This window comes from Neofelis nebulosa, chromosome 4 (assembly GCF_028018385.1).
Source record: "Neofelis nebulosa isolate mNeoNeb1 chromosome 4, mNeoNeb1.pri, whole genome shotgun sequence".
NCBI classification, from domain to species: domain Eukaryota; kingdom Metazoa; phylum Chordata; class Mammalia; order Carnivora; family Felidae; genus Neofelis; species Neofelis nebulosa.
The window spans coordinates 72736767-73021679 of record NC_080785.1 but is presented as its reverse complement, the minus strand read 5'-3'; the positions used below and the strand labels follow the sequence as shown (position 1 = coordinate 73021679).

At 37.3% G+C, this 284913-nt stretch overlaps 1 protein-coding gene across 1 annotated transcript; it reads right to left on the bottom strand.

Annotated features, from left to right (window-relative positions):
* Window positions 1-45209: 45209 nt before the first annotated feature.
* Window positions 45210-201728, bottom strand: CALCR (calcitonin receptor). The gene is made up of 13 exons (XM_058725081.1): window positions 201518-201728; window positions 106382-106462; window positions 99632-99788; window positions 97627-97737; window positions 90849-90961; window positions 87888-87979; window positions 80470-80596; window positions 63784-63937; window positions 58363-58423; window positions 58193-58259; window positions 55641-55859; window positions 54906-54947; window positions 45210-47327 (listed from the first exon to the last, which is right to left on the bottom strand). The coding sequence occupies exons 2-13, from the start codon at window positions 106430-106432 to the stop codon at window positions 47070-47072; spliced, it is 1452 nt and encodes a 483-aa protein (XP_058581064.1). The 5' UTR covers window positions 106433-106462; window positions 201518-201728; the 3' UTR covers window positions 45210-47069.
* Window positions 201729-284913: the final 83185 nt, after the last annotated feature.

The following is a 284913-nucleotide window of genomic DNA, read 5'->3' as shown; positions in this document are numbered from 1 at the left end:
TAAATGTGGGAGTCATCAGCATATAGAATAAACCCAAAGCTTTCTTTAGGAGGCGGAAAAATCTTACTTGGTCCATGAATATTAATAAGCATTGGTCATAGAAATTTTATCCCTTTAGGATTGCTATCTTCCTTGAAATTGAGCTCAGGACAGTTTCCATATCACACAGGATAGATTAAGGCTTTCTTGGGGAAACTGACAAGCCTGGGACAGCAAAAAGTAAAAAAAAGAGAAAGAGCGAAAGAAAAGGCGTTGTTTCCCCTTCCCCCCCCCCCCCACACCCCCTTCACCCATTCCCAACATTATCACTATGAGAGGTGAGAGAGGGCTGGGAGAATGCAGAGACTCTGTGTGTGTGTGTGTGTGTATTTGGGGGGGGGGGGGTTGTTAGCAACAAATGTGAGAACAACTGACCACCTAGTGACCTGCGGCCTGTGAGCAGTGTAGTTCCTCTGGCTGGGAAGCAGAAGCCTTCTCCTTTGGGAAGATGAGTTCTGGGGCAGCCCTTTCCCTAGCTGGCTCATCGTTCAGGCAACTGGAGCTAGCTCCAGGGTACTGTCTTGTGTCAGGAGCTGGCTGGTCTCTAGTGGATTGGACAAATAGTTCCTGTCCTCAGGAGTTTAAATCTAGTAGGATAAACAGATGTAAGACAAACACATTTCATTCTGGGGGGTACTCTAAAGGAGAGTTCAGAAGTGGGAAAAACTACACTGAGGAAGACATGTTCAAGTGAAGAAGGACTGGCATGAGGTGAGGAGGCTGAGGGAAGAGTGTGCTTGAGCATCAGAAAAGGCAGTGTGGTTGGCACACACAAGGGGCAGGGAGAGGGGCACAGAAAAGACTGAGAAGACGTGGCAGATATCCTGTGCAGCCAAGCAGGAGACACAAATGAATTAAGCAGCAGATCTTATTCAATAATGAATGACAGGCAGTTTGAGATGTGGACATCTCAACAGGCCCGGCTGTACCTACAGGCACTTGAATTTGAATTTTAATCTCTGCATCCAAGGGAATGAATGACCTCCATCCATCAGCTTGGGGGAGAAGGGAGTCTGTATAGATGAGGGAATTTCCCAGAACTTCTATCTGTGTGTTCCGCTATATCCATCTTGATAGCACTTAGCACAGAATATTACTTAGCTCAAAACTATATGATGGATGGAGTGGTCGAGTGGAATGCAAATAAATACTTTTTAGGGCCTAGTATTATCTAGGCCCTTTGAGCTAGAATTCCTCCCTAAACTGTCCTCAAGTGCTGCTTGGTTCTTTGGGCCTGGATTGTCGCAAGTATATTTCTTTACACCCCAGAGCTCCTTGTACTGGATCAGACGTGTAATGGCTATTTATTTATTGACTTCTCAGTGTTGTGGGAAAGCATTAATTAGTAATTGTTGAAGAGAGGTGCACACTGGCATTGGAAGCCAAAAGGTTAGCAGTTTAAAAAAGAAGCAATAACTTACTTCACTTTCTTAAGTTTTTAATGCCTACAGACTGAGATAAAACTTGACATGTTTTAATAGACTGCCCTAGACCAGTGGTTATCAAAGTATGGCCCCAGATCATCAGCCTCAGCATCACCTGAGAACTCATTAAACAAGCAAATTCTCAGGCCCCACTAGAGACCTATAGAATCAGAAACTCTGCAGGTAGGACTGTACAATTGGCGTTTTAATAACTCCGCCGCATACTGAACTTTGAGAACCACTGACTTCAAAGACACCCTGAGACATGGGGCGCCTGGGTGGTGCAGTCGGTTAAGCGTCCGACTTCAGCCAGGTCACGATCTCGCGGTCCGTGAGTTCGAGCCCCACGTCAGGCTCTGGGCTGATGTCTCGGAGCCTGGAGCCTGTTTCCGATTCTGTGTCTCCCTCTCTCTCTGCCCCTCCCCCGTTCATGCTCTGTCTCTCTCTGTCCCAAAAATAAATAAAAAACGTTGGAAAAAAAAAATTTTTTAAAAAAGACACCCTGAGACAAAGTGATCCAGAAAAGCTGTTCACCTGGAACTTTCTTTCCCTTCACAGGGCTGTAGGATAGCTATTCCAGACTGACTGCTGACAAGGCCTTTTTTTTGTTTGTTTTTTGTTTTTAGACACTATTTTTTGTCCACTTTAGCATAACAATTGCTACTTTTCCATAAAATAAATCTTATAGTGCTGCCTTCCCCATTAGAACCTGTATGAGTGACTACTGTTGGAACAGGCCAACAAACATGTGTATGTCCTTCACATTGACTTGAGTGGAAAGAGATTTCCCAGGAGATTTTTTTTTTTTTCAACGTTTTTTAATTTATTTTTGGGACAGAGAGAGACAGAGCATGAACGGGGGAGGGGCAGAGAGAGAGGGAGACACAGAATCGGAAACAGGCTCCAGGCTCCGAGCCATCAGCCCAGAGCCCGACGCGGGGCTCGAACTCACGGACCGCGAGATCGTGACCTGGCTGAAGTTGGACGCTTAACCGACTGCGCCACCCAGGCGCCCCTCCCAGGAGATTTTTAATTGGTGCAAGAGTCATGTGCAGTGAGACCATGGAACTGGAGGAATAATGTATCATTTTACAGAGATTTGGTCATTGATTCTTTCAGCCACTAATTGAATCAGATGGAGAGAGAAGCCAGTTGACTATTTGGTAAGGGAAGCTTAGCGTGAGCTGGAGTGTTGGTGGCTGGAGTTCTGTTGAGTTCATATTCTTGCACTTTCACTAGTCTCCAGTTACCCTTCTGTGCCATAATTTTAAAGAGTATTTCTGTATGTCTAAGATGGGAACAATAACAGTACCAACTTAATAGGGCTATTGTTTTGTGCAGATGGTGACTAGGGGCCAGGAGGCTGAGGCAGTTTTCCCAAAGTCACACTGCAAGGGATGGAACCAGAACTTGAGTCCATTGTTCTTACTGTGTGATCCACATACTGGCCACTGACGGACCTCATCACATTTCTTCAGAATGCTAGGCTGCCTGAATTGCATCCTACTATCAATTCCTTGGCTGTACATCCGCCTCCTTCGTGAGGAGTTAATTGGCATGCTGTAGAAAGTGTGCTTGTTCTCCGTGGGATTCCTTACGGTTTTAGTGATTCCAGATTTAATAGCAGAGCCTCTTGTGGGTGAGTGATGTGTCTCAATTTGGGGAAGTGAGAATCATTGTTTATGCCATTATGACAGGCAAATGCTGAGGTGTCATTTCCTTCATGCATTCTCTTGGTAAACCACCCAAGAGACCCTCTTCTGACTTAAGAAATTCAGGTGTGATTCATGTGACAGTGGTGGTGTTTCTGCTGCTATATCAGCTTCTAAGGTAATTCCAGGTGTTCTGTTCAGGTTCCATCTCGGGTGTGGAAAAGGTTTTCTCCATTTGGGGGGCTTACGTCTGGGGTTGTCTAGTAGTAGGTGGCCCACAGAATAGAAATGTCCATACTTGGGCAGCTCAGCACTGAGTCCCTTTTCTGCTCTCTTGCCCATGTGCCCTCCCCCCTTTTCTGCTTAGCTCTCCATACCTTTGTTCCCCAACCTCTTTCTCTAGCTCCAATCTTACAATGTTTTGGGGAAAGAAGAAGTAGTTCTGTAAGTGGGCACATTTTCATTCACACTTAAATTAGGAGTTTCTTAGACTCACTAGTTAGCTTCTTTGAGGGTTGAAAGAAGAAAAGTGGTACTTAGATGTTTAGTGAGAAGCAAAGAAAAGCAGCAGACCAACAGAGGCATTAATGGAGGTAGAACCCTGCCATTTATCAGTATTTTGTCAGGAGAGTACTCTCAATTCTCTTAGTAAATTTCTTTGTAGTTTGTAAATTTATAATGCAAGAACCTGATATTTTCCTCTCCAGGCTCCTATGTTCACACCCATCTCCCTGCGCCCCAACTTCATTGACTAAACAAACAAATGTACTACCTGGTATCTGTTTCTTCAGATAATGGGATGGTTATTTTAAAATTTATTAGGGCTGAGGTCCATCAGCTACCTCTTCAGAGTCCTTAATTTTGGAGACAAGGCTTGTTCCAAGCAAACTACCTGCAGTTTAGTCCCTGAGACTTAAGCATGTGTCAGTAATAAAATTGTAAATGAGATTATAATTAGCACACACCAGAGACTGAGATTTGGCATTACCTGATATACTTTATTTCTCAGTAAGTACTTGTCTTTCTGTTTAAAAGCTCACTTGTTGGACGCTGGTTTAAATGATTTTCGAAGCATCTTGTAGAGACAAGCCAAGGTGATCTTTGTAAGTGAAGTACCATTGCTCACCATGAGCACGTACATTACAGCAGTTTTCAACATATTGGTGATGTGAAGTGTTGTTTGGCTGGTATTTAACAATAATAATAGGAACTTGGCTCTCGTGGTTTAAGGCATTTTGATAGCTGCTTTTTTCATTTTAAGCCAAAATAGAGTTTTGGTTTTTTTGTTAAAGGTCAAGTATTCCTCTTTTTCCTTTGACTCTTCTTTTGCCTTTTTAGCTCTTAGATTTCATCTTCAGGAGAGTGTGACGAGGAACTTTGGGAAGAGATTGTGATATAATCAAAATGATGGTGGCATAGAAGTGCGGGGGTTGGGGTGGGCAGGCACAGACCAGTTGGTGGGATGAGCTGCTGTACCCTAAGCTTCAGGGACAATGCATAAATGATAGAACTGTAGTATTTGAAATAGGAAGACTTAGCAGTAACAGCATGACACTAGAATTCTCCATCTGGCAAGGTAGAGTTGGAGAGTCAAAAATACTTTAGTAAATATTGGTAACAGTTGAGCATGCAGAAAAAAGACAAAGCAGTGATCTCTTCACCATGATTTGGGGAGTCCACAGTAGATCTGTATAGAGTTGGGAGAGTGACGAGTAGGCAGGAAGTGTCCAGGAGTCTTTTGTAAACCCAAGTCCAGTAACATCCTATTTCCCCAGGATCCAGTGAATCTGTGTGGAAAGCAGCATACGGGCCTCGCAGCAGGGAGCTCAGTATGCAGCCCCAGGGAATAAGAAGACAAAGTACTGAGAAGCTTCCAGAGTAAAATCTAACAGTTTTGAAGCTGGTAGGGAGCTTAAGAGGCCACCTAGTACAACCTTCCACTAGGAAAGTTATGGATGTCCATAACTTGAGGGTATTCACAAGGGATGATATCCTTTACAACATTCCTACCCAGTCAGTCCTAGCTACTTCCTGAGAATGTCCAGCAACAGGTAACTTGCTTTCTCACAAGTTCTGAACGTCAGAGATCTTCCTGGGTCTGAAACTACACTCCATGGGGCCTACTCTCATTGTCCTCTGTTGTGCCCTGTGATCAGGAAGAATATAGAAACCTGTCTGTTTCCTTTCCATTAACACCTATGAGTAGCTGTGTTGACTAATGATAACCAGATCACATGTAGAATGTCAACTCATTTTGAGCGTATATTCACCTAAAGATCTTGAGTTTATTCAGTGCTATTAAAATCCTGCCATCTTTAGAAATGCCTGGTTGGCTCAGTTGGTTGGGAGTCCAAATGGATTTCAGCTCAGGTCATGATCCCAGGGTTGTAGGATCAAGCCCTGAATTGGGCTCTGTGCTGAACATAGAATCTGCTTAAGATTCTCTCCCTCTGCGCCTCTCCCTCACTAGTGCTCTCTTTCTCTCTCTAAAATAGAAAAGAATCTTTTTTTAATTAAAAAAAAAATGCTGCCCTCTTCAGCATTTGTACAGTAGATTGTTTTAAATGTTAATTCAACATCTTATGTAATTTTTATCTTAAAAAAATACTATTTTGTTACTTTGGACCTTGTTACAGCTATTTGGAATTTTTTGGTTCCGGATTCTGTCATTTAGAACGTGAAGCATGTCTTTGCTGCTCAAGTGATAAGGAAGTATTTCTTGTAGGTCCTTAGTCAAGTAGACAAGAATGTGAGTGGGATAGAACCAAGGACAGAGGTCTTAGCCCTGTAACAAGGCAGCTCCAGTAATCAGAACTCTTTGAACAAGTATATTAGAGCCATGAATGCACTACCTTTTTTCACTTTCCCCTTGTTTTTCCAGTTTGGCCACAAGGTAATATGAAATTTTGTGATATTCTTTTCTAGGAATACAATACTAGCAATGCCCTCAAAATGGAAAGTGAAAATATTTTGGTATTTTTGTCCTCTCTTGAATCCATGCTGGCTTTTGATGAAGACCTTTAAATTTTATAAGTGCTCACAAACTATTTTTAAATATTTTATTCTTGAATTCTGCCAAGTATTCAATGGTAAGCTCACCAGATGATTGTGTGGGAAGCTTAATTCTTTCAATATATTAGAATATTATTCACCTAATTCCACACTTCAGACATCTCTTCTCCACTCAGTATAATTGTGCATAAATTTCTAATTCTTACTTCTAGTTCCTTTATGACCACAGGAGGGAAACTTGAACTACTGTAAATTTCTAGGTGTTTGTGTGCTTTGGTATATTATCTGTCTTTGAGTTCCACTTAATCATGTTTTTTTCCCTTTCTTACTGTAATGGATGGATTGTTTTTTTTTTTTAAAGTCTAATTAATATTACTCCATATGCTTCAAGCAGAGATGTGTTTTCCTGTTCTTTCTGCTTAGAGCACATATGTAAAAACCCTTAGAGTTGTGGTGAAGTTGCTTTTATCTCAAGCCATACTATGCTTTAACCTCCTAACAGGTCCCTTGTCATTCTTGTATTTGACCCTGATTATATACCTACCTTTATTTTCATTGTTATTTTTGGCAGTGAGATGAGCAGAATATACCTTTGGAAGACACCCTATCATCTTCAGACAACGCTGTCTCCTTCTTCAGAATGATGGCTGGGAATTCCATAAGACTTTCTTTCCTTTTTTTTTTCTTTTTCTTTCTTTCTTCAAATGTTCTCCTAGAGATGAATTCCCTTTCAGTCTCTGGACACAGGACTGTGATATCTTTTCCTGACCATTTTCTGAAACCTGATCTCTTTTGGAGGACACCATATATAGCATAGTGGTTAAGCAACTCAACTTCAGAGTCTAATATGCTAGGGAAACTTGGGCAAGTTATATAACCTCCTTGTGCCTCAGTTTCCTCATCTGTAAAATTGGAACGATGGAATCATTTGTCATATTTTGTGGAGGATTAAGTGAGGTAAAATCTGTAAAATTCTTAGTAACATTATTATTATTTTCTAGGGGCCATTTATGGCCATACTGCCATGGATCCTAGGAATTTGGTTCTGTTCTTCCAATATTCTCATCATCTCCACTTTATTAATCAGTATTCCCCTATTTGAAGTTTTAAAAAACTGCCTCCAGGGCTGTAGGTTGTGTCCCACTCAGCTGCAGGGGGCAACACTCACATGAACTTCGCAGGGAATAGTGCCTTCTACTGTGTGCAGTGCGCCCACACCGGTCCTTATTCCTTCCTGAATGACGAAACCATCAGCAAGGCAAAGCAAGAATTCCTCAGGTGCCTCTGCCTTCCTCAGAATAAGCTTTATAGAGTATGTCTTCAGATTTGAGATCTACTTCTATAGTATAGTTTTATTGGAGCAAGTGGGAGCTGAACTGGAAAGAGTCCCTGAGGGAAGGTTGGAGTTGATGAGCGTGAACTGGAATATGGGATATATGGACAGATAGCACCAGCAGTTGGAATTAGATATTTCACCTCCCTTGGGCAAGTTGTCTTCTTCCCAAGTGTGCTTTGATTACCACTTGGTCCCCTCAGCTTTTCACAGTCAGGCTGTGCAGTTGAAGACTTAGGGGATGCTCTATGTTCCACAGTCCTGTTTAGCTGGCTTTGTGTCAATTTCTTAGAATTCTCTAAAAACAATGTGTCTTTATAGGAAATGAGTAAGCCATTATGGTGTTTCTAAGATGTGTTATATTTTTCTGAATCATGTTATAAACACTTTTAACATTAAGCCTGGGTAGGCCTTCTGTTTGTTTTAGGCAGTCTCCATATTTTCCGTTGGAAGCCTCCACCTAGAGCAAGGTGTTCTTCATACTCCACAGTGCACCAGTTCAAAGAGATGACAGGTTAGGACTCATCATATTTGCTCTACAACAGTCATTATGCAATTGGATAAAAAATGATGCTTTAGGATTTGTTCTGAAAGCAAGCCTTATCAGCTAATAAGTTGCTATTATTATTATTAACTCTTAAATGAGTGATGATTTTCCTGTTTTCCCTTTGTTCTGCTTTCTATGTCATTAAACTGGAAAATCGACTTAGTCACTGTATAAGTTGGTAATTTTAACCTTCAATAGAGCTAATAGGTAGCACAAGCCTCTATACCTTGACCACTTATGGTGTCTTAGGAATTTTACAAAGCATACCAAAACCCAGCTCTGAAGTGCCTCTGAAATGCCATTGTTTTGACATGTTCCTAGGGCCTATCAGACAGACTGAATTCTTTCTCCCTAAGATTGGGAACAAAGCCAGGATGTCTGCTGTCAATAGTCTTATTCACTTTGAATTCAAGACTTATTATAAACCTACAGTAATCAAGATGGTTTAGTAGTTCTGTCAAGATAAACATATAGACCAATGGAACAGATTGGAAGTTCCAGAAATAGATGCACACATATGTGGTTCTATATTGATTTTTAACAAAGTACAAAGGCCATTTATTGGAGAAAGATAGTCTTTTCCACAAATGTTGCTAGAACCATTGTATACCTATATGCAAAAGAAAACAACAATAACAACAAAGAATTGATCCATAGATTGCATCATATATAAAAATTAGCTCAAAGTGGATCCTAGATCTAAATATAAAATCTAAAAATTTTAAAGTTCTAGAAAGAAACACAGGAAAAATTCTTAGTAACTTTGGATCAGGCAAAGATTTCTTAAACTCAATACCAAAAGCATGATCCATAAGAGAAATTTATAAATTGGACTGCACAAAAATTAAGATCTTTGAAAGACATTAAGAGAAAAAAACGACAGGTCACAAGCTGAGAGAACATATTTCCAAATCACATATTTGATTAAGGAATTGTATCTAGAGTATATAAAGAACTCTCAAAACTCAATAATTAGGAAACAGAATTACAGTTAAAAAGTGAACAAAATATATGAATGTATACTTCACCAAAAAAAGATCTGTTGTTTGCCAATAAACACACGGAAAGATGCTCTAACTCATTAGCTATCAAGGAACTGCAAATGCAATTTATTGTGTCAATTTTGCCTCAATAAAGCTGTTTAAAAACTTAAATATGTTAATGTTCCCACTTGCCAAGATATTAAGTTTGATTTCAGTTATGTTTTCTGGGGCCCTTATGTCTACTAAGACCATGGAGGAATTATAGGGACTTACATAGCTTTTGGAAAATAGGTTAAGGTCAGTTGGCCTTGACCACGGCAGATGCTGCTGCACAGTTTGGTTCTTGGGTCTGTGTTCTTGGGCCTCATACTCACATGTGGTGACAACCTACTCACTATTCTTTTATACAAATCAAAGCTCAGAACCAGAGGTCTCCACAGCACCTTAGGGCTGGGTAGCCACCCTCCACAAACTCCTTGCCTTTATATCCCCATCTGGAGTCTTGTACAAAATTGGAGATATAGGGATTGTCTACTCTTTCCCAGGTGAGGACATTTCTTCTTCATCTGCCCAGGGAGTCCTTTCTTTTCTTGGAAAGTCAGCTTTATTCCCCTGCATGAGCCTGACACCAAGCAAAAGTCCCATGAACGTTTGCCTTCTCAGAACCAGCTAAACATGAAGACCCTTTAAAATTTTTTTTTTAACGTTTATTTATTTTTGAGACAGAGAGACAGAGCACGAACAGGGGAGGGGCAGAGAGAGAGGGAGACACAGAATCTGAAACAGGCTCCAGGCTCTGAGCTGTCAGCACAGAGCCCGACGCAGGGCTCGAACTCAGGGACCGTGAGATCATGACCTGAGCCGAAGTCGGCAGCTTAACCGACTGAGCCACCCAGGCGCCCCTATGAAGACCCTTTTAAATAGCTTGCTCAGGTCCCGTATGCCATCATGTTTGATATCACTGAAGCCTGTCTCACTCTAGAACTCAAACTGCATCTCCACACCCTTTGGGATTCGGTATTTATTGACAAACTATTTCTTTTTTTTTTTTTTTTTTTTTTTATTTATTTTTGGGACAGAGAGAGACAGAGCATGAACGGGGGAGGGGCAGAGAGAGAGGGAGACACAGAATCGGAAACAGGCTCCAGGCTCCGAGCCATCAGCCCAGAGCCTGACGCGGGGCTCCAACTCACGGACCGCGAGATCGTGACCTGGCTGAAGTCGGACGCTTAACCGACTGCGCCACCCAGGCGCCCCGACAAACTATTTCTAAGTATCTCAGTCTAGTAAATGCACACTCATTGGTAGATAATTGAGAGGTTTTTGTTATTATTTGTTTGACAGTGATCGAATACGTTGTAGTGTCTCAGAATCCTCACTCAGATTTCTCATTATTCAAACACGTCAATATAGGTGGAAGAGATCAACTGTATCTGTCCTCTCTTGTGGGTTGGCATTTTGATTAAATCTCGTGATTTGTGCTGTGTTACCTGTGTTTTGTTTCTTCTAAAAGAAATGTTGGAAAATACTACTTACTCAAAGCTTCTGGTTATTTGAGATTTTATCTTTATTCTGAAGCTGGTCATGGGACACCTAGGCTGTTTGGTTCTTCATAAAGGAAGTTTAACAAGTTTCTTAATATCAAGGACAGTATAAAGAGAATCCCCAGCTTCTAATAGTAAGTCTCAATTGCACAAAATTACATGAGGCATAATCTACACTGTACAAAAAAAACTCATAGCATAGAACTTCCAGTATTTCTGATGACCACACTTAACCCTTTGAAAATGCCCCAAGTAAAGCTGTTACTGAACTGAAACTTGCCCATGCACATGATACACAGTAAGCCAATGTGTGAGACAATGGTTTTGAAGCAAAGAAAGCTTTGTTATCAGAAGGGCAGGGGGATCATTCCCAAAGCTGCCTTGCCCTGTTGAGCCTAGGGACAGGAGAGAAGGGTAAAGGGTTTCTTGAAACCTTGGGGGGAGGGGCCTTGAAACAGGAGGTATGCATTCTTCTAGATGATGAAAGCTATCCAGGACCTGGTAAGATCAGATAAGTCAGTTTCAAGACAAATGTTACCATCTATCACCAATAGGTCTCTACAAACAGTAGGCAAACAGAGAGTAGGGATAAAAGGCAAAGTTAATGATTAATTGTGCATGAGATTAAGAGACATAAAACAAGTAGGGAACAAAACAAAATGTGGAGCTAAGTTAATAATGTGACTAATACAACTATAGTTCTGTTTATGCTTTCAAAACAGGTCCAGGAACCCAGTGTCTGGCCTCAAAGTAGGATTATTTTTTGGATGAAAAAGCCAAGCCTCTGGCTTCATAGCCTCCATCAAACAATTATAGTTTTGAGGTATGGCTTAAGATATAATGATATTGGTAAAGATGGTTAATTTATGTGTGAACTTGACTGGGCCATGGGGGTACCCAGATATTTGGTCAAACATTATTTTGGGTGTTTTGGTGAGGTTTTGAGATTAGATTAACATTTGAATCAGTAGATGGGGTGATGCAGATTGGTCTTTCTAATGGAAGCAGATCTCATGGAATCATTTGAAGGTCTGAATAGAACAAAAAGGCTGACCTGCCCTCAAGTAGGAGAGAATTTCTTTCTACCTGACTGCTTTTGAACTGGGACAGTGGCTTTTTCCTGTCTTTGGACTCAAACTGAAATATCTGCTCTCCCTGGGTCTTGAGCCAGCAGTCCTCTGACCAGAACTGTACCATCACTCTCCAGGGTCTCCAGCTTGCTGACTCACCTTGCAGATCTTGGGACTAGTTAGCTTCCACAAGCCAATTCCATATAATAAATCTTTTATACATGTATAGAGATCTCAGCTGCTTCTCTGGAGAACCATCACGAATGTAGTAAGTTTTCCTTATTTTTAGTATGTCCTCTTGGAGCCTACAGAAATATGAATGAATATTGGCTAGTTTCTTTGGTCTCATGTCTCCTACTAAGTGCAACAACTTTAGCATATAAAATTAACAGTTTTAAGAAGAGACTGGTGATTTCAGAAAATCCTTGCTTTGGCTAGAGCCTCACCTCCTATATTAGCTGCAGAACGGGGTTCCTGTTCAGAGTATAAACCAAAAACCTTTTGATTGTCCCCAGGAGATAACACATTTTTCCAGTGCCAGAGAGGATAATATGTGTATGTGTCTGTTTAGACGGCTAACACCATTTGTTTCTATTTGGGGTAGATCTGTGTAATAATTGGTTTATAAAGTGAAAAAATATGAACATAAGCTTTATTGGAAGTTCCTGGATTGACAAATAAATCAGATCCAATTGGGCCACACCCAACATAGGACATGTTCTAAAACAGGTTTGCAAGTTTGGGAAGAAAAATGCTCTGTTCTGCTTTGTTAAACATCCTAAGAGGGCCCCTTGAAGATTCATAGGTGGGGGGAGAAGGGGCTAAAGAAGGAAATTGGAAGGAAAAAGGGAAGCCACAGCAGTTACTGTGGAGTTCATTCAAAGCTTAATGTTAGGGTATCATGTCCTTTTCCAGAGGGATATTCTTTGGGATTTCCTTGGTGTCTCTCAGATTGTGAAGTGAAGTACCTCTCTTTTCATGAAAAGCAAGATGTTCAGAAAAGCGCCTACAAAGAAGTGCCATGATGCTAAATCTCCGGGCAGGCCTGTGGTGAGACTTTCTTCCCCCAGCCTTGGTGTTCAGTTTACCCCCATTATGTGAAGCATCCATTGGAGTTAAAAGATCATTCACTGCTAAGTGGGGCATACCTATTTCCCCTGCATGATTTGACCATTTTTTCACACAGCAGCATTGTTCAAGACAATTATGTACAAATGTAAAGAGTTCCAAAAAGCCACAAAATGTTTAGCAAAAAATAATATCTTCAACAAGAGATTGGTTATGTTCCAGTCTTCCAGGTAAACTACCCCTATTATGATAAACGAAGGGAAGAAAACCTTACAGTCAATGTTTAGGGGTTTACACTTGCTTCTTCATTGCCTTCCAGGCAGATCTGTGCCAAGACTACCAAGGCTATTATTACACTAGCTTCACTTGTTGAATTCTTGGGCTTTGTACTCAAGTTCATGATGTCTCATTATTAAAAAAATTGTTGGGGTGCCTGGGTGGCTCAGTCGGTTAAGCGGCCGACTTCGGCTCAGGTCTTGATCTCGCGGTCTGTGAGTTCGAGCCCCGCGTCGGGCTCTGTGCTGACAGCTCAGAGCCTGGAGCCTGTTTCAATTCTGTGTCTCCCTCTCTCTGACCCTCCCCTGTTCATGCTCTGTCTTTCTCTGTGTCAAAAATAAATAAACGTTAAAAAAAAAATTTTTTTTTAAATTGTTTACATGGTGCCTGGGTGGCTCAGTCAGTTAAGCGTCTGACTTCAGCTCAGGTCATGATCTCTCAGTTCGTGGGTTCGAGCCGCACGTCGGGCTCTGTGCTGACAGCTCAGAGCCTGGACCTGTTTCGGATTCTCTGTCTCCCTCTCTCTTTGCCCACTCCTCCTTGTGCTCTGTCTCTCTCTCTCAAAAATAAACACAATTTTTTTTTTTTTAATTGTGTAAGGAGGTGCCTGGGTGGCTGGCACAGTTGGTTAAGCATCTGATTTTGGGTCAGGTCATGATCTGGTGGTTCACGACTGCAAGCCCCACGTTGATTGCTGTGCTGACAGCTCAGAGCCTGGAGCCTGCTTCAGATTCAGTGTCTCCCTCTCTCTCTTTGCCTATCCCCCGCTCACACTCTGTGTCTCTCTCTCAGAAATGAACATTTGAAATAATATATATTTATTTTTTAAAAAGGTAAGAAAAAATTGTTTAAAATGTACAGCAACATGGGATTTGAGTTTAATATAATTAACGAGGTTTTTTAAATGACAATAAATACAAACATCTGAAAAAATATCCCTAGTAGACCACTGTTCTGATACTGTTTTCAAAATGCACAGTCCAACTTGGTTCTCTAATACCATCTATTGAGCATGTCCCGTGCACCTCTCTGATGATGCTCTGATTATTCTCAGTCTGATCCAGCCACACTGCTGTCTCTGATACCCAAACATATCAACATGTCACCCCTTGAGGGCCTCTGCATTTGCTATTCTCCCAGATCTTCCCATGGCTAGCTCTTTCCTATTAGTCAGGGCTCAGTGCAAACGTCAGTTCCTTAGAGGTGCTTTCCTGGTAACCCTACCTCAAGTATCAAAGCTCCTATAGCCACCTAGTTTTTCCCTATTATATCCCCTTTTTTTGTATTCTTTTTCAATGTTTATTTGTTTTTGGGTGGGGGGTATAGAGACAGACAGACAGACAGTGAGCATGGCAGGGGCAGAGAGAGAGGGGGAGACACAGAATCTGAAGCAGGCTCTAGGCTCTGAGCTGTCAGCACAGAGCTGGACACAGGGCTTGAACTCACCAACCGCGAGATCATGACCTGAGTCAAAGTCGGACGCTTAACCGACTGAGCAACCCAGGCGCCCCATGTATTCTTTTTCATAGCATTATTACTATTGGGAAAATTTTACTTATTGTTTTTCTTGCCTATTGTTTATTTTATTCCACTTGAATATAAGGTTCTTAAGAGCAGGGACTCTGTCATTCTTATCCATTGCTGAACTCCTAGACCTTAGTATCCAATAAATAAATTTTGAATGAATTAGAGTGGCCACTCAAAAATAAATAATGAGTTAATGAATTCCAGGCACTATGTTTACTTGGCAGAGGATTTTTAGCCTTGGAAAGTCATGATTTACCAGAATTTCCTCGTTAAGATGATGACAAATCTGAGACAAATCACAGTCTCCCAAGAGAGCAGCAGGACCTGGATGCTTGTTTAGGGAAGCCCAAGTCTTGTAGTCGAAGGATCTCTGGAGTTGGACAGGCCATGGGTTCAAAGGTTTGTGGCCTTGGGTGAATCACTGGGCCTCTCTACACTTTGGTGTTCATAAAACCGGGAATGCTAATGACAGTGGCTCTGACACTGACCATCTCAACAGATTACTTTGCATACTGTGGAAAGCAGTGTAAATTTTAGGTTCTCACTGAGGTTCTCAATGGCTCTTCAGGTCTTTTATGTAACAGGGAGTTTGGTTATAGAGGGTTTTTTTTTTGTATCAAAATTAGACATATGCGTATTCTTGAGATAAAATAGCTTCTACTGAGGGCATGGATTTGTTTCTCAACCTTCCAAGATATAGAGAAACTCCTGGAAGGTCTTATAACTTGTGCAGTAACAGGAATGACTGGGCCTATAAGGAATGAGACATAGGGTCTAGACAAACATTTTCTGGTTTGATATTTATAAATATCTAAAGTATTTTAATATTGTATTTTGTTGTAAAATATGCCCCATTGTACTCCCAAAAGTAATTTGAAGCAGTCTATTAAAAAAATGTACATACAAAAATAAATCTGATATATGAGGAGGGATAAGAGATGTAGTTTCACTTACCAGAGAATTACTGAAATGATACAGAAGAATTTGTATCATCTTTTGGCAGCGAAAGAAAAAGGGAAAATAGGTTATGTCATATAGATACCAACTCTACTTTCAGGCTAGTCCAAGTGCATTTATACGTACCAGAATAAAAATGATACTTGTCCCCTCTTAAGAAACTTTTTTTTTTTTACAAGACAGTTTTGTATTGGAACATAACACTCCTTGCCAGCAGGACACATAGAAGAGGCCCTGGAGAACCTGTTCATTAGCATACAGTCACTGCAGTGACATTTGTCTATTAATTTCCTATATCTGCTTTCAGAGATATAGAAGGTATAGAGACCACAATAGAATAGAACTTTGTGATGTGCCAGGATACAAATTGGGAGATCTGCTGTTCAGTTTGCCCTGCCTTCTTTCTCTCTTCTTTGGGGAATTCTATCTCTTACCTTCTGGGAACCATTCTTTCCATTTCCATAATGAGGGAGCTTTCATGGTTCCATCCAAGTTGTTGCCTCCCTGACCCAGTAATTGGACTAAGTATGGTAACTAATCCAGCCTGAACCAATCAGAGATCTTTCCTAGGATTTTTAAGCCTGCGTTTAGAGGGTGCCAGCCAAGTACGCTTTCTTGGGTGAGGCTGGGAGAAGTGATACTAGGATCTATAGGTCACCATGTCTCCAGCGTGGAGTCCAGTCTGAGAAAATGAGACTGGTACTCAAAAAGAAGCATGGAGATGGAGAGACAGTCCTGGCAGTGCCTGAGTCCTTGAAGCCCAGCTATTCTGCTCTGCCACTGGTTTGATTTTCTGACCCAAACGTCTCCATTATCTAAGTTAGAGTTGAGGTTGTTACATGTAGCCAGAGGGTCCTGACTACTTTTGATAGAGATATGTAGGTTTTGCTTGCCCAGCATCCTTCTTCCCTTTTCCAGTAACAGCACTTTTGATTTTCCTTTGAGGAACCATGCCTCCTTAGTTTTAGTCCTTGTAGATGGGGTCACACAGACTCTTGCACCCCCTTCTGGTTACAAGCTTGGAAACATGATCCAGGCATGACAAGTGAAACTTATTTTCTGGGTTTTAATTGGAACTAGGGGGAAAGAGAAGCTGGAAATGCTAGGGATTATTAAATGAAGAGGGCCTGCCAGTGGACAAAGCTAACACAGAGTAAAATGAAGCTCAGAGGAGAAAGGGAGATTAAGTCCAGATGATACCTTGAACTTTTGGACCTTTCGATGCCGAAATGTGATTCAACCTTGGCTTTTTCAGCTATATGAGCCAATCCTTCGTTTTCTCCCCCTCATACTGGTTTGCATTGGCTTTCTATCACTTGCAACTAAAATCCCTGGGTAATAACAATATCACACTATTGAGTATTAAGTTACTGGGGAGGGAAGCCCCAAAGCATGTTTATTCCATACACAAATTTAGGAATTTTCTTATGCTGGTTAGTCATCAATTCAAGGTGAGTCACTAACAGGTAGAAAAACCAGATGTAAATAAATTGTAGTCTAGCAACATGGAAGGTTATTGATTGATGTCTTCCCAGAAATGCTTCCCTAGTGAGAATGCCAGTAAGAGATTAAAATCAGATTGTGCTATTTACACCATCCATGGGAAGAATAAATTAATTGCAGCATGTCTTTTTTTGTCAAAGGCGCAAGAATTACTTTATTTTTTAAGTTCATTTATCTTGAGAGTGGGAGAGCAAGCTGGGGAGAGGCAGAGAGGGAAGGGGAGAGAGAATCCCAGGCAGGCTCCCCACTGTCAGTGCAGAGCCTGACGTAGGGCTCGAACTCACAAACTGTGAGATCATGACTGGAGCCAAAACCAAGAGTCCAACACTTAACCATCTGAGCCAACCAGGTGCCCCCAGGAATGACTTTTTACTCAAGTCTTGCCTAGGAGGGTAGTTGGTGATAATCCATTTTTATTATACTTGATCCACCATTTGGTAATGAACATAGAATATTCTGAAATCTTTTGGGTGAAAAATGAGTCAATGCTTCCATTAAATGAAATGAATCAATATTGCTCTTTGGCAAGGACTCACCTGTGATTTATTTTTTTAAAAAAGAGGAAAAACATTCCCCGGCAGATATATTTAGATAAACATTTTTCCGATATAATCTCTCCTTTGTGAATAATTTCTTTGTCCCCATTCACTATTGATAAATATCATGTTCATTATCCAAAGGTACAATTTACAAATGTGTTAAGTCTCAGCAATTACAATTTTTCCTTGTCACAACATTGCTGCTTATTTTTAATAGTTCTTTTTGTGGTTACAAGACCTTTCTTATGGACTATGTGTTTTCTTACTTTTGGTAAAACAGTTGGTCTCTGGTGGACTACTGTTACTCTGTCTCTGCTGCCTGGATGGATAAGAAGGTGTTTATTTGTTTGCTTGTTTTTTGTTTGTTTTAATGGAACTAGTGGGGTTTTTCCCCCCATATTTATGTCACAAAGAGTACTTTCTTATTCTTAAAAAAAAATCACTAAGAACATATCCCTTTTTAATTCGTAATACTCTTTATCAAATTATTTTTATTATTTCACATTGCCTAAAGATTCTAAAATTACATGAACTTCTGTAATTGAAATGGTCAGAAATAGACTAATCACTCTTAAATATGATACACTTGAGAGCTTCTTTCCCCAATAAAACCATTGAAGACTATGTAAATTTCAAAACGCTTTGTTATTTTGATGATATGTCAAAGCAAAAGGTTAATTATAATGCCTTTTAGTCCTGTTTTTAAAAAGTAATCTGTAGGAATTTGTTATGTAAATAAATTTAGTTTGATACAGTCTAAACAAGATGTCTAATAGGGTATTCCTAAAAGAGTTTATTTTTTGGAAAGTACTTTTTAATTTTCACTTATACAAAACTTTAGTCATGTTCAGATTGAAAAATACTTTTTGAGGGGCACCTGTGTGGCTCAGTCGGTTAAGCCTCCGACTTTGGCTCAGGTCATGATCTTGCGGGTTTGTGAGTTCCAGCCCCAGCATTGAGCTCTGTGCTGACAGCTCAGAGCCTGGAGCTTGTTTTAGATTCTGTGTCTCCCTCTCTCTCTGCTCCTTCCCCACTCACACTCTTTCAACCATGCTACCTGTCACATCAGGTTTACTTGGCATTGTTTTTTGCTGGAAGAAATCTTACTTTCCAAGAAAATGAAAATGTAATTTGTGAATTGTATTTTTAAAAAATAATAGATACTAAATTTCACTTTTCATGTCTGCTTCCTCCGAGTGATTCGGCTTTTTGAAGAGAGCAGGAGAGTTGGTTGAATATTTGCAGGCTCTGAATCAAGCTTGTAGGGCCCTCAGTTTCTTCAAGAGATGAGGTCAACTGTTGTGCAGAACTGTTTTTAACCACTAGTGGGCACTCAAATAGTTGTCAAGCTGAATAAGTCTTTACATAAATAGCAGGCTGAAATTACCATCTGCAAAATGCTTTTTTAAAAAAAGTTTTTATTTTCTTTTTACTTACTTAATTTATATTTATTTTATTTTAATCTCTAACCAAATGTGAGGCTTGAACTTAGAACCCCCAAGATCAAGAGTCGCATACTCCACCAACTGAGCTAGCCAGGTGCCCCCTCCAAAATGCTTTTTTGATAGAGTGCATTATGAAGCTAAATTTATTCTTTAAAGTTCTGTCAACTAATAATTAATATAACTAGAGAATTTTTGTGGAATCGACAATATCTTTTAGTTGTACTATTGTTCAGGAAGAAAAACTTAAAAACATCTGGATTCTGCTTTCTTGGCTTATGGTATTAGTTCATTGTGTTGCTTTATTTTCTTGTAGGTGTTAAAAGAGTGATTCAAAGAATAGGATAAAATATAAATTTGACTCTTCTTTTTAAGTCCTTACTAATAGAGAAGGGGATCACTTACACACTTTTTTTAAAGTTTTATTTATTTGGGTGCCTGGGTGGCTCAGTCAGTTAAACATCTGACTGCAGCTTGGGTCATGATCTTGCAGTTTGTGAGTTCGATATCCACATTGGGCTCTGTGTTGACAGCTAGGAGCCTGGAGCCCTCTTGGGATTCCATGTCTCCCTCTCTCTCTGCCCCTCCCCTGCTCACACTCTGTCTCTCTCTCCCTCAAAATAAATACACATTTAAAAAATTTTTTTAAAAAATAAAGTTTTATTTATTTAAGTAATCTCTACACCCAACATAGGGCTGAACCCATGACCCTAAGATCAAGAGTCGCATGTTCTTCCAACTGAGCCAGCCAGGTGTCCCTCCAGATCTGTAAAGGGCTGGATTATTCAGCAACTTTGTAAATATTTAGGATTCAGTGAAACTCCATTTGGGTTTGGTTGCATACTTATATTTGTAATTTTTGACATTGCATCCCTTTTGGGCTAATGTGAGGTGTATGTTTGATTCATGAGCACTCAAAAATCCACAAACATAAATTAATAAATACGACAGAATTTCAAGCATGAAAGTGTTTCTATTAATAAAGATAAGGATTTTGCCTTCAATAAATAAAGTATGGCATGGGCTTACCTTCCCCAGAATTTGTTCAGAAATCTCAGAATTTGAACACTACTCATTCTCTCTTTTGCTTCACATTCCTTTTGGGAAAATTCCTAGAACTATAAAGAAAGTGAGAAGTGGGCTAGTCTTCTCTTCAGACTGGTTATATTTTCTTTCATTTAGTTGATATTCAAAATCTTAATTGGAAATAAGAATACCTGTTCTTTCCTAGTCAGAATGTCTCTCGCCACCTACTGATCATGTGTCATTGGGCAAGTTAGCTGGCTGAATCTTACTTTGTGATCCATAAGATGGGAATAATATCTTCCCTGATATGGTATTTCAGGGGATAAAACGAAATTATGTATAGCACTTATCATAGCATGTGATCAAAGTAAAACCTCATTTGTCATTATCGAAGAAACTCTTCTGGTTTTCCAGATGAAACCATGTTCTTACCTTTCCTCTGTAAAATACACTAGCAAATGTGGCATGCTGAATGCTCCTGGCTAGAAGATACTCAGGAAGGTGTGGTCAAGGACCAACAGCATTGGGATCACTTGGGGAATCACCTGGCATCAGCTTGTTAAAAATGCAGATTTTTAGGGGCGCCTGGGTGACTCAGTCAGTTAAGCCTCTGATTCTTAATCTCAGCTTAGGTCTGATCTCATGGTCCTGAGTTCAAGCCCCATGTTGGGCTCTGCACTGAGTGGGAAGCCTACTTTAAAAAAAAAAAAAATTAGTCACTTAGTCATTGGTTGGGGCCACTGTGAGAAGAGTGTGTGCTCAGCTCAGAATATAGGGGGGGACCTGGAATTAGCAGCTGGTGGCTGCCAGCTAATCACACATCTGGGCGGCCAGTGCTTTCCTAAGGGAAAAACCAAACAACGCTTGCATTGTCTGCCACAAGCCCAATCTGTTTTTGTTTTTGTTTTTAAATCTGCAAAATGATGGATACATGCCTAGTATAAATTATATGCCTATGATAGCAGTGTCTTATATACTTTGTTGGGCACAGACTCCTTAGGACAAATGTGAAGGCTTTGAACATCCTGAGTGCAAAAATAATTATGCATTTTAATGACGGTGTTTGAAACTTGACAAATCCTCAATCATGCTCTCTGCACACCGGTCTCTATAAATATAGTCCTCAACAGCCATCCCCAGGGCTATGAATTAAATCTTAACTGATTTTCAAAGTATTGTGAATTTACTAATGAAAATTCTGAATACAAATGGACTCACTTAGGATGCATGATACATATTTAAACCACCAAGGAAATAATCTGAGCAGCATCCACAATTTGTCTTCCACCATCTCTACTAAGTTTTACAGACCAGGAATAGCCAGTGGAGATGGATGTTATGTGAAACATCTATTACCATCTCAAGCTTTCTCACATACAGGTAAGCTGATGTGGTGAAAATGGTGACACTTGAAGTATGAAGACCTGTGTTTGAGAATGGCCACTGTCATTTAGCTCCCGACTTAGTGTCCTTAGGAAATGATTGATCAGTCTTTACAAACTGGCTTTGCACAAGGAAAGGCCTCTACCAAATCAGTCTGGTTAGGGACTCTGGTGGTCTCTCAACACTTTGCTTTTGATGTGTCTTTCTTGGATTTGTGTGCATGATTTCTCAATTAGAGGGATTTGCCATTATTCCCCCCCAGGAGTTTGTAAGCTCTTCCTCCCTCTGGTGTCTGTCTGCAGTACTGCAGGCTCTCTGGAGCTGCTGCAAACCTCCCAGCTTTCTTTTGTCCTCAGCAGCCCCCAGGCTCCTAGAGTATTCTGGTTCCTAGTGCGTGAGACAGGAATAAGTCTCTGGGGTATTCCCTGGCCCCAAAAGCTGGAACATTAGAGGTATGCTCCAACTTTTTCCTTTCCCAGGGAGAAGCCTCTAGCTGAGGCTTAATGACTTTCCCAGAATAATTCAGCCTTTGGTTAATTTTCAGAGTTCTGAGAATATTGATTTTGACAGCTTTTGCCAGTGTTCCCATTGCTATCATGGAGGAGCAGATTTTTGGAAGTCCTTACTCTGCCATTCTGAATGTGCCTCTTCTCTATTTTGCCTTTATTCTTAAAAGATCCTTTGAATTAGTGCATAATCTAGATTAATACTAATTTTATTTTATCTTATTGATTCTCACATTCTACTGTCTTTCATTATTAATGTTGAGAACTAACTCATTCACCCATGAGGAGTTAGTCTGTTTTTTGTCATTGATTGCTCTTTAAGAGTTGCTATTTTGGGAGTACCTGGGTGGCTCAGTTGGTTCAGCGTTAGACTCTTGATTTTGGCTCAGGTCATCATCTCATGATCTCATTTCGGAAGTTCAGGCCCCTCGTTGGGCTCTGCACTGGCAGTCCGGAGCTTGCTTGGGATTCTCTCTCTCTTTCTCTCTCTCTCTCTCGCACTCTCACTGTCACTCTCTTTCTCTCTGTGCCTACCCCCTCCTCTCTCAAAATAAATAAACTTTGAAGGAAAAAAAAAGAGTTGCTATTTTTGGATTTCTGTGAATTTAGTCTGTATGACTGAATTTCTTTTTATTTACTCTTCTTGGCTTTATTGGGTTCCTTATGTCTGTGGATTGATGTGTTTCAAGTTTATGGAAAATTCTAAGCCCTTATCTCTTTGAATATTACTTGCAATTCATTCTCTTCATTCTGTTTGGAGTTCTGATTAAATAGATGTTAGACCTCACATTTCTTAGTCTCTTACCTGTTTCTTCTATCAGTCTGTGTGAACTCCAGATATTATATTCTCACTTTTCTTTTTTCCTCTTCCTTATTACTTTCTTTTTTTTTCTTCTTTTTTTATAATTTAACTTTATTTTTTATTTTTTAAAATTTATATCCAAATTAGTATATAGTGAAGCAATGATTTCAGGAGTAGATTCCTTAATGCCCCTTACCCATTTAGCCCATCCCCCCTCCCACAACCCCTCCAGCAACCCTCAGTTTGTTATCCATATTTATGAGTCTGTTTTGTTTTGTCCCCCTCCCTGTTTTTTTTTAAATTTTTTTTTCAACGTTTTTTATTTATTTTTGGGACAGAGAGAGACAGAGCATGAACGGGGGAGGTGCAGAGAGAGGGAGACACAGAATCGGAAACAGGCTCCAGGCTCCGAGCCATCAGCCCAGAGCCTGACGCGGGGCTCAAACTCACAGACCGCGAGATCGTGACCTGGCTGAAGTCGGACGCTTAACCGACTGCGCCACCCAGGCGCCCCCCCTCCCTGTTTTTATATTATTTTTGTTTCCCTTCCCTTATGTTCATCTGTTTTGTCTCTTAAAGTCCTCATATGAGTGAAGTCATATGATTTTTGTCTTTCTCTGACTGACTAATTTCACTTAGCATAATACCCTCCGGTTCCATCCAGGTAGTTGCAAATGGCAAGATTTCATCCTTTTTGATTGCTGATAATACTTCATTGTATATATATACCACATCTTCTTTATCCGTTCATCCATCAATGGACATTTGGGCTCTTTCCACACTTTGGCTGTTGTTGATAGTGCTGCTATAAACATGGGGGTGCATGTGTCCCTTCGAAACAGCACACCTGTATCCTATGGATAAATGCCTAGTAGTGCAATTGCTGGGTCATAGGGTAGTTCTATTTTTAGTTTTTTGAGAAACCTCCATACTGTGTTCCAGAGTGGCTGCACTAGCTTGCATTCCCACCAACAATGCAAAAGAGATCCCTTTTCTCCGCATCCTCGCCAACATCTGTTTTTGCCCGAGTTGTTAATGTTAGCCATTCTGACAGGTGTCAAGTGGTATCTCATTGTGGTTTTGATTTGTATTTCCCTGATGATGAGTGATGTGGAGCATTTTCTCATGTATAGTTGGCCATCTGGATGTCTTGTTTGGAGGAGTGTCTATTCATGTCTTTTGCCCATTTCTTCACTGGATTATTTGTTTTTTGGGTGTTGAGTTTGATAAGTTCTTTATAGATTTTGGATACTAACCCTTTATCTGATATGTCATTTGCAAATATCTTCTCCCATTCTGTCAGTTGCCTTTTAGTTTTGCTGATTGTTTCCTTCACTCTGCAGAAGCTTTTTATGTTGATGAGGTCCCAGCAGTTCATTTTTGCTTTTGTTTCCCTTGCCTCCGGAGATGTGTTGAGTAAGAAATTGCTGCGGGCAAGATCAAAGAGGTTTTTGCCTGATTTCTTCTCGAGGATTTTGATGGCTTCCTGTCTTACATTGAGGTCTTTCATCCATTTGGGTTTATTTTTGTGTATGGTGTAAGAAAGTGGTCCAAGTTCATTCTTCTGCATGTTGCTGTCCAGTTTTCCCAGCACCACTTGCTGAAGAGACTGTCTTTATTCCATTGGATATTCTTTGCTGCTTTGTCAAAGATTAGTTGGCCGTACGTATGTGGGTTCATTTCTGGGTTCTCTGTTCTATTCCATTGATTTGAGTGTCTGTTCTTGTGCCCGTACCATACTGTCTTGATGATTACAGCTTTGTAGTATAGCTTGAAGTCTGGGATTGTGATGCCTCCTGCTTTGGTTTTCTTTTTCAAGATTGCTTTGGCTATTTGGGGTCTTTTCTGGTTCCATACAAATTTGAAGATTCTTTGTTCTAGCCCTGTGAAGAATGCTGGTGTTTCTTTGATAGGGATTGCGTTGAATATGTAGATTGCTTTGGGTAGTATCGGCATTTTAACAATATTTGTTCTTTCTCTCCAGGACCGTGGAATCTTTTTCCGTTTCTTTGTGTCTTCTTCAGTTTCTTTCATAAGATTTCTATAGTTTTCAGCGTATAGATTTTTTTACCTCTTTGGTTAGATTTATTCCTAGGTATTTTATGGTTTTTGGTGCAACTGTAAATGGGATTGATTCCTTGATTTCTCTTTCTGTTGCTTCATTGTTGGTGTATAGGAATGCAACCGATTTCTGTGCATTGATTTTATATCCTGCAACTTTGCTAAATTCATGAATCAGTTCTAGCAGTTTTTTGGTGGAATCTTTTGGGTTTTCCATATAGAGTATCATGTCATCTGTGAAGAGGGAAAGTTTGACTTCCTCCTGGCCAATTTGGATGCCTTTATTGCTTTGTGTTATGTGATTGCAGAGGCTAAGACTTCCAATACTACGTTGAATAACAGTGGCGAGAGTGGACATCCCTGTCTTGTTCCTGACCTTAGGGGGAAAGCTCTCAGTTTTTCCCCATTGAAGATGATATTAGCGTTGGGTCACTTGTATATGGCTTTTATCATCTCAAGGTATGATCCTTCTATACCTACTTTCTGGAGAGTTTTTATCAAGAAAGGATGCTGTATTTTGTCAAATGCTTTCTCTGCATCTACTGAGAGGAGCATATGGTTCTTGTCCTTTCTTTTATTGATGTGATGAATCACGTTAATTGTTTTGCGGATATTGGACCAGCCCTGCATCCCTGGTGTAAATCCCACTTGGTCGTGGTGAATAATTTTTTTAATGTATTGTTGGATCTAGTTGGCTAATGTCTTGTTGAGGATTTTTGCATCCACATTCTTCAGGGAAATTGGTCTATAGTTCTTTTTAGTGGGGTCTCTGTCTGGTTTCGAAATCAGGGTAATGCTGGCTTCATAGAAAGAGTTTGGAAGTTTTCCTTCCGTTCTATTTTTTGGAACAGTTTCAAGAGAATAGGTGTTAACTCTGCCTTAAATGTTTGGTAGAATTCCCCTGGAAAGCTATCTGGCCCTGGACTCTTGTTTTTTGGCAGATTTTTGCTTACTAATTCGATTTCCTTACTGGTTATGGGTCTGTTCAAATTTTCTATTTCTTCCTGTTTCAGTTTTGGTAGTGTAGGAATTTGTCCATTTCTTCCAGATTCTAGGAATTTGTCCATTTCTTCCAGATTCCGCATTTTATTGGCATAGAATTGTTCATAATATTCTTTTATTATTGTTTTTATTTCTGTTGTGTTGGTTGTGACTTCTCCTCTTTCATTCTTGATTGTACTTATTTGGGTCCTTTCCTTTTTCTTCTTGATCAAACTGGCTAGTGGTTTATCAATTTTGTTAATTCTTTCAAAGAACCAGCTTCTGGTTTCATTGATCTATTCTACTGTGTTTTTTTTTGTTTGTTTGTTTGTTTTATTTATTTATTTATTTATTTATTTTGGTTTCAATAGCATTAATTTCTGCTCTAATCTTTATTATTTCCTGTCTTCTGCTGGTTTTGGTTTTATTTGCTGTTCTTCTTCCAGCTCCTTAAGGCGTAAGGTTAGGTTGTGTATCTGAGATCTTTCTTCCTTCTTTAGGAAGGCCTGGATTGCTATATACTTTCCTCTTATGATCGCCTTTGCTGTGTCCCAGAGGTTTTGGGTTGTGGTGCTATCATTTTCATTGACTTCCGTATACTTTTTAATTTCCTCTTTAACTGCTTGGTTAGCCCACTCATTCTTTAGTAGGATTTTCTTCAGTCTCCAAGTATTTGTTACCTTTCCAAATTTTTTCTTGTGGTCTGATAATATGCACGGTATGGTCTCAATCTTTCTGTACTTACTTAGGGCTGATTTGTGTCCCAGTATATGGTCTATTCTAGAGAATGTTCCATGTGCACTGGAGAAGAATGTATATTCTGCTGCTTTAGGATGAAATGTTCTGAATATATCTGTTAAGTCCATTTGGTCCAGTGCGTCATTCAAAACCATTGTTTCCTTGTTGATTTTTGGATTAGATGATCTGTCCATTGCTGTGAGTGGGGTGTTGAAGTCTCCTACTATTATGGTATTACTATCGATGAGTTTCTTTATGTTTGTGATTAATTGATTTATATATTTGGGTGCTTTCACGTTTGGCACATAAATGTTTACAATTGTTAGAGGTCTTTTTGGTGCATAGACCCCTTGATTATGATATAATGCCCTTCTGCATCTCTTGATACAGTCTTTATTTTAAAGTCTAGATGTCTGATATAAGTATGGCTACTCTGGCTCTCTTTTGTTGACCATTAGAATGATAGATGGTTCTCCATCCCCTTATTTTCAATCTGAAGGTGTCTTTAGGTCTAATGTGGGTCTCTTGTAAACAGCATATAGATGGGTCTTGTTTTCTTATCCATTCTGTTACCCTTTGTCTTTTGATTGGAGCATTGAGTCTATTGATGTTTAGAGTGAGTACTGAAAGATATGAATTTATTACCATTATGATGCTTGTAGAGTTGGAGTTTCTGGTGGTGTTCTCTGGTCCTTTCTAATCTTTGCTTCTTTTGACATTTATTTATATATATCTTGATACTTTGATAAATATTTTGATATATATATATATATATATTTTTTTCCATCTTTTCTCCCCTCAGAGAGTCCCCCTTAAAATTTCTTGCAGGGCTGATTTAGTCGTCACAAACTCCTTTAATTTTTGTTTATCTGGGAAACTTTTTATCTCTCCTTCTATTTTGAATGACAGCCTTGCTGGATAAAGAATTCTTGGCTGCATATTTTTCTGATTCACACATTGAATATATCCTGCCACTCTTTTCTGGCCTGCCAAGTTTCTGTGGATAGGTCTGCTGCAAACCTGATCTGTTTTCCCTTGTAGGTTAGGGACTTTTTTTTCCCTTGCTACTTTCATGATTCTCTCCTTGCCTGAGTGTTTTGTGAATTTGACTATGATATGCCTTGTTGATGGTTGGTTTTTGTGGAATCTAATGGGGGTCCTCTGTTCTTCCTGGATTTTGATGTCTGTGTCTTTCCCCAGGTTAGGAAAGTTTTCCGCTATGACTTGCTCACATAACCCTTCTACCCATAAATCTCTCTTCCTCTTCTGGGACCCCTATGATTCTGATGTTGTTTCTTTTTAATGAGTCACTGATTTCTCTATTTCTTAAATCATGCTCTTTTGCCTTAATCTCTCTCTTGTTTTCTGTTTCGTTATTCTCTATAAGTTTGTCCTCTATATCGCTGATTCTCTGTTCTGCCTCGTCCATCCTTGCTGCTGCTGCATCCATCCGTAATTGCAGCTCAGATATAGCATTTTTAATTTCATTCTGGCTATTTTTTGCTTCTTTTATCTCTGCAGAAAGGGATTCTAATCTATTTTCGACTTCAGCTAGTATTCTTATTATTGTGATTCTAAATTCTGGTTCAGACATCTTGCTTGTGTCTGTGTTGGTTAAATCCCTGGCTGTTGTTTCTTTGTGCTCTTTCTTTTGGGGTGAATTCCTTCATTTTGTTATTTTGAAGGGAGAAAAGGAATTAATGAGGTAGAAAAATTGAAATTAAAAAAATTAAAATTAACAAAATATTAAAATTAAAAATTAAAAACACACACACAGACACACAAATCAAATAGATGATCTAGATCCTAGGTATGTTTTGGTCTGGGTGTAGAAAGTGGTTTGACAGATTAGAGAAACAAACAAAAACAAACAAAAAAACAAAACAACAAGAAAAGGGGGGGGAGAGACAGAGAAAAAAAGGAAATAGTTTGAGAATTTGAAAAAATGAATACACTAAAGTAGACCAAAATACACAAAAGTAGAGAATATAGTAGAAAAATTTATAGAAAGATATTTTTAATAAAAATTAAAAAGAAATAGGAATTTTTTCGTTTTCTGTATTTAAGAAAAAAGAAAAACAAAAAAGAGAAAAAAGATAAAAGAAAAGAAAAGACAAAAAGAAATCGTTTGAAATTTGAAAAAGTGAATACACTGTAGTAGACTGAAATAAAATGATGGGACTAAGAAATTGAAAAAATTTACATAAAAGCAAAAAATATAGTAATAAAAATTAAATAAAAATATTGTTAAAAGAAATTGAAAGTAAAAATGAAGTTTTTCTCTTTCTGCATTCAAGAAAAAGAAAAGAAATGAAAAAGAAAAAAAGAAAAAGAAATAAAAAAAGGAAATTGAAAATTTGAAAAGGTGAGTACACAGAAGTAGACTAAAATAAAGTGGTGGAAGTAGGATTTGAAAAAAATTTACACACTCAAAAAATATAGTAATAAAAATCAAAGACATATTTTTAATAAAAATTGAAAATAAAAATGAGTTTTTTCTCTTTCTGTATTCAAGAAAAAGAAAAAAGTGTAAAAGAGAAAAGGAAAAAGAGAGAGAGAAAAAAATTGCATAGACAAACCTGGTAACAGATTGAAGTAGGACTGAAATTGCTTCGTTTTCCCCTAGAGGTCAGTCCACGTAGCTCTTTACAGTCCATAAATTAAGCCGGTGGTGAGGTTTGTGTTCTTGAAGTGTGAAGTTGGCCCAGTTGGGCAGGGCTCGGTGTTACAGCTCTGCTCTCCACTAGATGGCGCTGCTAGCCTACTGGGGTGGATTGTTGTAGTGCTGGTCGGTGCGCATGCGCATGCGTGGGAGCGGTAAAAAATGGCGTCACCCAGCCACCCAGTCTGTTCTCCTGATCAGCAGTCACGCACCGGTCCTCCGTCTTCAGCTCTCGACCACTCCTCGCTTTTCCACTCTCCGTGACCAGGCCCCAGGCAATACCTCTCTCCCAAGTTTTGTCTCAGATGCAGCTGTTTTCCCTGGCCCCTTACTTCCGAAGGACTGCGGCTTTGACCCGTTCTGCCCCTCTGCAGGAGGCTCTCACCGAGAAATGGCCAAATGAGCAATGGCCGAATGTCGCCTGCACCCAGGAACGCCCACTGGACCCTGCTGTTGCCAGCGCCTCGGGACTGCAGCCAGGTGCCAGCCCGCCTCAAAAAAAGATTGAGAGCCAGTGTAGCCTCAGTGTTTCAGGGACCATGGAAAATCACAACACACATCTGGCACCAGGCTTCACCCTCAACAACCTTGCCCCAGCACCAACGAATGTGGCTGCCTTCCGGGGTCTGCTGGGGCCAGGTGTCTTCAACAGTCTCTACCAAATGTCTTTCCAGCAGTGAAACCGCTTTTCCCCATGTGGCCTGAGAACCTCCCGGACCCCACTCTGTTCCTGGGGATTCACCTTTCCCACCAGAGCTCTGCCAGGTATCGAGCTGCAGAGTTGCAGCCTTTGCATTCCTCTTGTTTACAGTCTTAATGGAATTTAAACCCTCTCCTTTCTCCTTTCTCCCTTTTTAGTTTAGTCCTTGTGGGTATTTCCAATTTTCCACTTTCTCTCCAGCTGCTTTTGGGGAGGGGTGCTTTTCCCGTATGCTCCCCCCGTCCCTAGTCTCCGTCCTCTCTCTGCCCGCAAAAGTGTTTCCCTACCTTCCGGGGCTTCTTGCTCCCCAAGTTCAGCTCTTTGTGTCGCATACCTGCTGAATTCTGTGGTTCAGGTTGTGCAGATTGTTGTGTTAATCTTTCAATCGGTTTTCTAGGTGTGTCGGATGGTTTAGCGTTGGTCTGGCTGTATTTCATGGATGCGAGACACACATAAAGCTACTATGCTGTTCTGCCATCTTGGCTCCTTGTATTCTCACTTTTCTTTTAGTCCATGAATCCTCTATACTTCTGTCTTATTATTGTCCATTAAACTCATATACTGTCTCCCAAATATTATTATATTTTTCATTGCAGAAATTGTATTTGATTCTTTTAGCATACTACTTAAACTTTTTTTTATCGTTTGCAGGTATCTTGTCTTTTTTGTATGTTTAACATAGCAGAATTATTTCATAGCCCACACACACAACAATTTAAATATCTAATGTGTTTGCAAGTCTATTTTTTTTCCTGCTCTTTTCATGTAGCCTTGTTCCTACGTGCCTAGTCATTTTTGACTGTGTGCTGCACAGGATATATATATATATATATATATATATATATATATATATATATATACACACACACACATATATATCTATATACACTTTTTTTTTTACACTTTACATACACTTTTTTTACTATTGGCAAAGCTTACACTTACATTTTTTAAAAATAGAACACTTGAGTTTGCCAGGACATTTAGGTTTTCTTTTGCTAAAGCACCAGTGGACAGCACAAGTATTTCTGAAGAACTTAAACTAAGTTCAAGAGTTGAAATTCCCTAGTTTATCTTGAAGAGTGGGATGGAATGTAATTCCATAAATTATTTCACTTTAATTTACCCTCTTTCTGAATCCTGACAGGATTTTGGGGATGATAGCTTATTGGGGATTTCTGTTTTAAGTTGTCTGTCTTCCTTATCTGTCAAAATTAAGGTTCACATCAACAAATGCCCTCAATATGTGAGTGACTTCTGGGAGCACTCATGATTCTGGATTATTATTTTCCATCCACTTTTGATTTTGTGCCTTGGTTTTTTTCTTGTTTTCATTTTTTGTTTTTAATAAGATGATTTTAATATTTTATCGAAGTTCTTGGTTGGTTTCTGAAAGAATCTGAACTACCTAACGAACCACTAATAGAACTAGGAATTCCAGCTGTGCACATTTCACGAGATACATAATGTTCTGTATCTTACTTAGAGAGCTTCATGAATACCATGCTGATTTCTTTTGATGCTCTTTTCCCCTTCCTCATTAGGTCCACTGTTGGTTTTATAGGCATATCAATGATTTTTCCATATATTCTCAATATAGTATTCTGGTCTTTCACTTGTTTGATAGTTGAGTTAAAAAATATATGTATATAATAAAACTTATGTGTTTGACATCATTATACACATTATACACATACATGCAGACATACACACATGACATCACATCTTTCTATTGCTGTTGACTCTCCAACTTTCTGTAACATTCATGTGACAGTACTCATCTATTTGTGTTAATGTTTCTGATTCACTTTGTTACTACCACACTTCACATTGTCACATAGATTTGTAGGATAGAAGAATTATTTCTGACTTTCTTCCCAGATACTTTTCCATGAAACATACCCTATTCTTCTTCGGTTTGCTTTATCTGGCATGCTGGGGCCCTCCAGAGAAAGTTGTGGAGCAGTATCTGGGCACTATTACTCCTTTCGTCCTCATTTTTTAGTTCCAAAAACATTTTTTTTTTGAATTTTACCAGTAAGTTTTCTGCCCAGTAGAATCCTCTTAGCCTTTAGGTAGAGCTGGCAGCTCCTCAGCAGAGACTCAATGTACTATTGTAATAAAATTCAGAAAACCAAATTCTATTTTTCACTCATATCCTCAGCTTGGACTCCTTTCATTTTATCTTCTTTCCCTGACAAAGCTACTACCATCATTTGGAAGAAGAGATGAAACCATCTGTGCTTCCATGACCCTCCACTTCTTACCTAAAACCCTCTGACAGGGAACATTTTTTTTATGACATTACTATTCATTCCTATAGGAGTAAGAAGAGTATGTCTGGTGCATTTAATTAGCCTTGGCAAGTTTTTGTTCAGGGCTTAGACATATGTTCTAAGAAGCCAATTATCTTAGTCAGGGCACATTGTGATATTTGGACAGGAATCCACTGAAACTATTTCAAGAAAAGAGCGATTAATTGTAAGAATACATGGCAATATTATAGAATCCAATTGTTGGAAATACAGCCAGGTCTCTTCAGAGATAGAAAGCAATCAGGCAGCTATTTTTTCCATTTCTCTCACTCTCCCTCTCTCTCCCCTCATCTCCTCTCTCTCTCTCTCTCTCTCTCTTTCTCTTTCTCTGTTACTCTCTCACTCTCATCATAGCTCTTTGTCTCTATTCCCTCAGTCTGTCTATTTTGTTCTCCAGATTCTCATTATTTATCATTGTATTTATGGCTAAAAATGTCTACCAAATCAGGATTTTGTGGACTTTTATCTCCAAAGTCCATCACCATGTAATTAATAGTGTTTATGTCTCTTAGTTAGGATTCCTGAGACAGAGAGAATTTTACTAGTTCAGCTTAGGTTAGGTGTCTGCTTATAGTCCAATGTGCTGTGGCAGACAGTGAGATCATCTGGCCTAAACATAGCTGCCAAAGCATGGGTGGAAAACAGATTCTCTTAGATGGTGGTGTGAATGGAGAGGTGATGATTGACTTATCAGTACATCAACATACTCACTGTTCTAGAATGGAGATTTATTCACTTTTTAAACGCACAACGTATTTTCTCTGATTCAACTATTTTAGCATATACTAAGTCCAGGGGTTATTTCTTGTTATTAATTGAGTTTTTTATTGGTAGGGTTTTTGGTTGTCATTGCTGACTAAGTGCTTTAGTTTCACCCTCCTTGACCACATAGTTGTCATATAAATCAGGTCGAGAGTTACCGCTTCTTTATGTATTTTTCTAGTCACTAAGTTCCAAACATTGGTTTGCTTTTTTTCTAGTCTTTCAGAATTTTTTTTCTCTATTCTTTCTAGTCTCCCAATGAACTGGAGGGGGATTGCTTTCCCCTGAATATGGATACCTGTACAGTCATAAAATATATATCATCTGTGAAACTTGTTTTTAAAAATTTTTTTTCATAATTTTTTTTAACGTTTATTTATTTTTGAGACAGAGAGAGACAGAGCATGAATGGGGGAAGGTCAGAGAGAGGGAGACACACAATCTGAAACAGGCTTCAGGCTCCGAGCTGTCAGCACAGAGCCTGACGTGGGGCTCAAGCTCACGGACCGCGAGATCATGACCTGAGCCAAAGGTGGACATTTAACTGACTGAGCCACCCAGGTGCCCCTAAAAAAATTTTTCTTTACTTGTTTTATTTTTATTTTTTTTAATTTACATCCAAATTAGTTAGCATATAGTGCAACAATGATTTCAGAAGAAGATTCCTTAGTGTCCCTTATCCAATTAGGCCATCCCGCCTCCCACAACCCCTCCAGTAACCCTCAGTTTGCTCTCCATATTCATGAGTCTCTTCTGTTTTGTCCCCCTCCCTGTTTTTATATTATTTTTGTTTCCCTTCCCTTATGTTCACCTGTTTTGTCTCTTAAAGTCCTCATATGAGTGAAGTCATATGATTTTTGTCTTTCTCTGACTGACTAATTTCACTTAGCATAATACCCTCCGGTTCCATCCATGTAGTTGCAAATGGCAAGATTTCATCCTTTTTGATTATATACACCACATCTTCTTTATCCATTCATCCATCGATGGACATTTGGGCTCTTTCCATACTTTGGCTATTGTTGATAGTGCTGCTATAAACATGGGGGTGCATGTGTCCCTTTGAAACAGCACACCTGTATCCCTTGGATAAATGCCAAGTAGTGAAATTGCTGGGTTGTAGGGTAGTTCAATTTTTAGTTTTTTGAGAAACCTCCATACTGTGTTCCAGAGTGGCTAGATCCTAGGTGTGTTTTGGTCTGGGTGTTGAAAGTGGTTTGACAGATTAGAGAAAAAAAGGCGGGGTGGGGGGGGGGGAAGGAAATTGAGAATTTGAAAAATGAATACTGAAGTAGACTAAAATGAGATGATGGGAATGAAACAGAATTTGAAAAAATTTACACAAAAGTAAAGAATATAGTATAAAAATATTAAAGAAAAATATTTTTAATAAAAATTAAAAAGGAAAATGAATTTTTTTCTTTCTGTATTCAAGAAAAGAAATGAAAAAAAGAAAAAAGAAATCGTTTGAAAAATTGAAAAAGTGAATACACTGTAGTAGACTAAAATACAATGATGGGAGTAAAATAGAATTTAAAAAATTTACATAAAAGCAACAAATATAGTAAAACAAATTAAGAAAAATATTTTTAATAGAAATTGAAAGTAAAAATGAAGTTTTCCTCTCTCTGCATGAATTCAAGAAAAAGAGAAGAAATGAAAAAGAGAAGAAGAAAAAGAAAAAAAAAAGGAAGTCGTTTGAAAATTTGAAAAGGTGAATACACCGAAGTAGACTAAAATAAAATGATGGAAGTAAGATAGAATTTGAAAAAAATTTACACAAAAGTAAAAAATATAGTAAAAAAATTAAAAATATTTTTAATAAAAATTGAAAATAAAAATGAATTTTTTCTCTTTCTGTATTCAAGAAAAAGAAAAGTAGTGTAAAAAAAACAAAAATAGAAAATTGAATAGATGGATCTGCTAACAGATTGAAATAGGACTGAAATTACTTCGTTTTTCCCTAGAAGTCAGATTATGTAGCGCTTTATAGTCCATAAACTAAGTAGGTGGTGAGACTTGTGTTCTTGAAGAGAGAGGTTGGCCTATTTGGGCGGGGCTCAGTATAATGGCTCCATTCTCCACCAGATGGCGCTGCTAGTCTACTGTGGTGGATTGTTGCAGGTGCTCGTAGTACCTATGAGCATGTGCAGGAGTGGTAAAAAAAAATGGCGTCACCCAGCTACCCAGGCTCCAGTATCTGAATTCTGTTCTCCCAGATCAGCAATCGCACACCCATCCTCTGTCTTCAGCTTTTGTCCACTCCCCATTTCTTCACTGTTCGTGACCAAGCCCCAGGCAGTACCTCTCTCCCGAGTTTTGTCTCCGATGTGGCTGTTTTCCCCAGCCCCTTACTTCTGAAGGACTGCAGCTTTGACCCATTCAGCCCCTCTGTGGGAGGGTCTCTCCAAGCAATGGCCGAATGTCGGCTGCACCCAGGAATGTTTGCGGGACCCTGCTGCTGCTGGTGCCTAAAGACTGCCGCCAGGTGCCAGCCCACCACAGAAAAAGTTCGCGAGATAGTGTAGCAGCAGCTTTTCAGGGATTATGGAAAATCACAACACACATCTGGCACCAGGCTTCACCCTTAATGACCTTGTTCCAGCACCAGCGAATGTGGCCATTTTCTGGGGTCTGCTGGGACAGTCTCCACCAAATGTCCTTCCATCAGTGGAACCGCTTTTCCCCGTGTGGACTGAGAACCTCTCGGATCCCACTCTGTTCCTGGGGATTCGCCCTTCCCACCAGAGCACTGCCAGGTATGGAGCTGCGGAGTTGCAGACTTTAAGCTCCCCTTGTTTACAGTCTTAATGGAATTTAAACCCTCTCCTTTCTCCTTTCTCCCTTTTTAGTTTAGTCCCTGCGGCTGTTTCCAATTTTCTACTTTCTCTCCAGCTGCTATTGGGGAGGGGTGCTTTTCCTGTATTCTTCCCCATCACCCCCAGTCTCTGTCCTCTCTCCACCTGCAAAAGTGGCTCCCTGCCTGCCACCGGCTTCTCTCTCCCCAAGTTCACCTCTCCGTGCCACGTACCTGCTGAATTCTGTGGTTCAGGTTGTGCTGATTGTTGTGTTAATCCTCAGATCAGTTTTCTAGGTGTGTAAGATGGTTTAGTGTTGGTCTGGCTGTATTTCATGGACACGAGACACACAAAAAAACTTCTATGCTGTTCTGCCATCTTGGCTCTGCCTCTAAAATTTTATTTATTTATTTACTTATTATTATTCTATCATCCTATCCTATCCTATCCTATCCTATTCTTATTTTAGAGACAGAGAGTGGAAGCAGGGGAGAGAGGCAGCGGGAGAAAGAGAGAGAATTTTAAGCAGGCTCCATGCTCAGTACAGAGCCTGATGCAGGGCTGGATCCCACAACCCAGGAATCATGACTTAAGCCAAAATCAAGAGTTGGACGCTCAACTGACTGATCCATCCAGGCACCCCTCATCTGTGAAACTTTTGAATCAGTAAAAAATAATGCCCACTTTGTTTCCCTTCTCTCACAAGATGAGGTACAGACCTTGGTGGTTCCCCCTGGAAATAGTCATGTTCCCATATCTAATAGTGGCATTATTGTTTTAGTGAGCACTTTTCTGCTAACTAAGGATTTTGTGCATATCTGCATATACTTTTTAACTTTTTGGATGACCTCTTCTGTAACCTGCTTGTGCTTATCCCATGCCAATATTTTTCTTGTTGATTTGTGAAAGTTCTTTTTATGGTCTAGTTATTGTTATTAAATCAATGTTATCTTGCTTCCTATCATTTGCCAATTAAAGATATCTATTTAATAAGGAACACTGTTTCTTGTTGATTAGGTATCTTTACTTTAAAGTAAACAAATTCTTTTTTTTTTTTTTTGCCTTTTGGTTTATGCTATTTGTTTAAGAAATATTTCCCTGCCATCAAGCTATTTGTTTACATATTCTTTTTGCATACATATATATGCATACGTATATATGCATATGTATTTTTAAGTTTATTTATTTTGAGAGAGAGAGTATGGGAGCACATGTGTGCCTGCAAGGGTGGGAGAGGGGCAGAGAGTGAGGGACAGCGAGAGTTCCAAGCAGGCTCCATCTTGTTAGCACAGAGCCTAACACAGGGCTCAATCCTATGAACCGTGAGATCATAACCTGAGCCAAAATTAAGAGTCAGATGCTTAACTGACTGAGCCACCCAGGTGCCTTATAAATGCATATATTTACCTTATATCGTTAGAAATTTAATATCCCTGGACTCTTAAGAAGTGATCCAATTTTATTTTTCTCTATGTTGTGATCCAGTTTTTCCAATACCATCTATTAAACAAATCATTATTTTCCCCTGATTTGTGGTATCACCTTTGTTATATATTCTGGAAAATCTTGTATATCTGGAAAATATTTTGTGGCAGAAATTAACAATTCCTCAACAAATTTGATGGGACTTATCCATAAAACCATCTAAGACTGGTGTTTGACTAGTTTATTGAAGTTTTCTGTTTTTTGTGTCCAATTTCTCCCATTTATATATATATATTTTCTAGATATTTAGTTTCATCTAAGTTTTCAAATGTATTAGCATATGGTTGTATAGCATACAGAAATTTTAATGCTCTTACTGCTTTTATAATCTCTGTGGTGTCCTAATTATTCATCATTTTATTATGTATTTAAATTTTTTTTTAAATATTTATATTTGAGAGAGAGAAAGAGAGACAGAGTATAAGGAGGGGAGGGGCAGAGAGAGAGGGAGACACAGAATCTGAAGCAGGCTCCAGGCTCTGAGCTGTTAGTGCAGAGCCTGATTTAGGGCTCAAACTCATGAACCCTGAGATCATGACCTGAGCCAAAGTTGGACAGTTAATCAACCGAGCCACCCAGGCAACCCTATTATGTATTTTTACAGTAAAAGCATCCTATCCTCTTTTTTTCTTGATCAGTCTCATTAGAGGCCTTTTTCCTTAATAATTTTTTTGAAGAACTAAATATTTGGGTTTGTTGTCCTTCTCTTTTTTGTTCTTTTTTTTTTTATTGACTTCTGCTCTGAAACCTATATCCCTTGAAGTACATGTGTGATGAGTTATTTAGAACATTTAATTCTGCTATAGAAGACAAAGAAAGTAAATGAGAAGTATGAATAATAAGTAGATTAGTAACCTGTGAGCTATATTAGATGTAGAATAATTTGAATGGAGAATATGTGTGTTTAACATAGACTATAAGATATGGAGGGACGACAAGGCACCAAGTATTTAAGATCACTAAAGATACCAAGGCATACAAACCTCAGTATTAGTGATACTGTACATATACATTAGGCTTCTAAGACATTCAGTGGTCATGAGATTAAATATGCCATCAATGGTGACATCTATTGTAGTTCCTGTTGTCCTCTGCCCAAGAAATGAAGATAAAACCCATAGCTGTTAATTATGGTAATTGGCAAGCTACAATTGTAGCCATGAGTACTTAGTCTTGCATCTGTCTGGTAGATCAAGTACCATATGTTGGCTCTAGGCATCTTTCCTCTTCTGTGCCTCACTGCTCAAACCTCAACTCTGGTCTTCATATCTATGGGAATATATGGCCCAGAGAAGAAATGCAAACACTAAGGATTCAGGTAGTATGGTTAGTCTATTTTGCTGTACTCTATTCTAAGATCTTCTTCTCTAAATTTTTCATTGAGTGTTTTCAGTTGATTAAAAAAAACTGCATGATTTGAGCAATCTTAATTTGGTCTATAAACCTTTGTGGGGCATGAATTCTGAGATATCTTGCCTGATAGAGTACATGGAAAAATACCATTGCCTCAAGGGACTTTCTCACATAACATTTTCCTTCTTATGTTGTTTTGCTTTCATTCTGTAGCTCACCCTCTTATTTCTTCTTGGATAAATGTGTCTAAAGTTTAAGTGTCCTTCCCATTACCCAGTGGGGACCACAGCACTGGTTTGGACCATGACTCTGCACACGGGCTAGAAAAGTATATGGGACCTTATGCTCACCTTCCTTACTTGTATCAAATGATGACCAATGTACTGATCTTCCATCCCTTTGCTCAAGGAAGGAGGTGGCTTAAATAACTAATTTAGGTTGGAAAAAAAAAAAAAGTCTAAGTGTCCTTCAAAGAACTGCTTTAGGTATGTCTCATAAATTTAAAAGTAATATGATACTAATATAAGTCAGTCACCATTCTATAATTTTTAAGACGTTATAGTAAAATATTTATTATTTCCAACATCAGACTGCTCAACCTATAACTTTGTTATTAATTTCTAATTATATTGCTTTATGGTCTGAGATCTTCTGAATGGTATTAATCATTTGGAATGAATACAGATTTTCTTTATGATCTTAAAGATGGCTATTTTTGTAAACATTCTGTCTATACTCAAAAAGAATGCAGGTTTCCTGTTTTTTGAGCATAGCTAATATGTTTTCAATAGGTTGAGTTTGGGTAGTTATATTTTCCAGATATTTTTGTAACACTTGTAATATTTGCTTCACCTATCAGATTCTGAAGCAGGTGTGTTAAAATCATCAACTACAACTGGTAAATTGCCTATTTCTTCCTGAAGTCCTTTCAGTATTGATGTATTTTGAAGCTGTATTTTAGGGTACATATGAGTTTATGATGGTTATAATCTTCTTGTGCAATTATTTCTTTTATTAGTACATAACTTTCTTTCTGTTCTTTATGATTTTTTTCTTTTGAATTCTATTTAGTCCGATATTAAGAGATGACCCCACATTTCTCTGGGTTTATATTTCCCTAGCATAACTTTTCCCACCCATTTCCAAACTTTTGTTTTCTTTTTGTCTTGTGTGTGTCACATTGTGGGGCTTTATTTTTTTAAATCTAATATGAGATTCTCTGTTATTAATTGGTGACCACAACCACTTTATTATAATGTTATATTATGACTATTTCATACATTTAGAGACCCATACTCATGTTTATTTACCCATATTGTGTTCTTAATTATCCCAATCTTTATCCTCCCTGCCCCTTCACAGAGCACCAATAAAAGAAAAAATCTTTAGCTTGTTTGATTATCATGTTGATCTTGTCCCAATCTTGTCAACATCAATACGGATTTTAGTGTGGGGTATTTATTTGTTAATATTTAACTTTTCTTATCTGAGGTCTCTTATCTTTCTTTAATTCTGGAGAATTAAAAAAATATATTTCTTCAAGTATTTCCTCGTCCCCATTATACGTTTTTGGTCTCCTTCTGGGATTCCTGTTGTCTAACATTGGCACTTCTACCTCTGTATCTCAGTTTTTCTTTTCTATTTTCTATCTCTTTATTCTTTACTGCATCCTTTGGGGGAGATTCCTAGTCAGATCCTCTTACTTACTAATGTCCATCTTACTAATTAACTGTTATTCATTTCAATTATTGCACATAGAGTTATTTATTTCAGCTATTGCATTTTTCATAAATAGTATTCCCCTGGGTTCTTTTATATTATTTCTTGTTTCTTTCTGTATTGCTAATAATTTTTATTTATGCCCATCAATATATGTTTTCAAGCTTATTTGGAATTTTTCATCAGCATTTCCTAATCACTCTGGTTTATTGTATACTTTGTTCAGTTTGTTGACCTTCCTTTGGAATGGTTGTATTCCTGAGATGTCTAATTGTCTTGGCCGAGGAGTTCCTGTTTTTGGAGTAAATAGTCTCTAATGTCTTTTGGGGAGTAGCCAAAGACCAAGTCATGGCTTTGTGGATCCTGGTGAATTTAAGGAGAATGGAGGGAGTGAGCCCCAGGGTAAAGATCTAGTCACCTTGGAGTATCCTAGATACTTTCTTGTGCTGCTACTCTACCCGGACAACTTATACCTGGTCACTGCCCCTCATCCCACCCCACCCCCGTGTTATAACCTGCCAGTCTTGTGGTGTTGGAGAAGAAGGAAGGGCAGGAGTGAATGCCCAGTTTGGCTGCTTAGTGCATACTTATTTGTTTTCATGAACTCCTTACTCCTTTAGGGCTTTTGTGCTGCCCTGAGAGTGTTCTGTGGACACTGGTACCAGCAGGGGGCCTATTGCTGCAGGTGATGTCCCAGAGTGATGAGAAGTTGAAGACCAGAACATAATAAAACTCTTTCCTCTATCCTATTCTTTTTTTTTTTTAATTTTTTTTTTTAATGTTTTTTATTTATTTTTGGGACAGAGAGAGACAGAGCATGAACGGGGGAGGGGCAGAGAGAGAGGGAGACACAGAATCGGAAACAGGCTCCAGGCTCCGAGCCATCAGCCCAGAGCCTGACGCGGGGCTCGAACTCACGGACCGCGAGATCGTGACCTGGCTGAAGTCGGACGCTTAACCGACTGCGCCACCCAGGCGCCCCCCTCTATCCTATTCTTTATTGCAGTGGCCTCCAGCTGTTCTCTAGACTGCTCTCCCCCGCCTTCCTCAAAATATACACTCATTTGAGAAGCCTAGAGTTTCATTTTTTTTTTTTCCTTTTCCTTTTTCTCCCCCCATCATTAAATACTAATTCCTGAAATGCATGTGTCCCCTCTGTTTCTGTAGCTTCTCCAGGGTTGATGTCTGGAGTTGGAGCCAGCAGCCCCCCTAACTAGTTTGCCCTCTTGGCTGACCCTATAGTTCCCCATGCCTCTATCTTCCCCACTCTTTGCCTCCCTTCATCACCTAGCACTGAGTTCTATGGGTGAATGTATGTTCATGGTCTTTACTGTCCTGTCAGTTCAGGCCTCCATTCTTGAAAATCAGTACATGGAAGTCTGCCTACAAACAGTCTGCAGACCTCAAGTTAGGCCTGGTGTGTCACTGAGAGTTTCCCAAAGCATGTTTTGTCTCCCAAATATCTGAAATGGAAAAGCACCAAACCAGCACTGTATGTGAAAAAATCTCTGGATAGAAAAAGAAGTCATCACTATAGAAAGAAACCCTTTAAACTATAGAAATATGCACTTCATCTAAAATCCACTCATATTTGAAGGAATCTGTGGACCATGAATTAATTTTGGACCAAAGAAGATACATATTGTGAACTGTTTCCATCCTTTCAATCAACAGGAGACAACAATCTGGTAGAGTTAAGAGGGAAAGAGTCTTACTTTGGTAAGTGTAGGATGGTGCAGTAGGGCCAACCAAGACGAGCATTTAAAAAGCAAAGGCACTGGGCACTCTGGATTCAGATCCTAGCCTGGCCACTTACTAATCGGGTGACTGTGGTGGATGCATGATTTAACTTCTTTTTCACTTAGCTTTCTCATCACTAAAATGGGGTTAAAAACAGGTTCAGTTGTTACAAAGAGTAGGTAAGCTAATGTCTGTAAGTCTATTCTTTTTTTTTTTTTTTTTTTTTTTTTTTTGAGAGAGAGAGAGAGAGTGTGTGTGTGTGTGCATGAGCAGGGGTGGGGAAGAGAGAGGGAGAGAGTGAGAATCCCAAGCAAGCCCCATGCTGTCAGCACAGAGCCTATCACAGGGCTTTGATCCCACGAACTGTGAGGTCATGACCTGAGTTGAAATCAAGAGTTGGACACTCAACCTCCTGAGCCACTCAGGCACCCCATAAATCTATTCATATTGACTATAGTTTTTCAGTGATTGGTGTTCCTTTCTTTTCTTCTTGTTCTTGTCTTTCTTCTTCTTTTTTTTTTTTTCATTTTATTTATTTGAGAGGGAGAGAGACCGTGTGAGCAGAGAGAGGCAGAGGGAGACAGAGAGAGAATCTCAAGCAGGCTCCATGCTCAGTGTGGAGCCCAACATGGGGCTCAGTCCCACAACCCTGGGATCATGACCTGAGCCAAAATCAAAAGGTGGATGCTCAACTGAATGAGCTCAACTGACCAAGCCACCCAGCCTCCGCTCTTTATTCTTTTCTTCTTAAATCATCTCTATGCAAGGAATGTTCTCTATAACATTAAGCCCCCATGACAATAACCCTCTTGTGATGACAGCATGCAGAAGCTGTAATACATGGGCACAGCAGGGAAATGCTTGCAGCCCTGGGAGTAACCACCCACCCTGCTGTGCACACATTTCAAGAGTTTGCAGCTGGGTGTATGTTTAGGTGCAGGGTCTCTGTGTGAGACTGGTGCACTAGCTTTGATTAGCCAGTCTGGCAGGAGTGGATGGAGACAGATTTCCTGACATTATATTTTGAACATATTTTTCCCCTCCCCTCATTAAAAACATCTCAACTGGTTTTACTGAATTTCTATTCAGCGCTTCACTTGTAATACTCTGAGATTTTATTTGGCAGCAATTTCTCCAAATAAAATAGGAAGTCTCTTCAGTAAAGGAGATTACAGGGACATGCAGTGGCATTGCTGCCAGTCAGCCAAGAGCTGGGGCACAGTTTGAGTCTCAGTGAAAGCATTTCTGGAAAGTTAGAGAGAAGGCATTGAATTTCTGTGAGGGGAGGAAATGGACACTGATCAGTGACCTAAGAGACTGGCCAATTGAGACTGGTCAATGCTTAAGATAATAAAAAATCTCTGAAATCTTTCAGAGATGCTCACTAATCTCAATGGGGCAATAATATATGATGTTAGAAAATCTTCCCAAGTTGAACTGTGTTTTCTCTCCTTTGAGGCTTCATATTATTCATAGGTATTAAACACATGTAAATTCTATATCCAGAAGAACAGAAATAATCAGAAAGATAGTTCTTCATTTTCAAATGTCGGTTTTCTACCTTGCTTGACTCTCACAAGCACACATTATCATTCTTTCTTTTATGCTTCTAGTTATTGTTACCCCATGTTTGCCCCACTGCTGCACATACACACAAGGTATCTATGGATTAGTTCAGTAAAATCAATTTTATGTAAACTTAAACTAGGAGGGAGGCATCTTGTCTACTCTTTCAAAATAACAAATGGACCTTCCTTCTGAGTTTATCTGCTTGCTTTTCTAAATATGGCTTCTGATTTTCTCTCTTCATGAATATGCTTATTTGAAAGTCTGAAGTGTTAACTCCCCGATAAGAAGTCTAGCCAATGGAAGAATCAATGTTTTAGACCTGGTTCTTGAGAAAATGAGTCCTTGCTAGGTATTTATGCAGAGATCTTGTTCTGAGAATGTTTCTTGTAACTTGAGCTGTCCTTCCCAGTACTAATAAGGAGGAAAGGTCACATTCAGCTACCAGTTCCAACCACATTTGTCCCGTTGTTCTCCCACCCCAAAGATATCCATGGTTATGGTTTTAGGGTCATGGTTGACTTGGCAGGTTTTGATACATACCGTTGACCCAGGAAAGAAGCAGTCACCACTGCAAAGAAACTTTGCCATGATAACTATGATAAATAAATATTTGTCATAGAGTTAAATGGAAGGTGTGTGAAATGCCTGTTGAATCAATGATAATGAATGAAGGAATGAATGAGAAAGGCTGGAGCCTCATGACAATAGCATTTCTGTTATTTCTTTCTCAACATCTTTCCTCTTTTAAGAACCATGATATCTATGTGTACCCAAAGGCCTATTTGGGATCTTTTTGTAGTAGGGATCAAAGCAGGTGGGCAGCTGACCACCTGAGTTCAGGTTGCCTGCTGAAGAATCAGGTTTTATGGTATGATGGAAAATTCCTTTTGTTTTTCAAGATCTCAAGGGTAATAATATTCATCTGTATTGCCTATTGGGACACAAAGAGTAAGATATAGCCCTTATGTATCTTTTCTGAAAAAGTTCTCCAGCTCTTATGAGGACAATAGTTGAACTGCACAGAACCTACAGATGGCTCCTGTCCCCCATTATTATTCTGTCACAGTTCTAATTTCATCCTCATCTTTCCATTTCATGCTTTCCAGATATGAAAACCTTTCCAGTGGTGGCCTTTATGCATTCTAATGACATGTAGTTAGTTGCCTTTTATCCTGCCTTAGTCTCTCTCCAAAACTATATTAAAAATCAATGATCGTAACAATTCTAATGATCTGATGTGATATTGGACAGTTTCAAGTCTCGTCCCAGAATAATGAAAAAAAAAAAAAAGTCAAGAACAATGAAAGGATTTGATACTTTTTGCCCTAGATTTCTTTGCTGTGCTTCCCAAACTTATGCAATATAGATCAAAGGTTGTGTGTGGTTTTTGTATTATCAAGGGAATGAGAGCTGTACTTTGGAGTTTATAGTCAAATTGAAGATGTTAGATGATCACACTGACAAAGGCAATAATCTCGATGTTTTTGCACATAAGTTTTCTAACCTATGCTTTTGGATTATCTTTCCCCCTCTTGTAACACAAACTAAATGGGATGTTAGCAGCCCATGGCTGAAATGAAAAACAAACAAACAAAAAAACAAAAAAACTCACAAAACTGAACATGGAATGAGCAGGAGACAAGATGAATGTAATGAAAGATGAAGAATATATTTCTTTAGAAAAATAGGCACATATACATCTTTTTGCTTTTAACATACTCTGTATTAATTTATAGATATACATAGCGTAAGCATTTCACATCATTTTGGCACTGTGTACAATTCTACGGAAAGCTGTGTTGTTTTTCAGCCCGTACTATAATAGCACAATAATGTCTAGAATATTTAGCAATATATTATCACATTTGTACTAGAGCTGCCTCAAATACTCTGTTTTCCATGTTTGTAAACGAAAATAGGAACACCACTACATAAACACTGTGATTGAAAAAATACCTTCTTTTCAGTTCCTCCTTTACATTCAGTAAAGGAGGCTTAAGCCACTTTAGTATCCAAAATACATTTTCACTGAAGGAATATAATTTTTCTTCGGGTGCACTAAATATGTAACCAGAACAAATCAACTTTTTGTTTTCCCACAACTAGATCACCTCTGAAAGGCAGTGGCATCAAGGACATAGATGAGACTTGAGATTTGGAGGGTTTTGGTGGATCTCTTCATTTAGCACAAAACTAAACGATGGTGACTCGGATTACTGTTGCAAATTCACAAATGAATTTCAGGTGCCAGCAATGATAACTGGTTTATTCAGGGATTTTTAAGGATTTTATACTGAGGAAGTGAAGAGAGACGTGGGAATATAATATTGGGTTTTCAGAAGAACCTCTACTTTCATTTTAAATGAACTGGTAGATGGTCAGACTTGTAGCAGTTACTTTTCCTCCTCCTGTCTTGCTAATAGCAGCAAACAAGAGGTCAACTACAAACTGATTTCTAATTAGCCCTACTGAATCTTCCCGGAAAAGTCGGAGATCTTGTTAAGCTTTGAAGCTGGGTGGAAGGCAGTTAATGGATTTATATGGAGTCTTTTAATTACCAGTCTTAAACAAATTTATCTTTTACTGCTAGATAGCACCCAAGGGCAAGAGGTAATCTGCTTTATAAACCTTAGAGTGATTTGCTTTATAAATCCTGGAGCTTAGGAAAGTGGAAAACTCTCTTTAAAGAGAATATTCTCTTCCACTAGAAATTATATTTTTGGCAGTTTTGTGAAAAATTTAGTGATGGATTCTTTGTGACCTCCCAGTGTATAAATGTCAAGGACCAAAGCATATTCAACATGAAGGCCAGCTCCTTCAGCAGTTAGACCTGTTCGGTGGACAAGATTATCCAAAACCAAACTGAGTGTATGATATTAATAAACCAATTAACAAGGTGGCCCATCTAATGTTTTGAGCAAATTGACTCTAAACTTCTTTTTCATTCAGAGCATTACACCTTCCTGCCAAATGCAAGTCTGTCCCCCGACATTCTTAGTCATCTCTGTATTAGAAAGCCACTCGGTCTTGCAGAGGTCATGTAATTTGTGCGGTTTACATTGTGTGGATGGTAAAACATCTGAGTAATATTGGAATTGGTTGAAATAAAAAAATTAAAAATCAGATCCATAGCCAAATACGGAAATATTCTAATTCAAAGTCTAGAGTTAAAAAGAAAAGTAGTGACCGTGATTTTGATTTTTCAAAGTTATAAATGGCTCAAGATTAACAAGGAGCACCCTGTTTCTGAACTAGGTCAATTTAGTTGTGTTTCTCTTGGATACTTTGCTTGCATTACTATGACATCTGCATCTCGGTCCTAGATGAAAGATGGAGATCACAAGTGATGCAGTGGGAGACCCCATTCCTAGACTGTCTCCCACAGCAATAGTACCAAGGATAACTTTCTCCAGATTTACTATGGACAAATTCACTTAATAATTCTTCACGAATGATATGCTCAGCTCCTGGGAGGATGGGGATCACTTTAAACACATGGTCTGTCTGTCTCCCAGGAAATGAAGGCTCAGTGATCACGATGTAAGCTTCACATTCAAGCGGATGACTCTTGCTCAATGATCTCCAAAGCGATGACCTCTGCACCCTCCTCGCCCAGGTTGTTGGCGGCTTCGTTCCTGGGCTCCTGATGGCAGATGTAAACCGGGATGTCGCCGGCTTCAGCTGCGGCTGCGGCAGCGGCTGCAGCAGCGGCTGCAGCGTTGGCAGCAGAGCGGCGGGGGTTCCTGCTCCCCCAGCGCTGATCCCACTGGGTTTTGAATTGGGCCCAGTGGCGCTTCACGGTGGTTTGGACCTGGAACAGAAGAGGTGACCTTGTTTTCGTATAATTGTCAGAAAGGACCTGAGCTGTTTATGAGTGAGCACAATTCTAGGAGCTCATCAGAGGTTAAAGGAGATCGAATCGTAATTCTGATCCAAAGGACTGTGCAGGATATGCTCTGGTTGGGGAACATACCATCTTGGCAGAAGACTTTACAAACTGGAGAAGTGAGTTGCTTGCCTAAGCTACCACTGGCAAGGTCATTTGCTCTTTTGAGTAAAAGTCTGTTCTTTAGCTCTTCTACCCAATCAATGAAATTTGACTTGGTTTCATACCCAATATGGTATACATGTCATATCAGAGGAAAAGATTTTGAGAAGTTTTTATCTGCTACCACCTCTGGTAAGGCAGAAACTTTCATCTAAACCTACACATTATTGGTCATGATGGAAACCATTGCACAGTTCTGGGTTTTATGATAATGACTTCATACTGTTGATTTTCCTTTCTCCAACATGGCTTGAGAGCGGATGTGCGAGGTAAAACTCTGGTTAATGGAGTGACAAGCTTTTAAGAATAAAATTTCAATCTCTTTCTATTGAGAAACTTCTAGTACGTAAATAAACTCATCAAACATACTTTATAAATATGATAAACTCTATCTTGAGCACAAGGGAGAAGATGCTAAAGTCAGAAAGTTCTAAATTTGAAAATTACAGTAAGCATAGCTGAAAACAACACAGACGATAATGTTGCTTCCCTAGCTCTGCATTCTACAGAACTGAATTCAATTTAGTAGTTAAGTTAATCTTTTCTGTTGTCTTCTAGCATACAGTGTTTACACATATGCTCCAAAGACTGTGCTCTTTGGGTTTGAGTTCCAGTTTGTTGACTCCATGGTTGTTGTTGTTGTTTTTTTCTTTCTTAGGCTTTTCTCCTTTTTAAAAAGGAGATCATGACACTAATTCAGAGTTATGAGTAAGATTTATTGGGGTTATTTAAATCACCTAGTATGGTGCTGGTGCATAGCAGCAGTAATTCCCTACTTTTTCTCCTGTTCTGTCCCCACGTTGACTCCTCTCCTATACCCACCATCTCCAAGGATTTCCCAGTCAATGTGGCTGGATTTGAGAGAGTCAAGTGTCTCTCTTAATATTATCTAGCACTTAATAAAGACCTAGCTCTTTATTAAGGCTATTTGCTGGTTGAAAACTGATTCATGTAAGTGTTTTGCCTCCTATGGTTGTAAGCAAATCAGTAGAAGAGGTACAAATGTCAGCTGTAATATATATATATAGAGAAAAGGATGGATTGGAGCCATGGAAGAGGTACAGGTGAGGAAGAACAGAACAGTAAAGAAGAAAAGCAGTTAGGACAGTGCTGAATAACTGAGTATTGACTAGTTTGTTAACCCTCTGAGACATTTCTGTCTAGAGGTCAAGACACAAAGAGAAGACGAAGCCTGAAAGATTAGGTCCGTTTATTTCTAATTGAAACCATATACTCCTTCACACACTATGGTTTCCTGCACTCAGCTAGTGCCATTCAAAATAGCAGTAGGGAGACATGTTCCAGATAGGCTGAACTTGATCACGGTTATTCTTTTCAGAAGGAATTCAGTCCACACCCTAGGTGACCTGAAATCTTGGCCTCATGGGTTTGTCTTTTAGCTATTTACCAAAAATGCTTCCATTTCAGTCACTCGGCCAGGCACAGATAGAAGGGATTCGGGTCCCGTAAGAGCACTCAGACGCCAGGAACAGAGCTGCCATCAGGCAGAAGTGGAAGATTCCCATCCATCATTCTACTGCGTTTGCCTGAGTTGGCTCATCTCTCTGCCAAAGTGGTTTTAAGCCACTTATTGCTTTGACCCTGATTCTCCAATATTAACAAACTGCTGGTCTCTCTCCACCAGCTATATGGTTTCTTCCCATCAGGCCTCTATTCACTGTGTTCCCTCTGACTGGAATGCCCCTCCCCCGACCCTTCACTAACACCAAAACTTGTGTTTTCAGGGCTCAATTCTGTTTCCCTGGAAACTTTTCTTAACCCCCTAATACAGAGTTAGGAGTCTCTTCTGTGCTCTTGTTGCACTCATTCTCCATTCATTATTGCTCCTGCTACATTATATTATAATGCTTGGTATGTCTCCCTCTCCTCCTGTGTGTGTGTGTGTGCGTGTGTGTGTGTGTAGTGTCTATTAAGTCTAGGTCCTTAAATGTTTTAAATGCCAGGTTCATAATCTAGGAACCATCAAATGCCCTGTTGAGGAAATAGGAAATACATTGTTTCAGCATATTTTTGGAGAAGCGATGTCCCCAGACAAAGGGAACTGATAGTTTCTGTGGATTCAGCATCTCTCAAATACCAACATTGTCTTTATAGCTAAAACTTACACCAATATTTAGAAGTATCCAAGGCAGACAGTGTAAGTTTAGAGTGAGTTTGTAAAAGTGCCAGCAGACAAAAAAAAAAAAAAAAAAAGTCTTTGTTTTTTCTCACCTGTTCTTTTAAAATAATCCCCTTTGGAGTGCCCATGCATTTTAATGAAGTACCCTGCGTAAATGAGGCCAAAGGGTTTGAGACCTATTTCATGTTTTTAATATTATTATTACAGAAATGTTCATAGCCTTCTATAATTGCATTCCTGAATTATAAACCTGTTCTTTTGTGTGAAGATGACAATCTGCTTCAATTTGTAAACCACACATATAAGAATAGGCCCTTAACAGGATGTAAAAGACACTTGAATAATTATAGTTTAATAGGGCAATTATCTCCTACAATACCACAGGTTAGGCTTGATGCTGCTTTGATCACATGAATAAGGGCATTGAATCTGATTGAAAAAAACAGGGAGACTTTTCATTGCTCCTGAAAAGCATCAGAAATGTTAGAAGAGGCCAATGGGATAAATATACAAAGTTTGAATTGTATAAATTCATCACTCATTCTAAAAGCAATTAACACAGATCACTTTACATTTTCCCTAATTATATCAATTTATTTATTGCCACCTTTAAAAATAGAGCCCTGGACTGAGGGTTTGAAGACATAATTATTGCACCTGGCTCTACTATTAACCGTCTGTATAAGGCTGGTACATTTGGGCCTCAGTTTCTACATTTGTGAAAAAGAAAATCAGGTTGCAATCTTCATGGTTGGACTTAAATGCTTTTATCCTTGGCCTTGGTTTTGCTTAAATTCAGTATAAGCACCAGCAGTTATATACTGTTGAATGGAAGGTGGGATTTCTCCCAGGGAGTTTTGATTCAATGGATGAAAAGATTTTCAAAATTCCTCCCTCATGCCTTCCCTTGTTGATGCCACAACTGAATAGACCTGCTGCCATCTAAATTTAAGATTAAAAATCATGAGTTTTAAAAACACTTTAAATCCACTGGGAAGTTAAAAAGTAACTATATGCTTTAAATGCTTTTATATGACTTTTTGAAGCTGGATCTCTATTAAATCCTGTTAATTAGATGCTGAGGGGGACTTCTGAATATTATTCATAAAGTTGCCACTGATATTTTTTTCATCCTTTGGGAGCATTGTCTTTACTAGTCTTTATCTTACAGAATTTACATGTTTTACAGTTTGAGGTAATTGGGTACTGCAAGATTATAAGATCAAGGTTTTCTAATTCCCTTTCACTACCTACTTTCCTATGTTTGGGGAAGCTTTCCTGTTCTAGAAGGCAAAAATAAATAAATATCATCTATAATAAGGTTAATATTTTTGAAAATATTTATTGTGTTTCTTAAATAACATTACCCTACAACCCTCTCATTCATTAAGTGAAGGTCATTCATTGCTTGAAGAACAAATTAGATTTTGTTTAGAGTAGGTTCACCAAGTGTATTCTCTGATCAGCAGCATCAGCATCACCTGGAAAATGGTTATAAATGCAAATTCTCAGGCCCCATTCTTGTCCTACTAAATAGGAAACTCTTCTGGTTGGGGCCAACCACTCTGTGTTTTAACAAATTTTCCAGGTGATTCTGATGCACACTTAAGTTTGAGAACACTGGTCTGGAACAACAACAAGAAAAATCATTGCTTAGCTTTGAGTCTCCAAGCTGACTTTCTTGAGTCTCTAGAAGGACAAGCTTTGAAAACCAGGTTTTATGGAGTGAGAATTTCTAAATAGAAAAGCTTACCTTTGCATTGAAGTGAAAGCCTTACTGCTCTGAAAACAGAATTTTACTAAAAGCCATAGTACAGAGAACACACAGGATGTGACATAGGGAGAGTTCCTTGCAAACAGGAAGGGGAGTGGGGAGCCCAAAACCCTTCTAAGCCCCAGAGGAAGAGAAGAGAGAGATACAGAGACACAAAGGACCTTGCATTTCCCCTTCATGGGGGAAATACCTGGGGACATGGGGAGAAGAAAGAAAGCAGGAATAACAGAAACACCCCAATATAATAAATCTTGCTCTTATGATTTTGAGAGCACAGTTCTAGAAATTGATAGCCCCATAAAGAAGTCCCACATTTGGCTTGGTACCATGTCCAACTTGGTGCCTGAGCAGTGGCTATGACATTAGCCGAAGACAGATTCACAGGCCCTTCTCAGTGTGAAGAAGGGAGGCTGACTTCCCAGGCTCCTCAGGTGGCTCCTCAGAAAACTGGTGTAATCAGAACAGGGGCAGGGCCTGGTCAAGGAGACTACAGAGTAAAATGATCTCTAGGGTCCTCAGTAGTGAGGGGAGCCACCATGAGTTTCAACAGGGGGTGCTAGCATAATGTCAGTTTTCGCACACTCCAATCTTAAACCGAAATCTTCCTCATCATGCTAGTTTGATCTACAAACTATTTTAGCCATAATGCATGGACAATAGCAAGAAACATGAAAAAGGGAGAACATTCACTGTGTTGTTAGTGCTCTCTCAATTTTTAAGCTGTGGCTTGGAAACATTTGAGTATCTTTATAGCTGTGATCATCTTTTTGAGGTCCCTTAGATAGTTAATAATTTATTGAAATTGGATGGTCAATGTCCACACTCTTGGAAGACTTGTAGGAACTATTTGATCCATAAGCACGCTCTCATGGTTACCTCCTGATTCCTACTACTGTAATTCTCCAAATTCCTTTCCTGCTTCTAGTCTTTTCATCCTATCTGATCCATTTGCATAACAGGAATCGCTGATAACATACAGATAAAAAATAAAAACGAAAACCTCAATCTTCACAATCTAACTGACATATTAACCCCGGAAATCTCTTAACATTCTGGTAGGCAAAGCCCAATCCCAACTCTGTCTCAGATGCAGCTGCAAGAATTTCCTGCAGGTTCAAGTGCCCTTCCTGTGTTTCAGGTTGTTCACAGAGGGCCTTGCTGAGATCCACAGGCCTAAAATTCATGGGGCTGTGACATTACATTTGACACAGTAAACAATTTCTATCTTATTAGAAATGTCACACTTGTAGCTTCTCCTGGTAAGAGAATCTTAATTAAAATGGAGACAGTTTCTTTACTTCAAAAAGCAGAGATAACATACTCAAATGAACTAGAAACATTCAATTGTTCAGGAGCACTCCTCAGCTTGCTTTCTATGCCTGACACTCCCAAGACAGCATCATGGTTAAAACATAGTAAGTACTGAGGTATTTTTACAAACTCATGCAATCCTCTAATGTTTTCAAGGCATGCCCCTTCTGAATATGGTTTTTATATTAGCCCTATTTGGGTATTGCTTTAGATGGGAAAATTTATTTTGTATGGCACCTGTAACAACTCAGAAGACAGAGACATACATTCACAGAAACTGATTAAAGATAAGGTGACATACATTCACAGAAACTGATTAAAGATAAGGTGACCTAAGCCCTATTTATTTTTTTATTAGTTTTTGCTATTCTTCAAACAAATGAACAACAAAACAAAACAAAACAAAAAACAAAGGAAGAGAGACACTTTAACAGCTGGCAGCAGAAAGATGTCTTTTCATTTCTATCCCAGGCCTTCAGTCTAGCCCACAGCAATAGTGAATACATAATATATTTTTGTTGAATGAAGGAATGAGTTTATGGATGAATGGACGAAGGGAGGAATAAAATGTACCAATTAAAAAGGAGAATGAGAATGACAAAAATCCCACAATGCAATGTCGAGGTTGGAGATAAATAATAGGTCACAAAACAGCAAAATATTATAGGTGCTCACTATTTAACTGAAGAAATAAAGAATGGAGAATCAATTAAATGTTAATTGATTATGGTTAGAAAACCATTCTCGTTTGTAATAGAAAAATAATATTTTTGTTTATCTCTTAACAAAATCTGATTTGCCTTGGTATAGAATTATTCTTAATAGGAATTAATGTAAAATTATAAAAAATAATTGTGCATTAAAATTCATGTGGTATATAACTAGAGAACATACGCCAACAAATCTCCAGGGAGGAATCATAGACATATTATAGAGCAGTGGAAGATGCAGTTCATTTAATTAAGAATCAGGAAATTTGGGTTCTAGTCACCGTTATACAATATACAACTATGACTGTGACATTGTGCGAGTCACATGTTCTTCCTGGAGTGTAGACTTCTCACCTAAAAAATGAGGGAGCTTACAAACCATGTTTCTTGAAGCCCTGGATATTCTGTGGTACAAGTTTAAGCAGCTCCACTTTTTTTTAAATTCAAGTATAATTAACATATGTGTTGGCAGGATTTCATTCTTTTTTATGGCTGAGTAATATTCCATTGTATGTATATGCCAGATCTTCTTTATCCATTCATCCATCAATGGATACTCAGGCTGCTTCCATATCTTGGCTATTGTAAATAATGCTGCTATAAACTTAAGGTTGCACTTATCTCTTTGAATTAGTGTTTTCATTTTCTTTGGGTAAATAGCCAGTAGTAGAATTACTGGATTATATGATATTTATATTTTTAATTTTCCAAGGAGCCACCATACTGTTTTTCCACAGTGGTTCCACCAGTTTGCTTTCCCAGGGACAGTAAGCAGGGGCATTTTTATGCTTTACAGTTGGGGTCCCAGGAGAGATTTCATTGGAAGAAAGGGAACTCTGACTAACTCCCCCCACCCCTGAAAACACTGGCCATATGGATCTCTAGATTTTACTGATCTAAATATTCAGATAATAAATTGCTTATTTGAGAATGCTTTTTGAGTCTTAACTTCAGGGTTGTTTTCAAAATGTTGAATAAGTGATATTACACCGGCACCAAACAATGGGAAAAAAAAAAAGTGATGAAGCAGGACAAATTGGCTGGATATTGGTTTTGCTCTAGTGAGCAGTTGGGTTTTCCAAAGGAATGGGAGCATGACTTCTCCTACTATGGGAATCCAGAATAGCTTTCACGATTCCTGCTCAAGGAACTGACTAACTTAAGGTGCCATCCAAGGAAATCAGAACTTAGCTGCCTATCTGGATAGTATCTGCATTTGTACCATAGAAACACAGATAAGATGCAGCTTCAAGTAATGGAAAAAACATGATCCCTCAAGTCATGAAACCCTGCGAGGTCAACTGTAGAAGTGAGAGCAAATGAAATGTGTACAGAAATCCTCTGGGAACTGTAAAGTGCTGGCTTTATATAAATGAGTGATGGTATTATGTGAAATGCATGCTTACCTCGTTGTTGCAGAAGCAGTAAATCACGGCAACGAAGAATCCCTTAAAAAAGGAGGAAAAATAGAATTGAAGTTATTTTTGTGTGCATTATGTTATTTAGGAATCAATATAAATAGCCTGGAGAGGAACATTTCACTGTTGCAACAGCAAGTGAAGGCTCAAGAAAAGACAATTACAGCACTCATATTCAGTGTTTTATTACAAGAATATTCCATTTTAAAGGGATATAGCTTCCAGCTTGGGGTCCAGTGGAGGCATTTCATACTGATATAAACATGTGCTTCTCTACCCTGTGTTTTCTTGGCATTGGGGACTATGATGATAGAAATCCAGGTTGGGAAACTGACTGACATTGGTGATGTTGATCTTCAAAACTCCCCTTCATGAAGGAAAAACAATTGTGGCCCTCAAAATACTGGAGAGGGGAAGGAAAGGTTGAAAGGATGGTGGGAATAGAAGTTCTGTCCTCAGTACTGTGCAGTGGGCCCATCCCTGGACAAATATTTGTCCTTAGGAAGATTTGTTCTCAAAGCTCATACTCCCCCTATTTCCTTCTTCAGTTTTGGGATTCAAAAAAAGGGGAAACAGGCAGTGAGAAAGATAGAAGCTGTATCCCTTCCAGGTTGCATATATTTGAAAAGGTCCTTCTAATCATATATGAGGCCTAGAAAATGGTTCACCTTATGTCAACTAGCTGAGCAAGTAGTTGAATAAATACACTATTGGCTTCTTTACCTGGAAATGGATCAGAGAGTGCATCAGGTAATCATAGATCTTCCCAAGCATCTTGTTGGATGGCCTCCAGGGAAAGACGACAAACTGGATTCCCAGCAGGGGCACCAGGATCAGGGTGGCCCTCACAGCCTTCAGGTACATATGCGATTCTGCCTCTTGGGTTTCCCTTAGTTTGCTCACAAGCACGCGGACGATGTTGAGCAGGAAGAAGAAATTGACCTGCAAAGATATGATGTTTTGAGGAAATCATCTATGTCAGTACTACTGAAGGGTGCCCACTTTCCTCAGTTCTTGTTTATTCCTGGGAGCAGATGTGACCTCTGCAACATGAGGGATGGCCTGTGACATGGTGTAATTTGCTAAGCATTGCTGGGAACATCAGTATGACCAGACCCTTTCAGACCTGAATTAACATTTCTTTTTTTTTTCCAAATGAGAAAATATTATTCCTGCATATGTAAATATATTAGGTTCAATTCTAAGGAGGGTGGTTTATTCTTTACTTTGATTTTTACGTTTTTGCAAAGGAGCATCATAGATGACACTTTTCGATCTTCCTTTTTGGTCATTGCATTATGAAGATTTTCCCTGTAGGCAAGACTACTTAACCAAGGCTGAAATGAGGACTGAGACATTTATTTGTAAAGTATTTGTAGTGGAGACAGCGAACCCAGCCTTCTTTTCTCTTTCATAACATCTTTTTAAAGACAATCACTTCATTGAGGTATAATGCACATTCAGTAAAATGGAGATTTTAAGTTTACATTCCAGAAGTTTAGAGAAAGGTATGCACCTGTGTAACAACCACTCCAAACAAGAAAAGAGCATTTTCATCACTCCAGAAAGTTCTCTCCTGCTCCTTTGTGGTCAACAACCCCCTCCCCTCCACCTCAAGCAACCACTAATTTCTATTACCATAGAAGTGGAGTATTATATAGTATGTACTTTTTTTGTGTCTGGCTTCTTTGCTTTGACATATTATCTGTGAGATTCATGCATGTTGGATATATTAACATTTCATTCATTTTTATTGCTGAGTAGTACTCTATTATGGGTAATACAGATAATTTGTTTATTAATTCTACTGTTGATGGAAATTGGCATGGTTTCCACAATTTGACTATTATGAATAAGCATGCAATGAATATTTTCATACAAGTCTTTGTGTGGACATATGTTTTCGGTTCTCTTGAACAAGTACCCAGGAGGAGAACTGCCTGTTGACATGGTAAGCATGTATTTAACTTTATAAGAAACTGCCAAACTATTTTTCAAAGAGGTGGCTTCATTATATGTTCCCTCCAGCACTAGATGAGAATTCCAGTTGTTCTCCACCCTTGCCAACACTTGGTATGGTCACTCTTTTTAATATTAGCCATTCTAGTGGGTGCCAAACTACTTTTGGCTATGATGATTAGTTTTGAAACCAAAGTTGTTTTTAAAATTTAATTGATGATTTATTTTTAAATGATTAGAATGATTCTTCAACCTGGAAGAGAAGTAACATGATTACCCCCAAAAAATTCAGTAAAGGAGAGAGACCTTTATTAACAAATAAACTCTTACGAGGTGTTGGAAATATTCAAGACCTACATCGGTGGGTCTTTGTGAGGACTGTCAGGCTGATAAGTACATCACTGCTCTGGAGGAGGGCAGAAGAAATTGGCTTTGGACTAGAGACACTGGTTACTAATGAATACTTCTTCAGTATGGGAGCAGAACATGGTGTATGACTCAGACTGTTTTTATTTTTCTCATTCGTACCCCAGGAAAACACTGTCTTTGAGGTTGGTGGGAAAACTAATGTCTAAATATTAAATTTGGTGGTTCTGACACTGGTCACCATATAGTAAACGTTGGGTAGAAACAAAGAGCTTGGAAATAGATGCGGATGGTCATATTCTCCACTACCCCAACTTCTTACTAGCCTATGTGATTTGGGGTGAGTTTACTTGAATCTTTGGGTCTAGTTTTCCTACTGATTAAGGGTTGCTTTTTGACGGGTGCTGTTAGAAACAGCATGGCAGCGTATGAGAAGTGCCTGAAATACGTTAAGTGTCTGCTGAGAGGGAGTTCCAACGATGGCTCATGTACCAAAGATGAAATGAAAGATGGTTTTGTTTGGCAGAGACCAGGGGAAAAGGTGCAGATGGACTCTGCGGTTTTTCACTTTCTTTATCAGAAACATTTTTTATCATTCCTCAGCCCCTTGATCTTTACTTTTAACTAGAAGCATTTAGTTATAGAATTGTTTAAAGCAAAGTTGTAGCATTAAAAACTATATTTTTGTTATTGTGGGTGTAAAAATGAACTTATGCCCTTTCCCCAGTTGTGTTAAATGTTATTTTTTTCATTTGAAGACCCTCAAATAAAGTTGTTACAGATTATCTCACTATAGATTATCATTAAATTAGCCTAAATTTGAAGTTCGAATACACATGCTACATAGATCCGTCTTTACAGAAATCCTCTCAAAGAGGTAACACTTAATAATGGATTTAAAAAGCAATTCTCAACAACAATAACAAAATAAATAAAAAAGCAATTCTCACCACCAGTGCTGCCATGACGGGGCCGTGGATGATGTAAAGCAAATGGGTTTCCACACTCAGCCAGCAGCTAAAAAAAATAAAAAATAAAAAAATAAGGAGGGAGGGAATACATGAATATAAATGCATTTTATTTACAAATATGTTCACTTAAAAACCATCAAAATACTTACTTGTCATTGAAGTACAGCGCCCGAGTAATAGCATGGATAGTGGTCGGCACCAGTGGGAACCCTAAAAATGTGAGAAAGCAGAAATCACACCTGGTGTCTTGTCATAAGCTACAAGTAGGGTTGCATGGAAAATGGTAGTTTATCTTCAAAAACAGTGGCAAATTTTAATGTCTCTGTCAAAATATTTCCCTGATGTTTTTGCACAAAGTATTGTTGGTCAAACCAGATAAAAATGCTCTTGGTTAGAACATCATGTGTTTTCAGAATTTGGTTAAGAGCATTTCTAGGTAATTAAAAACCTTGTATGAATTATCCAAGATGGTAGGTACATTATTACTCTCACTATGACTATTGTATCATTGTTGTCTGTGGTGGTGATGATGATGATGATGACAACTATTAGCTGAGACCAGAAAGCTCTTCGCTGAGTGTGAACTGGATTCTGCTACAGAGAGGAGTTGGGTCACCATGGAGGGAAGTGACCTGGGACAGCTTATGGAGGCAATCACCTGAGTGCTCTGAATGCCTCGATGATGTTCATAGTGTTTTTTGTAGGTTTCTTGTGTTTTTGTCTGTTTATATCACATGCATTGATCATGTTTTCTTTCTGTAAGAATACTTCAGAGCAGTACTGCATTCCCTACCCTCTGTAAGTTCTAGCTGCAGAACCCTTATTAAGGCAGCTTACCATCCACTTCCCTGAATAAACTTGAAGGGCTAATAAAAAACAACTTTGAATTTATAAATGGAACAATGGAGGTCGTGACTGGCAATGCATTCTGTCAGGGTACATGTTTTCAAAATCATTTTTCATTCTATCAGTGTAATCTAGAATAAAGTTGTGATTCTTGTAAAACAAAATTTTTTTTTCCTCAGAGGTACCCCTGCCCAACAGAATATTGTTTGATTTGGTTGAGACATTTGTGGGAAGACTTTTTAAAATTATCATCAGATTAAGAAATGTATCTGAGAAGTGGGTTAGACCTCCACACTTTTTTTAATTTTTAAAGAATGCTTGTTTTTGAGGGAGAGAGACAAGAGTGTGGCCAGGGGAGAGGCAGAGAGAGAGAGAGAGACAGACAGACAGACAGACAGACAGACAGACAGAATCCAAAGCAGGCTCCAGGCTCTGAGCTGTCAGCACAGAGCCCAATATGGGTCTCAAACTCAGGAACTGCGAGATCATGACCTGAACTGAAGTCGGATGCTCAACCGACCAAGCCACCCAGGTGCCCCTAGACCTCCACACTTTTATTTTCTGTGAGTTATATGCAAAAACAGCCTCAGCTTCTTAACCCATGAAGCATATAATTCAATAGGGCTACTGATTAAATGCTTGGCCTGGGAGAACTTTGAGTTAGACTATTTGCACAAAATATAGTTGTATTTTATTCACAGCAGTTCTAACATAGCATTTCCCCACTTGGGTTTTAAAAACAGAAATTCATTCTCTGGATTTATTCTGAAACTTACGTTTTAGAATTAAACAGCAGAAGAAGCATATGGAGATCTCACTCTCACCACATCATTTTGGAGAGAGGAAAATGTGTTCCTTAGTGTACAGAGGAGCATAGACCCCATATCTGCTGATTCCTGGTGCTCTTTGCCTTGCTCTAGCCACTGATGTCTCTTTTATGCAGTTTGTTTCCTCCTTCCTCTTTCTCTCATCCCCCCGGGCCCCAAGAGCTGTAACAACCCTTCCTTCCACTGAAGTTGGTGAGAGTAAAAATAATCCTTTCTCCCTAGGATTCTTTTTCTAGGGAACTAGATAAATTCTGTGTGTTCATTGTAAAAGTCCATGGGGGGAATTCCTTCTTTGATTTATAACAAGAGGAGAACCAGCAAGGCGAAGAATCAATTTGAAGAGGGTTGTAAAATAAGTGACTTTTCTGAGAGCTAAACTTCACTATTTGAAACTGCTTCAATTTGAGAGAAGTCAACTAGTAAGTGGTCCTGTGCAGATTTGTAAGGGAGTAACCACCAAAAGAAGCATTCTTTCACTTTCTCTTGTAGAGAACTGAACGACCAGGTACTTTTGTCCCAGAGGGTGATGTTCATTATGTCTCTTATGATTTTTAGGATCTGTTCCAGAACCTGGAGTGGTAATATTATTCACAGCTGAAATGAATGGATGGGGTGTGCGTCACCTGGAAACAAAGTTAGGTCTGAGGACATAGCTTTCTTGGGCTAAATCTTCGCTGTTCCACTTTCATACTCTTTTCAAAGCACAGGTTATGCCTTATTTCATGGCATTGTAAAATTTGGGATCTATCATACTGTTTAGGTGTGAAATAATTTCAAAAGGACAATGAAAGTAATATCCAGTGGAAATGCCTTCTCTGCTCCATTAAATTCTTTAAAGATTCTGTGACACTATTTTTCTTGAGAAGTCATTTCAGTTGCACTTTTACTTGTTTTACCCCGACCAAAGATAATACTTGCCTAAAGTTCTAAGACAGAACTATTGCTTTAAAATGCATCATCATGGTTGTCTCTCAGTTTTGTTCTTAGAGATGGTGAAGAGAATGGAGTGTGTGTGTGTGTGTGTGTGTGTGTGTGTGTGTGTGTGTGTAGGGGGAGAGAAAGATAGATTTATGTCTGGCATGCTAAAAAATAATTACATTTTAGAACTTTATTGGTTGACTATCTGTCTTTCCAAACATCTATCTATGGGGAAGTGCAAATCCTCATGCTTTTAAATTGATGATTCTATGCTTACCTTACTGAGTGCAATGTTCCTTAGGATTCCACTTCAATCATTCTGATAAAGTTTTAAGTATTTTCTGATTAAGAAAGGTTAAGTTATTCCATAAACATTTTACTTATATTTATTCCTTTCTTTTTGATACAGCTGAACAGCTTGTTCCTTTTTCCCCTTGAATTGTTTATGCGTGTTAAGCAGATGTCTTCATCAAGCTGTCTCTGATGATGTCAAAAGTTTTATAACTAATTCACAATGCATCAGTATGGAAAGAGTAGTTATAAATTGTTCCTTCCAGGGTGCCCTCATCTCTGCTGAATGTCATGGGCAAGAATAAATTTATAGCCTTTTGCTTCCATGGAAAATTTTCTGAGTATGGCAGATAGATGTTTTTGAATAGTCAAAACCAGTACAAGAAATATGCCATAAATTTTATTTCATTGGAAATAAGTAAAATACATCAGACAGAAATGGTCTGCGTGCGTGCGTGTGTGTGTGTGTGTGTGTGTGTGTGTGGCAGGCTGGGAGTGTAATGTTATTTTCAGGTCTTCAGTTGGAAGGCATCTATCTGACCAGCACCAATCATTACTATTGTGATGATCAGAATTACTATTGGGGGCATTAAACTGTATCCAGTTGATTCCTGGTATGATCATCTTTGGAGGACTAGAAATCTCTGACAAGGTATGTGTGAGGCTGAGAAGGTCAGGGAAAGGTAAGGTCAGCCTTCTGTGGAAGGACACAGCTAAAAGAAAAACACAATAAAAGGCTATTTTGACCTTTGTATTCTGACCTGTTTTGAGGACAAGGAAGAGTAAGAGAACCTAGCACTTGATGTGGGACTGGCAGGATAGTCACAAACTTTCTTTCTAATCTTTCTGGATTTTGTAAGTCACAGAATGAGGGGAGCATGAAGGAGTAGCCCACAAGATGAGGTGGTTTGGGGTGTATTCTATATGGGCTTTCTAGTGCAAAAAAACCCCTCTCCCATTTTTTCTGGATGGGTCACCATCCCCAGACATGTCTGCACTATGTGATTAATATCCCTTTCAAAGTCTTTGACCATGGTTTATTGAACCATGGCTGGCCCCCTAACTTCAGCTGAACCAATCAGATTTTCTTGTCCTGCTATTCACAACTGGGACTTAGAGACGAACATCTATCTAGTATTTCTGTGTACCTGGAACAGAAAAATGCGAGCTCGGGAAAATTTGGGGTGGCTTGTGTTTACCATGAGGACTGGGGGAGCAGAGACCCTGTGATCTATGTTCTGTAGACAAAGAGAAGTGTTAAAACATATACTTAGAAAAAAAGAGACAAAAGATAGAGGGAGAGTGTTCCCGGTCTTCTGGTCTTAGTGTATAGTTCGTTGAGTAGCTGAGCTGTGTTTCAGATCTTGACTTCCATGAGGTACTCTAGATTCTGATAATTTTTCTCTTTTTGTTTAAATTAGAAAATTGTATTCTCTGTTACTTGCAACCAAAGTGTCATAGCATTATTAGCTCAACAATGAGACTGCCCAAATATCTGCCCTACTAATTCACCATTATAGACTTATTCCATTGGTTTTGGGTCATGTGTTTTGTTAAAGTCCATATACTCCTATTGGGGAGGGTGTTATAGAAACAAATATTGCATAGGGCCAGTCCTGGTGTAGATTATAGAAGATTTTAGGTCACTTATATGACTTCCCAGACACATTTCCATACATTGGTGACAATGCCTGTTGAGTAGGGGTTTAAATACAAAGGGTCATGTTTTTAGAAAGCCTTTGGATTATCTTCTCTCCTCATTAAATTTTTCCTCTCTTATCAATATTTTTAGGGGTCCCCCAAAATGCTGCATTAAAGGGCAGGTTTAATTGAGGACAATCCACAGCCCCTGCTCCAAGAGCCATCGTCACCCTATTAGTGGAGAATAAGAGTAAGCCTTTAGCTCTACAGTCAGGATCCTCCTCTGGTCTGGGAGGTTCACAGAATGTGTCTTTTTTTGATAGCACTGCATGAGTTTTTGTCCCAAAGCTTTTTCCCTCTTCCTGCCTCACTACCTACCCAGTTTCCTTCCACCAGAGTGAGCCATACCTTAGCATACTTGGTGAAGGGGAGAAATTTTAGAGTAGCCTCATGGACCTCAGCACCCTTAGTCAATATGTACAGAAGTGACCATGGTTTAAGCAATCAACCAGAGGCTTTTCAAAGTCATTGCCATGCACTGTGGTGTCAGGTGGCTCCCCTTGGAGTCCCATGAAATTATTTGTGTCTATTGTTCAGTGGGGCTCTTCTACCTGACTTTTCACTGGAGGAGTTGTTGATGGATTGCTAAGAAGGAATGTTTTTGAGGAAGGGGAGTGGTGCCTGGATGGAGGAGATACAGAATTCAAAATGTGAGACTCTCTACAAACAGGTGATAAATAAAACTGAAGGGAGGATCTAATCATATCTCTCAATCAGAGCATGTTTGTCTGTCTGTTAGCTGGTCTGTTCCCACAGAAACACATACTCATACTCTTCCTTCTCTGCACTGACCCCTGTGCTGGCCACAGTCCATATGAACTTGTTGATGGGCTTCTACCGAGCTCTCTTGGAGACTGAACTCCTGCCCCCACCCGTGTCCCACCATTCCTCACAAGACCTAGGCCCCTGACTCTTCTCTGAGACCAAGAGTAGAAGAAGATTTTAAATATGCAGACAGAAGGGAAGGTGGCTGGAAAAAATACATACCCCAGCCCAAGAGATAATACCAACGCAGGTGTTGCTCCTCAGTGAACACAGCCACCACGATGAGTGTGTGCAGGTAGATTCCCTCACAGAGCATCCAGAAGTAGTTGCATGCCATCATGTACTGGTGAAAAAAGTGCAAAATCTTGCAGCTCAGCTGTCAGAAAGAAATGGAGAAAGTCAGTGGAAGACACTGGCAACGGTCTGACAGTGAACAGAGGGTAAATGCGAAAATGAGCCAAAGTATTAACATTCAGTCTGCAGGGCATCTCCCCAAGGATCTGTGGACACGCGCCACCTCTATATCCACAAGTCAGAATGATAGTGTGCAGAGCAGTAGTATTACAGGTAAACAGCCATCCAGGGCGATGGAAGCCTACTCCTCAAAATGCTCTTTTCCTATTACATTCTGGTGACTTATATAGACTAGAGAGGTTGATTTCCCTGCAATGTTTCTGAGGCCTATAATTTTTGAGAGCATCCAAGGATTTTTCACGTGGCATTTATGGCCCTTTTTCTGTGGCCAGTGAGGCAAATAACCCAGAACTTGTTAGTGATGTTCCTAAAGTTCACTGATCTGTTGGTGAGGTCTCGTTAGCAATACAGAGGAGAGAACCAAGTGATACATTTCTCAAAAATGAGCCAGGAGCTATGCTGAACCCAACTGATGTGAGTGATTTTGTTTTCATATGGGAGGCTTAGCTTCTATATTGAGATCCAAATGTTTGGTGCACAGAGATTAGGATAGCAATCTTATTTAGTACTCAGTGCAGATGTAGGAGCCATACCTCTGGGGGAATCAGAGCAGCTACATAGTGTTGTCTGTAGAGAAATAATCATTGCTTCAACTGAATAACAGAATACCCTAAATTATTTCATAGTCACCTTTAGAATAGGGCTTTTCATCTTGGCACCACAGATATTCTGGACTGGATGATTTTTGGTTGTGCTGGCGCTGTCCTATGCGTTATTTGGGTATTTAGCAGTATTCCTGACCTCTGTCCGCTAGATGCCAGTAGCATCCTCCACCCATTCATGAAATCAAAAATGTCTCCAGACATTACCAAATAGAGGAAAATGCCCCTGGTTGAGGAACTCTACCCTAGATACCTAAATACCTAGAGTATTTAGTGGTGTTTAACTCTCTCTAACAACAATGGCAACAACAACATTTAGCATTTAAGACTTGGGGCATTAGAGATGATTATCTGCATTATTATCTTACCAAATGCCCTGCTTTACATATCGCATTTTGAATCTGACCAATTTTGGGCCTTTTTTCACTAAGGAAGGTAGTCATAGCATGACTGTCAGTACTATAGTAACCTTCTTAGGACTACACGTTTCTATTTAATGCATAGCAGTAATAATTTATTTACTGACAATCCAATGTGCTCAGTCCTTTTGGGACTCATAGAACATAGGGAAAAGCCAGCTGGGTCCACAAAAAGGCAGATATTGCATTTTCAGAGATAGAAGCAACTTCTGATTCTGTCCAAAGTGGAACAGTAATGCAGAGAATTCAAAACATCAGGTAACCCAAAAGTAATTAATATTTGGCTTAGGAAGGCACTGACTTTTTTTTTTTCCATCTGAATGGCCTCCTGATTGGAATTATTTGATTTAATTTTATATCAGTTTGTATTTGCTATGCAAATACTTGCTATATGCACACGAGACTCAAACATATATTTGAAATAAGAAATTCAGTTGACTCTCACTACTCTTATTTAAAAGCCCTATACCTTCTGGGTCAAGAATTCCAGTGGAGATGTTTTGCCAGCCACCACTTGTGGAGGAAGGGAGAGGAAGAGAATGAATATGACAGCCCTGTGCAAAGATGTGGTTCTGTGTCATCCACAGCAGCTTTGGCTTCAGGTTTTACATACAGTCAATTCTCATTACTCACAGTTAGTTATGTTCTATAAAATTGCTGCAAAAACTGATTTAGCAAATGCTGAGCCATTGCTCCTAGGGGAAACACAGGGTTAGGTTCCTATAAGCCTCTGGTCAAAATATTTTAATCAGCCAATCAATATCTAACTTCGTTTTATATGTTTCTGTTTAATTTTTTTTTTTCAACGTTTTTTTTTTATTTATTTTTGGGACAGAGAGAGACAGGGCATGAACGGGGGAGGGGCAGAGAGAGAGGGAGACACAGAATCGGAAACAGGCTCCAGGCTCCGAGCCATCAGCCCAAAGCCTGACACGGGGCTCGAACTCACAGACCGCGAGATCGTGACCTGGCTGAAGTCGGACGCTTAACCGACTGCGCCACCCAGGCGCCCCTATATGTTTCTGTTTAAAGACACCTTATTTAATATATATTCTTGATTTGTTAACATTGAACTTATGACCAACAGCACTATAACTTCTGCCTGAGGGAAACTCATCTAGCATACCTATTTTTTCTGTAAGGTGTATCACAGCCAACTTGTACTTAGGAACATGACAACACTTTGGCACTATGCTTGGGGGCTATTTTAAGCAGTGATATCACCCAACAAAAGCAACAAAGTGTGAAAAACATGGCATTTAAATAGACCATGAAAAGGACATTTATGCTATGAGAGATGAAATAAGAAGACAGAGTGTTGCCTTGTTCAACCTCAGCTGGGAATGTGTACGTCAAGTGACTCAGTGTTTTTTTGCTACTTCGTGCATATCTGTAAATGGCCATGGAAGCACTGAGAATATGGATTTTGGACTTATAAATAAATTTTAGCAAGTAGACAAATTTGCAAATATGGATCTGTCAATAATGAGGATCAATTATATTTGGGTTCAGGGTAAGATACTCTTTGGAGGGCAAATGGCTCAAAAGTTCACAAAAATTCTGAAAATGACCAGTCTATTATTTCCCCCCCCCCCCCAATTTATCATGGACATGATTGGATATATCTAGATGATGAAGTTGATTATTAAAATTTTATAAAATTGGTTACCACTTAGGTCAGTGGTTCATAACTAGGGTTGTTTATCTGTATCACCTGGGGGACACTTACAAAATATGCATAACCAGACCTCATCTCCCTTCTGTATTTTCAAAATATTTTAGGAGTTTCTAATGTAAGTTCCTACTGAAGAATCATGTGCCTGAGATATTCAAGGTCATTCTGTTGCATTCCACAAACATTTACAGAGCACCTAATATGAGCCAGGAACTATACTAACTCTGTGAATATCAAGATGAATAAGGTGTAGTCATATTATCTCTGGCTTGATCATAACCTTTCCCTCAAGGATGGGGTGAACCAGGTATTCAACAGACAGACAGGGCTTCTGCTGAGGGTTAGTGCTTCACATCATTCTGGGATAGTTTTCTGCTTAGCAGAATGAGGTATTAAAAGATTCACTCTGAGCTCAAATAAGCTAAATAGCTTTTTGGCTATTTTTCCAGGCTGTGGTCACAATACTATAATTTTGGTTAGAGTAATGATTTCCAAAACTGCAAGACATAATCTATATTCAAATATAACTAGATCACTCCCAAGTAATACAACAAATGTTCCAAGCCAGAAATGTGTGGAATTTGTGAATTATTTTCTATTTTATTTTCTTCATTAATATGGACTACAAAGAGATAATTCTACTGTGAATGATATGCATTCTAAGAAATAAAAGCAATAGTATCTGCTTTGGCTTCAGATAAACCGTTATCACCATTTAGTGTCATTATCTGCTCATAATTCAATAGAACATAAAATTTGTTGAGCAATAATGTCACTATCAAGGGAACAGATCCTACAGTTTTCTTAATTGGGTATACTCATCAGACAAATCTATGTTTCCCATCAAATAAGCATGAAGATATTTTATAGTACTGCGATTAAAAATGGAATTGGAATTGCAGAGCAGAAATTTTCTTTAGTCTAATAAATTAAGTCAGCCTCAAAATCCTATAGAAGATACTCAATTGTGGATTTTATTCCAATTGTATCTTTCTTTTTTTATGTTTATTTATTTATTCTGAGAGAGAGAGAGAGAGAGAGAGAGAGAAAGAAAGAGAATCCCAAGTAGGCTCCATGCTGTCAGTGCAGAGCCTGACCACAGGACTCTGTCCCATGAACAGAGAGATCATGACCTGAGCCGAAACCAAGAATCAGAGGCTTAACCCACTGAGCCACTCACACGCCCCTCCAATTTTATCTTTCAACACACTTAAGAAAATTCTTCCCATATGTATAGCATGGGAAATATTGTGTGTCAGTGTGTTTAAGAACCATTCAACGGGGGAAAGAATGCCTCCATATGAAAACTGCTTTGGAATTTTTTGTTGTTGTTTAAGAAAAGACCAACCTTACAACAGGTAGTCAGTGTTTTTGAGATGTTCTATTGTGCTGGGACAGGGGAAGGGCTTTGGGTTGAGAAGTAGAAAGGAAATCAGCTATTGCTCCATGGAAGCAATGTAAGCAACAGTGGGTCACAACCTATATCCTACCTTTAAGCCATTGAAAAATCTACCACGAACCATTCCTGATACCATTTGCCCTATGGGTATGTTACCAGGTCTAAAAGGGAGCTAGGGAATATCATCTTGCCTCTGAGAACTTATTCCACCATCTTCATGATGTCTGAAATGCCACATAATTTCATTTCTTTAGCTTACGATTGTTTTCCTTATTAAAATGTCACACCTCTGGAAAGGATTGCACATTTTAATCCTATCATTCGTAGAAAATTTAGAGTAGAAGAATTGAAGAAATGAAAGGGAAGGAGGGTGGAGGATACTAGGAGGTGCAGATTTGGAATGTGGTATAACCAATGCTTATTACTCTTGTGCTGGAGGAAGGCATTAGGCTGGAAGATTACAGCTGTCAAACATAGATCCTACTTCCAAGAAACTTAGTGTCTTGAAGGGCCAGGGAAGGGCTACCAAAGGTAAGCTTTGTCCACTGGAAACCTTTGGCAAGGGCCAAGCCAACGCATACTTCATTCTCATAATACATTTTATATGTGACCAAAAACTCTCCTCTTTTACAAAAAAAAAATACTTGCAATTTCTCTCTTTCATTGATAAAATGGAATATCAGGTGAATAGGTTCAGCTTCTATATTAACTCTATCAAGTCGAAGTTGGCAAGTTTATTCCTAAGTCGTGTTTTAAAGTAGAAATAAAGTTTGCAGTAGGTTCAGAGTGATTTTGAGTGATTAAGCATGATTATTTATATTTCCCTGAAGCTTCTAAAAATGTTTTCTCATCAGTTCATTTTAGCACAGAAGGAAGGGTGCAAAGTTATATTTACTTGAGCCAGGGAAGAGGAATCGATAAGCAATCTCTAGATAATTTGCTTGAAGGAAAAGACAAAAAAAAACAAACCCTGAATAAGAAGGATTTGTGGCCTATATTGGTTAAATTTACCAGGTTAATCTTTTATTAAATTTTACTCAGTGGTCATTTAGATTACATATTGAGTAAACATGTAATTACTGTTAAATATGTGTCTGCCTGATCATCTTTTTGTCTCTGCTGTTTTTTTCTATCTCTACCCACAGGATTTAAACCCAGTGATACTTATACAGTAGGTGAGCAGTAGGTGCTAATTAAATCTAGATGAATATGGCTTTGGATAGTGTTTATAATGTTGTTCATCTGAAAGTATTTCAATTCCTAATTTATTTCTCAAGTGCCCAAACAAGAGCTGCTTAATCAAGATTTAACAAATAAATTCCAGGGTCCTTTTTTCCTAACAGACCTATGGTTCTTGCAAATGTCTGCAGGGGTCAGGCTATTGATACCAATAGAAAACTTACAATGCTGGGTGGGATCCCTGGCGGGGTGTGGGGTGCCCTCCTGAACCTGTGATGTTCTTCAAAGTTTTGGGATTTTTAGAAGGTAGCATCCCCAAGGTCAACTATTCCCTGTCATTTATACCCATTAGCCCTGGTACAACAGAGATCTTCAAACTGGGCACACAAATTCTTTCTGAAAACGCTACCTTTCATCACGATTTGCAGTTTATCTTAATATGTTCCCAGTCTTGAGATAATGTTTCAATAATGTATTTAAAAATACAGTCACCTATAAACGCGGTAGTTTAGTTTTGGTAATATACCTGCTTGTTACTCTTTAACAATGGTTCACAATTTTCAATTATCTACACTACATGTAAATCATCCAGAACTTTTCAAGGCCTTTGAGCTTATTAAAATCCATAGTCACTTGTTTTTCTCATAAGGGAGAAATGCAAGACTTATTTGTCAGCTAAATTGAGTTGCATGTGACATTAAGAGGGATGCTCTCCATTGAAGTACTATTTATGGATGCAATTGAAACATTTTTCTACAATGGCCATCTTTCTATGAGACCTATTTAAAAGTATGTCTTTTGCTGCTTCCCTTATCATTTCAATTAAAAGAAAACAGGCTTTTGTCTGAGTCAAATATACTCAGTCTTTTCTCCCCACCCCACCATTCCAAACAGCATTTCTTTAGAAAACACAAAATCAAGAGAAAACATGCTCTCAAATGATTGAAAAGGTCCTACTTTATGGGCACTTCATCAGTCTACCCCCAACTTTGAGAAAGAATTTTGATTTCAGGATAGTTTTATTATTTTTATTTTTTTATTATTAAAAAAAATTTGGGAGGGCGCCTGGGTGGCTCAGTCTGTTAAGCGTCCGACTTCAGCTCAGGTCATGATCTAATGGTTCGTGGGTTTGAGCCCCGCATCGGGCTCTGTGCTGATGGCTCAGAGCCTGGAGCCTGCTTTGGATTCTGTGTCTCCCTCTCTCTGGCCCTCCCCCACTCACACTCTGTCTCACTCTCTCTCTCAAAAAATAAAGCATTACAAAATTTAAAAAAAAATTTTTTTAACGTTTATTTATGTTTTGAGAGACAGAGAGCAAGTAGGGGAGGAGCAGAGAGAGAGAGGGAGACACAGCATCTGAAGCAGACTCCAGGCTCTGAGCCATCAGCACAGAGCCCGATGCGGGGCTCAAACTCACCAACAGTGAGATCATGACCTGAGCCAAAGTTGGATGCTCAACCAACTGAACCACCCAGGGACCCCTGATTTCAGGATAGTTTTAAAGTATTATTATTGAAGAAGGGTTTTCATAATTAGCTTATAGTTTTATGTGAAAAAATTTACAAATGTTCCCAATCTCTGTGATATGATTGGAGGTATGTGTTTATTTCTCATTCATTGTAAACATTATTTTACCCAGTTATAGGACCAAAACAAAATGGGAGATATTGGATCTGATGAGATGAGGGATGTCGAGAAGCATTTTATTTCCCTTACTTAATCATTTGAAGTTGTGGATTGTATGTTGAGACATATTATGGGAGAATGAGATATGTGAATGTTTTGGTATATAATCAAAGAAAGGTAAATTATTTTACATTTTTAGAGTCAAGGACTTACTTTTTCATCTTTCCTATTGCTCTTCTTTCCTTCTAAAGCAATATCAGTGCTATAAAGTTTCCAAAAAGGCTTAGCGGAAAATTAGTGATGTTATTTATCACTGCCATTGTCTCCCTTTTGTAAGTGGTCCCTTATCATTCTGGAAGCTATTTTTAAGCAAGGAATGAGTTCCCAGCAGAGAAAGACGACCAGAAAAACAACCCAAAGTGTCCTCAAACTTTCATGTGCATAAGCATTTCTGTACAGGAACGTATGTTGTACTTGACAGATGAATTAAGGGATTTTGGAGCATAATTTGATGATTTGCGAATTTTATTTTAATAGGCTAATGTTAATACCCAACACCCCTACTATGATACAACTCCACTATACTGCTTCTCTCTTTAGGCTTTCATTTTAAGGAGAATAATTTGTAAATCTCTAAGTAAAACTTCGTATTCTTTAAATCAATTTCTTTATTAGGTGACTGATTATTTTGTGCTATTAGACATGTCTTCTGTTTCCCCAACCTATCAACCATGGAATTGCATTCCAAATGTGCAAAATTTAGAGGGAGAAATGAGAATGTGTCTCTAGAATGTGATATAAATTATTTATTTTAAGGGTACCTTACATCTGGCCTGACCCCTCATGTCTTCAAATTTCAGGTTTCAGTGAAGATTTTCACCTTCTTGTTTTTACCTGAGGTTTTTCCTGCCTATAATATGTCTGCTTTTCAAACTAGCATTTACTTTGCTCTATCACAGGAGTGCAAATTTTCTTTTCTGAGGTGTTTTCATTTCTTTTTTTTTTTTAAATGTTTATTTATTTTTATTTTTGAGAGAGAGAGAGAAAGAGAGAGAAAGAGAGAGAGAGAGAGGGAGGGAGGGAGAGAGGGAAGGAGAGAATGAGAGTAGGGGAAGGGCAGAGAGAGAAGGACAGAGGATCCAAAGCAGGCTCCATGCTAACAGCACAGAGCCCAATGTGGGACTCGAACTCACATATTGCGACATCAGGACCTGAGCTGAAGTTGGACGCTTAACCGACTGAGTCACTCAGGAGACCCAGGTATTTTTATTTCTAAATGATATTTCTAAATAGTCAAGGTCTCAGTATCTTCCCATGAGGGTGATTTTTGATTACTTTTTTCAGGGCAACTTCTCTGTAGAACTTTTTGTGTAGCTGCAATAGAGCTACTCCAAAGAAATGTTTTGTGTCATTTGAGGGTGTGTTTGGATGTGTGGATCAGGAAATACTGGAAAGGTCTGCTTCTGGTTTCTCCAGGGAAACATGTCATATTGGGCCCAGGGCCATTGAAAGAGGGATTTTATACTTTCAGAGTCAATGTGGGGCTTCCTTGGGAGACAGGAGTCAGACCTGTAGGGGCAATGCAGTCTCCTGTGAATGGCTCCCTGGATTAGAACTTTGTCTGTGTTCTAGCCACTTCCACACAGACAACCAGAACTGTTCACAGATGAAAACTGGGGTGAAACCATCCAGAAGAAGTAGGAGATGGGAAGGAGTGATGAGTAAAAATGCAGAGAAGAAAATCTTTGTAGGAGAGAAATAGGCTAGCCACATCTAAAAGCCAAAACAAAAAGGACTCTGATCTTCTAGTTAATTTTGTTGGAGTCTGATAGGTTTCTAGAAATCACATTTCTGTTCTTCTCTGAATGTTCCAGGAAGAGCTGGCCAACATATATATGTACGTCAACAGGGCACCAGCCGGCACTGCATCTCTGGCTTGTTCTGCCTCTTGTAGATCATTCTGTCTTGTGTGGGCACAAACTTTTGGGAAATGGAGGCTCATCTCCCTGATCTTCCCTGAATTATTTGGAACTGGAGTGAACAGTGCTGTGAATTTGTGGGCAAAGTTTTGTTTGTCTACCAGGGAGGATGGATCAAATAAGACTGACATTCGTTTAAGCTGGTAATTTTCCCAGCTCTCTTCTCTTGAAGTGAGAGGGTGATTTTGATACATGGAGAACTAGAAAAGGAATATTGCTTAATTTTTCCTCTTTATCCCTTCATATATCTTACAAGCTTGAAAATTCCCTCTAATCTACTCCTTGATATTGAAGTCGAAAAGGTATGGGTATGAGTTCCTGAAAGCCTCTTATAGCGTACCCCTCCAAAATAGGTTCAGTTCAAATGTAATAACAAAAGAGTATACAGTGGTGATCTTCCTATGGGGGTGATTTTCTCAAATTTTAGCATGCATCAAAAAGCACTGGGAGGGGTTGTTAAAACGCATGTTGTTGGGCCCTACTAATAGAGATTATGATTCCGAGGGTCTAACATAGGACCTGAGATTCTGCATTTCTATCAAGTATCTGGGGATCCTGATGCTGTTTTTCCATGGGCCCCTCTTTGAGTGGATTTAGGGTATAGATGTAATTTCCTCAGTATCTGACTCCTGTTTTAGTTACTTGCTGGCCTTCCAGTGCCGATAATCCTAATTATCTATATTCCAGGAGACTCACAATGCGGTGGGAGAAGTCCCGACTTTGAGTCACATGTATACTAAAACCTCATGAGGAGAAATTACAGTACTTTTTGTCAAGATGCCAGTGCAGTTGATAAATGGAGGAGCAAAAAGGCACTCATATCAACTTGAAAACTGTCAACTTGTACAGTCTTTAAAGCTAGCTGAATGAAGGAGAAGAATCCCCCAGTCAGAAAGTCAGCATTAAATAACTTTGTAAGGAAGTACCACAATCTTTCTGCAGAGGAATTTCAGGATGTAACATTTTCAATTAAATGTGAGTCTGTCATGCAATTCTGAGCTGATTTCTGATAAAGCTTCAGAGAAAATGAGCTTGAATCTGTGGAACTATAGTCATGATTCAGTGTGTTTAGGGGGGGAAAAGCACTGGAGATAAAAGTCCCATCTAAGATAAGTACATTGGAAGATGACCCACACATTGGCAAAGGAAGTGTTCTGGAAGTATTCAGAAAACAAAGCCATAGTAAACAGAAAAGCAGGATACACACATGATGGAAAAAAAAAAAGCCTGTTAGGAATGTGACGAAGGAAAACAAATTAACAGCTTGCTACGCTCAAGGGTCTTTCTCTATATGATATAATGAGGATATTATGTCACTCTTCACTAGAAGTTCTCAAGCCATGACTGAGTTAGTTTTATTTTCTCAGACCACCGCTCTTTTGGTTATTTCTGACTTACTAACCTCTAAGTATTTTTTGCATTTGGCTTTTACACTTAGTCCTTTTGGATTTAAGCAAAATTTACAAATGCTCTGTGTTTCCAATCTCCTATGCTATATAACACAGAAATGAAACTAGGTGCACAGTTAGAAAATGACAAGTACTTAAGGCCTCATGGCTGTGGTAACAACTATAATATAAGTAATAATAGATAACATTTGACAGTTGTTATGTGCCAGCCTGGTTTTGAGCATTTTAAGTGTATCAGTTCATTTAACCCTCACACACAACTCTATGAGGAAGGTGCTATCATTATCTCCACTTTACACATTAGGAAAGTGGGTTTCAGTAAATTGCTCAACATTACAGAATAATCTCTAAGTAAGTAGAAGAACTACAGGATTTGAGATCCTCTAAGATCAGCAAGACCAATTTGGAGCAATCCAGCTAAGCACAGCGATTCTAGCGATGAACGAACAGGGTTGGTTCAATGTACAAACTCCTTCATACAACCAACAGAGTGGTTCTGTCTCAGCTAAAAGCTTTTGAGAATAAAATCTATAAGCAGTTCTGCATAAAATGCATGATAACCTTCTCAAAGCAGGGGAAACTAGCTGTAAATGTTGACATGAAGCCTTGCTACACAAACCACATCACAAGGTACCATTTGTAAGTCACTGATTTCCTGTGCAGAGGAACCACCCAGATTGGCCAGATGAGAGGAACTGGAGGTTGGGTTGATGTTTATAGCCATTTTAGCAGTAAATGCTTCAAACCCATATGGGAAACCATATAATCTTGGTTAAAATATCATTTATTGGTTTGATGTGTAAGTAAAACAAAATGGCATAAATGACCAGAGTAGGATATTTCATTTCATTACCACCTCTTGGCAACATGCTCTCTGCATCATCCCTCAAATCCATCATACTTTTTCATTCCCAATCTAATTTCTGCCACAGGCTACTAAGCTGGATAATTCCAATCTAGTTTTACCTGCATTGACCTCTCATGTCAAAAACTCTGCTGTCCCTGTCACCTCTCTCACATGGAGATGCCCTCCCTTGCACCAGTCTCCTCTGGGCTGGGTAGGAGGGTTCTAGTTTCCACCCTGGCTTTCAGCTGTCTCTGGTGCCTTAGATCTCGGCAATCATTCCAAACCTATCTTTCTGTGACTATGATGAAGTTCTGACATAGTCTGGTGGCTCAACTGTCCTGAACAAATTAGAATTAGAAGAAATCCACTTTGTTTTTCAGACTTTGCTTATATAAGAGGCTATAGAAAATGTGTCTCGATTATTTTGGCTTTTGAAGTGCAAAATGCCCAGATTCCCAGTAAAAACTAATCTCCCTGTATTGTCCCTTTCAGACCCAGATAAAAAGTTCAGAGAGACATTTCTTCCTAGAAAATGACAAGTATGCTGCCAGCTTCCTTTAGATGCAGTAAGAACAATGCTTTTAATTCTGCCTCCTGACTCTACATGAAGATCATCAAATAAGCAGATGGAACAAGAAAATGAAATTTTAGGTATTATGGAAATGAAATACTCAAATGACACAAATGACAATGGGCAATTTTCACATCACTCAATAAACTGAGGCTCTATTCAGCCCTTATTTGTGCCATGAGTTATTTTGAGTTTAACTTTTAAAAAAAGAATGTCAAGGAATGAAATTCTCACCCTTGGTTTTACAGGAGAGAATCTGCCTAACCAAAAAAATTCCAAGGAAAGAAACTAGCTACTTTGATGGGAAAGGGGCTGCAAGTCCGTAGGGATTCCCTACTGAGGAGTGAGAACATTGTTTGCTTTTGCCCCCCAACGAAATAAACTCTTCTAGAAGTAGTGCAACAGCATTTGGGATGATGCAGCCTCCTTTTACAAGAAATAACTTTCTTTTTAATATATTCCCTTGGGCACTGGGAAGGAAAATCTTTTTGCCTCTTAACTGCTGATTCGGTGACCTGAGAATTGGGTCAGAATGAAAAAATAATCTACAACTCTGCTTTTAGTTTGCTTAAGAGAAAAAGTGGGTTTAAAAATTACATATTTTGTTGTTGTTGTTGTTGTTTTTTTAAAGGAGACATACACCTGAATCACAGATAAATGGAATGCTGGCAAATATACTTTAATTTATGACTGTGGTTATTTTTTATGTTAGTTGTAATTTCAATAGATATATGTAATTGACAATGTCCAATAACTTCTTTTTTTCAAAAATTTCTTGTGCTTTTAAAAATTCTTTTTGGGGGGTCTATTCTTGGGCTTTTATTATCTCCAGTCTTCTTGGCTATGGAGAACCATAATCTAGTGTTTTCTGGAATGTCACTCTTTCAAGAAAAATGCAATATTTCAAATGATTCATTTAAAGTAACATTTAAATATACAATTTTGCATGTGACTTACTAATATATTGATGACCTGATTCTCGGTGTTTGGATGCTATTTTTTCTGCCTTTTTAAGCAGTGAAGAACTTTACTCTTAGGAAAGATGGGACTTTCCTAGTCAAACTTCTCCTAGTTCTTGTTTATCCCCTGTAAATGTAAATATATCACAATAGGGAAAATTTCTCCCTTCTCAATTCCAGAATTTATAGCTCCAACTGCAATTCAATTTCATTGTCTTTGGATGGGAAACGATACTTAAGAAATTGGGCTTCTCTGAGTGCATTAATGACGGAATATGTATTTTCAAGGTGAGCTACAGCACAGATTTCAAGACTGTTGTCTCTCTTGGAAATACTAAATAAGCAGTTTCAAGGATGAATAAATAACATAGAAGACATGTCTACTTGAAGGTTGTTTCTTGCCCTTTCTTGAACTTTGCTTAGACAGAGCAGCCCCAAGTTTTGCATACAGAGAGTTGGAGAAAAGATTTAACAAGATCTCACTGAAAAACAATGACTATTTTCAAACAGAAAACGTACTAAAACCAAATGACCTAGTTTTTGGTGGGGGGGGCAAGTGTATGCTTCACAATTTACAAACATGAATTAATTTTTGTTGTTGTAGTCATTTGTGTTTAGTCTACACTATTTATATATATTTGGTAAAAGGCATGAATTTCCAAATTTTGTTTTATGGAAGAAACAGACTTTTGGAAATGTGAAAGAGGGCACATTGTGTTCACACATTATGATGTTCCCTGTTTCCCACTGTCAGTGGCTTGTTATTGGTGGCTTATTCTCATTTTGTCTAACCTCAGAGGAGAGGAGGCTTCTTTTTCACCCAGACTTTTTGCTCCTGTGTTCTCCATTAAGAAACCCCACAAACACTTGGAAATAGGTAAACAAAGGACTGAACCCCACATGTTTGGTTGCAATACAACAGCAATGGCTGTTTCCATATGAGGCTTAGTCTATTCGTAGGCATTATGAAGAAGACGTCATAAATAGCCATCTTCCCCCAATTCTATGAATGTAGTTCAGCTTGAAGACTAAAATTCGAGTTTTGGGTGATCGACAACACTTGATTGATTGGATTAAATTCTGCCTTTCAAGATTTTACAATTTTTCCCTAGGAAGTTTATTCTTGCATAGCTAAAAATAACAAGTGTTAGGTTAACAATATATTGATTGGCAGAACCAGGTGTTAGTCATGTCATAAAGATAAACTTCTTTCCATTTTTCAAACTTATGTCATTTTGAGATTGCCTAATGTGTGCAACAGAGCCACCCTCACTCCTCCATACCAGAAGAAAGCTTCCTGTTAATTTCTCTGGCTCTCCTATGCTCACACATTCTCCCAGGAGATGAGCTGTTGAACTGGGTCCCTAAACATCTGCTTATAGGCTTTATTATAGGTTTCTAGGCAAGAGAGAAGCTGCAAGGCAGAGCTGGGCTGACTTGTTGGCTAGGAGGCAGCCTATGCATGGTAACTGGCAGAGCAGATAGACATGTGTGCCCCTAAAGTAGCCTATGAAAGTGAAAACATCCACTGTTAAGAGCCATGAATAGACTAATAAATGGACCAGGGAAGCCAAGTGCAGAGACCTAGGAAGTCAGTTATAGGGCAAGAGTTAGCAGCAACTGTGTGAGCGATCATTTGCAATACTGTGCCTTTGGGAATTTTTTAAAGTTTTCTGCTTCGGGGCATCTTGGTGGATCAGTCAATTGAGCATCTGACTCTTGATTTAGGTTCAGGTCATCATCTCACAGTTCATGGGATCAAGCCCTGTGTTTGGCTCTGTGCTGACAGCATGGAGCCTGCTTGGGATTCTCTCCCTCTCTTTCTGTCCCTTCCATGCTCATGTGCGCATGTGTGCTCTCTCTCCACCCCCCACCCCCCACTCTTGAAATGAAGAAAATAAAGCTTAAAAAATTAAAGCTTTGTGCTACTTTTGGGACTCCAGGACAAGTTCTTGGAAGTAAGCAGGGCAGTTTTTATTTTTCTCGTTGATGGATAAGGTTAAATGGCTTCTGTAATTCAATAGTGAATTCAGAAAAATCCTGAATTTAGACTATTTCAGGAAGATAATAGGTTTAGTATGATTTCACAATGGATGAGAAGCCCCCTACACCCTAGGAGCCAGAGAGAGGGATGGTGGAATGATACAGGGGTATGAAACCCTCACAAGAGAGATGGGACAGAGGTTACTCAAGAATTTACAATACTTCATAACGTGACTGAGTGTTGCTCCCATGATTATTTAGTGACTAAAGTGCCATTTCCAGGCCTACTCCATACAGACTGTAATTTGTCAGGATTTGCACACTTAATGTTGTATGGGAAACCAAAAATTTGAGCCTTTTCTGATGAGAGATGCTTAGTTAATTGCTTTTACATTTTAGTAGGTGTCAGCTTCCCTAATGAAACATAGTATACATGCCCAATTATGGGCAATTACCACTTGGGAATGGCTGAGACTATTTCTTTAAGAACACATCTTCTTAAGGAAATTAATCAAGAGCTCCATGTGGTATATAGGAGAGAGGATGGGATTTGTGTGAGACAGGTCTGGGTTTGAATCCCATCTCTAACTAACCACAGTACAGAGGACACGTCCCTTCACTGAGCCTCAATTTATTCAGCTAATAATGAGAATAATATCCACCCTTTCCTGGGGTCTTGGGAAGACTAAAGGAAATGAAATTATGTTTATTAAAATCAGTTGACATTCAAAAAGTAAACTCATCAAGATGAACCCATTGGGTCACATTCTGTAGGTAAGATAAGACTCTCAGATAGCAGATGCCATGATCTTAAGAGATGGACCATCATACCTTTCTGGATATATTCGCACTGCAAAAATTATTAACACTGTGGATTCATTAGAAGCCAAATTAAGCTGCTTTCCCATGCCATGCCACTGTCACACAGGATGCATGCTCTGGGCAGATTTCACGCATTTTTGTCTTTGGGTTGGCAGAACTGTCAAATGCCAGTTTTGAAAGATGAGGCTATCTACAGATGCTTGCATAACACAGTTAAGCAGAGAAACAAAAATAAAAATATCCCTTGGTCATTTACTGTGGGCTGAATAGCTTCTGTTCATGCTCTCAAATGCACTCTCCACCCTGCTCCCACTGCCCTGGGCCCAGAGAAACACATCTGTACAACTCCATCCTGGCCTCCTTGCCTTCTGGTTTACGGCTGAGCTCTGTTAATAGGGATCGGCGGCAGAGATTGGGAGCTGAGAGTGAGTGAGTTAGGGGTATTTAAACCCTTTTCACGTTATGCAGACATAGAATATGACAGTATTTATGTGGGTTACTAGAGTAAATGCATAGCAACCCATAGCTAAATTGACTGGCGCAAGCCCAGCCTGGTGTCAGGATGCTGAGGGGAATTACTTTTAAGGACACCTGTAACCCATTCGTGACACACTGGGGCATTGCCTTAGTACACCTCAAATTGCCCATGTTCACAAGATGTGCTCAGTAAACTTCCCATAGATGTGAATGAATTTTTAATTCATAGTAAAAACTCAAGATTTGTTGTATAATTCTTGTTTGGTTATGACTGAATTATTCCCAGCCCTTTACTACTGCATATAGCAATTACTTCCAATAACTATATAGAAGTGATATGTCACGGTTGATGCGAAACTCAACTGTAAAAGTAAATATGATCACACATGTAAACAGTTGCTTCAGTTAAACACAATAGCACCATGTTCACTCTTCATGTGTACTGCATCCTTAAGAACAAATCAAAAGCAAATCATGCAGTGTTTACCGGGTCCCTTCTCACAAGCTCTCCGTTGGGTACTACTTCAACCAGGTGGATGATGATAATCATAGAATTCAGAATATAAGTCAGAAACATGTTCTTGTGCAGAGTTACCCTTTGGCAGCCAAGGTTCCTGGAGGAAAAAGTAACAGAAAGCATTAACCAGTGCCAAAAATATTGACATACCTGGAAAAAAATTTTTTTGGTAATATTTGCCTTATTTCCTTTAGCAATAGATGAGAGACATATAGAAATAAGTGAGGCTGGTCCCATCTTTAAGACTCATTACTACTTTTCTGCCTGATTTTTAAGAACAGTTTTCTAGTCACGGTAGCTCATAGTTTTCAGTCCTCAGGGTGACTTCATACAATAACTGAAAGAGTGAGTGATAAAATCACTTTTAATTATACCAAATGTCGTGAAATTAATTAAGAGAAGGACTCTTACAAGAGAAACCATTAGGGTTTGGAGTGTGCTTCAGATGAAAAGTCGAATATTCATTGATGTAACCAGGCAGAAATTGTGTGGCAAATGGGATAACAGAGCATGAAGTCAGAACCAAGGCTGCCCTTGACAAAGTACTGAATCTGTGTCCTTGACCCATCACAGACACAGACTTTATTAAGTCTCCGTCATTCTTCTCTTTTGCTATTTTTTCCAACGTCTTCGTATTTCTCATATTCCAACTGGAATCAACTCTGTGGTTCTCCCTTTCCACATCCCCCTGATGGTGGAGCTCAGACACAGGCACAGAATTCTACATAGGCTCAAATTTGATCTCATTATAAGGCATATTGTGGTTTGGATCTGATGAAACCCATCCACGTACCACTGCTTGTTGGCATAGCCATTTCCCACCTTTTGGACACTAAACAATTTGTTGGAATTTTCATTCCTTTCTCCTCCATTTCATAAGCTTGTACATACGTATTTGTGTGAAGATCACATAAATAAACATTAGTTTGGATATCCTATTCCGCTTTTTGATGCAAATGGAGAGAGTCCTGCAGGATGGCTATAACAAAATTGGAATGATTATCCAAGAGGAATAAAAATCTTGCATTTACCATAACTGATCCAGTCAAAAAACATTTAGCATAATGTGAAAATCTAAAACATTCAATTAATGATGCCAATGACTGATCATAGTAATTATTCCTAATTCATGGAATAAAGTTAGGATTCCAGGAATTTTGAAAAGGAAATTCTGGGGAAAGATGGAATATGAGAATGGTCTGGCTTTACTTTAACAATGCTTTCCTAAATTTCGAATCAAAAGAAAATGCAATTATCTGTTGTAAAAAGTCGATTTAAGTAATAAGGGCATCTGTTAAAACATATTTTGATTATTGTAACTACATCTTTCAACATTCAGGAAGCACAACCATTAGTAAGTAGTTAACACAGGATATCTTAAATTTTTCAACTTGCTGAGCAGGGATAGAATGCAGAACTTTATATCCAGGAAGGGTTTAGAGAAGAACTTAAACACACGCATGTGCGCACACACACACACACACACACACACACACACACACACAAACACACCCCTGTACTACTTTATTTGACAGCAGAAAACTCTGTTAAATAAACCAAACATAATTGGTTCTATAATAGTACTATAAAAGTAGGTTGCAAATTTAAGGCTTTAAAAAGAAAAAATTACTTATGGGAAACATCATACCCATTTATACTGCATAAACTCTTCAATATTGCAACTGGTACATTAAACCTGTGACCTACCATTTTCCATATAGTCATAATAGCATTTCATAATTCTTCTCACTGGGGGGCAAATATCTGTGGCCTCATTACTGGATTCTGCCTGCCTTAAACCAACGACACTTGGCATTATCCAGAACTAAAGAGTATGGATAAATGCATCACACGGTGCCGCTGTTCTCATGCCTGGTTTTCTTCTGATCAGGTAGAGTTCAATAATCTGCTGATATACAACATTAGTTTAAAGGACTGGTTAATGCTCAATCTTCTGTGTAAACCAAAAATCGACTTCTTCTACTTCTAGCTTATTACTCCCTGGTCCTTTTATCCTTACTTTATTATTTTTTTCTCTTAAGACCACCTTCTGACATATCATATATTTGTTGATTGCCTGTTATTTTCTCCGTTTCTTTCACTAGAGTGAGGGTGCTAAAGGATTTGTTTTGTGCACCTAGAACAGTGTTTGACACCTTGTAGGATTGATACTCATGTTTTTTAATTAAAAATCTTTACATAAGAGCAATTTCCTTCTTCAAGCAGTGGCCAGTAAATAGTTTTCCAGTATATCAGAGAATTACATTAAGTGCTAGATTGTGTAATATCTTATACTTTGAATCATACTGAACATTTGCCAAGTTCTTACTATAGGTATTAACTACCTAATATTGGACAATATGCTGTTGTTCAACAGTAGCTAAAACCTGTATGTGGTACGGTGTTAATTATATAATGAGAAAATGAAGGTTTAAAGCTGGATAAACTATTAGACTCCAAAGGAAGAATATGACTACTATATAATAAGAGTTTGTGTCTTAAAGTTTCAATATAATTTCTGCTTATTGAGTTAAAAAAATTTTATTACACTTACTTGACAACATTTAAACTCAGCTTTTTGAAGCAAGTTAAAGTTACTTTAAATTTATTAAAATTCCTTCAGTAATCTAACACATATCACTGTGTACCCATTTAAAAATCCAACACACATTACCATATGGTTCAGACCTTTGGTAGATACTAGGGATATATGGATGAACAAAACAGCCTCTGCCTTCAGAGACCTTATATGCTAAATAACTGTTTATTTACTCTTATTATGATTACTGCTCTGAAGGAGAGGTATAGGATGCTAAAGAGGGTAACTGAACTTAACATGAGTAATTATGCGCTCAATTGTTCTCAATGCAAATATCTTGTTGCTTGAATGAACATGATCTGTCAGATCTGAAAGGTCTTAAGTAGAAAATAGCACAAACCTGATGTTAGCTATACTTCATTCCTCTTGATTAAAAGAAACAGTTATTTAGATAGACAGAACATTGCTTACTCTTTGCAAGACAAGGAACCCTAAGTACTATAGATTCTCTAATAGCAGGAGGATAAGAGAACATAATTGACATCTGTCTTGGCCCAAAGTGTCACTCAAATGTGAGGAAGAGATAATGATTTACCTAGGTATGAATCTCAAGATGTCATACTTTAAGACTAAAGCTAGATGTTATTTTCATGGTTTTAGCTTACTTGGGGTAAATCTGCCACACTATTTGTTTCAAATAATTGGGACCCTATGTAGGTATGTGTGTGCTCTTGGGGAGCTTGTAGTCATATGAGAAAGCATTTATATTTGCCTTGAGTTTTGCATATTGCATAAAACAGTCTGATATCAGAGGATAAGGAAGAGCAGTGTTCAGTCCTTTATAAGACAGTGTAATTATAGTCACATTCAAAGTAAATGAGGAAAGACGCAAGCAATAAAAAAAGTAAAAGTTGTTTTGAATTTACTGATGCATGAGAAAATGTGCATTGGAATAACTGTTGTGATTAGTACAAGGAGTCATATCTTTCAGTGTAATGCTAAATTTTTCTTTACCTGGCTATCATATTTTGTTCACAATAGACCAGACAAGTGAGGAGAAGGGGAGGGAATCATGGAATGGACTGCATTAAAACTCCTAGAAGAATCTGAAACCCAATACTCTTTATATCTTTCCCCTCTGACAAGAGACTTTATACCTTTGGATTTAGCACAAAATCTTTATCCTTAAGGAACTCCCTTTTGATCATAATTCTTGCTTCTTTTCCTACTACCACTATTCTATGAGTGAACAGTTTACCAAGATATGACTGGCAGTTATCTTTTGTGTCCTGTTGTGTCAAGGGTGGGTTGGGAGAAAGGAGGTTATCTTTGGTGCCATTGATTTAGTGGTTTCTTTGGAGCAATAGGAAGGCAGCTGGAGATGTATCATAGTGGATGCTATAGAAGATAAAGTGTTATCTATCCATCCACTATGTAGATGTGACAGAATAATAGTGAATGCTGATGAGTAGAGAGGAATCAGTATTGCTTCTGGAAGGTCCCAGTGGAAAACCTCCTTTTGTGCTGATATGGCCAATGTAATGTAATGTAGACAATGTAATGCAATAAAGACCCCCCCCCCCATCTTCCAACATATATCTCTATTAACTTTCAGGCAAGAGTAATTAATATTCAAAATTTAACAGTAAGTAAGGCATGAGTATCAGGCAGTTAAAATGGATGACAATGAATGTTCTATTACTGTGCTTTCCTGAGAAAAAAGAGTTAGATATTTAGTAATTTAGGATTCTTCCACAGACATGTCAATTGATAATTCTAACTGGAACTGATGGGATAAGTGAATTTTATTGCAAACTTGCTTAAAATGGTCAGGAAATGCACACAAATAAATGTCCACTTATGTGGCTTTCTCAAGCCTGTCTCCCCTCAGGGTATCTTCATCTTAACTCTCTTGTTGACATTTACTATTGGCATGTAGTAGTGAGGAGTCTTGCTGAATAAATTTGATGTTTCTATTTAATCCCTCTCCATACTGTTGCTCCTAACTATTTTTCCTGCAAAGAAAATGAGTATATATGAGTAATTTCCCAGATTTTTAACAGCTACGTATTGGCAGTTTCACAGCCTCCCGTGTATTTAGTGACTTTAAATTCCTCTGCAGGCTTTCTTAGCCTGCTGGTTTGAGGAGGACACCTGCAGGGTTATTCCTTTTTATAGATCCTATAAGGCACATTTGATGAGTTGAGAGTGAGTTTCAATGGGATGATTATGAATGGGGCATTAGGTCTGAAAAGTGGGGCTGGGTGTAACTTCTCATTTTGGTTTCATGAAATTTTTATGAAATTGATTGTTTGGATTTTGCAAAATAACTCAACCCTGGGAATGTGGAATTAAGCAAGGGAATTATGATTTTTTTTTTTTGCTCAGGTTTACACAGATGATGCATCTTAAACTCATAAATCATAGAAGCTTCCACTGTAATATGAAGTAGAGACCTTAAGGGTGATGTTGAACATTGAGAACAATTTGGGGAAAATGTTGCTAATTAAAAGATAAAATCCAATGATAGATCAGAACTACCTTCTTTTAATATTTATGAAATGCAAATGTAAAGAAAAAAATCTGAAGATTCAGAAACATACTTTAATTTTAAGAAAAAACACAAATGCCCTGGATATTTTTAGTTTGAGCAGGTTTAAGATAAAATTAAGAACAAGTATAAAAATCATGTGTGACTGCTTTTAGATCTGAATATTTGATATCTCAGCATGTGTGTTTTTCATATCCTATTTGTCTCTTGTTGTATGTGCTTTGGAGAACAAGCTATTTCGGTTTATGTCTTCCCATTATCACACTCAGATTATAAATCCATAAGAGCTGGTTTTCCTCCCAAGATTAAAGTTGCTGTTTGGTAGGCTTTTGGAACTGAGAGATAGTAGGACAATATTAGGTGCTTTCTAATCAATCTGCCCCCAAATTCTCTCATGGGTTCAGCCAGATTAATTGTGTTCTGGGTCTAACTGGAGCTGAGAAATATTTTACTTTACTTATGTGCTGTACTTTTAAACACCCATCTTCAGTGGCTTAATACAGCAATGAGTGTTGAAAGAATACTGCTATTTTCTTTGCTGATTTGGCTCTCACATCCTATCACTTATTTAAGTGACTGGAGAAATAAAGAAGAAATGTTCCCTGGACATTTTTTATCTTTAAACTCCTGAATACACTTATTAGTTTCACCATTACAAACTTGGGGGCTTTTTCTTTCAATTTTTTATGGTTACATTAAAAATTTTAAAGGTGAGACTTTTAGTTACAGACTTTTTAATCAAAGTTGTATGGGAGCTATGATGATGTATTTATTCACCGTGGTCAAGTGCAGTTGAAAAATGAATAGACATTCCAAGATTAATCATGCTGTGTGTTTACTCTGTTGTATTCTGATCATTATAATTGAAAATACTCTTCTATTCTAATTCTAGTAATTGATCCCTTATGTCTTATTGCTTTGTTTATATCTTTCTCCTGTTAGACCATATATGGAAAGAGCTCATTCTGTTTATTTAATTTATTATTTATTTATTGTTATTTAATTATTATTATGCAGTTAACAAAAAATTGCTATTCAATTACGTTCCTTTGTCAGAATAAGAATCTTGACTATATAAGATATAGACATAATATGATAATGGTATAAGATAAAGGCAAAGATTAAAAAGGATCAAGGAAAAAAATAATAGTAGTTGTGTTAAGGGTGTGTTTACAGGTGATTCCCCCCCTTGGGTTAGGCTTCTTTAGTATTATCATGATAATATTTTAACAAAAATCAAATTAAGATTCTGTTATACTATATATGAATCACTGTATATTTAGTTACATAATCACATCTGTAAAGTGTGGGGGATTATTTGTAGTCTGAGCCTATGAAGGAGCTTTTCTTTACCATTTATATAATACCACTGCAACTAAAAAAAGTATTAGTTGAAGGAGACAGCCCTGTAATGTAGAAATTAGAATTCTCATGAAAGGGTAATGTAGCGCCTCCTGCCTTTGATTTAAAGGAACTACACTAAATTTAGGATGTTTCTAGAACTGACTTTAACTTACGTTACTATCTCACGTGCATTATGAAGTCATTCCTGAAAAAAACAGATTTAAAGTTTCAAATTCTCCATTAATACAAAATCAGTAGTTATACCAATGTTTTGTCATATATAATGCAATCAAGTACATAGACACAGCCTTGGAATAGAAACCTCATTGGGATTTTACTCCTCACAGTGTCTTAGGAGATAACTGTGGTGGATGATGCCAGGTTTGCAAGGGCAAAATACTGACACTTGACTCTTCTTCCAGAGATTCTCCTTGGTCTTGGATGAGTGAGTCAAGGCCAGAAGGGAGCCTTATCTTCCTTCTCTGACTAAACACTATCATGGCCTCAGTAGACACTTCTCCACCGGCCAAATCCACCTGTGATACAGCTCATAATTAGGCAAGGTGCATTTGAACTTCTGGCCATGACCTCCATATTTTAGGATGGGGGTAAAAGAAGGAAGAAGAGCCTCTCCTCAATACTTCCTGCAACCTTAGCGATGGTAAGTGGAGCCTTTAACATGTTAACAGGATACCTATGGGCTCACAGGACTGTTTCATTTTGGGAAAGGCATATTGCCTTTGAGAATTATACGATTCCACCTTATTTTTCTCAGAGATAGGATTAAAAATGGTTTTAATTAATTTTATTTTCCTTGCTACTTCATGACTCTTGGTGGTGCATTTCTCTTGTGATTTGCAGAAGATCACCCTTCCCCCAACTCTTGCAGAGTTAACCATTTATTTCAGTACCTTAAATAAGAAAATAAAAAGCAGATGCTATGAGGGTACTTACTTGAAAAACACGAAAATCCCCAGCGAAATCACCAAGGTGAAAATCGACAAAGAATGACCCACAATAGCCAAGTAGTACAGGACATATGCGTTCTGCAACAACAGCAACAACAATGAAACAGTTATAAAAATAAACAGGCAAATAAGTGATAATAGAGGAGGGAAAATAGTTTCTATTTTTAATATAAGTGTAATTCAACAATTGTTCTCCTTTAAAAATATCTAAAATTATAACATATTTCAGAGAAATTATATTGAATTATAATATTTGGGGTTAACAGGTTAAATAATATAAGATTATCAGTTATACTAGAATTTGCATGATGTGGTGGGAAGAATGTAAGACTGGATTCATCAGAGCTGTTCTTTACTCAGAGTATTAGTGATTAAGTCTTTGTGTGACTCTCATAAGTCAGCCACTTCACCCCTCTAGATCTCAGTAGTTTTTATCTGTAAAATAATTTGGTCAAACTAAATGATTTTTAAAATAATTACATACTACTTATAAGAAACATAATTAAATATTGGGATACAGAAATACTGGACATAAAAGGATGGGGAGATGATGATCTAGGTAAACACTAACCACAAGAAAATGGGTGTAATATCATATAGGTCCAGAGCTCAAGTCAGAGAGATAAAACAATTTGTAATTTCTATTCACCTAATAATATCAGTTCAAACCACATAAACATAAAGCAAACGCTGACACCACTTAGTAATCAATAGAACACACAATACAAATGCAGTATAAATAAGTTGGATAACTTCTGTGAAGTTTTTTAATTCCTGGTAGAATGTGGCATTTATGTACAAATCATGACCCTTCTGCATTTGATTCTTGTCACTTTACTCGTGAAGAGCCTGATATTGAAGTACTGATTCCACTAACAGGCTCTCAAAGCATGCAGAGTCCTTTGTTTGGTTAAATGCATTATTGCTGGACAGAAACAAATATTGCTTTTCTAGGAGTTTGAATTTCAAAATGAACTAATCAACATCTCCTGAATTGTGGCTGTTCACCACTTGACTGGGTATTTGCATATTATTTGCCATTTTCATTGATACTACTCTCCTAACAGAATGCTTTTTATCTTTGCAGAAATGATAATTAAGGTTGGAGTCATTGGTTTATATCTAGAACTTATGATAAAGACTTCAAAATAGCCTATAAGCCCCTTCTTAGGAAGTATTTAGGAATCTTTGCAAAAAAACAGATACTCAGCTGCTGTCTTTTCTCCCACCAATTCATTTTCTGGCTATTTTGTTCACTTTACCACTAGACAAAACCAGGAGTGGCATTTTCTAAGAGTTCTTCCTTTTAAATAGTTCACCATGTAGAATCCCCTTGTCATTGAAAGTACTGTTTTTAATTTAGATATATGCTCATGCCCCATCCTCTGTCACTATTTTATTTTTATCTCTGTATATTTTTATTTCTAAGAAAATTTTATATAATTGATTTTCTTTCAGTTGCCTCCAGACTACTTTAAAAAATATTTATTCTTTTGAAATAAAGTTGTCTAAATGTGTAAGATTAAACCAACAGCTCATAATTTAGTTGCCATTCTTGGTGTCCTTCTTAAGACTGAGAAGTGCTTTTTTTTTTTGTTTAATAAATTCTAAGATTCTTTCTTCAAAACAAAAAAAAAATTTTTTTGCCTGTATATAGATGGAAGATTTGTTCAAAGAATTTCAATCATTATGTTAGGTGCCCAGAGGGGAACATTTACTCTTAAAATCCTTTCTTTCTATCTCAGATGTGGTTAGAATGAGAAGGTCAAATATGGCAGCCTGAAGAACTACTTACTTGGATATGTACTCCTTATAACAATTGAGTTAACAGGATTACAGTTTTTTCATGTAAAATCATAATTAACACTCATTCAGGTATTCCTTACTTGGTGACATGTCATCTCAGTCAGACCTTATTACGTAAATAGCTCTCCATTAGGATGTAGACATGCATCTAATTCTCAGAGGTGACTGTGCAATTTGTAAAGCGGTAACCAGCATTGGTGCCCCCAGCCTACGCCTGTGACAAGATGTCCTTCTGGTCTCTAGTCAACTGGTCTCAAGGCTACCTGTTCATCTTGCTTGTTTTTTGCTGTTGTTTTGTTTTTAATAAAAGGAAAATTTTCTATACTCCTAAATCTTCACTGTAGCAAACAGAAGCACTGATGAGCTTTTAGCTTCCAACTCAGTAATTATTTAGCATGCAGGCCTATCTTTGAAGGAAACAAAAGGTTTCTACTGCTGTGTGGTTAAACACTGACTGTTTCTCCCAGCTCAGTGGGAAAGAGGAGGCTGATTGTGGGTTTAGTGATTTTTTTTTTCAGATTTCTCATGCATTTGGAGAGTAAGTATCTGGGTTTTTCCCATTGGCTTAAATGTATCCAAGCAGAGATGATACTAAAAATATTTAACAGGCAGTAAGACAAAAGTACTTCCACTGAAAATAATCTAAACTGCCACACCTGTATCTATAGGCTGATGGGCAGCCCCATTCTAAGGGTTCCTTCAAGCCCTGATAGTAAAACTCTAACTGGCATCTTGGGGGCAGGGAAGAGGGGAAACTGTCACTTTGTGGCTTGAGGAAAAACCTCTAATTTTGGAATTTTTCTCACAGAAGAGACATCTTAGAGAGTCCCTGGAAATGCTGCCTAATGTCTGAATGGGGGATCCCATCATCTTTCCCATGGACACTATTTGCCTCATTATAAATGGCCTGATTCTATATGCTCATGGAACTCTTTGACACCACGTGCCAAAACAAGAAGTAGAATGTCATTTTTTTCTAATACTACTTCATAGAGTCCCTAGAAACTTACAGGCCATTATCTGATTTCCTTCTATAAAATAGGTTGGCTTCTTGGTAGCAGGTGTTTCATAGTGATGCATATATTTCTATGTAAAAATAATGGCATTCTCACCCAATACAGAAATTTGAAATAGAACCTACCTTCAGTTTCTCAGGAGTGAAAGCATTACACATAGTATAGTTGGACCAGGTTCGATTGTTCTCAGGATGTTTATACCAAACCCCTTTCTCATCACAGTATTTTGTAACCTTTTCTGTTAAGGAAACACAATTATTACATTATTATCTCAAACTACCAAGAAGGAAAAATAAAGCTTAAAAGCCATGCCACAGTGTTAATCACTTTATATAACTTGAATGTGAATATAGGTCAATGGAGACCATCATGAAGATGTATTATGCACAATGTTTTAGCATGCGTTGTCTCATTTTATCATCAGCGAAGCCATGTGAAACGGATGTTGCTATATCTCCATTTTGTAAACAGGAAGCAGAGAGTGAGAGAGGTTATAGAGTTTGAAAAGTCACTGGATAGTGGGTCAGCTAGGATTTAATGTCAGGTCGGTTGCACTAAAAAGTGCTACCTATACTGTACCTCATATTTTTTTAAAACCACATTACATTTCTGATTTTAGATAGAAACTATATGAGAAGAGCAAGACCACATCTTCATTTATATGCAATATTTATTTATTAGGTTGACTGTATGAAACCACAGTTTTTGTGAGTCAGATGGTCAAATATTGGCAATTTCATACAGTTAAATCCAAGAGAACAAAGAAGTCCAAAACTAAGAGGTGTATCAAGAAATAATTTTTGTGCTTCTCAAAAATATTTCATTTAAATCATCTCTTTATCCCACAGAGGGCATACTAGGGATGTGTAGATTTAGCCTTCGCTATTTATTTCTTTAACCATCTCTCAGGTGATAGTGAAATTTGCTGATTTGGCTGGATTGGCATTTTAAAGATCTCCACCTTGCTATGGGCCAGGCACTGTGCTAAGCACTTTGCAGAATTATTTTCTTAAATGTTAATAATGACCCTTTAAGATGGGTATTGGTCTTCCCATTGTACACATGAGGAAACTGAGGCTCAGATAGATTGAGTAAATTCCCCATCTATGGCTAGCAAGTAGGAAGGCCAGGGATCAAATCCAGGTCTGGTCTGCTTGATTCCAAAGCTATTGTGCAGCTAGTTAACTCTGTATTAAGGCTCATAGTTCTGTGGGCAAGTTATCTACACTCCATTCAGTGACCCAAAGAATCATAAATAATTTGTTGACTGTAAAATAGTATTTAAAATCTAATCTGATTGGCTATACAAATGGAAGAAAAAATTATATTGAGTTAAATAAAATAGAAAATAATGAACAAATGCACATTGAAATGAATGCACTTGCCAAATTTAATCTGAGTTATTCTGACTTCCTCGAGTTCTCCAGAGTACCTCTACAATGCACTTATTGCCTTAGATATCATAAAGCAACCTCAAATTGGTATAATATGCAAATAGGTTTTACCAGTGTATTTAGAACCCTTACAAAATTTTGATTTTTGATAATTTCCTGGGAAAAATATTTTTGAAGCATTTTTCTTCATTGGCAAAGGCAAAGAGCTGTCCCACCTGTGGATAGACCTTTTATTGTATCACTTTTGGGGTTTTTTTTTTTTTAGCTCAGGATGTGGGAGTCTGAATCACATACTAATATTTGGAGGAAACTGTTATTGTTTTAAATACTAAGAAAACAATTCATGTAAAAAAAACCCTTATTTGTCTAAAACATCACTGAGATCTCATAATATTTAAAATAATTTTCTATCAGTAGTTATGGTTAGTCAATCAATATGCTAAGAGCTAGTATGAGAATTCTTTTATCTTTGGCAGATTTTAAGGGAAATTAAAAATTTTTAATTATAGAACTGAAACAGGTGCTATCAAATTAAACACAAGATTCAAGCTTAAAACTGTAGATTTGTTTGTATGTCTACTCTAACAATTATTTCAAGTGGATGAAAAAACACATTCTGCAAGCAAAAGATGTTTTCAAGCAACCTATGAGACTCATCATTGCTTAATGTAAATTTGTTAGAAAGTTAAATGGAAAAATTTTTAATTGTAAATTTGCTGAGATAGCCATTGGACAAAAACTATATAAAGAATCACCACTGAGGGGTGCCTGGGTGGCTCAGTTGGTTAAGTGTCCAAGTTCTGCTCAGGTCATGATCTCATGGTTTGTGAGTTTGAGCCCCGTGTTGGGCTCTGTGCTGACAGCTCAGAGTTGGCTTTGGATTCTGTGTCTACCTCTCTCTCTGCCCCTGCCCTCCTCATTTTCTCTCTATCTCTCTAAAAAATAAATAAGCATTCAAAAAAAAAAAAAAGAATCACCACTGGACACAAACAATATTTCAAAAAAGGGTTAGCACTAATCAGCATAGAAAAATTGATATTGACAATTGGTCAATGATTTTGCTAATGTTATTTGTTGAAGCTTCTTGCAATTTTTAGAAAAGTGGCTTGCAGTGCAGCATCTTATCTTTATTATATTGTCAGAAACTAGCTTACTACTTTATCAAAATGAATACAATCTGTTTTAACAACATTATTTAGCTATGTAAGGCAAAATATATTCTATGGAGGAGGGAGGGGTGTTCCTCCTCAAGAAGTCCATTCCAATCATGGACAAGACTGTAGGAAATATTATTTTGTTTTGATGTCACTAAAGTCTGGATCTAAGCATTTCTTGCTTCTACCTGTTACAGCTATAAGAACTTGTCCTCCCCACCTGGCAAGTCTTTCAATATTCAAAGAAAGGATATGTCTACTCTAACTTCCCTTTCCAAACCAATCATCCCTATTTACTCACACTACACAGTTTGCTGTCCCTTCATAGTCTGGAGCCACTCTGCATGTGCTCTGATACTGGTATTTCCCTAAAATATTTTAAGTTTGGACTGCCCCATGAAGAGGGCAGCATGCTTATTTCACTTTAGATTCATATGGAGGTTTTACAGATGCTCAGCTCCAATCTCCAGAGATTCAAATTTGATTAACTGGAGAGGTAACCAGGCATTAGCATTTTTTAAAAAGCTCAGCAATTCCAAAGGGTATCAGGGTTGAGAATCATTGTCCTAAACCATGTTGACCATCTTGGCGCTGTGCCATTAATGTTGACTGAGTGACATTAAGATCAGGGCCTTAAGCACCTCCTTGTAAATCTGCTTTTTACATTCTAGCATATTCCTTCAGGCCACCAGCCTCTTTTGAATTTCAGTGCTGTTATTCACTCTCTCATGACCTGTCTTTTACCAAGCACTTTGTCTAAAATGAAATCTCTGTCATTTCATGAAACTGTTTTGTTTATCATTAAGGTGTAGCTTTGGGTCAATGGTAAAATCCTAAAGAATTTACGTTTGGTGAAATAGGTATTTTTAACATGTGTTTTTCTTTTGAAGTGGATTTGTCCCCCCATTGAGAAGGTTCTTTCTACAAACCAGGCTGATAAGATGGATCTATGCCTGGAAATCCCTGTTTTGCTGACCAAAAACTTGCCTTTTAGTCAGTAAGTATAGCCATTTTGGCAAGAGCCCATTGCTGCTTTGGAACTGGCCTTGTAGTCTCAGTTGCAGAAAAGCTCTTTGTGCCAATCAAGTTACTTCTAATGTAGTTGTCAAGTCAAGATTAATGAAGCATCATTTACTGGGAAGAGTCAATAAAAGATGGAAAGATTATCATCAAATAGCATTTAGTTAGAGTTTACAGGAATGTAGTGCTGAGCAGGGGCAGAGCACTAAGCCCTTCCTCTTTTCACAATGAGAATTTTCAGCAGTGGCTGGCCTGAACTGGTTTTTAAAGTAGTCCCCTGTAATCTCATTTTCACTATCTCTGTCTTACTGGGGTGGAACTTTGGATCTCATCCTTGCTAGATGCACGAAAAGCATCTCTCAAACATTGATACAGGGACAGACTAATTTCTCTGCTCTAATCTGGATTCCAGAGACTTTCTTGACTAGATTTTACCATTTGACTACTGTTTCTATCTTAACTGATGATCTCACTTTCGGTTTGTGCAGCAGTAAACTCTTGCCATTCATTATCAGTGAGTAAAGGGAAACAGATGGGCTGGTTGATCCCAAAAGATGGTAGAAACTCTGACCAAACAACTCTTGGAAAAATTTGAAAGTTAAGGTTGGTTTTTTCATACATAATCTCTTAAGCATGAAACAAACACTGATTCCTCTTCAAAATGCTAGTTCAATGAAGATCCTTCCTGTCAGGACCTTGGCATTCCCTTCCACTCACTGAATATTCCAACTCTCTTCCACTGAAACACTCCCAAAAGGACACTGAGGAAAATCGGCACTGTGAGGTGCGGAGGGATTACTGTGTTCTGTTATATCACATCTTGTTAAAAGGGATCAGGAGCTTGAGATGGAATGAACTGACTACCTGGGGCCCTGACTCCCAGCCAGCCAGTTCAACACCTAGAGCCACTTAAACACAGTCAGCAGACTGGGACTCAGGCACACCCAGGCACACTCTGCTCTCAGGCACAAACCTCACCTGTTAACTGGGATTTAAATCGTGTGTCTGTAGCTTAGTTTCAGCATATGGGTCTCTTTTATAACTAAGATTTATACTCCCTTTTCAGTATGTTAATCCCATATAGTATTTCATTAGGGCAGATTTTCTATCTAGTGTTTTGGAACAGAATTTTTCTGGCCCCAACACCTGCAGTCCCTGAAGCTAGGTGGCTACTGCTTTTTACTCCTCTGGTACAGTCTCGTCGGATACTAGGCTCTCCCTCCCATGGGCACAGCTACTTAGTGTATTGGTTGAGCTTTCCTGGTACCAGCTACTTTCTTAACTGGACTCTCTTTATTATTTAACACATTTTCATCTTGGCTATACATTTAATCACAAGCAGAACTTCAAAAGATCATGCCCAGGTTATGCTCCAAACTAATTATTTAAGAATATCTGGGGTGGTACCAGGCATCAGGATTTTTTTAAGTTTCCTAGGTTCTTAGCTAAGTTGAGAATCACTCATTGCTAACACCTACCCAAATCCATTCCCCTGATCCCCACGTAGCTAGTCTCTGGATTGAGGCTGTTATACAAACTCAAACATCTCTTTACACATTCCTTGCACTGCTCCTGACCACTAACTACCAGAGCATCTTGGATTCCAGATCTCCAATTTATTTGGATAGCTGACAGTTCAGAGATACATCTTGTCAGCCCTCTGGCTTCTCACTCCACTTGGTAGCTGGTACTCCTCGACCTTTATCCTGCCTAAGCATCCTGACCCAACTTCCAGTTACACCAGTGTGGCTAGATTAAGGCCTGAAGGAAAAACATGTCTTCCTTAGAAGGTTCTAAAGGTACTTCAATCTGCACAAGTTTGTATGGAGACTTAGAAATATTGCTTCCCAAATGCTTTTCCAAGACTGTTGCACTTACTTATATGTATTATATATATATAAGAGAGAGGGAGACACAGAATCTGAAGCAGACTCCAGGCTCAGAGGTTTTAGTACAGAGCCTGACATGGGGCTCAAACCCACAAACTGTGAGATCATCACCTGAGCTGAAGTCAGATGCTTAACCTACTGAGCCACCCAGGTGCCCCTGCATTTACTTACAAAGAGAGGGTTAGGTAAGAGCTCTAGGGACTTGGTACACTTGCAATTTTGTGTCAAATATTGTGTGAGTATAAAATGAGATAATATATATGAAAATGTTTTGAAAAGTTAAAAATGACACTCAATGAAAAGTATTCCTGTGTTACTTTTATAACTAAAATGAATTTGGTGTCACTCATTTACTTAATACACATTTATTGACTGTTTATGTTATGCAGGGCATGGAGCTGGGTATTAGTATGATCCATTATAACAGCATTAGTCTTATTTACTGAACATACTTTAATAATCTACTGTTGGAACAGAAATCTAGTAGATGTCTAGGTTACCACCTTCTGGTTTATTTTCCTTTAGACATGACAGTTTTATATAACTCTCTTTTTTTTAATTTTTTTAATGTTTATTTATTTTTGAGACAGAGAGAGAGAGAGCAGGGGAGGGGCAAAGAGAGAAGGAGACACAGAATCTGAAGCAGGCTCCAGGCTCTGAGCTGTCAGCACAGAGCCTGACATGGGGCTTGAACTCACGAACCGTGAGATCATGACCTGAGCAGAACTCGGACACTTAACCGACTGAGCCATCAGATGCCCCTATATAACTTTCAGTGTTATATAAAATTTCCATTGTGCATGCTATATCAGCCCAGTAGACCCGAACTCTAGACCAAGTATTTGCATAAGTTGCTAAATGTGACACAATTGAAAACTTAAGAACAACCGCATTTAAGTAAAACTTCACAGTTAAAAAAAATTAATTTAGGGGCGCCTGGGTGGCTTGGTCAGTTAAGCATCTGACTTCGGCTCAGGTCATGATCTCACGGTCTGTGAGTTCGAGCCCCGCGTTGGGCTCTGTGCTGACAGCTCAGAGCCTGGAGCCTGTTTCAGATTCTGTGTCTCCCTCTCTCTCTGCTCCTCCCCTGTTCATGCTCTGTCTCTCTCTGTCTCAAAAATGAATAAACGTTAAAAAAAATTTTTTTTTAATTAATTTAAAATTTTACTAAAATTTAATAACAAATATTTAAAATATATAAAAATTTAACTTTTATTTAGAATTTAAGACCTAATGTACACAACTGACCAGTAATGCCACTTAAAAAATAAGGAGAGCTTGTAATATTTGTGCAACTGGGTAATATTTCAAGTAAGAAAATTCTTCAGAAAATGCTGAAACACACAGAGTATGATTAGATAGATATCTTTTATATCTTATTTTCTTTTCAGAACCATGAAAATTCTAAAAGCAAAGCAAAATGTGAAATAAAAAGAAATATTTTACCTGATGGATCAAAGTCTGGAAAATAATCTGGGCAGTATTGATGGGACAGTACTCCAGCCGGTGTATCATCCCAGCACAGCCATCCATCCCAGGTACGGTTGCAATACGGACCTGATTATTCAGAAAGAAATTAACACTGTATTTGGAAAAAGTTGCAGAATCATCAGCAGGGATTTGACAGTGTTAAACAGGATCTATCTATTTAATAGATGGTTATTTTGGAGCTCTGGACATGCATATGGAAATATTAAAAAGAACAGCAACAACAACAAAATAAAGATATTCACTTTACCAACTCTTAATAGAGTTTACATTTTTAGAGGGTTTTCTCCATTTGTTCCTCAAAAGACATACATGTCATCTGTATGGAATCTTTCCTCTAAAATCTTTCCTTGAAAATGTCTCCAGAAATGCTGCAAAGAAATCTTGTGAAAGGTATATGCAGTATCACCCCTGGATCAGAGGCTTACCTTGAAAAAACTATATGTTTTTGTAACATATGGATCCTACTAGCCATTAACCTTCAAAGGGGTTGCCTTGAATAGTTCTATTCTTAATCCAAGGGTTTAAAATTCAATTGTTCAAAATTCCTGTGGGAGATGCATTTGTCCACAGTTAACAGGTCACACAGAAATCTAGTCTTATTATTTTAGAATCACACTTTGTTAGTAGCTAAAATAATGCTCAGTTTGAGTAATTTATGTATTTATCAGCATTGGGTCTTAGTGGTGTCTCACTGCTTTCAAAATTTAATCTACCCTAAAATGTGAAGATTGACCTCTATAAAGCTATTCAAAAGAATAAGCCTCAGGCTTTGAAGGCAGTCCAAGAGCAAAAAAAAAGGAAAGAAGGAGGAAAAAAGGAACGAAGGAAAGAAAGAAAAGAAGGAAGGAAAAGAAAAAAGAAAAAGAAAAAAAACAGAAAAAAAGAAAAGAAATCTTAAAAGAATGATCATAGCACAAAAGTTCAGCCTCCCAAAATGATTAAGACTGAAGTGAATGAAGGAGTCTGCTCTCGCTTGGTCTCTGAAAATAAATGTTGTGTTTCTATTGTTTCACTTGCTTCAGAAGAAATGATTTCTTTGGGCAGAGTTGCATCTAATGACTTTTCAGTTTCTTAAAAAACACTGAGACTACTGGAGACCGAAGAATAACATGTATCTATCTTTCTACTGTCTTGAGTTCTGTTTAAAAGAAATATTCTAAAAATAGGAAGTAGAAATTAAGTAGAAATTTAACTATTTAAAGGCAAACCATGTGTAGTAATAGAATATAGTTAACTGATATTCCCCCTCACCCCCAACACACACACCAAGCAGTGTTATCTTAGAATATACAAGGGTGTACAAGATCTTGTTGGGTCTTTTTAAATGTTTTAGGGGACAGGGAAGAGAACTGAAATGGATGTAGTAATGCTTGGCCATCACATAGCCCTCTATGGCTAAAAGAATAGGCTTGGCCCTGAAAATATTTGAACAGTCACATAGAGCATTCTAGAGAAGGTGACAGATAAACAATGCCTGCCTAGGAGATAGCTTTTTTCTAATTTCTCTGGGAACTGGGGCTAGAAAAGGAGAAGGAATAGCAATAGTTGCCAACGAATTGACAGTTAAGGGAAGATACTGCCTAATTAACCCAAAACAAGACAGGATTTTGACAGGATTCACCTGAGGCAAATTCTCTGCCCACCATTTTCCCATTCCCTTCCTATCATTTTCCAGTTCTTCTCCCTCACTTCGTCCTGCATTGTCCCTCCTTGCCAGGTGTGAATACTGAGTTATTGTAGTAATTTTGTCATAAGTGTAGATGTTAGCCCAAAACCAGTTGGGTGGACTTGAGCAAAGAAAGTAGGCATGTGTCCAGCATGAAATATACAAGCATACCATAGTTTGAAAACCACCGTTAAAACTGCTGGCATATTAAAACTAGTCAACACATATTTACCCACTGAAGCAAAAAACCTTTAATGTTGTTTGAAACATATTTGCATACATCTTTCTTCTTACCTTCTCCTTGGTATGGGGGTAACTGCTGCATGCGGTCATAGCATTTGTACTGCGCATCCGTCATTTTCTTACGTCCTAGGACGTAGAGAAATGGCTCGGACTTCATATTTGGAGGATAGGTGTCATTTGAAGTGGCAGGAAGAATTGGGGTTGGGTGCTGTATTAAAAAGAAAAATCAGTCACTTATAGAGAGCAGGAGCCGGTGTATACAGAAATAAATGAGACAGTCAAAAAGTTTGAAAACATTTTCCTTCCATGAGCAACAATTATATATGGTCTCCAAGTGGAATATTTTTCTTCATAACTGAAAAGTGTGTTTATATTTCATCTACAAATTCTACCTACAGATTTCATATATGCATTCTTTCCATTCACTACTGAAAATGTATAGCCCCCACTCAAACTCATGCACCTCTTTATCATATAAGATTGTTTTAATTTTGTTATCACTGTTAAGTTTAGAGGTAAACAAAACAAATAACCTGATTTCCAAAAAATACCAATATTAAATCAACTTTGCCTTCTTTGGAACTTCTAATAATCATGAATCATGTTATTAAAAATAGATATATTAGTGCAATAAGTAAACTTTTATATTAGATTCTTTCAGCTGATTTTTATTTCTGCTTAGATTACGTGCACTGCCAAAAATTCACTCCAGGTAGTCACAGAACAAACAAAATCTGTTCCTCTGAGATACTCTGCATTGGATAATTGGCTTTAATATCTTTAAATAGGCTTATTCAGCAGGTGACCTACACAGGATAATTTATTTTCACTGCTGGAAATCAGTGCAAATCTTAAATATTTCTCTTAGTGCTTCTGCACTTTTGGTACAGGCTGTCACTGGTCATGATCACAGACTGACAAATTATCCTAAGTCATGTTTATATACATTTCAATTTCTTTTGTGGCCATGATGTTTTTGGTAGTGCTTGAATCTGTGATTCTATACCCATGTTCTGCATAGAGACTTGTTCAGAGAAGACTGTAAGCTTCAGCTTGCACTGGCTTTTTCTTCTTCTGAAGTTAGAAAGTTACTCTCTTTCTATCACACCTGTTAAACACATTTTTTTATTTGGCCTTATTCTGTCTAAATTATTCTAAGATTGAAGTTTCCCCAGCTGTATTCATGCCAGAAACAGTGTTGCATACTTTTCTCTATTCCTCACAGTCTCTAAGGCAAACTCATTTTTATTAAGTTGACCTGTATACCTCAGGCTACTCGGAGTGTAACCACACTGTTTTCCAGTGTATGTCATTGTGTGGATGCGGCATGCTTTCCTATCAGATAGCATATCACTAGATGCTAAATTGTACAATGCATAATACAATAAAAATTCAGAGTGTACAGAGGGCATGGTGCAAGAATAGTCAGTTACCATTACAGATACAAGGTAGAATTTCAACTGGACTTTGAGTATATGCAGTGTCTACATAGGCAGAGAGGAGAGGGAAGGCTTTCTGAATGAAGGGAAAGGAATGCGTATAGGTCCCAAAGGTAGGAAATGGCACGTATGAGACACAGTAAGGAAACCATTGTTCCTGGAGAGAAGCATATTTGGGGGTTAGTAAGAAATGGAGTCAAGGAAAATAAGATAATATAGAGCCCTGAGAAAACAAATACAAAGTGCCTGGTGCAATGAAAGGCTCAATACATTTTAGCTAATATCATTAAAACATGACAATAAATTAAAGATGTACTGTAGGCTTTTGACCAGTGAAGTTTGTGAAAGGAAAATGTTAGTAAAATTCATGTGGTGGGCATCAGATGTTCACAGATCAGAGCTGGGGAGGGAGCCAGGAAGCTGAAGGCATGGACTAGAGCACTGCGTGAAGGAACAGGGAAGCACAACCCTCAGCACTTTCTCAGATAATAAAAACATATATTTGAATATAAGGACCGGAGAACAGTAATAGTCAAATAGCTCAGGTATTTTAACCTACATAATGGACAAGAATGGGAATACCTGAGAAGGGAGAAGTTACTAGGGGGAAGAACGTAAGTTCTCTTTTGTTCTTGTTTTGAAGGTGCCAGCAAGGCATCTGAGTAGAAATTGCTTGCAAACAGAAGAGGGTGAATACTTATTACATACTGTGATAACTCCAGATGGACACTTACTGTGGGTATAGTTGATACTACTCTTTAAATATTAGGATTGTTTCTAATTTTAATGCTTCTTGAATGTATGACAGAAAAAAAAGAGACATTAATGAACTCACAGAAATTATTTCAAATGTACAAATCCTTTACCAACATAGTTGAACACCATTCTGTTGTCATATGATCCTTCCCTACTGGTTTTAAGATCAACCAATCAGCAAATACTCATTGAACTTTATCAGCCAAGCATTATGCTAGTGCTGAGTAAAATAAACATAGATCCTGCCCTCATGGAGCTTACAGTCTAGCAAGAAAGATCAACATAAAATATTTCCTGACACCAGGAACTGTGAAATGTAAAGAATCATTAATAATTGAATGCTCAGTATTCCTTCAGGAATTGGAATGTGGTTTGGGAGTAAAAAATACATATTTTTAATAGATTTCATGTTAAAGGCTTCGTTGTGGATTATACTAGCCTACATTTGTATGAATGCATGTGGCTGTGTGTGTTTTAACAATCTGACTAAAGATCACATAACCATGGTCTTTAATAGATCATTGTATCTCCACAATAAGAGATATCAATTATAGGTTAACCTTATGCATCTATTTTAGATTCTTTGTAGCTCTATTCTTAGAATCTTTAATTGATGTGAGAATTATCATTTGATATATTATTTATTTATGGGTAATTTTCTCACCATATTCAAATGAAATTAGAAGCTGGAATGTGATGTCCGATATAAATATTTTCTGTCATTTATACTAGATGTTTTAGATGTTAGGGAGCATCCTGTTTAAGTTTGGCATTCTTTCCAAAAGTAACATTCTGAATTCTATCTTTAATGGACTGGGCAACCAATTAATAAATGTTCCTGCACTAGTTGGAAATTCTTGTAAGCCATGGGGAGTCATTATGTGCAAGGATACCAAGAGGAAAGCCTGGTACTTGTGTTTTCAATTACAGCATGATTTGTTTTAATGAAGTTTTAACATCAATAACAGTGTAGATATGACCATCTGAAAGAGTATGTGTATTTCATGTAGATGACAGGAGCATCAATCTTACCATTCTTGCAATATTGAAACAAACTCCAGTGAACTTGGTTTGGAGCTTGGTTCCATAGAGATTGTTTCAACACTGAAGGAATGAGAAATTAGAACTTCTGTCATAGATGAGACATAGTAATCTGAGTCCACTCCTTGTCTGGTTGGTGTGTGAGCAATGACTAGAATGTTTGCAGTGGTAACTGAATGCTTCAGTGACTTTCTTCTGAAAATAACATATATTTGAGGCATTCTGTCAAATATGTATATATAACAGATATGAAGATATAGACAGATAACGATTATATATATAATTCTAATAATGAAATTACTACTGCTTAAAAATAATACATATACAACTTTCATAAAGCTCATGAACATAGAAAGGTTTTGCTGGTGATTTTGTACCAATAAAAATGGCTAGTGAGGTGGCATAATTTTCAGCAATATAGAGACAAAAAAGAAGCAGTAGTGATTAGATAAGACTACCAAGCAATGTGAAACACTTAAAAATATTTTAGTTATCATAAGTATTATGTTTATATTATACATTTTGGCACATAAATATATTATGCTCAAATGAAGATAGAGATGAGATATTAAGGGCACATTGATGTTCTGGATAAGGATTCGTGTTCAAAGTTTTTCATACAAGCCATCTTATATGATTCTCCCAAAGCAAAACAAAAAACAACCTCTTAATTGTTGTCCTATGCAGCAGTTTAGCCGCCGTATATGTGATGTCACTCCTAAAGGTTCAAGTAAATGGCGCCACACATACGACCACCAAGCTGCCACCAATACCTGCAGTCCGTAGCTGAGACACCGTTGTTCTTTCAGTTAATAAATACTTTGCTTCCCCCACGCCAGTTACTGTTCTAGGTACTGGAGATTCAGCAGTGAACAAGACTGTCAAGGTCCCTGCCCCCATGGGGCTCACATTCTAGGAGGTTTTGTGCACACTAATCATGGAGTCCGGTGGAAAGCAATCTGGTTTGAGTGGACATGTACTCAAGCAATTCCTACTTTGATGTAAGACAATCTTCCTACTTCTTGGTTTCTAGAAGCACAGAGACAAAACAATTACAGGACCATTCTGTGTAGAGCTTTAAGAAATGGTGCATCACTGCAGTGGTTCAAACATAACGAATATGGGAACTCATGCTACAGTGCTGAAGGGAGAGATTCCTATTGATTGCCACAGACAGAATTTGTCTAAAAGGAACATGATTCCAGAATCCACAACTTGATATAACCAGCAGGATTTTGACGTCACCATCCTTAATACTGACAATGTACATGTTGGAATTGTTTGTAGTTTTCAGTTACTTATACTTTTCAAAATAATAAAGGATAAAACAGAGCTTTGTAAAGTGTTAACCTGGTTCTTCCAGGTAGGATCAGATGGTTGGTATCCTATGTTTTTTCTACTTAAGCATTATTTAAACAACAAAACTGCTCCATAATGATAAATTCCAAGCAAATAGGGGAATACAGATAAGTTACCAACAACGAATGCTTCTCAGAAGAATCTAGTTTTTCTATGTCTTCATCACTGTTGCTATAATTATCATCATCACTACCTTTTTTTTTTAGAACTCACTATGTGCCAAGCACTGTTCTAAGCCAATTGTACTATTATAGATAAGGGAGAGGAAGTGAGTAGGTGGTTTTGATTGATGTAAATTGAGGCTCATGGAATGTGGTGACCCAAACTGATACTTTAAAGACCGTTTGGAAATCAGGTTGGTAGAACTCAACAAATATACTGACAGTGATTTTTCACAATAATGTATAAAAAAGTAATATTTTATAGTAATTAAAATCAGTACCACTTTTTAAAATAATTTACTTTTCTTGAAGGAGTATCAGTGTGGAACACAATGTGTGTTTTAGAAGGAAACTCACATATCAAAACTTTTTTTATGGAAGAATCCTCCAAATCAAATATATGATCCAAATACAAGACAGAGAAGCAAATTTCTGTTTATCACAGGAAAGAGAGCACAAAGCCATTTAAGTGCCCTGTACAGTATGTTTACTAGTAAAGAGATGCCCACAAACCATAAAATATTTCTGCCCATGGCTCAAATATATGAAATTATTTTAATCTTTGAATTTTGTAAAAGTTTTGAATAGAATTGATCTACTTTAGTTTTTTAGCACACCACAAATTATCTGTAGTCTTTATAATAAAAAAGGTGGAAACACTCAAACTGTCTTATATCTAGTTAAAGTTACTTTAGTTTTTCTTCTGTCAATGTTTAATATAATTATATGCTTTATAAAATAAAATTATTTAGAGATATTTACATACAACTGATCACATAGGACTTAATTTAAGCTATAAAAATAACAATATCAATCATGAATAGAATATACCAATATTTCTGTAGCTATAGAATCTCATATAAAGCTTGAGCATTTACAGACAAAATAAAATGTGCTAATAATTTCTACAATATTCTTGTTCCAGTGTTTTTATTATATTTACAATGGCATGAAGTTACCTGCATTTCCAAATACCAGATTATTTTTAGCAAATTATGTTGTATTTTATCTAAAGATTATAACATGATACTTTTACATAATAAAATAGACTATACTTAATATCCAAGTAGATGCAAAAGGACTACATTGACAATCATACCCATAAACCACTTATTTGATGTATAACATTACAAAATAAAAATTTCCTTAAAAATAAGATTTATGTTTATGGAATATTAGTGATATTTTTCCCTGAATAATGTTAAAAGAAACAGTTTATACAAACTTGTAAGCCCATGACTACACATTAATTAACAGTGTAAATCCTGGAACCCTGGACTAGTTTTGTTTGCCTGAGTATAATAGGATCAGTTATTGACTGAATTTTATTGCCAGGTATAATTCATTGGCCAGGATAAGGATCAATACAACTCCCAATTTGTTTATGTAAAATTTACTCATCTCTCTTTCATGTGCTATGGAAGTTGATGTGATGGGGAGTTAACAAAGTTAACACAAATAAATAGGCAGGCACTGGTAGTATTTTCTAAGATAATTGCAGTTCTGACTACTTGCTAACCATTTAGGAAAAAACAATATAAAATTACAGAAATTGGGCATGATTTACAAGGCTAGAGAAAGAGTTATGGAATGACATTGGTATGTTAAGACCTAAGATTCTTAGTTTTTTAAAAAAAATTTTTTTATGAGAAATGCATTTAAAATCAATAGCCAGACTGAAAGAGTTCAGATGTTTGAAAAAGACAGAAGCCTAGAAACTGGTTCAGATCCACATGTCTAAGATGAAAAACATTTTATCGAAGGACATTATTAGCCTTTGATGTTAATTTCCAAGATAATGTGGAGATGTCTCAAGTTAACGCTAAATTTTTATAAATAAAGCTCACATTTTTCAGTGAACTCTAACACAAATCTAAATTGTGAAAGTTGGGGGGGGGGATCTGTTAACAAAGTATCAAGGAAATGATAGTTTTGGCTTGTGGAATGTAGTTTTGGCAAGACCTCTCCCTGTGTGAGTGTCTACTCAATCACATGCTCTGTGTCAGCATTCTTGATTAACGTGGCTTAAATAATGTTTTACTTACATTTAGGAAGATGAAGAGTACCAAGCACCGGCGGGTCAGTGTGAACTTCATTTTTGGTTTTTGAAGATGATCTTCTAAGTCCTAGAAAAATATAAAAGTAACAAAGACATTTACATTAATATAGGTTTAATACTGACTACAGTCAATTTCCTTTTCTTGTCTTTCAGTTAGACTTGGAGAGGATCATGTCCCAAGACATTCTAAATAAATTCATGTAAGTAAACAATATGCTTGTGATGCAAATGCAGTTGCATGTTCCATTGCCCTTCCTTTCAGCCAGGAAGGACTGGTGTCTGGTTGTTGTCTAAAGTCCTCCTATTAAGAAATTCCAGAGCCACCTTTACATATCAGGATCAAAATAAAGGATTCAGAGAAATCAAGAGCAATCAATGTGGGCTTCAGTTAACATGTGGTGTCAGTAGAACTGTTGAAAATTTCAATGGAAACGTCCAGAAAGAAATCACTTCATTAGACATGAACAAATACAATCAATGATTTGTAAAGGATCACCTAGGTAATTTAAGGCAACTTTTATTTAAGCAGTCTTATTTAGAGCCTTGAGTATTTTCCTTTCCTACAGAATTTTCTACAAGCTTCACGTTGCTATTAAGAATAAATTTCTTCAATAGCAAGGATAGAATATGTCAAAATATTTTTCTTTCCTACAAAATTTTCTACAAGCTTCAAGCTGCTATTAAAAATAAATTTCTTCCACAGCAAGGATTGAGTATGTCACCTAACAGCTCACCATTCCTACCCAAAAGCATGTAATCGTCAGAAACATGCTGCTGTCACAAATATCAGTTTTTCATGACTGCAGATAATTTTACACAAGGAAAGATAATAAAAGAGCAAAAAAGTATATATGTATATTTTTCATCAGTGGGATTTGCGTGAAAACTGTATTTCACCTAGGGGTGAGTGGCTATGATCACATCATATATCTTACACTTACATATTCTGCTAGGTATGTTAGTATCTGCACTGTCTACCTAATACACTTGCTCCCCAAAGAGCAAAAGTTGTATTCCATTTACATATCAGTACTACAGGAAACTGAGAATGTAAAGTATAATTTTCAAGTGTCATCCTATATGCGGATTATTATTTATGGCTTGTGATTTACCTCAAGTCCACTAGTAAATTAAAAACACACGTGGGTGAGCTGGATTAGACATGGTCCCATTACAAGAAACTGAGCATTGGGGTGTCTGTGCAATACACTAGGTATGAATGATACAAGACATGTGCTAACACAACTATAACATAAAATGGGTAAAATGATTTAAAAAAATGGTACAAATACAGACCTTCATAAAAGGGAGAGCTTCTGAATAGGGGAACCAGGGCAGGATTTGTATTTTGACTGAATAGGATTTTGAAAAGCAAGACCTATAGGCAGTGAAAGCAGATGAAAACAAGATATGAAGATAGGCAAATTTAGGGGTAGCTGAAGAATAAGGAATACAATAGTTTAATTTAGCTGGAGCTTAGAGCTCCTCAGGAAGTGAAAATACAGCTAGAAAATTAGGGTCTGAGTACCTAGGAAATTTATTACCCAAACCATCCTTTCAGCACTTTATATGTCAGCTATACGTTTTCATCTAGGTACATACATAACCTGACAACCTTGCCTGATGCTAAACCCCTTTCAGATAAGAATTACGTTTTAGCTATCTTTATCTCTCACACTTCACATAATCACTTACACATGATTATTATTATTATTGATAATGATGGGGGTTAGTGGTCCAATGAATCAAAGGAAGCATAGAACTCTGTGATTTTTAAAAACTGCATCTTCTCTACATGACCACATTAACAAATCTGAATACTGTATATCTTTTTCCCTCTCCAATTCCTTGCCTTCCCGTGTCAGTGACTTGCATAATTATCCATGAATTGTCCAAAGGAAAAACCCAAATCATTCTTGATTCTGCGCACTTCCTTGTACCCAACATCTAGTCTCCAGGACTCCAATTCTGTCTGTGTTGGGTATCTTTTCAGACATGTCCACCCTTCTCCACTGCCTTAGTACAGGACTCTCTTTCTCATCAGGACCCCAAAACAGCCTCAGGATGTTTCCCTACTTTAAGTCTTGATCTCTCCAACCCATTGTCTATATTAAAATGAGTGTAATTGTATCTTCTTTCAGTGATTCCCTACAAACTTTAAGTAAATGAATAAAACCCTCAACTAGGACTAAAATATAGGGCCCTATTATAGCAAGAAGCACCAATATGATTGTGCTGAGAAATAAAGAAGAAGAAACTAAAGTTGTCTCTCAGATTGCTAGCTTGGATACAGAGTTAGATAATGAAGAAATTCAGGAAGGGGAAGTAGGTGAAAGAAAAAGAACTTTTGATTTGTATTCTCCTTTAATTAAAAATATTACTACCAGAATCTTGGATGAGTCTTATTTCCTGGGCTGAAAGGTAGGACTTTTGAAATGTACTGTGTGTACTCATGAAATTAACGCAGCTTTGCTTAACTAGATCCTGCTTTTTTTTTTTTAAGAAGGAAATCATAGACATACATTGATTTTTTAAAGTCTGCTATTAATGGTAGCCCTATGATTTGGCCTCTGAGAGAAAAGATGTGTGAGTGCCAGAATTAAAAGTCAGATCTCTTCTTCAGATGAAAGTCCTACTCATTAATTCTAAATGTGAGAGCTACGCACAGTGAGAAGCCAGCTTCTCTATGAAGGTGAATATGGGGTGATTAGGCAGTTAATTGGCTTGTTCTATCCATGTCATATATTTGATGTCATTTGATATGTTATAAAGTGTAAGTTGCTAGGTTTTCGCTCAACAGTATCATTACCATGAGGAGCATTAGAGGCTGTGGGAGAACTGTCCCCCAGAAGGTGAATGAGGCTGCACATTTTGCTGTAGGAAAGGGGAGCCCCATGGTTTCAAAGCCCCACACACTGCTTTTACGATTGTCCCACGACCAACTAAAGCGAACGAAAATAGTAAGGACATGGATCTGAGAGTGAATGTTCGGAAATGACAGAAGGGTTTAACCAAGAAACAAAGTCCTTTCCTTTCTCCTATTAATTGGACATGTCTATAATTTTAAATACATGTCTATAATTTTAAATACTCTTGCATTATTGTGGACTATAACAAATTTCTCATGTGCAACTTTATAGCAGATCTGGACTGTACCGAATCTGCCTCTAGTCAGGAAAGATCACTTGTAATTGTTCAAGGTTAAACAGTACTTTGCAGATATGCCTCTCTTTGAGAGAAGTATTTCATGATGATGTGTGAAGAGGAGAGAAATAACATATAAGTAGAGTTGTGAAGAAAGACAGGGATTTATGAATTTAAGGGAGAAAAACATGGCAAAGAAGAGCAGAATCAGAATAAAAAATGAAGTAATTCAGCTTTGCTGAGATTCTTCCAAGGGAAGAGAGAGAGAGAGAGAGACAGAGAGAGAGAGAGAGACAGAATGAAGAGGAGTTAAAAAGAATGATGGACGTGGAAAACCTAAGTCTATAGCTTAGTTGAATAGATGATTAAAGGATGGATAGATTGCAGGGTGGAATCTAGGGAAAGACTAATGTGGAATTTCCAAAAGGCAGGATTCAGAATTCAGTGACCGTGAGGAAAACAGTTTTGACCTAAGGCTTAGAGAGTTAAACCTGCACCCAAACAGGAAAGGACAAAATCAGGCAAACAGCAGCTAATGGAGATAAAAATGCAACTTGGAAACGTTTAATTTGGAATGGGTACAGATGAGACAGGTAACCTGTGATCAGACAGGTAACCTGTGATCTGGTATACCTGGAAGATGACTCAGAGAAAACCAGAACAAAGCTTAACTTTGACATTAGATTATTGATTTGTTTACTTCTTAATGTTTTCCCTATTCCTTCTGTACAGCAAGGACTTTACTCATTTTTGTAACCCAAGAACCTAGAAAGGAATCAGGAACATTGTAAGTGCTCAGTAAATGTTGGTTGCTTAGTTTAAGGGATGAAATTTTACCAGATTTTGGTAAGGTAGGAAGCATTATTATCTCCCCAAAGAGCCCTAGTTGGAGAACCAAGAGATTCTAATTTCTGCTTTTAATTTTTTTTATGTTTCTTTTTAAAATTTTTTTAAAATGTTTTATTTATTTTTCAGAGACAGAGAGACAGAGTGTGAGTGGGGGAGGGGCAGAGAGAGAGGGAGACACAGAATCTGAAGCAGGCTCCAGGCGCTGAGCTATCAGCACAGAGCCTGACACAGGGCTCGAACTCACGAACCGTGAGATCATGACCTGAGCTGAAATAGGAAGCTTAACTGACTGAGTCACCCAGGCGCCCCTAATATTTCTTTAGTGATTTAGAGAGAGAGGGAGAATGCAGGGTAGAGGCAGAGAGAGAGGGAGAGACAGAATCCCAAGCAGGGCTTGATCTCACAAACTGTGAGATCATGATCTGAGCCGAAACTAAGAGATGTTTAACCAACTGAGCCACCCAGGGGCCCTAATTTTACTTTTATTATTTCTTTTGTTTTGGGCAAGGAGCTTCATCTCTATGTCAGTTTCCTGTCTATAGAAAGACTCCTTAGCCAATCCTCCTTGACTAGGAGAAGAACACACTCTCATATGTGAAGCTTATGGATTCCACTGGATCTGTCCAGCAGTCTTCTTAGGATAATGGTTTCCAACATGTCTTTTAACCACTTTTTTTTTTTTAACAAAAGCTCGCTTGTGGGAGCCCCATATATAAACCAGATGAATGTGGAGTCTAAAAGCTTGATTGTGGAGCTGGACTTAGAACATGTAAATGAAATAACCCTGGACACTGGTTCAATTAATGTTCATTACAATCTGCACTACTTTGAATCCACAAATGAACACTCAACACTAATCTCTTCTCTAGAAGACTGTATTCCTTTGTTGCAGGGATGAGTTGGTCAGTGGAAACCACTTCTATTAATACACAGAGTCTAAATCACTCATTCAATGATGGTGATTGAATAGAGTAATCTTCATTTAAGGAGAACAAATTTCCTTGACATGTAAAGTTTTTAAATTTTTATTTATTTTTTATATTTTTATTTATTTTTATTTATTTATTTTTTTGTGGAAAGAATATGAAATGTCACTGTCTGAAAATAATGTGTCTATTCTCATAGATCAGCATTTCCAAAAGTGTATTCCATAGAATAGCAGTAATCCCATGAGAAGCAGCATAAAATAAAGTTTCCATGGCCAAAAATGTTTAGGGAAATTAAGCATTTCCTATATTATTCTTAGAGATCTACCATAGACATTAGCACTTTAAAGTACCTAATTTTCTTGTACCAAAAACACTAGTCTGACTTTCCGTCTTCATTCTCCAAACTCATTTGACTATGAAAAAAATGTTTTTGGCAATAACAATTATTAACCCATCTACGGCATATACTTTGGAAAATGCTCTTTTGGCTCAATGGCAATTTCTAACCCACCATAGTCTATTAAGTTTGCAAGTCATGAGAAAGAGCTGCCCTTTTACTTAAAATTTTCTTTTTTTCTTCTCCATGGAGCAAAAGTGGAATTTCTGAGGTCTTAAATATTCCCCAGCCTTGGTACAAAGCCCAAAGCTATAAAAGGCATCTCAGAGGCAATTGCTCCTTTGGAGCATTATTTGTTAAGAACCTCTCCTCTAATACCCTGGCTATGAGAACAAGTAGTATGAGGGTATGGGCATACAGCAGGAAAGAGAAGAGACAGGCACTGCTTATCTCAAAATAGCTGTAGCCTTTTGTCACCCAAGGCCTAGAATCTGTTTCAAATTTGAAATTTGACATTTCTTTTGAAAAAAGATCTATCTAATATGTTTATGTAGATATAGTCCAAGTGAACAGGTGAATAAGTTTTGTGAAACCACAGGGTATATTGGTTTGTTGCCTCAGCAATGCCTTCTGTTTGGATAACTCCTTTATTATGTGATCTACTAGAAAATCATTCTTCATTACTCTAGGCAGCTTGCCAAGACATAGTGTTGTCATTATGTCATTCCTTCATGTCATTATTTATGTTGACATATTCAGCAAAACAGACTGACTTCTTGCTCTTCATCATGAGTTTAAAGTGCTCATCTAACTCTAAGCTCCAAGTTTAAGTAGTAAAAACTGGCACTCTCTGCAGTGGAGCTGTTTTTGGTAAACTGGTTGGCACATCATGCAAAAGCATCTAGATGAGAAGGGAAGCAGAATAAAAATTATGTCACATTGAAAAAAAATGGCTTTATCTTTCACTCTTGTCAATGATCTGACATAATAAGTGTTCAATAAGCATATATTGAATGAAAAAGATAGATTGCCTCTAAGCAGTTGGCTAGGCAACACTAATCAGTGGGAAATCTTGGAGAAATGGTTCAAAATCACGTGCAGTTCAAAAGTGTGCCATTACTCAAATGGATGTTATTAATGAATAATCAGGCAGGATTTGGTTAATTAAGACTAATTTGAGGAAATGGCATTGTGACCTCATGGTACTGGATCTCCAATGGCAGTCATGATAGAGAGAGGAGAGATAAGAACTGACTGGTTCAAATCAACTTAGTTAAAAACACATCATGCACTTATTATGTGTGTCTTAATACCATCTCAAGATAAAGTTTAACTTCAATATGTGAGAGGTTGGAAGAAAAACAGTCCAGTCTAAAGCGTCAGCATGAGCAAAGACAAGGATGTGGGAATCATTGAATGTATTGAGGAAACTCTAATTGGGCTGATTGTGAAGTTCATGTTCTTGGTTGTTACTTATGTACTGCCATCTGAGATGAAAGGAATAAACTCAGCTTTGGACAAATGAAATTGGAGTTGTCAGCAGGGTCTTCTATATGGAGAACCTAAAATGCACCTGGTTGTAATTAATATATTCACTGCTTCTGTATAAGCTCATAACTTTATAGTCTTATGGGTTCTGTGAGATCGCCTATGGTGAATATGGGAAGAGGAGTCAGTACAGTGTAATGGAAAAAAGATCTTGGGCTAAGGATTAAGAATCCATAGTCTAATCCTAGAATAAACTCAAACTCATCATGTGACTCTTAAGCATGTTACTGCACCTGTCTGGACATAAATTTCATTATCTATAAATTAGACAATAGAACTATAATTAAGGGTTCTTCTCACTCCAACAGTGGCTCTAAGTTGAGCTACAACAAAATATAAAAAATATATTTTGAAGAAAGAGAAAGCGTAGTAATTAGATACATATTGGGTCTATTTGACCGTCCAATAGAAAATAAACAAAAACAGCATTTTCCACTTTGTGTTCTCCAAAATATGATACCTATGACCACTCATTTAATAATGAAAAAGGGAAAGAGTAATTCACTAGGACAAAGTTGGAGAAATGTGGAATATTATGTGCTCTTTTCTGGAAAAAGCATTATGTTGATGTTAGGATACTAAAGGTTCTGAGAAGTCCTGCATCATTTAACTAAATTCATTTAAGTTAGCTCTTGTTACTAATTACATTTACCAATAATAATGTGCAATTAACACTCTAGGACTGAACAGGCAAGCTTAGCTATTAGTTGACTTCCACTAATTTCAGTGAATGAAAGGTGTGTTGCTCTTTTTTATTACCAGAAGACTTATTAGCATTTCTTTATTATATTGGAATAGAAATGACAGGACTTTGCCACAACTTGTCTGGATTACTGCAACTCACCTGAATAGATGACTGAGTTAAGTATATTGGTGCTATTACAGCATGGGGAATATAGTCAACTAAAAAAATATGTTGGTGCTTTGTTTTGAAAGTGCATTTTCACAACTACTGATATATGAAAAGTATCCTCTCTTATCCAGGAGACATCCTGAGAGGCACTGCACTGGTTGATTCAAATTACAAACTCTTTTAAGTCAAACTTTAAAATATTTATATAGAATCTGGGGCGCCTGGGTGGCTCAGCTGGTTAAGCGTCCGACTTTGGCTCAGGCCATGATCTCACAGTTTGTGAGTTCAAGCCCCGCGTTGGGCTCTGTGCTCACAGCTCAGAGCCTGGAGCCTGCTTCAGATTCTGTGTCTCCCTCTCTCTCTGCCCCTGCCCTGCTCATGCTCTCTCTGTCTTAAAAATAAATAAAACATTAAAAAATATTTATGTAGAATTCAATGTCATACACACATCAAACTATTCTATAAATACCAGTAGGAATTTGAACTTGTGGGTTTATGATTTAGTCCTTACATATACATTATTGGGCCCTTATACACACACTTTTGACCAAATCTTCTTTCAGAAAAAGATAAACCTGATTTCATTGGATGCTAGAACTGAAAGAGATTCTGGAATTTAAATTTTCCAAACCTCTCATTGTACAGGTGAGCTCATGAAAACCTACTGAAAGAAGGTTAGTGGAAAAGGTCTAGTTAAACCCTTATCATATTCCCAGACTAGTGTGTGCTCGAAACTACTACCTTGCCTCACACCAAAGGTTTTCCCTTGTTGGTTTCAACCTTCTGCCCATGAAGCCTGTAAGACCTAGTCTCGCTGGGATAGAAGTAAACAACAACCACAATCATCCTCTTGATCAGTTTGGTTTCTCTTAATCACCTTCAGGAATTCTGTTTGGTTCTGATTTCAAGGATATCTTAGGGTAGAAGATGTTTAGGCCAGAATAAAGTGGGTTATATAAAGGAATATCTATCCTGTGGTGTTATTCAAAATGCGTAACAATGGCTGCCACTTAAACATCCACTGATCAGAACATTTGCTCACTGTTAACCGCAGACTCTGTTGTGCCAGTGCTCACCGGCCCTGGAGTTGTCCACTTTCTTCCCCTCTGCATAACCTTGGTGTTCATTATACATGTGTCTCTGTATGTTTGTGTTTACAGAAATGGAGGTGAAGTGGAATGAGGCAGAGAGCACTTAGTTATAAATTCACTCATTAAATATATGAGTCAGATGCACTTTTTGCTCTTATGAGCCATTATGTACTACAGAGAATGCCTGAGTGGAAGCTACTCTTATGTATCCCTTTTATTTATACATGTTTCCCAATCCTCTCACCATTTCTGAGACTCCACACAAAGATATTTCACTGAGAATCTTACAAGGGGCAAGCCTGCTCCTGCTTTTCCAATTCCAGTAGCATATATTTACTAACAGAGAAAAGTACTATCAAGTATAATTTAATCATTACAAAGCTTTCTTTTTCTTCCTATTAAATTATTTAAGGGTCCATTTCCCTGAAATTTGAGTGCCTAGGAAATTATCTTTTTTGCATTGCATGGCTGTGTAAGCAGTTCAAAAGTTTCTGTAAAATTAGCTGGATTCCCTTGAAAAACAGAGATTAAGTGGGATTAATGACATCAGGGATGGTCAGCCAAGCTGGAACCCTCAATGTCAGCCATGATGATGCAGATAGTCTTCATTATAGCAGTTGTTTCCCACCATGACCCTAACAGCTAACATTCAAGGCCCTGATCTAAGGGATTTTTGTCTAAAATTATGGTGTCAAAGTCAATTTCAATGTGGCAATTTAATATTTCAGAAGAAGCCAACATTTTGCAACCTGCTTTATTGAAGAAAGAATGGTCCTTTCTTTATTAAAGAAACTTGCATACGATTCACTTTGCCAATTCATTTTTTAAAAATTATACATGTAAAGAAATTATGGTCCATGAAATAAGACTTAGCCGATCATACATTTAATTAGGAACGCCAAAGAAGTGTCTTAATGCATGTGATTTGATTTGGGGATATAGATGGGATGATAACTGAGAATCATGGAGACAAGTTCAGTGAATTCAGAATGTGTCCGGGAGATACCTAGATAATCTCTATCCATAAGTAATCCCTATTTGTATTTTCCCAATCTCTGACTGAATTTCTATGACAGCTCATTGTACTTCCTGCTGCCCTTTGGTGGTTTGCATTCAGTGAGAGTAGCTAAAGGAAGCACTGCAAAGATATAGAGGGAACCTAAAGTTTATCAAGAAAAAGTTTTTAAAATTTTTTTAAAGTTTATTTATTTTGAGTAAGATAGAGACAGCATGAGTAGGGGAGGGGCAGAGAGAGAGGGAGAGAGAGAGAGAATCCCAAGCCGGCTCCGCATTGCCAGCGCAGAGCCCGATGTGGGGACCTAACTCATGAAACTGTGAGATCATGACCTAAGCCGAAACTGAGAGTCGGACACTTACTTAACCGACCGAGTCACCCAGGCGCCCCAGTCAAGAAAAACTTATCCTCAGGGGCTTGTTGATACATATATAGTAGTCTTTAGCTAAATTAAAACATGTCTTAAAATGGACTTTTTTTTTTTTTTTTTTAAAGAAAGAACTGGTGGTTGGGAAAGGAAGGAAGGAAACTAAAATGAATTGAGTGCATACGAAGAGCCAGGTAATTCTATTTATTACATTATCCTCACATTAAATGCAAATAAGCGTTATCTCCGCTTTATGCATAAAGAAACAAAGGTTTGCAGGTGTTAGGTGACTATATTATGATCTCATAGTCAATGAGGGGCAGAGACAAAAATTTGAAAACGCTTCTTCGAACTATGTTCTTTCCATATTTCACACTGATTCTAGAAATACGTACATTTAAAATCAATATTAGGCAATGGCACTTTGAAAATAAGTTGTCAGTAATTTTTCTTTTTATATTTTTAAATGTGTATTCTGATTTTTATAATGGCTAATATTTATTGAAAAAAATTTTTTTTTTAATTTACATCCAAATTAGTTAGCATACAGTGCAACAATTTCAGAGTAGATTCCTTAGTGCCCCTTACCCATTTAGCCCATCCCCCCTCCCACAAACCCTCCAGTAACCCTCAGAATGTGTATTTATTTTTGAGACAGAGAGAGAGAGCATGAGCAGGGGAGGGGCAGAGAGAGAGGGGGACAGAAGATTCTAAGAGGGCCCTGTGCTGACAGCAGATAGCCTGATGCAGGGCTCAGCCTCATGAACCACGAGATCATGACCTGAGCCGAAGTTGGGATGCTTAACCGACTGAGCCACTCGGGCGCCCCTCAACAATTTTTCTTTTTAAAGGAGAATTCTCTGTGCTTTAAAAAGTATGTAAAGTTTTACTTTGGAAAAAAATACAGAAGTTTGGTAAAGATTTATTGTCTCTTAAATTAACAATTTGAAGAGTGTTAAACATGTTAAATATATTTCATTCTTTCTCTTGGTTAATACATATTTTACTTTGTATTTTTATAGAATTCTAATTTATCATACATTTTTTTATAATTAATTCCAAATAATGACAATACATTTCCATGTAGGGTCTCTTCATGAACGTTCCTTGTTGAAGGGTTATGGGCCAACGAGGATTCTGAGCTTTCGTTAGCAATCCATTATAACCACCAAAAGCTTCCAACAAGGACCAAATCTAAAAGGCATTAAGAGATTTATGACTATTCATTTTAAAAACATTAGACAAATGTTATTTTCTTAGGTCGACTGTATTGACTATATTGAATTTTATCTAAATCATGCATGTAAAATAATAATCATACTTTGAAATGATTGTTGCTTAAAGACAGATGTAAATTATTTATATTCTTTTTTCTAACTTAACTGTATTGAAGCAATTATTCACAAGTGCTTCAATGTCAGTTTCAAAGTTGCTCTCTGTGGAATTGTGCTAATTCTGGAGTTGGCCACCAAGGTGAATACTGGGCTAGATTACAACTAATACTCCTTGATTAACTGCTTCAATATGCCTACAATAGGTAATTTAAAAATGCAGTGCTATATTTTTCTCCTTCTGTTAGAATTAAATGCAGAGTCTATACAACCAAAGATAATTAAGATCAAAACCAAAATACTCAATTCATCAAAGATCTTCTTAACCCAGTATCAGTGGTGAGGCTAATGTTGATCCCTGGGCTCTCCTAAACCAAAGAACTGTGGGAAATAGAGCCAGCCAAATGTTTCCATCTGGTCCATATCAACTGCTGTTTTAGAGTCAGCTTAATTAAGCATTGGCAAGTAAAATCCTGAAATAATTTAGAAAGGTGTAAACAGAAGCCCATTAAAACAAACACATAACAAAGGAATTTTCAAACATAAAAAGTAATAATTTTATGAGTAGTTTGCTTATATTGTCATCAGTTAATACTTTGTTAAATGCCATGGATGTTCATAGTTCATGGCGCTGGTTTAACTGCAGTTCAATTCTAATTTGTCTCCCTAGAACAGAGATGCTTCTCATGGAGTTTTGTGTATATAACAAATTCACCACTTGAAATGGGTAGCAAACATCACTTTAAAGTACATAAGCCCACCCACCACACTCATCAATACATACATATACCTAGTTGACACAAAGGTAAACCACATGAGCCCATGGGCTGACAATATTTACCAGAACAGGAAACAAAATCAATAGCACAAATGGAAACATAGCCTAGGAATTGTTTGCTTGATTTATACTTAAGACCAGGATATTTATCACAGTCATTCAGAAATGTCTTTAAAGTTATTTTTTAACTAAAACTCAGGGTTTCTTGGGGCTTCTGGGTGGCTCAGTCGGTTAAGCATCTGACTCTTGGTTTCAGGTCAGGTCAGGGTCTCACAGTTGGTGGGATCAGGCCCCACGTTGGGTTCAGCACTGACAGCACGGAACCTGCTTGGAATCCTCTCTTTCTTTTTCTGACTCTCCCCATCTTGTGCTCTCTCTCTCTCAAAATAAATAAATAAACTAAAAAAAATCAGTATTTCTTGAAAAATAAAATAACAAAAGTCCTATTTTATTAAAAGAAAACAGTATAGAAGAATTTGATTGTCATATATATGAGTCCTATGGCAAAATGTGCCTTGCTATTTTTATATAATACTATCAAAGACATAAAATTCAACAGCACCTGGTTTAAGAGCAATGATAATATCATGCTCAGACAGCACATTTTTTCCTTGTATCAACATAAATATTAGATACTTAGAGAACAAGTCAGAATATGTATTTTTTTGGCTAAAATAATTCAGTAGAAGTAGGAAAAAATACTGCAACATAAGGGTTCATGCATTTTAACATAATTTCTTGATGGGATTTTACCACAGTAAATCTTAAATACTATAAGCATTATAGTAATAGGGAAATATAACTATCTTCCAGCAAAATTCTGCTTTATTAACTGCATAAGTTTGTAAACTTAAACAGTTTTGTAGTATGTGTCAAAATCCTTAAAACATATACACCCTTTGACAGGGTTTTTTTTTTTCTTCTCAAGATATAATCATAAATTGGCTCAAATTTGAGCCCCTAGGTGGTTCAGTAGGTTAAGCATCAAACTTCAGTTCAGGTAATGATCTCATAGTATGTGGGTTCAATCCCTGTGTCAGGCTCTGTGCTGACAGCTCAGAGCCTGGAGCCTACTTCAGATTCTGTGCCTCCCTCTCTTTCTGCCCCTCCCCCGCTTGTGTGTGCTCTCTCTCTCTCAAAAATAAGCATTAAAAGAAAATTGAAAAATAAATTGACTCAAATTTAATTATAGAAATATTCATTATAATATTGTCTACTGTAGTGGAATTTGGAAGTAATCTAAATGCTCGAAATAATGGATTTGTGAAATAAACTTTGGTCCATCTACCCTATGGAACACCACACAGACATGAAAAATTGTGTATTAGAATATTTAATTATCTTATTAGAATATTTAATTATCTTATTACACAGATAGGTATTTATTACATTAACACTTTAAGAAAGGACTACAGATTAAATGCCCAGTATCATCTTATTTTTGTAAATATATATATGTGCACAGAAAAAAAGTCTTGAAGAATTGAAGAATACAATAAAATTAATTTTCTGAATTCCTTTATGCAGAAAGCACTATCAATGTATTATCTTCCTTAGTCCTTTCAGTTGCCTTAGATATTATCATTGTTATTGTAATCCTGTAGCTATGGAAACTGAGTCTTAGGGGGCTTGGTAAAATATTAGTCAGATTTGCTGTGTAACAACCAACCCTCAAATCTTAGTGGCTGGAGAGGTCAGATCTTTATTTTTTGCTCAAGTGACATGGAGCTACTGGGCAGCTGAACCTCCCTCTGTGGATCTGTGTCACATGACTTGTTTTCCTGTGACCAAGACTGAAGGAGCAGCACTAATCTGGAGCATGCTGTTCTCCTGGCAGGGGGTTGTCTTGCCAGAGGAGCCAAACTACAAAATGGCATTTCAAGCTTTGCTTAGGTGGGGGAAGACACAGCACTCACTCACATCCCATTGACCTAAGCAAGTCACAACATGAAGCCTGAATTCAATGTATCAGGAACAAACAATTCTTTCCTGAGTAAAGAGAAAGTGAATAGTTAGAAACATACATACACACACGTACCCATGAAAACTGCACAAATTTCCACAGCTGAGTAAGTGGCAAAGATGATACTAAAACCTCTCCAGGAGGTGGGATTGCAGGTGATTTTCTTTTGCTTATATGCATCTTCTAATGTTTACAATATATAGGAATTGTTTTTGAAATATAGAAAAGGGAAAAAAAGAAGAGACAGAATAAACCAACTTGCCTTTGTTCCGGGTTTTATTTGGTATTGCTAATAGGAATGTTCCCTGTGGTGTAGCTTTGGAGCATAGAATAAGAAAGCCTTACAGAAGGGGAGGGAAAGTTATATTCCTCTCACCTTAATTGTGTGGCCCTGCTTTTAATCTGTCTTCCGGTAACTGGAAGAATACTTAAAAAAATGTTTGACAATAATCCCCAATAAGGAATACCCCACAGATTAAAAGAGGGCACTTAAAACAAGAGAGTGCCATTTCAGAGAGGTCCATTTTCTATAATTAAAGCTTCATTCATGATATCAACAGCAAGTTGCAATAAAAAAAATGAGTTAGTACTAAATTAGCAATACGTTTAAGACAGAATGTCTGATGGTCTTTCTAATTACATCTCTTAAGAGTACCCTGGTGGTGATTAGCTGTTAAAAATATATTTCACAAATGTAATTACTAAACTATAAAGGGAAATGAATCTCAGTGGCCAATGAAGAACAGTCATAATATACCCATAAAAACAACTCCCAACAAAATACACACAAAGATGGAACATGTTCAGTGATATTATAGAAAACTGTCCAAGTTTTCCATTTTACTTCTTATTGCTGTTTTGCTTCTTTGGAATTCCCACCAGCAGGGGAAAAAAACAACATATCCTATCTCACATTTCGTAATTGCCTTTCCTAATAAACACTATGATAACATTACTTAAATGTAGCTAAAAATAGTTAAAATTTGCAACATCTGTGCTTGAAATAAAGGTACCACCCAGCTGTAGAGTAATAGACCATAAGATAGTTACAATATCTAACCTCAGCAATATCTGGTACTCAAAGAATGCCAGCAGGAATTCTTTAACCAAATATTATTTTCTCTGTTCAGCAATATCTTTTCCTTTCTCCCACTGTGTGTGAAATCTGTGATCTGCCATTTTGGGCAGACACTCAAATAATACTTGCAAATAAGATAGGCCTCTATATCTACCACAATCTTTATGGTTTTAAGACCAAAGAAGAGATAAAAATGTTCAATGACTAGGCTTGTGATATATATTTGACCAAAAAAATATGCCCCCTCGGCAACTCTGTGTAAATTCCACCCCTGCTATATCTTCAAATGGCATTTTTTTAGTGTGACATTTCTCAGGAAGAGAGAGGTGTTGTATAATTTATCAAAAAAACTACCCCCCCCATCAAAAAACCTCAAGGACACCACAAAAAAAAAAAAAAAAACTACATTAAAAAAATAAGCACAAGACCTGAATACAAATGTCTCCAAAGAAAAAATGCAAATGGCCACTAAGCATATGAAAAGATGCTCAACATCATTAATCAAGAGGGAAATGCAAATCAAAACCATCTCAGTGGGAATGGGGGCAGGTGGGGAGGTTACTGTTCAATGGGCACACAGCTTCAGTTGTGCAGGATAATAAAACTTCTGGGGATGGATAGTGGTGATGGTTATACAAGATGAAAGTACTAATTGCCACTGAACTGTGTACTTAAAAATGGTCAAGATGGTGAATTTTATGTTTTGTGTATTTTACCACAATGAAAAATAAAAAATAGTAAAAAGACACCAGAAAGAGAAAAAAAAGAAGCTCTGAATGACTGGTATCATTTAGAGTTCATCACTGACATGGTGGAGAAGGATAAAGTAACTGGCTGGGGTGGGGCTGCCGGGAAATAACAAGTGCCAGTTTGGAGATATGGATTCAAGTCCCAGCCCTGCTGTTGGCTACTTATGGGAATATGGTGAGATAAGGACCAGGGCTGTGTAAAATGAGAAAGTGCACTATAAGCTCTCTAAGTCCAATAACCCTACAACTCTATGAAGGAGGAGAATGATGAATAGAGAAACGAGTATTAAGCATGGCAGTACTCAGCAATCAGAGATGAAAGAAGGAGGAAACAGATTGCTTATGCTTAAACAGAGATTTTTTTCAAATGTTTTCTTTTCTTTTTTATATGTTTACTTCTGCTTGAATTTTTTTTTTTCAACGTTTTTTTTTTTTTTTTTTTTTTTTTATTTATTTTTGGGACAGAGAGAGACAGAGCATGAACGGGGGAGGGGCAGAGAGGGAGACACAGAATCGGAAACAGGCTCCAGGCTCCGAGCCATCAGCCCAGAGCCTGACGCGGGGCTCGAACTCACGGACTGCGAGATCGTGACCTGGCTGAAGTCGGACGCTTAACCGACTGCGCCACCCAGGCGCCCCTTGAATTTTTTTAAATATGAAATTTATTGTCAAATTGGTTTCCATACAATACCCAGTGTTCATCCCAACAAGTGCCCTCCTCAATGCCCATCACCTCCCCTCCCCTCCCTCCCACCCCCATCAACCCTCAATTTATTCTCAGTTTTTAAGAGTCTCTTATGGTTTGGCTCCCTCCCTGTCTAACTTTCTTTCTTTTTTTTTTTCCTTGCCCTTCCCCATGGTCTTCTGTTAAGTTTCTCAGGATCCACATAAGGGTGAAAACATACGGTATCTGTCTTTCTCTGTATGACTTACTTCACTTAGCATAACACTCTCCAGTTCCATCCATGTTGCTACAAAAGGCCATATTTCATTTTTTCTCATTGCCAAGTAGTATTCCATTGTGTATATAAACCACAATTTCTTTAGAAAACTCCTGTGGTCCAAACAGTGGTCAGGATCATAGGGCCTAGAGGATACACATTTCGTCCTTGTCTCTCTCCCTTTGGGGCAAGATTACTTCTTCCCTCTGGAGGGCAGCAAGCCAAACAATGAAAACTCAGTCTAATGACACTGCTTAGAGAGAAGCAGATGCCCTTATTTCATTACAGAGTTGTTTGGAATGAATCATGAGGACATCCATTCCTGGATAGCTCCAGAATGTGGCCAAGAAATAGAGGATGTTGAATCAGGGCTATTCGCTATTTTAATAGCTCTTCTCTTTTCCTTGTCTACGTTGTGAGGTTCCTCATGAAAGTGCAGTGACAGCTGCCTTGAACTACCATCACAAACAGTGCTGCGCCATTGAAATGCTTCACTGGGGTGCTTTTGCCCACTTAATAAGCATATCACTGGTGAGTGCTGAAATTATCATAAAAAGGCAAAAAGAAAAAGCATAAAACAAAACTGAATCATAAGCTAAGACAAACAGATAATAAGATTTTCGGGGCGCCTGGGTGGCGCAGTCGGTTAAGCGTCCGACTTCAGCCAGGTCACGATCTCGCGGTCCGTGAGTTCGAGCCCCGCGTCAGGCTCTGGGCCGATGGCTCGGAGCCTGGAGCCTGTTTCCGATTCTGTGTCTCCCTCTCTCTCTCTGCCCCTCCCCCGTTCATGCTCTGTCTCTCTCTGTCCCAAAAATAAATAAAAAACGTTGAAAAAAAAAATTAAAAAAAAAGATTTTCAACAGAAACAAGTCAAATGGCCAGAGGTCACAAATAACCTTACCAACAACTATTACAGATGTATTGCCAGTGTGGGAACTAAATAAAGTATATCATTATGGGGCAGATACCAGATTTTGGTCACAACTAGAGATTTCTTTGTTAAGTCTTTGATTTCTTAGGATTTTAGAAAGTCTGAAAGGTACATCATTTCCTTATGCTGATTTTGTTTGCTTGGTCATTTGTGTTTGTGAACACAGTAAATTCTGGGAGTCCTTTCAACCAAACAAAAAATTGTATTTGTTGAGCTTTTATATTTTGTGCCAAATCATGTGCTAGACCTTGGAAATACAGTAAACAAAAATATATGAGATCCTTACCAACATGAAACTTGAAGTGAAGTTGAGGTAACAGACAATAAGAGGATTGGGAGAATAAATGCACCTAGCATGGGTAACAGAGAAGATTCCTGAAATAATGTAGGTTGAATTAGTTGTGACAGAAGAGTGGGAGTTTACCAAGCAGAGGAAGGAAGAGCTCTCAGACTAAAGCAATATGTGGAGTCCTATCATGTGGGGGAATGTGATGAATTTGACTCCTGTGAGCTACAGGGAGACATGGGGCTGGAAAAGGGAGTTGGGATTAGATTACACAAAACACACACATCATGGGGCCAAACTGTTTCCCCCTAAGATGCTTATGTTGAAGTTCTAACCCCTAGTGTTCCAGAATGTGACTATATTTGGAGCTAGGCCTTTTAAGAAGGTAATTAAAATTTCATGAGGCCATTAGGCTCCTTGCTGTCAGCACAGAGCCCAACATGGGGCTCGAACTCACAAACCGCGAGATCATGACCTGAGCCGAAACTGGACGCTCAACCGACTGAGCCACCCAGTCGCCCCCAATTTCACAGTTTCTTATCCATATTCTCCTAAAGACGTGTTTATTGGGGGCACACTTAGGGCTATATACCAACTCGTAGTGGCTTTAAGAGCAGTCACAGAGGGGGGCACCTGGGTGGCTCAGTCGGTTGAGCATCTGACTTTGGCTCAGGTGATGATCTTGCAGTTTGTGAGTTCGAGCCCCGCATCGGGCTCTGTGCTGGAAGCTCAGAGCCTGGAGCCTGCTTCGGATTCTGTGTCTCCCTCTTTCTCTGCCCCTCCCGCACTCATGCTCTGTCCCTCTCTCTCAATAATATAACAAACAAATGTTAAAAAAAAATTGAATAAATCTCTGCACTACAGAAGAAAATTGCTAAATAGCCCGGTAGAAAAGAAACAGGACTCTGTTGTTATGACTACATGCTACCAAATATCCAGCGAGCTCAGCTGTTTGTTAAATCACTTGGCCAAAGAGTTGTTTATGGTGATTGGTTTTTCCCACTTTAGTTCGAGTTTGAGGCATAAGGTCTGGAGAGTCTCAGCATCCTAGCTTAATCTCCTAGGCAAGAACTTCTCCTCCAGGATGTGGCTAATAATTAGAAAAGTATAAAGTCCCAATGAGCCAAATTAGGGTTAATTTAGTGAGAATGAAGAGTAAGCAGCCTTAGTGTAATTAGAGGGAAAGCAGAACACTTCTTTGTCGAACACACATAGTGAATGTACTAATGGTGTGAGGAAGTGGTAGAAAGGGGGCACATTAAGCTGTTATAAGCTGATTGAGAAATTAGTAATGTAACAGCAGCATTCCAAAAGGACAACCAGCTGGCAGGGCAGTGGGTGGGAGGTAGTAAGCCAGGATTAAAAGGGTCAGGGGACACAGTCAGGTAAGGTGGCCTCTTTTGGGGCCTTAATATTGGGGTTTTTTAGACAGCCTGAAAGTTGGGAATCAGGTCACAAGAAAAGGAACAACTACTGAGAAACAAAAGTGGAAGAAACCAAAGAAACCATCCCCTACACCATTGTACAGGACTGGAATCAGGTTGATAGAGTCTGCATTCCCTTGTGCAATTGTTCACATAGACAAGATGAGGCTGACTACCTCTTCTCACTTTTCATGTACAAAAATTGATGTTCCCAAGCTACCAAATCTTGAATTTCTGGTTAACTTGTGCTTGCCAGGAGCCAGTCTACAATATGTCATAAGATACCCTCATAGAATCTTATGGAAGCATTGATACTACATATAGTTAAAACCTGGATTGTCATGTGGTATATACACAAAGATAGGTGTACATGTACTGCACAAATATAGACATAAGAGAATTATGACATATATATTGGGTATTTTACCAAGAGCAAATCTCCAATGTAATTAGTTAATAAAAGAGAGGAAAAAAATCAAAGCAAAATGTAATATACTTTCTTGTTGGATATACTGGAAGTGTGACTGTTAGAAGGTAGGTGGATGGACAAAGGAGGGTGGCCTTTTTAACTCCAATTAAAATGGACAAAATTAAAGCATTAAGTGCAAGTGTTTTTGACACAATTTAACTGAATTTAAATCTTAATTCTGATTCTATGGACAGTGAGTTTTCATGTAGCAATAAAACAAAATAAAAGTCATGACTATAAATAGTAGTTGAATGGTCTAGTGGGTAGGGTCATTGAAATATTTTTAATTAACCCAATATGAAATGAAAAGTCCATCCAGTGCATTACAGGTAGAGTGCTGCCCTTGTGATGAGCTATTTGTAAGATAATAACTGTGTGCCTAGAGCAGTGCTCAAAGTAGTTATTCTCATCACCTAAATTAATCCACTCAACAACCCTAAAAGGGGAGGTTTGCAGGTGAGGAAGTGGCAGATCTGGGATTCAATATCAGATCTTTCAGATCTTACAGTCCCTGTACCCAGTGACTATGTCTCCCTGATTTTAATTTCCACAGAGCTGGGTTAAAGGTTGAGAATTTGGGTTCCTCTTTCCTGCTCCCTTGCTCAAAATTAAACAAACTAGGTACTCAATACAGAAAAAAACTGGCTATGGCTTTTCTACTTTCATTACCCACAAAATGACTGACATAACCTGTGCACTCAGCAGTTAGGCATATTTGGAGAATTAATTTCAAATAGACTGCAACTATATTACGCCAAAATAGGTGCCAGGAGAGATTAAATCAATTAGTGAAGGGAAAATTTCAGACAAACTAGGAATTAGATATTACATGGATAGGTGGTTCTCACATTTTCAGTTTATGGATAACTTGAGTGGTGAACAAGTTTAAGAATAATGTCCCACCATTTATGCCTTGCACTGCATGTATGTGTATGTGTACTCATTATATACTGACAGGAAAAGTATGTCATTAGTTCATGCTAAGAATGAAAGTGCAGGCGGTGATTATAGACCAAAAGTTCATAAGCATCAATGCTACAAGAAAGAAGTTCATGAACCATCTAAAAAGCCTTGTGATCATTTATAGACGAACAACACTAGATATTTTCCCAAACAGGCCACTAAAATTTAAATACACCATAATTATAGGGAACTCTGATAAATAGGTGAGAAGAAACATTTGATATGATCCAAGATTTTCATTTTTATAGGATATAATATTTAAGTTATCATGATTGAGTAACATATAAATCTTTCAACATTGTCTTTATAATATTATAACATCAAGAAAAACTTATACATGTACTTCTTTGGGGATGTATTTCAGAATTAAGTTAGTTTTAAAGGGCTCTTCAGTTGGGGTTTGACTTAAGGGTTATTCAGTTAATTATACTTGAATCAAGGACTCTGTCCCAGCTTCATTTTTAATTCAAGGACTATGTTTTAAATTCTAAAAATACTAGAAAATGATTTCCAAAGTAAATTAATAGAACTTTCAAAAAGGACTTAGACCACCTACTTGTTTAGTGGTTAGAAAGGATGAATTAATAAGGATGTTCTTCCTTTGAGACCTATACAACAAAATAACTTTGACATTAAATTGAAAGGATTAGAGAGGTTTTTCATCTTATTTTTTAATACTGTCTTTATGCATGTATTTAAGTTATTATATGTAGTATGAGAGACAGTTAGCAGTGGCTCCCTGAGTCAGTAACTAAGATTGGTAATAGCATGTAAAAAGTATTTGAATCTACTAAATTATGTTGATATTTGCCCAACTATATCAGCAACAGTCAGGCTGAAAAAAACAGACTATTTTCAAAAACAAGGTGTCATTGTGGTAAGTTTAAAAAATAAAAAGTAAGACTAAGGTTTTCTATCATGAAATCAAATTTTAGATGATTTAAAATGTTTTAACTTTTCCGGTTATTTTGCATTAATCACAGTGGAAAATAATATCCTATTGGGTTTCGAGTTTGTCAATGATTCTTATCTTTCAACATTCAGATATATATTTTTAATATTCTAAAGTAATGAGAGATTTTTCTAATATACCTTTATATAATAAGTTTCTTGTGGGTTTGGACTATGAACTTACTTATTCATATTGGAAATAAACCCAGTAAAATTCTACTTCTCTCCCATGAATAAACAGTTGGAAAAATTACAATGATAATAAAAAGAAGTCTTGATATTTTTCAGCATGTACACACTAATGTTTCTGATGAAACATTAAATGATTCAATATATCTATTGACATATATATGTTGACATATATCAACATACATACATATTGTGCTAAGGGCTATGCTGGCACTAGAAACGCAACTGTGAGTGAGAAAGGCACAAGCAATTCCCTCTCAGAGCTACATTCTATATAAAGATACAGAGAAGGAAAGAGGAAGTTGTAAAATATATGCTCGGGAGGGGAAAGTTCTAGGCTCCAGGAGACATTTAGTTGCCTTACTCCACTCAATTGCCCAGATATATTGTAATTTTTTCCTGACTTCTTGAGAGTCCATATATGGGACTGAAGTCCCTCTAATTTTCCAAGTGCTGTGGAAAATAATAAAGAGAAAATTTGTTCATTGTCTTACTACCATCACGTACACAGCATTAATAAGCCAGAGCATGAAGCTAGAGCATAAAATCAGAACACTAATTGTAGGAGGTATATATAGTGTGTATGTGGGTGTTTTAAGGGGATATATTGTTTAAGCATGATTTACTTTAGGCTTTTCAGAGATACATTCTTGATGGAGTTGTGTTCTCTTGCTTTATTTATATAAAAAGTGATAGCCATGGTTTTCAACTTGTACTAGGCTCCCATAAATAATCTCTGACTTGAGGCAGATTGTTTTCTCCCAAAGATGGTGGCTTTGATAGGTATATAATCCCACATTATCTTCTTACAATGTGATGTGGACACTCTTCCAAGAGGTGGGGGGGCTATAGTCCCTCCTCTTGAATCTGGGTACCACAGTAACTGACCTGACCTTCAGAGTGTGGCAGAATAACTCTTTATGACTATCCAACTCAGCTATTTTCCCTTGGCTTTCTCTTTTTATTGAGCCACTTTCTCTTGGACCCAGACACCATGTTGTAAGGAACCCAGGCCATAACACATAGAAGGGCCAAGTATGGGTGTTCTGATCAACAGTATGAGCATCAGCTGCCATACATGTAAGGAAATAACCTTCAGATGAGTCTAGCCCCCTACCTATAAGCCCCAAACATCAAGGAGCAAAGTCAAGTTGTTCCCTCTATGCCTGGTCTAAATTACTAGCCCAGAGAAATGGTGAGATAAAACAAATTACTTTTATTGTTTTAAGCTACTAAATGTTAGAGTAATTTTTTGTGCAACAGTAGATAGCCATATTAAAATATGGCTCAAGGACTTCAGGTATAAGATTAAGTAAGAGTATTTGTGTTTATTTTTAGCTCTGCCACTAACTAAATGTTTTAGTCTAGTGTAACTAGTCTTGAATAAGTTATAGTACCCTCTGGGTCTCAGTTTTTCCATATTCTAGTTGGGAAAATCAGAATAGATCCCTTTTAGCCTTAGCATCCAAGATTCTGTGATGGAGGCATTCTAAATAAGGGAGTATCAAGAGATATATACCCAATGGATATTTGTTGAATGAATGAATTTTATTTTAAAAATAAAATTATATAATAGCCATTATCTAAATACTTTAGTACTTAGTAACTGTGACAGAGTGAGTGGACGGGAATCAATATATTGATCACCCTAAACACAATGGTGCACATTTACAACATCCTCAAACAGAACAAAATGCTATATGGAAGGTAAATGTTTTTGCTTGTGGTATTCATTGTGAAAAACAAAAAATAGACCAGTCATCATTACTCACCACCTTCAGATAAAAAAAGAACAGTATAGACAATATTAAAAGTCACACAAGTAATATGTAGTAGCAAATGCAAGGTGTGGGGGACAAAAGAAGTATTCAATATTGTTTTGTGATCAGAAACTCCAGGGCTTCTCAAACCTGGATACAGATTGGAATCACACGGGGGAACTTTAAAAGCACACTAGTTTCCTGGCCTCTCCTTTAAGGCTCTGATTCACTGGGGGGTGGCCCAGGTGTGGCAAGGAAACATACCCTTAAGTTCCTGGGGAGAAGTCTGGCTAGATCTAAATTTAACTTGTAGCTCCTTATTCTACTCTTCTCTTTTCACTCTTCCTGAGATCTCTACCTGACGAGAAACAGAAGAAGGAAAAGGGAACTTCTCTGTCAGGAGGCATTTGGTATCTTTTTTATTTTTAGAAACAAAATGATCCTTAAATGAAGGAACTAGTTAATTTAAGGGAAGAAAATTATGTGAAAATCATATGATTCCTCTTTCTTGATCACAGAAAACCCAACTTCTATGTTAAAAATCCTGTGTGGCAGAAATGAACTATGACACTAAAGAAAATACCACGCTGTGAGGCTGTGACTCAGCTAAACCATAATGAAGATCTATGCCAGGTAAGTGGGCATCAATTTGTCATTCTCAGAACCACCAGCCCAGGAAATATGACCTTCATCAAATTAGACTGAATGTTTTTGCTTAAAAGAAAACCTGGTTTTAGTGAGAGAGAATAAAGTTTTGGTTCTAGGAGTTGGAGCGGCCCTTGGGAGATGTGAGACTGAGGTCAGGGCAGAGCAAGGCACAATGGTACCCTGTTGGTTCAGATTAAAGCATGGCAGAGAGGAATCCTATAAGATGCCTAGGCAAAATTCTTTTCCCCAAATCTCTTAAATGGTCCCAATAATATTCATTTTCAGGTAGGAAATCATGAAGTCTTATCTTGCACATTTCTGAAGATCTAATATGGGGAGCCATTCTCTCAAGAGTTGCTGGCAACTCTGAGACTCAAGTTATTAGAAATATGATAATGTTATCAGGGTAAGAGAAGATCCTAATAGTGTATTTAAGAGCTAACAGGATTCCTAACCTCATCATATAAATAAACTAACGCCCTAGGTCCTTTTGGACCTTTCTATACATATGACAAAAACAAAACAAAATGAAAAAACTTTCAAGACAACTCAGCAAAAAATTCCAATTTAGAATCAATCTAAAACTTTGGAGGTCAACTGCTTTCAAAGCAGAAACTGGCTTTTCTAAAGACTTTGGTCAAAGCAACATTTGGAATACTCACATTTGGAGATTAACTTTCTGCCAAATACAGAAGTTCCCAGTCTATTTCCTCAATGGAAATCATCCCATCAAGTGAATCTTATTTAGTCTAGGAATAGTGTTACATTTGTAGACTATGTTCCTAAGGACTCAGCATCAAGTAAATTATGTATATGACATCAGTATATAATGAAAGTTTAAATACAAAACTAAAAAATCTCTAAGATAAAAGTAGTAATATTAAATTCTAATTAGAAAATGTGAATACATATAGGCTGAATACATAAAAATATAGTTTCCCTACATCACTTGTTTGACTTAAAGCTTCCCTATAATCATATTAATGCGGCATTGTATTTATAATACTTTTACTAATTTTTTAATATAGAAGGGGTTTTCAGAGATGCATTAGAATGATCTAGATCTTAAAACAAACAAAACCAAATCAAAAATCTTTTCTAAAGTCTTTTGAGTTGTTTTTTTCTCCCTATAAATTTCCCTGTCTGTAAGCAAGGGCATTTTCTAAATATTACTTCAGTCATCATAGTGGAACTCAAAGTAGAGTCATGAGTATTCATAGTTATTTACATGGATGATATAAAAATGTGTCTTCCCCTGAAAATATATTTTGACTTCAGAGTAGGTCTGCATTTCTCTGCTCCACATTTTCCATGAGTTAAGACCTTCCAATAGGAGGCATCCATCAAGAGTAGCAGGGCTTTCCCAAGGGAGCTGTGATCAGTCTTTTCAGAAAAGTTAGGAATCACACTGCAGGTTGCTTATGTTGCATGAACCCTTCATCTCTAAGCCTGGACCAAGAGAACTGGGGAGCCACTAGAGTGTCAACTGGGAAAGTGACAGGGTTCTATTTTCAGACAATGAGTTGGGGAAAGGCAATTTTTGCGGCAGGGACAGTCAGGGTGGAGCCTGGGGGGTTGGGGGAAACTTCATGGAGGAGGTGACCTTAAGCTGAGAAGAGTAAGTGTAAAAATATGTGAGGCAAAAGAAAATTTTTATTGCTTAAGGACACAAACACATGTGATTAAGAAAATCATGGAAATAATAAGTAGACATTTTAGAAAAAAAATAATAGTTGCTTCTGAGTGGGAAGGGAATGGAGTGAGATTGGGGAGGAGTTATAGGGTACTGCAAATGATCACCTTAAACTCAAAATCGCTTGAGACCTAATATGGACAGGCATTATGCTAATTACCTCCCCAACAACCCTGTTTGGCCATGGCATCTTCATTTTATTGAGGAAGAAACTGCATCCCAGAGAGATTAAGAGGTTTGTTCAAAGTCTTCCATTTAGTAAGAGGCAGAGTCTAAGTTCAAACTTAAGTTTTTCTGACTCTACAGGCCCATGTTTTCATTTTTACCATACCTCACAATGGTTTCATTTTAAAAAAGCATTTCTTTTGTTTTATGACACCACAATTTGTAATAAAAGTAATCCAGAGCCTTAAAAGTATACATGACATGAGACTTTTTGTGAAATTTACATGGGATTGACAACCATTTGGTAGTATAAACATGGAGGTACCCTCTTGCTTAATTAAATCCAGCTGGAGATCCAGAAATATTTAAGATAATTATATTTTTGATGGTATGAATTACTATGACTTATACAGACAACATGAAAAGTCTAATTAAAAAGCAGCTCTCAGAGTGGAAAAGGCTCTTCAGCAATTCTTAAAGGGCTCCATGCAGTTTGGCAGCACCTGCCCCTTACATACACAAGAGTATCATAGGATTCCAGAGAATCACAGGATTCCAGAGAATCATAGGATTCCAGAGAATCATAGGAGTATCATAGGATTCCAGAGAAAATTATCCGGTTCTAAATAGCGCTCATAAAAATTTTTTTCCTTGATAAATGATAACACTGACATAATTTATGATAACTGCTTTCATTCCAACATATGATTGCTGCACTTAGGAACTGGCATCTAACTGTAATCAGGCAGTAAAAACTGCCATGTAACAAACAAAATATTTAAGGCAAATCAGAGGATCCATGGAGGCCAGGAGTGACCATTACTGCTCTCCAAATACATGTCCATTCCCAAATCCAGACACAGAAGCTGCTCCCCCACAATGCTCTGTGCTCCAGAAAACCCCAAGACTTTCCTTCACGTGCATATGTATCCTGACTCCCCACCTTCTGAGTGGTGCTTCTGAGATGGTGTTAAAGTAGTACTGCTTTCAGGGAAATTGGGGTATGAGTAATCCCAAAAGACCATTAGAAGTCTCAGATATTCCACAGAAGATGTGAAAAAATTATTTACTTTCAAGAAAGAACAAACTGATCATTCATGTTAATACATGTTAAATGGAAAAAAAAATCTTTGTAACCACATCTGCTCAGTGTAAAAGTATATATGTATTTATTTGCTGGGATACTCTGTTGAATACTGCAATATAGAATCACAGGTTTCTTACAGAACAGCTGGTTTAAAAGCTATTTCTTTTTATATTTCTATTCATTTGAATTGCTCACTTACATTTTATTCTTAATATTTCTATATATGTAGAAGGTAGTATTAAAAGGTAGTATTTTCTGGAATGTTGTTTTTTCAATAAAACTTTTCAAAATTTCTGCATGGCATCATGAAATGATCAAGCTAGGGTTGAATCTTTGCTATGGCATTTATGAGCTGTGTGACCTTGGGAAAGTCAGTCAATCTCTCTGAGGCTCCATTTTCTTATTTGAAAAATGGGGCTCATAATGCCTGTCTTGCAGTGTTAATGTGAACTTCAAGGAGGTTGGGTCCATAAAACATTTGACATGCAATAAGCATTCAGTATATAGACACATTTTTATTGTGACCTGAGCCTGTTTCATTTCTCTTTGAGAATAAACTATAATTTAAGAATGTAGCCTCTAGAAAGCCTAATAAGTCAGGGAGAAAAGGCCCAGATACAGTCAGAGAAGTAGAAAGTCCTTAGAAAGCATATAAAATTGAGATAATAATCTTTATCTCTTTGTGCAGTAAGATTATTTTTTTTAAATGTTTATTTATTTTTGAGACAGAGAGAGACAGAGCATGAATGGGGGAGGGTCAGAGAGAGAGGGAGACACAGAATCTGAAACAGGCTCCAGGCTCTGAGCCGTCAGCACAGAGCCTGACGCGGGGCTCGAACTCACAAACCGCGAGATCATGACCTGAGCCGAAGTCGGCCGCTTAACCGACTGAGCCACCCAGGCGCCCCTGTGCAGTAAGATTATTAGGAGAGATTAACACATTTACAGAATTGTTTTTACATATTCCTAGTAAATTTTTTCCTTTCATAGCTGAATGTAAAACTTTACACATTAAAAAGAGAAGTTCTGTTCATAAACATACTATCCTTTATACCATCTTATGTCATTGTAATGATAAGGAGCAAATTTCAATGGGATCTTAAAATTATTCTACAGTTAGATCAGCCTTTTAAACTAATCTCAGATCTTCTATTGAGGCTATATAGCCAGATTTTTCCATGTGCCTTATGAATCGCTCTCCTACCTTAAAAAGTGGGTTGAGTCTCTGACTCTTGATTTCAGCTCAGGTCATAATCTCTAAGTTCATGAGATCAAGCCCTGCATTGGGCTCTGTGCTAACAGTGTGGAGCTTGCTTGGGATTCTCTCTCCCTCTATCTCTGCCCCTAGCCCCCCTCAAAATAAATAAACAAGATTTTTAAAAAAGTGGTATCTTACACTGAAGAAAGGATTTAGCAAATAACAATAACAATGGTGAAAATAATAGCTAATGTTACTAGCATTTGCTATGTGTTAACAATGTTCAAAATTTGCATATGTTGTCTCATTTACTTCTCACAGTAATCGATGGGGTAGGTACTACCGCACTCCTATTTTGCAGATTTTTAAAAAATGAGGCACAGAGAGATTAAGAAGAGAAGAAGGAGTAATTGACATGGTATGTCCTGAGAACATCAATATTAAGGCATGTTGCTCTAGACATCCTCAAAGCAAATGAGCAAAGACCTTTCAAGTTAAAGATAAGGAGAAATAAAGAATTAATGAAAACCATGGAATCACAGCATTCCTATCCCTCTTCTTCCTCTCTATGGAAAGCTTCCTTTGAGTGTATAATCCATGTGTGGAACCAGTTCTATATCCTGGGCAGATGGAGAAAGCATTTTAGGGAGGGCCCTAAGTACTCATGAAGTAGTATTTATAAGTAAAATTAGAAGGCACCTTAAAAAGTATAAATAATTACTGGAATTACAAATATTGATATGCAAGTGATATTACTGATCCATACTCTTGTCCTGGTTTTACCACTTACTCTACCTATACCATCTCAGGCCAATAAATACACAGTTCTTGTTTCTCATCTATAAAATGAAAGGGCTTGATTAGCTGATATCTAAGGTTCCTTGAAATTTGACATTCTCTAGTTCTTATAACAGCTTAGGAAACTTCATCCTAGTCGTTTATATGATGTTCTGATCTTTAATATATTTTGAGACCAAGGTCCTTATCAAATTGCACTTGACCTCTACCCACAAGGTCAGCTTCTTCTCTTAGTCGTTGAAACTAAGGCATGAGAGATTTCATTTGCCTTGAAAACAGAGAAAATGATACTGACATCTTATAGATCTAATCTGTTCCACTCTGTTTGCTGACTGCATTGTTTCTGCTGTGATACTGGCCTAATAAAAAAATTAGTAAGTTCCAGTTGTGGCCAAGACAAAAAGGACCTATCTTAGGGGAGTTATGCCTACCTTTGACATGATGAGAATAAACTATTGGTTAACTTATAGTGCAAGGGAAGGGATGGAAAACTTCTTTGTTATTATATGTTATGATGGAATTTTTATTTTAAAGGCCCAATGTTTCTGTGGAATAATTAACACATTTGCTTGTGCCAATCTCAATAATTTTATGTACCAAGAGTAAATTCTTCACATCAACAGAGACCAGAAAGGTACAAACAGGATTCATATGAAGATTAGCATCCCTAAGAATGCATTGCTCTGAATCTTTGAATCTTACACATTTTATTTTGCAACTGATTTCTACATACATGATCTTAATTGTACTTCACAACAACACTTAATGGGGACAGCAAATGGAAATATAATTATTGTATAGATAAGAAAATGAGGCTTAGATAAATGGAAATTGCTCCTGTTTTACCATATATATAAAGGCTAAATATAGCCATTATTGCCCAACTTATAAATGCCAAAGACAGTACTAAAACCTAGATCTTTCTACTCGAAGGCCTATTTTCTTTTTGTTCTTCATACACATATATATGTGTGTGGATACACAAAGATTAAGATTGTTTATCTCTTATTAAAGAAGGATGGGTGAAATTTCCCATAATGTACCTATTTTCCAAAAGGAACTATATATTTATTTTATAGCAAAAAAGTAATAATCAATTACTAGAAGTCTTTCATAAAGTATAAATGGCCCCAAATGTTGCATCACTCTTAAATTATCGTGGGTTTCTGGAGACCACTTTAACATGCAGAGCTGTAAAATGATAGCATTGATAATAAAAAGGAATTTGGAATCAGAGCAGGTGAGTAAGTCCAAGGAGGACAGGCTTGGGCAGGACATGGGGATGTCTTCTGCCCATTAGAATCAGGAGAACATTAAATGGCTGGTGTTTGAGAAGAGGATACTAAAAACTTGCCAAGAGGGTATCAAGATAAGCCATTATTCACAGCTTTGCCTCTGCCTAGCTTATAAGGGGCTGCACACGTCATTCTACCTTCACACGGGAAGACAGAACTGAAGGTTTTTCTCTACCACCCAATGCCTTATCATAGTGCCAGGCACAAAGGTCAAACTCTGAAAATGCTTCTAACCTTGGAAAATTTGAAGTACTGGAAAGAGCTTTGTATTATTACTCTGAAAAGATCTGGGTTTGATTTGAGATCTCTTTTTGTTATTTGCTAGCCACATATAGTTAATGGGTTAATGACTTGTATCTCTAAGACAGGTCTCAATCCTATAAAATTCAGATGATATTAATAATTATCATGCCTCTTCACATAACTGGGGAGATTAAATAATGATATATTATAAACTATGAATGATTACTGTACATACATTATTACTATTTCTATTTTTCAAAAAGACTTTTTAAATATAGTCTAATAATTCATAACAATGCTGCCATCTTTTTAGAATTCTGAAAGATTACATGATGAAGAACTAAGAACAGATGAAACTATATGGCAAAAAGCCAACTTTAAATTATTCTTCTATTCAAGCTACTAACACTTTAAGGATTTGAGATATAAAACACACACACACCATACTTCTCTGTACATAGTTATTGTGAAGGCAGCCTGACTCATCGACCTCTTAGGATTACCTTCTATCTTATAGCTATAATGAGGATATATTTTCTATCCAAGATAAGGAAACCTTGTTGAGTAAAATACTGACCCAAGGAGAACTTTAAAAGGGATTTGTTCAGTCTAACTATATAGGATACCCAGAAATAAGCCCAGCTCCTCATGGGAATTTATTATAGGGTAAAGGTGGCATGTTATTTGGTAGGGAAAAGATGGATTACTTCATAAATGGCGCTGGAACCACTGCAAAGCCATTGGGAGGGAAAAACACTGGGTTTCTTCTTTATTCCCTATATCTAAATAAATTTTAGATAAATAAAACAAGTAAAGCTAAAAACATGAAACATTGAAAATAGTAGTTAAAAATACAAATATTTTTATAATCATGGAATAGGAAAAACCCTCCAAACATATCAAACTCAGGAGGCATAAAAAATAAGACTGGTAATTCGGACAAGATAGAAATTTAAAATTTCTTTATAACACCACATATACACAGCAAAGCATAAATAAGCAACTCATAAATCAGGAACTGGGGAAAATATTCACAACATATGTGATAGAAAATAATCTAAACCTTTAACAAAAACAAAGAACAAAATGAATAAGACGAAAAACTCAATAAAAATGGACAAAATAGAATACAAATGACCAACTCAAATATGGTAAAACTCCACTCATAATTAAAGAAACACTTAACTCATTAGTAATTCATTAACTTCATTCATAATTAAATAAGTGCAAATGAATGTGAAGAATTTTCTCACCTTTAGTTCAGCAAAGACTAAAATGCCTTATTATCCAGCATTGGTATTATCCGGCACTTTTCTTAGTTGGTGGGAGTGTAGGGGTGCAATATTTTTGAAGGGCAATAACTATAAAAATTCAACCCATCTAGTTTCAGGAATTCTTCTGTAGGGTTAACCACTTCAAGAAATACACTAGCATGTGTAGAGCATACAAGGATGTTTGGTTACAGCAGTTTTTGAAACAGATGAGTTTGGAAACAGTCTAGAATAGTTGTTTTTCATCCATGAAATGGAGCATTAACTATCAAAAAGAAGGAGATCACTCTCTATGGGATAATATGGAAAGATCCTCAAGATGCACTAAACTAAAAAAAAAATCTATATAACAGTGTTTTTATTTGATCTCATTTAGCATAAACATATATTTGCATTTACCAAAAAAAGGTATCCGGAAGGATACAAGGCAGGAATCGCTTGCAGTGGATTGTTCTGGGGAGCTGAGTTATAGAATTGAGAGAAATAATACTTTTCTTTTTATGTAAATCCTTAGTATTATTTAACTTTTATATTTTAATTTTTAATTAATTAATTAATTTTTAAATGTTTATTTTTGAAAGAGAGAGAGAGAGAGGCAGAGCGCAAGTAGGGGCAGAGCAATGAGAAAGGGAGACACAGAATCTGAAACAGTCTTCAGGCTTAAGCTGTTAGCACAGAGCCAGACACAGGGCTCAAACCCATGAACCGTGAGACCATGACCTGAGTTGAAGTTGGCCGGTTAGATGACTGAGCCACCCAGGTGCCCCTTATTTTTTTATTTTTAATGTTTGTTTATTTTTGAGAGAGTGCAAGTGGGGAGAGGCAGAGAAAGGAGAACAGAGGATCTGATGTGGGCTCTGTGCTGACAGGCTGACAGCAGAAAGCCCAATGTGGGGCTCAAACTCACTAACTGCGAGATCATGACATGAACCAAAGTCAGATGCTCAACTGACTGAGCCACCCAGGTGCCCTTGTATTATTTAACTTTTAGATAATTATCATGCTGATTTTATAATAAAAAGCTTAAATCATGCTAAATAAATAGTGATTTATGCTCATTAACTGCTACTCATAATCTTGTAGGTGTTTTAGAGTCTTACATGAAGACCTTTTCTATAGACTTTAAAGACTTTCAGTCTTCACTCATACATACCAATCTTTTCCTCTGTTCTATGAATTTAAGCTCTATAAATGTGGTTGTCATATTATCTAGAATTCTTTATATTGTCATAATCATCTGATTGCTTTAATATAAATTAGCTTAATTTAAAAAATTGGTATCTATCACCAATATAATTTTATTGTTTTTATTTTTTATAGTTTTATTATTTTTAAGCTTATTGTTTTTTAATTTATTTTATGAGAGAGATACAGAACAAGTTGGGGAGGGGCAGAGAGAGAGGGAGACAGAATCCCAAGCAGGCTCCAGGCTGTCAGTGCAAAGCCCAATGCTGGACTTGAACTCATGAACCATGAGATCATGACTTGAGCTGAAACCAAGAGTCTAATGCTTAACTGACTGAGCCACCCAGATGCCCCATAAAATGACCGTCTAGGGCAATGATTCTAGAATTAGACTTTCTGGATTAGTCTATCCAGCTACCCAGCCTCCATACAACACAGAGTACTTAGTGAGAAGATTTATGTCTGGTAGAGTAACAATCAACCACCATATCCTCTGGACATGAGCAAAGAGTAGACTGTTCAGATCCTACTGGTAAGTAGGAGAAATGTCAATTTCATATGTAAAAAGCAATAGGCCATGTATCAACATATGTGTATCTGCATTTCTCAATTTTTAAAAACATAACCACAAAAAGCTAAGGCACCAAAAAAGTAAATCCCCTAATCAGAAAGTGAGGAAGAGAATCTGTTGCTGACAAGTCAAAATTAGGGGACTGCATATTTCTTTTCACCCTAGATTCTAGATTGTTTTCCAGCCTATTCTTTTTGTATCCACATAAATTCATTGTTGGGAACTCTTTCCCACCTAGAACTGTGCAGAACCACAGATATTAAGATGTATAGATATCTCCAAACCTATTACATACATATCTATTATATGCTCTATTATACAGTCACCTCAAATCTGCATTATCACAACTCTATCAAACTTCTGAAGGGTGCAATAGTCTGATTGCTAAATTTGTGTCATGTGACTAGGCTCTGACCTTATAGTACCAACTTGGAGAAATCAGAAAGCCGTAAGTACATTCCTGGAGTTTATAAATTTCAGCGAATTCTGCCTCTCTTACCTCAATAGTTTTTTTTTTTTTTAATTTTTAAATAATAGTTCCAAGATAATGTCCCAAGTATATTAATGGGACATCGTATGTTTGTAGTGCATATCTGAGCAGGGATTTTTTTTAAGTGGCACAAAGCATAACACTCATATTATGGAGGAAGCCAGATACCTCATCAACCTAAAAACTGAAGTATATAATTCTCTAGGTGGTAGATCTAGCAAATAAAAAGAAAATAACTTTAAACCTCTTGATGCTGCTATTCATTTATTGATTTGTAAAGCATTTAAAACTACACAAGATTTATTGTCTTTCACTGAACTGGATAAAACATGACTGTTTACTTTAGATAATGTGTGAATATGAAGTATTTATCTCCTTCAGTTTTTTTTTTTCCCCCACCCTCTGGGTCCTTCAAGGACTCTCACAACTGGAGATTGGGAGTGTTCGTGTGAGTACACACACACACACACACACACACACACACACAGTATTCCCCGAGTTAGTGAAGATATCTGTAAATACCTGCTCTTCTTTTCATTTCAGAACCTACAGTATTGATAAAATATTAATGATTTTTCAAACAGAAAATCTTGCAGTCTGTCCATGCGAACAAAAGTGCAGTTTTCTGGAATGACATACTAAGTCATTTTCAAAATTCATCAGAAACTTTTCAAACTCTGCTTTGAACAATACAAAAACAGATCTCATCGGGGCACCTGGGTGGCTCAATAGGTTAAGCATCCAACTTCAGCTCAGGTCATAATCTCACAGTTCTGTGTTCAAGTCCCACGTCAGGCTCTGTGCTGACAGCTCAGAGCCTGAAGCCTGCTTCGGATTCTGTGTCTCCCTCTCTCTGTACTCCTCCCCAACTCATGATCTGTCTCTCTCTGTCTCTCAAAAATGAATAAACATTAAAAAAATTTTTTAAGTGTTAAAAAAACAGATCTCAAGTCCAAGTCGTTAAAAAGAGTCAAGACAGATTATTGATCATTAAGTTGACATGTATATACCAAGGGACCTTGAGGAAATAGTACAACTAGGTATTTGCACTTTGATGAATTATCAAAACTTTGGAGATTTGGGGCGCCTGGGTGGCGCAGTCGGTTAAGCGTCCGACTTCAGCCAGGTCACGATCTCGCGGTCTGTGAGTTCGAGCCCCGCGTCAGGCTCTGGGCTGATGGCTCGGAGCCTGGAGCCTGTTTCCAATTCTGTGTGTCTCCCTCTCTCTCTGCCCCTTCCCCGTTCATGCTCTGTCTCTCTCTGTCCCAAAAATAAATTTAAAAAAACGTTGAAAAAAAAAATTAAAAAAAAAAACAAAAAAAAAACTTTGGAGATTTAACTAAACACGGTGGCATTCACTGAAAGCATTTAAAAACTGACATCAGAAGGCTTAAATTTTCTTTGAGGAGATATTCCAAGCATTACAAGAAATGAGAAAATAGAACATGCATCAGAAATAAGCCTCAAATATGTTTATGGCTTTGTTTTTACTGATATATATGCATGTGTGTATGTATTTATATGTGAAAGATGTGTGTGTACATGTAGAGACTGAAAGGCAGAAAGAGAAAGAGCAACAGAGATAGAAAGATAAAGAGGGAAGGAGAGAGTTAAGGAGGGAAAGACTGTTGCCCTTTTCAAGTAAATTTTTAGTAGTCGAAGATACACCTTATGAAACTGAAGTATTATAAAGCAGAAGGGCAATTCTTTTTACAATTTCCTTCAGATTTTCCCATTTTGAAGCTGAGTGAACTGAGTCACAAGGAGATTGAGAGGTCTGAGCAAGATCACACGTTGACCTAAGGCCTAGCCAGAAAGAGCCCTGAAGCTGCCTGAGGCCCATGCTTCTTTTAACTCCAACATCTTACCTTGTTTTGTGCTCTCCTGTGGTTGTGAAGATGCGAGTGATTAAGAAAAGGGACCAGTATTTAAGTAAATATCAGCAAACTTTTTAAAAAGTGTGCTTTCTTATGCTACTTGCAAAACTTTTGGAGGCAAAAAACAAAGGATAGAGCATCATCAACTTATTTTTAATTAGCTTATTCTTGTTTTGTTTGCGTAAAATAGGTTAAGAAAATGGAGATGACTCAGTCATTACATTATTAATGTTAATGTTTTAAATTAGCATTACTAAAAATGTTGCTTCCCAGTAGTGATCTCTTTGAAATGTAATAGAACATGGCAATTTAAAAGTTATTTGTTAAAATGAATGCTAGAGAATACTTCATCCATGAATGTGCCCCCGGCTTAATCAGGTTCTTAATCTATATCCTTTTTTATCACTTAAAATCTAGAAAAACTGCTTTGAATTTTCTCTCCAATAGTTTCAAATACAAACAGTTGCCTACTTCATTCTACACAGTAAATTTCCCTCCATATGGACTTAATTTTGACATGGTTCTATAGCCCTCACTTCTGTTTTTGTTGTTGTTTTGGTGCTGCACGAAGAGTGCTTAGTGAAAGCTTTAAAAATGAACTAGAAATAAAAGGATGGATAAATGAGTATATTTGTCTCATAATCACTGGATTTCTCATCTAGCTCCTGTAAGTGACTATGATGTTATTTACGGCAGAGACTGCATCCTGTTGACCACTGTATCCCATTACCTCCTAGGTACTCAATATTGTTTGCTGAATGAACCAATGAATCCAAGTCTATCACTCTATATCTTCAATTTTTTTTTCAACTTTTATGTGGGTATATGTCTCATGACTTCAACTATACCGGGAGCTCTTTGAATGTAGGACGCATATTTTACTGGTTGTGGCAAGCCCCAATTAGGGATTAGCAGAGTGCCTTGCATGAAGCAACACTTCAAAAATCAATGGGCGAAACATTCCCTTTGATTGCTTTTTTAAACCTAGAGATTGTGCCTGTATTTTTAAGCCTAAACCACAACAGTGAAATAAAATTTAGATCAATATGAAGAAGTTTTCAATAAGTAGGTATTAAAAATCCAATATCTAGCTCCAGTAACTAATATTTTGATAATGAGGTAGGTTTCCTTTTGAAGTAGTTTGTTTCTAAGATCTCAAATCTAACAAATATGCATATTAATACCTAGAAATTTCTGTAATGGATGCCCTTATTTTATAGAAATTTATTTTAGATAATATATTTATACCTCTAAGACTGTCTGATTATAGCAACCTGTAATTACATTTCATATTTTCATACTTGAATGTCTTTCATCGTAGAGGAAACAATCATCCATTAAACAAAATGGAAAATATATGTAGAATGAAGAAAATTGGCTAGAGTCCCACCACCCCAATACAACCACCTACCATATTTTGGTCTATTTTTTCTAATTTAGTTTTTGAACACATATTTATAATTTCCTCTTCCAAGTTATCAAATTACATCTTATATATTTTATTTATTAAGTTTATTTCTGCTTAAGGAAAAAAATGCTTTCTAGTACTACGTAAGCAAATTTACTTCCAAGTCATTCCCCAAACTTACTGATTGTGTTCTCCTCTCCCAAGGAGCTCATATATGCAATTGGTCTCACAGAATTATCAAACTATTAGACAAACAAAATTTAAATAAATGAAAATAAGGTATGTGTGTGAGAGCATGTATAATTTTTATAGATAGCTGTATCTTTAACACACTATCCCTAAGTAGATAATGAGACTACGTGCTTTTTTTTAGAAAATTAATTCCAAAGGCACTCACAGTAAAGTATATTTTAAATAAAGTGAATTTTGTGTCCCTATTGGTTTCCACTATAAAACTGAAATTTTTAGGGCAAGTCATATTAACCTCTGCATCAGTCTCGTCATCTTTAAAAATAAAAGTCTAATATAAACATTCACCGTATAGGGTTGTTTGGAAAATTAAAAGAATTAATGCTTGTAGAGAAGTGTCCAAACACATAGAAAGTGCTTCGTGTATGTTAATTATAATTATCATTACTGGGAAAATTTTGTGGCCAAATAGTAATCTCAGATTTTGAGGCTGAAGTTTTTTCTTTTCTTGGCTTCAATTAAGTAGAAAATTCTAATTTTTTTGTCATAATAATCTTTTAGAAATCACTTAAATATTTCTATCTTTTTCATTCTATACATTCCTATCTTCTAAATTTGACCAATTGAAAAAATATTGAAAAACATGACCTTTTAACACTGACTCTCTGCTCTACTTTTCTCCAGTTATTTGACTTTCTGTTTTAATTTTTTTAAATAAAAAAATGTTTGTAACATTTATTCAATTTTGAGGGACAGAGCTTGAGCGGGGAAGGGTCACAGAGAGAGGGAGACACAGAATCTGAAGCAGACTCCAGGCTCTGAGCTGTCAGCACAGAGCCCAATGTGGGCCCGAATCCACAAACCATGAGATCACAACCTGAGCTGAAGTCAGATGCTTAACCAACTAAGCCACCCAGTGCCCCTCTGGTTATTTGACTTTCTTACAGAATCTGGATTTAGTATAATAGAAATTGCTAGGCTACTAGGGATTTGTAAGCTATCTCAGAAGCTACCTGGTTGGATTTCTCAGAATTATATTCAAACTAATAACATGAAATTAGTATCCTATCAAAGGTAGAGAGCTTTTCAAATTAAGGTTCAGACCAAAAGATGATGTAGAAACAGATCATAGTGTGTTTGCCAGACACGAAGCAAGAGGAACCAGGAACCAGGAACCAGGAACTCAAGTTTTGGGTCTGCTTTGCCAGATGGCAAGTTATCTCTACTGTTATGAGTACCACATTATACTCATTGATACCAAGGCTTTGATTTAAGTCAACAAGCTTGTTAATTTGAAAGTTTAGGAATTTAGGCCAGTAAGGAATTAGACTGACAATAGTCAATCAGTGTTAATCCTTAGGTTGTTTTCCTTCCTTCCTTTGTCCTTTCCTGCCTTCCTTCTTTCCACTCTCCCTTCCTTCCTTCCTTCCTTCCTTCCTTCCTTCCTTCCTTCCTTCCTTCCTTCCTCAGAAACATCTTTATTACAAGTGTTTTTAAACACTTCTTTACATGCACTGCAGAATGAGTATCAACTTCCTTTCAGATTATTTCTTTGACTATAGAATATTTCCTTAGTGGTTTCAATATTTCTTTTGGATAATTTTTTTTTATGTTTTAGAGACTTGTTTCATATTAAGTTAATTTAAAAGTGAATGAGTGCTGGGGTGCCTGGGTGGCTCAGTTGGTTAAGAGTCCAACTTCAGCTCAGGTCATGATCTGAGCCCGTGTTGGGCTCTGTGCTGACAACTCAGAGCCTGGAGCCTACTTCGAATTCTGTCTCCCTCTTTCTCTGCCCCTCTCCCACTCACATTCTGTCTCTCTCTCTCTTTCAAAAATAAATAAACATTTAAAAAATTAAAATAAAATAAAAGTGACTGAATGCTCTTTGGAAGAGAATTATTGTGTATACAAAAAAAATCAGTGCTTAATCTTAGTGGAACATGTAAGCAAACTTGGAATTCACTTTTTTGCTTTCATTGTCAATTCTAGACATAGGAAATAAACTAGGGCAGATGAAATGTGATTAGAATCAATGTATATTTCTCAATGAACTATTTTGATGAGGAGTCAATATAAAGATTAGAAACCACCATTCCAAAAAGATTCACTGGCAGTAAAACACAGAAAGAGCCTTTAGCATATGTCTATGTGAATTGGATTGTTTTTTGTTTGGTTAGATGAGAAAACATGGACCCTGAGTGATGAAGCAATTTTCTCCAAGATGACACTGGTAAACAATAGCAGAGCATGGTAGAGACACCACCTCCTATAGCATTTATTCTTTTGTTTGTATCAATTCATCACACTATTATTGTCCTTTAGAAATAAATGATCAGTACTTTACAGAACAGTGTAAAGAAGGGGAAAAAATAAAGTGTTACTGATATTGACTCAAAGACAAGATAAAGAAAAATTAGGTTGTGATTTATAATGAATATTTTGAATCAGTTAGATTTGTGTATGGGTTATTTAAGAATGGTCATAAAGAATGTTAATAAGACTTTCAGGATATCTAGAGGATACAAAATAATGTAAGATGATAACTTATTAAAATCTATTTCAATTAGGCAGATCATATAGTTTAAACAGCAAATTATTCCAAAAAGAAATAAAATTATTCCATGTATTTGTTAATAGAGAGATAATATAAGATGTTAGTTCTTATAACTATGTGAGTTTTAGAAGTTTATTCAACAACATAGTTCCTTATGACTTAAACAAAACTTTTTCTAAAGAGTAGACAGAGAGTCTCTGTTTGACAGTATAAATTTATGAACAAGCATAAGACACCAAAATTCTAGCTTGGGTCATTCATTCCCAGAATACATCTTTTGTATTTGTTAGATATCTTTTGATACAAGATGAACTAAATTGCTACAAAATCATAAAACTATGAATCAGAATAAAAGAGTTTTGAGAAAAATATCTATTATTCATGACTGCTCTCTTTTTCCCAAATTTGGGTTTGTATTATGAAATATATTTTTATTATAAGGAGTGGCCATATACAAAAGTAGCTCTAAAGCTGTTAGCAGAACTTCACATTCACACAATAACATATCTTCCTTATTCTGTCAAATAGCTGGCTTGGCAAATTTTAAAATTTATGATGTAATAGAAATACGTTCTAAAATAGTATTCTCAGTATAAATATATCAAAACTGATTGTTTTCTTTGAAAAGATCTAATGGGAAAAGAATTAGAAATGTATTTTACTCATATTTAGCCCTTAACAAATTAAACCCTAAGGAAAAGCTACACTGAAACGTTCTATCCAGAGTTCTATAATACTAATGTTTTATTTTACCCTAAAATACTTGCCCTGAATAAGTCTTCCGATTTTACCCTCACTTAAGTCGCTAACTTAGCCTGAAACTGATATGTGGTATTTAACCAACTTTACTGAAGATTTTGTGAAATAGGAATGTTTGACTTTATTTCTGTAGAAAACCACGATCTTCAATTCCTCGTGGAGTAATGTTGTGTTTCATAGTTGTAGGCACTGGACTGGAATATGATTATAGGAAAATTAGTTTATTTTAATGCCTATTGCATGCATGGATGACTCTATTAAGTGAATAAAATTTGATAAGTAGATATATGATAAAGATATGAGTATGATTTCACAGAGTTTCAAAGTAAAGCAACAATTTGAAGAACAACAAAACTTCACATTTGATCTGATTTTTCATGTATTTTTAAATCACTTATCCCATAAATGCCAGGTATCTTCATGTGTCTTCTTTAATTTCTTTTAACTTCATGTTTGAATATTTTGTATATGGGACATATATAACTTTGATTAAAACATAGGGTCAAGGCACAGATCCAACCACAGTTCAGATAGAACGCTAGGTATTTGTTTAATGAATGAATGAATCTGCAGAAAAAAGATGAAGGTGTGGGCAAAGTCAGTGATTACCACACTAAAATACTTAGTCATTGTAAAGACAGTACAATAAAATTAACATTAATATATATGAAGACAAAATTTTCCTCTAAGTTTAGATCAACAGTTCAATATATACTTCCATTATAATAGCAAAACCCTGTACATGTAAAACATAGTTCTTTTTTTTTCTTTCACTACTCTCTATCAGTACTCTTGTTTTACAGCATGAACTTTCACGTAAATTGGTTAATCAAATTGAACAAAGATACAGTAATAAGTACTTTGACCATGATTTATATTCTAGAAAGTTCTAGAAAGGAGCTTTTTTCTATTAAAAGTGTTCTCACAAAACTATGGAGCAGGTCAACATAATTTTCCCTCATTATGTAACTGGGGAAATACAGTGATCCTCAGTGGCAGTCAGTGGCAGACAGAAGTTGTAAATTTATAAATCAAAATATTCAGATTTTTGCTTAGTTTAAGCTATGACCAATTCCATTTTCATAGAAACATTAGATATGTGCTTTCCTGCCAGCGGGGAATACTCCCCAGTCCCTAACTGCTATACCATATGGGGGACTCAGCAGGTGGACCAGGTTTTTCATTCTAGAAACTTGTGTAGATTATGTAACTATAGACTTTATTCCCACCTTTTAATTAACTTTAATGTCACATCACATAAAAGAGTTGGCTCAGTTTCATTTCTTTGGATTCATATAATACATTAGACAGGAGGTCCATAATTTCCTTGACATAAAAAGTGCTTAAGATCATCCACAAGCAGTGCATTTTGAAATTCATTAAAGATCTCTGACATGTTCTTCTATTAGCAAGGTTCCAGAGAGCACAGATGGCAATTAGTCACACAGGTGTTTGGTGGTTAACTTCTTTGATTGAGGAGAGCAGCACCATCTATGAAAAGAACCTCCGAATCTCCAGAAACATAGTATTAGATGCTATTCAGAGCATCTCCTATCAGTACTCTAACTTTACTCGATTCTTATATAAATTCTTTGCTCGTTAATTAACATATTATCCATGTTAAACTTATACGATGTTATATGTCAATTATATCTCAATAAAGCTGGGAAAAAATAAAGTCTTTACTCATATGAGAGCTTTCAAAATGGCTGATTGATGGAAAATCCAATCCTGGCAGGATGGATGGTTCTTTTAGCCAGTGGTTCTTCAAGTGTAGTCCCTGGACCAGCATTATCTGCATCACTTGGGAGCTTGTTAGAAATGCAAATTCTTTGGCCCCACCCCAGACCTACTGAGCCAGAAACTGGTGATGAGGCCTAGCAATTAGTGCTTTTATAAACCCTCCAGATGATTCCCATACAAGTGAAAATTTGAGAACCCCTGCTGTAAGCTCATTGGAGGTGCTTGGATAAAGGGCTCTCCAGAGAGAACACAGTGGAATGTAAAAATTAAAGTATTATTACAATTTGTATTATATTTAAATTATAAAACACTATTTGGTCATGGACAGGATGTTTAATTCTTATTTTTAATTTCTTCATTTTGAATTCATTAGAATTAATGTATTTGAATTAATAATTTATAGACGTAGCACTATATGGATGGTAATATGACTTTACTGTATGAGGAATTTGCTGTAGGCAATGGTGGGATGGAAGTTAGTCTGGGAACCTAGATGGAGTTGCTTTTGCAATGTGCTTTGCAAATTGGAAGGGATCTGAGATGCCAAATTATCACCTTTGGTGTTCCATGTGTCCTTCTCGCATGCCCTATGACTTCAGGGCATTTCCTCCAATCACACATTACCTTTACACATCACAAAATAGAAGTGAAGAAAAAAACCCAACATCTTGAAAGATGGAGACATTAGCAAATTACCAATCTAGGGAGGCAATGTGGAAAATATTTCTTTTCCTTGAGTTTATTTTCATATACTCTTCAAAGCAATTCCAGAACTGGCAGTATGAAATATGTGTGTCCGTACAATTATATTTATATTCTCTTAATCCTTATTTCTTTCATTCTGTTCATTCTTTATACTGGTTTCCAGGTCAACAGTGCCAACTGTGAAAGCCACTGCTATTGGAAGCTTAAAAACAAACAGAAAAAAGGACTCCTCTAGTTTTAGGATAATTGAAACAACTCCAAAATATGGTGGCCAAAGTGTTAATCAAAATTCAATGTGTAGCTAAAATTTTAATCTGATGAAATCATCATCAACAAATTACCACAGAAGTTTTTAAATTATAGCTGAGGGCTATTTAATACACTGAATAAATAAATCAACAAAATTCATAATGCTGTTAAGACTCACACCAAATTAAAAATATCATTATTTCTGAGATGTTAAAAAATAACTTATATGAACTATAAGAAGAATATGAGTTTTGTTGGTATGGTCACTATTAAATATTCTCAATATCATCTCTGTAGATAGCCATGTAGAAATAATTATCACAACTGTGTGATATGAATAAAATAAAGTAGCGGTAAAATAACCAATGTTCTCATTACTTCGAAACGTCCCTCCTCAATTTCAGGAAAGATACCGCATGATTAAGTCTATCTAAAGGCACGTGCAGTTTCTGTAATAAATAGCCTTCCCTACAAGCCCTGAAGAGATTATGTGTGTGTTGGATGGGTTTAGCTCCAAGGTTGGGTTGTTGCTGAAGACAGGAAGGGAACTCTTGTTAGTTTTTCACAGACGCTTCCATTATCCACTGGTCACTAATCTATCTTTATAAGTCCTTCTGTTGCATATGTTGCTATTTGCTGCGTCTCCTTTTACTTTAGGCAGAATAGAATAATATTCAGGAGGCTAGGTTAAAAAAGACCCCAAGCGGCAGAGAATGTAGTTTATTGACAGGACGCTTTACAGATGGATAATGATAGTAATGAAAAAGCTGTGTAATTGCTCTTTGTGGTGGGCCAAAACCTCAGTCAATGGCTGATACACATGGAACAAAATTATTAAGGCACTTTATTTGAGAGCTGGAATGGTTCCCAAATTAGAACAGACCCGCTAACAGTCCATCTGGCTACGTTTTGGAATGGTAGACAGATTGTGGCCTATGGACGCAATTCTTTAGAATAAAATCAAACGGCAGAGGTGCTTCTTTGCCAAAAGACCCAAAGGATTTCGCAGGAATTTTATCCATATCACAGGATATGGATTGCTTGATTGCTCATCTCCAAAGCAGAAAAATCTCAGGAAAGATAGGAGTATTCAATGTCATTGGTGTGAAAGATAATTTCCCATTTCCTGGTAAATGCAGAAATACTTGGCAAACTAGATGTGAGATCAATTTATTTGGCTGGTATGCTTTACAAAAGATCAACATACTGCCAAACCAGTGGGAAAAATGGCACTCTGGCTTTCCTTCATATGACTCTGGTATATACAAGAGCCACAGAGAACCAAGACTTGTTTGGATCATGGTTAAAATTAGGACTGGCCTTAAATTTAGGAAGAACATGATCATACGTTCCAGTTGGATAACTATCAACTCCTTTAGTTAGTTTTGCCAATTTCAAATGGTACCTTTCTGCTCAAAGAAAGATTACAGAATAAAAGCCTCCAAAGGGAGAAGAACTTTGGTGTTTTTGTTGTTGTTGCTGTTGTTTCTCTTTCTTAGGGACATGCAATCTAACCCACAGGGGGATCACCCAGTATAGACTAGGGCTCCTGAGCTTTGTGGGTACAATGCAAATTGGAGAAACCAAAGCCCATTCCCTCTTTGGTCAACTCATGGCATTAGTGTAATGAAGGCTGTATAATCCCTTTTGCTCTGTCATACCAAGGCCAGACAGAGATGAAAGCCTGCAATAACAATGAGGGAGGCCAAGCAGCACTGAATGGTAGGTGACCTGGCTCACAATAGGCATTCAGTAAACAGTCCACTGAATAAGATAAATTAATTCTAGCCTCAGTTCTGCTGATAACTACCTATTCAACCTTAACTACTTTTCTTTTCTGAGGTTTCACAAAACAAGGATGATAATGGTGCTCCCAGGACAAGTATGAAGTGGGATAATACCCGGAAACACGTCTTAAGAAATCTGAGGGATTATAGATGATACTTCTCTAAATGTCGCCCAGGAACTAACATTTTAGAGGATAAAAGTAGTGCTGATTTTCTCATTTTTATTCTTATTTTATTAAGATAGGTAATCTAAATTGAAGAATTCTTTTTTCCCATGGGACTCAGTTATGTGATGTTCATTTTGAATAAGCCAAAAGTATGTCTGACAGACATTTTCATTTTTCCCAAATTAACCAAAATGCCCAAGAGATCGCTTGGCACCAATTATCCAATATGACTTCATTTTTGCAGGAAGTTCTAATCATCTTCCTAATCTGCCACCCTTTCCTCCAAAAGCCTGACATTTTTTTTAAACAAATTATGCTTCATGTTTTCAATTGAAATATTGGCCTTTGACTTCTCTTGAAATGCAAAGCCCAGCGTGCTAAAAAGCATTAAGCTGCTCTTGGTTTTTAGGTTTTTTGTGTTAATGAAACATCAGAGGTAAGGTTTCAATGGGGGAGGATACTGAAAAAAAAGATCAAAAAGACTTGGCATTGTTGGATGCTTAAACATGGATTGGGAAGTCAGAGTGGGTAGACACACTGAAATGAAGAACTGTTCATTTCATCCTTTCACTGTGGGTTTACTCTGATTGAAGGAGAGTGGAAAGATAGAGTCCTTTGCTCACAGGTTTAGTGGCCAAGTACATCTGGAATTGTGTACAAAGATAAGCTATTAGCATTTTAGAGTCTTTTTCCTCCTTGCCCAGTAAAGTCAGAAAATTCTTTCTCTTTTGTTTTGCTATGTTATTTCTTTGAGAAATAAATCTGGAGGTCATGGCTCACGAGTTCAGGAGCAGTCTGCTTTGACCTACCTGATGTTTATTTAACTGCTGGTATACTCTTATCTTCCTAGAGACCTGCTTTCAAGTAGAAAACAAATCAAGTACCACGGGTGAACAAAAGATCCCTTTATCTAACAGAGGGATGACTTTGAAGATGCTACTTTTAAAAGAATGATATAAAAGAAAAAGCTAACTATGAACATTTTGTCAAGGTCATAAAATTATGTATCAAAATAGCTAAAAATAAAACCAAGAAACATGATTTACTAGACACCTATCAAATGTTTGGCACACGTTGCAAAATACCTCTAATATTTTCCACAGCCCTAAAAGGTATGAATTAGTAGTTTCTGTTGAAAGAGTAGAAAGCAAAGCTAAGCATAGTTAAAAAGCATGCTCCAAGCTGCATAGGGAGTAAATGGATGAACTGGGATTTGTAAACTAGGGGAATCTACCTCCAAAGCCCATTTGCTTCCCACTAACCCATGCTGCCTCATATGATATGATCTGTTTGGTCCCAAGTGCACAGATTTGCTCAGAGATTGCAAACCTAACTCATTCAAAAATAACTATCATTCTTTAGGAGCACCTGGGTGGCTCAGTGGATTAAGCATCTGACTCTTGGTTTTGGCTCAGGTCATGGTCTCACAGTTCATGACGTTGAGCCCAGCATTGGGCTCTGCACTGACTGTGTGGATCCTGCTTGAGATTTTCTCTCCCTTTCTCTCTGCCCCTCCCCTGCTTGTTGCCAGCACACTCACGCATGTGCTCTCTCTCTCTCAAAAAAAAATAAACATTAAAAAATAACTATCATTCTTTTGAATAAAGATGCAAATGTAGGTAGACATTATTTCTGTTTCCATCCATGTTAGCATCCCTCCCAACAAAACTCCAAAGTTTTACAAATTATGGTATAAAAAAACATTTCTTATGAAAAGTTTGAATTTCTTAGAGTGATAATGAGGAAGTATTAAACTCAAATGTAACAGTGGCTGCAGAACGGAGGATAATATTTTTGTGAAACAAGTTTCATTATATTGTCTCTTCCTCCCTCATTTTTCAGTAAAATTATATCAGAAGGCTTTACTGAAGACAGATACAGACATTACAAGAAATATTTACCTTTATCCAAGTCCAGAGAGAATACAGTGTTTAGAAATATATAAATAACCCCATATAGAACTGTTTGGATACTCATACAAAAGAGATAACATTTACAAAAGAGTATAACATTAGTTATACTAGGTATTTTATACATAGTGTCTCAATCTATATAAAAACCAAGGGAGAGACTGTTTACTACCCCTATCTTACAGATGAGAAGACAGAATCAGAGAATTCAAAACTTGCCCAATATTACTAACTCAGTCAATGATAGAGCTGTTACGCTAATCCTAACTCAGTAAACTATATTGCTGCTCAACATTACTTACAGATTATTTTATGGCTATTCACAATAATTATCCCATAATTATTCATGTGAATATTCAGGAAAATGAGTGTAAACTTCACTATCATTGAATCTTTCTGACCTATAATTTTTAACTCTGTACTTAGGCTCTATTTTTCTAAGTATGATCAGCATTTCTTCTAATCATAATATATGACTTATATGAGACCCTGGTAACAGTTGTATAACTGAAATCTACTAGATAATTCATACCAAACAACTTTGAAGTGCAAATTTTATTCTTTATATTTAATGAAAATTCCATCTAGCTGAGTATTTTACCTGTAACCTTGAATTCCTTAAGTGCACAGGGCTGTCTTGTTTAACATTTTATTTTGTAAGCATTTAAGCAGTTTCTTGTGAAATGGAGACATTGAGAACCTTTGTCTTATAGCAGTAAGTATGAGGATCATTTGACATTATGTATGCTAAAAGTCTTATAAACTGAAAACTAATATACAGATAACTATTATCTTGCTGCTGCTTCCATCAGTAAGCTAAAGTCTACAGCTTTTGAATGAGTGAATGACTGAATTAATGTTCTCACAAAGACCAAAAAGTATCCCTCTTTGGCTCAGTAGTTTTCACTTGAGATATACAGAAAATTGCCAAAGAATTTCAAAATGGAAAGAATTTCATATTGAAAACCAGAGGTAAATAAACTTGGCTTATCTACTCAGGGCTGTAAATACTATTTAAGCACTTGCTCTTGGCCTAAGAGGCAGTGTGATCATTTCTCCGACCTAATTATGAAGTTCAGTGCAGACTGAGCTACAGTATGGGACTTTTGGAACTACCAAAACAGCCTGAACTCTGTTCAGCTAGCACTCATGTTAGCATTTTTCTATTCTATCTAAGAAGGAATGAGTTAATTGGTGAGGCTATCCAGAAGTTTTTTCTCACTTCTAGTCATCGATTTTAAGCTGTGAGTGCATGGAAGAAGTATAAGAGCATTTTTAAAGTGCAAAATAAATCCTGATAGCTGTTTTCTGCACTAAATGCTTTCTGCCCCCAGACAGACACATGCTATTTCATGGAAGTGAGTGGCATACTTTGTCACCAGTCCTGGGCATTAATTTTGTTCCTGCTCTATTGATCAGCTTAAAGAGATCTATCTTATTATGCCATGCATTTCTATTTAAAAAAGGTTAATGTTTGCTGGTTAACTGGTTTTGGAAAGAAAAACCAGAGACCTTATAGAAAAGTTTGAGCTCTTATTCCATTATGGAAAAAGTGACATCTCTAAAAATTTTAGAGAATGGAAAAGAGCATCATATTTTCTCTCTTTTTTTTTTTTCCTAAGAGGAAAGCCTTAAAAAATAAGTTTATTGACTTCTTTATGTTTTAGTATATTTTCATAAAGTTTCTTTTGGATCATTCTTGATATTAAAAATTAGTAATGGAATTTAAATATGGACTGTGGATTAAACAATAGTATTGTTAAATAAATGCCATTTTTTAAAGTTTTAAAATTTATTTTGAGAGAGACAGAGACAGTGCAAGTGGAGAAGGGGCAGAGAGAGAGAGAGAGAGAGAGAGAGAGAGAGAGAGAGAGAGAATCCCAAGCAGGCTCTGCACTGTCAGCACAGACCCTCATGTGGGGCTCGAACCCACAAAGCCGTGAGATCATGATCTGAGCTGAAACCAAGAATCGGATGCTTAACCGAATGAGCCACCCAAGGTGCCTTTGTGACTTTTTTGTAAGTTTGAAGGTCTATTGAAATAAGTGAGAGAAATACACTGATATTAAGAAAATGCTGTGAAATAATTTTCTTCATTTCAAATGAACATTTATAAAACATTTTTTAAGCCGTAAGTAATGCAAAGCTCAGTGAGGTAAAAAAAGATCTTTCCTCTTAAGTTCTGTTCCAGGTTTCAGGCTAAAATGAATTTCCCTCATTGACAACACCTTCTAATATGTTTAGTGCTTTGGAGAAGAAAACTGTAACTGGGCACTTTGAAGGGGAAAGTGCTCATTGGGTTACTCAATAGAACCACAGTGTATCAGAACAGATGAAGACAAACAGGTGAAGACTTCTACTGGTGGTGGAAGTCAGAGTAGAACTCAAGTTGCACCATGAGTTATTATTGCCCCTTTGCTATGCTGCAGTGGATAGGGTCCTGGGTGTTTGTGTATCATCGAGTATAGGGTTTTATTAGTCTAGTTCTATATCAGACATTTCCCACTTTTCATTCCAGTTTTCAACTTCTCTCTTTGATATTAATACAGTTAAATGAAATTACATTTCAAACATTCTAAAGCATAAATGAAAACTTATAGATATAACTATACATCCCTTATCCTTTTCTTAAACTCTGTAGAATTCCATAGCTTTTCATTTTAACAGTGACAATATCTTCTCCATTTTTTTTCCTACTACGAGCTTAAGGTTAGTCTACTAAGAAGGTAATTAGCTTATTATTTGATCATTGTTTTAGTAATTTTATTTTAAAAATTAACAAAAATAATTCTAATATCAATCATGAAACTTTATCATTCTATGAATCACTTTTTAAAATATGTGTATTTAAATTATCTGAATGAAAAATCAATATTTTTATTCTCTTGCATAAGGGCAAACAACATGTTTGATAAATTTTATTCTTACCAAATTAATGGAGTTGACTAGTTATTATGGGACTGTTTTAGCCAAAGCCCAAGACACTTTATAGTATGCCACTGATAAATGTACACTTACTTTATTTAGAATGGGTGCTATTGAATATAAAACTTTTCCCATCTTTTTCTAGTAGAAAATTAGCCAGGCGATATATGCCCAACACATGCCTTTTAAAATATCACTAACTGATCCACTAAATTGTAGCAGTGATCATTTTGCTATGATAATGGATAATTAATGAAGGACACAGAAAATATAATAAGAGACTGACTTAAAATTTAATTTTTAATAAACCTAAACATTCAAAATACCTTAAAAGTCATAAAGTCTCTCCCTTTATTAGGACCATTGTGGTTACTGTCATAACAAAAGGAGCCAAAAATGCATAATTCTATTTTCGGTTGAAAAAGCAGACAGACCCAAATCATCAATCTTTTAGTGTGTCTGACTTTCTGGATGGGCGACTATCTAGTTTATACCCCTACCCTCTGGGGTATTCCCAGCATTTTAAGCATGAAAAGTGTTTATTTCCTGTCTCAATTCCTCTTGTATTATGATACTTATTCTTCTTCAGTAGAGGTGGTGAGCATGTGGTCAGCATTATCATCCATTTAAGATCGTTGCATGCTAAGATCCACCCTGAGGTTAGTGTTCTATCCTGGGCTAGACAGTTCTGATCCCCTTCACATGGAAAACATCCTGTTTCTCTTTCTTTAAAATGACTTATCCCTCTTTCCTGTATTCTAGTGATTCTTAATATTTTTTTTGATCAGAGACCCTTTTGAGAATCTGAAGGCAGCCAAGGAGCTTCACGCCAGGCAGATAGGCACAAGTGTTCACGACTTTGTGTGCTGTTTCAGGATATGCTCTGCCTCATAGCCTGTATGCACACCCTTCAGGAGAGCAGTTATTGAGTTAAGAATGTACTCAGGTTGTTCAAATAGTGGGTTCTTCGGACCAACTCTCTAAGATATTCTTTTTTTTTTAAAGTAGGCTTCATGCTCAGTGTGGAGTCCAATATGGAGCTTGAACTCATGACCCTGAGATCAAGCCCTGAGGTACAATCAAGAGTTGGACACATAACCAACTGAGCATCCAAGTGCCACCCAACTCTCTCCGATATTAACTGAGTACAACTGAGAAGAGATTTAGTATTTGCATTTTAACAAACTCTAAGTGACACAGATGTATGAAGAGTGTACCACACTCTGAAAAAGACTCCTTGAGAGTCTGGGATCCTCAGATGAAGACTCTCCACTCTGTGCCTTCTCCAGGTTTTATGTTTCTTAGTTCCTAGAAGAATTTGAACTTAGAGACCTTACATAATTTATTTAGTTTACAAGTTACAACATGTTGTTGTGTTATAAAGACTCCCTAGATAATTATCTTTTATATATAAAACGTTCATTTAAATCCCCAGCATAAGGATTTATGAAAACCCAATCACTTGCATCAAAGTCCCATTGTTTTTCTAAAGTGTTCTGTGAAATTTTTACTTCATAATGATCTACATTTATTGATTGTACCACCTGTTTGGCAAGTGTATTATGTTTTAGTTATTCAAGATCTTAATTGCTATTTAGGGGAGGCATATGGTTATCTTATTTCTCCCATTTTTAACTGAGATATAATTGATATATAACATTATATTAACTTCAACAGCATAGTGATTTAATATTTGTATACATTGTGAAATAATCACCACAATGTCTAGTTAACATGTATAGCCATTCATAGTTACCATTTCTTTTTCTTCTGAAAAAAACTCTTCTGTTTTTTCTGAACTTTTAAGTTCAGAACGTAAAGGGAACTTTTAAGATTTACCCTCAGCAATATGGTAAACATAGTTAATAATATTGTTGTATATTATATTTCATATTTTGATCATGAGCTTTTGAGGACAAGGAGCTAGTACAGATCTATATAACTACTGATTGCTCAGCCCAGTGTCCCAGGAAGTAAGGAACTTAATAAATCTTTACTGGTTGATAATTTCATGATTAAAGAAAGAAATGTTCCTCTGAAATCAGTAATTCTCCTTAAAAGTCTATGACAATGTACTCTTTCACTCTCTCACATCCAGTGAGTCATTTCTTCATGGCACAGGTCTCTGGGATCAAACACATCTTACGTAGGATTACATCTCAACTCTGATACTCGCTTGTTGTGTGTTCTTGGGCAAGTTAGTGAATACCTCTAAAAGGCTCAGCTTTCTTATATGTAAAACAAGAATAATAAGAGAATTTCCTCCATAGAATTGTTGCTTCAAAATGAATTAACAGAAAAAAATGTATAGAATAATGCTGGAATATAGCAAGTACTCAGAGTTAATTATTTGATTTCTTGGTAGTGTTGGCCCCTTGTGGCATGTTGTAGGCAAAACTCTAAGATGACCCCCAAGAATCTTGCCCCCCTGGTGTACTGTCCTACTGTCTCACTAGAATACATGCCCTTTAAGTGTGAGCGGGACTGTGAATATATTCTAATCCACTCCCATGATCAGACTGTGTTATATGACAGGAGTGAAGAGTTTTTGCAAATATAAGGAAGGTTTCAAATCTGCTGACTTTGATTTAATCAAATGGAAGATTTCCTGGGTGGGCCTGAGTTATTCAGAAGAGTCTTTAAAGGAACTGGGCCCTTCCTGAAATCAGAAAGTGTAAGAGTACAAGGGCTGAAGACAGGGGCCACATGGCAGGGAACTTCTGGCAGCCTCTAGGAGTAAAGAGTCCCTGGCCTATAACTAGCAAGAAAGTCAGGAATTCAATCCTATAACCACTGAGAAAACAGGAATCCTTATCCTACAATACCAGGAAATTAAATTCTTCCAACAACCTTGAAACAACCTTGGGAGAGGACCCCCCAACTCCAATGAGATCAGAGTGGGACGGATACCATGATTTCAACCTTGGAGGACCATGAGCAGAGTAGAAAGCTAGCAGTAGAAAGGTGGTAACATTGCATAACAAACTTATGAATGCTGATTAAAGTTGGATAAACCACAAATTATGCCTGGAAGTTTTCAAATCTGAAAAAAAACTTACATATAATAGAAAGAAATAGGTAAATGGGCCACTTTCTGTTTTTGTATGCCACTTTAAGATTTCTATTATGATTTGGCATTATAAGCTGGTCTTCCTATTGCCACAACTGAGTACATGTTACTCATTTATTGTATACAACAATATCATAGTGTTCCATTAGGAAACAATTTATGGTCACCTTTTTCTGTGGCACATAAATAAATTTTGAAACATTTTTGTATGTTTAATATGTTTTCATGACTTTCAGAATCAAACATATTTCTGAAAACACTTCTATAATGGAATCATGACATTTCTTAGCCGTGTGGACACAGTCTGTACTTAAAAGGTTCCATTCTTTTTCAATGTATTACAGTTAATAAATTTTCTAAGTATACGTCATTACATATTATTAACCATGAAAACCAAACTCAGGGTTAAATTCTTGCTTTGCCATCTCAGTGATTTGCATTTAAAGGGAGAAAAATAATCAGCCAAACAGGACAGCCAAGAGTTTGTCTTCCACATTAAACTGAAATAAATTAAGGTTGGGAAGTGTTGATTAAGCTTGCACCGACCTTTATGAAGCTTTCTGAGAAGCCATCATCTTTTAGAAGGGAGACAAGAAGCAAGGAAATGTTAGAATGTATAGCAGAATGCCTGATGTTTAGTGAAATGTCTCTGGGTTCTTTGCCCATGTAAATTAAGGTGTCACCCCCAAAGTAGAATAGCTGCAATTTTAACTGAGTCTTTTGAAAAGATAGAGTATATAGGTGTAATTTAGAGCTCTGGCTAAATATTTTGGCCATTACTAACTTAAAAATCCCTTTCAGTGCAGCAGAGGAAAGCATTTACTATGTTTGACTTTACTGAAGTGCAACATCACAGTGCACTGACAAGTATCTCCCCAGGGAGCTTACTGTATAGTTAGGCTACAACTGAGGTATAGAGTTACACCTTCATTCTATTTGCTCCTGCCTTATCAGATATCGCAAGCACACCAAAAGAATGCAAAGAATGTCATCAAAGAAAGACCACAGAATGGGGCACCCAGCTGCATCAGTCAGTGGAGCATGCGACTCTTGGTCCCAAGGTAGTGAGTTCAAGCCCCATGCTGGGTACAGAGATTACTTAAAAATAAAATCTTAAATAAAAAAAGAAAGAAAGACCACAGAACCCCTAAGAATTTCACTATGTCTTTTAATTCTAATTATGAAGAAAAACAAAAAACAGGGTATCTATGTCCTTTATATAATTAAGCTAGAATAGTTTTGTATGACTCAATTTGAGCCTCCAATTCGGCTCAGTTTTAATTCTGACCATTCTAAGTGTCTGAATTGGTATCATTTTCTTTGTTTTCACTTGTAACTGACAACCGTCATTTTAGGGTATTTCTCAAATATTTTTGCCAAGATTTAATTATTAGATATAACAAAACATTGTGGTCTTTTATTTTTTTATCATCGGGCAATATTTTTTTCCAAAAAATGCAACTGATCATTGATAGTGAATGGTCACAAACAATCCCAGATGTCACTAAAATCTCATGGAGGAACAATAAGGGGAAATGATAGGAATTTCATTGATAAAAATATTACACAGGATACACATAGAGCTATGAATAATATCTATGTTTTTAAAAAGTATAATTAGCTATAATCCTGAAAGTAATATTATTATTTGTATTCAAGTGTTTTATAGGAAAAGTTATCACTTAGCTGAGGTATGTTAGATTTAGCTTTAAAAATTTGACAGACATTGGCTCAGGTATTATTAAAAATATATTATTTGTCCAGATTAGATGCAGAGACTACATCCTGAATTAGAATTTCACTAAAACAAGTAAAGGCAGCAGATGTGGCTAATCATAATGATATGGAAACCTTGTATGAAAAGAAGGAAAAAAATCAGTAATCAATCTCAAGAACATATGTATGAGATTGAAAGAAAAATTTAAGAGCATTTCCTTTAAGTTATCTCTTTATAATTTTTTTAATGTTTATTTATTTTTGAGACAAGAGACAGCGCACGAGTGGGGGGAGGGGCAGAGAAAGAGGGAGACACAGAATCTGAAGCAGGCTCTGAGCTGTCAGCACAGAACCCCATGCAGGGCTCGAACCCACAAACTATGAGATCATGACCTGAGCCGAAGTCGGACACTTAACCGCCTGAGCCACCCAGACGCCCCGTTATCTCCTTATATAAATAATTTGAGAGCATTTACTATCCAGAGAAATAAAACGGCCAGCCTTCAATAAGGCCACTGCAGTTCTCATTACCATCTTGAGCTGAATTCTATAGCTCTAGGATTCCATTCAGCTCATTCCACTCTATTAGAACCTCAAAGATTTTAAACATTTCACTAGGTGTTTCTGCATATCCACAGAAACAGAATGTGCAACAGCCAATTCAATTGTTTCCAGCACCTTCCAAATTGAATCCTGGGGACTGGCAAAGTAGCATAAATGTCTGAATCTGGCCTGATGTAAGTGTGGAGTGTGGAGTGCTGCCCTGCCTAATATATTACCTTTTACAAAAAGATAATCAAAACCTCTACCAAACAAAATGTGCCTGCAGCCAAATCTAGTGTGCAGATTACTAATTGTTCCCTTCTGTTCTACCACCTTTTGAATGGGGGGGGGGGGGCGTGTTGATCTCATTTTCTATCATGGCCACTCTTCTAGTTCACGTTCTCAGTGTTTTCAGGGACACTGGCCTTCTTTCAATTCTTTAAATGTACTATAGAGCTGGTACGTATTCTAAGTCCTTTGGATCAGAACCCTGACTTCTTGTTCTTCTGAGAACTCAGTTGAAATAACACTTCCTCAGGTAGACGTTCTTTGACCACCTGAGCTCCTCCTATTATTCTTATCTTATTGCTTTCCTCTATTGTATTTATCATAAGGCATACTTATATATTCCTCATAGACTATAAGCTCCATGAAGGAAGAGACCAGGGTTTATCCAGTACCCAGTGCTGTGTGACACATAGTAGGTACTCAGTAAATATTTGTTGAATAAATGAATGAATGAATGAATGGTCTAAGAAGTAAGGGAGGAGGTAGAGGAAATGATTTTTAAGTTGAAAACCCAAGGATACCTGAGAGTTAGCAAGGCAAAGGATCCTGAGTGAGGAAAAGGGGGAGCAGTTCCATGGCAAAGACTATAATAGGGAGAGAGCATGGTGTGCTCTGGGAACTGAAAGCTGCCTTCCTATGACAAGATTCTAGAGAGTAAGAAGAAAGAGGCAGTCTATATCTTTTCATGGCCTGAAATGGAAGCCCCATGTCAAAGAAGGATCTGTGGAAGCACTACTAGGCATTTATCCACAGGATACAGATGTGCTGTTTTGAAGGGACACATGCACCCCCATGTTTATAGCAGCACTATCAACAATAGCCAAAGTTTGGAAGAAGCCCACACGTCCATTGATGGATGAAATGGATAAAGAAAATGTATGTATGTATATATATATATATATATATATATATATATATATATATATACATACATACACACACACACACACACACACACACACACACACACACCATGGAGTATTACTCGGCAATCAAAAAGAATGAAATCTTGCCATTTGCAACTACGTGGATGGAACTAGAGGGTATTATGCTAAGTGAAATTAGTCAGAGAAAGATAAACATCATATAACTTCACTCATACGAGGACCTTAAGACACAGAACAGATGAACACAAGGAAAGGGAAGCAAAAATCATAAAAAACAGGAAGGGGACAAAACATAAGAGACTCTTAAATATGGAGAACAAACTGAGGGTTACAGGAGGGGTTGTGGGAGGGGGGACGGGCTAAATGGGTAAGGGGCACTAAGGAATCTACTCCTGAAATTATTGTTGCACTACATGCTAATTTGGATGTAAATTTAAAAAAAAAGGGATCTGTGGGACAACTGTCTTCTGCCATGGACATCACAGATTTACAGTGAAATGAAGCAGATGAGCAGAGAGCAGCAGAGATGAGAGCTAGATAGAAAGTACTGCCAGGCTTCTTCAAAGCTTACAATGCCTACTTTCATCCCTAGAGTGAGGGGGAAAGGCGGGATTATTCTCTAGTAGCTGCTTTCAGTTTCTCTAAGCTGCCCTATGATCCTTCCAACAAAATACTCCTTGTTAAGGTGACTGCAAATGAGTCTGTTGTGTGAAATAAAAACACTGATTAATTCAACAGGATTTGAGGGGCAGGTAGCTCAATTTTGGACTTGGTGAGTCTTCAGTACCTGTGAAAAAGCTACATGAGTACATTAAGTAGGAACACAGGAGTCAACTGTTAGGATATGGTTATGGTTCTCTTGTACGAAGGTTCTACTTAAATACAGTCACTCTATCTTTGATAAAGTCGGTTGAAAGTATTTTGTGCTGATGCCTAACATTTTTCATACATGGGTAACATGATCAAATTTTGTTTGAATTGAGATCCAGTTAATAGTTTATCTTTGTCAATGTATTTCCTAAGTATTTTAGTCTTTATGTAACTCAGTGTGTTTCTTTATTTGTATTTACTTACAGGAAAATTGGATGCAAATTTAGTACCCAATGGTAATCAATTTATTTTAAATGCCCAGTAAACTCTACTTTTTCTTGTTCCTTTTAAACAATTTGTATTGTTTTATCCCCAACTGTCCTGTTTTCAAACTATGCTCAAACTTTAAGACAACTCTAAAGATGTATGTGTTCATTATATTTAAGTGGTATAACAGAGAATAGGAATATATAAATATTAGCATTTCTCTATAAATCAATTTAGTTCAACTTCTCTTTCTCCATTTATAATCAATCAGGAAGGATTCAATAAAAAATAGTTCAATACTGGTAGCAAAAAATTCTATTTCATTAAGAAAAATGACAAGTGATTTGGCATTAAAACTCACTGTAGCCTTATAAAGACTGTAAAATTTCAGATGTGTTTTGAGTTTATAATTTGTACCTATGATTGCCATGCAAATTCACTCCAATGGGCTGAACAATAGATACAAATTGGATTATAAACTCCAAAGTAAGAAAATCAAATTATGGCTTTGTAAATGATACACGAAACTGAGCACTGAATTCTTTTCAAGATAAAAGAGCAATAGAATTGAAATTAAGTGATAGAAACTGGGGAAGATACATTCACTGCTTAATTTGCATTAAATATTGACTTCAGAACAATATATCACATAGTTTTGTAATTAAAAAATCAGCTGCTGGAGTGTTTTGTTTTATGTTCTTTTGGTATATGTTAGATAATCTACGAGCTACAGGACATCTCAAGGTTGTGCTTTGTATGCTAACATACGAGAACAGCTTGGCAGATTGCAGGACAAGTTCCATTCCATCCATTTGTCCATCCACAAATATCAAGCTTAATGTGTGGCTGGAACTAGCCATCCTTCTTAAAGGGCTTGGCTTAGGGGCACCTGAGTGGCTCAGTTGGTTAAGCATCCAACTTTGGCTCAGGTCATGATCTCAAGGATCCTGGGTTCAAGCCCAGTGTCGGGCTCTGTGCTGACAGTTCAGAGCCTGGAGCCTGTTTCAGATTCTGTCTCTGTCTCTCTCTGCCCCTCCTCTGCTTGTGCCCCTGTCTCTCTCTCTCAAATAAAAATTTTAAAAAATATATTTTAAAAAATAATTAAAAAATAATTTTAAAAAATAAAGGGCTTGGCTTGTACCATGCATTGTAAACTGGGTCTCTGGACTTCTAATTAATCCTGATAATCTGTATTAGAAGAGTTTCTGTTGTTTTAACTTTATAAGAAGTTCAGTGATAAGCAATTTAAAATTCACTTTAGTGGTTATTTTGGGATTATAAATATAGTATGAACTCATTACATGTATTTGGAAAAGTTTTCTAAATGTAGTAGAGAAAAAATATCCATAACTGATAAATAGGTGACAATCATTGTTACCATTTTGATGTATTCATCTCTCACTCTCTTTTATATAAACAGTATAATATCTATACACACATATAAATTTGGGATCATACTCTATTAGTTTTTTTGTCAAGTTTTGATTATATTGTGAGATTTTTTTATGCCAAAATTTAAAAAAATGTTAATAATTACAAAATATTCTATCAAATTGTTAAACCTACTATATTTAGTATTTTTTATTATTAGTTATTTTTTTCTGTTAGTGGTTTATCATTATCACAATTAGCAATTCGTAATATTTACATGTGATAATAATTGCTATATGACTTCCAAATTTTAAATTTTGATAGGAATTAAAACTAAACAAAACATAGGCTGCATAACAACAACAACAAAAAGAAACAGCAGAGTAGAGGGAAACTGGAAAATTTATAGCAAAATTTATGATCAATCATGCCAATTATGACAATAAAACATAGTTATATTTCTCCATTAAAAAAGACTAACTTTTAATTTGGTTATCAAATCCAATTATATCCTGCTTACATTGATAATAAACTAAATAAAACGATGCAGAAATGAGTAAGTAAAGTAGATCAATAAAGTATGGTCTGATACCACATAAAATGCAAGAAGGGTTGAAAACTGAAATTTGATGGTATAGAATCTCCCCTGTTCACATCCCAGTTAAGGCTGGATGTTATAATTTTTAAAAAACTGTTCCAGTTTTATGGGCAAGTATGGCACATATATTTCTTATATTAATTTACATACCTCTCATTAGTGAATTTCACATACTTTAAGACATTTCCCCCCGTTTGATGATTTGCTTTCCCTTGTTTTGCATATTTTCATCAGTTTAACTCCTTTTTGAAAGAATTTTGAAACACTTTATATAGTTATATTGCTAATAATTTGTCATACAGATTACAATTTTGCCTTTATTTTTCTATATAAATTTTTGTTTATGGAGTTTTTTTTTTTAACACATAGAAGTTCTCAAGACTTTGTTGTCCAACATACCTATCAGTTTTATAGTTTGTGATTATTTTTCTTGTGTTCTTTTCCTTAGGATGGCTTGAGATAAGTGTTCACCTTTCTCTAATTCTTTTTCACGAGTCTTTTAGCTGGAAGTTGGGATGACTCCTCAAGCTCCCTGGTAACAGTGTGCCCCGAATGACCATTTCTTCATAAAGGCAGGCTTGGCCAGGAGGAGCTTGTGGTAAATCTTCCCACAGCCTTCCTCCAACTGCGAAACAGCAAAGATATTTATGTCACTGTGAATCTCTACACCTGTGGTCAGTGATTTCATGCCGCTCATGGCTCATTTCATGCGGAGCAGCAGGAAAGGCTGCTGTGCAGCTTTCCCAGGGCTGAACATGAACTCATCTTCTCGCGAGCTGTCCCACACTGTCCCTGGGCTGCCAGAGAAGGGCTGAAAACATGCTGTGTGATACTGCTGTCTGTGCTTTCTCTTTAGGCTGGTCCGTGCACGAGGCTGGACCTGCTGCGTGTTAAATTGGTGGAACTGAAAGAATAAAATGCCCATGAGATAATGTATTTTGGCTTACTTTGTAAACTGGGAGGCCCTGATATTATTACCAAGAAGAAAGGAACCTATTAGGCGCCTCAGTAAAATGTGACTTTCATGTATGCTGTTGCTTTTTATGTCACATAACTAGATATCCTGTCCTCTTGCCAAGTGGAGAGTGCCAGCTTGTTAAATTTAGAGTTAGAAGGGTGAGGTAATTTTGATGGTTAGTATTAAAAGAATTTGAACTATGAAATGTAAAGTCTGCTTCTAGATGTGCAAGCTCAAACGAGGCAATGTTTGGTTAAGAAATTGCATTTGACAGACACTTAATGTGGTATCTCCTAGTATGGGGATTATACTGAACTGAGAAATCCAGGTCTGAAGACCTTGCCTGCTCAATTTTGATGATGTTTTGCCAAAGAAATGATGGAAGCCCCATCTTTGAGGCAGCTGATGCTAGGCTGGCCAGGACCTTGAGAACATGTTTTTAAAAGACCCTATGCTGGCAAGAGGTATAGAGATGACTTCATGGGACTTCTGAGTCTGGAATTTTTTTGCCTCTATTACCAATTATTTTTGCTAGATTTTTGACACAGTGTTTTTAATTTTTAAAATCTAAATAAAAATAACTGTCAACTTCCTGAAACTAAGCCTTAGTCCTGCTGCTGGTGTGGGACCGACCTCGTATCACCCCTCTTTCATCATCAGACAAGGGTGTGGATTGGAACAAACACAAGGAGCCTCCTTGCTACACTCTATGCTTGTATTTCTCTTGCAAAAAGTGAGAGTAGGGGCTAAATAAGTGAAACAATGGTAAGGAACCCTCCTAAACATATACATTTGAGCACACTTTCTTTCCCTTTGTTGAAACAAAACAAAACAAAACAAACAAAACACTGCTGCAAAAGAACAAACTCTGAAAATACTAATATGGAAGAAAATGCCATATTCTCAGATATTTTTTGACCATAATCCCTCAGGCAATTTAGTAGTACATATTAATAGTGTATTCTAAGAAGACGTCAGGCATCATGCTAGGGGTTTTATGATAGAGCAACCCCCTACATTCTGGATTTCCCAGCAAAGTCCTGGTTTATTCCTGTTGTCCTGATGTAATTATTAATAACATCCCTGTTCACTCACAAAAGTGTACCAGTTTGAGTGATAGTTTATATAGTCATATTATTTATGTGACTTATTATCTTTTCTCTTGTAAGAACCATGAGGCAGATGCTATTATTATGATCTCCATTTTGCAGATGAGTTACTGATTTATAGAAAAGCTAAGTAATTTATCTGAAGCCACACACTTTTTAAATGGCAGAGGCTGGAAATCAAACCCAGGCAGTCTGGCCGCAGATCTTGTCAGGGTGGGTCCCCAGAATTTGTCCTGAAGCTGAGTGACTTCTAATGTACAGTATGCTCCTAGAGTGGAGCAGAATTGGATTCAGATTTGGGTTCTCTCCATCAGGATAAGCTTGTATGCATGCTTTCATGCTCTTGGCTCACAGAGCGGTAAAATGAGCTCTTGGAAGCACAAGTCTGCTAGCCCCCAGAGAAGAAAGTGCTGAACGGGGATGGAAATTCTCCCATTTGACTTTAGCAACTTCCAGGATGCAAGGAAAAAGGCCCCAATCTCATGGTACAGACCCCTCAGGAATGGTTATGTGGCTTAGGGGAACTCTACTCTTGAGGCATTAGCGGGCCAAAGTGGCTTAAAAGGATGAGTTTGCATACTCTGGCTGGCAGGTATGGCACACAGCTAGTGCAACATGAGGACAGTGTGTGTTAACTTATGGAACATACTTCCTTTTGAAGTTCCTGTTTTATCCAGTAGGATAGATAGCACTACTTCTTTGTTGATCTCTAACCCCTGAATGCAGAAAACTCTTTGGGTATAGAAAGAAATAGATGGAGTGTACTAAGTAAATTGCATTTTTAAAATGTCAGCTCTGGGGTGCCTGGGTGGCTCCGTGGGTTAAGTGACTTCGGCTCAGGTCATGATCTTGCAGTTCGTGGGTTTGGGCCCCAGGTTGGGCTCTGTGCTGACAGCTCAGAGCCTGGAGCCTGCTTCAGATTCTGTGTCTCCCTCTCTCTGTGCCCGTCTCCTGCTCGCACTTTGTCTCTCTACCTCTGTGTCTCCCTCTCTCTCTCTCTGTCAAAAATAAATAAACATTAAAACATTTTTTAAAATGTCAGTTATTACCATGTTAACTAGCTTACTTTTTTCATCCTTAAAACTACCAGTGCCTTAAATCATGTTTCATTATATTTGAAAAGTCACCCCTTAGTATTCAAAGCAAGTAACTGGTCCCAATAACTTAATGAGTTGGAATCAGCCATTTCTGGATCCATTTGACCTCTGTCCTGTGGGTTCTCAGGTGTACCGTCTTATCAAGGCCTTACAACACTATGTGAGGGAAAATTTGCTTCTACAAAAGGAGTTTGCGGAATTGCCCTGATGGCTAAGTTTGAGAACAAATGGCTATTTCATGGGCATATTCCTCTGGCTCCAGAACATTGCTCATCCTGAGGCTTCTCTAAGTGGTCTTCAAATGACTACACACATAACTTGGTGATGGGAACACTTCCCAAGGTAGAGCGCCTACAAGCGACTGAGTGCAAATTTCTACATTCTCAATCTCTACATGAACTCTTTCCTAAGACCAGTAGGCCTTCGAATTTGTCTTATGTGTGCCAAGTTTTTTCTCTAACCTCTTTTCATAAACAGCCTTCTCCCACTTTACAAAAGAATAAAAGAACAAACAAAACACAAAGGCCACCTGACACCCATCTCTTGTGCATCTTTTGGGATATAAAGAACCTTCCTGGCTCCAAATATTGGTGTGGTGTTGGTAGAGCGAATGGCTATAACTAACCATTAGGTACAGTGATTGACTAACAAATCTTTTTGCAAGTCAGGTGGAATCCTTAGCTTTCCACAAAGTTGTAAGAGGATCTAAATAAGTAAAGCTGAAAAATGATTAGACATAATTCTTAATTTAACGATCAATTATCATGTGATTTTTGACTTATAACTGGGAAGAATTCAAAGAAATAAGGGACCTAACTATAGTAAAACTCCTGTAGCCCATCTGCTTTCTAATGTAAATAAATTTTCTCAGCACTTCAGTTAGAAAAACCAAAAATACAAATAGAACTGATGCTGAAATCTGTATACTTCTATCAATATATAATCTTTACCCATGGATATATGAAATAATTAGTAAAACAAAAAAACAGAAAAATGAAATCCCACAAAGTACTTCATCCATCTCATAAAGAGAGGCATTTTCAATACTTTACTTTAGATATTTAGTAATTATTAAAATTCATGATATATTCATGTTGTACAACTGTAAACTGATAATAATTATAATGATAATTCAATCCAGAAGAAATTATTTTCATGCGTGTATATTACATTTTTATTCCCCAGGACTCTTATTAAGATTTAAATTTGGGGGCGCCTGGGTGGCGCAGTCGGTTGGGCGTCCGACTTCGGCCAGGTCACGATCTCACGGTCCGTGAGTTCGAGCCCCGCGTCAGGCTCTGGGCTGATGGCTCGGAGCCTGGAGCCTGTTTCCGATTCTGTGTCTCCCTCTCTCTCTGCCCCTCCCCCATTCATGCTCTGTCTCTCTCTGTCCCAAAAATAAATAAAAAACGTTGAAAAAAAAATTAAAAAAAAAAAAAAAAAAGATTTAAATTTGTACATGTTTTTTTTTTCCTTCTTCAGAGAATCATAATGATGTGATTATCAAAATTTTCAAGTAAAAATTATTTTCAAGTAAAAAAAAGTGTTACTTTTTTTGGGTTTGAATTATTTCCTTAATTTTAGAAAGTGAAATGGAAATATGAGTTAAAGCATATGACAAACATAAATGATGCAGAAGTTCCACTTGTTAAATTTCTACCTATATACAAGGAAGAATGACAGGCTGATCACTTGGTCTTTTTGTGCCTTCATTTTTTCATGTTCACAATGAAGGGGTTAGATGAAATTCATTTATTATTTTAGCTGTTTAGCTCTTTATTCAGATGGAATTTCATGTGGAGGATAAAAGGCTGAGTTGCTTTGGTAGAAGTTGGCTGCAGCTAAGGCCTGGGCCATTCCCTCGCTGCCATAGTAAACTTTGAAGAGCACTTGAAGAATTCATATGGTAAAGGACTCCACTTGGGAGACCAGGATTTCAAAGAGGTGCTTCCTGACTCAAAACCTGTAACTAAAAAGAAACAAATAATCTAGCCTTCAACCTCATGTGGTGGTACAGTCTTAGAACTTGTTTATGTAATAATTGGTGGTATGATCAGCCCTTTTATTTGATATGCAAGAACAAGAAGGATTTAGTAGACTCTGGGGTGGGAAGTTTGCTCCAGGGTGCAGCAGATATTCTAAATGTTTAGACCACTTTGGGAGTCTTCTTCTACCTAGGGAACACAAGGCTTGCTTTTGGTAAACCTTACCACATTTGCCAATGATTCATTATAAGAAATGTGCAGTTTGATGTAACCAATTTAATGTCTAAAACATTTACAATAATATCATCCAGCCAAAAAGTTACTTTTAATATTCTAACTTTAATTAAACTACCTGCTGCTCTGTCTCCAGTGTACAATGAGGAAAGACATGAGCACTATGATTCACCTGGAGATTTACATCAGTGTTAGAGACTGAATGATGATAAAATACTCTCAGACCTCCTGTTCTTTAGTTTAAGGGCAATAACTTTTTTTAGGTAATTCTCATAACTCTCTTGTTCTATGCCCCTTTCAACTAGGAAAGGTGGAGAGAGAAAAGGGGAAATCTGGTAGAAAAGAATGATATCTTCTCAATGACTGAATTTTTCAGTTTGTTTCTTAAGCGTTCTCAGCTTGTGGACCATTTAAAATAACCAGCTCAGGAAACTGACATTAGATAATATGAAGATAATTACTCTGAAGGCTGAAGGTATCCACTATTTGTCATAGAAAGTTTCCCAGGAGAATAATTTTAGGTCAAGATTTGTGGTCAGGGTATTAAGATGAAAAGATCAAAGTAAAAAAATTAAGAGGTTGATCTTAGAATTCATTCAGACCATCTGACTAGATAAACCCTCTGCAGATTGAAGGCTTGCTGAAGACCTTATTAAGTCAAGTTAATGGGAAATGCAAAGCTAATGCAGTTATATTTGTAACTCAATTGAGATGTAAAGACCATGAGCAGTGTTTAAATATTATTACAATGACAAGTACATTCAAGAGGGTCTATCTGGGAACTAATCTGTCCCAAACTTCCACATGCTGCTGATGGAACAGTGCTTTAAATAGGGCAAATAGGCAATTCAGTTTTAATCACTAAAAATCTTATCTACTGGAAAGATCGGACTGGCAACATAATTAAATTCAATGATTTGCTTCAGAACACAATTATAGAGTTCATCATTTGTTGCACTTTAGCTAAATACAGCAATATGCCAAAATGTGTGGTGAAAACTTTTTTATTTTTCCCAGTACAGAACATTTAATCAGCTTTGTTCCTCAAAATAATGACTTGGTTAGACAGGGTTTCCTAAATAGTGTACCATGTGGTTTTATTTTCTCTTTAAAGACAAATTAGTGTAGAAATTTGTCAATTTGATCAGGGTTGGTGGATTTTCGTATCTTTAGAATTTATATTTATTGTAATCAAGAATTTCCATTTGGGTTAAATACACATGAGAAAATGAGATATGGGACCTGGGACAACTGGGAAAGGGTATTTAAGTAAGTATAATATCTGGATGAATTAAAGATGGAAAAAAACCTACTTGAAATATTTACAAAATCCATTTTCAACCTGTATCTTATTCTAATTATTTCTAATGAAAAATAATTAGAAGTGTATATTATAAATATTTGGAGGAGGAAGGTATAATGAATGAGTATAAAGTTAACAAACACACCCCAAACATGATACATAAGCTCAAAAATTATTTTAATCTTGAAATGTGTCCCAAAAATGAAATAAATATTGTGCATGTATGTTTTAACATCATAAATATAAAGCAAGTCCTCTCTGAGATTGTTTCTCAACCAAATTTAAGATAATTTCTTTCAACACGAAATGCCATTAACAGAGTGTTAACACTCTGCCACCTACTGGACAACTTGTTGACTCCCAAGAAATGTGCTCACGAGCTTGAAATGTGTATTTCAGCAGTAACGCTTCTGAAATTCTTTGGCAGGAATAAAGCTCTGGGATATATGCAGGCAAACTTTTCCAACTCGTTTGACAACAAGATACCTTCCCATTTGTTGCTGAAGGCTGTTTTGCTAATGTGATTCCTACACTCAGAATCAGTCCTTTAATGTTCAAACAACAACAACAACAACAACAACAACAACAACAACACAGTAACTTCTGCAGTGACTTTTTGGTGCCAGCTAGTTTAGGATCCATTCCCACATAAACAATAACAACTTTATTTTTAGGCATCAGGCCAAAAGTGACAGTGAAAGTGGAGCTTGGCAAAAGGTTGTAGGCACTTCTATCCGCGCCCCCGCCCCCCACCCTAACTCCCCTTTGGGAAAACAAATACTGGACCATCCTTGTGGAATGGCATCTCCTGGATGGAGGGCACAGAAGGTGCCAGCACCTCTGCTTTCAGCAAAGTGTACCGGTAGCTTGAAGCTGCAGGTGTCAAATTCTACAATATTTAACTTTATTTTACAGATATAACAAAGGTAAAATTAAATCATGATGATATGGTATATTTAGCCAACTCAAATAGAAATTACATAAAATTACATAATATGCTTGAAATAAATGTTTAATACAGATAATACAAATTAAGAAAAAGGCCAGCTAGCAGTGAAGTGGATAAAAATAACAACAGAATAGGACATCATATTTAAATATTTATACTAAAATCAAAGAATGTCAAAGTTACAAAGGATATAGAGAGCACACAGACCTCACGTCTTTAAAGAAGTAAACTAAGACGCAGGAGGTTAAGTGATGGAAACAGTTCAATGTAGAAAATGGCTGTGTCAAACCCTAGCTTTGTCATTTTTCCAGCTGGATGATCTTGGCCATTGTTAATTAGCCTCTTGGGGTTTTAATTCCCTCATTTGTACAGAGTAAATGTATTACCTAACTTACAAAATGGCTATGAAGATTACCTGGGATAAAATACCCAGCTCAATTTCTCAAAGCCAAACAGGTGCTCAATAAGCATGTTACCCAAAGTCACAAAACCTATTGGCAGAACGAACTAGAACCCAGGTGTCCTGATTGTTGATTTGATTCCCTGTGCAACACTGCACTGTTTCAGGGCTTACATATAAGTAATTTTAAAACTAAGATTCAGCTCCATTGGTATGTATGTGAACAGGCATGTGAGTATGACTTCAACAAAACCAACGTCAAGGTTTGACCTTTGTGAATCAATTGATTAGCTATATTTCATTCAGCCCTATCTTTAGAAAGTCACTTTCATGGCCTGAAGTATGGGTTGATCAGATTTGATATTAATTCTTTATACTAAGCCACATCTTTGTAATTATCTCTGTTTCCATCCTCTTAGAAGGACATAACTACATTAATTTCAAAGTTAATCTTTGATAATTAGCATTATTTTCATACATGTAGTAAAGCACATGAATAGTTTTTTATATCAAAAAGAATCTACGACTCTCAAACAACAAGCAATTGAGGGACATCATAAGAAGGAATGCTTGAGTAGAGCTCCCCTCCCTAGATAGCACCCCACCCCCAATAAAAAAGGGATTACTTTTGTCCAGTTGGACATGGTGGATCATATTCAGTGGAGTATCACAACTTTGGGAAAAACCAAAAAAGTTCCATTTCTCTGGTAATAGCAAAAAGTGTCCACCATTTTTAGCTACTGAGTAGAACTATAAACTTTAACCACCTTCTTCTTGTTTTGAAATGTACAGTATTGGTTTAGAGGGAGAAAGCTTTTAAATAAAATGGCCTTTCACTAAATTATGGGTTGTTTTTAAAGTTTGCCTCTTTGCTTATCAAATTGCACTCACTCATGGCGGAGAGACTTCACTGACAAGATGTTGACTGCCATTCTGTGGAAGAGTGTGTAGATTGGTTTGTTTGCTCCATAGAGAACACAAGTAGGGTCAAAGGTGTGACTCCCAGGGAAGGTTTTGGCTCAATATATCAAAGAGTTTGGGGAACTGTTCAGTAAGGGAAGAACATGGAGATACTGAGAGAGGACTGGGTCCTAGGGACTGGATCTTTTAACAGGTGGGAGTTAGTCCAGATAACCAGTAAGATCTCTTCCCACACTGAGATTCTATGATGCTAAGGTTACAAAATTCATGATGTAGAAAGATGTTTATGAAAATTTACTAGTATTTTTTGCACAAAAAAGCTTTGGAGGCATATTAATATAGTAATAAGGACAGAGTGTGGAAGCAGACTTCCTGACAGCGTTGCCAATGAGTTTTGCTCATTATTAGCTGCATTGCCTTGGGCAAATTACTGATGTTTTTCTGTGCCTCAGTGTCCCCGTTTGTAAAATGGAGTTAATAGCAGAATGTACTTTTTGGGCTATTGTATTAGGTCAATGAGTGAATACAATGTGAAGTGTTTTGAATATTGCCTGGTCCAGAATCATTGTTGCCCCGCCCCCCCCCCCCAATGTCAGTGCAGCCTCCCTTTCTAGAAAATGACACCATACCTTGACTACACAAAGGAAATATATGTATGATCCAAAATCAAGCAGGTAACTAGGAGATACAAATGTGGTAACTATGTGGTACAAATCCTATCACTTTCCACTCCTACAGCCATGACAGACATTAATCTTCTAGCATGACACTCAGTGCCACTGTGCCTAGATGGTACCTCAGCATCCTTTTCAACACAGAGCTCTAGAGCAGACAAGTGAGAATAAACCTATTTTGTTCATGTTTTCATGATGTTTGAATCTAAACTTTACCTGTAAAACTTGTCAGGATCCAAAGACAAACCAGTTTGACACATCCACTCCACTTGCTGCTTTAGTGTGATATTTTTCATGGTGGCTTTGGCAAATTGCCACAAGATTTTGGTTTCATTTCTTTATTTTTCATATGCAAAGATGTGCATTTTTAATAAACCATTATTAATATTGGTATATAAAATGTGTTTTTGTGCTTTGTGAGAGGCATCAATTCTACTACAGTTTGGCAGTATATTTATTTCTCATGATATTCTATTTTTTAGGGTTTGGAAAGAAAGGTTTTCAACACTTGCTAGAAGAGACCTGTTCCTATTCTTTAGAAATGAAAAAACCATCTTACGGAGGCAAACTTTCCTCAAGCAAACAAAATCAAAATACAAAGAGATCAAAAGAGATCCAAGTTAGATGCCTTGAGTGGTCTAAATTATTAAAGATGACCCTGTCATGATTTGTTTCCAAAAGGAGATTGAGCTTTATCATTGACCTGTTCTAAGAACAAGATAGCCAAACCTAGGGGAGTGAGGGTTGTGAGAGAACGATAGTCTGTTGGGAAGAGCAGAAAGTTTAGCCATTCTGTCCTCTCTGCCCCGAGAGGAATAATCCCATATAGGTCCCAGTCCCTGCCAGTTATTGCAGCTAAGAAACACTTTATGGAAGAGCAGAAAGTTTAAGACCAAGTAGCAGCAGGCTATTTCTAGCATGGCTAAGCAGTCTGTTCCAAAGGGAAGTCTCAGCTGCAGGGATAGGACAAGTGGCAGAATTCTGAAGGCAGAGCTAGTGAATAGTCCAATTGCCGGGCCAAATATATTAGAGGTACATGTCATTTTATAAAATACATGATATCATTAATATTTGAGCATTTGTTCTGTACCAGGCACTGTGCTAAGAGCCTTGCTCACTCAGTCTTTATTGACACAATAACTCTGAGAGGTAGGAATTAATGTCCCTATTAAATGAATGAAAAAAAACGAGGTATAGGAAGGTTAAATTGTCTGCCTCAGGCCATGTTGCCAGGAACAGGCAAAGCTAGGACTTGATCTTAGAATCATTGACTCCAGAGTCTCTGTACTTAACTGTGCTGTGGGGCCTTGTGGTTATGGATAACTTCCAGGTCCCGCCTTGTTAGGTCTCAAGGGCTAGTGGGAACTTCTGTGCAGGCAGGTCCTAGCCAGATGGGCAGAGAATGCCAAATAGAACTGTTACCCAGGTGTCAATACTCTGCATGGGGCTAGAGAAACTTCCGAATGAATAGAAGGTCAGGAACTTGACAGAGAGGATTTTGATTTGATTAGGCTCCAGCAATGCCCCATACCCTCCGTGCTCCAAAGCAAAGCAGACATCGTTAACTCAGGGCCCTTGGGGACTGTGGGTGGGCTACGGAAAGACCGATTTATTATCCTCAAACTGGTTGTGAAGAAGAAATGACAGGCCTGCATACTCCTGGGGTCATTTGGAATAGCCAAGATGGGACTAGGGCTGTAGCCCCAAATAAATTTGATAGTGGTTTAAACAGAAAAAATCACTTATGGAGCACATGAAACGCAAGTGTTTAAAATAGTGTCTCCCTTCGGGGGGTTTTGAAGGGATAGACATTTATCAAATGGGAAATACTGTATTCCAAACTTGTTAAATAGTTTGATACAGGTCAATGATTATACCAAAGTGGCACAGATTAAGCATAGCATTGAGCTTATCATAGGTTTATTAAAATAGGTAGAAACTCAAGCTAACTCAAGCTAACAACAAATCTGAAATCTTAGCTTTAAAAATGGGCCTTAATAAATACGAACTGGACAGCAAAGAGACAAACTGAAGGCCTACTGGTAGACAGAGGAGTTTTATCTCATTTATGAGTGAACAAATATTTCTGCTCAATTTTAATCTAATTAAAACATCCTGTACTCACTGAGGTCCTTTTCACCAATCGTGAGAAGAACAACATTGATCTGTGAAACAGAAGTGACCAAATACTAGGAGCCTATATTTCATACTGCATAGCTTACCTTAAGCAAATACTACATCCTGCAAACAATTAAAAAATGAACATGGGCACATAATTCTTTCTGAATCCATTAAGACTATCCTTAAGTCACCAAGATATTTGGGGGTACTTAAATTAGTTGTTGTTTTTTCTTTCACGGTAAGTTTTTGCTTTAAAACGGCAGAGTAGGGATGAAGGATGCACATGCAAATGGAATTTGGATGGCTTTTATTATCAGTGGCTTGAAAAAGTATGAAAGTAAAGCGTGGCACTCAAGGGTATTGAAATCCTTGAGTCAGATACAAATGGGAAATATTTTCTTTGCATTCAGACATCCTGTACAAGAAGAAATGGTCTATGTTGTTTTACTTGGAATGTCTTTGATATGTTCTTTACTTACAAAAATTATTTTAGAGAGCATGAGAGAAGGAGAGAGGCAGAGGGAGAGAGACAATCCTAAGCAGTCTCCATGCTTAACACAAAGCCTGACATGGGACTTGACCCCACAACCCTGGGATCACGACCTGAGCAGAAATCAAGAGATGGACGCTCAGTTGACTGGGCCACCCAGATAACCCTGTTCTTCACTTTTTAATTAAAATTTGTTTTTAAAATATGTAAGTTAAAGTTCTCCCTCATAACCATCCTAATTTTCCAACATGCTGGCTCAGATGTAGAAACCATTAACAATTTGAAGTTTATAATTCTGGATACTTCTCTGTGCACAAAGATGTGAGTAAAATGTATAATCTTACAAAACAGGATCTATTTATGTATCTAGATATATTCTCTTGAAACTTCTTCTTTTTTTTTTTTTTTAGTATATGATGAACACTTTCCATGTCAGTGCATATAAATCTACTTCATTATTTTTTAACGGCTATATATTATAGCACTGCATAATGTAGGTATGCCATAATACATTTAATTATTCCCTATGGATTGGTATTTAGGGAGTACCAACCTTTGAAGTATTACAAATACTGCAAAGAACATTGCAGAAATACTGAAGGAAATGTTCAGAAAGATCCTCATTTCTCTATGGTAGATAATAAATAGAAATGCTGGGCCAAAGCATATGAGCATTTGTAATTTTGACAAGTAATACTAAATTGCCTGCTTTTCCTTGAATGCCTTATTATAATGACTTCCATTGGTTCATCTTCCATGGATTTATAACCTATTGTCATTAAAAAAAATTGAGTTATCTTTTTTTTTTTCTTTTAGGTTTATAGGAGCTCTTTGTATCTCAATGTTTAGTAACAAACTCTGGAGTAAAGGAGATATGAATTTAAGTTTCAGTTTTGTTTCCTTCTTACTAGATGATGTTGATGTTTTGTCTAAAGTCTTCAATTTTCAGTCTGTTTATATGTAAAATGAGGGTAATAAGACTACATACATAAGTCTTTCTTGAGTCTTAAAAATAATACAATGTTCATTAACTTTTAAGATGGTGCTTGGTACAGTGTGCATACAATAAATATCATTTGTTTCCTATGTTGCAAATACTTTTTCCATGTTATTAGCTGACTTATAATTTTATTCTCAGAAATTACCACTTTATGGAAATTTTGTATTTAGATATAGTAAAATCTTCCACCCTCTCCTGTTTTGGGGCTTTTGGGTTTTGTATAATGATTAGCAATACCTAGATTATGAGCAAATATATCCTCTTTAATTCCTCTAAGTACATTTACAGTTTTAATGTTTACACTTAGACCTGAAATACATCAGTATTTGCTTCAGAGCATGGTGCAAAGTGTTATGTATTTTGAATTCTCAACATTTCACCACTGAATTGAAATGCAGATGTCATCATCCACCAAATTCCAGGGTATTTCTGCACTCTTTATTCTATTCCATTTACCTATCTATCCTTTTCCATATCAACACCATCATATTTTAGCTGCTTGTTTCATGGTACGCTTTGACCCTTGGTAAGGCCAAGACCCTAACTCTTTTTAATCTTTTGGTTATATTTATTTATCATCTATCTTCTGCATTAGAATACTTTCAGAGAGGCATGGCCTTGTTTTTCACTTCTGTATCTTCTTTGACTGAAACAACACCTAGCCCAGGGTAGGCACTCAATATGTGTGATTTGAATAAACAAACTTAAATCTAGTAGTCTTTTTTTACACCTATTCATTTTTTATGCCTTTTTAAAAAACTTTTGTATTGTTAAATACAAAAAACATAAAACAAAAATATAAACACCTTTGTAACTACTGTCCTATATCTAATTTTTAGAAATAAATAAAGCAATTCTGACTTTCCATGTAATTATTGTACCAGCTATAGTAGTTTTAAAAGCAGTTATATTGGTAGGATCTTTTTTCTTTGTATACCAAGGTTTGGCAATTGTTTATTTATTTGTACTAGTTAAAAGGACATGATTTACTCTGTTTTAGGAAAAACAAACAGCTACTTCCTGGAACTTTCACCTTTAGTGAGCTAGAAGACTGCCATTTGAAATAAATAGAGCTTCAGGTTCTTTCTGTATCTCTCAAAGACTCTGGAGAGATGTTCAGAGGGGAGGGCAGATTTCATATGTCCTTCTGTTCTTGATAATCTTTTAAAAAAAGATGGTTATCTTTATTACATTAATCAACATTTAGCTGGAATAAAGAAAAATAAGTGAGAAAACAACTCATTTTTCCTATTCACCCAGGTGTTTCTGATATGAATTTGGAAATACTGGACAGAAAGTACTGGAAATATTAGAAGGAAAGAAAATATTAAAAACATGGGCAGCAAAGAGGCAAAGCATCTGAAATGCTTCCCTCAAAATACAACTGCATATTGTTGGTGCTTTGCTGACAGTGAGTGGCCAGGGAAATGCTCAGGCTGATGTAGGGCCAGATAGACACGGGCATGAAGTACTCAAACTGAAAACTCTAGAACTGTACAAGGGATGGGGAGGAGAGTCTATTGCAATGGATACCTGAGAGGTGTTTGTGAGCTTGATAGCTAGACCAATAGTATCAGTATCATCTGGCAACTTTCTAGAAATGCAAATTTGGGGGCCCCATCGTAGACTGAATCAGAAACTCTGGGGTGGGGCCAGCAATCTGTGTTTTTTCAACGTTTTTTGTTTTAATTTATTTTTGGGACAGAGAGAGACAGAGCATGAACGGGGGAGGGGCAGAGAGAGAGGGAGACACAGAATCGGAAACAGGCTCCAGGCTCTGAGCCATCAGCCCAGAGCCTGACGTGGGGCTCGAACTCACGGACCGCGAGATCGTGACCTGGCTGAAGTCGGACGCTTAACCGACTGCGCCACCCAGGCGCCCCAGCAATCTGTGTTTTAGCAAGCCCTCCCAAGTGATTCTGTTGCTGGTTGAAGTTTGAGAACTACTGTTTCAGTGCAATTAAGAAGGGAATATGGAGGGTTAAAAAATCTGGCAACGAATAAAATCCTTGTTCCTGTCAACACCTTCCATGTCATGAGGATACATGAGAAGTTGAGACAAATTATTTGAGAAAATATGGTAAGACTGGCAGTAAACTGTAATTTTATTTTATTTTATTTTATTTATTTATTTTTTCAACGTTTTTTATTTATTTTTGGGACAGAGAGAGACAGAGCATGAACGGGGGGGGGGGGGGGGCAGAGAGAGAGGGAGACACAGAATCGGAAACAGGCTCCAGGCTCCGAGCCGTCAGCCCAGAGCCTGACGCGGGGCTCGAACTCACGGACCGCGAGATCGTGACCTGGCTGAAGTCGGACGCTTAACCGACTGCGCCACCCAGGCGCCCCAATAAACTGTAATTTTAAAAATTGGTAGGCGGGGCGCGTGGGTGGCTCAGTCAGTTAAGTGTCCAACTTCAGCTCAGGTCATGATCTTGTGGTCTGTGAGTTCGAGCCCCATGTCAGGCTCTGTGCTAACAGCTCAGAGCCTGGATCCTGCTTTGGATTCTGTGTCTCTCCCTCTCTCTGCCCCTCCCCTGCTCGTGCTCTCTCTCTCTTTCTCTCTCTCTCTCAAAAATAAATAAACTTTAAAAAAATTTTTTAAAAATTGGTAGGCAAGTTAGGCACTTTGTACAGTGCCTCCTTCTTAGCAAGATTCATGCACACAGTTCATAGGGCAGAACTGTTTAACTGGATACTAATAAGTCAAAACTTTTCTGCTCCCCACCCCCAGCCCCTGAGACAACAAATCAGTTCCCATGATTGCTGTTCAGTAAAACTAGGCTGAAGTGGTTTTCCATAGCTTGCCTACTGAGAAGTGTCTTCTAACATAAAGTATGATGACTATGGTTAATAATACTGTATTGTATAGTAAAGAAATTTGAAAAGAAATTTACAAAGAAAGTGGATCTTCAGCATTCTCACTGAAAAAAAGAAGGCAAAGAAAAGGTGATCGAGAGTAGAAACAAACAAAAAAAGAAGTGCCTTTCACATCCATGTGGGTTATGTACAAAGTGGGGCCTTTGCCCTTTCGTGGCTTAGCAAAATGATTTACTGGCATTATAAGTCAAGTTGATTATTTCATCTAAAATATTTCCATTACCTGAAATAAACTGAAAGACCCAAACTAGACGTTCTCTCTCCCTTTTTCACTTTGGGAGTGGTGGTGAGTTGCTGGCAAGATACTCAGGTAGTTAAAAAAAAGATTTTGAATATTTCTAGTCATTCCTTTCAATGGAACAAAGTTAAATTTTTTTAACGTTTATTTATTTTTGAGACAGAGAGAGACAGAGCATGAACAGGGGAGGGGCAGAGAGAGAGGGAGACACAGAATCTGAAGCAGGCTCCAGGCTCTGAGCCATCAGCCCAGAGCCCGATGCGGGGCTCGAACTCACGGACCGTGAGATCATGACCTGAGCAGAAGTCAGACGCTCAACCGATTGAGCCACCCAGGTGCTCCACAAGTTAATTTTTAAGAGAAATATGTTGGCCTTTGAATATAAATATTTTCAAGCCATTTTCATAAATTGCTGCAGCAAGATTCTCAAACATTAACTCCTGCAGTCAGGTACTCTCGCTGGTGTCCCTGTCTCTTGTATAGCTCTAAACTTCCCCTTTGGAGATTCAGCCTTGTCATTGTCCCTCCCTGTCTGGTGGCTGACACACCACATGACAAGCTCTCTGCTGCAAATTTGCACCCTAAATCCCAGAAAGACATGAAACTTAATAACTGTCACATTCTTTAAGCTCAAGGTATGCCTTCTCACAACACAGTGTATAGGCAGTCTACACTTGTCTCGGAATATATTAGAAGCAGCCATTTAAGATCCAGATTTCTGATGAACTCAAAACAAGAGATGGAACTCCAGAGTGTGCTATATTAAGAGAAAATCCGTCTGAAAGAAAAGAAAAGGAATTGGCTTTCCTTCCTCATTTGCTGGCCTCTGAGGACAAAAATATATCATACTTCTCCTTTCTCTTTAAAAAGACAGAAACTTCTTATTCTTTAGGATTATAATGAAAACAATGCTTTTTCGACTAAGGAATCAGTGAGATGCCCACTTCTTTTAATCTTCCAGTGACCATACTGTATCCTAGGGAGATGAAGTCACTCTTCAGGTAATTTAAATAAAAAACAAACAAACAACACACTGACTACTAGTGTCTTGTAATCTAGGAAAATATATCTGCTGGTGAGCTCTAGTCACACAATGAGCCCTTTTTTATAGATATAAAAATTATGGGTCCACTTTCAAATTTTATCTTCCCATTAAACTGACGACCTTTAGCTACTGCCTCCTTTATGCGCTCCAGGATCTTACTTTTCATAGCATCTGGTGATCTTTACAATTTCCATTCTGACTTGTATTTGTTTTAATATTAGTTTTATTGGACTGATATAGACAACAAATCATTTTTTTTTAATGTTTATTTTTATTTTGGAGAGAGGGAGAGACAGAGCACGAGCAGGGGAGGGGCAGAGACCGAGGGAGACACAGAACCCAAAGCAGGCTCCAGGCTCTGGGCTGTCAGCACAAAGCCTGACATGGGGCTCAAACCCACAAATCGCGAGATCATGACCCGAGTGGAAGTCGGATGCTTAACCAACTGAGCCACCCAGGCACCCCTACAATTAATCACTTTAAATTTCATCTGAATCTCTTTCTGAGAAGTTTATGTGCTGTGTCCATATGGACAGCATCATCTACAGAATGATGGAGGCGCATTCAAATCAAAGGGATTTCTCAGGTTTTTACCATTACTGGAGTTGTGGTGTGAGATAGTGAATAGAAGGTTTGAGATTCACACAGAATTGTAGGTGGGAAGTAACCAAAAGAAGCTTTGGGATATGGATAGAAGTGGGTGCAAGCCCAAATCCATCACTTAACTACTTAACTAGATGAGCTACTTTGGCTCATTTTAATCTGATTATAGTTTTCTCATCTATAAAATTAATATCATAATAATTATAAGAATAGATAGCAGTTATGAACTGCTATATGCTTTATACCCTGTGTGGCACTTTTCCTACTTTATCTAAAATCCACGAGATAGTCCTTTGGGATTGAAATAATTCCTTTCTTAAAGGAACTTGAGGCTAAGAGAGGCCAAGCAATACTAGTAAGTAGTATATCCTATTGTGTACTCTAAGGACAACAGCCTTCCTGTTACAGTAATACTGGTTTCTGGAAGTTTGAGTACAGATCACATGAGATGCTGAATATGAAAGCATTTCTTAGACGGTGTACACACTAGTCCACCAAAGCTCAGGTGTTTTCTCTATGGAACGTGCTATTCTATAAAAATATATTTATACACTGGCAATTTTTAAAAATATTTTTTAAAGTTTCTTTATTTTTGAGAGACAGAGGGAGACAGTGCTAGTGGGGGAGGGGCAGAGACAGAGGGAGACACAGAATCCAAAGCAGGCTCCAGGCTCTGAGCTGTCAGTACAGAGCCTGATGTGGGCCTTGAACTCACAAACTGCGAAATCATGATCTGGTCCGAAGTCAGATGCTTAATTGAGACGCCCCGATATACACTGGCAATTTTAAGTGTGACATGCTTCCTTGTAAATTCCTAAACAACTATAAAGTGATACTCACCAGCATAAGGGTTAGTCTTGGGCTAATTTGTAGTTTGCTTTGTGTACCATCCTCCATTCCCTAGCAGCATGCTTTTTTAAAAGACCCCCAAATTTAAAATTTTATGAATACATACAATTCCTTGCCCATTGTCCCTGATGTGAGGTTGGCGACTTAGGGTCGACAAATGTATAATTTTAAAATAAAGTATGTTTTAAAAAAAATCTATCATCAATTACCGTCATCATTAGATAAAAAGAAGGGATATTTTTGCTCCAGTAAAGGAAGAATGTAATCTCAGAACAAAGTGCAGTCCTTTAAATCAAACACACATCGTGTCGGGAGAAACTCTTGACATTGTCTTTGATCTTTTTATTTTGCTGCCAGACAGTGAAACTCCACCATGGATCAGCATGGGCCATCAGGCCGTATTTGAAGACCATCATTTTAAAGGCTACTTAGGACATGGAAAAATTATGGACGGGTAGCAAACAAACCTGGGTGAGAATGCATGCTCTGTTTTTAGTAGTTGCGAATGGCAATCCAAACCACGTGCTCCAAAGTTAGGCGGTTTAGGCCTAAATCCTGCCTCTGCTTTGAGATATATCACCTTTAAGTCCCTAAGCCTCACCGGTCTCCGTAGGTAAAATGGGTATAATAAGAATGCCTGTGATTATTATGAAAAATAAATGGGATTATTTGTCCATGACTCAACCTAATTAGCCCTCAAAAATGTAAGTTTTAAAAGTAACTTACTGTTCACATATTATTAACTATTATAATTATTTTATTCTTATTTCTTATTATTAATTTATTTGGCTTCTTTGATTTTCAGTTTTCCCATCTGCAAAATGGAGATAAAAATAACTAGCTTGCAGGGTGATTGTGGAGCCTAAATGAGATGATGCATGTTTGTGCACAGATTGGCATATACCAGAAGCCCAATAAGTGGTGGTCCCTGCTATTTCTTGTAACATTTCCCCTCTTTGCTCTCTTAGTGCATTCACAGTTGTCAAACTGCCTTTGGCTCCTCCCAGCCCCTCTTTGGTGCCCTATTTGGAACTCTGTCCCAGGCTCCACCCAATCCCTCTCTCATGCTACCTGTCCCATTCATTTGTCCCTCAAAGTCCTGAGTGCATCTGAAGGTAATTTCAGCAACATATCACCTTGGGAAAGTTTTTAAACAAATACATTGAGAAATCCTAAAAGCAAATCACATGCATGATTATCACTTAAAAATTCAGTGATGTCTATTTTGGAGCTCTGCGTAAAGTATTATGAAGAGTAGGGGCTCCGGGGTGGTTCAGTCGCTCAGTTGGTTAAGCGTCTGATTCTTGATTTTGGTTCAGGTCATGATCTAAACGGTTCGTGAGTTCGAGCTCCGCATCGGGCTCTCTGCTGTCATTACAGAGCCTGTTTCAGACCCCCCTCTCCCTGCCATACCTCCCCACTGCTCGTGCTTTCTCTCTCTCTCACTCTCTCAAAATAAATAAACATAAAAAATATTTTTAAGTAACTATTATGAAGAGGAAAGAAAACAAAATGAAGGTTTTACAACAAAAATCTCTAGTTTGGATACAATGAGTAATGGTAAGACCAGAGAAGCTTTCTTTCTTTCTTACCTAAGTCTTTTTTTAGGTGTCCATCAGCCTGGACAACTCAGGGAGTCACCCAAGGTGCTGTATATCTCTCATACATTGCCCTATTGCCTACATCTCCCTACCTAATGCCCACTAGTCACCCTGGTGGTTATGTCTGTATCCTGACCTTTCTTTTTTAAATACAGGGTCTGAGATTCTGGACAGTGACAGATTCAAAAGGAGAAATTAACTCAACCTATATTGCTATAATCTTGGTTCCTCAATGAAGAGTATCTTATTTCCTAGCACATATCTCTCTATTCAATAGAGGTATATATTCAATATAAAATTGTTTAATGCAGCATGGGATGGAACCGATATACCTGTGTGACACTGGAGAAGTTTTGTCTCCTTTATTTCTTCATTTATATGATGCAGGAGTTGTATTATAACCTCTAAGATCTGCTCTAATCATCTATAAAAACGTGTGTACTAAAGGAGTAGCGAATGGTACAAGGTTGTTTGAGAAGATTACATACAAGTGACTGAGAAGAGGAAACGTGACAGGGAGGTGCTATATTCTTTTGAAACTTCCTCAAATGCACAAGTAAATTATGGATTAACATAAATTAACATGAGTAGAACTTAAATATCCGAATGAAGGCTAGGAATGTAAAGCTGATGGTGAGAGAGAACTTTTATTGCAAACCTTGGTGTATTAAAACTAGATGTTTTCTCCTGAATCTTTCAGGTGGGACCTTTTAACAAATACGAAGAAAAGCTCAGGTGTATTATTCTCATTATGCTAAGAGATAGCGTGGGGCTGGGGGTTAGGGGGTAGGAGCTTAGAAAAATTCATGCCTTAAATCAAGAGAGAAGTAGCAAAGAAAGTAGGCTCTGTTTCATCTTTCGAGGTTCAACAGGTTATCATCAGTCAGTCTGCTCTGAATCATAACCTTTCTCAGTGTGTCAACTTTGGCTTTCTGGAAGGGAAAATTTTAGGCAGGGTCTAAATGAATTCTATAATGCAATGTTTATGAACCTTTGGGCTTCTGCTAAATTGATTTTACTAATTTACTTGTTTGAAGGTTACCTAAACTGAACAGAATGGTGGCCTGTCCTTTTCTGTTAGAGAAACTGATCAATTTTCAAAAGCATTCAAGATGTGTTTCTGTGTTAAAGTCCAAGGGCTTCCCCCCCCCCACCCCGCCCCATCCTAAGAGGGTATTTTGCATTACTGAGGACAATATAAATATTATTCTGTAATATTTTGAGATTATAGAGGGCAAAGAAGATCCTGAAGTGTTTTTTTTTTTTTTTTCTTGAGTGCTTAGAATATAGAGTCACAGGGGTGCCTGGCTGGCTCAGTCAGTAGAGCATGCAACTCTTGATCTCGGGGTCATGAATTTTAAGCCCCATGTTGGGCGTAGAGCTTTCTTTAAAGGAAATGCATAAATAAAAATTTTTAAAAAAGAATATAGCATCACATCAAATTGACACAAGAAATGCTAAGAGATTTTCTTTTCCCATTAGATTGAAGTAAAACGAATAAAAGTATCTCCTTGTGCTATATACACATTTTTTTCTTTTATTCTTTTTCTCCATGAATTTGATTACACTTTTCTACAACTTTGGAGGATAAAAGCTTCTCACTTTGTGATGCATTCATTTCCTGGCCTCTGAAATGATAACTTACTGCTGGAAAAACGACTTGATTCACAGGGAAATTGGATAATCTAATGCAAAGCAGTTAGGTTCTAGATCAATATTCTGTGAAATATCCCTGACACACATGTTTTCCAATGCTTTCTTTCATTATTCTTAAAATGAGCTGTAACAGTAGAGGGGGGGAAGCTTTAGAGTAAAACGCATTACACAATACACTGCATGAAAAATTTCACAGCAGTAAATAAGAGAACTATAATTTAGAAAATAAAATAACCCCAGATATGGTAAATAAATTAAAAGGGATCAGAGATGGTAAATAGAAATCCCTTGTGAGCAGCTGAGCATCCTGAACACGGAAGCGCACACAGATTTTCCCTCGGGTATCTGATCAGATCTCCCCCGCTGCACAAGTACTCAGAGTGCTGACATAGTCACCGCGTAGGGAAATGAGACCGCTTAGAGCACATGGAAAAGACTTGGCATGCTCCAAAATAGATCTTGGAAAGTTTATCATCTCCAAGTGAGTGAATAGGAAACTTGACCATTTTTAGACTAATTAAAATTCAATGTATTTGTACTTGCCATTTTTAGACCACTTTTTCCCCCCACATCATTAAGACCATATATATCATGGGTTTCTGACTAATTTCCATGGAAGTAATCAAAATATAGTTTTGAAATTCTACTTAAAACCATGTTTTGTTAAGAGTTGTGTTTTGCATTTTTGCAGCAGAAATTGCACCTTTAAAAGAATAAAAACAGATTAACTTTTTGAATTTGACTCTGCTTTTCATGAATGAGGTGTCAACTTGGCAAAGTACAATTTCCTCTTCTTGTAAACCACAGGGCAGAGTGGAATACTATTAGCATGGGTACATCTCATGACAGCTATAGAGATTAATATTTAGAACAAATTAGGAAAACCACTATTTAATTCTTTTAATTTTCCAAGAAAAAGAAATCTGTGGATCTGCTGCTGAAAGACATGCAAAAATGCAAAATTTAAAGACATTTTACGTCATAATAACAAATTTTGGCTGTGAAGCTTTTAACGTAAATTTACAACAAATACATTTCCCTTTTAGCATTTACTTACTCTCAGGAGCCAGACCTCCTTGGTTTCCTTTCCAAATCTGTCGTGGATTAAGCTGCGTCTTCTCCCATAGGTTACTTACCTCTCTGTGCTTTAGTTTCTTCATTGTGTAAAGAGAATAATTATAGTACCTACCTGAGAGGGTTGCTGTGAAGATTAAATATATTAATATCTATTATTATCACTGGCTCAAAGTAAGTTCTATGTAAGTGTTACTATTATTATTACTACCATTATCACCATTATTAAAATATTTCAATAAATCTATTTTTTATCTAAGTATCCTTGAAAGTTGTTAAAACATACTTTTCTTAAAAACAGGAAATTACACTGCTGGGATTCTGAGACTGATCAAAATTTCACATTGGGCTCTGTTTAGAGTATGGTCTGGTCAATTCCAACACCAAAACTTAATTTCTAAGAGTTTCCCATGTACAAGTTGTTTATATTGATGGAGTGTTCTTACTCTAGCTAGTTTTGCATACTGTAACTTGAAATACTTATTTAAAAAAACCTCATTTGAGCCACATAATTTGTGAAAAGTTCTTACTTAGAAATACTTATTTTGATATACGGGCAATAAGGCAGACAGGTGAAAAATGTAGTTGGTTCAAACTGCAGATTCAAAAGAGGCTAAGAACTATAGATATAGTTATGATAACTTATAAAAGTGATTCGATTCTTAAAAGCCCTGTATCCTCCAAGGGTGATATAGATTAAAATTAGCTTTTACAAGAGTGGGTATGGTTTTACCTTAGCAGGTGTTAGCCCCCTTTAAACTCATGAATATGACACCAGGTGGTCAATCCTACTATGAAAAGTTACATCTAAGGGGAGATTTGAATCTTATCAAAAAGGCACACCTGCCCCCAAGTCACACTTGTGTTAGTACTTAAAATTCCTGCCATTATCTCCACTTTCTTTCAAAAAGGCAGATTTTCCAAAGATTTTCAGCCAGATATCAAGAGGCGGTGTACCATAAAAGGGCCTTATAGTCACATAAATTGAGAAATGCTGTGGATGGGACAAGATTAAGCGGATGTATTCCTTCAATTTGTTACATAGATATTTATTTAGCGCGCTGGGAATTAAAAGTGTCAACAAGACAGACCTTGTGGAATTTATATTCTAATGCAGGTGATAGAAAACTAAAAGAAACAGACACAAAAATAAAATGCTTACAAACTGTATTGACTATTATGAAGGAAATAAGCAAAGAGCTGAGATAAGAGATTAGTAGGACAACACATACTTTAGAAAGTGCAGGGACTATGGCGGGACTCTTCAGGGAGTGAGCGTTGTTATGCTAAGGCCTGAAGTAAGAGAAGCAGCCAGCCATGTGCCAATGGGTGAAAAGAACATCCCGGACAGAGGGAAGGGCGCGTGCGAGGGCATGAGGGGGAAAGGGTGTAGTGCCTTCCAGTGAATGGATCAAGATCAGCGTGGTGGAGTGAGTGGTCCCAGTAGATGAGGCTGGGCTCATAGGCTGTGGCTGCCAAGTCACACACAGGAACTGGAGGCCAAGGTGATGAGTGTGAGCATGGGTTCAGGTGTCCCCGGAAGCTGTTACGGACAGAGGAGAAACGGAATCTGGGTTACATTTGAGGAGCTCATTTTGGGTGCTGAGCAGAGAATGTGTCAGGAGAGGCCCGAGGGCTAGTGAGCAGGCCACATAGGAGGCTGTTGGGGTGGCCCCGACAAGAGCTGACGGTGTGGGGGCTACCTTACAGGCAGTGGATATGCAACGAAGCCCACTTCTCACAGTTTTCAACAAGCTGATGTGTGGCGTAAAGTTTCAAGTTTGGGAATAAAGATCCAAACTGATCTGATTGGAGAACACACAACAGGAAATGCCAGGTTTAAGAATTAGCTCCTAAATCGTTGATAATAGACTTTTTTTTTTTTTTTCCTGAAGGGAATAAAGGTTTATTCCACTACAATATTACCTGCAGGGAGCAGTGTTTATAGGAAGAGGGTAAGAGGAAAGCAATCTATTTTGGCAAGCAAAAAAGGAGCTGAGAGGGAGATTGTGGAAAGATTTAAGCAATGGGGATTTTTGTTAGGAAAGCGGGCTTCTGCAATAAATGGGAATACTATGAGTGGAGGTGCTTGGGGAGCTAAGAGAAGAAAAGGGACATGAGAGACAGCATCTTATGCAGTGTAGTTCAGGGCCACTGTTACTTATGTGTTCAACTGGCCTCGTGGTTATCTAATATAAGGACATTCATGCAATTTTTTTTTTTTTTTTTTTTTTTTGCAAATGTTCACAACTCCCTGCAATTCTGCAGACTCTTCAAAAAGAGCACTGGACTTAGAGTCTGAAGACTGGAGTTCTCAAGGCAGCACTGTCACCTACTGATGGGGAAATATGCCATTGCATATTCCTCTTTAATGAAAGCATTGGACCTCTTATTAATAATAAGGATACAATATTAGTTACCAAGAAAATGTATGACATTACCTCAAATACTAGGAATGCCTCTTTAACAAATTAAAATGCAGTTCGATGAGGCTCTAACTTGCAGTTTTGATATTTGCTGATTCCAAGTTGCTACTCCTCAAATTTGCCCAGAGTCTTAATATTTTAGTAGCTAAGAAATGCCAAGTTTCTCACTGAACTTCTATTTCTAAAATAACGTATCTAATTTGCAAGAATATACGTTTTCCTCACTGGATGCAATAAAATTATTTTCATTCTGAATGGGAAGAAAAGCACCCCAGTAAATTCTTGCTTTTCCTTGAATTGGCCCTCGAGCAACAATGATCGCTCACCACTTTGCTGGGATTTTTTGCCTTAATGCCATCTTTGCAGTCTATATGACGTTAGGAATGAAAAAGTGTTCTAATATTGTCCTGACCTTTTAGCCCTGTAGTAGGCCCAGGGAAGGAGGTGCTAAAGCAATTTGCATTATTGTGTTCTTTGTGTCATGAATTTCTTTGAATCTTGGGCTAAAGAGATCCCATCTCAATGTCTGTAAACATGGACGTTTTCCACAATACCCCCTTCATGCCTGCAAGAATTCTGTCGGACTTAAGGTTGGAAACAAATAATTATGCTGAAGTTTGGGTTAATTCATGTATGAGTCATGTCCATCTGAAATTCAAACTTGGCAATGGTGCCATTTGCCTTTCCCTTTGCCCTTATTGTCCTGGTTGACTTTGTGAGCCCCCCGCTCGAGAGGCAACTTCCTCAAACAGCAGAACTTTCCTTTAAAAATTTTTATTATCAAGGAGATTTTTTTTTTCCTTAGGATAGTTCTGGGATAAGTGCCATTCCTTTTGGGCTCCAGAAGAGGATAAATATAGCTATCATATTTGGCTGACACCAAATTCATCTATGTTTGTAATAAATTAACAGCTACTTCATAGAAATAGGTTTGGGTCAGACAAGAAAGCCTAAAATCCTAGAACTATATCACATTTCACATTTTCATCGCAGTGCAGGGGGTTCCTGCTTATGTGTGTAGCTATCTAGAATGTTTCCTTTTTCACAGAGCACGAGCCTGGACTATTGCGGGGTATTCCAAAAGGCTGGGTCTTGGTTGTCAGGATGATAGCCACAGACCCGGCAGCCCCACTGGGCTGGAAAGCTGAGCATAAAGCCTCCAGAGATACTGACTTAAAAGTCCATGTTGACAAGGGCTCCTATTTCTGTTATTGAAGGTTCTGATCATTCAAGACAATTAATATAGACAAATTATAATTAAAAAAAAAAAGATGTCCAAATCACCATCAAAATGTCATTTGACTGCAGTAGGGCAGCATAATTTTTTGGCATTAGGTGATCTTAGGTTTGAGTTCTAGCCCTGATGCTTTGGAGATGCATGAACCTTGGTGAGTCACGTAAGCTTTCTGAGTCTGTCTTCGTGAAATGGGCTTAATAATATCCCATATGATTGTCATGATAATGACTGAGCATTGCTGTATGCAGCACACAGTCAGGGTTCAACGAGTTGTAGTAGGCTGTTTTTGTTTTTTTTTTTTTAATTTTTTCAACGTTTTTTATTTATTTTTGGGACAGAGAGAGACAGAGCATGAACGGGGGAGGGGCAGAGAGAGAGGGAGACACAGAATCGGAAACAGGCTCCAGGCTCCGAGCCATCAGCCCAGAGCCTGACGCGGGGCTCGAACTCACGGACCGCGAGATCGTGACCTGGCTGAAGTCGGACGCTTAACCGACTGCGCCACCCAGGCGCCCCTAGTAGGCTGTTTTTGATGTTACTTTAGTTATATTCCTAAATTCCTAGAGATACTAACTTGGGGACAATCAGTTATTCAAATAATTTAAGATTAATTGTTTCCAGGGCTTTGATCCACACTGGGAATATGAGAAGGGAAGTCCCATTTTTCGCCCCTGCCTACAGAGGTATAAATATCACCTAAGTAGCTTCAGCCTGGTGCAAGAGGCACGGGAGATGTAGAGGTATATGCTTTGTGATTAAGAAAGTGTAAGGGGGCCAGTGGAAAACAATTCTGCATGCTTAGAATGAATGCTATGTTCTGAATAAGTAAGCTATTTTTTTAAAAATGTTTTTTATTTATTTCTGAGAGAGAGAGAGAGCAGGGAAGGGGCAGAGAGAGAGGGAGATGGAGGATCTGAAGCAGGTTCTGCACTGACAGTAGACAGCATGATGCAGGGCATGAGATCATGCCTGAACCAAAACCGAGAGTCGGGCCCTTAACCAACTGAGCCATCCAGGCCCCCCTGAATATGTAAGCTATGTATTAAATGCTCACTAAAGAAAATAGAGTTGGCTCTTCAAGTCAACACCGATTCAAGCTGGAAATAACAGTACCGGTGTAAGAAATGTGGGATGGATTACTGATTTGCAGCATACCAGAGAGAAGGGACTGAAATCTCTGGGGTATCAGCTAGTTGATACCTTAAAAGAGGAAAAATTTAAGGCTTAATGTGACAAAAATAATTTCAGGGAAAAAAAGCACCATATCTATGGCAACATTTAGGTTAGTTTAACTCATTTCACTAAGAGAAGAGAAAGTCTCCTCTGTGTGCTGTGGAATACAGGATAAACGGATGACTCTGTCCTTCTTAATCGAGTAAGAAAATAAGAAAAATTAACAGATCTCTACAACAGAAAAGGGAGATAAAGTGCGAGAAGACAAGTATAAAGTGGTATAACCTGTGCCTCAAAAGTGGTATTTTTCCCTGAAAGATTCACCCATGAAACTTCTGAGTCTCCATTCTGAGAAATATTGGATACCGAAATAATTGGGTTTTCTAGATTGTAGTCCCAGAGGGTAGGGGTTAATGAAACCCATCTTTACCCCCACCCAATACACTGTTATAATAAAGAGTTTATTTCAATGAATGAGAGACAAAAGGGAAGAATACTTTATACACACACACATACATAGGGGCATGCATGGTACTTCCTAGAAGCTCTAAGGAAAGAGATATCAAGGTGTAATATTACATCTTGCCTTGGTGGTGGGGGGTGGGGGGAGAGGGTTGGCCATCCAGGTAAGGCTAAAAGAAGGAAGCAGCATTTAAGTTAAACTCTAGGGGACGGTAAAATTTCAAAGAAGGGAAATAAAGCAAGGAGTTCACGTCAAACTAATTGAAATTATTGTGGACCCTCAGTGTCTCAATTTCCTTGCTTCTCCTTTATTCCTCAACCCACTATTGAAATTGCTCTTAATTAAATCCAACTGTGATCTCTCACTTCTTACCCACTTGATTTACTTGTGGTGTCCCCTTTTTTTCTCCCCAGCTTCCACAAAATCACTTTCTCTTGTGTTTCTTCCTTTCATCTAGCCTTTTATCTCTATCTTTTTTTTGCAAACTCTTGTCCCCTAAAACAAACAAACAAACAAACAAAAAAACCAAAACCTGGTTCTCAGGATTCTGTCTTAGATGTTTTTCTTTTCTTCAAAATTTTCTGTCTTTTTTTTCCTTCTTCTCTCTTTTCAGTTTTTACTTCTCCAAAGGAGAAATCGTCCCTTCTTATACTATCAGCTGAAATAGATACACTTACATCTTCCTAATCCATATCTCTAATACAGAAGTCTTTCTCAAGTCACAAATTTCTGTATCTACTTCTACTGGACATCATCACATGGGTAAGTCAAATGCATCACGTTCCAAATTAAATTCTTTATCTTCTGTCCCTAAAATATTCCTTGTCCAGACCACATGAAAGACATCCATCTCTCCTATTATCTGTGAAAGACACCTAGAATTGATCATACTATCAGCTCTCTCCCTCATTCATCTCACTTCCAATTTCTACCATTTGCCCATTTCCACCAAAGCTATCCCTACAATAATCTCCTGACTGTTTTCTCTTCTTTTCTATCTCCCACAAGGTGACCCTAACTATTTCTCCCCTCTGTTACTGCAATAAGCCTCCAGGTTTCCAGTTAATTTATATCCATTGCTCCTTCGACCTAATATCTCTCCTATCTTCTGGCTGCTGTGATCTACCAGAACCACAGATCTGATTATTTCAGTCCCCTACTTTAACTCCTTCGAGAAACCCCATTGTCTTCATGATAAAATGCAAATCCTTTAATGAGACAGGCACACAAGCCACTTGATGATCCCTGCTCTGCTGACCTCCCCAGCACCAACCCAAATACCCATGGCTTCCTGAAATCACCATGTTGTTGTAAACCTCCAGGGCTTTTTAGAGTCTTGTGTCCTGCCTGTAGCACACTCGGTCTCTTCCCCTCCTTATTCGGCTTCTTCTGTCTTGTCATATCAATGCCGGATGATGTCCCCTTTAGGGTCACCTCCCTCAGAAAGCTTTTCTGATGCTCCGCTCGGTTCTGTTCCTGCTTCCACAACATTCATAGCATTTCTTTATTGGAGTACTTACCACACGATAGTGTAACTATCTGTTGATCTATCTGTGTCCTGCAGTTCCCAGGAAGCCCGGAGCTGTAACCTGTCACAAAATCCCCCAACTAGGACATAATAGGCATTTAGTAAATATGTACTGAGTTTAAAAATATGAGCAAAGCTTTAAGGATGGAAATTTGTTGAATGCGTTACAGGAGAATGACTAAGACATTTTGCAGGATGGAGGAAGGTAAGATTTGAAATGCCGGATTCTGAACTATGTAAGACAAGTAAAAGGCAGGGATGAAGACCAGGGCTATGGAAAGAAACAAAATGCAAAGCAATGCAGCTTCACCACTGAACCACTGATGTAAAGCCCCCCCCCCGCCCCCACTACAAACCTCGATTTTGAGGCAACAGAATATACACTGAGATTGAGAGGCGAGGGCACAAGGGTTGAAAGTGAAGGATGGACTCCAAACCTGGAGTCAATTTTTGCAGCGTCATTATGGCTTCAGAACTGGAATTAGGGAATTGTTGTGGTTTCCAACTTGACTTGAATAGGAAAGATAAAATGGGATTATATCATGAAACATCTTAAATGCCTGGCTGAAGAGAGGGTTCTAAGTCTTATGGTCCCTCAGCAATTGCCGAATAATTCTGAACAGAAGGTGACAAAATGGGAGCTTAGAAAATAAGTCTGACCCTATTATATAACACTGAATGCATCAAGGAGGCTGAATGTAACTGAATATTAGGAGAATATTTAATTATTTTGTTAAAAATAATAAATGCTCAAAATAAAGGGGCGGCAGTGAAAGTAGAAGGAAGAAAAATGCAACATCCATAGGAAAAACTGGGGGTAGCCTTGAGACTTGACAGGAGAGAAGAAGACATACATTTGCAACAGACATTTCAATGAGATAGAATGGTTAAATATTGATTACAGAAACAGAAAATATTTCACCGAGCTAGGTACTTTATTTCTTTGAGAAATATCTCCTTAGGTTTAGAGTGCTGTGTTCTTCTTTTACAAAGAATACCAATTTATATACTATTTTTAATAAAGGGGGACTTTTCATTTGAATGAGGGCAGAATCTTAGACCCGTGAGGTATTCACAGGTACCCTGGAGGTATCGTGTAAAGTGACACAGGGCAGTGGCATAGAGCCACAGGCATAGTGGAAGAAGCATAGCCAGTTCTGATGACATATACATATTCTTGCCAAGCCAGCCTGGTGTTAGAGACCTTTAACTCTACTCTTTGATCAACTCTTCCTCCCCTAAAATTATTATTCTTAAAACAAAACAAACTACATTCCAATCAGATAACACTCTTTTCAGAATACCAATCCAAAAAAATAGCATTTAGAAGTATTGAGGAATATATTCTGATGACATTTTCTACCAATTCTTTGTCTCTAACTTATTCACGTCTAACATAAAATTCTAGAGACCCCAAACATTTCCATATGACCAGTTTTCTAAACTCATAAAGTAAAGAACATACGTTAATACTGGCTCCTGTGTTTTGATAGAATTGAAAACAATTGTGACAACATAACCTATTATCAATTGATTTTAACCTTATTATATGGAGCTCTGGAAGATCATATTAACATTGAAAAGCACAAAGTTGTCACATAAAATAATGCTTTTGATTATAATTAAACGGGAAGAAACTCTCATACCAGAATGAAATGATTACTTATGTATTGGTCATTCTTTATTGGACACAAAATCCTTGAGGATAGGGATATGACGTATTTGTTTATGTATCTTCAGGTTTAATGCAATGCTTGGCATATAACAAACAATCAAAAATATTTTTTAATGAATGACATTTAAAAAAGTATAACACTTACATAGAACCTACTGTGCACCAGGCACCTACCCACCGTGACTTACAAATATTAATTTGTTTAATTGTCATTAGAGAAATCTTTTACAAAGGAAATTAAGGCATGGGGAGGTTAGATTACTTGCCTGGAATCCTACAGCTTCTTAGAAAATGATGGAGCCAGGCATAAAACACAAGCATAGCCATTCTAGAATCTGTGCTCTTAACCAATATTGCTTTTTAAAAAAACTGCTGCCTTTAATTTTTAAGAAATGTTTGTAAATATATCTTTTATTACATTTTGAACTGAGAATAAGAAGACCTTGGTTTGTGTTAAATTTACATGGTTTGTGGCTTTGAGCAAGTTCATTAACCTAATGGGTCCTTAATTTCCTCATATGCAAAATCCAAATAATAGCTGGTACCTCACAAAGCTCTTGTGAGCCTTAAATAAAGTAATTTATGTGAAAATGCTAGAACATAGTTGGCACCTGGGATATGTTAGTTGGTGTGCCAAAGACAATGGTACTATTTTCCTCCTTCTCTCCTTTCAAAGGGTACATATTTGCACATGACACATCATTCAGGTCTTTAAAAAAATGAAAACAAATTCTATGTTTCTTAAAGCATTATTTCCAATATCTTTCCAAGCTAGAGCTAATTTACGAAAGCATTTTCTGGATGGTCAGGTAAGCTTCAAACTCAATAGCTTGTTTTCTGGAGAAAAAAACATGTTTTTCCCGGAAGCTATTATGGTTTAAACATCTACCATCAGGGAAAACAACCTCTTTTTCTTCTAATTGGGAAATCAAATTAGATATAGTTTTTAAAGAAAAAAAGATTCAACCGACAGTAGAACATACGGCATTTATTTTCACCAAGAACCTCCAAAATTAACGGGCTCTACCAAATTTGACAGGAACCATCTCAAACAGTGGTTCCCAGTCAGGGCTTCACATTAAATCACATAAAAAAAAAGTGGACCCTTCCTCAGATATTCTGATTTAATTGGTTTGGGGAAGGGTCTAGATAACCTTATTTTTTTGAAAGCTCTCCCATTGATTCTAATTTGCAGCCTGAGTTGAGAACACTGGTTTAGGTTATCATTGAAAATATCACGTCTCCTATTTCCATTTCATTTTTACTGCAGTAAAACACAACAGTAGATAATATCTTCATTCACGTCAACATTTAAAGAGTCTGAGAAGTTCACCAAGAACACAGTTGCCACAATACCACTATACTAAGATTTAGCTCCATTTTTTTAACTGATTGAAACAAATGTTACCTTTATACATCCATCATCATTCATTATCTGGAATTCAAATACATAACAAAATGGGAAACCAAAGCCGTATTTATATCAGGTAATTTTCTTCAACTCCAAGCATCATGAAACAATACAACTCTAAGATTATTTATGTGTTCTTGTGAATAAGTTATAATAAGGATTTCATGTTTACTCAGTGTATTGGTGTGGTCAATAAATAATCTTAGAGCATTTTACAATATGACTGAATATTATTCTTATGGCTATAGTTCCCAAAATTAACTGTAGATTAGAGGCATTGAACCAAAACAAATCCTGGCTGATGGATGTTTTCAGCTATGTTAAAATATTGAGTAGAAATGAGTGCCCACTGAGAATACTGACTTAAACTAAAGATGTTTGCAAATCTAATCACCTTAGTTCCTTTCATAATGTCAGTGTAGAGAACCAGCACTTTCTACTTTTATAAGCTGAGTTCGTTAACTGAACACATAGTAGGCTAGCAACATGCTATTACAAATTATGCTTTACAAATCCCACAACACTAAAAGCATTCCAACTCTATCTTTACTGGTAAGCCAAAGTGGCCCAAATGTATAAAATATTTGCTTTCTCTTACCATTTAAAACACAAACTTAGACACTCTGCTACTTAAAGATTATTTTCAGTAACTACATGGTCACACTTTGATTTCTTTTGAGCATTTCACTTTCCATCACCCAATAATTTCAACAAATAGCCTTGAACAGATGTCTTGGTTTAGGCTAACTAGAGCCACGAAATTGTCGGGGTCTCCCGAAGATCGGCAAATGGAACCCTGCCTCCTGGTCTCGCATACACCATATAATATTAGGTAAAGCTTTCAGGTAGAACTTTTCTTAGGCATATTTGCAAGGTAAAGCCTGAATAATGGGTTAAAAATCGAACTGGATTGTTGGAGTTTGACTTTGATTGGATTTCCTTGTACCTCAAGGAAAATGACTGCTTGGGGAAGAAGAATTCATCTGTTAGAGTTTTTCTTGATGTCTTTCACCCAGGCTTGGAAAGAGCATCATGAAAAAAGAGTACCCTTTTGGAAACTACGCACACAACATATTTTTCCTAATAGGTGTGAAGAATGGCTGCTATGCATAAATGATTGTTGGAAAATAATTCTCTGTAAAACATGACTTAACAAGCAACGCCATTCACCACTGTGCTCATTTCCAATATCCAGAACGATGACACATCACATAGATGCCGATATTATCTGTTTGTTAGTTAATAAACACCTTTTGGAAAAAATCCACAACTCTCAGCCCCGTAATTTTCATACCCAGTAAGTTGGAAAATAAAACTTTTGAGAGAAAATTGATACTAGTAACATAGTGAAAGTCACAAAAAATTCAGAGGAGCCTGCAATATGAAATCCTAAGTTGTAGCACCTTCCCAGGACAACCCTCTTTTCTCTAATCAAGGGTAAAGTGAGACGACCGAGACTAAAGCTGACCCTACATTTGAACCTCAAAGCACCACAATCAAACTGCAGTTTTGCAATCAAAAAACAAGGTACCTTGTGCCCTTCCACTGCTAACCATCCCCGGGAACATCCCAAAGCTTTAAGTCCCATTCATTCCCAGACCCTCCTTACCTGGAATAGTCTCACAGGGCTGCTGGGCACAGCTCAGTAGAAGCGAAGGGCATTCGCAGGTGGTGGCTCCAGAGACTCAGGAACTCAAGCTACAGCGCCCATCTCCTGAGCAGGAGATGTCAGCCTCAGGGTGAGGTGCACGGGGTGCGCACCTCTCCAACCCCGGAAGGTCCGCGAGCCGCGCGGCGCAGCCCACCCAGTTGTCTGGGGGGCTGGCTTTCCTAGTTTGACGAGAGAGCAAACTGCGTTAGTCCTCAGCCCTCCTCCTGCCCTCCCTCCCGATTCCCTGACACTTTACTTCTGCCTTAACTGATGGTTTAAACCTAGACCCAGCTTGTATTATGGGCTAAAAGGTAACTGCTTTTTCCCCATGCGTTGTTTCCATCTCCCCAAAGTCCAGGAGGCTCACCTTCCGGGCGCCTTCCTTCCCTCGCCCAGCTGTGAGCTGTGCGCAAACTTCTCCCGACTTAAGAGTCTTATCCTCGCCCGCGCTCCCGCCCCACCCCCGCCCGCCTCCCCCCAGGCTGCAAAGGAGGTGGCAGCGGAATTGATGAGCGCCAGCCCCCCCCCCAACCCCGCCCGCAAGCCCTCCCGCCCCCGCCAGCCCCCTCCAGTCCCTGGAGAGGGAGGGGCGAGCAGGAGAGCTCCGAGCGCCTCGGTGCCAGCCCCTCTCGCCCCGGCCCGCAAGTGGGGCTACGCCCGCGGCAGCTGCCTTGCTCCAGTCCGGGCTGGGGCTCACCCCACGAGTCCCGGAGACTAAAACGCGGCGTGAACACGGGGAGCAGGAGGGGAACTCGAGTTAGACCTTGGGTAGGGAGGAATGGGGAGGGGGGCGACAGTCTGGGTGGGAGATTCGTAGCTTGTCCCCGGAGGCAGCTTTCTGGGAGCCCTGTCCCTTCCCCGGAGATGCAAATTCCGGAGGGAGGTGAGTTTCTAAAAGGACCTACACCTAGAGACCATGCCGCCCTGGCTCCTTAAAGCAGTACTCGGGGGACAGCACCACCTGGGAGCCCGTGGAGAGAGGGTCGGTAGTGGGCGAGGTAGTGAAAGTGGGATGAGGATCGGTGGGAAAACGGTTGGCGAGGAGCTGGGGTGCTGAGAGGAGGCAAGAAAAGGAGCCGGGAGACAGGACGTGACAAGAGGAGCCACCGGGGTCCGGCAAACCCTGGGAGAGCGTTCGGAGTTGGGTAGCTGTCCGGAGCTGGGGGCGCAGGCTGGATTTGGGGGAACAGCGCCCTCCTCGTAGGGGACTGATGGTGGGCACAGTAACCTAGGGTGAGTGAACGCAGTGAGGACGGCGTTGGAAGACGGGGTTCGGAGTGCCAGACTTGGTGTTGGGGACTGCGACTCCTCTCTCTTCCCTCCTAAAGCCCTGGATGCGAGGAGGAGCCCGGGACAATCCGATTCCAGGCACAGCGCAAACCTGGCTGGCTGGTGCGCCCTGGGAGGCGGGCAAGTTGGTTCCAAGGACACACAGCCCTTAACATCCTTTAGCCCACCTCTGGGTAGAGCAAGGCAGCAGCGGACACTTTTTTCCTAACTCTGTTGAAGGGGTGTTGGGCTAAGAAAGCGGCATCTCGCGAGTCCCGGGACTGCAAGGTGGCAGTACACCGTCCAGGTTACCAGGTGCTCGGCAAAGAAATGATGGTAACACCAACATAAGAGGACGGGAAGAAAGCCAGACGGCAATACAGCACACTTTCCCGGGTAGTTCGAGTTTCTCCTAAACACTCAGGAGGCAGAGGTGCTCTGTGAATGGGACTGCAACCTACACCCATCCGTTCTCCGATCCCTATGCTGGAGAGGTTAGTCACTATAGGCAAAAGATGTGTGTGTCTCTATCCTATTTTGAGCTTGCACTTTCCATCTCAGGGAGACTTCAGGGACCCCTATATCTTGGGTTTGGGGGCTCTCAGGGGACCCAATAGAAGACGGAGTCCGGGGCAGATCAGCTATCCCACTAAACTTTCCAGGGGTTTTGTTTTTCCGGGCTCTCTTTTCCCTTCATAGCCGCCCCCCCCCCCCACTTCTTCCTTGCCACCTCCAGTCTGGTGACCCAGAGGGCTGTGTGACTCACCATGTATTCAAACCCTACAGCACAGCCCCACTGCAGGGGAATATTCTACAATCCCTTCATTCCAGTTATCTAAGCGGGAATGATGTTAGCAGTAAAAAATGTGACTAGGAAAGGAACCCAGGCAATGGGAGAAGTATCTTGCAGAGAAATGCACACACACACACACACACACACACACACACACACACATGCAATGACAAAAATTAAAACCTATACAAGAAACCCTATGAATTCAGGATTTAGATAAGAATATTCATTCTGTGCTTTGACATCTGTCCTGGGTTCAATAATAGATTTCTGTATCCCAGCTGCTACTAACCAGCCGACACCTGACCATGTCCTCCCTTAAGAATTCTCTTTCAGAACATTAATTACCTTTTTTTTAGTGCAAACAAGCAGAAAATTATTAAAGTTGTTTGTGTATCTCCTATCGTCAATTGGTGGGGACCAACCACCGAGAATTTCCTCATTGTACCCAAACCATGGAAATAACATTAAATCAGGGAGATTTTTCTGGAGTGGAGGGTGTTGCTGTCCTCTGCATTGTGTGACAAAGCAAGCACAGAGACTTTTCTGTTGGAGGCTAGTCCTAGGGCATCCTACATCACTGATTGACAACCAGTATTCTGAGAATAAGTCTGGCTTGGTTTGGTAAAGCTACTGAAGATGTGTGGGACACAGCCCTCAACCATAACTTAGCGATGGAAGTCTGAAAATCAGTGAGAAAAATGGCATACATATGTTATAAAACCTTAAGCTGAGTGTTGGATAAGCATCCAAGACCTAGAATGAGCAAAATACTAATTTTATGAGAGATAATATTAGATAGAGAAAAAGGAGTTTTCTGTGGGCAGAGGATTTCAGGGAAGGTGAATGGTAGAAGTGGGATCAAAGATGTGACCCTCTGGTCTTCCAAGAAGATGAAATTAACTTTGTCAGCAACAGACGTTTATTGAACACCAAAGGGGTTTGCACCTGTTAGAAGCACTGGTGATTTACAGAAATTTAACTCTGCTGCTGTCTGACCACTATCAAAATATTTCCTATGTAGAAACACTGTAGAAACCCTCGGAGGGTTAAGTATTAACCCGGGGATAGTCTAATAAGAGTAATTGGCAGCATTTTTGGAAATGCTATGAGAACTATTAGTTCTGAAATCAGTGTAGTTGGCACAGGCTATATTTTAAAAATGAAGTGGAAAAGAATAGAAAATTATATTTATCTCCTGTGACAAGTGTGAGCACAGTTTCTTGAAACTCAGTTTTCTACTAAGTACGTGTATGTGTACAGATATGCAAAGTAGAGTATATTTCTGTGACTCACAATCAAAAGTATCTTAAGGTACTTGATTATAATAAGCCACTCTTCCACTAGAATACCTTATATTTGCAAATAAGTCTTTAAATGAAATTAGTTCATCAAAGGGACATTCAGGGAATAAGCATCTTAAAATGCGGTAACACACTTCAGGTATTTTCACTGGTCACTTATGACTTTAAAATTCTGTCTTAATGAGACTTTGCCCCTTCTGCTCCTTTTTTAAAAAATCCCCCCAACCCCGCTTTAGGCAGATATTAATTTATGGAGGATCCTGTTGTAGATATTATATTCCATGTTTGGATACTAAAGAACAGCCTTTAGATGCAAACTGCACTTCAGTCCTCAAACCCTCCATTCTCGTTGCTGAGGAAGTGAAGTCCTCCACTAACTGTAGAAAGGTTGCATGACCTCTCTCAATTCTGACTTTCCAAAACAAGATTTACTCATCTGCAAAACCAGGGTTCAGACCGTATCACTTTCATACCACTTATGGTTCTCGAATGGTGTAACTTTTCTATAAAATCATGAAACTTTTTAATTGCAGTGAGTAGAAGGAAGATTAAAAGCTAACTCAACTACAGCCTGTTCTTGTTAAATATGGTAATGTACGGGAAGGTCACATTTTGGAGGGACTGAGAAAAGTCATGCATAGAAAAAATGCATGTGATTTGTTATATTTGGGGGAAAAGATCATTTGTCAGGATAACTGAATTCGGGTTTCTCCTCTTTTAAAAATAAATTTAGAGAAAAATTTCTGGCCTCTCTCAGGAACCCAATTTCTAGCTTTGGGTAACTCCCTACTCAGGAATTTTTCCTTGCATTGAAATACAGCCCAATCCTTCATACATATGTGGAGGGAATTTAGTGCATGTTTAATATTATCATATGTCACAACACCTTGGGGTAGTCATTCATGGCGGACCCAAAAATATAAATTGCAGCCTGTATTCTCAAGGAGCCCATAATCTATTTGAGGACATTTGTCTTTTCCTCTTGTAGCTTCTTTCCAAATAGGCAACAGTTGGTGATTATCTTTTATATATTACCCTTCACAGATTTACAGATTTCATCCTGACAGAGAGAATAATAATTTACCTTGGTGAAAAACAAATATTTTTCTTTTGAAACCATATGAACTCCACTGGATGATCAAGCTCTCTTGAGGGTAGTCTCCTGCTTCAATCTTCCACCTCTTTTCCAGAAAGAGAAGATGATGCACTTGCATGTCTCTCTTCCCTTTTCATCTTTCAAAGGGCGTAACAGTTTTGTTTCCCTGCAGGATATGTCTCCTGGCAAGAAAAAAACCCCAAAACTCTGCTTAAACTAGGAAATGTCTTTCTAGATTGTGTACTTACATAAATTTCACCTGGGTTAACTGTTAACTTTATTAATAAATAACTCGGAATAGGAGGGGATGGCAGGGGCATACACCATTCAGTAGTAGCAGTGGAAATGAACTTCCATCTTTGATGAAGTTAGGAAATATCCAGATATTTTCTAGCTTCTAAAGAGAGTTCTAGAGGGAAACTCAGGAACGGGAGAAAAACTGCAGAAGCATATCAATGCATGTATCCATTCATTAAATCACTTAATAAAATAAAATATGAATAATTAAAAAGTTCACATTCTAGTGGAAGGATGGGAATAGATAATATACAAAATAAGAAATAAGTTGTTGATTTCAGATACTGACAATGCTATAAAGATTATGGACAGGGGACTGAAAGACAGGCATGGGTTAGTGATGCCCTAGGAAGCTGAGGGAAGGCCTTCCTTGAGCTGTGATGTGAATGAGAAGGAGCCAGTCATTCTGAGTTCCCTTGTAAAATTCTCACACAGTGCTGTTTTGCCCCCCCCCCTTAATGAAAGTAAACACCCCTAGGATCTGGAATCTACTCATTTTGTGATTGTGTGTGTGTGTGTGTGTGTGTGTGTGTGTGTGTGTGTCTTTATCAAGCGTGCTCTGTAATTTAGTCATATTTAGCCTGTCATCAGGAATCTGGGAGATAGGAGGCATTTTTCTTGTACTAAGTGGAACAGGTAGTGGTAATTTTCAGTACTTTTGGGGCTGGTCCATACGAAGTTAAATTAGGAGAGGACCCTCAGATGGCAGTAGCCTTTTGGCTTGCGTTGTCTCAGGATATGTTGGCAGAGTGCTAAAATACAAGAAAATATACAACTTGCCTCAGAACTAAAGAAAAACTTGTCTTTAATATCTACTATTTTTAGATTTCCATTTTCTGATTAAAAATCAATAGCTTTATTGATTTTGCTTTATTGAACACCTACCACTTATTATATGGCAGGCATTGTATTAAGCATTTTAATGCATTATCTCTTTGTAATTCTGTGAGGTAGGTACAGTTATGATCCCTATTGTACAGACACAGAGACTGATGCTTAATGGGTTAAATGATTTGATGCTACAAAATGATTCTAATATAGGCAGTATATATATACTCATTATATAAATACTAATATTATATTTGACTGGCCTTGATTCTGTACTCAGGACAGATATATGTATTTATTGATTAAAAACAGTGAGGCATAAGATTGTTTTAATAGGTGATTCTATACAGATTCACATATTTTTAAATGACAGCCAAAAAATCTTTCAACAAATAATTCCTGTTTCGGCCAACCACAAACTGAACACTTAGCCATCTGAATTGCAGTGGATTTTTGCCTTCCAGGCACAGTATAGTCTAAAAGGGGAGTCAAACCATTTAAACAATTAATAATAATTCAAAGATCTACAGCAGAAGTATGTTCCAGTGCCCTGGGAGCTCAGAAGAGAGGGGATTAATTCTGCCTGGGAAGAGATTTGTTTTTACTAGTTATCGTCTCTCTGAAATCTAATACTCTGGCACTAACAGACTAAGTGTTAGACACACAGAGCTTTACGTGCCCCAGAAATAGAATTTTCCTTTTTTAGTATAAAATAAGAGGTGATATTTTCAAATTACATGGTAAATATATATGAATGAAATCATGTAACGTGGACTATATTGTCCACACAACTTTTCTTTGGATATGGTGTTTAACCATTTATAACAAATTCTTTCCAGTTCATAGTTTAAGCAAAAATGTTATTGTGATGATAATTTGGTTGGCCATGGCATTTGAAAGGTAGAAAATCAAATGGAATCGGTATAAAAAAGTGAGAAAAGACATTTTAAAGGCAAAATAAAAACAGGGAAAGAAACAATTGACCCAGTTGCTAAAGTTGAGGCCTTAAACATATGACAATGTTTTTATAGAATTTGGAATCTGCTGCCACACCAGCACCCATCCTGGGTAGTGAGAAAAGACAGAGGTAGACAACAGAGACACCGGTTTCTAAAGGATGAAGAATTCGGTGGACCACTTTACATTAGGTAGGTCTCTCTAATTTCCTAAAATCCTGATTCTAAAGGATAGACCTATGGCAGGAATCTATACATACTTCAAAAACTGATTTTAATTACATATGTTATTCACAGAAGAAGATGATAACTAGGGTGCACGCAAGTTTCGAAGGTGGAAACTAAGAAGTTAAAGATGTGTTTCAGCATAAAGAGAAAGAGCGTAACTAGGAACAAGGGTTAACAGAGATGAAGGAGCAGCGAGATCAGGTATTTCATCCCTGGGGTGATTCTTAAACTACCCTAGTCACTGAGGTTGTTGTTCTTAAAAATTGACTACAGAGTACTAATTTGATTGCAGATTATTATATACAGAGGGGGAGGGAGTGAAAAACTCGTCTTTATAACCTCATTAACAGCCTCTGCCACTTTAGCGTCAGTTTTACCAGCTTTCCCTTTTTTACTTCAAAGGGGGGCAGCATTTTCCCATGTCCTCTTTATTTCTGTTCTATTTAAAGAATGTTTTCTCTATGTTATTATTTCTTTCAAATAACTGTTCATATTTTACTTTTTTAACCCTTTTCTGATACTGCTTTCGCATATACTCAAAATTTCTCCTTATTGCAGCCTGCCCTCCCCTTTCTAAGAAGAATATTTGTTTTCATTTCCATCACTCAGTGATCAGCCAGCTAGAGTCTTAGCTTTTTAAAAAGCTGTATACTATTATTTAAAAAAAAAAATGCTTCTGTGTTTCTTAGACTCCGAGTGAGCTCTTCAAAAAATGGACAAAAATCACCCACTCTTATGACAGATTTGATTAAGGGATTTAAGGCAGGGCTTCTCAAATTTTAATGTGTTATAGATCACCTGCGGCTCCTGTTAAAATGCAGATTCTGATTTATCAGATCAAGAACCTGAGACTCTGCATTTCTAACAGGCTCTCATGCCCATGATGCTGGTTTACAGATCCTTCTTTAAGTAGTATGGCTTTAGAATCATCTCCCTTAAATATGCCCTTCATCTTATAAACTTTATTCTTTTAAAATTTAGAAATATTTTTACCTATAATAAATACATTACTGTATGGCCTTGTCTTCTTGATATCAAAATATCGTAACAACTATTTATAGTAAAAATACTAAGGACAGTTGTCCTGGGAAGCGAGTGTTGTTGATGAGGACATGCTCCTCATGTAGGAGAAATCTGGGAAAGAAACTTATTCTTGGGAGATTTTATGAATACGACTTTTATGAATATAAATGATTTCTTCTGGAGGGATACTTGGTCTAAAGAAACTACCCTTCCTTAGAGAAGAAGAGAGTATTGCTGGTGAAGGTGCTTAGTATCAGTGGTGGTATTGGTGGTGAGGGTGGTTGCGGGCATACTGTTTGTAGTCATTACAGTAGCAGTAATGTTGAATGAAATGGAAGTAAGTAATGGTTGTAGTCACGATGGTGATGGCAGTGTTGCTAGGGGTTATGATGGTGATGGTGGTGGTGGTGAAGATGTACACAGAAGTGGTCCTGAGAGTGGTGTTAACAGTTTGCACTAAATAATAGAACAGCAAAGATTGGTTTTCAGTCCTGGTTGAAACTCTTTAACACCTCTGTATACTTGACAAATTACTGTTTCTGAGCCTCAGTTTTCTCAATTGAAAAATGGTGATAAATAAAACACTTAGCTATGAGTATGCTGTAGGGATTAATCAAAACAAAGCATGTGAAGCCTTTAGCAAAATGTAAGGCGTACAGCCCATATTCAACAAACATGTTGATTCTTCATTGGTGGAATTGCCTGACTCCACATTCATTCTCAGCTTCTGATTGTCCAACCAGGTTGAATTCAGACTTTTTTTCTTTTTATTTAGTTCATGTTTTATTTTCTGTCCTTTTTCCCCTCTGGACACATCTTTATTTGCTCAAAATGAGAAGTTGTAGATTTGACATTGACCTTTAGATGATAAATGAATAAAGGCAGTTCAATCATTTCCTATTTAAAAATTCCTTTCTATAATTTCAGGCTTTTAGAAATTGACACTTTCAGAACATAATAATGTATCTTTCTATCCAGAAAATTCAACAATCCTGTAAACAGGGAGGTCCGAGCCAGTGTCCTTGTAAATGGATTTGGATTCTTTTCCATACATTTTTACTATTTAGCCTGGGATCCTCTCTCAATACCATCTTCCTCCTGCCCACCAAGTGAGTGCTCATGAAACTCAAACAAGTTTACTATTGACTGTAGACATACAAAATTCGCTCCTTAAAAACTTTAAATGACTCCGTAAAAAATCCAAACTTCCTGGTCAGATATTGAAGATCTTCCCAAGTTGTATCTTAACTACCTTTGTTGCCAATCATTATCCAGTTCTCACTTTATCCCAATATGTTTTGGCCAAAGTAGGCTATCCACCCATTAGTAGCAATAGTTTCAGTTTATTAGGTACTTGCTATGTGCCAGGTACTGTGTGTTTAGCATTTTACATGCATTATCTTATTTGATCTTCATTTTAACCCTCCAAGATACGTGCTGTTATCCTTAAGTTACAGATAATTAAAGCTTAAAGTACTGAAGTAAATTTATTACCGTCACAAAATGAAGAAATATTCTAACTCTTGTATTTAGATTCAAGGGTATACTCTTCCTGGAATCACATGCTGCCTCCCTAAAGCTCTCTTGCTCATCAACTTCTCTGCTTTTGCAACATGGTGAATTTCCATTCTGAATAGTACTCCTGTTTTCATTACTTCTTATAGAAGCCTGAAAATCTTTCAAGGCTTCCCTCAGATGGTATTGACTGGGGAGTGCCTGGTTTTGATTCTTAGTCATGTGACTTTAGGCAGTTTATCTTTCTGTGCTTCAGTTCCTCAGCAGAAAAAAAGAAACTGATAATAATTGCATTCATATTTTAAGGTTTATATGAGAATTATATATATACACCCTTTCACTATATATCACACACGCACTATCTGTAGCCATGAAGAAATTAGATCAGTTCTTGCATGAAATACTATATCAGTGTTTGTTATAAAAGCAGAAGTTACTTTAAAGATCTTCTGGGAAAATCCTCCTAATAGGAAAAATGATGAATCTGAAACTAAGAAAGGGTTTGTAACCCTGTCCTGGGTCACACAGTTTCTGGGACAGCCAACTCTAGAATTCATAATTTTCATTTCCGTTATCAGAATGTTTCTTTGTATCTTTACACTGGAATACTCTTACCCTGTAAAACTTTTAATTTGCCCCTCAGCTTCATTGTGCTTTGTTTCTCTCTTATGAGGAACACTGCATTGTAACTATTTGTGTATATGTCTTATCCCTCTCATTCAATTGTGAAGTTCTTGGGTGCAGGGAGACTTCCCCATTTATCTTTCTTTCCCACACAGCACTGATGCTCAGTGTGCACTCACATAGCATTTCATGAATTGATTGAACATCTGCTATTACAATGATAGGAATTGATTATTCATCTGCTAGAAATTGAAATCCAGGTGCTTTCACAATTCTCAGTCCTCTCTGCAGCTCTGAGGGATGTATACAATTTTACAGAGGAGGAAACTGAGGTTCAAAGGCTGAGAGAAGAGACTATATGGAAGGCAAATTGCCCAGGTGTTCCAAAACCAACCAAAGGGATATTGGACATTGGGCCATTTTCTCTTTAGGGGAGCTGTATCTTTGTTGTCTTCTTTTAATGCAAATAAATGAGAACTGTTGATCTATTATTTGCTCTTAATTGCTGTGCCATGTTGATTTTTCTCATATTTTTCATTCTACGTGTTTTCTTTATTTAATCGAGTTTTTCAGGAACTTGAGTCATACATTTTTTTTTCTGTTTTCAAAAGTAGTAAATGTTTTTTGTAGAATATTTAGAAAATAAAAAGGAAGAAATAAATCACCTATAACTTCACCAGTCAGAGATAAGCAACATTAACATTCTGGTTCTTTTCTCCCTAGTAGTTTTTCCATGTTAGAAATATTAATTGTATCTGCTTATCTTTCTCCTATTTTAAATTACATTTAAATTGGGATTGTAATTCTCTTTGCAACTTACCTCCTCCAGTCATCATCTAGGATCTGACGAATAAAAGTGTTTTACATAAAAACAGATATGAAGTGAATTACTCTAAACTTAGGATGCTCTATCTAGGGTGGCATACGATAGGAAGTTCAAAGTATAGATTACATGGTTTTTATACATTGGGGTAACTCCTTTCAGGTTTTTCCCAGTCTGGAATCTCGTTTTTTTTTTTCTCCCCAGTCACAACCACGGCAGCCTAAGTAACAACATCAACTGCCATTATGTCAGGGTATGTGTAGAAACAACACTTGACATTACAGCTGAAGGAAGTTTGTTATTCAGAGTAACAGGCTCAAGCATTTAGAACAAACCACACTGAAATTTTTACCTTTTGAGTCTGCTATAGATATTGTTATCAATCAGAATTAGCGAAATAGGGGCGCCTGGGTGGCGCAGTCGGTTAAGCGTCCGACTTCAGCCAGGTCACGATCTCGCGGTCCGTGAGTTCGAGCCCCGCGTCAGGCTCTGGGCTGATGGCTCGGAGCCTGGAGCCTGTTTCCGATTCTGTGTCTCCCTCTCTCTCTCTGCCCCTCCCCTGTTCATGCTCTGTCTCTCTCAATCCCAAAAATAAATAAAAAACGTTGAAAAAAAAATTAAAAAAAAAAGAATTAGCGAAATAAAAAGGCTAAAGTCTCTGTATTAGTATTTTAGGTCTATGGTTTGAACAGCTATTGAGAGGCGATTGATACTTCTTTTTGTATTTTGTATAACTTCCTAAAGTAGTTAAATATGATCAATCCCTAGGCTGGTTCCATGGTGAAGAGAAGCGAGCAATGCAGAATCTAGATGTGTAGGGAGGAGACTCTATTAGACAAGGATATTGATGTTGGGTAGACCTGAGGATGCCTACTGCCTACTAAATAGGCCTGAAAGTTAGATCAGTAGGAAGTAGGTATGGCTGCACAAACCCCAAATAACTATGATTAATTATATTAAAATTTATTTCTCTCATCAAAAAGTATATTGAGATGGGCATTTGAGGGATAATATGGCTAATAGGACCTGTCCTTACCAAGTTCCCAAGGATCTGGGTTTCTTCCAGTTTGTTGCTCTCTCATTCCTACAGTGAGGCTCATATCCTCATGACCTAAGACAGAGTTCCAGTGGTTGCAACCACATTTCAAATAGCAGGATGCAGAAGCATAGGAAAATGTATCAAAGGGTGTGTGCCAGCTCTCTTTTAAGGAAAGTTCACAGATGCTGCCATGTGACTCCTGTATTGATAGTTCATTGGGTTCAACTTGGTCATATGGCCACAAACGACAAAGAAGCATGGGAAAATCTTATGGGGAAATCAATCTTTATTCCAGACCACCATATACTAAAAATTATGTCACCACAAAAGAAGGGGAGAATGGATATTGGAAATAATTTTTCTCTCTTCTGGAGTAGTTATTATAAGAACCACAGTGAATATTATTTACAGCTTATTCTAAATATAATTGTGTTTTAGGTAACTTTAATAAAATTAAATAGTTCAATCTAGGCTGTCTAGTACAGGGGTCTGTGTATTAGTCTCCGTATTAGTATTTTAGGTCTATGGTTGGAACTAAACTATGGTTTAGCCTATGATTCAAATCTGGCCTGCCACTTATTTTTGTAAATAAATTTATATGGGAACACAGCCATGCTCACTCATTTGTATGTTGTCCATGGCTGCTTTTGCACTACAAAAGCAGAGTTGAGCAGTTGCAACAGAGACCTGAAATATTTACTATCTTGCCTGTTTACCTAAAAAGTTTGCCAACTCCTGCTCTAGACTCTAGAATATGGTTTCACAAATTTAAATGAATCCATTTTTGTGTGTGTGTGTTGTCAAGTCCTTAGTTAAAAAAAGTCCTTTGTATTTGTATTACACTAAGGTACATCGATAAATTAGATATACCACTATTTTGTGTATTATCACTTAGATGAGGGAGAGAGAGAAAGGATGGGGAGTGGGAGTTAGGATATCAGACAGTTTGATTTCCTTAAAAAATCTGAAGTAGATTGTGACAAAATATTAACACCTGTCAAATGTAGATGATGGTTATCAGAAAGGCCAAGGTATTTTCTGTATTTCCTCGGTATGTTTACAATATTCTATAAGTGTATAATAAAAAATGTTTAAAAAACAAAAAAAAATATAGCCCTCTTTAAAAAAAAAGAATTTTTAATCGACTTTCAACACCATTCCAATTTGGATGTCCAGAGGAAGCCACTTACAGAATGGTGCACAAGGAGATTGACTCCTACTGGAGTGTGATATTTTTGTGATTGAAGCTCCAGAATCATGTCAGCAGTTCCAGAGACTCTGCACATCTGTAAAATGTGTCTGCCTCTGCTTGTGTACTCCAAAAATAGCACCTGCATCCAAAAACAGAGAGGAAGGCAAATTTCTCCTAGAAAAGGACCACACTGTGTTGGAATTAGTATATTTCTGAGATAGGAATGTCTGAAGTAATAAGGGCTCTGAGTTTTGTTGTTGTTAGGATAAAATCCAGATCATTTACTCATAGTAGGGTAAATTATTTAGGAGGACCAAAACCCATTGTATCGACTTTTGATATTTATGTGTTTGTTTTTGTTTTTAAAGGGTTTTTAGTCTATAAGCGTGGGATATACAAAGGAAAAAAATAACAACTCTCTAAATTATTTAAGATTTACCCCTTTAGAGGTAATAGATCTCATTGTTTCCTTGGGAGAGCCTTCCTATATTAAAGAAGTGATGTTGCCATGTATTTAAGTAGGAAGAGAAATTTGAAGACTTCTACTGCTATAAAAATTGTATCCAGTCAGCCTTTAACACATATACATATGCACAGAAAAGCTGCTTATCTGCCAAAATTGGATAGCTTTACCAAATGCAAGTTTAATTAACTGGAAAAGAGAGTTAAATTTTAATAAATAATCAGGGTGATTATTAAGCACTATGGTGAACTTAAAATGTGCTGTGTAAATGCAATAGTAGTATGAGTATCTCCCAGGTTTGATTACCTGCTCATTTCAAGTCATTACCTTTTGAGAATAAAACTAAAGTAATGGATAATTGTTTTTTTCAGGGAGGGAGGAAAACATATAAAATAAAAACCAACTTTTATTTGGGTAGCATGACAGTATATTTTACATCAACTTGGAAAAATCAAACACCTACTATGTACAAGATAGGGTGCTATCTAGTAAGGATATAAAAATGGATAAAATAAGATCTCTGCTCTCACAGAACTCACAGTCTAGTGGTGGAAAAGGAAGTAAAAAATTAAGTACCATACAAACTATAAACGTGTTAATAGAGGTGTGTATGAAATGCTTTAAGAGCACAAAGGAGAAAACAATTCATTCTGACAAGGAAGCACAAAGGAGGTGCCACAGATGTAATATGAACAGCAGAGAAGTAAAGGTATATCATGCAGTGGAAAGAGCACCAGGCAAGTCATAAAGGCCCCGAGTGCATATCTTATTTGAGGAAATGTAAATTGCTTCATGTCATTGGAGCATAAGATCATGGTAAATAAATGACAGAAGGTAAAAATATAAAGGCGGTAAGGGATGGATTGTCATTGAAGGCTTTTAAGGAGGTTATGTATGATCAGATCTGGGTCTTAGAAAATAAATTGTCTTCACTTGATGGAAAAGGGCCAGGAAAGATGGAGTCCGATTATAAGGATGTCCAGTGGTCTGAGAGATTGGGGTGATGGTGGCCAATTCAGATCATTAGCAAAGACAATGAAATGGAGGAAATAAATAAAAAGAACCTTGCTAGAATAAGTCTATTTGGGGATGAGGGAGATAGTAGGTAAAAAGGGGTAGTGGAGGTGATGACATCAATGAAGGTAAAGGGCATGTAGTTGGGAATAGGGCAGGGGAAATAGTTACTTTCCATTTTTAATGTCTTTGGGTTATTGATGCCTATCTGACATTCATTTGAGAAAAACAGTATTCAGATCTAGAATTTAGGGCAGGAGTGATGCCTGGAGATGGACATTTGAGACTCATCTGTAAGCAAGTGATGATTGAGGTTGTGGGGTTAGATAAATTAGTCTGCAATAAAGTATAAAACAAGATAAAATGAGTATACAAGTGATACTTTCAGATTATTGTGACACTTTAAATGGATCTTTTCCTTTTTTTGCCAAGAAACTTGCCATTTTGAATTCCCTTCCCCATTCCCTGACAAAAGTGGAGCCTGATTATCTACATTCTATCTCTCATTATTTTTTCATTCTCTCAATTAACAAGATTTTAAAACTATGCCTGCTGTCCCACTTAGTAATGTTCCATGGCCTTCCTTTCCTTCTCTCCTTTCTTCTGGAAGTACCCTATCCTGTGATCAACACCTCTTGATACATTTTTTCAGTCTGGAATTATGCAGTCAGGTGAGGAACACCACATAGGTGATAAAACAGAAAAATTACAGCCAAATTATAGCAAAATTTTGAGAAGAGATTTTAGTGAGCATATTCATAACTTTTCCACAATCAACTTCTTTTATTATTAATTGCATGTATAGTGGAATATTCTGAGATTTATATTTAAGAAATCATATTACCTTTAGAAATGGCACATTTTCTTCAACAAAATAATTTAATACAAAAGTATAGATACTTCAGTGCAAATTGGAGATGAAAATGAATCCCTGCATTCAAATGCACATATTGCATTTGAATATTCTCCTTTCATCATAAGAACAGTAATTATGTATGGAAATAGTCCAAACCCTTTGTTGTCTTTGTTCCTTATGCTCCATGTGTGTAATACTAGAAATGTGGAAGAAATTCAAGACAATTTTTATCTATTATCACCTAACTTTGACTCATTCCTCCTAGATCAGCTTTCAAATAATTATTATATTGATACTCATGGACCAAACTCAGCTATAAACTCCATTTATGAATTTTAATTGCTTGACTCATCTACTTTTCATTATTTACCTCAGTTTTAACTTAAAATTACCTAACATTTAATGACAACTTAAGTTGATGATGGTTCGATTTAATTAGTCCTATATTGATTAGAATCAGATTTGGTCATATAAAATGGGAAAACCCAAAATAATAGGAGCTTGACACACAAGGAAAGTCCTACGTCACTTCTAGAGGTGTCTAGAGGTAGGAGCCCCTGGCATGTGGTGACTCCAGGATTATCAACGATCTAAATCTCCCTTTGTCTTGCCACTCTGTCATCCTTAGAGTCTTCAGAGGCAACCTATAGTTTCTCAGAAGTCTGACACAAGTCTTCTGCTCACATCTCATTGACTTGAGTGATACTTTTTCACAAGAAAATGTGCAACATGTCATCTTTTAGCTAGTAATGCTGTAACCCAAAAAGAATTGGGTTCTGTTACTAAGGGTGAATGGAAAGAATAGATTTGGAGGAAGACAATTAGCAATGCTGTCACAGTCAATGTACCAGCACACTGTTATTTTAATATAAAATATAAGAAAATTACTAATTTTCAAGCCAATTATAGGAATTTGTAGTATATGGTTCTCCAAATTAGTGCTTTCAGAAAATAATTCATTTTACAAAACAATATAGGTTCTTGTTTCCCAATGGCAGAAATTCAGTACAGTATAATCTGTAAGATTACTTACTTCAGAAAAAAGGATTGGTTACAAGTATCATGGCAAGAAATCCTTAACTTTTTAGGAAGTTATTACCCTGTTGTCAAGAAAAATAATTCCTCTTTCAAATCACAATATCCACTTATAAAACTCTTTGCCAAACCTGTCAACCTTCTAATTGAATACCCTACCCTATGTCACACAGACCCTGTCCCTATGTTTTCAATAACCAGTGCTTGATCCAGGTCAGTTGACTTCCATGACAACTTCTGCCTTTATCCTCTGGACTTTCATCATCTACTTTCTGATCTACTTTCATCAATTTTTGGTATCTTCAATTCCAAGGTCCTCAGTCTCTACTCTGCTTTGGTCTGTATTCATCTAAATGCATCTTTAGAATTTGCATTTTCCTGGAAACACTACATCTCTGAGACCTCAAACTCTGAAAAAGTATGAGATTTAGAATCATGCAACTCAAGGTCCACATCTCAGCTTTATCATTTGCTCTTGTGATTATAGGTAAGTAGATCAATTTCTCTCAGCCTAGATTTCCTCATCTGGAAAATAATGATGAACATCTTTACCTCACTGAATTACTGAGAAAATTAACCAAGATACCACAAGAAACTGTAGCTGTTCAATATCTTTCCCATCCAAATGATCCCTGTGGTGGTCTTCAGAACAAGTACAATATCTTATCTAATGATCCTCTAGGAGACTTTCTGGTAACAGAATAGGCTCTTCATAAATGACTGCTATAGAAAGGGAAACCCTTATCTTCACATATCCTATAGAACATGTACATGCTAGTACCCAGAGGCATATCTGGGTTAGTTGATCAAGACATGACAATAGGGGCATCAGTTGGTTGAGCATCTGACTCTTGACTTCAGCTCAGGTCATGATCTTAGGGTTGTGAGATCGAGTCCTGCATTGAGCTCTGCACTGAGCATGGAGCCTGCTTGGGATTCTCTCTCAAACTCTCTCTCTCTCTCTCTCTCCCTCCCTCCCTCCCCCTGCCCCTCTCCCTGCTCACATGCATGCGGTCTCTCTGTCTCTCTCTCTAAAAAAAAAAGACATGCCACTGGCATTAAGAGATCATGGTTCAAATCTTGGTCCTGCAACTTGTAGCCTGTGTAACCTTAGGCAAGTCATTACTTTTACATGAATCTCAGCTGGAATAATAACACTTGACTTCAAGGTTTTCTGGTAGGAGATATAGACAGAAATCATTTTATATTTTACTACGCTGATGTAGTGCTCCAAAAACGCATTCTGAAAAAAAAATTAGTCCTTTTGACCAAAGAGAAATATTAACTTTTTGAGTGTTTTTTAAGCTTTCTATGGTCAGTCAGTGGTGATGATAATGATAATGATGGTGTTGATGTTGATGATGGTGGTCTGCCAGACACTGTGCCAAGAACTCAACATTATTTCAATTAATACTCAATACCTGTATTAGGTATTTACTATTAATATCCCTATACTACATATGAAGAAACCAGGGCTTAGAAAGTTTGAGATCCTGCCCCAAGCAACACCTGGGCAGTGATGGAGACAGGATTGAACTTTGGGCCCTGGGACTCAAGGGTTTTCACCATTAGCCATCACATTATACCACCTTCCAGCTGATTCTATCTCTTAAATATCTCTCAAATATTTACCCTCCTTTTCCCTTCTATCACCACAACTTAGTTAAATGCCTCATTTTTTTTTCCTCACCTGGGACACTGAGGTAGTCTCTTAACTTGTCTTTCTATTTCTCCAGTTTTCTCTGTCCTCCATACTTCCGTTGTAACTGTCTTCCTGAAATAGATAATCTGAACATGCCATTTCACTACTCAAAAACCTGCTATGAATAATTATGGTTTTTAAAAAAAATTTTTTTTCCAACTTTTTTAAATTTATTTTTGGGACAGAGAGAGACAGAGCATGAACGGGGGAGGGGCAGAGAGAGAGGGAGACACAGAATCGGAAACAGGCTCCAGGCTCCGAGCCATCAGCCCCAGAGCCTGACGCGGGGCTCGAACTCACGGACCGCGAGATCGTGACCTGGCTGAAGTCGGACGCTTAACCGACTGCGCCACCCAGGCGCCCCTATGAATAATTATGTTTAAAAAATCATGTCCAAACTCTTCAGCTTGACATGGAAATCACTCTACAGTTTGGAATTTTCTAGCCTGAGTTCTCACAAAATTTTTCTATCTAGTGGACTCTTCACCATTGCATCACTCCAAAGCCTGTGTTAGAGCCATGCCAGTCTACTTAGATGCTTTTAATAGCATCCTCTATTCCACTATTTTGCTCCTGCTCAAGTTTTTGTCCCTCTTCGGAATTTGTTTATTTCACTGACGCTTCTCAAAGTCCTTGTCTTAGTTTATATTCTCTCCAAAGCAGAACTTGAGGCAAACACTTGGGTATAGGTAGTTCATTTGGGAGATGATTCTGAGGAACAAGAGTGAGGCAGCTGGGACAGGAAGACAGCTAAGCAGAAAAGCCAATATAAGTATTTTTCATCAACTGGGGGATATATGTATAAATAATTCTATTATAAATTAAATTAATAGCTAATGTTTCCAAAGTTCTTAATTGCTGGAAGAACATTAGGTGTTTTTGCATTGTTTTACATTAAATTTGCCCGAAAACCTTAGGATTTACTCAGTTCTAATAGAGTGAAATTTCAATCCTATTTTCAAATGCCAGACTGAGAGACAACTGGAAGTTCATGAGTCTACTCTTGTTATTGCTTCTTGTTGCACCTCGTGACACTGTTCATGATAGGTCACACGCAAGACTGAGAATGTTAGTTCCACTCTGTAGAGATGCCCTTGCCAGCCCTGTGGTGACCACAGTACTGAGAGGTCTTGAGTTAGAATAACTGACACGCTCAACCATTTTTTCCTAAAGCAAGCTAGTTGGATCCCAAAGGGCTTCCTGCTGCAGACTCACTGTGCTATAACCAGCCCTGGCCTATTTCCTGGGAACCCCAAGGTTCCACGTCAACAGTCCAAACTGCCCTTTCCCACTGGGTTAACTCCTTTTGGGGACCTTTAGAATCCATATCTGCCAGTGGACCTCAGAGAGGGCAATTCAGTCTGTTCTGCTAATTTCCTTAATTTGAGTCTTGGAGAGCAGAGGTTAGGTTCTCAAATTCTTCTTTCCCAAAGGCTGTTATATTTCTTATGCTTGTTGTCCATTCTTCTCATTGGTGAGCTGTGCATACTGGGGATGTCAGAAAAGACAGCCAGAATTAATTTAAAAAAGGTTATTTTACAGTCTTCCCACACAAACTTGCCTTGCAATATGCTTAGTTATTACCTCTTATTTGCGTAACAAAGAAGGCTTATTCTAGTGGCTTCTTTCTGAACCAAGATCTTATCAAGGCTGCTTCTGTGACTAGACATGTCCTCTACTGGCATGATATTTACACTTTAATTGACACACAAATACATTGACAATATTATAATTTCCTAAAATATTTTAGTAGTGAAATGAAATTGGAAGATTTCCTAAATATAAATATTGTAATTTATATAGAATTATTGAGCTTTTGGTTTAATCATAAAAAAAACTTAATATTATCGTAAACTATTTGATACCTAGGTAAAGCAGGCATTTTAAAAGTAGACACTTGAATAGGTTATATAATAAACTGGCCATCCCATGACTGAGTATGATGAGTCTCTCACAGCATATCCAGAATGCTAGAATAACACCCTAACTCTGTTTCTTGCAGATTCAGTTTTACCTGGGCATGTTCTGAGGGTTGGTTAGTGGACTTGCCAGGGGCCATCTTCATGAGGTACCAAGCAGCCTGGTTCCTGAGAAAACCAGTACCAATTCTGGAGGCTGACAGTCAGCCCTGCTCAACTTTCCCTTGATTATCATAAGGCTTAGGGAAGAAATATCTTCATGACATGAAGAAAGTACACTTTCATTTTGTCACGGTGAGGTGATACTCAAGATTGTCTAGCTAGCTCCCTCAGGCTCAATATCAGAGTTCTAAAGTAAGGAGGAAATAATACTGAGTCAAACAGCAGATGTCACTGATATTCCTGCTCAAATCTGAGGTCTCAGAGCAATGTTATCTTGTGGATTCAATACCAGAACAGTTGACCTGGATAGGAAAACCATCTGTTCAGTGATGCAGGTAAGAGAAGAGCATTTTACAACGGCTTCCCTGGACAACAACGATGGGTGCAGTGTATAGATTTTTTCTTGGATGCTGGGAAATGTTAGTTAGGACAATGACCACAGTGACCTGAGACCTTTTTGAATGTGGAAGAAGGTAGCAATTTTGAGCTACACAAAGAATGTCTCCTGGATGCCCAGCTTTGAGTCAGAGAGGTGGAAATTCCTATAATCCATGATGTTAGCAATAAGAGAAATCGAGAGAGAGAGACAGACAGACTCTCTTAATATTACCAGGCTGGTAGCCAGGAAAAGACTTAGTAAATAAGTATTCTTCATTTTTCTCCTTTGAAATCATTAGGTCTTAAGTATTCCCATGAGTGAAATCTGGCAGTATTTAATAGTACTTCAGTATTTTCAGGGTTCTTTCCTATTCGAGTGAGGTGGTTAGGAATGGACATTCTGGGGTCACTGTACATAGATATGCCTCCTGACTCTTCATGTGATCATCACCAACACATTTAAATTCTTTAAGCCTTGGTTTCCTTATCTGTAAAATAGGAACGATAATAGCGCTACCCTCACAAACATTTTTAATGAAAATTAAATGAGATAATCATATAATGAATTTAGCATATACCAGACATGCAAAGAATACTTTTAATATATAATATTCACTTTAGACTGACTAGAGTTTTGCTTTTTCAAGTTCTTTTCACACCAAACAGAAGATTTTGTTAAGCTGTCATGACAGTGATAACTCTAGGTCTTTTTTATTCTTCTTTCTCCAAGTGGTTAAATTATTTCACAGCTTATCAGTTGTGATCCAATTCCACAGTTCATACTCAGGCAAAACAGCCTCCTCAAAAAATGGGAGTTGGGTATGGAAACTACAAAATCGGGATAAAGGTTGTTAAATTGCTATTTCCAATGTGCCTTACTTTGAACTTGACACTGCCTGGTCTCACAGTGCCCAATTCCTGCTTGAATAATTCTGTATTTCCTCACATTTTACAGAGCATTATTAGCCTATTTGACAACCACATTGTCTAGGCTGATGACACTGTTTCTGTTTCTTAACTTGATCCCCCAGTTAATGCAAACAAACAGTTCCCACACTTCACTTAGTTGTATGTGAATTTTAAAGGCCTGGTCACTTAGAACCAGCAAACATCTAACCCCTGCTTCTGCCTCTTTCCTTGAAAGCTCCCCTCCCCCTGCATAAAATACACACACACACACACACACACACACGCAGAAAGAAGGCAAAGTGATGCTTCATTCTTGGTTGGGGTTTTTGCTTTAGAACCAAATGTAAAGCTATAATAGGTAGATTGGGTTTCACAGAAAAGCTCTTTTTCCTCATGCATGGTAGGCTACTTCCCCTTAAGATAGACCCCTGTTGGAATCTAGGATCTTCCCACTGATGGCAGCATCTGTGCTTGTGTTTGAGAAAAAAGCAGTTAAAGAGAGCAAGAAAGAGAGTGAGAGAACGAGAGATTAGAGATTGATATTTTCTCTGTTGCCTAGAATGGAGTCCAAGGAGTCCATTCTAGGTGTTCTCCTGGTGGAACAAGAGCCCAAGTCTAGTTTGCAGGAAGAACAGAGGGAGGAGAGAGAAAGAGATAGTTAGAGTTTGTTTGTTTGTATTTTGAAGGAAAACAAGTTCTGGACTTCTCTCAGACTTATGGATACAAGAGAAAAAGAGTAGGAAGAAAAAGATTGTGTGGCCCTATTCTGTGGCAGTGGCCCCAGGCTTGTCACCGCCTAGGCCTCATGGGAATTATCTAAATGGGGCCACCCCTCTCTGTGCGAGATTTATTAACCAATGTTCCCTCCCCCAGAAATTCAGTGTAGTACATGTACTTTCCTGATGGTACAGTACTTTTCATCAAAGTTTGATCCATCATTGAAGCACAGTAAGGAGGAGAGGGGTTGAGGAGGAGTTTCTCTATAAGCCAAAAATGCTGCCAGTATGTTCATTCTTCTGTTCATATCTGGAGTTAAAGATCAAGTCTATAATTAGCTAAGGTCTCTCCTAGGGGAAGATGTCAACAAACATCAGTGAGTCCTACCTACATCATGTGGTTATTTTCTTGAGCACTTTCACTAATTTTTGTGCATCTGGGATTATTGACAGAAGCAGTTCAGCTCCTCTGTACTCTATTGTTGTATAACAAATTACCCCCAAATTTACCAGTTTTAAAACAACAAATATTTATTATCTCCCACAGTTTCTGGGAGATAGGAATCTGGGAAAGTCTAAGCTAGGCAGTTCTGGTTCAGAGTTTCTTAGAAGGTTGCACTCAACCTTATCAGGCAGCGTGACAGTCATTTGAAGGCTCTGGCTGGAGTTGGGATATCCATTTCCATGATGGCCTCCTCACATAGCTATTGGCTGTAGGCCCAGTCCCTCACCACATAGACCTTTCTATAGAACTCTTTGAGAGTTCTTATGACATGGCAGCTGCTTCCTTCAGAGTGTGTGATCCAAGAGGAGAAAGCCAAAATGTCTTTTATGTCCTAATCTTGCACATCGCAAAACGTCACTTCTGCCATTCATCAGTAGTGAGTCACTAAATCCAGCCCAGACTAAGGAGGAGGGAAATAAAACTCTGTCACTTGAAGGAAAGGCTATCAAAGAATATGTGTACGTATTTTAAACCACCACACCTTCAAATCTTTTACAATTCGAGAAGTTTCTGCAATCAGTCAAGATAAAACATTAGGTTAACTCTAAGGTGACATCAAATCAAGAATTGGCCATCTCTTCTCTTTCCTATTTTGAATAATTCTTCTTGCCATCCAGTCACACTCACCAGACAGTGGTATACATTGTGATACAGATACTATAGGCCAAATAATGCAATCAAACTCCTTTAGTTATTAAGAAAATGCCTACTTCCACAAGTAAGGACAAATTAACTTTCCTACATTTGTCTGCTAAGGAGAAATTTGCTCACAAATGGATCACTCTTTTTCTCACAATGGAATGATAACTCAAAGTTTTATTCTTCAACATTTCTTCTTATTCTATTCAGCCCTACCTAGAAGATTCTTGCTTACGTGAATGTGTGAATGTGTGTGTGTGTGCGTGTGTGTGTGTTTAGCCCATGTCATTTTGCACAGAATGAATAAGGGTTCTTTGCCATCACTGAAGAGGGATTATTCCCACCACAACTGTGATAATTATATTGTTATTTTAACGGCCCCCAATAAGTCATGCCTCTAACCACCATGCCCATGTGTGTTCCTTTCCATATTATTCTGGAGTTGTCCTCATGACTTACTTTCTTCCATTAAACATCAGCATGTGTGGGGCGCCTGGGTGGCGCAGTCGGTTAAGCGTCCGACTTCAGCCAGGTCACGATCTCGCGGTCCGTGAGTTTGAGCCCCGCGTCAGGCTCTGGGCTGATGGCTCGGAGCCTGTTTCCGATTCTGTGTCTCCCTCTCTCTCTGCCCCTCCCCCGTTCATGCTCTGTCTCTGTCCCAAAAATAAATTAAAAATGTTGAAAAAAAAAAAAAAAAAAAACATCAGCATGTGTGGTACAAGCTGAGGCTTGATGAGCATTTATGCATTGGGCCGTCACACCTTGAAATTCAGCCACTGAGTGAGGAAGTCTGAATTAGCCATATGAGGAGGTCATGCAGGAAAGAACTGAAGCGCCTCTGCTGAGAGTCCAAGCCAACTGCTTTCTATACGTGTGAGTGAGGCCATCCAGGACCAGCCAGAGTCTGGCCCAGCTGCCAACTGACCACAGGCACATGAATGAGCCCAGCTGCTACTACATGGAATAGAAACAAGCTATCCCAGATAGCTCTGCCTAAATTCCCAAACCAGAGTCACGATCAAATAAAAGTTGTTTGGGGGTTGTTTGTTGTGTAGGGATAGTTAACTAACATGACCAGTTTCTCATACAGTCTAACTTTTTTTTAGGTGCCAGAATGTCAATACAACACAAGACTATAGCACTGATTTAACTGTAAATATCCCCAGAAGCCAATGAGACCCCAAAATCTAAGAGTAGCAACTTATACTTTAAATGCACAGTATAATCTCCTTTATTACACAGTAATAATCTCCAAGCAAAGGAATCTCCCCACACCAGTGCATATTAAAATCTAGGTCCTGACTGAAGTTGATAGGTCAAAGAGCATTAACATTATTTTAAGAAATAAAGTAGACTGCAGAAACATAGAAAATATATAGATAGTCCCTTAGTTACAGCTTTTCCAGGCTATCGATCTTCCAGATGTTGAGAGATATTTGAGAGAAATCTCACAATAAGAGATTAAAGTGTACTATTGTCTGCCCTTCCCTACAATCTTTTGGAAGCCTGAAGAAGCCTCAAGTCTCTGCGGTCAAAATCGGTGCTCCTAGATACTTCCCCCAGGAGACTGGCTCCTCAGGGCCAAATCAGAAGCACTATATCCTCTGCCTCACGCTGTAACACTACTCCTTCACATCTCCCAAACTCCTGTCTTCTCATTTCCTGAAGTCATCTCAACTCTCTTGGACTGAGAATGGATTTTCTACTTTAACACATACTAGGTGCTCAATTAATGTTTGTTGGATGAATGAAAAAAACATTTTTATTTTACCACAATATTTTTCCCTACTATATCTTCTTTTCTAATTGGAACACAACCTGACTTCCCATATGGAAATATGAAAGTTCACAGGACTATTTTTTTTTAATCAACAAATAGGGGAAACCAAAACAAAATAAGTCAGGTTAACAAAATCCTCCACACTAACCAATGTCCTTTGTCTGGACTGAAGCCGCCTTGACCTTAGAAACAAATTCCAGCCTTCAATACCCATTGAGAATTTAGCAAGAGTTTGGCTGACTCCTTGTGGGATTTGGATCACAAGAACAACAGCTTCCCCTTTGGTGTGAGGCTTAAAAGTAAGTCCCCTGTATTCCCCATAAGCAAATCTTAGTTCTGGCCCTGGCCACATGCCTACTCCCTCCAAGTGACTTTCAAACAGAAAGTTATTAAATGGTTTAACACTTAAAATCCAAGAATTTTCTGGATCCCCAAGGCTATTAATATTAGAAAAGTATACTTTCATTTTGAGGTCTAAAAACAAGCCACTTCTGGTACAGGAATCTGTCTACATTGTAACTTGTTCTCCAATGTCTCTTCCTAGGCATGCTCTTGCTGTTTTACTGGAATAATGTATAGTGTTTGGGCTCAGCGCTAAACATTGTATTTAGTCCAACACCCCTAGTCCCCATTCAGCTCCCAAAAGGAATCCAAACACAAAGGATACAAAGTAGGCAATGTGTTATTTTATAGTAACTAGAGTTTTGTCTCAAAAATCTAAGAATTCTAGCCTGGGCTGTGTGAAGGAGTCCTTTTTCCTAACTCCACGGACCCAAACAGCTTCAAGCCAAAGCAGGCTATGAGTGCTGATTTGGTCAATGCCTCCATCTTCCCAGAATCTGCCACTCCAGTGCACTGAAATTCCATTCTCAGTCCCAAAGAAAAGACAAACCAGGAAAGACAGAATTTTAGAAAGCAGGCCTTCTTAGAGGCCACATGGAAATGTCTGAACAGAGCTCCTTGAAGATGGATCATTTATAACAAATGGCACATGTATATTAATGTTTCTTATACAATGGATGCCCTATGATACTAATAAAGAGTATACTTTATATAGTCTAAGGAAATGAGCAAAACTTCTATAATTTAAGCAAACTATTTTAACAGGTAGCAAACTTAGATATTCTACCAAGCTTATATCATAAATATTTGCTAATGATGAAAGATAAAGGTTTGCTGTTGGGAGATTTTTAATTCTAATTTTTGGTCTGGCATTCAAAGATTAATAATATAGACCTATAGTATTTGGAACTAAGTCACACATGACTTGCAATGTCTTTGTGAGAAATGATGTAGGGACTCTTTTAAGACTAAAGTAATTAAGTTTGTTTTCAATATCCAGTTAACTCTAAGACTCTCAATATTACTATTGAGGAGATTTAACTTCAGCAATATTAGAATTGCTAATGATATCTTTAAAGATTGCTCATTTTTAAAAAAAATTTTTTTTTTTAACGTTTATTTATTTTTGAGACAGAGAGAGACAGAGCATGAACAGGGGAGGGGCAGAGAGAGAGGGAGACACAGAATCGGAAGCAGGCTCCAGGCTCTGAGCCATCAGCCCAGAGCCCGACGCGGGGCTCGAACTCATGGACTCACAGACCGTGAGATCGTGACCTGAGCTGAAGTCGGCCGCTTAACTGACTGAGCCACCCAGGCGCCCCAGAGATTGCTCATTTTACACTAAAAAAGTGAAAGTCACACACACATACACCATAGAATACATATATTTAAGGTATAAATTCACATCTAAATACATATTTTTATCCAGATTAATTCCAATATTATTACAATAAATAAGTAGCTTTCATTCAAATGTCTAATAAAAATTTAGATAAGAGAGGGTATAAGATAAATATCAAGTTACTTGTTGAATAAGTAATTATTTAAAATGTGCTTTGGGTTGATTTGACCAAATTACACCCTATTAGATATAAAAATTTTAATTGCAAGTAAATCATATTTCTAACAGAGACAGTGTACTAAAAGACTTAAAAAAACAGCAAAATGATCTGGTTTCTGTATCTTACTGAGAGATGAGGGTACATTCATATCCTATTCATCTATGTGTATGTGCCTTCTTTTTTATACTTTCCTAGTTTATGCCAAAGAGAGCATAAGACTTTGTGCAACAAGATGATCCTGGTATTCGCATAACTGTATTCAGTTGATTAGAATTTGAATGTGTATCAAATGTATTTGTTTAGAATGACTGGACACATTGTATTCAGAATGGCTTATGTTATTGAATTTTCTTGTCTCTTGGTCTTTCCTCTCTCTACATTAAGCCTACCAGAAAGAAGAGACTCTCTTTATTTAATATGGGTGCATTAAATCTTTGGGGATCTAAAGCTCTCTCCTTAATATGCATGAAAACTTAAAAAGCTTGAATAGGATAATGTAGTTCTAAAAAGTTGATCTCTCTACTCCCTTTTTACTAGAATGTAATCCATAGTCAGGTAATGCATAATGCCAGACAGTGGACAATATCAAATAAACAATGTCACCAAATCCTTACACTGACCCTACAAATCATATTTTTCCCAGAAAAAAAAATTTTCAAATGAGGGGAAAATCTAATCATGCTGTTTTGTTGCCTTTTCTTTATGAAGAGAAGAAAAATACTGTCTTCTGTGCATGTTTTTTTCTTTTGAAGGGCATCAGGGGCCATAAAATTTGTAATTAAGAAGAATATATGTGTGTGTGTGTATATATAACATACACACACACACATACACACACACACACATACACACACACACACACATAACAGAAGCAGCAGCATGCCTAGGAACTTGTGGTATTGGAATAGAGTAGAACATTAGAAAAAAGCAAAGGCAAATTCAAATTAAATAAATACTAACCAATTTTAGGCACTACAAAGATGCTCCAAATACTTTTTTGTCATAAAGATAGTACTAAGTATGTCCTGGTAGGCTTATAGAACTATGAGATTCATCTTGCCTTCATCAACCATCTATAATAACACTCATCCTATTTGACACTGACATTAATATCACAATGTTGATAATAATGTCACAATATCAGGTTCACACTGGCATTTCACAGACCTTAAGATTCCCCTTATTCTTCCTCATGGCCTTTTTCCAGGCAAAGAGTCAATTGCTTCTTTTGGCCCTTCTGTATTTAATGCATAACTTCATCTGTGGAAGCAATAAAGAGGAATCGCATGGTGAATTCAAGTGTAGTACTGTAGAGTTCTCACAACATTGTGGTGTTCTGGACTTTTGCCATCAAGCTTTAGAGTTTGTCAAATGGCACGGAGTTAGACATGTCCTTGTGCCTGAAACACACCTAGCTCACTTGGCCTCGTAAATTATCTTAGAGGAAAGAGTGTTTTGTTTTTGATTTTCTTTAAAGAGAATTCATCATCTCTATGAGAGAGCTCCTTTTCTTGATTTCTTCCCATTTAGAACAAATTTCTAGCTAATATTTTGAAATCTTCAGAGCAGTGTTTCCCCAATTGAAGAACACAAGCCATAGATGGGTTTCAATATCAATTTAGTAAGGTCTAGACAAGAAATTATTGTTTTTTTAAATTTAGAGTTGGGGGGGGAGAGGGGCAGAGGGAGAGAGAGGGAATCCCGAGCAGGCCCCAAGCTCAGCACAGAACCTGATCAGGGGGCCCAATCTCCCGACCCTGAGATCACAACCTGAGCCAAAATCAAGAGTCAGACGCTTAACTGACAACAAGCAATTAAAATTGAAATATAAAATATAGCAGCTTAAGAGTGACCCAACTACAACAGAATAGACAATATTAGCTTTCACTGTGTATGTTTACTGGGCCATGGAGAAAAATGTATTTTTTACCGAGTTGTGGTAAAAAAAAAAATCTTGAAAAATAGCATTTTATAGCAATATGATTCCATAAATGTTATGCCTTATGAAGGTTCAGTGATTCAAAACAATTGTCTACTTAACCGGATAGACACATACGTAAGTGGCAAGAGTGTTGTAAGTATTAGTTTCCTGTTTGTAAAGAGTTTGATACACCAGAGTTCTATCAAAGTTACCAAGGAAGAAAGAAAATGAAATATTCCATTATCTCAGAATATACACATTCTGTCTTCTACATGCCTATCGAATATAGCATAAGTTGTTCAGGATCTCACAAAGTGAAATTCCCTTTTAGACAAAGCATATTCTCTTCTTGTATATGTCTGGAGAATGACTGAAAGTGATGGAAGGTCAAATGAGAAATTGTGGTTACTTTCTCAAACAAGAATTTAAACTGCCTAGAGTTTACTAAGCGACCATTTTTATTTCTTGTTCATTTTTTATTTGCAATCTTATGACCTGTTTTATCCAATGTAAAGGTTTAAAAATTCTATGTATTCTTTTTATTTTGAGTACACAAAAGAAAGCTTAGGGCATTTATTCTTTTGAAATAACTTGAAAATATATCTTATTCCTCCAGGGTCACCTTATTTTTTCTATTTTGAAATTTGGATAGTTTTTTAGAAGTACTAAGCTTCTCATGCACCATTCAGGAGGCATTAATGAGTCCTTTTCATCATGGGTGGCCCTTTTGCATAGTTGGAGACTTCACCAAATTATCTATTGCTAGCAATAAACCAAAATCAGTTTTCACCTGAAACTCATCTCTATGTAAATCCAGTTATCTGATAGAGAAATGATTACTGATATGGGACATTAATTCACTGGTATATGTATTGCATACAAAATAAAGTCTTTTAACATAAATTTTAAGAGAACTAGAAATGATGACCATGTTATTTCCATGTTAATAATTATAAAACATTTTTTCTTTCGCTGTTTCTTTTTGGCAAGAGAATGTGAATTTTAATATGTTACTATACTTTAAAAAATATTTTTTCTTAATGTTTATTTTTGAGAGAGAGAGCGAGTGGGGGAGAGGCAGAGAGAGAGAGAGGGAGGTTCTGTACTGACATCAGAGAGCCCGATGTGGGGCTCAAACTCACAAACCGTGCAATCATGACCTAAGCTGAAATTGGATGCTGAACCGACTGAGCTACTCAGGTGCCCCTGTTACTATTCTTTTTAATTCTACATTTATATGAACTTTGCTGAGATATTAAAATCTTATCTATCTATAGCTATATCTATATATCTATCTATATTTATCTGTATCTATAGATCTATCTTTATCTATTTACATATGCCTTCTTTATTATTCCTACATCCTAACAATTTGTACTGGTGAACCCTCTCTTCAGACTGCATGATCATGAAGATGGTACAGATATAGGTGCACTGACTGTGACCAGTGTAACATTGGTCATAACAACCATTCTGATTGGTCAGAGCCCAGATTGTGATGCTTATATATTTCCAACATCTCCCCTTTCTATGTACTCACTACAGACTTAAAAAAAAAAAAGTTGATCCATGCAAGGGATATTTACAATATTTTCAACAAGGGCTCTAGAGCCAATTTTAGAAACACATCACCAAATTATACTTCTAAGCAGTTCTGGTCTTGAGAGGGTTTTCAGGAAGCAGACAAAAGAATACCTATCAATATAATGTAAACAAAAGATGAATTTAATGACATATGAAAGCAAAATTTCTGTGGTTAATCTAATCTTCAAATTCCTTATCTCCTTATCTTCCTTATCTCCCCTTTCTATGCCATATGTCATAAACTAGGACACAGAATTATCATCCCTAACTGTGATGAACAATATTTAAAATGAAATAATGGGGGGCGCCTGGGTGGCGCAGTCGGTTAAGCATCCGACTTCAGCCAGGTCACGATCTCGTGGTCCGTGAGTTCGAGCCCCGCGTCAGGCTCTGGGCTGATGGCTCAGAGCCTGGAGCCTGTTTCGGATTCTGTGTCTCCCTCTCTCTCTGCCCCTCCCCTGTTCATGCTATGTCTCTCTCTGTCCCAAAAAAAATAAATAAAAAACGTTGAAAAAAAAAATTAAAAAAAATAAAATAAAATAAAAAAAAATAAAATGAAATAATGGTGTGAGGAATAAATGAGGGAGAGTATGGACTAATATGAATTCTGTTTTCTCAGAAGTCTCTAGGAAACTTCTAGTTGGACAAAACCTAAAAACTCTGAGGTTAAGTCATGAAGTAGTTAAAAATAATCTGTTCTCAGGGCACCTGCGTGGCTCAGTTGGTTAAGCATCTGACTCTTGGTTTTGGCTCAGGTCATGATCTCACAGTCCGAGCCCCACTTCAGCCCCATATCGGGGTCTGCACTCACAGCATGGAGCCTATTTGGGGTTCTCTCTCTTGCCCCTTCCCCCCAACTTGTGTTGTCTCTGTCTCTCTCAAAATAAATACATTTAAAAAAAATAGTAATCGGGGCGCCTGGGTGGCGCAGTCGGTTAAGCGTCCGACTTCAGCCAGGTCACGATCTCGCGGTCCGTGAGTTCGAGCCCCGCGTCAGGCTCTGGGCTGATGGCTCGGAGCCTGGAGCCTGTTTCGGATTCTGTGTCTCCCTCTCTCTCTGCCCCTCCCCTGTTCATGCTCTGTCTCTCTCTGTCCCAAAAATAAATAAAAAACGTTGAAAAAAAAATTTAAAAAAAAATAGTAATCTGTTTTCTGTCTAGTCCCATTACTCTGTTCCAAACATTTAATTCTGTTTTGATTAGAGGAATATATGCCCTGGACCTGCTAGATCTTTGGTTAATATTCCCAGTTTCCCATATTAGAGAAATGTGCTATCTTTGACTGTATTTTGATGAGTATTTCTATGGTAATGGAGGCTAGTAATATATGTCTATTCATACAAAAACCCAATGCTGAATACGTTGATGCAATTTGGCAACACTGCTAAATTATGGCTTCTTTAAAGAAATGCTCTACATATTTTCTTTTTCTCTTGGTTACAAGTCAAGACTTCTATGTGAAATTTGAAGTGACTGACAAACATAGGAACTCTCTAAAAATGCACAAAATCATTGCCCAGTGTGTGGAAAAGAAGAAACAATTTTCCCTCTGAGATTACAAATTCAAAAAAAGTGAACTGAAACAAAATATAATTACATTCATTTGAATTGAGCAAGGCACTGGGGTTAGCAATGTCAACCTCATGGAAAGTGTAATGAAATCTCTAATGATCACAGAAGGCCTGTATCTTCACATTTCATTTGAAAGATACTCTACCAGTAGTAGTGGAAATGAATGAAATTATTAGAAGCTTAACACACGTACTTCCTCCATATGCTACATTTTTAGATATCTAGTGTGGTGTGGGAAATGGGGAATCACATTAACCAGATACACTGATTAGCAGAAAGGCGGCAAAAAATGGAGATAGTTTTCTTCACTTTCTGGTTCTTTCCAAGTGCAATGGCTGAGGACTCTTCCATTCCTTAATATCATTTCCTCTATAATTATCAAGGATGTACATTTGGTTATAGAAAATAGGTATTATATTCCTGGGGAGTTCAGTAGAGGCTCAGTACAGTTGCAGGCATTGCTTCTTCTGTTGGCAATGAAGGCAGCTGTGGGTTAAGGGCCCTATAACTTAAAGGTATGAATAGATAGTATGGTTAATTATATGGGGAACATGTAGTGAGTGCTAGGATGATAATAATCAATCTGTAGGTGTTGGATCAGGCTTTCTCTGATTCACTGATAAAGGTGACAGAGGGATAGGGAAACACCCAGATCTGATGTTTTTCCCTCAGGTCCTGTGAACTCCACGTTTAAACTTTATTATCCGCTTCCCTCAGGATCAACCCTACAATGCCATTATCTCTCTAGTCTTTCAGTGTGGCAAAAACTCTGGGCCCTGCTTTCTTTAGGATTAGGCTTTGATCTTTAATAGCTGTGGTCATCACCAGTTAGGTTCACCGATATTCAGTTAGCCTCTGTTTCAGGCAGATGCTTCTCTTCTTGGAAGATGGCAGAAATGCATGCACTTTGTGGCAACCTTGTTCCCTTAAAGTTGATTGGGGTCAGTAACTAGTTCTGGATGTGAATTGTGAACGTACATGATGTATGTCAACCAATGATTGGTGAGAGTTGTTGTATAAATACTCTGTTCTCTCACACCTTGGGGAAGAAAACTCTAAGATATGTTTCTCAGTGCTGTTACACTTCAGTTGCCTACAATGGTAACTTACTTGATAATATACCCTTTATTGGATCTTTTCCTTCTCTATTTCTGTCTCACTTTCTTATCTTCTTTTGGCATTTCCTAGGACTGTCTTCCAATTAAACTATTTCCGCTAAAATCCTTTTGTAGCAGTTTTAAAATATTTCCATAACTCTTAAACACCCTTTCTAAGAGGTGGAACCAAATTCCCTCCCTTAATTCACCTAGACTTAGTAACTTGTTTCTAACTAATAAGATATAGTTAAAATGCTGTGTTGTATGTAGGGGTAAAAGTACTCCTTACTGTTTCCTTTTAATCACTTGTTCTGGAGGCAGCTAGCTGCCATGTTATGTGAATGCTCAAATAGCTCTATAGAGAGGTCCATATGACAAGAAGCTGAGGTCTCCTACAAACAGCCATGTGAATCAGTCATCACAGAAGCAGATCCTCTGGCCCAATCATGCTTTTAGATGACTTCAGTCCCAGCAAACATATTGATTGCAACCTTTTGAGAGGTCCTAACCTAGAATCACACAGCTAAGCCACTTTGGCATTCCTGACTCTCAGAAATTATGTAAGATAATAAATGCTTATTGTTTTAAACTGCTAATATTTTATTGCACAGCAATATATAATCAATTCACCTTGTCTCAGAGATTGCATCTGGAGCACATCAAAGCTATGACAACTCTCTTGTTTGAGTAAAGTGTACTAAGACCATGTGCAAAATAGAGTCATGGCCTAAGTCCATTTGACATTGGATTCATTGGGTCCACTGAACTACCTGTGGTTATTTATCTAATATTTATGTGCTTAAAAGGATGGATATATTTAGCAGTTGATAGAACTTCCCTACTGAATCCTTGACCTTTGGAATCATATCCATTAGAGTAGGAAAGGCCATGTGAAAGCCCCTGAAATCTCATCCCCTCATGCAAGATAGTAAATCAGAAGCATCCTAGGTAGAATGGCAGAGATTAGTGCTCCTTGCAAAAACTAAAGAATGTAGATATTGCCTCTGCAGAAACCAAAATGGACCATGGTGAATAATGGTACACTTCTGAAAACTTAACAAAGTGGTAGCCCCCATTATTGTTGCTATGCAAGATATGATATATTTATTAAACTAGATCAGTACAGTTTCTGGCACATTGTATGAGACTGCTGATCTGATAGGAGTGTTTCTTACAATCACAATCAAAAAAGTGGATTGGAAGCATTCACATTCACTTGAGATGAACAAGAATTTATAGCCTTGCACCAGGGATATACTGTCAAACTATGTAATGAGTGGAGTCTCTAGTGAGCCTCAATAGAAGAATTGCATCCCAGCACTGTGGAGTAAGGTCATGCTATATATAGCAGGGAAAATTTTCCTATCCAAAATCAGTTCCTGATGTAGACCATTGATAGAGACCATCATTACTATCCTTAATATCAAAAACATGCCATGTAAGCTACTATAAAATTATAGTCTTTCAGAAACTCTTCAGAGAGCTGAAAATGTAAAGAAATACAAATGAGCTAAATTCCAGAAAGTAATTTATCACTTTTAAGGGGAGAAAATGTCTATGCCTGCTCCTCCCTAGGGTCCTCCTAGGGTCCTCCCTAGGGTCATGGTGGGAGCAGCTTCATATAGAATGTCCTCCCTAGGGTCATGGTGGGAGCAGCTTCATATAGATGAAAATAAGGAGAAACAGTCAAAATTTTAAATGTACTTTAATGGCTATATGTAGATGGCAATGAGCAATTAGATTTTTGAGAATCTCAGTCACAAAACAAGTCCACACATAGCCACAAATTCTTTCCCATGGAACCTTCAGAGAAACACAGCAATAGTGTGTGAATGCTGGGTACCAGGAAAGAAGGCTAAGAGATAAGCCTCAAGGCGCATGCAGCCCTCATCAAGTGCAAGGAAGCACAAGGAAGTAGGCTGCTGGTGGCTGGGGGCACAGCAGGAGAACTCAGAGACATGACCCTGAGGTGGATATAACCTTCACCAAGCATAAGACCATGGAAAATTGGGGCCAGGGAAGAAGGGCAGGAAGTTAGAAGGCAAAGAAAACTCTCCAGTACTACACAATGCTGGCAGTTGGCCTGTAAAGAGAGATGTCAGCATCTTATTGTGCTTGGGAAAGACCTGTGTTCATCATCAAAATATTTGAATCCAGTGGTAAACTGGATCCAGCTAAAGCTGCAAAACATATATTTTTGTTCAGAAATTTTTTTTTATCAGATTAAAAAACTAATTTAAAAAGAAAATGACTTATCTCAACTAACACAGATATCCAGGGGCAGCGCCAAAGCTAGGGCTGGATCTTCTCACTTCTAGTTTAATTCCTTGTCTGTTGAACCATGTATAGGACTATAATTAAATGAAAAACACTATGCTATACATCATCAATCTCCTTGATCTTGTCTCAAAAACTTGGAAGTTGACTCACATTTGCCTGAAATTCTTTTTAAAGTCTAGAATACTGAAAATGATCTTTGATTTTTTTTAGCTCAAGATTTTTAGAAAATTCTAAAATAAGTCCTGTGGATGTATAAGTGAGATGTGAGGATAAGGTGGACAATGTTAATCATATAAAGAGAAAATATGTGCAATGATTAAATCCATAGACTGTGGAGCCAGATTGCTTGCATTGGGAAAATTGTCTAACCTTCTCTGCCTCAGCCTCCTTATCTGCAAAATGGGATTAATAATAGTATCTACCTCATTAGATTGTTGTGAATATTAGAATATTTACTTCTGCTGTGTAATTTTTTAAGGATGGCATAAAGAGTTATTGTTGAACTTGTTTAAAATCTAAATAGATTTTCAACTTAGAAAGGATTAGCAGATATCGCGGTAACTCTAATAAATATAACAATAATTGTCTTCCTTCATAACTCTCCCTTCCCTTCCAATATAGTCTAGATCAGGAAAGATGAAATTAACTTCCTTTAAACAAAGAACTTTTCTTCACAATATAAGGGGGAAAATGACAATCACTGAAAAGGCATTGGTCCTGTTTGTCCCTGCACTCTGTCCCCAAACCATCTTATTAAAAAAAAAAAAAATCTAAATAGGATGTTAAATGCGGGACCAGGAAAAATGAGACACACTGGATGAGGGCATGTATATTAACCAATGGTGACGACCTGTCCTAAGGAAGCTTCATTAATGGCAACAGATTTCTTTAAATAAAAACAATAAGATAAAAACAAAGAGGGAGGTAAATCATAAGAGACTCTTAAATGTAGAGAACAAGCTGAGGGTTGATAAGGGGGCGGTTAAGTAGGTGAAAAGCATTAAGGAGGGCACTTTTCAGGAAGAACAATGGGTGTCATATGTAGGAGATGAATCACTGACCGGGTTCTACTTCTAAAGCCAAAACTACACTGCATGGTAACCAACTTGAGAATAAAAATAAATAAATAAGCAAACAAATAAATAAATAAATAAAAACAGCTTCAGAAAAAAAATTAAAAGATGTGTTCATAAAGTTTGGGCAGAATAATGCAAAGAGGTATGATGAAAAATAACTTCTTTATATTCCTGCCATAGAGCCTGCATGGTTCACCATTCTGTGACTTCCTAAAATGATGTGGAGAATGGTGCAAATGAAAAAGTCAAGGGTTGCTGGCGTGAGTGTGGAAGATTATTTTTCTTATTTAGAGTTTTCTAAGGTGCTATAATGTGGTATGTGTAATTTACACAGTCAAGACCACAAAGTGCATTTAAAAAAATTTTTAATGATAAGGTTAATTCATTTACTTGAAGAATTAATCTGATGCAAATGATCACAGAAGTCACCAATCCCTTACCATGCCTCCAAGTTAAAAAAAAAAAAAAATTAAACGTTCACAAAGATATCAGGTATCGCTTACTAAAAGAAATTTTTAATGTTACCTTAAGTTACCTTAAGACTACAATCATTAAGCCTACAGTAATGGAAGAGCTAGTGGTATGTTTTAAAAAGCAAAGTTACTTTAGATTTAATTATTGTGGAGAGGTATTAATACTATACTCGGCAAAGTTTTAATCACAGGATTAAAAATAGATTTTATTTATTTTTTTAATGTTTATTTTTGAGAGAGAGAGAGAGAGAGAGAGAGAGAGAGAGAGAGAGAGAGAGTATGAGCACGGGAGGGGTAGAGAGAGAGGGAGATACAGAATCCCAAGCAGGCTCCAGGCTCTGAGCTGTCAGCACAGAGCCCCATGTGGGTCTCAAACCCACAAATGGGGAGATAATGACCTGAGCTGAAGTCTGACGCTTAACCGAAGTCGGATGCTTAACCGACTGAGCCACCCAGGCACCCCTTAAAAGATTTTAAAAGATCCTCAAATGTTTTGGGAAATACATGCAGAGGTTCTGAAGTTAGAAATTTGTTTGTTTTCACATAAAAAGACAATTGTTCTTAATATATCACAGGAAACCGCTGACTGTATCTGTGAAGTTTGATAAGCAGAATTCAAGAAATAAATATAAAATATTTATTTTGATGGGCACTGATTAGCAAAGTCAGTCCACTTAATATTGCAGGAGAGTACCAGACACAGAAGGAGGGTAACCTATGATATTTATAGTTATTCATGACATATATATTAGAAAGTAATGCCATGTTTGGTAAAACTTATGCATAGCTCTTTGAGAGATCTTTTCTAAGACAAATATTGTACTTTAAAATTATAATATTAGAAGATTAAAGTCAATACATATTCTGAAAATGAATGTGGACAAGGACTGGTGGGTAGCCTAAATGAAGAAGTCAAGGACTGCTAATGAGAGTGGGGAAGATATTTTTCTTAGAGTGTTTTTAATACGCTACATTGTGGTATGTGGTTCAAAGCCAGACACTCAGGCAGCAACTTTAAATTATGCAAGTGTATATAGTCCGTTCGACTGCAAGCAGATGTGCCAGGCGATCTAGAGGGATTCCTGGGCGGTAGTTGTAAAAAATAAAAATCCGGTCTCCAGGCCAGTGTATAAGCTCTGGGCTGGGAGACAGCGGCAAGCTGAGTGGAGGCAGAGAGAGCCTCAAGACGCAGTGCCCCCCACCCCACATTTACGCTCATAGGCTCTGAAGGGGGCGGGGTGCGTGTTTCAGAACAGAAGCCTGTTCCTTAGGCCAAAGCTCCAGGACACGAAGAAAGGCCTTTGCCACAGAAAGACGGGATGTGTTTCAGGCTGTGCAGTGCCCTGGGGGTGGTAGCCTGCCGAGAACTTTCTCTCGGATGGTTACAGTCCCGCGAGACCTAGGAACACAACCCCCCTGGCCATCAGAGCCAGGAGAGCAACGGGTATCCCCTGGGCCGCAGCGGGCACCATAAAGACCACGACATGAGATGCGAGTAAAAGTTCCCCTCCAGGGACAGTGGCATTCTGGAATGTGGCAGAGACAGCGTGCCAGCGAACATGAAAATGGCGCCCACCGGCTGGAATGAGGCAGAGGCATAGCTTAGCGATGGCAACTGCAAGAAAAGAAAAAAGAAAAAATGAGAGACAGAGAGAGAAAAGGAAAAAAAAAAAAAAATCTGGGGTTAAAAAAAAAAAGAATGCTCGAGGCTGGAGTAAGGCGGAGGGAGAGCTCAAAAATGGCGCCCGCCAGCCTCTGTCCCTGGAGAGCAACCCGGCACACCCCACAAAGTGTACAAATCAGACGTCTGACCCTCAGGCCAACGCTCCCAGAGAAGCAGATGAGCCTCTCCCCCACAACGTCTGCGCACCCCTGGATCGGCAGCTCACACACCGGGTCCTGAAGCCGGTGAGTCTGAGCGCGGGCCCTTTAAGAGCCCAGGTCACTTATAGGCCAGTGGGTCTTGTGGACTCTAGCTCCGTTGGTTTTCAAAACTAGATATTTGGGGATCTTGTCTCTGGTGCAGGTCTTAAAAGTTGGGGGTGTCGGGTGTGGGGTTAAAACCTTTCGCACCTCAGTGAGAAGTTCTGGGGTTTGAGTTCTCTCCCCACTCTGGGTCTCTTCTAGGAAGTAGGGGGGATGGTACGGATGATCTTGGGGTTTATGGTGAGATTGTGCCTCAGCCTCTCCTACCTGCTTTGATACGAACCTTCTCTCTTTTGCCTGATGCTAGGAGCGGCTCAGCCAGTCGGTAGTTTGTTTGTTTGTTTGTTTGTTTGTTTGTTTGTTTTCTCAGAAAAGTAGTTCCTCGCATAGTTGCAGATTCAGTGTGTTCATAGGAGAAGGTGAATTCCGTATCCTCTTCCGTAGCCATCTTGAACAGGAAACTACTAAATCTGCACGTTGAATCCAATTCCTACCTGAAACTTCAATGGATTTTGAGAAAAATTATAATCTTAATCTTTGCTTCTTGTGAATCTGTACCAGAAGGGTCGTCTTCATTTCTGAAACAAATAGGATAAGGGAAGTGTTGTGACAGTCTGTGAGAAGTTTATATTATGGGTATCGTGTCCCAACTTTCTCCATAACCAAGACTTATAATGATTGCATTATTAAAGAAGTATATCACACTGACTCCATGAAATGTTACAGATATGTTTCATAAGTGAAGTAAGTAAGCTGTGTGCCATGCATAATGTATTTTCATAATTTTTCAAAACTTGAAATTGTGGGAATTCTTGGTCTATGGCTGTCTCTTAGCCTCCAATTTAAAGAGTCAAGAAAGTGAAGGACAAATTTTGCAAGAAGTAAGACCACCTTGAGAGATCATTCCATTAAATATTTGTTACAAAAAAGCCCAGCATCTGTCAAAATGGTTTTCTTATCTCTTGGCTTTTAAGGAGTCATTATTATAAATAAGACAGGGAAATTCAGGCATTATGGTATATTTAGAAGCTGAAGGCAAAGTGCCTTGAGGTTACACATTATCAGTTATAGTTTTCTTTCAACAGTATGGAATACAAAATGTAAGTCAATCTTATAAATTAATAATTGACAAAAACACGTTTTCCTCAAAGCGTTCCTCATAAAATTTATCCCAGTAGAACCATGTGTCCTTCAGGATTACAAGATAGTTTTGTTTATTTTCCTGGAAGTTATGCTTTAAATTTGTAGCATAACTCTAACAGAAAAGAGTTTACTTATTATCGAAATAGATTCGAAATCCTCTTAAGAAGGAGTTTGTTTAGGCCCGCCTGGGTGGCTCAGTCGGGTAAGCGTCCTACTTCGACGCTTGACCTCGCCGTCCTTGAGTTCGAGCCAGCGCAGCGTCGGGCTCTGTGCTGACAGCTCGGAGCCTGGAGCCTGTTTTGAATTCTGTGTCTCCCTCTCTCTCTGACCCTCCCCCGTTCATGCTCTGTCTCTCTCTGTCTCGAAAATAAATAAACGTTAAAAAAAAAAAAAAAGGAGTTTGTTTAAACCAGTAGAATCAGTGTCCAATACAACTGTATGTGACCTGAGCTTCTGAGGAATATTTAAAATGATCATATCATGTGGTGGGCAAAGGGTAGAGGGGGAGCATCATGTAGTAACATTATCCAAATGTAGTCATTGTATGGATTCCCTTGGAGATCAAAACATAATTTTCTTTAGCTTTTCAAACTGAGTCTGTTTCCTTGGTGGCATATGGCAGGGTTTCAGTAGTACCCAAAGCTGCATGATAAAATAGTGTATAGCTGCAGCTAAAGTATTTGGGGGTGTGTGTGTGTAAACTTTATAATAACAACACAAATTATGCAAATATGGATAAATAATAACTGCAATACAAAATTCTCATGCTTAAGGAAGGTCACTTTGAGCTGGGCCATCAGAAGCAACAAAGGGCATATATATATATATATATATATATATATATATATATATACACACACACACACACACACACACACACACACACAGTCTCTGCCATTTGTGTTAATTCCATTGAAATGCTTTAGAAGTAATGCTCTAAGAAAAATAGGAATTTGATGAAGAATTTCAGTAGTTTCACCCCTGTGATCACCAGAACTAATATTTCAAAATTCTTGGTATCCTAGATAAGAAGTATCAAAGAAGAACCCAAGTGAATAGGTATCTATTCATTCTCTAGTTGTAAGAAACTTCTTAGTAACTGTCTCTATAACTTTATTCCTCTTGTATATGATCATCATCACCTGTGGGTCCATCTCCTTCTTTAGGTTCTGAGATATGCCCTGTATTATCAGGGAATAGCCTTTAGGAAATATAGATCTGTGCCTAGGGCACTAAAGATCAAGTCAGTTTTATTGTTAGTTCTGATTTGACCCTGGCTCTTTAGTTCTAGTACCTGGGCTTCTGCTTTATTCTTAGATTTTAAACACCTATTTACAACAAGTTCTTATTCTATTTCTAATTACCTGAGTCCTTTATTTAACATATTCCCAGTTTCCCAGCTCCTAAAATATAGAGTTCATGTATTACTTTCCAAATGCTCTTCTCTCTGTTGTCTCATCCCTTCTTTCTTTTTTTCATTCTACTGTTGAAGAAGCTGTCACTATCTTCTATAAGGAATGTATTGTATTATTTGTATATTCCTGGTGCTGAAACAGACCCTAGCATATGTATAGTAGGTTTTCAATAAACTTGTCTTAAGTGAATGTGTCACCCTAGATCTATGCTTCCTCGAGAGGGGCTAAATCCATCACAAAACCATCCTACTCTTAGCTAACACGTGCAGGGGATCCTGAAAAATGTCTAAGTAGAATAGTCTACTTCAGGTTCAAATGTCATATTCCAACATACACAGAAGTCACAGGATGATGGATATTTAAAAGTGGTTTCTCTCATATATTCAGCTTGTCCCCATGCTCTTGTCTTCTGGCTTGCATTATTAGTTTTATATTTTCCTCATCACCCTTCTTTCTGTCAGCCCCTAGAGCTACTCTGTGATTTTTAACTTTTTGGTTTCCTTCTGAAAAGTCTGTCCTCTAGCCTGGGTTGTTAGTCATCCTCAGTCACTTCTAATTCTGTTATTGGATAGGGAGTGGGAGAATAGTTTTCAGATCTTGAAAATAGAGTGGGGGGGCAAGGAGGCCTCCATGATGATATTGTCAAAGTAGAGAATTTGAAAGACTAGTTTTCCTTTACTGTTGCAAATAGGGATTGTCATTCATTTATTTATTATACTAATTAATAAAAGCTGGTGATTATATCTTCCCTTAAGGGGAAAAGTTGAAAGTTGAAAGAATGTCTCCTAACCCACCCTGTGGGTTACATCACAGAAAGTTCTCTCTATAACCTATTTCTATAACCTGGCTTCTATAACCTGGCTCTCTGTACTATAGATTTTCCTCTATTACTATAGCCATTGTGGGTGCCAGATTCTAGAAAATGGTCAAGTAGAGGTGGGATGGGTATTTGCACTTGTTTAGTCTTATTACTAATGCCTGCCAACACACGTATTTCATTTTGCTCTTCTCTTGTCTTACTAAACTTCTCAGATGGCAACTGCTCATCTGGACACAACTTTTTACCTGTCATTATATTTTAAAAATCCTATGCTGTTCTAGGCAACAAGGTAACCAACCATTCCTGTTCCTGCTTTCAGTGTTAGCCCAGTCTAGTGGTTAAATATATTTTTCTCAGTAATGCTCTTTAAGTACTTCTATAACATTTGATCCTTTGGATCAAGATAAATTCTCAAGACAAGAGAATGAGAACATGAAAAATAACCCTGATTTAGGAATTTAGTAAATGAAAATACAGAACCAAACCTTGTTTCCTTATAAACCAAGGTTGAATACTTTGGTCACTATAGTAGACAGCATATGTCTACAATCTCCTTGAGTGATGGAACTTTTATTTCTTGTTGGAAACTTTTTTGTCATCATGTGAGGAAAGCTGTCCCCTTTCTGGCTATTGAAGGATAGGGAACATGGCATAGGCCAGGCAAATCAAAGTAACCTGACTGCCTGGCCACTGATTGTTCAGTGATAAACTATTCAGGCTAATCCAAGACTGTCAGGGAAGTTCCAGCCAGAGATAGTAAGGAAGTGTCACAAAACAAAACAAAAAAAAAAAAAACAAGAAAAAACAAAGCAAAATAAAACAAAAGCTACTAGCCTGTAAGTGGGCAACATTGATAAGGGTAACCATTGATTATCTTGTCCATTCTGAAGAAACCAAAGAGAAAGCCTACTGGCTTTACATAAGGTTCGGAGAGATGGCCAAAGAGGCAGTGTCCTCTGTTTAACCACGCTTGAAACCTCAGGGCTTAGCTACATTTCTGAACTTTCCAGTGGTAGGAATTCATACATAAACTCTTCTTCTTCCCAAGCTAGCTTGAGTGTGTCTTCTACCAGTGGCAATCTAATGAGTCATATTTGACATTGTAAACACAAATTGAACCATTTATAATGTTATTTACTACCTGAGACCAGAGAGCTGTCTTGCTTCAGATAAAGGAGTAAGAGACATGAATTTGTATCTGAACTGGCTAAAATGAAGAAATCAACATAGCAACAAGGTGAATAAAGAAATATTTGTTCAAAAGACTGGAAAGACAAAACCAGTACTTCTATATGCATCTTCTTAATGACTTCAATTATTACATAGGCAAGGAAATGCAATTATTAGCTTCATTTAGTGGGACATACTAGGAGAGTCAAAATCTTTCTAGAATTAGACATTCAGATTTGAATGGGCAGGGAGATAGAGAAGTATAAGGGAATGTGGAATCAGTTGGATATTAGTAAGGAATTCTGGTCTATTAAATAGAAAAAATAATGATATTAACCATTTTTTTTGGCGATTATGGCTATCAGAGTCTTCTATGTGTATGCATAGCACGTAATTCTATTTCTTGCAAACAGTCTGCAAGTACTAATAATTCTATTTTACAGGAAGGAAACTAAGGTTTAGAAAGTTGATGAAGGCTATAGAGTTAAGGGATACGGGTAGAGTTTGAACTCAGATCTTTAAAATTTTAAAACCCAGAGGACTTCCTCCCCCACCCCCCACTATACCACCCTACTTCCTTGAAACAGGGATACAAAGATTGCAGTGACTGACAGTACATTGACTTCATCAGGTTATAGCAGAAGATGGTGGGCAGGAAAATCATTGAAATGGCAACCTATTTTGGATATCTCCTTGTATTGAAAGAATATGTCCACTGAAAGGTGATCAGCATAGTTTCATAGTTTAGGAAATGGACTGTGGAACCAGGGTCCCTCGATTCAAATTATAACTAGCATTTGCTAGTCATGACGACTTGCACAAGCTATTTAACCTCTTTGTGTTTCAGTTTCCCCATTTTAGAAATGGGGCTATTAATCTTTACCTCTTAGAACTGTTATGATAACAAAATATGTTAATGCTTGTAAAGCTTTTTTTTTTTTATTTATTTTTTATTTTTTTATTTTTTTAATGTTTTTTATTTATTTTTGGGACAGAGAGAGACAGAGCATGAACGGGCGGGAGAGGGGCAGAGAGAGAGGGGCAGAGAGAGAGGGAGACACAGAATCCGAAACAGGCTCCAGGCTCCGAGCCATCAGCCCAGAGCCTGACATGGGGCTCGAACTCACGGACCGCGAGATTGTGACCTGGCTGAAGTCGGACGCTTAACCGACTGCACCACCCAGGCGCCCCTATGCTTGTAAAGCTTTTAGAAGAGCACTGGATGCATAGTAAGTACTATGTAAATGTTTATTAAATAAAATAAAAGCCAGAAGGCTTTTTTTCTGTATTTTAATTTTTGAATTGGTTCCTTTAGGTCAGGATTTCTCAAGTTTGACTCTGTTTTTGTTTTGCGCTGGATTGTACTTTGTTGTAGTGGGGGGCTGTCCCATTTAGCAGCAGTGACCTGGCCTCCAGTCACTAGATGTCATTAACACAGCATACCCTCCTCCCCCTGCCCCCCCCCCCCCATTGTGAAAACAACAATTTTCTTCAGACAGTGACAAATTTCCCAATGGGAGCAAGGAGAGCAAAATAGTCCCCTTTGAGAGTCATTTCTCTCGATGTAAGAATTAATAGCCTATAAATCTTAGATTTATGTGTAATTATTAGTTGTTACAAAATTATAAAGTAGAGCCAATTGCTACACGTCACAGATGTTTCAAAGTTAAAACTCAGAAATTTGTTAGAAAAGTTCTTGAAGGAATGAGATGTTGTCACCAGCTTGCTATAAAGCCTACTCAATTTCATCACTTTTTTTCCTAAATATTCTTTCTCTATTCGGTATAATCTAGTCTTTCCATTTCTGTGTGTATTTCCCCTCTGTGCCCTTCTCTGTGTAGCAACGCCGCATGTCTACCAGCAGGTGGTATCCATGAATAATGTGATCTACATCTTTTCCTTCGCAGGCATGATCAGATTACCTCTCCCACACTGCTGTGCGGAGGCTTAGCCGGTGAGAGCTCCGTTGGGATATTGTATCTCTTTCCCCTACCTTAGGGGGTGAAAAGATGTTTTCAAAAAGACTTTTGCCCTTCTTTATTCTGAAGGCTGATTGCTATACTTCATATAATAACAGATATTTTGTATAACTGTTATTTGAGTTGGATGGCATTACTTGTAAGCAGAATAATAGAGGCTTTTGCTTTGCTGGATAGTCAGAATTCTGCTACTTTGAATACCCAGATTATGTTATTTCACTCTTCTTAGCTGACTACCAAAATACTGCATTCCACAATTACATGTGGCAATATGGGGATTGGCTTAAGAAGATAATAAAAGAAGTCCGAAAAGTAATATCTTTATTGAACTTAAAATGCCCATAAAAGCACACTGTCTTTTCCTTTGCATATTACAGTTATATTGTTGATGCATTCCAATTCTAGTAATGAATCATAATCATATGGAAATAAACATTTTCATGTGCCATGGGGTATTTAAAGGTATCTATTCATTATGAAAGCTTTCAGATTTCCAGAAGATATATATTAGAGTGTAATATTATGGTTTATGTTATAAAATTTCACTATATTACAGTTTTCTACCTTTGCATGCAACTGTCTGAGTCTACCAAATTTCCTTCTCTGGAATTCCCATTCCAGTTCTTAATTCAGCATAGAAACCTACATCCCTGTTATTGTATTGTCTAAGTAGATTGGACCTGCTCTTTGGAAAATGGGTACAGGAAACCTTCAGGAATAATGTAGTCATTTTTGACTCCATAAAGGCAGAATTAAAACCAAACCTTTTTCCTAGAAGTAGAGGATTAAAAAAAAGTTGAAGAATAGGAATCTAAATTAATTTAATTCATCTGATACATTAGAAGGATTTTGCTGTCTCACTTCCCTTGGGCCACTTCTTTTTCTTTTTTTATCTTTATCTTTCCTCTTGTATCTTTCTATAAATGTTTTACATGTGTACAATTACATGTACATAACACATATATACCTGGCATTATTTACTCGAAGATATTTCCATGTTAACATTAAATATATAATTTTACTAGGGCATATGTTTTATGGGTCTTATTAAAACTATTTTCTCTACTAGTAGAGTGGAATGATATATAGGCACTTTAGAAAATCATGTATTTTCTTCTGCATGTTTTCTTTTTTAGTGTTTTTAATTAATTAATTAATTAATTAATTAATTTTTTTCCTACCTATACCTTTATTTGTTTTTTTTCAATATATGAAGTTTATTGTCAAATTGGTTTCCATACAACACCCAGTGCTCATCCCAAAAGGTGCCCTCCTCAATACCCATCACCCACCCTCCCCTCCCTCCCACCCCCCATCAACCCTCAGTTTGTTCTCAGTTTTTAAGAGTCTCTTATGCTTTGGCTCTCTCCCACTCTAACCCTTTTTTTTTTTTTTCCTTCTCCTCCCCCATTGGTTTCTGTTAAGTTTCTCAGGATCCACCTAAGCCCTTGGGCCACTTCTGTATTTGCTATGGAATCAAATTGAGCCAATCCTTTCCTCCAGCTTCACAATCTATATCAAGCCTTGTACTCTGATCAATATTGTAGTGATTGGTATTGATCTTGAAAAGAGTTGAAATGACTGGCTCAAATGTGCCTTGGTTTGATCAATTGTTAAGTATAGATCCACTGTTAAGCGTATACCTTGTGAAAGTATGATCAAACAAATGACCCCTAATAGAACTTTGACAGTTCAGTAATAATAGATTATCCTCAATTAGTAAAATAAAGTGAGACTTTATCAAGTAATATATGCCATTATATAACTTTAAATGTATTTCCATTTTAAAAATTATTAGAAGTTTGGAATACATTTTCATAGTATTACAAGATTTTCTACATTATGAAAAATTGAGCTCTCTGTCTTCATCATCATCATTTATCCTTCACTCAGGTTTGTCAGTCATAATATTTTGTCATATTTCTCTTTATAAAATATACATAGATATAAAAATATATATTTTTAAAGAAACTATTTCTGGAAATCCCTATGTATACCATCCTGATTTCATTCCTATTTATCCTCTCCAGTCATTCTCCAGAGTTTAGTGTTTATCTTCTTATGTAAGTTTTTACTACATATATTGTTATTCTGCCTGTTTTATAATAAACAGTATCATGGTCAATATTTCCTTTGACAACTTGTTTTTTAATTCAAATTAAATTTTGTGAGATTCACCCATGTTGATGCAACTCTTACATAGATGAGGAGAGTGCAACTTATTTATTCAGCCTTCAACCCAAGAATATGTAGGTTGTTTACAGTTAGTCTTCATGACAAATAGTGCCGCTATGGGCATTTGTGTGTATGTCTTCTTGTGTACATGTGTGAGGGCCTCTAACAGAGAATTGCTAGATCCTAGGAAATGCTTCTTCAAATTTATCAGATACCCCCTAATTGTTCTTTAACTTACACTTTCTCTACACATGCATAAGAGAGTTTGTATTCTACAGTCTCATCAACTATGTGGTATTATTAGACTTTATTTTTATTTATTTTTTTTGCCAGTCTGGAGGTATGAAATTGTATTTTATGGTAGTTTTATTTTGCATTCATGTGATCACCAGCATGTTGCCCTATGTTTATTTGCTATTAGTTTTTGCTTTTCTGAAAAATTTTTCTCCTAGCCTTTGCCTTTTTTTTTCCTTTTGGTTGTTTGACTTTATTCTTATTTATTTACAGAATCTCTGTCTCTCATCTTAACCCCTCTCTACTTCCAATCTTATTTTATTATTTGTGATATCACACTGTTTTGTACGTTATCTTTTGAACATTATATTTAAATTTTATTCCCCTCATGGTGAAAACAGTTCCATTTTTTTCAGTATTAAATAGGTAATGTATCTCTACACTAAAGTATTCAAATGGTATATACAAATATGAGAAAGTTAAGATCCCCTGAAATCTCACCATCCCTAAACAACTACTGCTGACATTTTAATCTTTTAATTCATCTTTTGTGCATTCACTCATACTCCCAGACACATACTTTTACGTATAATTGGGTCATATAATTTTCCTTCTTCCCCTTCCTTCTTTATCACCCCCATTTCCATATTCTGTCAATCCAGGTAAGGTATATTAATAACCTTGATTTGCAAGCCAGCAATGACAATTTAAATCCTTCTCATGCTTTGATAACCTCACCGTCTCTTCTATGACCAGTTGAAAAAAACTCTACCTTTAATGGCTTGTATGATTTGGTCAGATTATCCACCTGGATAATCTTCCTATCTTAAGGTCAAGTCTGTCTATAACATAATGTAATCACTGGAGTAAAATCTATCATATTCAAGGTCCCAAGTATTATTCAGGGCATGTACACCAGGGAGGGTAGAAATTCTTGGGGGATATCCTAGAATTCTGCCATTTGGCCCCCAAAGATTCAAGCCCTTGCCAAAAGCATAATACGTTCATTGCCTCCCAAGAATTCTAAGAGTCTCACCCCATTACAGCATTGGCTCAAATCCTGAATCTCCTCTAAATCTCATTAGCAACAAAGGCCAAACTCTCAACATTTAAGTCATCTAAATCATATGCAGATGAGGCTCTTGGGTATAATCCATTAAGTGTAACTCCTGGGGCATAATTAATCTTTGTCTATGGACCTGTGAAACTACAGAGAAGACTTACATGACCCCAACATTCCCAGCATACAACTGTGGGATGAGTATCATTAATAGTTATAGACATTCCAATTCAGAAAGGGCAAAAATGGAAGATAAAAAGGAATCATTGATCCAATGCAGTTCTGAAATTTGGCCAGGACAACTTTTTAGCCTCAGTTCCTTGATTAGGTTTAAAGACTTAGAGATAATCCTTCACGGGTTTCTGCTCTGCCCCCTGAGTTCTCATTTGTGCCTGGAGGGTCTTGGGTCTGTTCAATCCATTCCTGGTTTCACCCTCTTAGTCATATTTTCTTTTCTATGAAAGGTAGCATGTGCATGTGTCTGAATAATTTTATCAGCCTGCTTCCTTCCAGTAGAAATTGGAAATGCAACAGCTTCTTTTCATTTGTATTCTCTCTGTTCCTTTATAATTTTCCTAAGAACTTTTGTATTTTATATTTGTTCTTTACATTTATATTTTTGAGGGATATTGTTCTATTGTTATTTTTTCTTATGATATCTTTGTCTTGTTTTTGATATCACAGTAAATCTCACCTCATAAAATAAGTTGGGATATATTTCTTCCTATTCAGTTTTCTGAAAGATGGTATGTAAAGTTGGTATTTCATCCTTAAATATTTTGTAGAATTCACCAGTGAACCTATTTTGGCCTGAAATTTTCTTTGTGAGGTTTTCAGGTATGGATTTCATTCTTTAATATGTATAGACTTATTCAGGTTATAAGGTTATATATTTTTTCTTGAGTAAGCTTTCAAGGGATTTGTTCATTTATTTATTTCTTGGTGTAAAGTTGTTCACAACATCTCAAGATCTATAGTGATTTCCTTTTTTTCACGCCTGGTAGATAATTTGTGTTTTCTTTTTTCCTGATAAGCCTTAATAGAGGTCTTCAATCTAATTGTTCTTTTTAAAGAACAAACTTTGGTTTCATTGATTCTATTAATGAGTTTTCTGTTTTCAGTTTCATTGGTTTCTACCTTTGTGTTTATTATTTTTTATCCCTTCTGTTTGCTTTTGGTGTAATTAGCTGTTCTTTCACTAGTTTCTAGTGGAGAAGAGGTCATTGATTTGAGATCTTTTCTTCTATATGCATTTAATAACTAAAATTTTCTTCTAAGTACTGCTTTAGCTGCATCCCAAAGATGTTGATGTGTTGTGCTTTTATCAATTATTCAAAATATTTTCTAATTTTCTTTGTAATTTCTTTCTGACCTATGAGTTGTTTAAATGTAAATTGTTCAATTTCTAGATACCTGGAACTTTTCTAGATATATTATTTTCATGATTTGTAATTTAATTCCATTTTGGTCAGGGAAGACATTGTATAAAATTTTAACCTTTTAAAATATTTTTAAGATTTATTTTATGGTCCATTGCATGGTCTATCTTCATGTACATTTTATGAGCACTTGAAAAGAGTATGCATTTTTAGTTGTTGAGTATAGTCCTAAATAATTTGCAATTAGGTTAATGTGGTTATTTTTCCCTAGCTTTATTGAAATATAATTGACATATAACATTATGTAAGTTTAAGATATACAACATGATAATTTGATATACATATATATTGCAAAATGATTACCACAAGAAGGTGAACACATCCATTTCCTCACATAGCTACTATTTAGGTTTATGTGTTTTTTGGTGTCATTTGATCTTTTGTATCTTTACTTATATATATTCACATCTTTACCATTTGTGTTTATTTTTTTTTTCTGTACACACAAGTTGCTTTCTAGACTATTTTACTTTAGTATATCTTATAGTACACATCTGTGAGCTATAAAATCTATTTTTTATTTATATGAAAATGTATTCATTTCATTTTCATCCTTAGAGTTTATCTTCCCTGGATATAAAATTATTAGTTGACAACTTTTTTCCTTGAGGCTTTTAAATATGTCATTTCAATGTCTTTGGTCTTTGAGAGCTTCTGATAAATTGTATGTTATTTAAACATTGTTATTCTGCATATAATGTACCATTTTTCTCTGCCTGCTTTTAAGATTTTCCTTTATTTTTGGCTATCAGTGGTTTGAGTATGATGTGTCTAGAAGAGCTTTTATTTTTATTTTTAAATCTTGCTTGGAGTTGGTTGACATTCTTGTATGTAGCCCTAAATCAAGAGTAGATATCTTTTGTGGTCTCTGTAGCTTTTCCTCTGTCTCCTTTGGGATCTATCCCATCTCTCATAGTGTTACAGTTAGCAGTGATTTGGGCAGTTTATACTATGAATTTTGCTTTTTCTGGCCTTCAGTTTTTACACTGCCATGACTTCCCTTTTATATAATCTTCTTTTCCAGGTCCAAACTCAAGATTATTGGAAATTTTACCTGATGAAGCTATGCTTTGTTTTGTTTTATTTTGGTTTATTTTCCACTGCCATTTTCTTCCCACTGCCGAGTCCTTGTGGGACTCTTACTAACTTATAATAGGTTTTGTCTTTATACATTCTATATTTCCTAATTTTTAAAATATTTTCTAGACCTGACTAATTGAATATCTAGTTTCTAATTTAATAACTATTATGTCAGCTGTACCTATTGTGATTTAACTTTTCATTATGTTTATAATTTTTGTTACATTTTTTCTGTTCTATTTCAAATAGTTATATCTTAATTTTATTTTAAATATTTATTTTGTAGGGGCACCTGGGTGGCTCTGTTGGTTATGCATCTGACTTTGGCTCAGGTCATGATCTCATGGTCCATGAGTCTGAGCCCTGCATTGGGTTCTCTGCTGTCAGCATAGAGCCCACTTCAAATCCTCTGTCCCCCTCTCTCTCTGCCCCTCCCTGCTCTCTCTCTCTCTCTCTCTCTCTCAAAAATAAGTAAACATTAAAAAAATAAATACTTATTTTGTAGTCTTGATTCAATAGTTCCAATGTCTCATGGCATTGGGGAGGGAGAGTCTCATCCCAGTGTTGTAACAAGTGATATATCTTTATGCAGTGTTCTCAGTTCCAACTTTCTCTTTTGCATGATGCAAAAGCCTTGTCCCTCCTAAACTTTGAATTACTAGCCTCTTGGTGACAAAAAGAATTGCCATTGGTCAATTCTGTAAAAGAATATGAGTGCTCTTTAAAGAAATACAATGTAGGACTTGTTGTTTGAAACACAACATAGAATCCTGGATAAATATATCTATCTATCTCTATCTATCTATCTATCTATCTATCTATCTATCTAATGTATGTATAATATACATATATAATATATATTTTAAATTCTATTATTGGTATTGGCAGTGACAGGTGATTTTGATCAAAACTTGATTAAATAGTCATAGTTAAGTGGTTATTACTTTTGATTAGAGTTAAACAGAAGCAAATGACAATCTCATTTATAGTCAGAACAACAGACAGGAAATTAGCTCCTCATCTAAGACTTTAGGAAATGAAGCCAAGTAATTATTGTAGAAATAGGGATGAAGTGTCAGTCCCTGTACTGTCCAATATTTCTTCTCCTGAATAATTATTCTGACCTAAAATGCTCAGTGAATTCACAAATCTTTCAGACACAAATCTTTCTTGGAGGAAACAAACTTTAATTTGTTTGTGGTTTATTTGGGGCTCCCATTCTTGGAAAGGATAATGTACCAATTTGTGTTTTCAAGTTTCCAAACAAACTTATATGTATGCAAGGTATTATCAATATAGATTTTATATTCTTTATAACCAGTTTTTTCTACATAATTAGCATTTAAATTTACCTTTAGCTTGGTCAATAAATCACAAATTAAACTTTACATATATTTACTGGAAAAAATGCACTACAATCTTTTTAATCATTATAGTATTTTCCTTTAATTTAATGGATTGGATAAGACAATATATTTAGATTCAAAAAAAAAAAAAACCCTAGGTCATACTTTTGATTACATGGCTAGTAACTCTTAGCAGTATTTTAACTTCTCTGAGTTCCAGTTTCCTCATTGTAAAATAAGAAGAACCAAGAAAGGAAATTTTTAATGTCCCCACTAATTTTAACATTTTATGTTAGGGACTTAACTTTAGATGAAGGGAAAAAAAATACAACAACTCAGTCACACAGACTTCCTGAGTATAAAACACCTATGATTGTTCTTAATTCAATTCTAGCTTCCCATACACTTTCTAATTCTTTCTCAGTGCCCTAGAGATCCAAAGGGTTCTGATTCCTTTTCTGAACTATAGGCCACTGAGGTCAGTGACTCTCAAGTTATATACTTCAAATCTCTGGGAGCCTGTAAAGTCACTGGAGTTAACAAAGAAAATGTAAATCCTTAAATGCATGAAATATTTTCTCTAAACTGAAAGTGGCTCTTATGCATGTACTTTGATTTTTCAAATATAAATAGATGCTCCTGTGATTAGTAAAATTAAAATAATGAATTTTAAATGTCCATTAAATGAAAGGAAAATACCTCAATCATTAAAAAGACTTTTTGCAGTGCATTTTTTCCTAATAGATACACGTAAAATTTAATTTGTAAAATATTGACAAAGCTAAAGGCAAAATTTTTTGTCATTCTGTTTTCCAAACAATGTAAAATTAAAGTAAAACTACTCTCATATAGAGATATTTGGAAATTTTGGTTTTGATAATGTTAGGAATAGCTGATCTTACATTATTTCCTTCAATTTATGTTATTTCAGTGTGAATTGTCTCTGAAATAAATACAGATGTCAGTTTTTGGTAAGCCTTTCTGGAAAATTACTATAGGGAAAAGAAAGGCTAACAATTTGATATCTACTTTATACCCCATAGCACTTTATATATACTTTAATTTTTTTCACTTTTGACAGTACATTAAATTGATTGCCTATCTTCCTTACTGGATTAGAGATTACTTAGGGATAGTAATAGTCACTCACTTACTGTGACTTCTTCTACTGTGTCTACTATGTCATGCTGCATAGATAGTAAATGCTTAATAAAAATTCTTTGGATTGAATTGAATGATCTGTGATTCTATCAGCAGATTAGGAGGCTACCAATAGATCAGAAAGAGTAAGCAGTCTCTTGTTACTGAGAAAGCACAAATGACCAAAGGACAAGATCCCAGGTTGGAATATCATTCAATGAAGATCAATATTCTGGACTACCTGAAAGGCCATCCTGATACTCAGGGAAGTCAAAGGACCCTGGGTAAATTAATCTTATTCTCTAGATTTGCATGGTTAGGTGATCAGATAGAAGTGGGGTTGAATCTGCCTAGGGAAGATAAGGCATCAGGGATTTGTTACATTTGTTTCATACTTTACAGCTTTTGGGGGCGCCTGGGTGACTCAGTCGGCTGAGCATCCAACTTCGGCTCAGGTCATGATCTCGCGGTGTGTGAGTTCGAGCCCCGTGTTGGGCTCTGTGCTGAGAGCTCAGAGCCTGGAGCCTGCTTTGGATTCTGTGTCTTCCTCTCTCTCTGTCTCTCCCCTGCTCACACTCTGTCTCTCCCTCTCTCTCAAAAATAAACATAAAAAAATAAAAAAAAATACAGCTTTCGAAATGCTTTAACTAATATATATTTTGCTTGAGTGTTTATTTTGTATAAAACCTATATTCTATTTACATATTTCATGGCTAGGTTGATGTCTAAAGAATTAAGCGTGGAAGAATTCCAGAAGATTCTTTGGGTTGTTAATGATATTAATGTCCTAGCAACAAGCCTAAGTGTAGATCCAAGAAGAGCATATGTGGGAATACTGATTGGATGATTGAGTAGTGGTTTAATGAAAATCAGGATGACTAAGTTAAAGTTTTGTTCGATATCTAGAATGTCTCTAAAATCCATCCTTTTTTTTTCCAGAATATTTGCCCATTTCATGGTCTGGCTTATTTTGTAGTATCTCTACTTCTTGTGTACATTCTCTTACCAAATTTATCTCTTATGTTGTTGCTGGTTATTTTTTTAAACACAGACTCAATTATGTCTGTTACCTGTTTGGAAAATCTCCAGTGCTTCTCCCAGCCTGGAGAATAAAGTACTTCTTTTATCATGGTATGAGGAGATGTATTCAGAATTTCTCTGATAGCTAGCATCTTAGATGATCTTTCTGGCTTGCTCAACTAATGAATTAAGGTCTCCTATTCCCAGTGGGAGAGAGTGCCTGTATCTCCAGGAGTAGGCACCTGGCTTTTATACTACTCTTCTGAGCAGCTAGCACTTAAGATTGGACGTTTTGATGCCAAAGCAGTTTATTTTGACCCAAATTCTACAAAGATTAGCTCAGCTTGCCCCCATAAAAAAAAAAAGTAAAGCAATGTGAGTGTGGGGCAGAGAAAGAGTGGTGTGGTTTCTTTGCTAAAGCATGGCCACATGGCATGTCCTTCTGCACCCAGGAAGCCTCTGTAAAGGATGCTATTGCATGCTAAGAGATAGAGAATCTCTGAAACCATTGCACTGCTGCCCAAGTTTCAGCCTATACTAAAGCCTTTGCTGTAGTCAAGGAAAATGAGATTCTTCACCATATACTTCAAGTATGCCTTTCTAGCCTTCCAAGTTTCATGTTGTTTTTCTATTTTATCACAAGCTGTTTGTTGTTCCTCCCATATTATGCACATACATACTTCATTACTTCTGTTGACAGTAAATTTTCTAGCTCATTTGCCAGGCAGCCCTCCTGTCCTTGGTCACCATAACAATTAAAACCATTCCATATAGCTACTGGCTGTCTACAACACAAAAATTCCATTTCAATTAATTGTCCTGCTAAGACAGTAAACCATTTTTTTTCTCATCTTAAAAGCGGTCTTTGTAAGCATACCAATTGGTTGATGGCTTAACTAATGAATATATTATTTACTTACACTGACATAAGCAACTGTGTCAGTGAGAGAAGTAACAGATCTGTAGTATCACAGAGTTGTTAATATGCATGTTTGAATTTTTATATTTTTGCAAAACCCCAGCCCTCTTTTTGTTATATATATATATATTATATATATATAAATAAATATATAAATATTTATATATATATTATTATATATATTTATATATATTTATATATATATAATATATATATAAATATATATAAATATATATAAATATTTATATAAAAATAAATATATATATTTATATATATATAAAATATATATATATTTATTCTACCAGGTTTCCACTCAGCTTTCACTGAATTGTCTATATAAACTGTTTCCCAAGGTGGTTCCCAGGACTGGCTACTTACATACTCAAATTAGATTTACAATTCAGATCATTGAACTATCATGTCATTCTTTTTAAGTTTTTTTTTTTCCCCGAGAGAGAGAGAGAGAGAGAGAGAGAGAGAGAATCACAAGCAGGTTCCACACTGTCAGCACAGAGCCTGACATGGGACTCAGATTCATGAACCATGAGATCATAATCCAAGCCAAAATCAAGAGTTGGGCACTTCACCAACAGAGCCACCCAAGTGCCCTATACTATCATATCATTCTAAAATGAGTAGTCTAATATTTGAGGCTATTTTGTTTGGGCCTGATGCAATTCTTCCTTGCTGGTGACTCTTATGCTAGATGATTATCATCCATGTGTGTGTAAATTGTATTATGCTTTTTTAATAAAAATTATACAAAGACATTTCTACTTTCCATTTTATGTTACCTAGATGACCCCGTCCAAACAACCAACCAAAGAAGCAAACAAACAAACCATGGAGCGTGTTCAGTGTCAAGGATGGGGTATCGAGTGATGACTTTGGCTGAAGTAAACTGTAAGAGGGGAATAATAAAAAGCATAGAAACTATGGTAGGCAGGATTTTAGATGGCCTTCAAGATTCTTGTTCTTGGTGTCCAAATACCTTCTCTTAGTTGTTCAGTCAAATACTAATCTTGATACTCCTTTGAAGATATTTTAGATGAATTATTTAGATGAAGATATTTAGATGATATTTTAGATGAATTAAGTTCCCAAATATGTTAACCTTAAATAGGCAGATTATCTGTGTGGATCCAACCTGAACTTAAAATCACTTAAAAGTCAGAAATTTTCTTCAGCAGGTTGCAGAAGAGGAGGTCAGAGATTCAAAGCACAAGGATTTTATGTGCCATTGATGGCTTAAAGATGAAAGGAAAAGAATGAAGGAGCTGAGAGCAATCCCTGGCTGACACTAGCAAGGAAATAGGAACTTCAGTCCTATAACTGCAAGGAACTTAATTCTGCCAATAACAAGAATGAGCTTCAAAGTAGATTCCCCACCCTCACCCCCCTCCCCCCCGCCTCAGAGCCCACAGATAAGAACTCAGCCTACCTGACACCCTGATTTCAGTTTTTTGATGCCATGAGCAGAGAACCTATCTATTCTTGCCCCATCCTGGACTTTTCATGTACAAAATTGTGAACTAATAGATTGGTGGTGTTTCAACACACTAAGTCTATGATAACTTGTTACTTGGTAATAGAAAATGGCTACAGAAGATATTATAGTTATTGGAATGAGAAGAAAGTGTATCTTGGACTATGGGGGTGGCAGTGGAAATAGAGAAAAACAAAAGTAAGAGATATTCAGGAGCTAAAATAGATATGATTTGTAACAGATTGGGGGATAAGGACAATGGGTTAGTTAAAGCAGGTGTTTGGTTTATCACTGTTCATGCTTTGTCACACATTGGAACACCACCATGCTAAGTAGATTATAAAGTGGTGGTGGGAAGTGGAGAACATGAATTGGGTTTTAGATGTGTAGAATTTGATGTGCCTTTGAGACAACTAATGGGAGATGCCAAATTTGCAGTTGGATAGGACTCATTGGTATATTGGTGGTAATTAAAGTCATGGGCATGGATGACATCATTTATGGTGACTATGGCATGAGAAGAGGATGGAACTTAAAGAATCTTAATATTTAATGGTCAAGTGGAGGTCAGTAAGCCCACACGGGAGACAGGGAGGTAATCAGTTGTGGAAACAAAAGCAACATTGTGACCTGTAAGCCAAGAAAACAAATGTGTCAAGGAAAAGAGCATCATGCATATTACACATGCTCCCCAGATGTTGAGTAAGAAATATTTCTCTTGGGATTAGTCAAATGAAATTTATTGGTTGCCTTTAAAAGAGCTATTTCTATGAAGCGATGGGGACATAAACCAGACTAGAGTAAGATGAAGAGTGAGAGTGAGGAAAAAATACTAAGCATAGAAAACTCTTTAAAGAAGTTCGGTTGTAAAGGGGAGAAAATCAGGAAGTGGCTGGAGATGTTTGTTTTTCCTTTCTTCCTCTTTCTTTCTTTCTTTCTTTCTTTCTTTCTTTCTTTCTTTCTTTCTTTCTTTCTTTCTTTCTCTCTCTCTCTCTCTCTCTCTCTCTCTCTCTCTCTCTCTCTCTTCTTTCTTTCTTTCTTTCTTCTTTCTTTCTTTCGAGACACTTAACATTTAAAAGCCAACTAGAAGGATCCAGCAATAGTTCTTAAGGAAATGAGATCCAAAGTACACATGGAGGTTAAGTTCCTTCAGTGTGACAGGAATGAAAGGGTATTGTTAGGTTCTAGTATACACAGATTCACATATTAGGAAAAATAAAATTAATGGGATTCTAACCTGATGGCTTCTATTTCCTCCAAAACCATGAAGCCCTGTTGTCTGCTGAGGATGTGGAGTAGAGAGGAGACAATATAAATGTGAGGAGAGGTGGATAAAGTTTAAAGTAGTCATTGTGGAAAATGGGAGACTCAAATGTTAACAGACCCATACAGGTAGTTTATGAGGAAACTTGAATGTCCTAACAGTAATGAGAATTTTTCTGTCATCTTTGCAACAGTTATCACCTTCTCCTACTCTGAGGTAGAACTAATCTATAATATATTTTTTCCTTGGAATACCATGGCACATTTTTCATACCATGACAGAGATAATCTCACTATATTCTCACCATCCATTAGCATGTCTTGTTTCTGCAGTAGGCTGTGAACCCACAAGACCATTTCTGATGCCTTATCTTTGCACTCCAATAGTTTAGCAAATAATGAAAATAAAATGTTATTATTAGGGCCTGGAAAGAATAATACAAGTAATAACAGTGATTTTTAAGAATAAAAGTTATCTTTTATAGAACACTAACATGTGTCACTTTGTTCACTTTGCTTAAGTAGATTTTCATTTTCTTATTTGTAATTTAATTTTGTCCTAATAATTACTCTAATTTGTCTATTTAATAGATTAGGAAAATAAAGCTTAGAGAGGTTAAGTGTCTCCATGGTAATTTTGCTGCTAAGTGGAAAACCCTTTTCAGCTCAAGTCTGCCTGGTTTGGAATCCCATGCTTTGACCACTATTTTCTCATATTTTTCTGTACTACTTATTAGATATTTATTTAGTAAGATTCTTGTATTTCAGAACATGTTTTTACTGAATATAGAAAATTTTCTTCCTTAACCTGTTGAAGGGAAAAAAGACATTATAGGGCAATAACAAATTCATTTATTTATTTAGTGTAGATGGACTTTTTGTAGAGAGCTCTATTGCAAAAGCACTGCAAGAGAGAATTGATGTAGGAATATGCCAACTGTCTTCGTATGTTTGGCCACTGTAACAAAATACCACAGACTGAGTGGCTTATTATAAACAACAGGAATTTCTTTCTCACCATTCTGGAGGTTGGCAATTTGAGATCAGAGTGTTGGGATGGTCAGGTCCTGGTGAAGGCCCTCTTCTGGATTGTATACTGCTGGCTTCTAGCTGTGTCCTCACCTGGCGGAAGGGCTGAGGAACTCAGTCAGGCCTCTTATTCCATTCTTAGAGATTTAATCTCCTTCCAAAGGCCCCAGTTCCTAATACTGTAATACTTTCACCTTGGACATTATGCTTTCAACATAAGAATTTTGAGAAGACACAAACAATTCAATTCATAATACCAATCAATTGAATTAGAACTCAGTATTACCATTACTGCATCACACAAGAATATAAAGCAGCTTAGTTTGGCCAGGCATGAGTATCTGCTTAGTCTATTAATTAATAAAAAAGGAAAAAAAATCAACTTTTATTCCAGAGTATAAAATGATCCCATGGCTATTCAGATAAAAATTGGATCACTTTAAATTTATTTTTTTTAATGTTTATTTTTGAAAGAGAGAGAGAGTGTGAGCAGGGGAGGGGCAGAGAGAGACGGAGATGCAGACTCTGAAGCAGGCTCCAGGCACAGAGCCTGATGCAGGGCTCAAACTCACAAACCGTGAGATCATGACCTGAGCTGAAGTCGGACGCTTAACTGACTGAGCCACCCAGGCACCCTTAAAATTGGATCACTTTAGAAGCAGTTTCTAAGATTCATTTGCAAAGTGGTTTAACACATTGCTGAAATGTAAGTAGGTACCCGATCCAAATAAAGTGACAAAATGACAGTCTTTTTGCTACTCTCCAATGTAGTGTTTTTAGGGAAAAAATACAGAGGAAAAGCAGACAAAGAAGAAGAACACAATTTAGGAATAAATGGACACTCCTTATATGGGAATCATTCCTGGGTTGATTATGCAATCTGTATCTTATGTGTCATTTTACTACTTTCTTTAAGCTAGTCATTGATAGCAAAGAGCACTAGATGAAAGAGTGAAAAGAGAGAGCTCTAGTCATTTGTCACTTACTAGCATTCAAGGAAGGGGGAAAAAAACAGCTAAATGTAGTAACCTGTGATGTTTAGTAACCTGTGAATGTAATGTTTTCCATAATATTTACATTGTCTATACCACAAATCAACATAAAAAATTCTGTTTATCCATCTATCCATCATTATCTATATAAAATCTTTTTTGACATATTGGAAATTTTTTTAATTGATATTTTTGGATATTGATATTGAAGTCAAAATATTACAGAATTTCAGATCAGAATGTGATGAAATTCATAGTATGTATATATTTTAGTTAAGTAATATTTATTTAAAGGCAAATTTTACATATATACCACTTAACAATTAATGATTTTAATTTAGTTTAAATTCCATTTTTTGTTTTTTTTTATTTTTATTAAAAAATTTTTTTTAACGTTTATTTATTTTGAGACAGAGAGAGACAGAGCATGAACGGGGGAGGGGCAGAGAGAGAGGGAGACACAGAATTGGAAGCAGGCTCCAGGCTCTGAGCCATCAGCCCAGATCCCGATGCGGGGCTCGAACTCACGGACTGCGAGATCGTGACCTGAGCTGAAATCGGACGCTTAACCGACTGAGCCACCTAGGCACCCCTAAATTCCATTTTTTAGAGAAAGTGCATAATTTTAAATTTTAAAAGCTCATTTTTGGTTAGGAACTGAATATGTGTTAAAATGTAGGTTAAAGTATAAATATGGTTGAAACTGTAAAAGTGTATGAAAATTATTTTTAAAACCTAATTGTTTGATATACATGAGTTTTGTACATAAAATAATGGGATTATATGAATACGTTTACATATTACTTAAATGATTGATGAGATGTATTGGTAAAGTGGGATTATATGAATAGGTTTATATATTAAGTAATTGATGAGATGTATTAGTAAAGATGCTATCAAGTAGCAGAAGATCAATTCTAATTGGTTTAAAAGTAAGAAGATTCATTTACTCATATAATTGGAAGACAAGTGGTAAAATGCAATTAAGCATTAATCTAGTGGCCCAGCTTCATTGTTTACAAATCTAGTTTTGTGAGGTATTTGTATTTATATTTGCATACCATAAAATACAATCATTTTAAAGGTTCTGTTTGATAAGTTTTGACAAATGTATACAACCATAACTCTAATCAAGGTAGAACATTTTCTTTACTCCTTAAAATTGTCTGGTATTTTCAGTCAACCTTTCTCTCCCATCTTTAACTTTAGGATGCCAATGACTGATCTTATCTGACATTACAGACGGGTTGCCTATTGTAGAATTTCATAAACTATCAGTCATGGCTGGATTCTTTTGCTCAGCAGAGTGTTTTCAGTACTCATTTATGATGTTGTGTGTATCAGTATTGTGTGTATCTGAAGTTCAAGCTTTTTCATTTCTGACTAGGATTTCCTTGTGAGAATATACCACAATTTGTAAACCTATTCACCTGTTGATGGATATTTGGATTGTTGACAGTTTAGGGCTATTATGAACAACCTGTTATGAACAATTGAGTCTTTGTGTTGGCATATATTTCAATTTTCTTGGGTAAATACTAAAAGAGGAATTGCTGAATGTTATGTTAAGTGTATATTAACTATTTTCCAAAGTGGCTGTGCCTTTTTACAATCCTACCAGCAATATATGAGACTTGAGAGTGTTCTTTATTCAAGTTGACACTTGGTATTGTCAGTCTTTTCAATTCTATTTTATTTTCTTCATGTCTAGTGGTATCTTGTGGTTTAATTTGCATTTCCATGATGAGTAAAAATAATGAGCATCTTTTCCAGTGCTTATTGGCCATTTATATATCTTCTTTACTGAATGCTTGTTTAGGGCTTTTTGCCCTTTCTATTAGGTTTTTTTTTTTTTTTTTGCCTTATCATTGAGTTTTAAGAATTATGTATATATTTTGTGTATAATTGTGTGAGAAAGAATCAGTCCAGCAGGGCTGTTATTCAGTTCTTGCATGTTCCCAGGAAGGGCCTATTTTCATTATTGACCTTTGGCCAACTCTCAACTGAGTTCATGAAATGCTCTGACTGGTAAGAATATTTTGCACACTTAGAGCCTTGAGACATACCATACCAATTTGTCTACATAGTTTATACAAATAATATGACTTATGTCACACATTTGCTTTTTGGGAGGGAATTAGAAATAATTCTTGTACTATATTATGAATGTGCTAAATGACACTGAACTATATACTTTGAAATGATTAATTTTATATTGTGTGAGTTTTACCTCAATAAAAAATAAATAGCAGTTGTTAAAATGGGCAAAAAATTTAAATAGACATTTCTCCAAAGAAGACACATAAATGACCATTAAGCATATGAAAAAATTCTCAGCTACATTAAAAAGACACATAATGATAACTCTTGGCAAGAGTATAAAGAATTTGAAGTTCTCATACGTTGCTGATGGGAATGTAAAATGGCAGTTGCTATGAAAAACAGTTTGGCAGTCCCTCAAAAAGTTAAAAAACAGAGTTACCATATAGCCTAGCAATTCTGCTCCTGGTTATATATCCAAGAGAAATGAAAACCTATGTCACTTTGTACAGAATGTTTATAATAGCATAATTCATAATTGTCAAAAGTGGAAACAACTTAAATATCCATTAGTTGATGAATGAGAAAATATAATGTTGTATATCCATTCAATGGAATATTATTCTTCAATAAAAAGAAAGTATTGATACATGTTACAACATAGATGAATATTTATTTATTTATTTATTTATTTATTTATTTATTTATTTTTAAAACACCAGTAAGTTAACCTATAGTGTTATATTAGTTTCAGGTATACAGTATAGTGAATCAATAATTCAACATAGATGAATCTTTACGACATTCTTAGTAGGAAAATCCAGTCATAAAAGATCATGGATTACATATTTACATTTATATGAAATGTACAGGATAGGAAATTTATACAGACATAAAGTGAAATAGTGGTTGCTTAGGACTGGTGGAGGGAGAGGAGGGACGTTGGAGAGGAACAGCTATTTACTGTTAATGGGTATGGGATTTCTTTTGGGGAAGACAAAATATTTTAAAATAGATTGAAATCATTGCATAATTCTGTGAATATACTAAAAATATTGAATTGTACACTTTAAATAGTACAACATACCATGTTGTATGGTATGTGAGTTATATCTCAAAGAGGTTTACAAATCAATCACTATGATGGCTGGTATCTTTCAGTTGAGTTATAAACTGATTGGTAACTAAGTTATGAATATATTCAGCTTATCTCTATTCATATACTATCAGCACAACTCACAACCTCTTTTCAGACAGTATCTACTTATTACATATGCTGAAAAAGCAGAAATGGAAATATTGCATTATTTTAACACTATAAACATGTATAGAAATTTTTGTAAACTATTCTGAAAATAATGAATGAAGAAATAATGAAGAACTTGCTTCCACAGTCTCAGAAACTTTTCTTCTGAGAGAAAACATTAAACATATGAAATAATTTTCAGTATAATATAATTGATAAAATATCTAGCAATACAAGAGTGGGTGAGCCCCAAAAGGTGTAAACCATGCCCATAGGTGCTATATATCTCTCCAAGTCTTGCCTTCCTCTTTTATAAAATGTGTACCACAATAATACCTACTTAAGAAAGTTGTGAAAATTAAATTAGGTAATGTATGTAAGTTCTCAAGTATTAGATATTACGACACAACTATTGTTGCTTTTTTGTTATTTTTATATTTTAGTATATTTAATATGTAAATATTTAATTGTTATTTTGATGATCGTATCTAACATCGAAAATCCCTGATCTTACAGGACTAGTTAGTACTCCAAACTTTCTGGGACAGATTCTAAATGATCAGGTACTTTCTCTTCTAGATTCATGGTTGGTAGATTGGTCAAGAGATGGGGGAGGTTTGGGAGGAAATTATAACTTATTCTATATAATATTCCTTTGGTCTTTATGGTCACATGCTGTGAGAGTCACATTTTGCCACTGGAATCTTGGAGCTCCACTTTATTTTCAAAGTCTTGAGTCCTCCATTTATGTACAAAATAACTGGGTATCTTGCTCCATAGTATGATGAGAAGATAAGACCCCCAAAGTTCTGAGGTTACACAGAATATAGATTAAACAGTGAACTGGTACCAGAAAGTTGAGAAGCTATTTGTTTTTTCCATAACACTTTTTATAATTGTGTGCATTGACCAAAATACTGAGCAACTCAATTTTCCCTCACTACTGCAAAGTGAATTTCTCTCCAAATATAGAGGTCTTTATTGTGTGACATTCTTTCCCACAAGTTACTTCTCAATTACTCTTCAGGAATAAATTGTTCATAGAGTAAAAACGTACAAAGGAACCTACTCAACTTGATAAACTGTTTTCTGTTTTTAAATGAAACTACATAAGAAATTGGATTTTCCCCCTGGTTAACTTCCAGTTACCTGGGAATGAGATAAAATGAAAAAATGAGGGGGAAAAGTCTGGAAATATTTTAGAGATTGACTGTGAGATGCTCAAGCAATTCCTTTCTACTAGGCTGGAAAGAAAAGAAAATGCTCCCTGGCTAAGGGTATATACTTATTAAATAGGAAATGGAGCTATTCCACATTGTTTGTGCCACTGTAGGTTCTGGTTTAAAAGGTCATTGTCTTTTAAAAAAAAATTAAGTTTCTATTTAAATTCCAGTTAGTTAACATAATAAATAGGTGATAGAATTAAGGAGTGCACTTGTACCTGAGCCCTGGGTGTTGTATGGAAGTGTTGAATCACTATATTGTACACCTGAAACTAATATTACAGTGTATGTTAACTGGAATTTAAATAAAAACTTAAAAAAAATATAAAGAAAATATAAAAAAATAAAAGGTCATCATCTTATGTGCATTTATTTGTCATTATCTCAGAAGACTGACATGAAGTGGGTAGCTTTACTGCCCCTTGTACTTAAGAAAGGACACAAGAAAATTATTACTTTCTTTTTACTGGGTTCTGTTTGGCGCTTTTCCTTTTGCTTGTGCCCGAATTGAGTACCAACTTTGAGTCTCACCCCACTCAGCCTTATTTCCTTATAGTCAACATCCTCTCTCAATCTCTCTCTCTCTCTCTCTCTCTCTCTCTCTCTCTCTCTCTCTCTCTCTCTCTTTAGTTCTGGCTTCCTTAAAATACTCATAATTTTGTTTTTTCCATAGCACAACTCTTTGAGAGTCTCATTCTTATTTTCCTTTGCATATATCTAGCCAGTTAATAAGGAAAAAATATTTCAAACAAAGGGAGATTGGAGATTCTAGAATGAAGGATATTAGAAGTAAAAGGGACTTGGAATTCAGCTGCTATAAACTTTTTGCTTTATAGATGAATAAACTCAGGTCAACTATTTTCAATCAGTCAGCAACTATTTCCCTAGTTGTGTGTGTGACCACAAATATGTTAAGTATTTTAGGAGAAGTTAGAGAAACAATAGCCCTGGTTACTATTCTTGAGAACAGCAGCAACAACAAAAAAGCACCACTATATTCAAGTGTTTACTTGTACTGACCAAAAGAAAGCACATGATTGAAGGTAGTCCAATGGGCTTATGAGTTCAGTCTTCATAGTTAGACATTCTTGGCTCTGCTTCTTTCTTGTTGTGCAATATTTTGCAAATTGTTTTTGACCATTAGTTTACTGTATAGGGATGTGGATAATATTACATCTCTCATGATTGCTAGGAGAAGTGACTAAACATGTGAAACATACATGTTACAGCATGTAAAATGCTAATAAGTGATAATTATTAGTAGTAGTCATAATAATAATAATAACAGCAAGAACAAATGGGCATGACTCAAAGAGGGTTAGAATTGAACTTTGAGAAATCAGAAGAATTTAGATAGGTCAAGGAGGATAGTATTCCAGAACGTACAAATAACTTCGGGAAAAACTTCTGTAGAGGGAAAAATCATATTTGGGGAGGATATATATGGCTAGTGGCTTGAGAGAAAGCTAAGCAAAGGAGAAATATTGGATTATAAAGATATCAAAAGTAAGGCAGTGACAGGGTTCAGTCTCTCTTCTAAACTAGGATGCAAGTAAGGAAGGTCTACTTTTTTTTTTTTAATTGAGGTAAAGTTAACAAGGAATAAAATACATATATCTTAATTGCTTAATAATTTATACTCCTGTGTAAACACCAAAGAAAACAAAATATAGGCCATTTCCAGCACACCAGAAATTTCTCTTATGTACCTTTTTCAGTCATTTCTCCCAAACCCTCCTAACCCCCATTCAAACTCACAAACCATGAGATCATAACCTGAGCCGAAGTTGGATGTTCATCCAGTTGAACCACCCAGGGGCCCAGAGAATTCATTTAAATGAATTATTGGAAAATATTCTTCCATGCCTGGCTTTTTAATTTAACATGTTTTTGAAATCCATCCATTTGCTGGATGTTGTGTTATACTTATCTGGATTTTATTTTATTGTCCACAATATGTATTTATCATTTTAATGTTTTTATTTCTGATATTAATTTGAAGTTTTTCTATTTTTTTCTTAATCATTCTACCTAGGTTAATCTTTTCAGAAAACCAACCTTTCTGTTTCTCAGTTTTCACTATTTTTGGTTCATTTTTCTATTTCAGTGGTTTCCACTCATTTTTAATTTTTTTCCTTTTACTTCACATATAATTTACTCTTCTTTTTTTAGTTTCTTCAAGTGAAGTACTAGTTTTTAGGACTTGCTCCTTAAATATTACTTTAAATAATATGTGTCACTTAAATACATACTTATTATAATTTCTATTTATTAAAAGTGTAATTTCTATATATTGTAAATATATTTCTAGATATATTTATTGAATTCGCATATAAAGCTGTTGTAGTCTAAGAATGTACCCTGTGAGATTACAATTACTTGATATTTACTGATTTAAGACCCACTGTATGGTTTTAGTGAAAGTTCCAGATGCATGTTGTAGAGTTTGCAATGGAGAGTAGTATTCTATAATTGTCAAATCTGGGTCAGATTAACAGTTTTTTGGAAAAATCTTCTATATTTTTACTAACTATTCTAGTCTACTTATTCTAATATTTACTAAGAAAAGTTTACTAAAGTTCTGCACTTTGATTATGAATTTATTTCTTCCATAAGTTTTGTCATATTTGATTAATATATTTTGGAGCTCTGCTGTAATTAGGTGTTTGAGATTTTATGTTTTCTTGATAAATTGTTTGTTATCAAATGCCCATTTTTGTTTCTAGTAATTTTCTTGTATTGAAGATAGCTTTGTCTGAAATTAGTACAGTCATATGAGCATTCTTGTGCCTAATGTTTGCATGAGAGTATTTTTCATATTTTATTTTCAACCAGTCTGTGCCCTTATACTTAAAGTTTATTTCTTATAAACAGCATATAGTAGGGTCTTGTTTTTCTCCTAAGCATAGTAATCTCTGTCTTTTAATTGGAATGGTGATTCCATTTACATTTATTATTAGTATGGTTGGGATAAGTATTCTGTTTATCTCGTTTGTATTTTCTCTATTTCTCCTTTTTTGCCTTCTTTTGGCAAATAACATTTTCATTCTCATTTTATCTCTTGTATGGATGTTTTTAATTATGTGTATTTTGTATTTTAGTGGTTTATCTAGGAATTTCAAAAGTAATCATTTAGTGTAACAGTCTACTTTAAATAATAATGTACCACATCAGGATATGAATAAGAACCTTATAAAAATTATAATAGTATGATTCTATTTATTTTCCCCACTTTTTCTTTTTTGGATTATTATAATTTACTTCTACATAAACTCTAACCTCCAAAAATCTTTGTCACTATTTTTGAATAAGCATCAAGTCTTTAAAAAATGAATAAATATTATGTAAAATAAATATAAGAAAGATCATTTTAAAAGTGTTTTATGTTTACTCAGCTATGCTTTTGGCTACTTTTCATTCCTTCTTGAAGACCTTGCATTTCCTCTGGTATCCTTTGCAGCCTAAATCACTTATTTTACTTTTCTTTTCTTTCTTTCTTTCTTTCCTTTTTTTTTTTTTTTTAAGAATGTGGATTTACTGGAGACAAATTTTCTTAGTTCTTGGATAACTTGATAACATCTTTTTTTAAGTTTATTTATTTATTTAATGTTTATTTTTGAGACAGAGAAAGAGATCATGTGAGTGGGAGAGGGGAAGAGAGAGAGAGAGACACAGAATTTGAAGGAGACTCCAGGCTCTGAGCTGTCAGCACAGGGCCGGACATGGAGCTTGAACCCAGGAACTGTGAGATCATGAATTGAGCCGAAGTTGGATGCTTAACTGACTGAACCACCCAGGCGCCCCTATTTATTTATTTTTGAGAGAGAGAGAAGGAGAGAGCATGAGTGAGGAAGGGACAGAGAGAGAGTGAAAGAGAGAGAAAGAAAGAGAGAGAGAGAGAGAGAGAGAGAGAGAGAGAGAGAGAGAATCCCAAGCAGATTCCATGCTGCCAGTGCAAAGCTCAATGAGGGGATTCATCTCATGCACTGTGAAATCATGACCTGAGCTGAAATCAAGAGTCTGATGCTTAACCAACTGAGCCATCCAGGTACCCCTTGATAACATCTTTATACTGCTTTCATAGTTAAAGAATGTTTTCATAGGAGATAGAATTCTACATTTGGCAATTTTATCTTTTTTTTTTCAATTAGTACTTTAAAGACATCATTCCATTGTCATCTCACCTGTATCATTTCTGGTAAAATGATATCCATCATTCATATTCTTTTCTTCTTTTATATTGAGCCCTTTCTTAACAGCTAATTTTAAGAATTGTTCTTTACCTTTGATTTTCAGGAATTTGATTATGCTGATTTTCTTTGTATTTATCCTGTTTGCTGCACTGAGAATTTTTAATCAATGGGTTGATGTCTGTCACCAGTTTTTGAAAGTTTTCAGCCATTATCTCAACTGTTTATTCTGCCTTATCCTTTCACTTTTTTGGGGATCACAATTACTTGTAATTATTTTGCTATGTTCCCTTTAAAAAAATGGTTGAGTTTTAGTTGGGATTCTCTTTACATAATCTGCATTCAAGTTTTCTGATCTTCTCTGCTGTTAAATCCATTAAATAAATGTTTCATTTTGCACATAGTAATTTTCAACATGAATATTTCCATTTATCTTTAATTATAACTTTCATCTCTCTGATTAATTTATCCACCTCTTTACACATTCTATCTACCTTTTTTAGTATATCCCATAGCACTTTAATCCAAAGTATTTTTAAAATCCCTAACAATTAATTCCATCATCTTGGAAAATTCTGGGTCTGTATTTATGAACTATTTCTTCTCTTGAATAATGGTTTCATTTTCTTCCTTTTTCATGTGCCCTATACTTTTTTATTATATACTGATATTTTGTATAAAATATAAGTAGAGACAGAAGTAAATCATATTTACCTCCAGAATGGGCCCATTATTTCTTTCAGGTTTCTAGAGAGGTGGGCTAAATCATTCATATCTATAGATGATTTGGATCTCAGCTTTGCTGTGGCTTTGATTTATTTCACCATTGACTTTAAACATCTGACCCTAAGATCAGGACCTTCCTTTAGTGCAATCTGGGATATGATCAATGGTGACATTCTGGAAATTGGCCTGTTTTACAATTGAGCTACCAGTTTTTGTAAATGTGGGAAATCTTTTTTTGCTTTACATCCCAGCTGCTAGGGTTTAGAGCAGCTGTGGAATTTTTTGTTTTGTTCTTGCTTTCTAGTATCACCCCATTTGCTCTCTGGGCCTTGGTAGATCTTATTGAGCCCCGAGGTTTCACCATGGCATGCAGAGAGCAGCTGCTCTCAACTCTGTGAAGACCTAGAATGCTGTGGATGTGTTTCTCTCACACTTCTACTGGTGTGTCCCCAGTCTTTGATATTTGAAAATGTGAGGTACCACTGATATATATGTATTTTTTTATGTTCCTTTTCCTGACCTCCCACCTGTGAAGGTTGCTGCCTTGAACATTCAGGAAACTCCTCACATCTTAAGGAGGATTTCCCTGAGTTCCCCTTATCTATTCCCAGGATTTGGTATTACTGAATATTTCGTGAAGATTTAAGGGAAATGGCAGGTGTTAACAGATTCAATCTGTAGCTGATTGAATCAGTAATCATCCTACTAACTTAGGATGTTACTATGTCACACTAGCCTACGTACAATTGTTAAAATTTCAGCTGTTTCTCTTTACTTCTCATATGGCATATTCTTCTTCTATCACTAAAATCATAAGAATATGAATGTCCTGTTGCTTTCGTTAGTTTAAGTCATTTGTATTTCATTGTGTTGTTAGCGCAGAATGATTTTAAAATTTGTTCCGATTGCTTTGTTTTGGGTTTCAGGTGAGCATGCATGATGGCTTGTGATTTGAAAAATCTGAGTAAGAAGGAAAACCTAGGAAGCTCTATATTTAAAATTAAATACATCAAGTCTCACAATACAGATGATGTGAATTACTGAAACTCTGGATGTGAGTATTCAAAAATATTTGTACATATTAAAGATATTTATATGAACAAGGAAATTATCTCCTGACCTTTATGCAATGATGCCAAAGATCATGCTGCTGGATAAAATTGATCAGAAAGGAAGTCTACTGTGTAGGATGAGAGAAATATAATGGGCTAATTACTTAGTAGAGATAGAATATAGTAAGTTATTGAAATCATAGGCATTGGGAAAAATGAAAACCATTCAGAGAAAGAGAATGCTATGTTTTTAAACAATTTTAAGAATGGATGAGTCAGAAGCAATGTAGTGTTTCCATCAATAAAAGAGGAGTATTGGTTTCTATTTTAGGCAAAATGGTGGGCCAAGTGATTCATATTAAATCTGTGCTGGAAAACTACTCAAAATATTGGATAACATATAAATTTAAACATGTATGTTCAAATGCATTGAGGAGTAGTATTTAAAGGAAAAATAACCTCTAATGCATATAGCATTAAAAGAATTAAAATCTTCCTCATGATGTTAGAATAATAACTAAAAATTAGTAAAAGTAAGGAAATTAAGACAAATTAATAAAATAAAAAATAAAACTGCAATTGAACATATCAGCAAGGACAGAAGTTGATTCTCGGGAAAAAAAACCTAACTTAAGTATGAGGCACAAGTATGAGGAATAAAAAAGGTGGCATCATTATAAATGATACAGACATCAATAATTATAACAATGTTCTATGGAAAATATTATGCTAATAAATTTGAAATTTTAGACAGAGTGGATAAATTCATAGAGAAATATAAGCTACTATAACCAACTAAGAAGAAATGAAGAACTTGAATTTAAATAATTGGACTAGCAATCAAAAGTTGCTTCACAAAGGGAATCCAGGGTTCAGTGATTTCTCAGTGAATAATTCTCAGGGATTTCTCCTGAGAAATTTCTCAGAATGAAAATTCTCAGGGAAGATGGCATTCCAGTTTACACAGAATGTGAACTGTGAAAAACTTCTCAAGTCTTTATTAAGTCTGGTGTAATACTGATGCCACCCCTATTTGAAAAGGACAGAATGATGATGGAAGATTGCAGATCAACTTCAATCATGAATAAGGGATGCAAAATTCTGCACAAAATATTAGCAAAAATACTCCAGAAACGTAAAAAAAGAAGAAATTATAGCCATGTTGGATTTGTCTAAAAAATCAAAGTTTGTTTTAATATTAGAAAATCAGTGTAATTCACCACATTAAAAGTTCAAAGGATAATAATGATTATAGTTTCATTTCAATACATGCAGATAAACTCAGTATTAATATAACATAGAAATCTTAGAAAACTGAGCAAAAGAGCAGTTACTTATTCTGGTAGAGGTTTTAATGTAAATAAAAATATCTATAACAACATTTTACATAATAGCACAAACATAGAAAGTTTTGCTTTGAAATTGTCAGCAAGACAAGGGATTATTTTATTCTATTACACATTGATTAGAGGTCCTCATAAGAGAAAAAAAAATAAACATAAGGAATGCAAAAGATGAAATAAAATTGACACTATTCACCAATAATATGATTGTACATATAGACATTCCAAATGTATTGATAGATAAATTGTTAGGATTAGTAGGTGAGTTATTCAAAATTGTTGGATATAAATTCAATATTTAAAAATTTATTTATCAGAGTGATGCCAGCAGAAATGGCAGAGTAAGGGCCTCCAGAAATCCCTTTGTCTACAAAAACAGTAGAATACTAGCAAAAATTTTCATAATCCACTTCACCAGAACTCTGGAAATTTACTAAAGGGCAGCAATTTGGGGGACATGTATTCAAGAAAAACAGTTGAATCTCAGTAAGAACAGTGAATTTTGTGACGTTTTCCTATCCCCAATGTAGGTGAACTTCTTGTACTAGATATCAAAATTATTATTATTATTTTCAATATATGAAGTTTATTGTCAAGTTGGTTTCCATACAACACCCAGTGCTTATCCCAAAAGGTGCCCTCCTCAATACCCATCACCCACCCTCCCCTCCCTCCCATCCCCCATCAACCCTCAGTTTGTTCTCAGTTTTTAAGAGTCTCTTATGCTTTGGCCCTCTTCCACTCTGACCTCTTTTTTTCCTTCCCCTCCCCCATGGGTTTCTGTTAAGTTTCTCAGGATCCACGTAAGAGTGAAACACCATATGGTATCTGTCTTTCTCTGTATGGCTTATTTCACTTAGCATCACACTCTCCAGTTCCATCCACATTGCTACAAAGGGCCATATTTCGTTCTTTCTCATTGCCATGTACTACTCCATTGTGTATATAAACCACAATTTCTTTATCCATTCATCAGTTGATGGACATTTAGGCTCTTTCCATAATTTGGCTATTGTTAAGAGTGCTGCTATAAACATTGGGGTACAAGGGCCCCTATGCATTAGTACTCCTGTATCCCTTGGATAAATTCCTAGCAGTGCTATTGCTGGGTCATAGGGTAGGTCTATTTTTAATTTTTTGAGGAACCTCCACACTGTTTTCCAGAGTGGCTGCACCAATTTGCATTCCCACCAAGAGTGCAAGGGTTCCCGTTTCTCCACATCCTCTCCAGCATCTATAGTCTCCTGATTTGTTCATTTTGGCCACTCTGACTGGCGTGAGGTGATATCTGAGTGTGGTTTTGATTTGTACTTCCCTGATGAGGAGCAACGTTGAGCATCTTTTCATGTGCCTGTTGGCCATCCAGATGTCTTCTTTAGAGAAGTGTCTATTCATGTTTTCTGCCCATTTCTTCACTGGGTTATTTGTTTTTCGGGTATGGAGTTTGGTGAGGTCTTTATAGATTTTGGATACTAGCCCTTTGTCCGATAGGTCATTTGCAAATATCTTTTCCCATTCTGTTGGTTGCCTTTTAGTTTTGTTGGTTGTTTCCTTTGCTGTGCAGAAGCTTTTTATCTTCCTAAGGTCCCAGTAGTTCATTTTTGCTTTTAATTCCCTTGCCTTTGGGGATGTGTCAAGTAAGAAATTGCTACGGCTGAGGTCAGAGAGGTCTTTTCCTGCTTTCTCCTCTAGGGTTTTGATGGTTTCCTGTCTCACATTCAGGTCCTTTATCCATTTGGAGTTTATTTTTGTGAATGGTGTGAGAAAGTGGTCTAGTTTCAACCTTCTGCATGTTGCTGTCCAGTTCTCCCAGCACCATTTGTTAAAGAGACTTTTTTCCATTGGATGTTCTTTCCTGCTTTGTCAAAGATGAGTTGGCCATACGTTTGTGGGTCTAGTTCTGGGGTTTCTATTCTATTCCATTGGTCTATGTGTCTGTTTTTGTGCCAATACCATGCTGTCTTGATGATTACAGCTTTGTAGTAGAGGCTGAAGTCTGGGATTGTGATGCCTCCTGCTTTGGTCTTCTTCTTCAAAATTACTTTGGCTATTCGGGGCCTTTTGTGGTTCCATATGAATTTTAGGATTGCTTGTTCTAGTTTCGAGAAGAATGCTGGTGCAATTTTGATTGGGATTGCATTGAATGTGTGGATAGCTTTGGGTAGTATTGACATTTTGACAATATTTATTTTTCCAGTCCATGAGCACGGAATGTTTTTCCATTTCTTTATATCTTCTTCAATTTCCTTCATAAGCTTTCTATACTTTTCAGCATACAGATCTTTTACATCTTTGGTTAGATTTATTCCTCGGTATTTTATGCTTCTTGGTGCAATTGTGAATGGGATCAGTTTTTTTATTTGTCTTTCTGTTGCTTCATTGTTAGTGTATAAGAGTGCAACTGACTTCTGTACATTGATTTTGTATCCTGAAACTTTGCTAAATTCATGTATCAGTTCTAGCAGACTTCTGGTGGAGTCTTTCGGATTTTCCATGTATAATATCATGTCATCTGCAAAAAGTGAAAGCTTAACTTCATCTCTGCCAATTTTGATGCCTTTGATTTCCTTTTGTTGTCTGATTGCTGATGCTAGAACTTCCAACACTATGTTAAACAACAGCAGTGAGAGTGGACATCCCTGTTGTGTTCCTGATCTCAGGGAAAAAGCTCTCAGTTTTTCCCCATTGAGGATGATGTTAGCTGTGGGCTTTTCATAAATGGCTTTTATGATGTTTAATATGTTCCTTCTACCTGACTTTCTCGAGGGTTTTTATTAAGAAAGTTTGCTGAATTTTGTCAAAGGCCTTTTCTGCATCGATTGACAGGATCATATGGTTCTTATCTTTTCTTTTATTAATGTGATGTATCACATTGATTGATTTGCGAATGTTGAACCAGCTCTGCATCCCAGGAATGAATCCCAGTTGATCATGGTGAATAATTCTTTTTATATGCTGTTGAATTCGATTTGCTAGTATCTTATTGAGAATTTTTGCATCCATATTCATCAGGGATATTGGCCTGTAGTTCTCTTTTTTTACTGGGTCTCTATCTGGTTTAGGAATCAAAGTAATATTGGCTTCATAGAATGAGTCTGGAAGTTTTCCTTCCCTTTCTTTTTTTTTGGAATAGCTTGAGAAGGATAGGTATTATCTCTGCTTTAAACGTCTGGTAGAACTCCCCTGGGAAGCCATCTGGTCCTGGACTCTTATTTGTTGGGAGATTTTTGATGACTGATTCAATTTCTTCGCTGGTTATGGGTCTGTTCAAGCTTTCTATTTCCTCTTGATTGAGTTTTGGAAGCATGTGGGTGTTTAGGAATTTGTCCATTTCTTCCAGGTTGTCCAGTTTGTTGGCATATAATTTTTCATAGTATTCCCTGATAATTGCTTGTATCTCTGAGGGATTGGTTGTAATAATTCCTTTTTCATTCATGATTTTATTTACTTGGGTCATCTCCCTTTTCTTTTGGAGAAGCCTGGCTAAGAGGTTTATCAATTTTGTTTATGTTTTCAAAAAACCAACTCTTGGTTTTGTTGATCTGCTCTACAGGTTTTTTTAGATTCTATATTGTTTATTTCGGCTCTGATCTTTATTATTTCTCTTCTTCTGCTTGATTTAGGCTGTCTTTGCTGTTCTGCTTCTATTTCCTTTAGGTGTGCTGTTAGATATTGTATTTGGGATTTTTCTTGTTTCTTGAGATAGGCCTGGATTGCAATGTATTTTCCTCTCAGGACTGCCTTCGCTGCATCCCAAAGCGTTTGGATTGTTGTATTTTCATTTTCATTTGTTTCCATATATTTTTTAATTTCTTCCCTAATTGCCTGGTTGACCCACTCATTCTTTAGTAGGGTGTTCTTTAACCTCGATGCTTTTGGAGGTTTTCCAGACTTTTTCCTGTGGTTGATTTCAAGCTTCATAGCATTGTGGTCTGAAAGTATGCATGGTATGATCTCAATTCTTGTATACTTACGAAGGGCTGTTTTGTGACCCAGTAGGTGATCTATCTTGGAGAATGTTCCATGTGTACTCGAGAAGAAAGTATATTCTGTTGCTTTGGGATGCAGAGTTCTAAATATATCTGTCAAGTCCATCTGATCCAATGTATCATTCAGGGCCCTTGTTTCTTTATTGACCATGTGTCTAGATGATCTATCCATTTCTGTAAGTGGAGTGTTAAAGTCCCCTGCAATTACCACATTCTTATCAATAAGGTTGCTTATGTTTGTGAGTAATTGTTTTATATATTTGGGGGCTCCTGTATTCGGCGCATAGACATTTATAATTGTTAGCTCTTCCTGATGGATAGACCCTGTGATTATTATATAATGCCCTTCTTCATCTCTTGTTACAGCCTTTAATTTAAAGTCTAGTTTGTCTGATATAAGTATGGCTACTCCAGCTTTCTTTTGACTTCCAGTGACATGATAAATAGTTCTCCATCCCCTCACTCTCAATCTGAAGGTGTCTTGGGGTCTAAAATGAGTCTCTTGTAGACAGCAAATAGATGGGTCTTGTTTTTTTATCCATTCTGATACCCTATGTCTTTTGGTTGGCGCATTTAGTCCATTTACATTCAGTGTTATTATAGAAAGGTATGGGTTTAGAGTCATTGTGATGTCCATAGGTTTCATGCTTGTAGTGATGTCTCTGGTACTTTGTCTCACAGGATCCCCCTTAGGATCTCTTGTAGGGCTGGTTTAGTGGTGTCGAATTCCTTCAGTTTTTGTTTGTTTGGGAAGACCTTTATCTCTCCTTCTATTTTAAATGACAGACTTGCTGGATAAAGGATTCTCAGCTGCATATTTTTTTCTGTTCATCACATTGAAGATCTCCTGCCATTCCTTTCTGGCCTTCCAAGTTTCAGTAGAGAGATCGGTCACGAGTCTTATAGGTCTCCCTTTATATGTTAGAGCACGTTTATCTCTAGCTGCTTTCAGAATTTTCTCTTTATCCTTGTATTTTGCCAGTTTCACTATGATATGTCATGCAGAAGATGGATTCAAGTTACATCTGAAGGGAGTTCTCTGTGCCTCTTGGATTTCAATGCCTTTTTCCTTCCCCAGATCCAGGAAGTTCTCAGCTATTATTTCTTCAAGAACCCCTTCAGCACCTTTCCCTCTCTCTTCCTCCCCTGGAATACCAATTATGCATATATTATTTCTCTTTAGTGCATCACTTAGTTCCCTAATTTTCCCCTCATACTCCTGGATTTTTTATCTCTCTTTTTCTCAGCTTCTTCTTTTTCCATAATTTTATCTTCTAGTTCACCTATTCTCTCCTCTGCCTCTTCAATCTGAGCTGTAGTTGTCTCCATTTTATTTTGCAGCTCATTGATAGCATTTTTTAGGTCCTCCTGGCTGTTCCTTAGTCCCTTGACCTCTGTAGCAAGAGATTCTCTGCTGTCCTTTATACTGTTTTCAAGCCCAGCGATTAATTTTATGACTATTATTCTAAATTCACTTTCTGTTATATTGTTTAAATCATTTTTGATCAGTTCATTAGCTGTTGTTATTTCCTGGACATTTTTCTGAGGGGAATTCTTCCATTTTGTCATTTTGGATAGTCCCTGGAGTGGTGCGGAACTGCGGGGCACTTCCCCTGTGCTGTCTTGAATAACTTGCGTTGGTGGGCAGGGCTGCAGTAGACCTGATGTCTGCCCCCAGCCCACCACTGGGGCCACAATCAGACTGGTGTGTGCCTTCTCTTCCCCTCTCCTAGGAGCGGGATTCACTCTGGGGTGGCGTGGCCCGTCTGGGTTACTTGCACACTGCCAGGCTTGTGGTGCTGGGGATCTGGTGTATTAGCTGGGGTGGATTGGTAAGGCGCACAGAGGTGGGAGGGGCAGGCTCAGCTCGCTTTTCCTTCAGAGATCTGCTTCGGGAGGGGCCCTGCGGCACCAGGAGGGAGTCAGACCCACCAGAGGGATGGATCCGCAGAAGCACAGCGTTGGGTGTTCCGCGGTGCAAGCAAGTTCCCTGGCAGGAACCGGTTCCCTTTGGGATTTTGGCTTGGGGATGGGCGAGGGAGATGGTGCTGGCGAGCACCTTTGTTCCCCGCCAAGCTGAGCTCTGTGGTCTGGGACTCAGCAACACTCCCTCCCGTTGTCCTCCAGCCCTCCCATTCTCCAAGCAGAGCTGTTAGCTTATAACCTTCCAGATGTCAAGTCCCGCTTGCTGTTGGAACACACTCCATCCGGCCCCTCCACTTTTGCCAGCCAGACTCGGGGGCTCTGCTTGACCGGCGGGCTGCCCCTCCGCCCCGGCTCCCTCCCTCCAGTCCATGTAGCGCGCACCGCCTCTCCGCCCTTCCTACCCTCTTCCGTGGGCCTCTCGTCTGCACTTGGCTCAGGAGACTCCGTTCTGCTAGTCTTCTGGTGGTTTTCTGGGTTATTTAGGCAGGTGTAGGTGGAATCTTTTTTTTTTTTTTTTTTTTTTTATTTTTTTTTTTTTAAATTTTTTTTTTTCAACGTTTTTTAATTTATTTTTGGGACAGAGAGAGACAGAGCATGAACGGGGGAGGGGCAGAGAGAGAGGGAGACACAGAATCGGAAACAGGCTCCAGGCTCCGAGCCATCAGCCCAGAGCCTGACGCGGGGCTCGAACTCACGGACCGCGAGATCGTGACCTGGCTGAAGTCGGACGCTTAACCGACTGCGCCACCCAGGCGCCCCATAGGCAGGTGTAGGTGGAATCTAAGTGATCAGCAGGATGCGCGGTGAGCCCAGTGTTCTCCTATGCCGCCATCTTCCCTCAAAATTATTAATTTAAGAAATAGAACAATAGGCAAAACAAATAGCCCAGAAAAATGTCCCATGTAAATGGGCACTAGATCTATGGAGGAGATGGCATAACAAATCCATGGAGAAATGCAGATTTTTCAACAAAAGGTATTGGTACAATTGCAATTCATATGGAAAAATATAAAATTTGACCACTACCACCTCATATCATAGCCCCCCAAAATTCCCAGGTGAATGACTTAAAGATATGCTTGTTAAAGGTAAACCTGCTATTGTAAAGAAATTAATATAGAAAACTGTTTTTGTAATTTTTGTAGTGAAGAACTACCTTAAAAAAATAGAAAAATCATTCACCATAAAAGTGGTAAATTCAATGATACAGAAATGAAATATTTTGGTCTTTAAAGTATTAGAAGAAGATGAAGAAAAGCCACTTTAGGAGATGCAAGAGAAGATATGCACAAAACATGTAATGAACAATTGACTTGATTTGGAAATATATACATAACACTCCCACATATTTAAAAAAAAAAAAATGAAATCCTCTTTCCCCCGAGTAACTATTAAAATGTGTTTAATTTGTAATAATCAAGGATAAGCAAAATAACACTGTTATAGTATAAGTACTAATCATAATGATTTTCAAAAAAATTAAGTCAGAAAATACCAATTGTATTACACTGAATTATTGTTTCCAACACTTTATTGCCCCATAATACAATTGCACATGTGCCTTCTCCCTATGGCTCCTTGGTGTGCAAAATGTCCTTGCTCCTTGACTCTGGGCTTGTTCTTTAGGATTTGCTTTGACTAACGGAATATAAGTATACAGGACATAAATAGTGGCTTAAATTGGGTTTATATTGTGGAACTTGGTTAACTCTTGTAGTTCTGTATAAAATTCTTTTACATGTACATATAGCCTGTGGCATTCACAATATTAATAATATGTATTTTGATTCATTTTGCTTTATCAGTAAACAATCTGCGAATTATGAAGTGTTTCATAAACACGGCTTATGTAAACACAAACAGAGAAGGCAGAACACACACACTTTTTTTTTCAGTGTTGGGTCATGATCACTCAGTGGTTATTTTCTTGGAAAAATGGAAAAATGAAGTCCATTATGTTCATCCTGCCTTTCATCAACAGCACTTTCTATCTCTTGCCTTTCAAAACACAACCAAATTGGCCCAGAGGAGTTTGTTTTGTAGTCTGGAGAATTACTTTTATTCTGAAACTTTGGAAAAGGCATTCTAATGGCTTCTGCAACTGTCTCTGTTTGGGGTACAACATCAGTCCAGTGTCTTTTATGTGCAAAATGCTGTACTCAGAGCTATTTTATTCTCTGCTTTTGTTTCCGATTGGCCTTTTTGTATGTCTGGCCAATTTTGGTAAGGTGAAATTCATTCAACCAATATTTTTTAAGCACCTGCTGTGTTCTGTGAATGGAGGATATAGCGAATGACTAAGTCCCTGCTCTCCTGCAGCTTATACCCTATTGAGAGATATAAAATCTAAAGTAATATCAAATTCTTCAGTTTACAGGTTTCACTAAAACCTAAAATCATGTTGAGTCCCTTTCTAAAATTCTTGGCCTGCTAGTGCCTGCCGCATTAGTCTGCTTGGGCTGCCATAACAAAATACCACAGCCTAGGTGGCTTAAACAACAGAAACTTATTTTCTCACAGTTCTGGAGAAGTTCAGGATCAATGTGCCAGTAAGGGTGGTGTCTGGTGAGTGCTTTCCCCTTAAGTTGGAGACAACCACCTTCTTGTGTATGCACAAGGAGTGAGAGAGAGAATAAGTGCAAATGTGAATGAGCTCTGGTGTCTCTTCTTATGATACTGATCCTATTGGATTAGGATCCTACCCTATGAGTTCATTTAATCTTAATTACTTCCTTACCCCAAATTCCGCCACACTAGGGATTATGGCTTCAATATATGAATTTGGGGGGAAACGTACATCTAGTCTATAACACTTGTTGACCTCCTAGTTCCTCTCTCCTGTCTCAGAAATTCCATTCCTGGAACCCTCGCTGCTAACCTCAATACTACCTGTATACTCAGTACTACCTATAGTAATTTTACCGTTGGCTTGTTCTATCTGCTTGCTCTATCCTTAAAGCCTATTCTCATCATCAATCAACACTGATTGTTGCCTATTTATTAAGGTCCTTTATTTGGGTACTGTGAAATCTGACCTTATGAGACTAACTGTTCGTGAATGCCCGAAATCAAACCTGTGACTTAATTCCTTCTACTTCTCTATCTGCCCTTTCTGAGGCTTCTAATCATTTCTACCAAGAGTTTTATACCTACAGCCTAATGCTGTCCTAACTGTATGACAAGTGACCTGTCATTTCTAGGAATGCATTCTACCACAGATATTTCTCCACCAGCCTTTGTGGGATCACTTGTGACCTCACTGGGGCTGGTCCAGTGTCATCCCCTACATTGCCTTATATTTGTTAGCACTAAGACTAAGATTGTCTCAAGAATTTTACCAAACTCAGGAAATCAAATAGATGAATTACTTGCTTTTTATATCTCAATTGTTTCTAAGGAACACAGAATTGGGCAGGTTATTCATTTCAAAAAGAAAAAGGTGGGTATAAACCCACTGGACAAAGAAAGTGAATCATGATGAAAGTGCCCTTATAAAACTGTGGATAATTGTGCCCTAAGGTGGGTCCTCTATTGACAGAGATGAATATTTTTAGAACAGAGTTCTTTAGAACTGGACAGTTGTGTCATAAATATGGCTTATGTTCCCATCACAAGATAAACAAGACCACATGGGATCTTCTCTGCTTGAATGGAATGAATTATTCAATTGACAGGAGATTTAGAATGCTTCATTAGACAAGCTAACACAGACTCATTTTCCTATCCAGAATAAGCCTTTATAAAGAAGTTTTCATAGATGAAGGGTCTTGCAAGAGTGGAAACTACCAGAAAAATTTTGTTTTTTGAAAGATAGTTCAATATTTCTGTCATAGTACCAGTCGTTTCCATAGGATCCTATGTGATTAGGGACATCCTGCATTTCAGTGAAAATACCCTAGAAGGCACAGAGAAAATAATAAAAGTAGATTCTTTCTGTGGATTCATTAAATTATTAGCTTATTGCCAGGTCAGTGCAGAGATTCTATAGGGACTTGTCACTCTCAGCTAGGGTAAGGGAACATGTGTCTCTCAGAAACATATCATTTAGTCCTTGTATTATTCTAACTGCTCTGGGATCCAAGTGTATTTCTCTCCTAATCCCCAACTTCTTGATACTGTAATAACCAGGGAAATGCTGTAGTGATCATTCATGAAATTATAATTAATATCGATCATTTATACTTTCTTCTCAAAATATTTATGGTTGGTAAAGATAAATCATTTTTATTTACAAGCTAAGTAGGGTAAACCCAGCTCCCATAAGATTTGTAAAATAAAATTCTGGTAGAAAAGAATTTATGTATTATATAAAATCTCCAAGGAAAGTTCTAAAAGTTTAGACTTTAAAATAAATTGTGTTTATTTATTCTTTGTGCTTCCATTGCCGGCTGTATACCCCCTTATCACTGCAGCTGCAGTAATTTATTGCATTGATCTATGTTTCCTTTTCTCTGACTTAAATATGCTCAACTAAAGACAAGCCTTTTTTTTTCTTTGTATAAATAAGCACCTAGCATAGAGCCTAGTACTTACTATTCATGTAGCATAAGTAAGTGACTGACTTACACACAAATGTCCTTCTTCCTTTAAAAAGAATGGTTATATAGATTTTTCTATATTACCATGAGTTTAGCAAAAAAGGAATCTGAAATAAAATATCTGTAAAACTATCTTTAATAGATCTGTTTAAAAAAAAACAAAACTTTTTTTCGTCTATATTAAACTGTGTAAAATTTTACCTCATGGACTGAATGGGTCAAAGGTTTCCATGTAAGATGGTTATTGCTAACTTTGACCTGGTCTAAAACTCTAGGTATCTGAATTTTCATATCCTGAGACCAAGACCAATATGTTAAGAAACATATCTTAGTTTTCTTTGTTAGCTGCTACTTATACCATCAAGTAATCAGAAGTTTCATACTCTAGTTATAAGAATTTTAGGAAACCTATGTTCTTGTTTTAGTTCTTCTAAATATCTTCCAAGAAAATGACATTTTAGTTCTCTGTACCTT

Bases quoted from the DNA above. Each gene is read 5' to 3' on its own strand.
- CALCR (XM_058725081.1), bottom strand. From the start codon at position 106,432: ATGAAGTTCACACTGACCCGCCGGTGCTTGGTACTCTTCATCTTCCTA. The intron at 97,738-99,631 runs GTAAGAAGAAAG...CTGAATAATCAG, and splicing joins ACCCCCATACCAAGGAGAAG to GTCCGTATTGCAACCGTACC. The intron at 87,980-90,848 runs GTAGGTTCTATT...CTGTTGTTGCAG, and splicing joins TCACTCCTGAGAAACTGAAG to AACGCATATGTCCTGTACTA.